This window comes from Mya arenaria, chromosome 14 (genome assembly GCF_026914265.1).
Source record: "Mya arenaria isolate MELC-2E11 chromosome 14, ASM2691426v1".
Lineage (NCBI taxonomy): Eukaryota > Metazoa > Mollusca > Bivalvia > Myida > Myidae > Mya > Mya arenaria.
The window spans coordinates 57,803,523-58,064,326 of record NC_069135.1 but is presented as its reverse complement, the minus strand read 5'-3'; the positions used below and the strand labels follow the sequence as shown (position 1 = coordinate 58,064,326).

Sequence of the window (260,804 nt, the reverse complement as noted above, 5' to 3'; positions counted from 1 at the left end):
TTGGCGCCTTTTCTAACTGTGGAATTTGTGGCTGCGTAGCTATGAATTCCAAAACCTCATTTAGTAAGGCTGCACCAAAAATCATATGCGATTTTTTGTGTTTATCATTTAATTCAAATGAGTTTAACATGAAAATGCTTCAAAACTATTTTTTAAAAATACGTCAGCCTTTATTGTGCGCCTTAAATGTGAATAAAAATAATTAATAATAAATCGGTTATTATAACACAATAAAAGATGTTTAGCATTTACAGTTTTCACATAGAACTTTGCGTACATGCTACTGATGACAAAAACAAAACAACGCAATTGTAGAAGGCTTAAGTAGTTTGGTTATCATAGTTATCGAGTTTTGCCTCTTGAAAATATGAAAAAGTCATGCAAAGAATTGAAATTAGCTGTAGGTTAATAACCATTCAAGATTTTAACATGATTCTTAGTATACAAATTACCAGTGAGAATGTGCAAATGTGAAACAAGGCCCTTAACTCTTGCTTTAATAAGTGCCGATTCTTTTTATATTTTTGTCCGAATCATGTGAATTCATCCGCCTAGTCGCGTAAAGTCAATTTAAAAAACAAACATTAGGTGCAAACATTGAGAGTAGGTCGGTAAACCGAAAACAAATACTTTTTTGATGCCTTTGAAAATTATAAACTTATTTATAACATGGAATCAAATTCATTAGTTAAATTTATGTCATTTAAATGTTTTGTCGAGATGCATGAGTTTATTTAACAAGACATTTTGTATTTTAGATTGATAAAATATCTCAACCAACGGGCAGAAAACAAGGACAGATGGGTCGGTGCACTTGTGCAAACGAAACTTCCGGGTGATAAACTTCACATCATTTTGTACATAACGAATTGCTCTATTGGCAAGATAGTATTAAAGTTTAAAGAAAGAGTGAATAATTTTACAATTAAAAGCATGAAAACTATAGACTAAAAGAAATATATGAAAATCGAGGACCAGGCAGTATGCGATTTGGCGGTTCTTCATGAAGATGGCCGACATTCGGCAAAATTGACCAAAAACCAATGATTCTATTTGTAATACTCAGCAAACTATTTAAATTATTTAATGATATATATTCTTATTTCTGTTCACATGATATATGGGCCATCTGATTCAGTAAACCATGGATACGCATTCGTTGATCATTACAAGTAAAAAAACATTTTCACACATATATTATTGTGTTATACAACTGATTAAATGTATGATTTAGCTTATTTTATTCACATAAAACAAGAGCAAACAATAGAAAAAGAAAGTTCAACACCATGCAGAGTGTTACTGCGATATTCTTTTTCTTCCATAGAAAAGAAGTTCAATCCCAAAGTGTTACTGCGATATTCTTTTTCTTCCATAGAAAAGAAGTTCAATCCAAGAGTGTTACTGCGATTTTCTTTTTATTTCCACAGAAAAGAAGTTCAATCCAAGAGTGTTACCGCGATTTTCTTTTTATTTTCACAGAAAAGTAGTTCAATCCAAGAGTGTAACAGCGATTTTCTTTTTATTTCCACAGAAAAGTAGTTCAATCCCGGAGTGTTACTGCGATTTTCTTTTTATTTCCACAGAAAAGAAGTTCAATCATAGAGTGTTACTGCGATTTTCTTTTGATTTCCAAAGGAAAGAAATTAAATCCCAGAGTGTTACTGTTTTTTTCACAGGAAAGTAGTGACATCCGCGAGTATAACTGTCATCTCTTTTATATTCACAGGAAAGTAGTACCATCCCCAAGTATGACTGTACTAGACGCGGCGATAGGACACTATCTCCATTGGGATGATCCCAATGGCGTCTTCGAATCCTACAAGTTCTTCTTGCAGTCCATCAAAAAGCCTTAAATTATCACCTCAGGATCATTAAAAACCTTGAAATCATTCCACCAGTGCATAAAAAATAATTAATTCCACCAGTCCATAAAAAAGCCTTGAACTCTCTAATATATTTATCTTAAAGCCTTGAACTATTTCCCCAGGTAATTGAAATGATCTTGAACGTTCTTCTCCAGTCCATCGAAAAGTCCTTTAATTTTTCATCATATATTCAATCGATCAATCATAATGTCCATGGCCTTGGAATACTCGAAATATTTGAACGACGTGAATACATTTTAAATTTTCATAAAATTGTTAAACAATCAACTATTTAATGAAAGGTTTTGATATATTTTAAAACTTAAAAATTTGAGAAAAAAGCCGCCTTCGTATTATCAATATTTCCAATCTCCTTTGAAACAGATTACTTTACCCATTTCTATTAAATTCTTGCATAAATGCGTGAAATGTCCTAAAGTAAAAAAGCCAATAAAGGTCTTGAACAATTTTTGCCTTTATTTTGGGGAGTTTTTTTCTCATATAAAGAAATAAAAGTTTAATGAAGTTGACTGCTTGATAATTTGTATGTGAGAGTTAATGTTGGTTATGATTTCCTTAACAATAACCTATATTATTTTTTTGTTTAACGGTGTCTTTTAATTTTAAATGAGTATGCTTGTATATCCGTGTGTTTGATAGGGTGAACATCTTCACATTTGTTAGATGTTATTTGATTTGTGATATTCTTGCACTGAATACCGTTGTGTTAATCTTGTATGTGCACTTGTTTTTGTTGAACAAACAGCTTATTTACCATAACAGATAAATACATACATGGCCATCATGTGCTTAAATATTGATGAGTATTTATCCTTTACACTTTTGTTTGACCATGATTCATAATAACCTTAAAGGGACTAGACACCAGATGGTCCAAAAATCGTCAAATACAGTATTTCCTCAAGACTAGCCTAAAATGTCGATACGAGCTGGTATGAGGCCTATAATTCATTATTTTACAGTACTAAAAATATTTATCGCTGTCTCAGCTACGTTTACCCGGTTGGAAATAGAGCATTCTGATTTCCCAGTATATAGTGTATACATTTAGCATGTGAATTTCCCGTGATTAGTACAGGTACATAAACCGACGCGATTTTTGGACTAGGGCACTTGTGGCCTAGTTTATAGCCATACACGCGCTATCTGCATTCTCAAGCCGCATCTGGGGGTTCACTGACGTAATGTATTCATACGCTGTATTTTGATTGGATTGCCGTTAGCGAATTTGAATAATCAAAGTAGTACCAGAACTGATTACAATGAAAACATCCAATAAAAATAGTTCTCATAACAATTCAAGATAACTGTATGTTCTTTTAATGAAGCACAAGAAATTCATACGTAGCGAGTGGGTTAATCGGGTTAACTACATGAATATTCTTGCATACGGTCAGATTATATGCAATAAGAATAAGAACATATTGGAAAAGTATGCATCGATAGTTTTCCGTTCAATGCTCTGTATTGATAGACTGGTACCCTCTTTCTCTTTTATCCAAAAAGAAACCAGTATCAGCTAACCGCGGTGCCCGTCGCTCATTCGAAATGTCTTGTGAATTCATTCGTAAAGCGAATAAAGCGTGCGGTCTAAGTAGAAAACAACCAGGAAAATTGGTTTAAAAAATATTGTTATCCTTCGCATACAATGTTGGTATTCCGAAGTCGGTCCCTGTTCTTTTTTCGACATAATTTGCATGTTTCCGTGATATTTTGTTTTCGATACAAAGTTTTTTTAACTAATCATCGCATGGCACTTAGCACATTTTTAAATACAACATGATTTTTGGTATTTATTGTTCAAATACTATTAATTTTAACTAAAAACCATATGCCGCGTACCTGTATAACTTTATATTTTTGAGGAAAAAGTAAATCAGGGTACCAGTCTACTTATTGACCTCAAAATTTACTCTGATCGGAGCGGCCGAATGATTCAGACATACATGTATGTTATCACTACTTCCAGATGCTGATGATGTGAATTTCATAGTGTTTTATTGGGAAATTTATCAATAAAGCCGCTATTGAATAATTACCACCATCAAACGGATTTATTTTCACCTTACCGTGGGTAGCATTTTTAATTTGACACGTAAATTTTCAAGCAATACCAATTCGTTTGAAAAAATCATGTTATTTCAATTTTGCAAAATGGAGATAAAAAATATCAAATATGCGCATACTTATTTATGAAGTTTCATTCTAAATGAAGCCAAATGTATGAATATGTGCACAGCATCTGTGAATAAGATGATTGTTTACCTATGTGCATAGAAAAGTCTTGGAGCCACTCTCAGTGTAAGTACATGACATTGTGATAAACCATCGCCATTGATAAAACAATCTTGCATGCTCAATTTTGATTTCCTCTCTTACCACAGGGGAAGGTTGCGTTGTTTTGACACAAAAGTTTTGATAAAGTTATGGCCTCTTAAACAGGGTCATGTCGGCAAATATATATGGAAATTCAGGGTCAAGTCGTCCCCCTTTACAAAGATAATAACATAAATAAAAAAAAAATGCCAATTATCACAAGTTACAGTTACCACATCATATTCTTACTAAAAATTGATAAAAACAACAACAAAACGGACAGGGGCGTGGTGTGTCAAAACAACACAACCTACCCCTGTGAAATGTCAAAAATAAATATCAACATTAAAGTTATGGAAGCCAGAACTAGTGTCCCCGGGTGATTGCGGTGGTTTTGTCTTCCCTCAAAATATATCAGGGAATTGCTCTTACCTTAGATCCCCAGGGTGCGGGGGGGGGGGGTATTCACAGGATTTTACCACCAGTTCGTTCTCACAGGGCAGGGTTTTACAGGGGATTGACTGGACCGAAAATCAAAGTACCTGCTATTCCCTAGGGGGGCGTAATTACAAGTGACTGGTGCATAGTTTACAAGTTCTTTTTCTGAAGACGCTTTGTGCTCACTTTTTGTTTTCTAGCCAAGAAAGAAAATCAAAAATCAGTGAGAGATACTGTATGGTGATGCATTGTTGTTGATAGATCAATATAAATTTGTGAAATATTTGAGGGAAAGGTATTTGGTTAAATAACTTACAAGTGTAACTTTTGAGTTTTATTTAACAATGCAGTGCCGAATATTGTGGAGATAGAATTGAATTTGTCATGATTAATTAATCAGTTGACTTGTGGCGTTTAGGGAACAATATTAAAATCAAAATATTCAATAAAGTTCCCTTATCAGGCAATGTCCGGGACCGGGGGGGGGGCATGGTTACAATTGACTGATGCATTAGCTTGTGTATTCAGATAAAGTTAAGAATATATATTTATTTATATAAGTTATACTTTGCAATCTAAATCAAAGATTTGAAAAAGGTATCCTTTATCAATAAATGCAAGTATACATAAATGACTGTGCAAATCTTTATGTATCATCCAAATATGAGTACCTTGCAGGGTGAATGTTATTTGTAAAAAAATATACTAAGTGAGCTTTCAAGATTACCTTTCCAATCGCATACACAATGCAGTTTGAAACCTGGATAATTAAAACAAATCTTGGTTGTAGACCATTACTATTAAATATTTGATAAGTAACAGACATTATAAGGTACAGTTTAAAGGGGCTGTACTCAGTTAATCTTCTCTGAAACTGCAAATAACAGACATTTGATATAAAAGGATTTGATCAAATTAAAGAAGTATGTGTGCCCCCCCCCACCCCCCTTACTCTACACATACTTAACTAGATTTTTCAAATTACCTTTGCAGCTTGCAAGCAGTTTTAGTCTAAAGTTTAAGCTAGCCCATTAAACAGTGACCCCATGTGATGTGAGCCGATTTTTTCAATGCTTAGAATATGGTTGTCAACATTCCCCTGAATGAAGCCCTAGTCCATCAGTGCTTTCAGCACTTTGATTCAATTCACTGGGATTTACGTGATAGACAAACCAAGTGAATTTGGCATTGGAAAATATGCAATCAATGCGAAGGACATCAATGCGTTATCGGTTTTATGTAATTTTTTGACAATTTTCTTTTTTTCATACAATGGTTTTATCTGGTGTCTTGTCCCTTTAATCTACCTGTATATGCATTTAATTTATGTCCCCCCTTTAACATTTGTCTGACGCATTTGTAATAAACAATAAACTGTATGTACAGAATGTATTGCTCACACTAAATGTGTGCAAACTTGTTGAGTTTATTTTAAAATTTAACTTCTGAACTAAACGTGTACGGACCCCATTCACGAATACGTATACGGAACGCCACCTGTATGGACTTTTGTACACTGTACCCGTACCCATTAATATATATGGAGTTTTCAATATCTATGATAAAAAAATCCTTTTATTAATGTATTTTTTAACAAGAGAACATATTTCATCCGTAGCATTTTTGGACAAAAATACGTATGTATGTACGGAACCCGTACATACGCATGTCCGGGATGAAAGTACAGACCCCGTACACTCGCATGTTCGGGATGAAAGTACAGACCCCGTACACTCGCATGTTCTGGATGAAAGTAAGGACCCCGAAAAGTGACGTCATCAACGTCTGAAGTAAGAACGTAGTCACCATGCCAGCCGCCGTCTAAGAACCAAGTACTATACACCGATCTTGGGGAGGGGTCACATGAATCCCGGTATATCCCAGTTATTGATATAAATAATGTGTATTGGCTGCCATAAGCGTGTAAAAAAAAAGACAAAATATAAGCTTTTATGAATGTTTATTTGTCACCTAACACCTTATTTATGACATCCTTAAATAATAAATGTTTATTTGTCACCTAACACCTTATTTATGATATCCCTATCATAAATTATGTGTGATTTATAATAAACAAACGGAAGCTTTTCACCTGTCTTTATAATATTTTATTAGCATAAAGATTTCAATCTGTAAGATATGCACAAGTAAAAAAGTTACTACATGTACATAATCAATATATACCTACCCCTTTTACTTCTTTTTCATTAACAGTGTGTCAAGATTTTCATTTCAAAAGTAATATTTCATACATTTGGAATTGTGTGTACTCATTAATTTATTGAAGATTAAAAAACAAACGTTTTCGTTTGTCTTGAAAAAGTAGACAATGTATGTAATGAAAGTTAATTTATATTATCAAATTTAACATCTGAGAGTTATCCATTTACCAAAAATCACTTATCTATATGACTCATTTTGCAAAGTTCATATTAATTAAAATATCTTTAAATTAGGTATATTTCTCAGTAAGCAAGGTGTGAGAAAAATTACAAAAACGATTTTTCCCTAAAAAAACAAAAGACATTTTATCCAATCAATTATATCATAAACGTGTTCTTTTTTTATATAGGTCATAAAATAGTAAACTTAAAACTTAACTTTATTTTAATACACTTAAACTTTAAATTCAATAGTTTGCTCTTATTCTATATTGTATGCGTTTCTTAACACGTTCTTTGTGTATGTTGTATGCAAAGTTGAAAACCCTTCTTTGCATTTGTAGTATGCGTTACTATATAAATATGTATGTATGTTGTCTGCGTTTGAGTCTGTACCCCAAAATCAGTCACATGACCTATTACGTATGTGAGAGATAAGTCGTCATAGTTAAAATCTATACGAACGATACTCAAAACTCACATACATACACAAGTATCGTAAAGTGGACCGTTTGCCGCAAAGTGTTATTACTTTCGTTTCAGGCATAGAAAATGAAAGTGTAAATATCAAAGAGAAAACTTTGATTGATTTAATCAATAATATAAGAAACAAAAAGTTTACCACAGTGCTATCATTACCAAAATTAATGTGTACATAAATATGACATAAAAGACTCGCTAGAAACTGCCCTAGAGGTCATGAACTAAATTCAACATTAAAATATGTCTCTTGGACAACATGTAAAGGTTTTGGCCGTTCTTCGACTAAATGCCTTTTGAGAACTGTTTAAATACAAACGTAAATAACATTCTGAGGACATGTATTGCAGTCTAAGGGAACGTAAATACCATCGATATGAACATCATCCCAGTCTATCCAAACGTGAATTCAATTTAACAGAAAACTAACGTTTGTATGGAATTTGTTTCATTAAAGATTGACGCAAACAAGCACGCTGACATTCTATTTCTAGTCAAATGTAAAGATATAAAGAGTCATTAAAAGGTTGATTTCTCTCATTAAATATGTTCAATTTCTTCATATATTCTGATTTTATACAAAAAATATTATTTAAAGGATACAATTTGTGAAGAAAATGATGTCGAAATTGTTTACGACCGAAATTTCACGGTGCGGGGTGATACAGGATTCCAGTGGATTTCACGTGGAATCCACTCAAAACGTGAAATCCACTCAGAACTCATTTATTTTAATTAATAATAATTTTATTATTGTAAACATATTGGAAAGTGCCTCATGAAGGGTTTATATTTCAAATTTTATTGAAATTGGTCAAAAAATGAAGAAATAAGAGCAATTTTTCGATTTTTTTCGAAAATAGATCGTCGGAAATCGAGGTGAAATCCAGTTTTCGACAAGTGAAATCCACTCATAACTCATTAATTTTATTACATAATTTTGCGTTTTTGTATACTTATTAGAAAGCGCCTCATAAAGGGTTAATATTTCAAATTGTATTGAAATTTGTCAAAAAATGAAGAAGAAAGAGCAATTTTTCGAAAATAGATCGAAAATCGAGGTGAAGTCCAGATTTCGAGAAGTGAAATCCACTCATAACACATTTATTTGAATATGTTTTTTTTCTTTTTTGTATACATATTAAAAAGTGCCTCATAATTGGTTTATTTTTTGAAATTTTATTTTTCGAAATTAGATCGGAAATCGAGGTGAAGTCCAGTTTTCGAGATGTAAAATCCACTCATAACACATTTATTTTAATTATTTTTTTTTCTTTTTTGTATACATATTAAAAAGTGCCTCATAAGGGGTTTATATTTCAAATATTATCGAAATTGGTATAAAAATGAAGAAGTAAGAGCAATTTTTCAAAAATAGATCGGAAATCGAGGTGAAATCCAAAATTTTGACAAGTGAGATCCACTTAAATTTTTGAGACGTGAAATCCACTCATAACTCATTTAATTTTTACAAATATTTTTTTTTAAACATATAATTGAAAAGGTTTATAATTGATTTATGTTTCAAATTTTATCACAACACATTTATTTTGAAATCCACTCATAACACATTCATTTGGAACCAACATTTTTTTAATTGAACATATAAATGCAAAAGGCCTCATAATAGGTTAATATTTCAAATTTTATTGAAATTGGTCAAAAAATAAGAAAGTTGAAAAAATAGTTTGAAACACTATCGGAAGTCGAAGTGAAATCTACTTTTTGAGAAGTGAAATCAAATTTTGGAGAAGGAAATCTTCTTAGCATAAGGAAATAAATACAATCAAGTATGTATTGGATATTAATCAAGTAGAATCGCTCCTACGTTAACGTTATCAGCTATGACTATCGCGGGTTATTATTAGTCAGAACCTTGTAGACATGCATATCGAGTGACAATGTTTGTTTAGTTAAAGAACAATTTATTGGGGTTGTGAAATGCATTTAAAATATTGACAAATTAATAGTTATGGCATTTTCTATAAACATTAAATGACATAAATCAATCTTGTGTAATCCGTTAAATTGAAAATATGAATTTATTCAACTTCTGCTGATTTTTATATATAATAAGAATTAAGGATTTACATGTTTTAGTTCTAATTTGTTAAAATTATATTTACAGCCTAATAGACGCCCAAGAATAAAAAGGTTTAGATCTATTTTCTTATTTTTTTATCAATTTCAATAAAATTTGAAATATAAACCGATAATAATGCATAATTATTCAATTAAATGTTTAATTAAAAAATATTTGTTACAAAATAAATGATTTATGCGTGGAATTCACTTCTCAAAAAGTTGATTTCACTCTGATTTCCGATCAATTTTCAAAATATTTCTGTATTGAACTTTCTTATTTTTTGATCAATTTGAATAAAATTTCAAATATAATCCGATTATGAAGCCTATTTCATTATATATTCAAAAAATATTTATTTGTTCAAAATAAATGAGTTATGAGAGGATTTTACTTCTTAAAAAGTGGAGTTCACTTCCAATATCCGATCTCTTTTTAAAAATATTCTACAACTTTCTTATTTTTGACCAATTTTCTTTTTAAAAATATTCTACAACTTTCTTATTTTTGACCAATTTTAATAAAATTCAAAATATTAAACGATTATCAAGCCTTTTCAAATATTTATTCAACAAAAAGAAATATTTGTTAAAAATAAATGAGTTATAAGTGGATTTCACGTCTCAAAAAGTGGATTTCACTTCTCGAAAACTGGATTTCACTTCGATTTACGATCTAATTACAAAATATGTCTACAACTTTCTTATTTTTGGATCAATTCGAATAAAATCTGAAATAAATCTATAATGAAGATTTTGAGTTATTTGATCAACAAAAATAAATGAGTTATTAGTGGATTTCACGTCTCAAATAGTGGATTTCACTTCTCAAAATGTGGATTTCACTTCGATTTACGATCTTTTTACAAAATATGTCAGCAACTTTCTTATTTTTTTATCAATTTAAATAAAATTTTAAAAATAAACCTATTATGAAGCCTTTTCGGTTATTTGATCAACAAAAATAAATATTTCTTAAAAATGAATGAGTTATGAGTGGATTTCACGTCTCAAAAAGTGGATTTCACTTCTCGAAAACTGGATTTCACTTCGATTTCCGATCTTATTACAAAATATGTCAGCAACTTTCTTATTTTTGGATCAATTCGAATAAAATTTGAAATATAAACCAATTATGAAGCCGTGTCAATTATTTGTTCCACAAAAAGAAATATTTGTTAAATTTAAATGAGTTATGAGTAGATTTCATGTCTCAAAAAGTGGATGTCACTTCGAATTCCGATCATTTTTCGAAAAATTGCTCTAACTTCTTTTTTTGGACAAATTTCAATAAAATTTGAAATATAAACCCTTCATGGGGTTCTAATAAGTATACAAAAAAGAAAAAGAAATATCTATAAAAATAAAAGAGTTATGAGTGGATTTCACTTGTCGAAAACTGGATTTCACCTTGATTTCCGATCTATTTTCGAAAAAAATCGAAATATTGCTCTTACTTCTGCATATTTTGACCAATTTCTAGAAAATTTGAAATATAAACCCTTCATGAGGCACTTTCCAATATGTATACAATAAAAAATAATTATTATTTAAAATAAATGAGTTCTGAGTGGATATCACGTTTTGAGTGGATTTCACTTGAAATCCACTGGATTCCTGTATCAGCCTGTACCCGAAATTTCACGTTTGTATAGAATTGAGATGTCAATGCTTTTGATTGTATAGATTTGAGACGATAAGGTGTTTATTTAACTTCCTGGTTGGAAGAGAAGGCCAGGGAGAGGACATTTATAAGTTAAACCCTAAATGTGACAGGACTATGGCATCAAATTTTGAATCCTCCATTCAGAGGGGCTGTGATTTCATCCACGATTTCGTCTGTTCCCCATGCGAAGAAGATGACTTGAACACGGAAGCTCAATATTTCTGTAATCAGTGTACGAAATATTACTGCGTAAACTGTGTCCCAGTTCACAACAAGCTATTCAAGAGACACTCGGTGCTCGACCGGACGGACATGACGAAATGGGCAGCAGCACCAGGGATGGTGGACGTCCTCGAGAGATGCGAGAGGCACCCCGGGGAGGCTCTCAAGCTGGTCTGTGGTGACCATGACCAGCTGTGTTGTCCCGTGTGCGTTGCCATGGATCATAGGTATATTTCAAAGACAACCATTAATTATTGTATTTGACATAAATGTGTACTTTAAAACTATGCTCTAATCTTATTGGTCATTATTGTCAACTAAGACTTGCTTTATAGCACACTTCTTGAACTCGTTGAATAAACTGTCTGTGTGTCTGTCCGTCTCTCTGTCTGTTTGTCTGTCCGTCTGTCGGTCCGTCTGTCCGTCTGTCGGTCCGTCCGTCCGTCGTCCGTCTGTCTGAGCGTTTGTCTGAGTGTATGTCGGAATATACATGTAGCTCATTGAGCTAATATTTCTTGTTACACATACCCAACTTTAAATAAAGATTATAGTTTCTTTTATGTCTGACTGTGTGTCCATCTGTTTGTCTGTGTGTATGCAGAATATTACAGTTTTTATCTGTTTGTGTGTGTATCTGTCTTTCAATTGTGCCATTACATTAAGTTGTTCGATACCAACACTCACGGACATATAAACCATACATCCTTGGTTAAATGATATGAAATGTATGAGATAAATACACTGAAAAAGAAAGTCTAACCTAATATCGATCTAGGTAAAGTCAGATTCAGACTTATTGTTATTAAAAAAATTAAATAGAATATTTGTTTTCTTAATTTTTGCCACTGATCACTGGAGCTTCAAAATTGTTATTTACTATATTAGAATCTGTCAAATGAAAGAAGACTTTACCCCACCCAGTAAGAATTAATGACATTTCCAATTAGTTTCTCATTAGGGCTCTTTAAAAACTATTTTTATATTTTATTAAAATACAATAAGTATAAAAATAACACTTACACACAAATAAGTGGTAAAAGTTCGCTCCTCATCCTGTCTTTGGTCTAACATATCTCTTGGTTGTTTGAACATTTTCTTGGTCGGCCATGATGGGACTATTTTCTTACGACCCGTATTATATCCGAGGCCATATCTTGATACTAGCCGAGGAGTTCCGATTGCCAAACAAACAGACGGATTGCGGGAGGTTGCCTCCCTTGAAGATTTAGTGTTGCTAAAACCCCATACCCGGTACCACTTTACGATACCGAATTATGTTGATACCGGGCTAGGAGATACCGAATTATCATCAGATGAAAATCCTGGTATCACAAGGCCCGGTGTGTATTGCCTTTTGAAGGTATGGTTCATAAACATATAATGAAAACAATATTACCATGTTATCGACAGAATGTTACTTTTTTTGTGATGATAGCATAAATAAAAGTGTAGTTATATTTAAACTTGAAAAATGTACTATACAGGTATATTTGTCCATCTAGTCAGTATTAAATACTTGTACATTTAATAAGTGATTTATGTACGAAGGGATAGGTAGATACTTCAAGTAGAAGAATCTCAATGCATTTGCGAAAAAAACTGGCTTCCTTCCACTTTCATTGTTTGTGTATTTTCAGGCGACATGTTGCCACTTCCATCCCATTTTTTTGACGGGTTGAATCCAAACACATTTGTTATGACATTACTTTTAACACCGTTTATATTTACAACTGACCGTATTGTCAATATGTTCTGGCCTGTGGCATAAACACCATATGTCTTAATTTTCAAAGATGTTGATACTCCCGGAAAAGATATGTCGCTCTTGATTTGATATTATTTTTTTTAGAATAGGCACACACTGTTCCAAACAGTACACTTAATGCTCTCACATTTCTAACACATCGTCAGTTGTTTTAAAATTAAACGTGTATGTGTAAAACATAATCGACTGCATTTATAATTGTAAAAAAGACCGCAGTCATGTCTGTTCGATTTTGAATTGTAAAGTAATAATGCTCTTATTAATTAAATTGATTAGAAATACAGTAATGGTCGTAGCCACTGTCAAACTATCTCATTTGACGAGGGTGAAGTTCACGTTGTAGTTTAATCACGAAATTCACAAAAAAGAACACATGCCCAGACCAAAGCTATTTGGTAAATGCTCGCCTTTTAATAACTCAGACGCCATATATAGTTTACCGTCGGGTGGATTCATTTCATCGGTATCTTTGTAAAATCTAGGTAAACAGTTATGCCTTCTTTTATTAATATTTATCTGCACACCACTTACAATAAAATATAATTTTTATAGTAAGTATATTAACCTTTATTCAAGGTATTTTGATCTCATTAATGCTATATGAACATTGTTGTCACTTAAGAGAACACTTATCACCGAATTGACCTCCCCTCCCCCCCAGAGAACATGATGTCAGCCATACTACCTTTTTAAAACGCAATGATTTTCAGCTTATTCTAATTTAATAGTAACTACTGTTTACTAAATGGGAAATCGTCACCTAAAACTTATATATCATGACCTGAATAACTTCTTGAAATGTTTCTTTCTGCTTGTCAAACATTTCATCTTACCGATTTTACAGGGACATGAAGTAATCGGTTATACAAAAGGGAATGCGCGAAGTGGTCCACTATGTTATAGCATTAGGGCATAAACAAGGGCAAAACTACCAGACATTAAAACAGTAGCATGATCAATTTTATTGTAAGTATCATTGTGTCGTTCTACAATCATTAAGTGTTTTCGGGCTTTTTTGTTCAACAAATACAATGTTTCGATAATGTATTTGATATCGTTGGATGGCACTTTGTCGATTATATATTACACATAACATTACTCTTAATTACATTCTAAAACATTAATATTACTTGAAAAGGTGAACAAAATAAAACTATATAGTATGATCAAACTTTTTGTTCATTTCCCTTAATACCCCCCCCCCCCACCACTGCAGAGATGGAAATTATAGAAGATGGCGATACAGTTTAAGATCAATACAAAGACCTGTGGTCTATCTGGGATAAAAAACAATCCCATTCCCAGGAACAGTACACGGATTGTACCTTGTATCATATTACTAAAGCCATCATTTATTTTATAAATGTTTATTACTTACACAAAGTAGTCCAATTCATAAGCACAGGTAATCTAATTCACAATCACAATTAATACTATACACAAACACAATTAATACTATACCAAACACAATTATACTATACACAAACACAATTAATCATATACACGAACACAATTTCTATATCAATGCAAATAATTATATTCTATCTAGAATATAATAATATGAAATAAAGAAAGAACACACACACCAAGATACATGTAAATCAATTTATAAACGTTTTTTATGTGTTTTAAAGATAAAAAAATATATTCCATTTATGTGAAAAAACATGAAGTGTAATTAAAATGAATTAAATCTATCAACTCTATGGCTTTAATTATTATCTCATTTTAAGTAATTATCCTAAAATTAAATCTACGTACTGTACTCAAGACTTCTGATTCAAACTCACTAGTCTGTTGTTGTTTTTTAAACATAATTAGAGTTATAGTAGATAATTGTGAACATTGATTCCGGGCCTATCGGTACCAGGATTTATTTTGAGATTATTAAATAACCTGGTACATCTGTGAGGAAAAACCCGGTTTCAACATAATCCGTGTCATAAACTGCGTAACCGACTTTTCCAACTATCGATTACTGGGTACCGGGTTTTATCACAACACTCAAAATTTTAGTCAAAACGGTAGTAGATGCTTATCGTGAAACAGGCAGTTAATTCTGTTACAATTCGCCAACTTTTTGAAAGATCACCATTTTAAAAATATTTTTTGTTGTGATGGCGGCCATTTTTTTTATATTTATATTTACGAAGTTAGTAAGCCACCTTATATTTATATATTAATCAACTAATCCGGTCATATGACCTATTACGAAGGCGAGAGAAAAGTTGTGTATTTAACTTCCTGGTAGAAGTGAAGGCAAGGGATAGGACATTTATAAGTTTTAACCCTATATGTGGCAGGACTATGGCATCAATTTTGAATCCTCCATTCAGAGGGCTGTGATTTCATCCATGATTTCGCCTGTTCGGCTTGTGAAGAAGATGGACTGAACACGGAAGCTCAACATTTCTGTAATCAGTGCACGAAATATTACTGCGATAATTGTGTTACAAAACATTATGGCTTATACAAGAGACACACGGTACTCGACCGGAAGGACGTGAAGAAATGGGCAGCAGCACCAGGACGGTGGACGTCCTTGAGAGATGCGAGAGGCACCCCGGGGAGGCGCTCAAGCTGATCTGTGGTGACCATGACCAGCTGTGTTGCCATGTTGTGCGTTGCCGTGGATCATAGTATGTTTCAAAGACGATTTAAGTTAAAATAAAACAATCACAGTATTTATACTGATCAAACAATAGTTTAAGCATGCTTAAAATTTTCTCCGGTTTATACAATCATAACAAAATTGTATTTTACATATGTGTATTATTAGACTATGCTATATTTTTTATTCGTCAACACTGTCAACAAAGCCTTGCTTACTAACACATTTTTGAACTCGTTGATTAAATATCACATGCGGATCGGGGAGGGGGGGGCAAACCCACCCCCTCTGAAATCGTCCAAGATTTTTTCTTTACATTTCAATATAGTTGAAATAATAAAACACCCCCAAAGTGCACAATTTGAACTAAAATTATTTTTTCTTTTATTATTATTTTTTCTTCTTTTTTTTGGTGGGGGATACCCCAAACTCCCTTCCCCCTGCCAGGACTTCCAACAAAATAGATTTCGGTTCTGATGAGATGAGCAATAAAATAGTTACGCCCTAAGTAGCGCCCCCTCTAACGTCGAATCCAGGTCCGCCCCTGTATACCATGATATAAAGACTCGTTATTCGTGTCAGATCCTATATTATTAGACCTTTATTCGAATGGAGAAATATTGAGAAACCTTAAGTACTCCCTATTAATTCACGATGATTTGGGCAAAATTTCTAGCTGTGCAGTTTGACTAGATGAATATGTCGTGCACGTACATAAAAATGACGCTGTAAATCACATAATAATGCGTAATAATTATTTTCCAACGCATTCGGAACTCCTCGGCCATTTTCCATCAAAAACAATCTCGGATGTATATGGATGGTTTACATGACAGAATCTTTACATTTAAGTAATTTGCAAGTAGATAGTGTAGTATTTTAAATTCAGAAGTTACACTTAATGACTTTTCTGTTTTGGAATCTAATTGCCTTTGCAATAATACGTTTCACTGACAATCAATTCAAAACAAACTTAGTGATTCAAAATACACGCTAAACACAACGATTCATTTTACTATTATTTATTTTTTACGATCTACTTCTACTGCTGTACCGACATACATCCGAGGTTGTTTTCGATGGATAATGGCCGAGGAGTTCCGAATGGTTCTAATGCTCTTCATTATTTCTCAGATAGTCAAGGGACATAACTCGACACATTCTAAGAGTTATGAGCTTTACTACAAATACTGCCAATGTTGTTCGGCGACTTATGGTACAATGAATTTAAACTCTATGCGACTTATGGTATACTGAATTTAAACTCTATGCGACTTATGGTAATATACAGAATTTGAACTGTATGCGACTTATGGTATACTGAATATAAACTCTCTGCGACTTATAGAATACTGAATACAAACTGTATGTCGTTAAATGAATGAATTCGCAAAACATCGTCATAGCAAGAAATCTAAGTTATTTTTAAACCAAGCCTTTCTCTATGAAATGTTATTATAAATACCAAGACTTACTATACAGTAATTTATGCTATTAGCCTCCCAACATTCCTATACATGTACCATTTACCTTTCAATTTAGATATTAATCATCTGGTATTTTTTAAACATATGCTATGCTTTTATTTGTCTTTACTTGTCTTATTGTTTTTTACTTTTAATAGCCATATTTCATTGTGTCCGTCTGTCTGTCTGTATTGCTGTCTGTATGGCATTCTATATGGCTGTCTGTATGGCCGTCTGTCCGTCTGTCTTTCTGTCTGTCTCTTTGCCGTGTGATTGTCTGTGTGTTTGTCTGTGTGTCTCTCTGTCTGTGTCTCGGTCTGTCTGTTTGTCTGTCTGTGTATTTGTTTGTGTGTTTGTCTGTGTGTCTCTCCGGTCTGTCTTTCTGTCTGTTGTGTGTCTTTATGAATATATGTCTGTATGTATGTCTGTCTGTCTGTGTGTATGTCTGACTGTGGTGCCCTTCTGTTTGTCTGTGTGTGTATGTGTGTGTATCGCACGTGCGTACGTGCGTGTGTGTGTTTTCTGTGTGTTTAGTGTGTGAGTGGGTGCGTGCGTGTCTGGGTGTGTCTGTCTGTGTGTGTTTGACTATGTGTGTGTCTGTTTGTGTGTCTTTCATGTGTGTGTGCGTTTGTGTCTGCGTGCGTGCGTGCGTGTGTGCGTGCGTGCGTGCGTGTCTGTATGTGTGTCTGTCTGTCAGTGAGCGTGTCTGTCAGTGCGTTGTCTGTCTGTGTATATTTGTGTGTGTGTATGTGTGCGTGTGTGTGTGTGTGCGTGTGTGCGTGTGTGTGCGTGCGTGCGTGCGTGCGTGCGTGCGTGCGTGCGTGTCCTGTCTGTCTGTCTGGGTTTGTCTGTGTGTATACAGAATATTCCAGTCAGTGGTTTTGCGATTCTCCAGTCAAATTTTATTAGTAAATTGCAAACAACAGCTAAATCATTGAAATTTAATGGCCATTATGTCCAGCATTAATTGCATGGGAGTTCTTATTTTGGTCAGTTTTTTGTAAAAGTCTATGTTTCTTAGGTTTTAACGCTTCATCTCAATTTGTATATTTTGATACTTTTCAAAACTAACAAATAGTTCAACAGTAGTTTTTTACTGAATATAGACATGATTTTCTGAACTATAACTAAGCTAAGAATTAAATCTTTGATAGTGTTAATAACTCCCTGGGCAAAAGTATTTAACTCTCTAAACCACACCCTTGAGTTATGTTTAAAGATTGAAAACATCAAGTACAAGTGTAACTAATTAATGATTATATTTCTTGAACTCGCACATCTAAATGTATTAATACTAGTAGAGCCTTAAGCTTTGATTGTGTCGATTAATTTAACAACTTGATTACAGTATTGTTGTTTAAGGGGCTATTAGATTTGGCCTTCGTAAGGATATATTTTAACCCAAATCACGACCCAGTAATAATTCTTTACGAGCCAAATGAACCAGTCAATTGTAACCACGCGACCCCCCCCCCACCGCCCGGTCCGGCCGGACCGGGGATAGCCTTACCTAGAGTCCCTGGGGTCGAGGGCATTTGTCGGGGATTTTTACCAGCAGTATATCCCCTCAGGGCGGGGATTTTACCCGTAGTTGCTGGACAAAGTCCCCCTATTCGCCGGACCTGGGGGGGGGGGGGGGGCGTGGTTACAATTGACTGGTGCAAAACTTTATCGACTACCGGGTTAGTTGTCCGGTTAGCGCAGTGGTTAGCGCACTCGCTTCTCACATAGGCGACCCGGGCTTGATTCCCGGCTTGGTCGCATGTGAATTTGGTTTGTGGTCACGAAACCGGACATGTGGGTTTTCTCCGGGTTCTCCGGTTCCCACCACAACACAAGACCCCACTCTCGCGTGAAATCGTGTCAACGAGAGTAAATAATAAAATGTTGAAATAACATTTTTTTTTTACACAATCGTTGTATATGAATAAATAATATATATATAAAATAAATATGTTTAAACTTATTTTTGACTCCTGTACACGAAGAAAAATGATTCGGGGAGTCGTTTTTCTTTGAATGTAAAATCTGCGGAAATAATTTTTTTTTCTTCGAACCTTCATTATTATAAATACATAAATGAAGGGTCTTGCATTGAGACAAAACGTAGTCCCTTCTTCCACAACTGCATATAGTTAATTATCGCGAGATTAGCATCAGTAGTATTAGGTATTGGATAGTTTGTAGTTGTAGAAGTAGCTGGTGCTGTTGAAGGGGCAACAACAACAACAACAACAGTATCAGCAGCAGCGACAGTTGTTTCAGGGGATGCAACATCATTTTATCGGTGGTTGGTACTGGTTGTGGTGGTGGTGGAGAGGTATTGTGGTGCTGGCGGTGACAGTGGCAGTAGCAGTAGCAGTAGTGGAAGTATTAACAGCAAAAGCCGCAGCATTACCAGCATTATTACTAAGATATGAGAGCACAGTTTAAATGACCAAACATGTTGACCTTATATATTTATTTAAACTTCAATAGAACATAGTCGGTTCTGTTCGGGGTTGTATACATTTTTACAGACAAGATCGTGGGGAATCATTTTTATTTGTTTGGGGGAGGTGTAGGGGAGGATGGGGGGAGTAAGTTTTTACATTGATCACGGTATGAAGACATGCAAGATGCCACAAAACAAAGCAATTTTCTTGATTGAATCATTTGCAAAACAAATCTTTTTTTAAGAAAAAATTTGCAATGCCCCAGAATGTATTCATAATGATGTAAACATAATTCAAGTAAATGTTACATTCGGAGGTTCAGTTTCACATATGATGTATTTTCAACAAGTTTCGATTGAATTTTCCATTGTGTTTACGTATACAGTCGAACCCGTTGACTCGAATTCGTTTGGGTCGAATTTTCTTGGTCGGCCATGATGGACTATTTTCTACGACCCGTATTATATCCGAGGCCATATCTTGATACTAGCCGAGGAGTTCCGATTGCCAAAACAAACAGACGGATTGCGGGAGGTTGCCTCCCTTGAAGATTTAGTGTTGCTAAAACCCATACCCGGTACCACTTTACGATACCGAATTATGTTGATACCGGGCTAGGAGATACCGAATTATCATCAGATGAAAAATCCTGGTATCACAAGGCCCGGTGTTATTGCCTTTTGAAGGTATGGTTCATAAACATATAATGAAAACAATATTACCATGTTTATCGACAGAATGTTACTTTTTTATGTTGTGATAGCATAAATAAAAGTGTAGTTATATTTAAACTTGAAAAATGTACTATACAGGTATATTTGTCCATCTAGTCAGTATTAAATACTTGTACATTTAATAAGTGATTTATGTACGAAGGGATAGGTAGATACTTCAAGTAGAAGAATCTCAATGCATTTGCGAAAAAAACTGGCTTCCACTTTCATTGTTTGTGTATTTTCAGGCGACATGTTGCCACTTCCATCCCATTTTTTGACGGGTTGAATCCAAACACATTTGTTATGACATTACTTTTAACACCGTTTATATTTACAACTGACCGTATTGTCAATATGTTCTGGCCTGTGGCATAAACACCATATGTCTTAATTTTCAAAGATGTTGATACTCCCGGGAAAAGATATGTCGCTCTTGATTTGATATTATTTTTTTTAGAATAGGCACACACTGTTCCAAACAGTACACTTAATGCTCTCACATTTCTAACACATCGTCAGTTGTTTTAAAATTAAACGTGTATGTGTAAAACATAATTCGACTGCATTTATAATTGTAAAAAAGACCGCAGTCATGTCTGTTCGATTTTGAATTGTAAAGTAATAATGCTCTTATTAATTAAATTGATTAGAAATACAGTAATGGTCGTAGCCACTGTCAAACTATCTCATTTGACGAGGGTGAAGTTCACGTTGTAGTTTAATCACGAATTCACAAAAAAGAACACATGCCCAGACCAAAGCTATTTGGTAAATGCTCGCCTTTTAATAACTCAGACGCCATATATAGTTTACCGTCGGGTGGATTCATTTCATCGGTATCTTTGTAAAATCTAGGTAAACAGTTATGCCTTCTTTTTATTAATATTATCTGCACACCACTTACAATAAAATATAATTTTATAGTAAGTATATTAACCTTTATTCAAGGTATTTTGATCTCATTAATGCTATATGAACATTGTTGTCACTTAAGAGAACACTTATCACCGAATTGACCTCCCCCTCCCCCAGAGAACATGATTCAGCCATACTACCTTTTTAAAACGCAATGATTTTCAGCTTATTCTAATTTAATAGTAACTACTGTTTACTAAATGGGAAATCGTCACCTAAAACTTATATATCATGACCTGAATACTTCTTGAAATGTTTCTTTCTGCTTGTCAAACATTTCATTCTTACCGATTTTACAGGGACATGAAGTAATCGGTTATACAAAAGGGAATGCGCGAAGTGGTCCACTATGTTATAGCATTAGGGCCATAAACAAGGGCAACATACCAGACATTAAAACAGTAGCATGATCAATTTTATTGAATAAGTATCATTGTGTCGTTCTACAATCATTAAGTGTTTCGGGCTTTTTTTCAACAAATACAATGTTTCGATAATGTATTTGATATCGTTGGATGGCACTTTGTCGATTATATATTACACATAACATTACTCTTAATTACATTCTAAAACATTAATATTACTTGAAAAGGTGAACAAAATAAAACTATATAGTATGATCAAACTTTTTGTTCATTTCCTTAATACCCCCCCCCCCCCCCCACCACTGCAGAGATGGAAATTATAGAAGATGGCGATACAGTTTAAGATCAATACAAAGACGCTGTGGTCTATCTGGGATAAAAAACAATCCCATTCCCAGGAACAGTACACGGATTGTACCTTGTATCATATTACTAAAGCCATCAGTTTATTTTATAAATGTTTATTACTTACACAAAGTAGTCCAATTCATAAGCACAGGTAATCTAATTCACAATCACAATTAATACTATACACAAACACAATTAATACTATACACAAACACAATTAATACTATACACAAACACAATTAATCATATACACGAACACAATTTCTATATCAATGCAAATAATTATATTCTATCTAGAAATATAATAATATGAAATAAAGAAAGAACACACACACCAAGATACATGTAAATCAATTTATAAACGTTTTTTATTGTGTTTTAAAGATAAAAAATATATTCCATTTATGTGAAAAACATGAAGTGTAATTAAAATGAATTAAATCTATCAACTCTATGGCTTTAATTATTATCTCATTTTAAGGTAATTATCCTAAAATTAAAATCTACGTACTGTACTCAAGACTTCTGATTCAAACTCACTAGTCTGTTGTTGTTTTTTAAACATAATTAGAGTTATAGTAATATTGTGAACATTGATTCCGGGCCTATCGGTACCAGGATTTATTTTGAGATTATTAAATACCTGGTACATCTGTGAGGAAAAACCCGGTTTCAACATAATCCGGTGTCATAAACTGCGTAACCGACTTTTCCAACTATCGATACTGGGTACCGGGTTTTATCACAACACTCAAAATTTTAGTCAAAACGGTAGTAGATGCTTATCGTGAAACAGGCAGTTAATTCTGTTACAATTCGCCAACTTTTAATGAAAGATCACCATTTTAAAATATTTTTGTTGTGATGGCGGCCATTTATTTATATTTACGAAGTTAGTAAGCCACCTTATATTTATATATTAATCAACTAAATCCGGTCATATGACCTATTACGAAGGCGAGAGAAAAGTTGTGTATTTAACTTCCTGGTAGGAAGTGAAGGCAAGGGATAGGACATTTATAAGTTTTAACCCTATATGTGGCAGGACTATGGCATCAAATTTTGAATCCTCCATTCAGAGGGGCTGTGATTTCATCCATGATTTCGCCTGTTCGGCTTGTGAAGAAGATGGACTGAACACGGAAGCTCAACATTTCTGTAATCAGTGCACGAAATATTACTGCGATAATTGTGTTACAAAACATTATGGCTTATACAAGAGACACACGGTACTCGACCGGAAGGACGTGAAGAAATGGGCAGCAGCACCAGGGACGGTGGACGTCCTTGAGAGATGCGAGAGGCACCCCGGGGAGGCGCTCAAGCTGATCTGTGGTGACCATGACCAGCTGTGTTGCCATGTGTGCGTTGCCGTGGATCATAGGTATGTTTCAAAGACGATTTAAGTTAAAATAAAACAATCACAGTATTTATACTGATCAAACAATAGTTTAAGCATGCTTAAAATTTTCTCCGGTTTATACAATCATAACAAAATTGTATTTTACATATGTGTATTATTAGACTATGCTATATTTTTTATTCGTCAACACTGTCAACAAAGCCTTGCTTACTAACACATTTTTTGAACTCGTTGATTAAATATCACTTGCGGATCGGGGGGGGGGGCAAACCCACCCCCTCTGAAATCGTCCAAGATTTTTTTCTTTACATTTCAATATAGTTGAAATAATAAAACACCCCCAAAGTGCACAATTTGAACTAAAATTATTTTTCTTTTATTATTATTTTTTCTTCTTTTTTTGGTGGGGGATACCCCAAACTCCCTTCCCCCTGCCAGGACTTCCAACAAAATAGATTTCGGTTCTGATGGAGATGAGCAACTAAAATAGTTACGCCCCTAAGTAGCGCCCCCTCTAACGTCGAATCCAGGTCCGCCCCTGTATACCATGATATAAAGACTCGTTATTCGTGTCAGATCCTATATTATTAGACCTTTATTCGAATGGAGAAATATTGAGAAACACTTAAGTACTCCCTATTAATTCACGATGATTTGGGCAAAATTTCTAGCTGTGCGTTTGACTAGATGAATATGTCGTGCACGTACATAAAATGACGCTGTAAATCACATAATAATGCGTAATAATTATTTCCAACGCATTCGGAACTCCTCGGCCATTTTCCATCAAAAACAATCTCGGATGTATATGGATGGTTTACAATGACAGAATTCTTTACATTTAAGTAATTTGCAAGTAGATAGTGTAGTATTTTAAATTCAGAAGTTACACTTAATGACTTTTCTGTTTGGAATCTTAATTGCCTTTGCAATAATACGTTTCACTGACAATCAATTCAAAACAAAACTTAGTGATTCAAAATACACGCTAAACACAACGATTCATTTTTACTATTATTTTTTTTACGATCTACTTCTACTGCTGTACCGACATACATCCGAGGTTGTTTTCGATGGATAATGGCCGAGGAGTTCCGAATGGTTCTAATGCTCTTCATTATTTCTCAGATAGTCAAGGGACATAACTCGACACATTCTAAGAGTTATGAGCTTTACTACAAATACTGCCAATGTTGTTCGGCGACTTATGGTACAATGAATTTAAACTCTATGCGACTTATGGTATACTGAATTTAAACTCTATGCGACTTATGGTAATATACAGAATTTGAACTGTATGCGACTTATGGTATACTGAATATAAACTCTCTGCGACTTATAGAATACTGAATACAAACTGTATGTCGTTAAATGAATGAATTCGCAAAACATCGTCATAGCAAGAAATCTAAGTTATTTTTAAACCAAGCCTTTCTTCTATGAAATGTTATTATAAATACCAAGACTTAGACTATACAGTAATTTATGCTATTAGCCTCCCAACATTCCTATACATGTACCATTTACCTTTCAATTTAGATATTAATCATCTGGTATTTTTTAAACATATGCTATGCTTTTATTTGTCTTTACTTGTCTTTATTGTTTTTTACTTTTAATATGCCATATTTCATTGTGTCCGTCTGTCTGTCTGTATTGCTGTCTGTATGGCATTCTATATGGCTGTCTGTATGGCCGTCTGTCCGTCTGTCTTTCTGTCTGTCTCTTTGCCGGTGTGATTGTCTGTGTGTTTGTCTGTGTGTCTCTCTGTCTGTGTCTCGGTCTGTCTGTTTGTCTGTCTGTGTATTTGTCTGTGTGTTTGTCTGTGTGTCTCTCGGTCTGTCTTTCTGTCTGTTTGTGTGTCTTTATGAATATATGTCTGTATGTATGTCTGTCTGTCTGTGTGTATGTCTGACTGTGTGTCCTTCTGTCTGTGTGTGTCTGTGTGTGTATCGCACGTGCGTACGTGCGTGTGTGTGTTTTCTGTGTGTGTTAGTGTGTGAGTGGGTGCGTGCGTGTCTGGGTGTGTCTGTCTGTGTGTGTTTGACTATGTGTGTGTCTGTTTGTGTGTCTGTCTGTGTGTGTGTGCGTTTGTGTCTGCGTGCGTGCGTGCGTGTGTGCGTGCGTGCGTGCGTGTCTGTCTGTGTGTCTGTCTGTCAGTGAGCGTGTCTGTCAGTGCGTGTGTCTGTCTGTGTATATTTGTGTGTGTGTATGTGTGCGTGTGTGTGTGTGTGTGTGTGCGTGCGTGCGTGCGTGCGTGCGTGCGTGCGTGCGTGCGTGCGTGTCTGTCTGTCTGTCTGGGTTTGTCTGTGTGTATACAGAATATTCCAGTCAGTGGTTTTGCGATTCTCCAGTCAAATTTTATTAGTAAATTGCAAACAACAGCTAAATCATTGAAATTTAATGGCCATTATGTCCAGCATTAATTGCATGGGAGTTCTTATTTTGGTCAGTTTTTGTAAAAGTCTATGTTTCTTAGGTTTAACGCTTCATCTCAATTTGTATATTTTGATACTTTTCAAAACTAACAAATAGTTCAACAGTAGTTTTTTACTGAATATAGACATGATTTTCTGAACTATAACTAAGCTAAGAATTAAATCTTTGATAGTGTTAATAATCTCCTGGGCAAAAGTATTTAACTCTCTAAACCACACCCTTGAGTTATGTTTAAAGATTGAAAACATCAAGTACAAGTGTAACTAATTAATGATTATATTTCTTGAACTCGCAACATCTAAATGTATTAATACTAGTAGCGCCTTAAGCTTTGATTGTGTCGATTAATTTAACAACTTGATTACAGTATTGTTGTTTAAGGGGCTATTAGGATTTGGCCTTCGTAAGGATATATTTTAACCCAAATCACGACCCAGTAATAATTCTTTACGAGCCAAATGAACCAGTCAATTGTAACCACGCGACCCCCCCCCCCCGGGTCCGGGCCGGACCGGGGATAGCCCTTACCTAGAGTCCCTGGGGTCGAGGGCATTTGTCGGGGATTTTACCAGCAGTATATCCCCTCAGGGCGGGGATTTTACCCGTAGTTGGCTGGACCGAAAGTCCCCGCTATTCGCCGGACCTGGGGGGGGGCGTGGTTACAATTGACTGGTGCAAAACTTTATCGACTACCGGGTTAGTTGTCCGGTTAGCGCAGTGGTTAGCGCACTCGCTTCTCACCTAGGCGACCCGGGCTTGATTCCCGGCTTGGTCGCATGTGAATTTGGTTTGTGGTCACGAAACCGGACATGTGGGTTTTCTCCGGGTTCTCCGGTTCCCACCACAACACAAGACCCCACTCTCGCGTGAAATCGTGTCAACGAGAGTAAATAATAAAATGTTGAAATAACATTTTTTTTTACACAATCGTTGTATATGAATAAATAATATATATATAAAATAAATATGTTTAAACTTATATTTTGACTCCTGTACACGAAGAAAAATGATTCGGGGAGTCGTTTTTCTTTGAATGTAAAATCTGCGGAAATAATGTTTTTTTTCTTCGAACCTTCATTATTATAAATACATAAATGAAGGGTCTTGCATTGAGACAAAAACGTAGTCCCTTCTTCCACAACTGCATATAGTTAATTATCGCGAGATTAGCATCAGTAGTATTAGGTATTGGATAGTTTGTAGTTGTAGAAGTAGCTGGTGCTGTTGAAGGGGCAACAACAACAACAACAACAGTATCAGCAGCAGCGACAGTTGTTTCAGGGGATGCAACATCACTTTATCGGTGGTGGTACTGGTTGTGGTGGTGGTGGAGGAGGTATTGTGGTGCTGGCGGTGACAGTGGCAGTAGCAGTAGCAGTAGTGGAAGTATTAACAGCAAAAGCCGCAGCATTACCAGCATTATTACTAAGATATGAGAGCACAGTTTTAAATGACCAAACATGTTGACCTTATATATTTATTTAAACTTCAATAGAACATAGTCGGTTCTGTTCGGGGTTGTATACATTTTTACAGACAAGATCGTGGGGAATCATTTTATTATTTGTTTGGGGGAGGTGTAGGGGAGGATGGGGGGAGTAAGTTTTTACATTGATCACGGTATGAAGACAATGCAAGATGCACACAAAACAAAGCAATTTTCTTGATTGAATCATTTGCAAAACAAATCTTTTTTTAAGAAAATGAATTTGCAATGCCCCAGAATGTATTCATAATGATGTAAACATAATTCAAGTAAATGTTACATTCGGAGGTTCAGTTTCACATATGATGTATTTTCAACAAGTTTCGATTGAATTTTCCATTGTGTTTACGTATACAGTCGAACCCGTTGACTCGAATTCGTTTGGGTCGAATTCCTCCTTGGCCCGAACTGGATGTTATGGGCTTGTTTCATTATACTGGAGATAAACACTACCGCTTGGTTCGAATTTCCTGAGACTCGAGGTATTTTCGCCGGTCCCTAGGAGTTCGAGCCAACGGGGTTCGACTGAACTGAAAAACAAAGCTTTTAAAATGAATAAATAAAAGAGTATTTGTTTTTTCATAAAATGCGAAATCAATAAATCTGCCATTGTAAAATCAACATCTATACGCTTAGTAAAGCATTCCCCTTAATACAATTCGACCTATGAAACAACAAGATTCATATATAATTAAGAAATATTACACTCCACTGAGGGTCATATGACATTATAAGGCCCGGCCAGTCAGCCCCAGAAGGTGTTTATGGACCGAGGCGGTGTGTTTTATTTCTTATATTAAACCGAACACTTTTTTACCACTTAAAATTTTTAAAGTACCTTTAATGTGTTTTATTGAACAAATCTAATAATGTTTACTTGCGAAAAAATGCCCTTGAGAAAATTACAAGCAGCACTCACCAGTTTTATGACGTCAGCGGTCCATATTGTATGACGTCAGCGGTCCATATTATTTTTTTGGCGAGGTCCGGATCGGCCAAAAACATGATATGGACCGCTGACGTCATAAAAACTAGTTTTTTTTATTAAAATACATTGTTATAAGGACCGATCAACTTTATATACACAAAGAAGAGACACATTTATGTAAGGTATAATATTGCAATATAGGTAACATTTACATTCCAAATAAAACGGTTGTTAGCAGTTCATGTTACTCATTATAAAACAACAAATTATATATATATATAAGTTTGTAATAAGTTTAACTTGTCAATAATTATGTAAAACACCGAATACTTCTTCATGTTTTTATTGCCAAATTTAATACATTCTACCAAATCTGACCCAAACAACAGCAATTCCCAAAACATGATATCATGAGAATTTGACCTAAGATTCTCGGTCAATTAGGGGTTAATGTGTAGCTGAAGTTAACTCTTGTTTAGAAATGAAAAGTGGTATTTCTTGGCATGTGTGACTTTCTTTTTGTGTGCTTGTCTGTCTGAAAGTATGTCTGCCTGCCACCCTGCCTGAGTTAATGTTTGTCTGTGTTTCTTTGTGTGTGTGTGTGTGTGTGTGTGTGTGTGCGTGCGTGCGTGCGTGCGTGCGTGTGCGTGACTGTCTGCCTGCCTGCATGCCTGTGTGTATGTCTGTCTGTGTGTCCGTCTGTCTGTGTGTCTGTCTGTCTATGTGTCTGTCTGTCTGTGTGTATGCCTGTGTTTGTCTGTGTGTCTTTATATATGTGTATCTGTGTGTCTGTCTGCCTGCCTGCCTAACTGTGTGTATGTCTGTCTGTGCGTGAGTGGGTGAGTGTCTGTCTGTGTGTCTTTCTGTATGTGTGTTTGTCTGTTTTGTTTGTCTGTCAGTATGTCTGTCTGTCTGCCTGGCTGCCTGTGTTTATGTCTATCTGTGTGTCCGTCTGTCTTTGTGTCGGTCTGTCTGTGTGTATGTTTGTCTGTGTTTGTGTGTTTGTCTTTCTTTCTGTATATCACGGTGTCTGTTTTTATTTCAATCTCTCTTCCTTCCTGCCTGTCTGCCTGCCTGTGTTTATGTCTATCTGTTTGTACGTTTTACTGTGATTCTGTCTGTCCGTGTATCTGTGATTGTCTGTTTCTTTCTATGTGTATGTGAGTATTTGTGTGTGCGCGGTGCCTGCCTGCCTGCCTGCCTGTCTGTGCGTCCGTCTGTCTGTGTGTCTGTCTGTCTATGTGTCTGTCTGTCTGTGTGCCTGTCTGTGTGTATTTCTATATGTGTATCTTATCTTTGTGTCTGCTCTCTTACCTGCCTAAATGTGTGTCTCTCTGCCTGTCTGTGTGTATGGCTGTCTGTTAGTGTGTGTCTTTCTGTGTGTCTATCTGTCTGTATGTCTGTCAGTATTTCTGTCTGTCTGCCTGCCTGCCTGTGTTTATGTCTCTCTGTATGCCCGTCTATCTTTGCGTCGGTCTGCCTCTGTGTCTTTCTTTCTGTATTTCAGTGTGTCTGTTTGTATGTCCGTCTGTCTGTTTGCCTACCTAACTGTGTGTATGTCTGTCTGTGTGTCCGTCTGTTTTTGTGTATGTTTCTGTCTGACTATGTGTTTGTGTTTGTCTGAGTTTGTTTCTGTCTGTGTGTCTGTTCGTCTGTCTGCCTGACTGCTTGCCTGTGCGTATGTCTGTATATGTGTCCGTCTCTGTCTTTCTGTCTGTCTATCTGTCTGTCTGTGTTTGTGTATTTTTTTTTTTTTTTTGTGTGTGTGTGTGTGTGTGTGTGTGTGTCCCTCTGTCTGTCTGCCTGAGTGTGTGTGTGTGTTTGTGTGTGCGAGCACGTTTGCGTGTTAATGCGCGTGCGTGTGTGTGTCTGTGTGTGTGTGTTTGCGTGTGTGTGAGGTTGTGTGTGTGTGAGTGTGTTTGTTTGTGTCTTTGCCTGTGTCTGTCTGTTTGTCTGTAGGTGTGTCTGCCTGTCTGTATGTGTTTGTCTGTGTGTATTTCTATATATGTGTATCTTTTATCTTTGTGTCTGCTCGCTTACCTGCCTAACTGTGTGTCTGTCTGCCTGCCTGCCTAACTGTGTGTATGACTGTCTGTGAGTGAGTGTCCTTCTGTGTTTCTATCTGTCTGTATGTCTGTATGTCTGTTTGTCTGTCAGTATTTCTTACTGTCTACCTGACTGCCTGCCTGTGTTTATGTCTATTTGTGTGTCCACCTGTTTTTGTGTCGGTCTGTCTTTGTGTCGGTCTGTTTGTCTGTGTGTGTCTTTATTTCTGTATATCAGTGTGTCTGTTTGTATGTCTGCCTGTCTGTCTGCCGAACTATGTGTATGTCTGTGTGCGTGTCTGTCTGTTTCTGTGTGTGTATGTTTGTCCGTCTGTCTGTATTTTGTCTGCCCGTGTGTCTGTGTTTGCCTGTGGTTTTTACTGTCTGTGTGTCTGTCCGTCTGCCTGCCTGTGCGTATGTCTGTATATGTGTCCGTTTGTCTGTGTTTCTGTCTGTCTATGTGATTGCGTGTCTGTCTGTATGTCTATTTTGCTGTGTTTATATATGTGTTTATGTAGGTCTGCCTGTTTGTCTGTCTGTGTTTGTGCCTGTCTGTCTGTCTTTCTGTCTGTCTGTTTGCAAGACGACGAAAACGACGACGAAATATAAGTATTTAAATTAAAGTGATTTTAGAAAAATGTTATAAACAAGCGTCTTCATGAAAAACAAGTTTTCCTTCTTTCATTGCAGACTATGTTCATCAATACAGCACATTCCAGACGTTGCAAGGGACATCCGCAAAGATCCCGGGTTTCGCCAACTACCTCAACAGGTTGCTGTTCTTAGGAAGCAGATAGAAGATATGAAAAACGACCGAAAGAAAAATAGTTCCTCATTGAGGAAGACTCGAACAGCCATTGTTGATGAAATCAAAGCAATTCGTAAAATGATCAACGGCATTCTTGACAAGATGGAGAAAACAACCGTTCAAGAATTAGACCGTCTGGTAGCTGATCAGGAAATGTCCATTAAGAAAGATATGGAATCCTGCACACAGATGCACGATGAATTAAAGAACATCATAGATGACATACAAAGCAAAGACTCATCAGGCGAACCACCCCTATATATTGGTTTCAAAAAATGTGAAGAAAAAATCAAACAAGCAAAAGAAATTCTGCAAAACATGTCAAGTGTTGTCAAATACGATTTAACTTTTCGTAAACATAATGGAATAGAAGATAACTTGTCTTCGATGAAGACATTTGGCGAGTTAAATGAATCGAATGTTCTTTGTAAACAACCATGTACATCGCTATTCCCGCGAGATCATGTATTCGCTACAGAAGGTTACAAGGAGTACAACGTGAAGATTAGTTCATACACAGATATATGTTTTATTCAAGGGATGTGTGAGCTGCCTGGTGGAGAGATTGTTATTACAGACTCAACAACTGACAGTGAAACTCCTGGACCAGGAGTACAGGGTTGTCGACCACTGTGATGTTCCCGAGTATCCATTTGACGTGTGCCACATTGGCGGAAATGAGGTTGCCGTTTGTGTTAACAACAACAATGATGATAGAGGTGAACTTCATTTCATTAACAGTACAAAAGGGAAACTTGTGACTACGAGAAAGTTAAGTTTCACCCATAGATGTTACAGCGCAGCTCATCACGGGAACAACCTTTACATTTCATCACGCACCGCGCTGTACGTCTATACGATGACGGGGAAGCTTGTTAAGAAGCTGTACGAGGACAAGTCTGGTGGTGACACGGTGAGAAATTGCCATCAGTAACGACGGGAAGACTATCTACATCACACACTTCTCAAACAATCAACTTATCACCCTGGACAATCTCGGGAACAAGCTGGCCACATTCACTGATCCTGACTTGTTGACACCTCACGGAGTACACGCGACAACTGCTGGACACGTGTTCGTCTCCTGCTTTCACTCCGACACAGTGCTGCAGGTTGACAAGGACGGGAAGACGAAGTTGGCCACACTGGCAAGGAAACAAGACGGAGTGTACGCACCTACCGCTTTGTTGTTCAGCAGCCGCTCTTCCTCTCTGGTTGTCGGCGGAGAGAAAACACGCTCCTCGTCATCAATGTACAATAAATAATAGATCCAATTACAAGTGGCAAAAAATACAATTATTATAACTGATTGATTTTTACTTTAACCTTTCTCGTAAATATAAGTACGGATGGAAAATGTACATGTATATAATACAAGAATCATATTTGCTTAAACGTACATATACCTTTATATTTGACGTATTTTATTTGCTTTTAGCTACATAGTTATAATGTTTATCGTGCACATGTTATTCAACTTAATGACTTTTTATTGTATAATGTTATTCCCTTATATTCAATATGTTGTTAGTGTGTATGTATACTCGTATATATATATATATATATATTTAGATTTATTCTTTATTTAATGTTAAAATAAAATATATTATACGGCCCGTTTTGCCATGTGCCTTTAAAAAGCTTCAATACTTTTACTACAACTACAAGAGAGCCAGTTATATGTTAACTATTTTCACTGGAAACCTAGATGAACGTAGGTGCATTAATTATGCAGAGTTTCTTTAAAGTAAAAACAATAACAACATATACCATGATTATAGTTGGTTTTGTTTTCAATTAAAGGCACACAATAAAGATTGATTCAAAAAACATTTTGTTTTTATATTAAATGCAGAATTATGTTGAACTCATTAGACAGTATGATCAAAACATTAACAAACATAACGCGATACGTTTTAAATAAAAAATACCTTTAATAAAATATTTTTAATTAATAGCTACGTGGCCATTAAAACGTGCAAAAACGTCTTTACACAAATTATGTTTATTGTTTGTTTTAGTAATTATTATCAAATGAATTAAACATAATACTGCATTTATAAAATAATAATATTGCACCAACGTGTTCGGAGTCTGTTTTATATCCGTATATCCTCCCCGTACACGTTACAGGGTCCGTATTTCCATAGCTTTCACGTTGCATGCACGGGGTCCGTATTTCCAAAGCTTACACGTTGCATGCACGGGGTCCGTATTTCCATAGCTTACACGTTGCATGCACGGGGTCCGTATTTCCATAGCTTACACGTTGCATGCACGGGGTCTGTATTTCCATAGCTTACACGTTGCATGCACGGGGTCCGTCTTTCCATAGCTTACACGTTGCATGCACGGGGTCCGTATTTCCATAGCTTACACGTTGCATGCACGGGGTCCGTCTTTCCATAGCTTACACGTAGCATGCACGGGGTCCGTCTTTCCATAGCTTACACATTGCATGCACGGGGTCCGTCTTTCCATAGCTTACACGTTGCATGCACGGGGTCCGTATTTCCATAGCTTACACGGAGCATGCACGGGGTCCGTCTTTTCATTGCTTACACGTTGCATGCACAGGGTCCGTCTATCCGTAGCTTACACGTTGCGTGCATGGGGTCCGTCTTTCAATAGCTAAAACGTTGCATGCAAGGGGTCCGTCTTTCCTTAGCTTACACGTTGCATGCACGGGGTCCGTATTTCCATAGCTTACACGTTGCATGCACTGGGTCCGTATTTCCATAGCTTACACGTTGCATGCACGGGGTCCGTATTTCCATAGCTTACACGTTGCATGCACGGGGTCCGTATTTCCATAGCTTACACGTTGCATGCACGGGGTCCGTATTTCCCTAGCTTACAAGTTGCATGCATGGGGTCCGTTTCCATAGCTTACACGTTGCATCCACGGGGTCCGTATTTCCATAGTTTACACGTTGCATGCACGGGGCCCGTCTTTCCTTAGCGTACACGTTGCATGCACGGGGTCCGTATTTCCATAGCTTACACGTTGCATGCACGGGGTCCGTATTCCCATAGCTTACACGTTGCATACACGGGGTCCCTTTATCCCTTCCGTACATGCTACGTGTATGGGGTCCGTATATCCATCGTGTGCACGTTGTATGTATGGAGTCCGTTCTTTTGTCCCGAGCATGCCAGGATACGGCTTCCATACATCCATATGTATATTTATATATTATTTTTTTGGCCAAAAATTAACGGTTAAAAGTGCACCATGAGCTTTCGGTCTTGTGACGTAACAAGATTGACGTCACACGCAAGGTAGTGTTGATCAGGCTCATCCGTACCGGAACCAGTTTGTGAGTTCACGAACGAGCGAATCGTTCACGTGCACGGGTTGTCTGCTGAAGTAAAAATGCATCATGTATCGGTGCTTCGGCATCGCACATGCGCGGTCTGAAAAAATAGAAATAAAATATAATAAATAAGCAAAGATGGCATGAAGCACTCGTTCACCTATAATAGGCGTACCTGAAACCAGGCGCGAAGCTGCCTTATACGCGAGTATGGGGCTAAATCCACATGATTCTGACAAAAATCAGCCAAAGTTGCAGTATGCGTACTTGACTCCATAATCCTGTCCATTATTAACTGTCCATTTTCCAGTGCTAAATAAAGCACCTCAGAACGCCAAAAATGCACCAGATTGGACCATTTTTTCCCCTTTTTTCGAGGGGTCATGCCCCCGGAATCCCATAGCATAATTATGAATCCACATTAATAGAGGGCTAGCTACGCCCCTGGAAGCATGTTTAATTGTATGCCCCTATAACTTGAGAGACACATTAAAGTGCGAACATTTTTCATTAGTTCTAAAGAATAAAAAGACCCTGAATGTCATTTAACCATTCAATGGACTACTTAAAGGATACTTCGTTAATAAAAATTGCAACTGTGGCGGATCCGTGGTCTACTGTAACACACTTGACTGTCAATCCATGGGTCGCAGGTTCGTATCCCCGCCGCGCCACTAAAAATAAAATACTAATCGTCTCCCGGGACGGACGTAAAATGAGTGTCCTGTGTGACAGTGCTATTACTGCAGTTTAACAATGTCAGAAAATCTCGAAATGCCTTAATAGGATTTCGAGATTTTCTAACATTGTTAAACTGCAGTAATTCATAGTTATTTTATGCTTGATAGTTGGTAGGAGCGACCCCTTTGATAAATATGAAGAAAAAAAAATATTTTAGGTTAAATGCCATTTAATTGTGTACAGGTCAAATGACACCAAAGCAGGAGTTAATTCCCATCAAATCACTGTGTAATAATAGCAGCAAAAATAACAAAAGCAATCTTAGTGTTTGGCGCGGATGTGCATACCAGGTAAGTCGTTTACATTTGTATGTAATACGTAAATAGTTTAATTCAAGTCAACACTAGTGTAAAAGGCATTTAATCACGCTCGACATATGGTTTAACATATTTTATTACTGAAAGAAACATACAAAGTATGCAAGGTCGTATATACAATATCTAAATATAGGAATTAAATTGCTCGACATGTTGTTTGTAAAATGAAAGTATAAAATATAACAATTATACAGTGTCAATGCGGTCTCCACTAACCTCTGAATCGCAGGTACAAAAATGTCAAACCTTGTCATTATTTCCATTTTTTGGTGTTATAAAACTCATTAGAGCCTGCGGATATTTTTGAGTTATTAGAAGCGTCAGAAATTTGTCGAAGTAAAATGCAGGAGCGCGTACAAGTGTCGTAACTTAGGGGGCGTAACCGTTTGAATTGTGCCCCTCCCTCAGAACCAAATGAATTTGGTTTAAAGTGTTGAAAGGGGGGGGGGGCGACAATCCCCCAAGAAACTTTTTACAATTTTTATTTTTCTCATACATTTAAATAAAAAGTAAACTTTTGCGATTTAATTTGGGGGGGGGGGTCTTCCGGGGGCGCCGCCCTTGGATTCACCAGTGAAACGTGTCCTGTAATCTACATTATGTTTAAAGGGCCAAACTCGCTCTTCTTGGTATATATATTTTATAAATCATCCAGTCGAAACCCATTGGCTCGATATCGCTTGGCTCGATTTCCTCGCTGGCTGGAACTGAACGTTGTGAACCGCTTATCTTTTACTAAAAATATGTAAGGATACACACTTGGCTCGATATTTGCGAGACTCGAATTATTTCGTCCGGTCCCTGGGCTATCGAGCCTACGGGTTTATAAGACAACCTTAATAAGGTATTCGACCCAAGCAGATGTGAACTACAGTTGCCTGGTGACTTCATATTATATTGATATCACTTGAAAGGGTTTTGTGTCCAGAATTATTTTTTACCAAAAATAACTTAAAATGTTTTTTATTAGGCCCTTCAAAGATTGCAAAATATGGCGTTAACATCCATTAAAATTGAAACAAAATAGCAAATATACAAACTGTACATAACTTAATGTATGATATGTTGTTGATTGTTACTTTTTTTGAACGAATTAGAAATCAGCCAGCACATACTTAAAGTACACCGTATTGTGTATGGTTACCAACAGACAACTTCAGGTACCAATAAATACTTTTCCTATATATTATACATGTATAGTCAATTGAGCAATTTGCATGTAAGATAAGACTGGTTTCAAGTACTTCAGGTATATTTCTGTCAGCTTTATTAACGCTCTAGCTAGGACATTCTGTTTTACTGAGTGCCACTTTAAAGTGACTCGCTCATGTCTTTTTACCAAAAATTACTTTTATTGTTAATGCATCAGGAACACTTATTTTATCATTATTTGACTCTATGATATCGAAATTGCAGAAAATATACAATTATAGCATTAAAAAGTATTTTGGCTTTAGTGGGGTTCGAACCCACGCCGGTAAAGTCAAGAAAAAAGTAGAGTACATCCGTTTAGTCCTAACGGCCACCGGGACGTTAAAAGTGATGAGGATATGTTAACATCTTAAGGATACTTTGATGACATCACGAGATAATGTCAATCAACTAACACCACAGCCGTAATTAATTTTCAATCGCCATTGGCTGAAGGGTTCGAGCTTTTGGTATTTTTGTTTTAACACTTCTTACGATTTGCTACATTTTATTTCGTAATTAAAAAAGTGCATTTTACAGTCCATGAGTGAGTCCCTTTAAAACAAGGGTTGGGCCTTTAAGTCTTATTATCTTATATTCATACTGAATTGCGATCTGTCTGTATGACAGATATTGAAAAACATCTTTGCTTTAAATGATTTCAATTTAATGACTTCTAGACATATCGATTCTAATAAGCCTGTCATCTTCAAAGACGTGACTCAAACACAAATATGTTGTTTCTTCCAAACAATGTGTTAAAACTAAAAATGCCTTGAGAAATTAAGCGTCAAATTCTATTCAGGGTTGTCAATGCATTTATTTTTGAGAAAGGATGTATAGATATGTTTTGAATATATAATGATATTGAAATGATATCGGAAAGATGTGGCTTGTTGATTTGAGTTACGTGTATTGATTTGTTTCATATACAACGATTCAATACTTTGTACAAGAGAAATGGTAAAAATAACAAACAGTAAATGATGATGATGATGATGATGATGATGATGATGATGATGATGATGATGATGATGGTCATGATCATGATGATGATAATCATCACGACGACGACGACGACGACTGACGTTGATGATGGTGACGATATCGATGATGATGTTGCTGCTGCTGCTGATGATGATGATGCTGCTGCTGCTGCTGATGATGATGATGAGAACTGAGAGGTATTGCATTTTGAAAACTGTTCGGAGATACTGTTTTGACTGGTTTGTTATATTGAACAAAAATTGTTAAAGACAATTCATAATTCAATCTTTATTGTTTAAATCGTTGTTAAATCTTTTAAATAAACAGTATTTCAGATCAATGTCAAATACGTGATAAAATCCTCAGTTGAAGACATAATGCAAGGACTCCTGAAACCGACATTTTGTCACATGGAGGGCAAATTATTCTATGCGCATGTGTACCGGAAGGCTAGTACGATGATGGATCACAACAAAACGATGATGAAACGCGACGGAACGATGTAGACAACACGACAGTACGATGATGAAAACACAACATATGATTATGAAAACACGATAGTACGATGATGAAAACGAGACGGTACGATGATGAATGCGCGATAGTACGATGATGAAACCGCGATATCACGATGATGAAAACGCGACAGTTCGATGATGAAAACGCGACAGTACGGCGTTGAAAACGCGACAATACGATACTACGATTATGTAAGCGCTGGTGAAATGCGACAATACGATGGTGAAAAACGATAGTCGCATTATCACCATCGAACTGCCGTAGTATCGCTGTCGTACTATCGCGTTTTCATCATTGTATTGTCGCGTTTTCATTATCGTAGTTTCGTGATTTCTCGTTTACATCATCATACTATCAAGTATCGTGTTTCAGATTAACCCATTCATAGGCGATGGCCATAACAGCATTCCGTATAATTTTATATTGCTTCCCAGCTGGTAGATTAGTGCAAGGGAAAATCGGAAACCAGGATCTCGCGAGATGCGAGGTGAAACTTCAGGCAAGGCACATACTTGCTTTAGTTTGAAGGTGTAAGGCTATTCCACTAGACTTCTCTCATTTTAGAGGAACTATTTGACGTCACTAGTGATTTAAAATTACTGCGTTTTACAACGTCAGTAAACAACGTCGCACGCCCTTTTTGGTGAACTGTACAAAAGTGCGTTTTCTACGTCAACTTTTCCACAAGCTTATAATTTTAGATATGCAAGAAAAAATATCAACCATGTTTTTCAGGTCCGGGTCGAAAAATTCGACCCTCGGGCAAGTGTGTGTACCGGAAACACATGATAGGTACTTAAAATATCATTTTGATTAGGACCTGTTTCTCCTTAATTATTCATTCGAAATGGTCTTGAAATACTGAGGTACATGTAAAATAGTTTGTTCATACACATCATAAACACCATACTTAAAAGTATACATATGTACCAACTGATAAATTCAACTTTTTTTCTCCAAGTTGTATTCAATAATTTATTAACTAAATTGTTCAACTATGAATACACGCATTTTTAAATTGAGAAATTGCAAGGCAATATGTTTTGTATGGAACAATGCATTCATGACCTGCGCAAACTGTTTAAAATATGAACAAATAAAATATTTCAAACATGTTATTTATGTATATTTTGTTTGATAAATAGTAAAAATAAACACATACAATTAGTCACACACATTATTGCAAGAGCACCTTATAAAATGTTTGAGTAGTTAAAGGCTTGTTCACGTTTTAAGGCTTAAACATCACAGAAAAACATCCATTCAATTTTATATGTCCACAAAATGATGATAATATTCATATTGAAGCTGTTTTGTTAATATTTATTTAAATATGACAGAAAATACCCCCTGTGCCGACAAGCATTAAACATGGAATGACCTCAGGCTTGGATTTACAAAATTCTGCCAAAAGCTGCTTGGTGTTTGTTCTTTCAAGACAAGATATATAACTTAATTTAGACTAAGTTTTTAAAATTGTTTTGCACACTTGAAACAGTATAAGATATGATGTCATGTTGAAATTGTACATTTTTATGAGCTATTGAAAATGTAAAGGCTTAAACCTATCAAGAACAGATTCTCATTGAAAATTTGAGTGAAGTCAAGTTCAGAAAGCAGCTTAACCCATTGAAAATTTGAGTGAAGTCAAGTTCAGAAAGCAGCTTAACACATTGAAAATTTGAGTGAAGTCAAGTTCAGAAAACAACTTAACCCATTGAAAATTTGAGTGAAGTCAAGTTCAGAAAGCAGCTTAACCCATTGAAAATTTGAGTGAAGTCAAGTTCAGAAAGCAACTTAACACATTGAAAATTTGAGTGAAGTCAAGTTCAGAAAGCAGCTTAACACATTGAAAATTTGAGTGAAGTCAAGTTCAGAAAGCAACTTAACACATTGAAAATTTGAGTGAAGTCAAGTTCAGAAAGCAGCTTAACACATTGAAAATTTGAGTGAAGTCAAGTTCAGAAAGCAGCTTAACACATTGAAATTTTGAGTGAAGTCAAGTTCAGAAAGCAGCTTAACCCATTGAAAATTTGAGTGAAGTCAAGTTCAGAAAGCAACTTAACCCATTGAAAATTTGAGTGAAGTCAAGTTCAGAAAGCAGCTTAACACATTGAAAATTTGAGTGAAGTCAAGTTCAGAAAGCAGCTTAACACATTGAAAATTTGAGTGAAGTCAAGTTCAGAAAGCAGCTTAACACATTGAAAATTTGAGTGAAGTCAAGTTCAGAAAACAACTTAACCCATTGAAAATTTGAGTGAAGTCAAGTTCAGAAAGCAGCTTAACCCATTGAAAATTTGAGTGAAGTCAAGTTCAGAAAGCAACTTAACACATTGAAAATTTGAGTGAAGTCAAGTTCAGAAAGCAGCTTAACACATTGAAAATTTGAGTGAAGTCAAGTTCAGAAAGCAGCTTAACACATTGAAAATTTGAGTGAAGTCAAGTTCAGAAACAAGCCCAATACATGCATGTACTGTCAAATGCACCTAAAACATAAAAGTACTGTCAATCACAGCTTATCACAATATGTTACTAATAAAACCATCTTGTAATCATCACCATAAGTAATCTCTGATTTGCAGAACTCAAAACAAGTAAAAAAAATAAAAATCACATTATACGCGGCATTTGGCTTAGTTACGCTGATTTTCAAAATGTTAAATAATGAGCTACAAGAATCGAAGATCATACGAATGGAATTAAGTACATGTATATGGTTAAATGAGTTGAGAATGAGTTTGACTTCAGTATTTTCGTGATATTGGGGCCTGGTATCGTAGAAAAAATAAAAAAGCGAATTTCCTTTGCGAATCAAGCCGATTTTTTTACGTTCAGCGAAAGACAAATATGACGTCATGACAACGCTTAACTATCATTAACATAATTAAGTAAAAATATTCTTCAACCGTATACAGTCGAATCTTGTTGGCTCGATATCGCTTGGCTCGATTTTCTCGTTGGCACGAACTGGATGTTAAGAACCGCTTTTGTTTTACTATTTGCAATCATTCCCGCTTGGCTCGATATTCGCGAGGCTCGAAGTATTTTGGCCGGTCACTGGGATATTGAGCCAACGGATTTCTACAGTAGTAAGAAACAGTTTTAAAGGTGGAATTGTAACTTCAAGTATGTATACAAATAAGTTAATTGAAATAAAACAATGACTGGAGGATCATTACCGTAAAGTTTTCACAACATTGATGAAGAAGTTTAGGAGAAGATGTTTCTTTGAATTGTGAAGTTAGAGTCAATGATGTATTTATTTCATGATTCTGGTACACGCACACAACAAATTCATGCTCCAATACACATAACTGGAGTCAGGCGTGGATCAGCGCACGTTTTGCACGTGCTACTTATTCAACTATACTATGCAGTTTTTGATCACTCAAATGACACATGTATACCCGGTAAATGATTTTCAAAACGATTTTCTGACAAAAGTTGCGATTCCTTTATCAATTTACGATGCCTAGACTAAGTAGTGAAAATGTGCTAGGATTTTGACAATGCTATAGTGTTGACGTACACACAAATCCGTCGCTAGACATTTTACGTGTCTCGTTCGAAAAATTCACGCTTAGTACAGCGGGTAAATGAAACAGGGAGTGTATAAGACTGATTATGGTGTTTGTACATTTGATAATCATCGTAATAATAAGGATATTGTAAGAGGTAATAACTATGAGAAATCTCTCGTTAATTTGTGTTGCATCTTTGATATTAATTTTTTGAACGGTCGCTTTCCTGGTGATAAAGATTGCGATTGTACATATTTTTTCAAATGATGGTGCTAGGGTTGTTGATTATATGATCGCGTCTTCTTCGTTATTTCAGTATAACAAAGATTTTAAGGTCTTAGATAGAGATGGTTCAGACATTTTTCATGTGTTTTAGAGTTTCCAATTATTTAACATGATAATAAACAGAAAAATGATGTAAATTTGCAGGGCTCAATTAAGAAGTTCCGTTGGCGCAGTTCTGTAAAGGGTGATTTTTTATTGAAATTTAGAGACTTGTTAGAAAATCAGTATTAATTACTGATTGGATCCATAGGCACGAATGTAAACTCTGCTGTAGATTGTAATACTTCCTTATATCAGGAAGCGGGCAGCTGCATGTTGCAGAAGTTTCGATATGTTTCTTCTCAGCCCGCATGGTGGGACGATGAGAGTGACCGATTAAAATCAATAAAATATGCTGCTCTACGTATATTCAGAGTTACTAAATTAGCATCTGATCTCCGGTTTTATAAAGACAGGCGAAATGTTTTAAGAATTGTTGTGACAGAAAACTATACGAGTATCAACATTGGAATAGATTGGCGTTAGTAAATAGTAGTGATAATCCCAGTTCGTTTTGGAAAGTTCTAAAGAAGAGTAAACCCATTAAAGCTATTGACTCTAGTATTTCTAGTGAGGAATGATGTACATATTTCATCTAATGAATTGTATCAAGGAATGAGGATAATTATACTTTTTGAACATTTTTTCATCTCATGTGTAAATGTACTATGACACAACTTATTGTACTACGTATGATGTTTACTATTTTGAAATGCATTTTAGGCCAGAGCCTTTATTTACAAAATCAACTCTTGACTTGAATATTGACTTGACTTGACAGGCCAAGATCAGGTGCGCCACGCATGACGTCAGCACGTCAGAACAATATCATACGTACACGTCATCTCCGCGATCGTTTTGTTACAGCGCGTTCAACGCCAAACCTTATTGGAGGCTGTAGAGGAAGGGTTATCAACCACTATACAGCGAGAAATCGGCTTCTATAGAGGGGCATACGCTGAAGGAGAACTATCGTGACGTGATTCTCACATGGCGTCACCGTCAAGTTTGACGTCAGTGGGCGGTCGACAATCGTGCTTGTCGATGGGGTATCGTGATATTTATTGATGAATCACGATTCGATATCTCCAATGCAGACAAGAGACTACGTTTTATACAGGCGACTTATAAACGCAACGCATGTACATATATATATATGTAATTCTATAAACATCGTATTTAAAATATGGGCTTTCATATGAACCAAATACAAACACTGGTGTAAATTGAACAACAAGAATAAGGGTATACTCTATTTCAAAGTCCTGCGTACCCTAATGTTGTGCCTTTAAACATAGTTTTCGCCTTAAATGTTTAACTACTTGAGTTTTACTTTGAGTTGTCCTAGTAGTTTCCTCTTTTTATTGAACTATAGAAAGTAACTGCTAATCGATTTATTTTTCACTATTGTTGTTCAGCCTTAAAAAAAATAAACTCTTAGTTATATTTTGTCAAGCACAACGTTCAATAACAAGGGTTGTGGCCTAGTTTGTTGTGTTTTGTACAATGTTGTCAAGCATAACGTTCAATAACTTGCGTTTGTTCAAAGTTCTAAGCGTTGTAATGTATCTGCACGATAGTTGATGTTTAATCTTATTAACTTAAACAGACTGCATTTAATAGCTTTTGCCTTTTCATTTGAAAGTCAAAACAGCGCATATATCGTTAGGTAAATCATCTTAGAAAGGTTTACTTCAATAACAATGTTTTTAATGTTTTTCGTTGTTGTTCAAGTGTTAAGAGGATCTGTGGTTGCAGACCAAAACAAACCTCTCATATATTTACATCCTCTTTTTAATTACATGTACCAATCGTAGGAAGTTGTATTATTGCAGAAACGCATCAGACCGTTCATGCATTCAGGGTTTGATTTTATGATGTTGTACTACACATAAATGACTGTATGGTATATTAATCGATTTTACTTGATGGCGTTCGCTGAAATTTCTGACGATATCATGGCCAGCTCATTCTTGCAATTTATGTTTTTCTAATATATGTTTGCTTTATTGTTTCTAATATCGATCAAAAGCAATCAAAATATAATATTATATGAATTATAAAATAAACTCTTCTTATTTTTATTCCGAAAACTACATATAATAAAGCAAGAAATAATGCCGTGGTATTTTATGAACAATATAAACATTGGAATGCATACACCACTATGATAACTTTGTTAACAGAAGTTGTGGCAGAATTCAAAGTCGTGTTCTCACTAGTGGATACGCCCGCCTACCATGCCATATAGGTCACCAGTCTGGAAAATTTCATTTTATTATTCAAAGCAATCCAAAAGTAGCCCTGTATAATTGTAGGAAAATCCTACGACTGGTACGCACTCGTAAAGTAGGAGAAGCATCAACAAGTAGTGCTGAATATGACACGCCCACCTACCTCCCCATATAGGTTACTAGGGAAAATTGGTTTAAAGCATTCTCAAGAATGGGCCATAATTGGCTCAAAGTCGACAAAAAAAAGGTTTTCGTCTGGGTCTGGTACTCACCGTTTAAATACGATAGCTCATTACGAGGTTGGGTCTGGTACTTACCGTTTAATTACGGTAGCTCATTGCGAGGTTGGGTCTGGTACTTACCGTTTAAATACGGTAGCTCATTGCGAGGTTGGGTCTGGTACTCACCGTTTAAATACGGTGGCTCATTACGAGTTTGTTCTTTAAAAAATTGTTTTATTTTTGTGCTTCATTTGGTTAATGTTTTTTTTAAATATTTGATATGTTTTTATTAATTATGTCGCAATAATTTCAATATTTAGTGTTGTTATTACAAGACCATTACATTCAGTATAAATTATTTTTATTAATTATCTGTTTGGTTTTAGTGTGTTTTTGAAATATTCAAATGTAGTCAATGTTTCAATCACAGTTTAATAGTTTGATGTAATGCTGAAATATACCAATGACATATATTGATAGATGGCATGATTTTACAGTATTTAATATTCGATTCGGTACGGACAAGAATGAACTATGTAAAACATGCAACACTTTTCTTATAACAATGTCAGATTTTAGAAATAGACTCGGAGTATGCTGGATTTGATATTATTTTGCGTATGTATCTAGTACGTAAGTTGGTAAGTTGGTAGACAAATACAAAGAAAAAACTCTCAACCTTGGTACAAGTATCGTTTGCATCAATTATTTGTCGACAGTATACTCATGTTTTAAGTATGAAAACAATATCCTAACAAATCTCGTCAGACAAGCTTCAGTCTGTTTCCGGTGGAACTGTTGTCGCGGGCGCTACCCCGTAAGTCCCCGGAAGATCTCGTAAAGGCCGTCAAACCCTGGATCGATGAGAGGCGGACCGGTCGGCCGTCATGGTAGTCCTCCATATGGAGTCTGTGAAAGTATGTATAAGAGGATAATTAACCAGTCGACTAACATTTTGCTTGCCTTTAAAAACAATGCCTCGTTCTTGTTGGATTTGAATTCTTCCAAACCGTGAACAATTGCATTTACCTTTTTTGTACACCCCTTCTCACCATTACCGGGTTATTGTCATTAAAATTGCTATATAGATATTTTGTGTCGTTGCTGCTGTTGTTGGTGATGCTGCTCTGTTGATTGTATGATTTAATATTGTATATACCTTAGAATACCAAAGTCAGTGAATACGGTAGCATGATGTTGATAATGGTTCTTCACTTTTAGGTAAATATCCGTTTCGTAATAAATAAAATAATATTATTCAATGCTCAAGTTAACTTTACTATTAAATGGATACAGCGTACCCTGATCACCATAAGTTCAGCGCCATTTTGGTTCTAATTATTATTGCGCGTTTATTGCCATTTGATAAGAAATTGTAAAATAGATATTTTGAAAATTATTCTTTTTTTTCAATCTATTTTCAAACTATATGCTAACATGTTAATGATTGTTTATTTTATATGATTATGTATTAATCCATGGATTCCATCAATGACAGGAAATGTAAGCAATGCTAAAACGAATAAAAATTGTTTGCAGTTTTTACCCAATTTGACACCAGATCAGAGCGCTCCGAACAAAGTATATGTGTCCTTTATATTTCAAAATTCAGTTATTTATCAATGATCCCACTATTTCTATTAAAATTAGACATATACGTTATTGCAATAATTAATATTAAACATTGAGCACGCAAAATTCAAAATTCAAAATAGCCATAGTTAATTATGATCTTTGTACATGAGCATTCCAAACTACCCATACAATATATATACAATTATAATTGTCATTTGCCGACAATGCATTGGTACTGAAAGGAGGGGATTCGGAGAGAAGGGGAGAGGAGGGGAGAGGAGAGGAGATGTTAGGAGGGGAGGCGAGGAGAGGCAAGGAGACGGTAGGCGAGGAGAGGAAAGGAGAGGTGGGCAGAGGTGGGGAGATGTTCGGAGGGGAGGCGAGGAGACGGGAGGCGAGAAGAGGAGAGGAGAGGTGGGGAGATGAAGGGAGGGGAGGGCAGGAGAGGAGAGACAGGAGAGGAGAGGTGGGAAGAAGAGGGGAAGAGAAAAGGGGAGAGGAGGAGAGAGGTAGGGAGAGGAGATGAGAGGTGGGGAAGGGTAGGGAGAGGAGATGAGGAGCGGGGAAAGGAGGGAAGAGTAGAGGAGGGGAAGAGGTGGGGAGAGGAGTGGAGAGATAGGGAGAGGTGGAAAGAGGAGAAGAGAGCAGAGGAGGGGAGAGCAGAGGAGGGGAGGGGATGGGAGGAGAAAAAAGGAGGGGAGGGGAGGATAGGTGGGTAGAGGAGCGAGGGGAGGGGAGGAGAAGAGAGGAGGAGGGGACAGGGGAAGGGAGCGGAGAAGAGGAAGGGAGAGGAGAGGAGGGATGGGAGTAGAGATGGGGACTGGAGGGGAGGAGGGGAGAGGAGGAAAAAGGGGAGGAGGGGAGTGGAGGGGAGGAGAGGAGGGGAGGAGAGGAGGTGAGGGGAGGGAAGGGGAGAGGGTGAGGTGAGGAGAGGAGAGGGGAGGGGAGGGGAGGGGAGGGGAGGAGAGGAGAGGAGAGGAGAGGAGAGGAGAGGAGAGGAGAGGAGAGGAGAGGAGAGGAGAGGAGAGGAGAGGAGAGGAGAGGAGAGGAGAGGAGAGGAGAGGAGAGGAGGAGAAGAGAAGAGAAGAGGAGGGGAGGGGAGGAGGAGGAGAGAGAGGAGGGGAGGAGAGGAAGTGAGAGGAGAGGAGTGAGGGGAGGAGAGGAGGTGACTGGAAGGGAGAGGAAGGGACAGGGTAGGAGGGTGGGGGAGCGGAGTGGAGGGGAGGATAGGAGGGGAGAGGAGATGAATCGAGGGGAGAGGGTGGGGGTAGGGGAGGAGACTAGAGGGGGGAGGCGAGAGGAGGAAGTGAGAGGAGGGAGGGGAGGGGAGGAGAAGAGGGGAGAGGGGGAGAGGAGGAAACAGGGTAGGTGGGTAGGGGAGTGGAGGAGAAGAGTGGAGGGGAGGGGAGGAGAGGAAGTGAGAGGAGAGGAGTAAGGGGAGGAGAGGAGATTCAATTGTGCCATTACATTAAGTTGTTCGATACCAACACTCACGGACATATAAACCATACATCCTTGGTTAAATGATATGAAATGTATGAGATAAATACACTGAAAAAGAAAGTCTAACCTAATATCGATCTAGGTAAAGTCAGATTCAGACTTATTGTTATTAAAAAAATTAAATAGAATATTTGTTTTCTTAATTTTTGCCACTGATCACTGGAGCTTCAAAATTGTTATTTACTATATTAGAATCTGTCAAATGAAAGAAGACTTTACCCCACCCAGTAAGAATTAATGACATTTCCAATTAGTTTCTCATTAGGGCTCTTTAAAAACTATTTTTATATTTTATTAAAATACAATAAGTATAAAAATAACACTTACACACAAATAAGTGGTAAAAGTTCGCTCCTCATCCTGTCTTTGGTCTAACATATCTCTTGGTTGTTTGAACATTTTCTTGGTCGGCCATGATGGGACTATTTTCTTACGACCCGTATTATATCCGAGGCCATATCTTGATACTAGCCGAGGAGTTCCGATTGCCAAAACAAACAGACGGATTGCGGGAGGTTGCCTCCCTTGAAGATTTAGTGTTGCTAAAACCCCATACCCGGTACCACTTTACGATACCGAATTATGTTGATACCGGGCTAGGAGATACCGAATTATCATCAGATGAAAAATCCTGGTATCACAAGGCCCGGTGTGTATTGCCTTTTGAAGGTATGGTTCATAAACATATAATGAAAACAATATTACCATGTTATCGACAGAATGTTACTTTTTTATGTTGATGATAGCATAAATAAAAGTGTAGTTATATTTAAACTTGAAAAATGTACTATACAGGTATATTTGTCCATCTAGTCAGTATTAAATACTTGTACATTTAATAAGTGATTTATGTACGAAGGGATAGGTAGATACTTCAAGTAGAAGAATCTCAATGCATTTGCGAAAAAAACTGGCTTCCACTTTCATTGTTTGTGTATTTTCAGGCGACATGTTGCCACTTCCATCCCATTTTTTGACGGGTTGAATCCAAACACATTTGTTATGACATTACTTTTAACACCGTTTATATTTACAACTGACCGTATTGTCAATATGTTCTGGCCTGTGGCATAAACACCATATGTCTTAATTTTCAAAGATGTTGATACTCCCGGGAAAAGATATGTCGCTCTTGATTTGATATTATTTTTTTTAGAATAGGCACACACTGTTCCAAACAGTACACTTAATGCTCTCACATTTCTAACACATCGTCAGTTGTTTTAAAATTAAACGTGTATGTGTAAAACATAATTCGACTGCATTTATAATTGTAAAAAAGACCGCAGTCATGTCTGTTCGATTTTGAATTGTAAAGTAATAATGCTCTTATTAATTAAATTGATTAGAAATACAGTAATGGTCGTAGCCACTGTCAAACTATCTCATTTGACGAGGGTGAAGTTCACGTTGTAGTTTAATCACGAAATTCACAAAAAAGAACACATGCCCAGACCAAAGCTATTTGGTAAATGCTCGCCTTTTAATAACTCAGACGCCATATATAGTTTACCGTCGGGTGGATTCATTTCATCGGTATCTTTGTAAAATCTAGGTAAACAGTTATGCCTTCTTTTTATTAATATTTATCTGCACACCACTTACAATAAAATATAATTTTATAGTAAGTATATTAACCTTTATTCAAGGTATTTTGATCTCATTAATGCTATATGAACATTGTTGTCACTTAAGAGAACACTTATCACCGAATTGACCTCCCCCTCCCCCCAGAGAACATGATGTCAGCCATACTACCTTTTTAAAACGCAATGATTTTCAGCTTATTCTAATTTAATAGTAACTACTGTTTACTAAATGGGAAATCGTCACCTAAAACTTATATATCATGACCTGAATAACTTCTTGAAATGTTTCTTTCTGCTTGTCAAACATTTCATTCTTACCGATTTTACAGGGACATGAAGTAATCGGTTATACAAAAGGGAATGCGCGAAGTGGTCCACTATGTTATAGCATTAGGGCCATAAACAAGGGCAACATACCAGACATTAAAACAGTAGCATGATCAATTTTATTGAATAAGTATCATTGTGTCGTTCTACAATCATTAAGTGTTTCGGGCTTTTTTTCAACAAATACAATGTTTCGATAATGTATTTGATATCGTTGGATGGCACTTTGTCGATTATATATTACACATAACATTACTCTTAATTACATTCTAAAACATTAATATTACTTGAAAAGGTGAACAAAATAAAACTATATAGTATGATCAAACTTTTTGTTCATTTCCTTAATACCCCCCCCCCCCCCACCACTGCAGAGATGGAAATTATAGAAGATGGCGATACAGTTTAAGATCAATACAAAGACGCTGTGGTCTATCTGGGATAAAAAACAATCCCATTCCCAGGAACAGTACACGGATTGTACCTTGTATCATATTACTAAAGCCATCAGTTTATTTTATAAATGTTTATTACTTACACAAAGTAGTCCAATTCATAAGCACAGGTAATCTAATTCACAATCACAATTAATACTATACACAAACACAATTAATACTATACACAAACACAATTAATACTATACACAAACACAATTAATCATATACACGAACACAATTTCTATATCAATGCAAATAATTATATTCTATCTAGAAATATAATAATATGAAATAAAGAAAGAACACACACACCAAGATACATGTAAATCAATTTATAAACGTTTTTTATTGTGTTTTAAAGATAAAAAATATATTCCATTTATGTGAAAAAACATGAAGTGTAATTAAAATGAATTAAATCTATCAACTCTATGGCTTTAATTATTATCTCATTTTAAGGTAATTATCCTAAAATTAAAATCTACGTACTGTACTCAAGACTTCTGATTCAAACTCACTAGTCTGTTGTTGTTTTTTAAACATAATTAGAGTTATAGTAGATAATTGTGAACATTGATTCCGGGCCTATCGGTACCAGGATTTATTTTGAGATTATTAAATAACCTGGTACATCTGTGAGGAAAAACCCGGTTTCAACATAATCCGGTGTCATAAACTGCGTAACCGACTTTTCCAACTATCGATACTGGGTACCGGGTTTTATCACAACACTCAAAATTTTAGTCAAAACGGTAGTAGATGCTTATCGTGAAACAGGCAGTTAATTCTGTTACAATTCGCCAACTTTTAATGAAAGATCACCATTTTAAAATATTTTTGTTGTGATGGCGGCCATTTATTTATATTTACGAAGTTAGTAAGCCACCTTATATTTATATATTAATCAACTAAATCCGGTCATATGACCTATTACGAAGGCGAGAGAAAAGTTGTGTATTTAACTTCCTGGTAGGAAGTGAAGGCAAGGGATAGGACATTTATAAGTTTTAACCCTATATGTGGCAGGACTATGGCATCAAATTTTGAATCCTCCATTCAGAGGGGCTGTGATTTCATCCATGATTTCGCCTGTTCGGCTTGTGAAGAAGATGGACTGAACACGGAAGCTCAACATTTCTGTAATCAGTGCACGAAATATTACTGCGACATTTGTGTTACAAAACATTATGGCTTATACAAGAGACACACGGTACTCGACCGGAAGGACGTGAAGAAATGGGCAGCAGCACCAGGGACGGTGGACGTCCTTGAGAGATGCGAGAGGCACCCCGGGGAGGCGCTCAAGCTGATCTGTGGTGACCATGACCAGCTGTGTTGCCATGTGTGCGTTGCCGTGGATCATAGGTATGTTTCAAAGACGATTTAAGTTAAAATAAAACAATCACAGTATTTATACTGATCAAACAATAGTTTAAGCATGCTTAAAATTTTCTCCGGTTTATACAATCATAACAAAATTGTATTTTACATATGTGTATTATTAGACTATGCTATATTTTTTATTCGTCAACACTGTCAACAAAGCCTTGCTTACTAACACATTTTTTGAACTCGTTGATTAAATATCACATGCGGATCGGGGAGGGGGGGGCAAACCCACCCCCTCTGAAATCGTCCAAGATTTTTTTTCTTTACATTTCAATATAGTTGAAATAATAAAACACCCCCAAAGTGCACAATTTGAACTAAAATTATTTTTTCTTTTATTATTATTTTTTCTTCTTTTTTTTGGTGGGGGATACCCCAAACTCCCTTCCCCCTGCCAGGACTTCCAACAAAATAGATTTCGGTTCTGATGGAGATGAGCAACTAAAATAGTTACGCCCCTAAGTAGCGCCCCCTCTAACGTCGAATCCAGGTCCGCCCCTGTATACCATGATATAAAGACTCGTTATTCGTGTCAGATCCTATATTATTAGACCTTTATTCGAATGGAGAAATATTGAGAAACACTTAAGTACTCCCTATTAATTCACGATGATTTGGGCAAAATTTCTAGCTGTGCAGTTTGACTAGATGAATATGTCGTGCACGTACATAAAATGACGCTGTAAATCACATAATAATGCGTAATAATTATTTTCCAACGCATTCGGAACTCCTCGGCCATTTTCCATCAAAAACAATCTCGGATGTATATGGATGGTTTACAATGACAGAATTCTTTACATTTAAGTAATTTGCAAGTAGATAGTGTAGTATTTTAAATTCAGAAGTTACACTTAATGACTTTTCTGTTTGGAATCTTAATTGCCTTTGCAATAATACGTTTCACTGACAATCAATTCAAAACAAAACTTAGTGATTCAAAATACACGCTAAACACAACGATTCATTTTTACTATTATTTATTTTTTACGATCTACTTCTACTGCTGTACCGACATACATCCGAGGTTGTTTTCGATGGATAATGGCCGAGGAGTTCCGAATGGTTCTAATGCTCTTCATTATTTCTCAGATAGTCAAGGGACATAACTCGACACATTCTAAGAGTTATGAGCTTTACTACAAATACTGCCAATGTTGTTCGGCGACTTATGGTACAATGAATTTAAACTCTATGCGACTTATGGTATACTGAATTTAAACTCTATGCGACTTATGGTAATATACAGAATTTGAACTGTATGCGACTTATGGTATACTGAATATAAACTCTCTGCGACTTATAGAATACTGAATACAAACTGTATGTCGTTAAATGAATGAATTCGCAAAACATCGTCATAGCAAGAAATCTAAGTTATTTTTAAACCAAGCCTTTCTTCTATGAAATGTTATTATAAATACCAAGACTTAGACTATACAGTAATTTATGCTATTAGCCTCCCAACATTCCTATACATGTACCATTTACCTTTCAATTTAGATATTAATCATCTGGTATTTTTTAAACATATGCTATGCTTTTATTTGTCTTTACTTGTCTTTATTGTTTTTTACTTTTAATATGCCATATTTCATTGTGTCCGTCTGTCTGTCTGTATTGCTGTCTGTATGGCATTCTATATGGCTGTCTGTATGGCCGTCTGTCCGTCTGTCTTTCTGTCTGTCTCTTTGCCGGTGTGATTGTCTGTGTGTTTGTCTGTGTGTCTCTCTGTCTGTGTCTCGGTCTGTCTGTTTGTCTGTCTGTGTATTTGTTTGTGTGTTTGTCTGTGTGTCTCTCGGTCTGTCTTTCTGTCTGTTTGTGTGTCTTTATGAATATATGTCTGTATGTATGTCTGTCTGTCTGTGTGTATGTCTGACTGTGTGCCCTTCTGTTTGTCTGTGTGTGTATGTGTGTGTATCGCACGTGCGTACGTGCGTGTGTGTGTTTTCTGTGTGTGTTAGTGTGTGAGTGGGTGCGTGCGTGTCTGGGTGTGTCTGTCTGTGTGTGTTTGACTATGTGTGTGTCTGTTTGTGTGTCTGTCTATGTGTGTGTGCGTTTGTGTCTGCGTGCGTGCGTGCGTGTCTGTATGTGTGTCTGTCTGTCAGTGAGCGTGTCTGTCAGTGCGTGTGTCTGTCTGTGTATATTTGTGTGTGTGTATGTGTGCGTGTGTGTGTGTGTGCGTGTGTGCGTGTGTGTGCGTGCGTGCGTGCGTGCGTGCGTGCGTGCGTGCGTGTCTGTCTGTCTGTCTGGGTTTGTCTGTGTGTATACAGAATATTCCAGTCAGTGGTTTTGCGATTCTCCAGTCAAATTTTATTAGTAAATTGCAAACAACAGCTAAATCATTGAAATTTAATGGCCATTATGTCCAGCATTAATTGCATGGGAGTTCTTATTTTGGTCAGTTTTTGTAAAAGTCTATGTTTCTTAGGTTTAACGCTTCATCTCAATTTGTATATTTTGATACTTTTCAAAACTAACAAATAGTTCAACAGTAGTTTTTTACTGAATATAGACATGATTTTCTGAACTATAACTAAGCTAAGAATTAAATCTTTGATAGTGTTAATAATCTCCTGGGCAAAAGTATTTAACTCTCTAAACCACACCCTTGAGTTATGTTTAAAGATTGAAAACATCAAGTACAAGTGTAACTAATTAATGATTATATTTCTTGAACTCGCAACATCTAAATGTATTAATACTAGTAGCGCCTTAAGCTTTGATTGTGTCGATTAATTTAACAACTTGATTACAGTATTGTTGTTTAAGGGGCTATTAGGATTTGGCCTTCGTAAGGATATATTTTAACCCAAATCACGACCCAGTAATAATTCTTTACGAGCCAAATGAACCAGTCAATTGTAACCACGCGACCCCCCCCCCCCGCCCCGGTCCGGGCCGGACCGGGGATAGCCCTTACCTAGAGTCCCTGGGGTCGAGGGCATTTGTCGGGGATTTTACCAGCAGTATATCCCCTCAGGGCGGGGATTTTACCCGTAGTTGGCTGGACCAAAAGTCCCCGCTATTCGCCGGACCTGGGGGGGGGGGGGGGCGTGGTTACAATTGACTGGTGCAAAACTTTATCGACTACCGGGTTAGTTGTCCGGTTAGCGCAGTGGTTAGCGCACTCGCTTCTCACATAGGCGACCCGGGCTTGATTCCCGGCTTGGTCGCATGTGAATTTGGTTTGTGGTCACGAAACCGGACATGTGGGTTTTCTCCGGGTTCTCCGGTTCCCACCACAACACAAGACCCCACTCTCGCGTGAAATCGTGTCAACGAGAGTAAATAATAAAATGTTGAAATAACATTTTTTTTTACACAATCGTTGTATATGAATAAATAATATATATATAAAATAAATATGTTTAAACTTATATTTTGACTCCTGTACACGAAGAAAAATGATTCGGGGAGTCGTTTTTCTTTGAATGTAAAATCTGCGGAAATAATTTTTTTTTTCTTCGAACCTTCATTATTATAAATACATAAATGAAGGGTCTTGCATTGAGACAAAAACGTAGTCCCTTCTTCCACAACTGCATATAGTTAATTATCGCGAGATTAGCATCAGTAGTATTAGGTATTGGATAGTTTGTAGTTGTAGAAGTAGCTGGTGCTGTTGAAGGGGCAACAACAACAACAACAACAGTATCAGCAGCAGCGACAGTTGTTTCAGGGGATGCAACATCATTTTATCGGTGGTGGTACTGGTTGTGGTGGTGGTGGAGGAGGTATTGTGGTGCTGGCGGTGACAGTGGCAGTAGCAGTAGCAGTAGTGGAAGTATTAACAGCAAAAGCCGCAGCATTACCAGCATTATTACTAAGATATGAGAGCACAGTTTTAAATGACCAAACATGTTGACCTTATATATTTATTTAAACTTCAATAGAACATAGTCGGTTCTGTTCGGGGTTGTATACATTTTTACAGACAAGATCGTGGGGAATCATTTTATTATTTGTTTGGGGGAGGTGTAGGGGAGGATGGGGGGAGTAAGTTTTTACATTGATCACGGTATGAAGACAATGCAAGATGCACACAAAACAAAGCAATTTTCTTGATTGAATCATTTGCAAAACAAATCTTTTTTTAAGAAAATGAATTTGCAATGCCCCAGAATGTATTCATAATGATGTAAACATAATTCAAGTAAATGTTACATTCGGAGGTTCAGTTTCACATATGATGTATTTTCAACAAGTTTCGATTGAATTTTCCATTGTGTTTACGTATACAGTCGAACCCGTTGACTCGAATTCGTTTGGGTCGAATTTTCTTGGTCGGCCATGATGGACTATTTTCTTACGACCCGTATTATATCCGAGGCCATATCTTGATACTAGCCGAGGAGTTCCGATTGCCAAAACAAACAGACGGATTGCGGGAGGTTGCCTCCCTTGAAGATTTAGTGTTGCTAAAACCCCATACCCGGTACCACTTTACGATACCGAATTATGTTGATACCGGGCTAGGAGATACCGAATTATCATCAGATGAAAAATCCTGGTATCACAAGGCCCGGTGTGTATTGCCTTTTGAAGGTATGGTTCATAAACATATAATGAAAACAATATTACCATGTTATCGACAGAATGTTACTTTTTTATGTTGATGATAGCATAAATAAAAGTGTAGTTATATTTAAACTTGAAAAATGTACTATACAGGTATATTTGTCCATCTAGTCAGTATTAAATACTTGTACATTTAATAAGTGATTTATGTACGAAGGGATAGGTAGATACTTCAAGTAGAAGAATCTCAATGCATTTGCGAAAAAAACTGGCTTCCACTTTCATTGTTTGTGTATTTTCAGGCGACATGTTGCCACTTCCATCCCATTTTTTGACGGGTTGAATCCAAACACATTTGTTATGACATTACTTTTAACACCGTTTATATTTACAACTGACCGTATTGTCAATATGTTCTGGCCTGTGGCATAAACACCATATGTCTTAATTTTCAAAGATGTTGATACTCCCGGGAAAAGATATGTCGCTCTTGATTTGATATTATTTTTTTTAGAATAGGCACACACTGTTCCAAACAGTACACTTAATGCTCTCACATTTCTAACACATCGTCAGTTGTTTTAAAATTAAACGTGTATGTGTAAAACATAATTCGACTGCATTTATAATTGTAAAAAAGACCGCAGTCATGTCTGTTCGATTTTGAATTGTAAAGTAATAATGCTCTTATTAATTAAATTGATTAGAAATACAGTAATGGTCGTAGCCACTGTCAAACTATCTCATTTGACGAGGGTGAAGTTCACGTTGTAGTTTAATCACGAAATTCACAAAAAAGAACACATGCCCAGACCAAAGCTATTTGGTAAATGCTCGCCTTTTAATAACTCAGACGCCATATATAGTTTACCGTCGGGTGGATTCATTTCATCGGTATCTTTGTAAAATCTAGGTAAACAGTTATGCCTTCTTTTTATTAATATTTATCTGCACACCACTTACAATAAAATATAATTTTATAGTAAGTATATTAACCTTTATTCAAGGTATTTTGATCTCATTAATGCTATATGAACATTGTTGTCACTTAAGAGAACACTTATCACCGAATTGACCTCCCCCTCCCCCCAGAGAACATGATGTCAGCCATACTACCTTTTTAAAACGCAATGATTTTCAGCTTATTCTAATTTAATAGTAACTACTGTTTACTAAATGGGAAATCGTCACCTAAAACTTATATATCATGACCTGAATAACTTCTTGAAATGTTTCTTTCTGCTTGTCAAACATTTCATTCTTACCGATTTTACAGGGACATGAAGTAATCGGTTATACAAAAGGGAATGCGCGAAGTGGTCCACTATGTTATAGCATTAGGGCCATAAACAAGGGCAACATACCAGACATTAAAACAGTAGCATGATCAATTTTATTGAATAAGTATCATTGTGTCGTTCTACAATCATTAAGTGTTTCGGGCTTTTTTTCAACAAATACAATGTTTCGATAATGTATTTGATATCGTTGGATGGCACTTTGTCGATTATATATTACACATAACATTACTCTTAATTACATTCTAAAACATTAATATTACTTGAAAAGGTGAACAAAATAAAACTATATAGTATGATCAAACTTTTTGTTCATTTCCTTAATACCCCCCCCCCCCCCCCACCACTGCAGAGATGGAAATTATAGAAGATGGCGATACAGTTTAAGATCAATACAAAGACGCTGTGGTCTATCTGGGATAAAAAACAATCCCATTCCCAGGAACAGTACACGGATTGTACCTTGTATCATATTACTAAAGCCATCAGTTTATTTTATAAATGTTTATTACTTACACAAAGTAGTCCAATTCATAAGCACAGGTAATCTAATTCACAATCACAATTAATACTATACACAAACACAATTAATACTATACACAAACACAATTAATACTATACACAAACACAATTAATCATATACACGAACACAATTTCTATATCAATGCAAATAATTATATTCTATCTAGAAATATAATAATATGAAATAAAGAAAGAACACACACACCAAGATACATGTAAATCAATTTATAAACGTTTTTTATTGTGTTTTAAAGATAAAAAATATATTCCATTTATGTGAAAAAACATGAAGTGTAATTAAAATGAATTAAATCTATCAACTCTATGGCTTTAATTATTATCTCATTTTAAGGTAATTATCCTAAAATTAAAATCTACGTACTGTACTCAAGACTTCTGATTCAAACTCACTAGTCTGTTGTTGTTTTTTAAACATAATTAGAGTTATAGTAGATAATTGTGAACATTGATTCCGGGCCTATCGGTACCAGGATTTATTTTGAGATTATTATATTACCTGGTACATCTGTGAGGAAAAACCCGGTTTCAACATAATCCGGTGTCATAAACTGCGTAACCGACTTTTCCAACTATCGATACTGGGTACCGGGTTTTATCACAACACTCAAAATTTTAGTCAAAACGGTAGTAGATGCTTATCGTGAAACAGGCAGTTAATTCTGTTACAATTCGCCAACTTTTAATGAAAGATCACCATTTTAAAATATTTTTGTTGTGATGGCGGCCATTTATTTATATTTACGAAGTTAGTAAGCCACCTTATATTTATATATTAATCAACTAAATCCGGTCATATGACCTATTACGAAGGCGAGAGAAAAGTTGTGTATTTAACTTCCTGGTAGGAAGTGAAGGCAAGGGATAGGACATTTATAAGTTTTAACCCTATATGTGGCAGGACTATGGCATCAAATTTTGAATCCTCCATTCAGAGGGGCTGTGATTTCATCCATGATTTCGCCTGTTCGGCTTGTGAAGAAGATGGACTGAACACGGAAGCTCAACATTTCTGTAATCAGTGCACGAAATATTACTGCGATAATTGTGTTACAAAACATTATGGCTTATACAAGAGACACACGGTACTCGACCGGAAGGACGTGAAGAAATGGGCAGCAGCACCAGGGACGGTGGACGTCCTTGAGAGATGCGAGAGGCACCCCGGGGAGGCGCTCAAGCTGATCTGTGGTGACCATGACCAGCTGTGTTGCCATGTGTGCGTTGCCGTGGATCATAGGTATGTTTCAAAGACGATTTAAGTTAAAATAAAACAATCACAGTATTTATACTGATCAAACAATAGTTTAAGCATGCTTAAAATTTTCTCCGGTTTATACAATCATAACAAAATTGTATTTTACATATGTGTATTATTAGACTATGCTATATTTTTTATTCGTCAACACTGTCAACAAAGCCTTGCTTACTAACACATTTTTTGAACTCGTTGATTAAATATCACATGCGGATCGGGGAGGGGGGGGGCAAACCCACCCCCTCTGAAATCGTCCAAGATTTTTTTCTTTACATTTCAATATAGTTGAAATAATAAAACACCCCCAAAGTGCACAATTTGAACTAAAATTATTTTTTCTTTTATTATTATTTTTTCTTCTTTTTTTTGGTGGGGGATACCCCAAACTCCCTTCCCCCTGCCAGGACTTCCAACAAAATAGATTTCGGTTCTGATGGAGATGAGCAACTAAAATAGTTACGCCCCTAAGTAGCGCCCCCTCTAACGTCGAATCCAGGTCCGCCCCTGTATACCATGATATAAAGACTCGTTATTCGTGTCAGATCCTATATTATTAGACCTTTATTCGAATGGAGAAATATTGAGAAACACTTAAGTACTCCCTATTAATTCACGATGATTTGGGCAAAATTTCTAGCTGTGCAGTTTGACTAGATGAATATGTCGTGCACGTACATAAAATGACGCTGTAAATCACATAATAATGCGTAATAATTATTTTCCAACGCATTCGGAACTCCTCGGCCATTTTCCATCAAAAACAATCTCGGATGTATATGGATGGTTTACAATGACAGAATTCTTTACATTTAAGTAATTTGCAAGTAGATAGTGTAGTATTTTAAATTCAGAAGTTACACTTAATGACTTTTCTGTTTGGAATCTTAATTGCCTTTGCAATAATACGTTTCACTGACAATCAATTCAAAACAAAACTTAGTGATTCAAAATACACGCTAAACACAACGATTCATTTTTACTATTATTTATTTTTTACGATCTACTTCTACTGCTGTACCGACATACATCCGAGGTTGTTTTCGATGGATAATGGCCGAGGAGTTCCGAATGGTTCTAATGCTCTTCATTATTTCTCAGATAGTCAAGGGACATAACTCGACACATTCTAAGAGTTATGAGCTTTACTACAAATACTGCCAATGTTGTTCGGCGACTTATGGTACAATGAATTTAAACTCTATGCGACTTATGGTATACTGAATTTAAACTCTATGCGACTTATGGTAATATACAGAATTTGAACTGTATGCGACTTATGGTATACTGAATATAAACTCTCTGCGACTTATAGAATACTGAATACAAACTGTATGTCGTTAAATGAATGAATTCGCAAAACATCGTCATAGCAAGAAATCTAAGTTATTTTTAAACCAAGCCTTTCTTCTATGAAATGTTATTATAAATACCAAGACTTAGACTATACAGTAATTTATGCTATTAGCCTCCCAACATTCCTATACATGTACCATTTACCTTTCAATTTAGATATTAATCATCTGGTATTTTTTAAACATATGCTATGCTTTTATTTGTCTTTACTTGTCTTTATTGTTTTTTACTTTTAATATGCCATATTTCATTGTGTCCGTCTGTCTGTCTGTATTGCTGTCTGTATGGCATTCTATATGGCTGTCTGTATGGCCGTCTGTCCGTCTGTCTTTCTGTCTGTCTCTTTGCCGGTGTGATTGTCTGTGTGTTTGTCTGTGTGTCTCTCTGTCTGTGTCTCGGTCTGTCTGTTTGTCTGTCTGTGTATTTGTTTGTGTGTTTGTCTGTGTGTCTCTCGGTCTGTCTTTCTGTCTGTTTGTGTGTCTTTATGAATATATGTCTGTATGTGTGTCTGTCTATGTGTGTGTGTATGTCTGACTGTGTGCCCTTCTGTTTGTCTGTGTGTGTATGTGTGTGTATCGCACGTGCGTGCGTGCGTGTGTGTGTTTTCTGTGTGTGTTAGTGTGTGAGTGGGTGCGTGCGTGTCTGGGTGTGTCTGTCTGTGTGTGTTTGACTATGTGTGTGTCTGTTTGTGTGTCTGTCTATGTGTGTGTGCGTTTGTGTCTGCGTGCGTGCGTGCGTGTGTGCGTGCGTGCGTGCGTGTCTGTATGTGTGTCTGTCTGTCAGTGAGCGTGTCTGTCAGTGCGTGTGTCTGTCTGTGTATATTTGTGTGTGTGTATGTGTGCGTGTGTGTGTGTGTGTGTGTGTGCGTGTGTGTGCGTGCGTGCGTGCGTGCGTGCGTGCGTGCGTGCGTGTCTGTCTGTCTGTCTGGGTTTGTCTGTGTGTATACAGAATATTCCAGTCAGTGGTTTTGCGATTCTCCAGTCAAATTTTATTAGTAAATTGCAAACAACAGCTAAATCATTGAAATTTAATGGCCATTATGTCCAGCATTAATTGCATGGGAGTTCTTATTTTGGTCAGTTTTTGTAAAAGTCTATGTTTCTTAGGTTTAACGCTTCATCTCAATTTGTATATTTTGATACTTTTCAAAACTAACAAATAGTTCAACAGTAGTTTTTTACTGAATATAGACATGATTTTCTGAACTATAACTAAGCTAAGAATTAAATCTTTGATAGTGTTAATAATCTCCTGGGCAAAAGTATTTAACTCTCTAAACCACACCCTTGAGTTATGTTTAAAGATTGAAAACATCAAGTACAAGTGTAACTAATTAATGATTATATTTCTTGAACTCGCAACATCTAAATGTATTAATACTAGTAGCGCCTTAAGCTTTGATTGTGTCGATTAATTTAACAACTTGATTACAGTATTGTTGTTTAAGGGGCTATTAGGATTTGGCCTTCGTAAGGATATATTTTAACCCAAATCACGACCCAGTAATAATTCTTTACGAGCCAAATGAACCAGTCAATTGTAACCACGCGACCCCCCCCCCCCGCCCCGGTCCGGGCCGGACCGGGGATAGCCCTTACCTAGAGTCCCTGGGGTCGAGGGCATTTGTCGGGGATTTTACCAGCAGTATATCCCCTCAGGGCGGGGATTTTACCCGTAGTTGGCTGGACCAAAAGTCCCCGCTATTCGCCGGACCTGGGGGGGGGGGCGTGGTTACAATTGACTGGTGCAAAACTTTATCGACTACCGGGTTAGTTGTCCGGTTAGCGCAGTGGTTAGCGCACTCGCTTCTCACATAGGCGACCCGGGCTTGATTCCCGGCTTGGTCGCATGTGAATTTGGTTTGTGGTCACGAAACCGGACATGTGGGTTTTCTCCGGGTTCTCCGGTTCCCACCACAACACAAGACCCCACTCTCGCGTGAAATCGTGTCAACGAGAGTAAATAATAAAATGTTGAAATAACATTTTTTTTTACACAATCGTTGTATATGAATAAATAATATATATATAAAATAAATATGTTTAAACTTATATTTTGACTCCTGTACACGAAGAAAAATGATTCGGGGAGTCGTTTTTCTTTGAATGTAAAATCTGCGGAAATAATTTTTTTTTTCTTCGAACCTTCATTATTATAAATACATAAATGAAGGGTCTTGCATTGAGACAAAAACGTAGTCCCTTCTTCCACAACTGCATATAGTTAATTATCGCGAGATTAGCATCAGTAGTATTAGGTATTGGATAGTTTGTAGTTGTAGAAGTAGCTGGTGCTGTTGAAGGGGCAACAACAACAACAACAACAGTATCAGCAGCAGCGACAGTTGTTTCAGGGGATGCAACATCATTTTATCGGTGGTGGTACTGGTTGTGGTGGTGGTGGAGGAGGTATTGTGGTGCTGGCGGTGACAGTGGCAGTAGCAGTAGCAGTAGTGGAAGTATTAACAGCAAAAGCCGCAGCATTACCAGCATTATTACTAAGATATGAGAGCACAGTTTTAAATGACCAAACATGTTGACCTTATATATTTATTTAAACTTCAATAGAACATAGTCGGTTCTGTTCGGGGTTGTATACATTTTTACAGACAAGATCGTGGGGAATCATTTTATTATTTGTTTGGGGGAGGTGTAGGGGAGGATGGGGGGAGTAAGTTTTTACATTGATCACGGTATGAAGACAATGCAAGATGCACACAAAACAAAGCAATTTTCTTGATTGAATCATTTGCAAAACAAATCTTTTTTTAAGAAAATGAATTTGCAATGCCCCAGAATGTATTCATAATGATGTAAACATAATTCAAGTAAATGTTACATTCGGAGGTTCAGTTTCACATATGATGTATTTTCAACAAGTTTCGATTGAATTTTCCATTGTGTTTACGTATACAGTCGAACCCGTTGACTCGAATTCGTTTGGGTCGAATTCCTCCTTGGCCCGAACTGGATGTTATGGGCTTGTTTCATTATACTGGAGATAAACACTACCGCTTGGTTCGAATTTCCTGAGACTCGAGGTATTTTCGCCGGTCCATAGGAGTTCGAGCCAACGGGGTTCGACTGAACTGAAAAACAAAGCTTTTAAAATGAATAAATAAAAGAGCATTTGTTTTTTCATAAAATGCGAAATCAATAAATCTGCCATTGTAAAATCAACATCTATACGCTTAGTAAAGCATTCCCCTTAATACAATTCGACCTATGAAACAACAAGATTCATATATAATTAAGAAATATTACACTCCACTGAGGGTCATATGACATTATAAGGCCCGGCCAGTCAGCCCCAGAAGGTGTTTATGGACCGAGGCGGTGTGTTTTATTTCTTATATCAAACCGAACACTTTTTTACCACTTAAAATTTTTAAAGTACCTTTAATGTGTTTTATTGAACAAATCTAATAATGTTTACTTGCGAAAAAATGCCCTTGAGAAAATTACAAGCAGCACTCACCAGTTTTATGACGTCAGCGGTCCATATTGTATGACGTCAGCGGTCCATATTATTTTTTTGGCGAGGTCCGGATCGGCCAAAAACATGATATGGACCGCTGACGTCATAAAAACTAGTTTTTTTTATTAAAATACATTGTTATAAGGACCGATCAACTTTATATACACAAAGAAGAGACACATTTATGTAAGGTATAATATTGCAATATAGGTAACATTTACATTCCAAATAAAACGGTTGTTAGCAGTTCATGTTACTCATTATAAAACAACAAATTATATATATATATATAAGTTTGTAATAAGTTTAACTTGTCAATAATTATGTAAAACACCGAATACTTCTTCATGTTTTTATTGCCAAATTTAATACATTCTACCAAATCTGACCCAAACAACAGCAATTCCCAAAACATGATATCATGAGAATTTGACCTAAGATTCTCGGTCAATTAGGGGTTAATGTGTAGCTGAAGTTAACTCTTGTTTAGAAATGAAAAGTGGTATTTCTTGGCATGTGTGACTTTCTTTTTGTGTGCTTGTCTGTCTGAAAGTATGTCTGCCTGCCACCCTGCCTGAGTTAATGTTTGTCTGTGTTTCTTTGTGTGTGTGTGTGTGTGTGTGTGTGTGTGCGTGCGTGCGTGCGTGCGTGAGTGTGCGTGACTGTCTGCCTGCCTGCATGCCTGTGTGTATGTCTGTCTGTGTGTCCGTCTGTCTGTGTGTCTGTCTGTCTATGTGTCTGTCTGTCTGTGTGTATGCCTGTGTTTGTCTGTGTGTCTTTATATATGTGTATCTGTGTGTCTGTCTGCCTGCCTGCCTAACTGTGTGTATGTCTGTCTGTGCGTGAGTGGGTGAGTGTCTGTCTGTGTGTCTTTCTGTATGTGTGTTTGTCTGTTTTGTTTGTCTGTCAGTATGTCTGTCTGTCTGCCTGGCTGCCTGTGTTTATGTCTATCTGTGTGTCCGTCTGTCTTTGTGTCGGTCTGTCTGTGTGTATGTTTGTCTGTGTTTGTGTGTTTGTCTTTCTTTCTGTATATCACGGTGTCTGTTTTTATTTCAATCTCTCTTCCTTCCTGCCTGTCTGCCTGCCTGTGTTTATGTCTATCTGTTTGTACGTTTTACTGTGATTCTGTCTGTCCGTGTATCTGTGATTGTCTGTTTCTTTCTATGTGTATGTGAGTATTTGTGTGTGCGCGGTGCCTGCCTGCCTGCCTGCCTGCTTTACTGCCTGTGTGTCTGTCTGTCTGTGTGTCCGTCTGTCTGTGTGTCTGTCTATATATGTGTCGGTCTGTCTGTGTGCCTGTCTGTGTGTATTTCTATATGTGTATCTTATATCTTTGTGTCTGCTCTCTTACCTGCCTAAATGTGTGTCTCTCTGCCTGTCTGTGTGTATGGCTGTCTGTTAGTGTGTGTCTTTCTGTGTGTCTATCTGTCTGTATGTCTGTCAGTATTTCTGTCTGTCTGCCTGCCTGCCTGTGTTTATGTCTCTCTGTATGCCCGTCTATCTTTGCGTTGGTCTGCCTCTGTGTCTTTCTTTCTGTATTTCAGTGTGTCTGTTTGTATGTCCGTCTGTCTGTTTGCCTACCTAACTGTGTATATGCGTGTCCGTCTGTTTCTGTGTATGTTTCTGTCTGACTATGTGTTTGTGTTTGTCTGAGTTTGTTTCTGTCTGTGTGTCTGTTCGTCTGTCTGCCTGACTGCTTGCCTGTGCGTATGTCTGTATATGTGTCCGTCTGTCTTTCTGTCTGTCTATCTGTCTGTCTGTGTTTGTGTATTTTTTTTTTTGTGTGTGTGTGTGTGTGTGTGTGTGTGTGTGTCCCTCTGTCTGTCTGCCTGAGTGTGTGTGTGTGTTTGTGTGTGCGAGCACGTTTGCGTGTTAATGCGCGTGCGTGTGTGTGTCTGTGTGTGTGTGTTTGCGTGTGTGTGAGGTTGTGTGTGTGTGAGTGTGTTTGTTTGTGTCTTTGCCTGTGTCTGTCTGTTTGTCTGTAGGTGTGTCTGCCTGTCTGTATGTGTTTGTCTGTGTGTATTTCTATATATGTGTATCTTTTATCTTTGTGTCTGCTCGCTTACCTGCCTAACTGTGTGTCTGTCTGCCTGCCTGCCTAACTGTGTGTATGACTGTCTGTGAGTGAGTGTCCTTCTGTGTTTCTATCTGTCTGTATGTCTGTATGTCTGTTTGTCTGTCAGTATTTCTTACTGTCTACCTGACTGCCTGCCTGTGTTTATGTCTATTTGTGTGTCCACCTGTTTTTGTGTCGGTCTGTCTTTGTGTCGGTCTGTTTGTCTGTGTGTGTCTTTATTTCTGTATATCAGTGTGTCTGTTTGTATGTCTGCCTGTCTGTCTGCCGAACTATGTGTATGTCTGTGTGCGTGTCTGTCTGTTTCTGTGTGTGTATGTTTGTCCGTCTGTCTGTATTTTGTCTGCCCGTGTGTCTGTGTTTGCCTGTGGTTTTTACTGTCTGTGTGTCTGTCCGTCTGCCTGCCTGTGCGTATGTCTGTATATGTGTCCGTTTGTCTGTGTTTCTGTCTGTCTATGTGATTGCGTGTCTGTCTGTATGTCTATTTTGCTGTGTTTATATATGTGTTTATGTAGGTCTGCCTGTTTGTCTGTCTGTGTTTGTGCCTGTCTGTCTGTCTTTCTGTCTGTCTGTTTGCAAGACGACGAAAACGACGACGAAATATAAGTATTTAAATTAAAGTGATTTTAGAAAAATGTTATAAACAAGCGTCTTCATGAAAAACAAGTTTTCCTTCTTTCATTGCAGACTATGTTCATCAATACAGCACATTCCAGACGTTGCAAGGGACATCCGCAAAGATCCCGGGTTTCGCCAACTACCTCAACAGGTTGCTGTTCTTAGGAAGCAGATAGAAGATATGAAAAACGACCGAAAGAAAAATAGTTCCTCATTGAGGAAGACTCGAACAGCCATTGTTGATGAAATCAAAGCAATTCGTAAAATGATCAACGGCATTCTTGACAAGATGGAGAAAACAACCGTTCAAGAATTAGACCGTCTGGTAGCTGATCAGGAAATGTCCATTAAGAAAGATATGGAATCCTGCACACAGATGCACGATGAATTAAAGAACATCATAGATGACATACAAAGCAAAGACTCATCAGGCGAACCACCCCTATATATTGGTTTCAAAAAATGTGAAGAAAAAATCAAACAAGCAAAAGAAATTCTGCAAAACATGTCAAGTGTTGTCAAATACGATTTAACTTTTCGTAAACATAATGGAATAGAAGATAACTTGTCTTCGATGAAGACATTTGGCGAGTTAAATGAATCGAATGTTCTTTGTAAACAACCATGTACATCGCTATTCCCGCGAGATCATGTATTCGCTACAGAAGGTTACAAGGAGTACAACGTGAAGATTAGTTCATACACAGATATATGTTTTATTCAAGGGATGTGTGAGCTGCCTGGTGGAGAGATTGTTATTACAGACTCCAACAACTTGACAGTGAAACTCCTGGACCAGGAGTACAGGGTTGTCGACCACTGTGATGTTCCCGAGTATCCATTTGACGTGTGCCACATTGGCGGAAATGAGGTTGCCGTTTGTGTTAACAACAACAATGATGATAGAGGTGAACTTCATTTCATTAACAGTACAAAAGGGAAACTTGTGACTACGAGAAAGTTAAGTTTCACCCATAGATGTTACAGCGCAGCTCATCACGGGAACAACCTTTACATTTCATCACGCACCGCGCTGTACGTCTATACGATGACGGGGAAGCTTGTTAAGAAGCTGTACGAGGACAAGTCTGGTGGTGACACGGTGATGAGAATTGCCATCAGTAACGACGGGAAGACTATCTACATCACACACTTCTCAAACAATCAACTTATCACCCTGGACAATCTCGGGAACAAGCTGGCCACATTCACTGATCCTGACTTGTTGAGACCTCACGGAGTACACGCGACAACTGCTGGACACGTGTTCGTCTGCTGCCATGAGTCCGACACAGTGCTGCAGGTTGACAAGGACGGGAAGACGAAGTTGGCCACACTGGCAAGGAAACAAGACGGAGTGTACGCACCTACCGCTTTGTTGTTCAGCAGCCGCTCTTCCTCTCTGGTTGTCGGCGGAGAGAAAAACACGCTCCTCGTCATCAATGTACAATAAATAATAGATCCAATTACAAGTGGCAAAAAATACAATTATTATAACTGATTGATTTTTACTTTAACCTTTCTCGTAAATATAAGTACGGATGGAAAATGTACATGTATATAATACAAGAATCATATTTGCTTAAACGTACATATACCTTTATATTTGACGTATTTTATTTGCTTTTAGCTACATAGTTATAATGTTTATCGTGCACATGTTATTCAACTTAATGACTTTTTATTGTATAATGTTATTCCCTTATATTCAATATGTTGTTAGTGTGTATGTATACTCGTATATATATATATATATATATTTAGATTTATTCTTTATTTAATGTTAAAATAAAATATATTATACGGCCCGTTTTGCCATGTGCCTTTAAAAAGCTTCAATACTTTTACTACAACTACAAGAGAGCCAGTTATATGTTAACTATTTTCACTGGAAACCTAGATGAACGTAGGTGCATTAATTATGCAGAGTTTCTTTAAAGTAAAAACAATAACAACATATACCATGATTATAGTTGGTTTTGTTTTCAATTAAAGGCACACAATAAAGATTGATTCAAAAAACATTTTGTTTTTATATTAAATGCAGAATTATGTTGAACTCATTAGACAGTATGATCAAAACATTAACAAACATAACGCGATACGTTTTAAATAAAAAATACCTTTAATAAAATATTTTTAATTAATAGCTACGTGGCCATTAAAACGTGCAAAAACGTCTTTACACAAATTATGTTTATTGTTTGTTTTAGTAATTATTATCAAATGAATTAAACATAATACTGCATTTATAAAATAATAATATTGCACCAACGTGTTCGGAGTCTGTTTTATATCCGTATATCCTCCCCGTACACGTTACAGGGTCCGTATTTCCATAGCTTTCACGTTGCATGCACGGGGTCCGTATTTCCAAAGCTTACACGTTGCATGCACGGGGTCCGTATTTCCATAGCTTACACGTTGCATGCACGGGGTCCGTATTTCCATAGCTTACACGTTGCATGCACGGGGTCTGTATTTCCATAGCTTACACGTTGCATGCACGGGGTCCGTCTTTCCATAGCTTACACGTTGCATGCACGGGGTCCGTATTTCCATAGCTTACACGTTGCATGCACGGGGTCCGTCTTTCCATAGCTTACACGTTGCATGCACGGGGTCCGTCTTTCCATAGCTTACACGTTGCATGCACGGGGTCCGTCTTTCCATAGCTTACACGTTGCATGCACGGGGTCCGTATTTCCATAGCTTACACGGAGCATGCACGGGGTCCGTCTTTCCATTGCTTACACGTTGCATGCACAGGGTCCGTCTATCCGTAGCTTACACGTTGCGTGCATGGGGTCCGTCTTTCAATAGCTAAAACGTTGCATGCAAGGGGTCCGTCTTTCCTTAGCTTACACGTTGCATGCACGGGGTCCGTATTTCCATAGCTTACACGTTGCATGCACTGGGTCCGTATTTCCATAGCTTACACGTTGCATGCACGGGGTCCGTATTTCCATAGCTTACACGTTGCATGCACGGGGTCCGTATTTCCATAGCTTACACGTTGCATGCACGGGGTCCGTATTTCCCTAGCTTACAAGTTGCATGCATGGGGTCCGTTTCCATAGCTTACACGTTGCATCCACGGGGTCCGTATTTCCATAGTTTACACGTTGCATGCACGGGGCCCGTCTTTCCTTAGCGTACACGTTGCATGCACGGGGTCCGTATTTCCATAGCTTACACGTTGCATGCACGGGGTCCGTATTCCCATAGCTTACACGTTGCATACACGGGGTCCCTTTATCCCTTCCGTACATGCTACGTGTATGGGGTCCGTATATCCATCGTGTGCACGTTGTATGTATGGAGTCCGTTCTTTTGTCCCGAGCATGCCAGGATACGGCTTCCATACATCCATATGTATATTTATATATTATTTTTTTGGCCAAAAATTAACGGTTAAAAGTGCACCATGAGCTTTCGGTCTTGTGACGTAACAAGATTGACGTCACACGCAAGGTAGTGTTGATCAGGCTCATCCGTACCGGAACCAGTTTGTGAGTTCACGAACGAGCGAATCGTTCACGTGCACGGGTTGTCTGCTGAAGTAAAAATGCATCATGTATCGGTGCTTCGGCATCGCACATGCGCGGTCTGAAAAAATAGAAATAAAATATAATAAATAAGCAAAGATGGCATGAAGCACTCGTTCACCTATAATAGGCGTACCTGAAACCAGGCGCGAAGCTGCCTTATACGCGAGTATGGGGCTAAATCCACATGATTCTGACAAAAATCAGCCAAAGTTGCAGTATGCGTACTTGACTCCATAATCCTGTCCATTATTAACTGTCCATTTTCCAGTGCTAAATAAAGCACCTCAGAACGCCAAAAATGCACCAGATTGGACCATTTTTTCCCCTTTTTTCGAGGGGTCATGCCCCCGGAATCCCATAGCATAATTATGAATCCACATTAATAGAGGGCTAGCTACGCCCCTGGAAGCATGTTTAATTGTATGCCCCTATAACTTGAGAGACACATTAAAGTGCGAACATTTTTCATTAGTTCTAAAGAATAAAAAGACCCTGAATGTCATTTAACCATTCAATGGACTACTTAAAGGATACTTCGTTAATAAAAATTGCAACTGTGGCGGATCCGTGGTCTACTGTAACACACTTGACTGTCAATCCATGGGTCGCAGGTTCGTATCCCCGCCGCGCCACTAAAAATAAAATACTAATCGTCTCCCGGGACGGACGTAAAATGAGTGTCCTGTGTGACAGTGCTATTACTGCAGTTTAACAATGTCAGAAAATCTCGAAATGCCTTAATAGGATTTCGAGATTTTCTAACATTGTTAAACTGCAGTAATTCATAGTTATTTTATGCTTGATAGTTGGTAGGAGCGACCCCTTTGATAAATATGAAGAAAAAAAAATATTTTAGGTTAAATGCCATTTAATTGTGTACAGGTCAAATGACACCAAAGCAGGAGTTAATTCCCATCAAATCACTGTGTAATAATAGCAGCAAAAATAACAAAAGCAATCTTAGTGTTTGGCGCGGATGTGCATACCAGGTAAGTCGTTTACATTTGTATGTAATACGTAAATAGTTTAATTCAAGTCAACACTAGTGTAAAAGGCATTTAATCACGCTCGACATATGGTTTAACATATTTTATTACTGAAAGAAACATACAAAGTATGCAAGGTCGTATATACAATATCTAAATATAGGAATTAAATTGCTCGACATGTTGTTTGTAAAATGAAAGTATAAAATATAACAATTATACAGTGTCAATGCGGTCTCCACTAACCTCTGAATCGCAGGTACAAAAATGTCAAACCTTGTCATTATTTCCATTTTTTGGTGTTATAAAACTCATTAGAGCCTGCGGATATTTTTGAGTTATTAGAAGCGTCAGAAATTTGTCGAAGTAAAATGCAGGAGCGCGTACAAGTGTCGTAACTTAGGGGGCGTAACCGTTTGAATTGTGCCCCTCCCTCAGAACCAAATGAATTTGGTTTAAAGTGTTGAAAGGGGGGGGGGGGCGACAATCCCCCAAGAAACTTTTTACAATTTTTATTTTTCTCATACATTTAAATAAAAAGTAAACTTTTGCGATTTAATTTGGGGGGGGGGTGGTCTTCCGGGGGCGCCGCCCTTGGATTCACCAGTGAAACGTGTCCTGTAATCTACATTATGTTTAAAGGGCCAAACTCGCTCTTCTTGGTATATATATTTTATAAATCATCCAGTCGAAACCCATTGGCTCGATATCGCTTGGCTCGATTTCCTCGCTGGCTGGAACTGAACGTTGTGAACCGCTTATCTTTTACTAAAAATATGTAAGGATACACACTTGGCTCGATATTTGCGAGACTCGAATTATTTCGTCCGGTCCCTGGGCTATCGAGCCTACGGGTTTATAAGACAACCTTAATAAGGTATTCGACCCAAGCAGATGTGAACTACAGTTGCCTGGTGACTTCATATTATATTGATATCACTTGAAAGGGTTTTGTGTCCAGAATTATTTTTTACCAAAAATAACTTAAAATGTTTTTTATTAGGCCCTTCAAAGATTGCAAAATATGGCGTTAACATCCATTAAAATTGAAACAAAATAGCAAATATACAAACTGTACATAACTTAATGTATGATATGTTGTTGATTGTTACTTTTTTTGAACGAATTAGAAATCAGCCAGCACATACTTAAAGTACACCGTATTGTGTATGGTTACCAACAGACAACTTCAGGTACCAATAAATACTTTTCCTATATATTATACATGTATAGTCAATTGAGCAATTTGCATGTAAGATAAGACTGGTTTCAAGTACTTCAGGTATATTTCTGTCAGCTTTATTAACGCTCTAGCTAGGACATTCTGTTTTACTGAGTGCCACTTTAAAGTGACTCGCTCATGTCTTTTTACCAAAAATTACTTTTATTGTTAATGCATCAGGAAACACTTATTTTATCATTATTTGACTCTATGATATCGAAATTGCAGAAAATATACAATTATAGCATTAAAAAGTATTTTGGCTTTAGTGGGGTTCGAACCCACGCCGGTAAAGTCAAGAAAAAAGTAGAGTACATCCGTTTAGTCCTAACGGCCACCGGGACGTTAAAAAGTGATGAGGATATGTTAACATCTTAAGGATACATTGATGACATCACGAGATAATGTCAATCAACTAACACCACAGCCGTAATTAATTTTCAATCGCCATTGGCTGAAGGGTTCGAGCTTTTGGTATTTTTGTTTTAACACTTCTTACGATTTGCTACATTTTATTTCGTAATTAAAAAGTGCATTTTACAGTCCATGAGTGAGTCCCTTTAAAACAAGGGTTGGGCCTTTAAGTCTTATTATCTTATATTCATACTGAATTGCGATCTGTCTGTATGACAGATATTGAAAAACATCTTTGCTTTAAATGATTTCAATTTAATGACTTCTAGACATATCGATTCTAATAAGCCTGTCATCTTCAAAGACGTGACTCAAACACAAATATGTTGTTTCTTCCAAACAATGTGTTAAAACTAAAAATGCCTTGAGAAATTAAGCGTCAAATTCTATTCAGGGTTGTCAATGCATTTATTTTTGAGAAAGGATGTATAGATATGTTTTGAATATATAATGATATTGAAATGATATCGGAAAGATGTGGCTTGTTGATTTGAGTTACGTGTATTGATTTGTTTCATATACAACGATTCAATACTTTGTACAAGAGAAATGGTAAAAATAACAAACAGTAAATGATGATGATGATGATGATGATGATGATGATGATGATGATGATGATGATGATGATGATGATGGTCATGATCATGATGATGATAATCATCACGACGACGACGACGACGACTGACGTTGATGATGGTGACGATATCGATGATGATGTTGCTGCTGCTGCTGCTGATGATGATGATGATGCTGCTGCTGCTGATGATGATGATGATGAGAACTGAGAGGTATCGCATTTTGAAAACTGTTCGGAGATACTGTTTTGACTGGTTTGTTATATTGAACAAAAATTGTTAAAGACAATTCATAATTCAATCTTTATTGTTTAAATCGTTGTTAAATCTTTTAAATAAACAGTATTTCAGATCAATGTCAAATACGTGATAAAATCCTCAGTTGAAGACATAATGCAAGGACTCCTGAAACCGACATTTTGTCACATGGAGGGCAAATTATTCTATGCGCATGTGTACCGGAAGGCTAGTACGATGATGGATCACAACAAAACGATGATGAAACGCGACGGAACGATGTAGACAACACGACAGTACGATGATGAAAACACAACATATGATTATGAAAACACGATAGTACGATGATGAAAACGAGACGGTACGATGATGAATGCGCGATAGTACGATGATGAAACCGCGATATCACGATGATGAAAACGCGACAGTTCGATGATGAAAACGCGACAGTACGGCGTTGAAAACGCGACAATACGATACTACGATTATGTAAGCGCTGGTGAAATGCGACAATACGATGGTGAAAAACGATAGTCGCATTATCACCATCGAACTGCCGTAGTATCGCTGTCGTACTATCGCGTTTTCATCATTGTATTGTCGCGTTTTCATTATCGTAGTTTCGTGATTTCTCGTTTACATCATCATACTATCAAGTATCGTGTTTCAGATTAACACATTCATAGGCGATGGCCATAACAGCATTCCGTATAATTTTATATTGCTTCCCAGCTGGTAGATTAGTGCAAGGGAAAATCGGAAACCAGGATCTCGCGAGATGCGAGGTGAAACTTCAGGCAAGGCACATACTTGCTTTAGTTTGAAGGTGTAAGGCTATTCCACTAGACTTCTCTCATTTTAGAGGAACTATTTGACGTCACTAGTGATTTAAAATTACTGCGTTTTACAACGTCAGTAAACAACGTCGCACGCCCTTTTTGGTGAACTGTACAAAAGTGCGTTTTCTACGTCAACTTTTCCACAAGCTTATAATTTTAGATATGCAAGAAAAAATATCAACCATGTTTTTCAGGTCCGGGTCGAAAAATTCGACCCTCGGGCAAGTGTGTGTACCGGAAACACATGATAGGTACTTAAAATATCATTTTGATTAGGACCTGTTTCTCCTTAATTATTCATTCGAAATGGTCTTGAAATACTGAGGTACATGTAAAATAGTTTGTTCATACACATCATAAACACCATACTTAAAAGTATACATATGTACCAACTGATAAATTCAACTTTTTTTCTCCAAGTTGTATTCAATAATTTATTAACTAAATTGTTCAACTATGAATACACGCATTTTTAAATTGAGAAATTGCAAGGCAATATGTTTTGTATGGAACAATGCATTCATGACCTGCGCAAACTGTTTAAAATATGAACAAATAAAATATTTCAAACATGTTATTTATGTATATTTTGTTTGATAAATAGTAAAAATAAACACATACAATTAGTCACACACATTATTGCAAGAGCACCTTATAAAATGTTTGAGTAGTTAAAGGCTTGTTCACGTTTTAAGGCTTAAACATCACAGAAAAACATCCATTCAATTTTATATGTCCACAAAATGATGATAATATTCATATTGAAGCTGTTTTGTTAATATTTATTTAAATATGACAGAAAATACCCCCTGTGCCGACAAGCATTAAACATGGAATGACCTCAGGCTTGGATTTACAAAATTCTGCCAAAAGCTGCTTGGTGTTTGTTCTTTCAAGACAAGATATATAACTTAATTTAGACTAAGTTTTTAAAATTGTTTTGCACACTTGAAACAGTATAAGATATGATGTCATGTTGAAATTGTACATTTTTATGAGCTATTGAAAATGTAAAGGCTTAAACCTATCAAGAACAGATTCTCATTGAAAATTTGAGTGAAGTCAAGTTCAGAAAGCAGCTTAACCCATTGAAAATTTGAGTGAAGTCAAGTTCAGAAAGCAGCTTAACACATTGAAAATTTGAGTGAAGTCAAGTTCAGAAAACAACTTAACCCATTGAAAATTTGAGTGAAGTCAAGTTCAGAAAGCAGCTTAACCCATTGAAAATTTGAGTGAAGTCAAGTTCAGAAAGCAACTTAACACATTGAAAATTTGAGTGAAGTCAAGTTCAGAAAGCAGCTTAACACATTGAAAATTTGAGTGAAGTCAAGTTCAGAAAGCAACTTAACACATTGAAAATTTGAGTGAAGTCAAGTTCAGAAAGCAGCTTAACACATTGAAAATTTGAGTGAAGTCAAGTTCAGAAAGCAGCTTAACACATTGAAATTTTGAGTGAAGTCAAGTTCAGAAAGCAGCTTAACCCATTGAAAATTTGAGTGAAGTCAAGTTCAGAAAGCAACTTAACCCATTGAAAATTTGAGTGAAGTCAAGTTCAGAAAGCAGCTTAACACATTGAAAATTTGAGTGAAGTCAAGTTCAGAAAGCAGCTTAACACATTGAAAATTTGAGTGAAGTCAAGTTCAGAAAGCAGCTTAACACATTGAAAATTTGAGTGAAGTCAAGTTCAGAAAACAACTTAACCCATTGAAAATTTGAGTGAAGTCAAGTTCAGAAAGCAGCTTAACCCATTGAAAATTTGAGTGAAGTCAAGTTCAGAAAGCAACTTAACACATTGAAAATTTGAGTGAAGTCAAGTTCAGAAAGCAGCTTAACACATTGAAAATTTGAGTGAAGTCAAGTTCAGAAAGCAGCTTAACACATTGAAAATTTGAGTGAAGTCAAGTTCAGAAACAAGCCCAATACATGCATGTACTGTCAAATGCACCTAAAACATAAAAGTACTGTCAATCACAGCTTATCACAATATGTTACTAATAAAACCATCTTGTAATCATCACCATAAGTAATCTCTGATTTGCAGAACTCAAAACAAGTAAAAAAAATAAAAATCACATTATACGCGGCATTTGGCTTAGTTACGCTGATTTTCAAAATGTTAAATAATGAGCTACAAGAATCGAAGATCATACGAATGGAATTAAGTACATGTATATGGTTAAATGAGTTGAGAATGAGTTTGACTTCAGTATTTTCGTGATATTGGGGCCTGGTATCGTAGAAAAAATAAAAAAGCGAATTTCCTTTGCGAATCAAGCCGATTTTTTTACGTTCAGCGAAAGACAAATATGACGTCATGACAACGCTTAACTATCATTAACATAATTAAGTAAAAATATTCTTCAACCGTATACAGTCGAATCTTGTTGGCTCGATATCGCTTGGCTCGATTTTCTCGTTGGCACGAACTGGATGTTAAGAACCGCTTTTGTTTTACTATTTGCAATCATTCCCGCTTGGCTCGATATTCGCGAGGCTCGAAGTATTTTGGCCGGTCACTGGGATATTGAGCCAACGGATTTCTACAGTAGTAAGAAACAGTTTTAAGGTGGAATTGTAACTTCAAGTATGTATACAAATAAGTTAATTGAAATAAAACAATGACTGGAGGATCATTACCGTAAAGTTTTCACAACATTGATGAAGAAGTTTAGGAGAAGATGTTTCTTTGAATTGTGAAGTTAGAGTCAATGATGTATTTATTTCATGATTCTGGTACACGCACACAACAAATTCATGCTCCAATACACATAACTGGAGTCAGGCGTGGATCAGCGCACGTTTTGCACGTGCTACTTATTCAACTATACTATGCAGTTTTTGATCACTCAAATGACACATGTATACCCGGTAAATGATTTTCAAAACGATTTTCTGACAAAAGTTGCGATTCCTTTATCAATTTACGATGCCTAGACTAAGTAGTGAAAATGTGCTAGGATTTTGACAATGCTATAGTGTTGACGTACACACAAATCCGTCGCTAGACATTTTACGTGTCTCGTTCGAAAAATTCACGCTTAGTACAGCGGGTAAATGAAACAGGGAGTGTATAAGACTGATTATGGTGTTTGTACATTTGATAATCATCGTAATAATAAGGATATTGTAAGAGGTAATAACTATGAGAAATCTCTCGTTAATTTGTGTTGCATCTTTGATATTAATTTTTTGAACGGTCGCTTTCCTGGTGATAAAGATTGCGATTGTACATATTTTTTCAAATGATGGTGCTAGGGTTGTTGATTATATGATCGCGTCTTCTTCGTTATTTCAGTATAACAAAGATTTTAAGGTCTTAGATAGAGATGGTTCAGACATTTTTCATGTGTTTTAGAGTTTCCAATTATTTAACATGATAATAAACAGAAAAATGATGTAAATTTGCAGGGCTCAATTAAGAAGTTCCGTTGGCGCAGTTCTGTAAAGGGTGATTTTTTATTGAAATTTAGAGACTTGTTAGAAAATCAGTATTAATTACTGATTGGATCCATAGGCACGAATGTAAACTCTGCTGTAGATTGTAATACTTCCTTATATCAGGAAGCGGGCAGCTGCATGTTGCAGAAGTTTCGATATGTTTCTTCTCAGCCCGCATGGTGGGACGATGAGAGTGACCGATTAAAATCAATAAAATATGCTGCTCTACGTATATTCAGAGTTACTAAATTAGCATCTGATCTCCGGTTTTATAAAGACAGGCGAAATGTTTTAAGAATTGTTGTGACAGAAAACTATACGAGTATCAACATTGGAATAGATTGGCGTTAGTAAATAGTAGTGATAATCCCAGTTCGTTTTGGAAAGTTCTAAAGAAGAGTAAACCCATTAAAGCTATTGACTCTAGTATTTCTAGTGAGGAATGATGTACATATTTCATCTAATGAATTGTATCAAGGAATGAGGATAATTATACTTTTTGAACATTTTTTCATCTCATGTGTAAATGTACTATGACACAACTTATTGTACTACGTATGATGTTTAACTATTTTGAAATGCATTTTAGGCCAGAGCCTTTATTTACAAAATCAACTCTTGACTTGAATATTGACTTGACTTGACAGGCCAAGATCAGGTGCGCCACGCATGACGTCAGCACGTCAGAACAATATCATACGTACACGTCATCTCCGCGATCGTTTTGTTACAGCGCGTTCAACGCCAAACCTTATTGGAGGCTGTAGAGGAAGGGTTATCAACCACTATACAGCGAGAAATCGGCTTCTATAGAGGGGCATACGCTGAAGGAGAACTATCGTGACGTGATTCTCACATGGCGTCACCGTCAAGTTTGACGTCAGTGGGCGGTCGACAATCGTGCTTTTCGATGGGGTATCGTGATATTTATTGATGAATCACGATTCGATATCTCCAATGCAGACAAGAGACTACGTTTTATACAGGCGACTTATAAACGCAACGCATGTACATATATATATATGTAATTCTATAAACATCGTATTTAAAATATGGGCTTTCATATGAACCAAATACAAACACTGGTGTAAATTGAACAACAAGAATAAGGGTATACTCTATTTCAAAGTCCTGCGTACCCTAATGTTGTGCCTTTAAACATAGTTTTCGCTATAAATGTTTAACTACTTGAGTTTTACTTTGAGTTGTCCTAGTAGTTTCCTCTTTTTATTGAACTATAGAAAGTAACTGCTAATCGATTTATTTTTCACTATTGTTGTTCAGCCTTAAAAAAAATAAACTCTTAGTTATATTTTGTCAAGCACAACGTTCAATAACAAGGGTTGTGGCCTAGTTTGTTGTGTTTTGTACAATGTTGTCAAGCATAACGTTCAATAACTTGCGTTTGTTCAAAGTTCTAAGCGTTGTAATGTATCTGCACGATAGTTGATGTTTAATCTTATTAACTTAAACAGACTGCATTTAATAGCTTTTGCCTTTTCATTTGAAAGTCAAAACAGCGCATATATCGTTAGGTAAATCATCTTAGAAAGGTTTACTTCAATAACAATGTTTTTAATGTTTTTCGTTGTTGTTCAAGTGTTAAGAGGATCTGTGGTTGCAGACCAAAACAAACCTCTCATATATTTACATCCTCTTTTTAATTACATGTACCAATCGTAGGAAGTTGTATTATTGCAGAAACGCATCAGACCGTTCATGCATTCAGGGTTTGATTTTATGATGTTGTACTACACATAAATGACTGTATGGTATATTAATCGATTTTACTTGATGGCGTTCGCTGAAATTTCTGACGATATCATGGCCAGCTCATTCTTGCAATTTATGTTTTTCTAATATATGTTTGCTTTATTGTTTCTAATATCGATCAAAAGCAATCAAAATATAATATTATATGAATTATAAAATAAACTCTTCTTATTTTTATTCCGAAAACTACATATAATAAAGCAAAAAATAATGCCGTGGTATTTTATGAACAATATAAACATTGGAATGCATACACCACTATGATAACTTTGTTAACAGAAGTTGTGGCAGAATTCAAAGTCGTGTTCTCACTAGTGGATACGCCCGCCTACCATGCCATATAGGTCACCAGTCTGGAAAATTTCATTTTATTATTCAAAGCAATCCAAAAGTAGCCCTGTATAATTGTAGGAAAATCCTACGACTGGTACGCACTCGTAAAGTAGGAGAAGCATCAACAAGTAGTGCTGAATATGACACGCCCACCTACCTCCCCATATAGGTTACTAGGGAAAATTGGTTTAAAGCATTCTCAAGAATGGGCCATAATTGGCTCAAAGTCGACAAAAAAAAAGGTTTTCGTCTGGGTCTGGTACTCACCGTTTAAATACGATAGCTCATTACGAGGTTGGGTCTGGTACTTACCGTTTAATTACGGTAGCTCATTGCGAGGTTGGGTCTGGTACTTACCGTTTAAATACGGTAGCTCATTGCGAGGTTGGGTCTGGTACTCACCGTTTAAATACGGTGGCTCATTACGAGTTTGTTCTTTAAAAAATTGTTTTATTTTTGTGCTTCATTTGGTTAATGTTTTTTTTAAATATTTGATATGTTTTTATTAATTAATGTCGCAATAATTTCAATATTTAGTGTTGTTATTACAAGACCATTACATTCAGTATAAATTATTTTTATTAATTATCTGTTTGGTTTTAGTGTGTTTTTGAAATATTCAAATGTTGTCTTTCATTCGCAGTTTAATAGTTTGATGTAATGCTGAAATATACCAATGACATATATTGATAGATGGCATGATTTTACAGTATTTAATATTCGATTCGGTATGGACAAGAATGAACGATGTAAAACATGCAACACTTTTATTATAACAATATCAGATTTTAGAAATAGACTCGGAGTATGCTGGATTTGATATTATTTTGCGTATGTATCTAGTACGTAAGTTGGTAAGTTGGTAGACAAATACAAAGAAAAAACTCTCAACCTTGGTACAAGTATCGTTTGCATCAATTATTTGTCGACAGTATACTCCTGTTTTAAGTATGAAAACAATATCCTAACAAATCTCGTCAGACAAGCTTCAGTCTGTTTCCGGTGGAACTGTTGTCGCGGGCGCTACCCCGTAAGTCCCCGGAAGATGTCGTAAAGGCCGTACAAACCCTGGACCGATGAGAGGCGGACCGGTCGGCCGTCATGGTAGTCCTCCATATGGAGTCTGTGAAAGTATGTATAAGAGGATAATTAACCAGTCGACTAACATTTTGCTTGCCTTTAAAAAACAATGCCTCGTTCTTGTTGGATCTGAATTCTTCCAAACCGTGAACAATTGCATTTACCTTTTTTATACAGCCCTTCTCACCATTACCGGGTTATTGTCATTAAAATTGCTATATAGATATTTTGTGTCGTTGCTGCTGTTGCTGGTGATGCTGCTCTGTTGATTGTATGATTTAATATTGTATATACCTTAGAATACCAAAGTCAGTGAATACGGTAGCATGATGTTGATAATGGTTCTTCACTTTTAGGTAAATATCCGTTTCGTAATAAATAAAATAATATTATTCAATGCACAAGTTAACTTTACTATTAAATGGATACAGCGTACCCTGATCACCATAAGTTCAGCGCCATTTTGGTTCTAATTATTATTGCGCGTTTATTGCCATTTGATAAGAAATTGTAAAATAGATATTTTGATTTTTTTTTTTCAATTTATTTTCAAACTATATGCTAACATGTTAATGATTGTTTATTTTATATGATTATGTATTAATCCATGGATTCCATCAATGACAGGAAATGTAAGCAATGCTAAAACGAATAAAAATTGTTTTGCAGTTTTTACCCAATTTGACACCAGATCAGAGCGCCCCGAACAAAGTATATGTGTCCTTTATATTTCAAAATTCAGTTATTTATCAATGATCCCACTATTTCTATTAAAATTAGACATATAAGTTATTGCAATAATTAATATTAAACATTGAGCACGCAAAATTCAAAATTCAAAATAGCCATAGTTAATTATGATCTTTGTACATGAGCATTCCAAACTACCCATACAATATATATACAATTATAATTGTCATTTGCCGACAATGCATTGGTACTGAAAGGAGGGGATTCGGAGAGAAGGGGAGAGGAGGGGAGAGGAGAGGAGATGTTAGGAGGGGAGGCGAGGAGAGGCAAGGAGACGGTAGGCGAGGAGAGGAAAGGAGAGGTGGGCAGAGGTGGGGAGATGTTAGGAGGGGAGGCGAGGAGACGGGAGGCGAGAAGAGGAGAGGAGAGGTGGGGAGATGAAGGGAGGGGAGGGCAGGAGAGGAGAGACAGGAGAGGAGAGGTGGGAAGAAGAGGGGAAGAGAAAAGGGGAGAGGAGGAGAGAGGTAGGGAGAGGAGATGAGAGGTGGGGAAGGGTAGGGAGAGGAGATGAGGAGTGGGGAAAGGAGGGAAGAGTAGAGGAGGGGAAGAGAGGAGGGAAGAGGTGGGGAGAGGAGTGGAGAGATAGGGAGAGGTGGAAAGAGGAGAAGAGAGCAGAGGAGGGGAGAGCAGAGGAGGGGAGGGGATGGGAGGAGAAAAAAGGAGGGGAGGGGAGGATAGGTGGGTAGAGGAGCGAGGGGAGGGGAGGGGAGGAGAAGAGAGGAGGAGGGGACAGGGGAAGGGAGCGGAGAAGAGGAAGGGAGAGGAGAGGAGGGATGGGAGTAGAGAAGGGGACTGGAGGGGAGGAGGGGAGAGGAGGAAAAAGGGGAGGAGGGGAGTGGAGGGGAGGAGAGGAGGTGAGGGGAGGGAAGGGGAGAGGGTGAGGTGAGGAGAGGAGAGGAGAGGGGAGGGGAGGGGAGGAGAGGAGAGGAGAGGAGAGGAGAGGAGGGGAGTGGAGGGGAGGAGAGGAGGTGAGGGGAGGGAAGGGGAGAGGGTGAGGTGAGGAGAGGAGAGGGGAGGGGAGGGGAGGAGAGGAGAGGAGAGGAGAGGAGAGGAGAGGAGAGGAGAGGAGAGGAGAGGAGAGGAGAGGAGAGGAGAGGAGAGGAGAGGAGAGGAAAGGAGAGGAGAGGAGAGGAGAGGAGAGGAGAGGTGGAGAAGAGAAGAGGAGGGAGAGGAGGGGAGGGGAGGGGAGGAGGAGAGAGAGAGAGGAGGGGAGGAGAGGAGTGAGGGGAGGAGAGGAGGTGACTGGAAGGGAGAGGAAGGGACCGGGTAGGAGGGTGGGGGAGCGGAGTGGAGGGGAGGATAGGAGGGGAGAGGAGATGAATCGAGGGGAGAGGGTGGGGGTAGGGGAGGAGACTAGAGGGGGGAGGCGAGAGGAGGAAGTGAGAGGAGTGAGGGGAGGGGAGGAGAAGAGGGGAGAGGGGGAGAGGAGGAAACAGGGTAGGTGGGTAGGGGAGTGGAGGAGAAGAGTGGAGGGGAGGGGAGGAGAGGAAGTGAGAGGAGAGGAGTAAGGGGAGGAGAGGAGAGGACGGGACTGGAGGGGACTGGAGGGGAGAGGAGGGGACCGGTTCGGAGGGTGGGGGAGAGGAGTGGAGGCGAGGATAGGAGTGAAGAGGAGATGAGTGGAGGGAAGAGGGTAGGGGTAGGGGAGGAGACTAGAGGAGGGGAGAGGAAATTACAGTTCCATTTATCATTTTGGCTCAGATTTAGTAGAAAATGAGATAAAAGTTCGGGAAAACCGCATAAAACATTTAAGTTTTGTTTAAATATAACAGGTACGGGTATTTGTGAACAAATATATTATTGATTTTAAAAGATATGAGAACAAAAAGAAAATGATAGGTTGCAGCTCCGATTTTTAGAAAGATAGGTTGCAGTTGCATATACTGGGCAGTTGCCTAATTCCGAATCAATTTTGAAGTTTTCTTTAAATACTGTCGGAATTACTGAAGTATAGGCTTCCGTCTTGACTGCGAATTCTTTGACTTTTTTTAGTGTCCAAACCAAAAGTATAACCTTTAACTTTTTTACTTACGTTTGAACAAGATCAACGAATTACACTCGACTGGTTTTTAATGTCAACATGCCATAATCTCATTTTCCGCTAACTCTATGCCAAAATAATAAATGGCACTGTAACCTACCAGTCGGATTGTGTATTGAGCCGTGGGTTCAGTGAAAGTGCGCCGTTACAATGGGTTATCACACTTTTATGATTGCCAATTAAAGGTTGTCAGTATAATGTTTGTTTCTTTTGTAATATACCGCCGATAATTACGGGTACAATTATAACTAATAAACACTAATTAAGGCAACAGAAATTGCCAGTTTTAAACATCAGTTTGCAAGAATTGCAACAAACACACATCGTTTATTTAATATATGATCGATTTATTTTGGTAAATAAACTGTTTTGGAAAATATTTTTGCTCGATTTATTTTGGGAAATAAACTGTTTTGGAAAATATTTCTTCTGTTGCTTTTAACTGATTTAACTGCCGATTTTTCAAATTTCGTTCATTATTGTTCACATAATTGTTATAAATGCATAGGTCTTTAACACTTTTTGGAATTTCACAAGATTTTATATTGAACCATTGATCTATTCGAACTTCACGGGATTTTTCACAGTTTTATGGAAGATATAACGTCATACTGAGCACTCATATTCAAGTAATTATTAACAAATTAAAAACTAATAAGTGATTAATTAAAAAAAAAAAAGTTTAAATCATGGTCCGTAAGATTCCGAAGATGGTCCGTAATGTCCCTAAATCTGGTCCGTAGTGTCCCTAAATCTGGTCCGTAATGTCCATGGTCCGTAGTGCCCGTAATTCATCTAGACGCTTGTATCTGGGTTAAGATCGTTCTTAGACTTTAATTAGAGCGGCTGCATGATTGAGCCGGTGCATTGATAATTGTTACGACCAAAAAACGCGGTGATCATTCGGAGCTCCTCGGTAAAATGGCCGAGGAGTTCCGAATGCGCGGTGATAATAGACTGGTACCCTACGTTACTTTTTGATAAAAATCTAGAAAAGATTTGTAGAAAAGAGAATGAGGGTACCAGTCTAGGTGATAAGGGAAGAGCATTCGGAACTCCTCGGCCATTTTATCGAAAACAATTTGAAAAAAATGGCCGAGGAGTTCCGAATGAAGGGAAGAGGCTACATTCTACTAAATAAATTAGCGCTCGTAAAAAAAATAATTTTTTTTTTTTTTGCTTTTCTGAAGAAATAGGTGCGGTAAATCCGATGAACAAGTTATTAATTTGGTGTGGCCTTATCTTGTCCGTTATTATGCAAGAACTGAGTTTTGCATAGTATACCCCAGAATGCAACATTTTAGACACGATAATTAATCAATTAGTTGTTCCATTGTGACTGAGCTTGCTCTCATGTTGTGTACATCTTTAAGACAGACAGACAGACATAAACATAAACATATACATATTGCATGAAATATACAAATAACATTCAATATGTATGATGATATGTATATATAAATAAATATAGTAAACATTCACGTGTCAGGTAAATACAAAAAACAAGACAGAACACCAAACTTACACCAGACAGACAAACAAATAAAGGAAAAGAAATACAACATCATAGAGCAATACTTGTTTGTGAGTTAAATGAAAACGAGGATGTAGCATTCTTAAAACAACTATATAATGCTACCTTTATAGACAAACTGTACAACGCTAATAGTATATAGTAGCACATTATATATCCTGGAGTATATTTTAAAAAAAAGTATTATTGATGTATCAAGCTTTTCAAATTTAACTATAGTCATTCGCGGAAACCGGTAACCGGACTGTAGTTATATACGATCACGTGACTTAATATAGGTATCATTCCGGACATTTAATAAATCGGATAACACGTGATGTTATGATCTTGAAAAACATGAAGTACGATTGTTTATAAGAAGTAATATATGATATGTGTCGTTTAACTATAAATCTGTATGTGTTCCGAGGATGTCTATGTGTAAACTAAGTCATGACACTTAGCATAGGATTAACATTTCTAACTAACTTGGAGACAGCAGATGCCAACTTGCACGTCAGATAAGTAAACATTGTTGAAATATGCAGTAATTATATAATTTAAATACATACAATAAAGACAAAGATCACGGTCAATCTACCTGCTAAACTTAATCAACAGAGCTTAAATGTAGACAACACAGAAATATACAGGGATACATTTATAACAACTTATATGTACGGTACTGTAGTCTGTATTGACTTTAAATTGGCGGCTTAAATTGGCAAGGATTCTTTGTGTAATATTTTATATTTCAGTGCCAGTGGCTGATTCTACTATCCTGTAAATACTCCATATAAACAGATCCTGTGTTTTGTACAAATTCTGTGGTAGGATTAATTATTTATATTTCAGGGCTATATTCAACATCATCTAACTCAACATTGTAGGTGTCATTTAAAATACAATCAGGCTTGTTTCCCACTCTACTATTCCAATCTCCAGCAATATATACAGCACCTAAATCCGTAAAGTCATTTATATCAATTTGTATAACATCAAATAAGTCAACATTTACAACATTATATACAGGCGAATCTTCACACCAAATGTATACACCACATATGAAAATATCTGATTCTGTATGGAAAATATTCTTGTCTAACTTTAACCATATTACAGTATCGTGTTGGTTACGGACTACCTCTATTCCTGGTTTTAAATGCTCTTTAAAATATAAAACGGTGCCACCACTATTTCTACGTGCTCGTCTGTTTTGAAATTTTCTGTAGAAATTATAGCTACAATAACCCGAAAGTTCTATATCAGTATCTTTTGACAACCAAGTTTCAAACAGAAATATAATATCATTAGCAGTAATAATATCTGTACTGGTTGAGAAGCAGTTTCCGACAGTTTTTATACGTTTTTATTGAATTATTTATAAGTGTTTAAATACCTACTAAAATTGTTCACATTTTAGATAACTACAGGTCAAGCTGCTATTGTCGATATATTTTTCACACGTGTGACGTCACACATAGTGTATCTAATAGGGGCGCAAAGAGGGTACTTACACTGTTCTGATTAGCTGGTAATGAGAAGCAGTTTCCGACAAATCGAATGCGGGGCGGATTTATGTGCCTATTGTGTGTTTTTATTATCCGTTTATTTGATATACTAAATATAAGACTTTAATAAGAGAAATATTATTTAATTTTTTAGGATTTACGAAAAATTTAAACCTTAAAATATATGACAGTCAATTCATACTCGAAATCAGGCAGACACTGAATATCAATGATATTTTGATTCATTTCTGATATAAACTTTTGTTTGTATACATTTAAGTGAATGTAGGTGTGAAACAAGCATGACACCAGTGTTCACAAATATGTACACAATGATCATCGTTTGTGTAAGTCAATTAAGGAAAACCTTGTAGCTATTCATAGATATGCAAATTAGGTTCACACGCATGCGCATTACGCGGCGCGTGCCGATCCCCCACGTGCAAGTTTGTGTACAAAATGATAAACATTAAACATTAAATAATAATAAAAGTTACTTACGTGTCTCGGTAAGAATTTCAACTTTTGATTACCTAGTTACCACATTGTTTAATTACAGTACCTTCTTTATGAAGATCTAAAGAAAGTACGCGAAAAAGCGATTTGTCGGAAACTGCTTGCCGTCAGAAACTGCTTCTCAACCAGTAAACTCCTCAGATTGTCTTTTATCATGTAAAAGTCCATTTACATTCCAGGAACAGACCTTTAGCCCACCCTCATCAAATCCCTATCTCTTCATCGCAATTCCCTCACTCACAGGGTGCCCGTTCACGTACAGAGTGTCATAAGACAGCCAGGCACGGTTACCCTTCCGCTGTTCTTCCTTTATACGTGGCACCATTCGTCTACGTTTCTCGCTAACCTCCCGTGGGAATTGCTTGAAAACATAGTTGCCAGTCCCCTTTAACGCACTTGACTGCCTCCTTACCAGCTTCCTCTCCTTAAATAGTGTAAATTTGGCCACAATATTTCTACTGGACCCCTGCCTTCTCTGACCCATCCTGTGTACTCTGTCAAACTTAAAGCTGTCCACAAGTTCCTGTGCCAGTTTTATCTTCTCCATCATAAAGTCCCTGATCACGCTCTCGCAGTCCTCTGGGCTAGCATTAGCTCCCTAGGCCTCCGGTATGTTGCTGAAAACCAGGTTATTGCGCATGGATTGCGCCTGAAGGTACACAAGCTCTGCCCTCATTTCTTCCTCCCTGGTTTCCAATCCCAACACCTGTTCCGATATGTTAGTTAAGTTGAAGTCCGCTGATTCGACCCGGTCCTCCACCCTGTTTATTCGCTCACTAGTCTTCTTCTCATTGTCATGTATATATGTCCAAAGTTTTTTCAAATCATTTTCAAAACTCCCCACCTTCGTTTGTAAAGTTTCCAAAGTTTGGGTCTGACTTTCCATTCTCCCATCTAGTTGTGTCAATTTAGAATTTATGCCACTTAAACATTGCATGATGTCTGCGTTGGTGGGTTCTTTGTTAACATCCGCCATGTTTGAAGATTCAAAATTCGTCACGGTATTCGATGACTCCTCATCACTCTCCAAGAAAAGATTCGTCAAAAATCCACTGTTCTCCAGATAATCTCTGTCACTAGCATATATATAAAAGAATTTGTTTGACTTAGAACTTTACTTAAACATGTATTTATCCCCTCCGGTGTTTTACTCCATGTTTCCCACTTTTCCTCAGGTTCATTGTTTACACTATCGTCGCTTGCTTTTCTACGTTTATTTCCACGTCTTCCCATGAATTAACACTATTTTTCGGAAAAGAGCGTCACTAATACTATAATTATGCCCCCCTTCGAAGAAGAGGGGTATATTGCTTTGCACAGGTATGTCGGTATGTCGGTCGGTCGGTCGGTCCGTCGGTCCGTTGGTAGACCAAAGCTTGTCCGAGTGATAACTCAACAATTCCTGGACGTATGGTCATCAAACTTTACATGAAGGTTGGGCCTGACCAGTAGATGACCCCTATTGATTTTGGGGGTCATCGGGTCAAAGGTCAAGGTCACAGTGACCTTTAATGGTAAAATAATTTTAAAGCTTGTCCGAGTGATAACTCAACAATGCCTGCACCCATGGCCCTCAAACTAGACATGGAGGTTGGGCCTGTCCAGTAGATGACCCCTATTGTTTTTGGGGGTCATCAGGCCAAAGGTCAAGGTCACAGTGACCTTGAATGGTAAAAGGTTGTCCGAGTGATAACGTGACAATGCCTGCACCCATGGCCCTCAAACTTGACTTGGAGGTTGGGCCTGACCAGTAGCTGACCCCTATTTTTTGGGGGGGCTCAATGGGTCAAAGGTCACAGTGACCTTGAATGGTAAAAAGTTGTTCGAGTGATTACTCAACAATGCCTGCACCCATGGCCCTCAAACTTGACTTGGAGGTTGAGCTTGACCAGTAGATGACCCCTATTGTTTTTGGGGGTCATTGGGCCAAAGGTCAAGGTCACAGTGACCTTGAATGGTAAAAGGTTGTCCGATTGATAACTCAACAATGCCTGCACCCATGGCCCTCAAACTTGACTTGGAGAATTGGCCTGACCAGGAGATGACCCCTATGGTTTTTGGGGGTCATCTAGCCAAAGGTCAAGGTCACAGTGACCTGGAATGGTAAAAGGTTGTCCGAGTGATAACTCGACAATGCCTGCACCCATGGCCCTCAAACTTGGCATGGAGGTTGGGCCTGACCAGTAGATGACCCCTATTGATTTTTGGGGTCAAAGGTCAAGGTCACAGTGACCTTGAAAGCAAACTCGACAATTCTTGGACCAAACTTGACATGAAGGTTGGGCCTGCCCAGTAGATGACCCCTATTGACTTTGGGGGTCATCAGGCCAAGGTCAATGTCACAGTAACCTTTAACGAAATTTTTTTAACAAATCTTCCCCCACTGATATTTCAACAATGCCTGAACCTATGATCAATAAACTTGACATGGATGTTAAGCCTGACAAGTATATCACCCTTATTGATTTTAGGATTCATAGAGCCAAAGGTCAAGGTCACAGTGATCTTGAATGGTAAAAGGTTGTCCGAGTGATAACTCAACAATGCCTGAACCCATGGCCTTCAAACTTGACTTGGAGTTGCATCTGACTTGTAGATGACCCCTTATGATTTAAGGGGTCATCGGGTCAAAGGTCAAGGTCACAGTGACCTTGAACGAAAAGAACTTGTCTTGTGATAACTTGACAATGCCTGCACCCATGGCCCTCAAACTTGACATTTCGGTTTCTGGTAACCAGCTGATGACTCTGGATTTTGAGTTCATAGAGTCAAAGGTCATGACGGTCATAACACACTTTATCCTCACACTTTAATGGTCATAATCTTAAAACAGCAACAAATCAGCTGTCATTTCGGTCCATGCATATTTCATTCAATTGTCCATATAATCCTGACAACATGGCGCTCAGGGGGGCATAATGTTTGACAAACATCTCTTGTTAGCATATCTGTTACAAATTTATTTAAGTTTAGTCCAGTTTTCCAAAGAAAAAACACAAAATCTAGCCGAGCTCGAATTTTTGACTTCTTCACCTGATCACGTGACATTCAGAATCCACATCGTCCCATTAACCTTATTTAAATTATTTTTTTCAATTTCAACACCAGGACTGCCATCTCCAAATGAGGATCCAGGTTAATCTCATTTGAAAAAAAAGTATATTTTTGCGCTGTTTTGAGACATTTTTTTTTCAAAATTAATAAATGTAAATAAATCTCATGGAATGAATGTTTTTGCTGATGTTTTAATTGTGTTTGTTTCATATTGTTTGAATCATTTACGCGTAAAAAAATTCTGAAAATAAAAGCCTTTTTTTAAAACACGTTTTCGAATTTTCGCTGAATAAAATCCCTGCCATTGCTATATTATAACCAAGTTCAATAACCAGAGGTTGATTACTAAATGCTGATATTCCAAGTACACGCTATTGATGCCTCAGCTGTCCGCATAGAATAAAACCAAACAAGATTAATACTGTTGGGTCTGTTCATGGTACCTGCTTTTACTTGCCCAATTCCGACCAGAGTCTGATCTGTGTCTGCTTAAGTCACACAATGGCAAATGGTGTCCATTTTAAAATGTCGACAGCAGCCAATGGATGCAGACAGTAGACATGGAAAGTGTGCCCATGGAATATCGGCCTAAACTAGTATACACTTAACAATGCACTTCACAACCTTGGTAATAGGTTAACTTTGTTGTACAATCTTTACATTATTACAACATCAATATGGGAATGGAAAAACTAAGGCGGAGCTAAAGCATTCAGTAACTAGCATGCAGAGGCGGAGCTAAAGCATTCAGTAACTAGCATGCAGAGGTGGAGCTAAAGCATTCAGTAACTAGCATGCAGAGGTGGAGCTAAAGCATTCAGTAACTAGCATGCAGATAAATTACAGTGCTATCAACAAAAATATACTGCACGGTTGTGGTTGGAGCAACTTAAAATTACAAGTTAGTTACAGAAGTTGCTGACTAAACCTGAGGCCCCAGGCAATTTCTCGAAACTTCTTATTTCAATTAGCCGAAATACATACTGAAATTGAATTTTGATAAATGAAAAATGGTGTATGTAATTATCATGAAGATAATTTCTATCTAAAGTATAAAAACTCTTAAAGAAGTTAATATTATTCAATTTATTGAAAACCTAAAATAATGAGATTAGCTCAAACTTTTTGGTAATAGATTTGTAAAAGCAACAGCCTTATTGTACATCAATGTTCTCACATGCCAACACCTTCAGCTATAAGTATTATAATCAGGCCTCCAAAAAACCAACAATTTGCTGTCTGGACCGGTTTTGACCATGCCGGACCAATTTCAGTAACAGAAAATGTTTAAAAAATCAGTCAGAAATTTGTCCAAAACTGCTAAGTTAGGGAAAGTTGTACGATATTGGGTAATCGGTTAAAGAAGTACATATATAACAGATTAATTGATGCACAAAATCCCTAAAATTTCCTTAAAAGTGAATCGATATGTAAACAACATTTAAAAGAAAAACGTATATACTAATCAAACTCATGCTGAAAATGTTCATTGAAAATATAAATGAAATCGTTACATCTTTGTTTTTTCCAGGTACGTTGACCCGATGCCTTGAAAGCCTCGAAAGAGTCGAGCAGGAACACCCGGATAGCAACTCCACCACAGAGGCACTCAAACAGGTATGTTATCGCATCCGACGTATTTTACTTGTAATAGTTGAGGCACCCACAGCCTGCGATAATAAGACTATTCACAAGCACTTTAGTGCAAGTGTATTATTTCTTTCACATGGTCTGTGGATGATTTAACTGTTTTATGGTGTGTTGTCAATGACAATGTTCAATAAAAATTGTGGGTTAAATTTAATAGCATTGTAACTTATTGGCACAGTAGTTATTGAATGGTTGATCGGCCCATTCTAATATTGTTATCACTCTGATATGGAAAGTTAATGTGTTGACCAAATCAAAGAGACCCCGCTCAAACGATTAGTGCAACTAAAGTTTATGTAATTTGTTTTAACATTCTTAGCTTGTTGGTATTCCGAAGAAAACAGTCGAGTTTTTGGTGATAGCCATCAAGGTGTCACCGTAATGGCTTGTAAATACATAAACCTTCACCTTCGAAATAACACAAAGAATTGTGAAGCCATTTAAGTTATTCACATGAAACTTAGACCGTACGTTGCAAGAAACAATATGCACATGGGTAGCAAGGGCTTAACTCTGGAATAAGTAATGTTTGAATTATTTCCCTTTATTGACTGAAAAAACAACACCAGAAGAGCAGGAGACCATTCTAACCACAATTATGCACGTTTAGGGAACTTCACAATTCACATGAATTATTATTTTTTGTTGTCGTTTTTCTGACTGTGATTTAGTCCCTTTAAGCCACTATTTTCTTTGTCCATCAGTATTGACCATGGTTGTGTATAACCCAGCATTTGGACAAGGTCTGATCACCAGGTGTGATGACCACAGTAACAAATTAACCCAGCATTTGGACAAGTTGTGTGCATTGCTTGTTATCATTTAAATCAAAGAGTTGTATATTATTGATATGATGCATATAGTCTTAATTCATATGAATGACAAAGGTGATTAGCCATATATCTAAAATTGCCTTGGAGGTTTTATTATAATTTTACCTGACCTGTCTATGTAATATAGGTTACGGGGTTAGTAGGAGACCCGATATGGGATTTACAGGGCAAAGGAAACCATATTGGATGAGAGCAAAGCTTGAACCCGAATATGGTTTCCTGTGCCCAGAATATCCCATATCGGGTCACCTACTTAATAAGCCCCATAACATATATATCACACTGACAACCTGTAAACATGTTTTAATGTTTCATTAATATTCATCAAAATATTCATCGGAATCGGAAAATAGACACCATTTTGGTACGATATAAATTTGGTGACCCAATATGGAAAAATCTGTTAACATGTGAAATGTTTCATTCATTCATTGGAATCGGAAAATCAATGATGCCATTTTGGTAAGATATGAATTTGGTGACCCAATATATGGAATCATATGGGGTCACCATGTGACCAGTCCTGGACCAATGGCGTTGCGTCATTTATGTTGGAGGCGTTATATATTTAAATCTATGCCCCATTTTTTATGATTATTAAATTTCATACAACAATATCATTATGGCATTTATTTCTTCCATACTGTTTTTTCTGTAATCAATTCAATTCTATTCAATGTACATACATTTCAAAATCTGTTTTTCTTTTCAAAAATCATGTTTGGTTTCTTTTAAAGCTGCACTCTCACAGATTTACCATTTTGACAACCTTTTTATTTTTTGGCGTGGAATGAGTCAATTTCCACGTAAAAATCTGTAAACCAGTGATATAAGACTGCTGACAAAATATCAGATGGCAGATTTACAGATTTACGTCCGAAAATTATTATTATATGGCTAAAAGTGTAACTAATGGTTTAAGAAAAATGCATAAAACATCATTTTTTGAACCTTATATGAGAATCTGCAATCTGATGTTTTGTCAGCAGTCTTATACCACTGGTTTTCCTGCACTTTCGCATAAATTGGCTGGTTTGAAGACAAAAAATAAAACAGTTGTCAAAATGTTTAATCTGTGAGAGTGCAGCTTTAACAAATAATAGAAAATATATATTCTTGTTTTCTTTTCTTAATATAATTTAAGCCCCTGTTGATATGAGCTGAAAAAAAGAATGAAATTTAAATGGTAAAGAGAAAATAACTTAAAGCTGCACTCTCACAGATATACAATTTTACATCTTTTTTTGTCTTGGAAAGAGCAAATTTTTGCGTAAATATCTGCAAACCAATGATATAAGATTGCTGACAAAAAGTCAGATTGTAGATTTTCATATTTCCGTTTGAAATTTAAAGTAAAAATGCATAAAACATCAATTTTTGAACTAAAATATAAAAACCTGTGATCTTTTTTTGCAGCAGTCTTATATAACTAGTTTCCATTAATTTTCGCTAAAATTTGCTTGTTCCAAGACAAAAAATAAAAAAAAAGTTGTCAAAACGTTCATTCTGTAAGAGTGCAGCTTTAATATGTCATAGTTTTGTTATTTTGTGAAATATTTATAAGTACTAAACTTAAGCTAGTAATTAAGTTAAAACCATGATTAAGGAAACAAAACAATATGACCTTGTTGTTAAATGGGGTTTTCCATTCATTATTCCACCACTTGAAAAAGTGCAAAATATTACCCTGCGCCCACTTCCCCCCCCCCCATTTTTTTTCTTTTTTTATGTTGATATTTGAGAATAAAAGTAATAAAATACCGTCAAAATGCACCATTTGGATTGTTAAACATTTCTATGGGGAGTAATTACCCCCCACCCCCCTTGAAACATTTTAAGCCATATAAATTATGGTAATAGGGTTAAAATGGGTGTCAAAAGTTTGCACCCCTATTAGTTATGTCCCCTTTAACGCTGATTCCTGAACCCGCCCCTGGACATTAAGATTATAATCTCAACTTACAACTAGAACCTTATATCTAAAACACTGTCTTGGCCGTAGATGCTATTTAAAGCTGCACAGCTCTCTCAGATTGATCGTTTTGACAAAACGGTCGATCTGTGAGAGTGCAGCTTTAAAAGAAGGACTTTCATTGTTTATGATTGTCTTTTTTAAATATTCTTCTTTGGCTAAAGTTCAAGTACTTTCACATTTGTATCATCATTACCACTGTTCATGTCTTGAGAACTACTGGATTTTTTTTTTATTCAGGCCAAAAAAAATAAAATGTTTGTTTCTGATTTTAATATTAAGGCATTTTTTTTAAAATTGGGTTTCCTGATGTATTTTTTAAAAACCCTAATTGCAGTAAACTTGTGAAACGGCTCCCTGTTCTTTTAACGAATGTCTTTAAAGTGACTCGCTCATGGTTTGTAAAATGCATTTTTTACAAAATACAATGTGGCAAATCACAAAGAGATCTAAAAAAAAAAAAACAAGTAAGCTCAGGAACCTTTCAGCAAATGTTGATATTTGCTCAAATATCGTCTTTGAAGACCATAATTTTCATTAGCGTATATAACACCATTGAACATTAATTACGGCTGTGGTGTTGAGTGATTGGTTGATTAACATTATCACATGATGTTATCAATGTATTCTTAACAGTTTAACATAACCACCACTTTTGTAAAATTCTGGTGGCTGTGTGGACTAGCAGGCTGTTCTCTAATTATTTCTTGACTTTACTGGCGTTGGTTCGAACCCCACTAAAACCAAAATATTTTTCTGCAATTTCAATACCGTAGAGTAAGATAATGATTAAATATGTGTTTTCAGATGCATTACCGGAAAAACTAATTATTGGTCCAAAAACATGAGCGAGTCACTTGAATATGATTCTCCAACATTGTAAATATCATTTGTATTTTTACATAACCTTCTTTGCATGGAGCATGAATGTAATCAATTTCAGATACTCAATGCTTCGTACCAAGTTGAGATAACAGTCCGATCAAGTTCTACTTTCATCCATTTACTCCTCCAAAGAATGAAGCAGGTAATACCATGTGACCTGGTCATGTGATCAAGTCATGTGACTGGGCAGCCTGGTGATGTTGTTTTGCAGTCAGGGAATGCCTGTTGTGCTTTAACTTATCAATAAGCATGTGCAATAATGAACGCACAATAATAAAAGTTTTATAGAAATAATGTATTTTCATTTAATCAAGAATCATATATGACATTAGCTGTAGACTAACACTGAATGCATAAAATTCTGTATTTTTCTACATAGACGTACATTCCCTAATAGATGTTCAGGGGGACTGTTTTTTGGTATTATCACACAACATAATAAGAAAAGTTTTCATGATTAAAAACCTTGTTTTAGCTCATTTGGCTGTTAGATGATATATCAGTCGGTCATTTTGTTGACATTTAATTTATACGCTTGTGTACAACTCTTAGGTTAAATAACACCAATTTTAAGTTACACAACACCAATTTTGGAGAATATTTTTTAATCACGTTCATAAAAATGACATTGCAGGGTACGTTTATTTTGAAAAATATGGTATATGTATTAGATATCTGAGATTCATAAGAAAAAAATCATGTAGGTCTGCTAGATTTGAGCATATTCAAATATATATAATTATGAGCTTTGGTATTTGATATTAATTGAGCTAAAATGTACGTCACTTTGAAATGGAAATAATATGATTGAAACTGTATCAATGGTAAATGTGCAGGCTACTCGATATGGATGGATATATAAGGTGATTGAATGTGCATCGAATGATCAAAGCTTTGGACAATCTTGGCTATGTACAGCTTATATAAAGCCTGCTTAAAACAGCCAAAAACGACCTCAAACTTAATGAGACAAAATCGTTATTCTTTTTTGTACAGGCATGCATCCCAACTTTTAACAGTCTTTAAACTATCTGCAATCGACTTCCACTTTCTACTTAGTTCCAAGTGAGGGCATGGAGGGGTAAAAAATTACCTGGATATGGGCTATTAATTATATACATACATTCAGCAGAATAATCATGTCATATAACAAAAACCATGTTGTCTGAAACAAAAATGGTTCGGATGTCTTTTTATCTTGTGTCATTTCTGTTCATATGAGCTCTGTCTTTGTGACAGAGTGGTGGTGGTTATGTCATCTATGAAAAAGTACATGGATTAAAGAAATAGCTTTATAATTTCAACAAGCAGCAGGTGAAATAGCTAACGTTACAGACCCAAAATCACAAATCATTTAGATGGTATTGCTGTATTTGTTGGGTTCCGGGTACTCATATTATTCCCAGGTGACCCCTCAAAAATGTACCCAGCTGGCGGGTTTACCTACCAAAATATACCCCTGCCGGCAGGTTCCCACCAAAATGTACCCTAGCCAGCGGGTTCCCATCAAAACGTACCCCTGCCTGTGGGTACAGGTAACCCATCCATGCCTTATAACTTGGACAATCATTCTTTCACAAAACATTCATTTCATTTTATGTAAGTCATCATTAACCCAGAAAGGTTCTTATTAAGTACACTAATTTCAACAGTACCGAGAAGTTGAGTTGGTGTATTTTGAAAGAAACAAACTTGTATCAACCTTTATGTTTAAATTGTGTCTATACATTTGTTTTGTATATTTAACAATTTTGTTCATTATTAAAGAAAAATGAAATTCCCAAATTGAGTCAAAAATTGATTCCCAATCAGAAAGTGAGACCCAAAATGGTGGAAAAAGTACTAGGCGTAAAACAGGCAATCATGGCGCTTTAAATCTTGCCAGGATTAAGACCTTCTTCTTCTTGTCTTGATTTAGAGTATTGAGACTCTTAATTGCAAATTTTAATGAATTATAAAATTGTTACTTGAAGGGCAATAATTGTAAAAATTGCTGCATATTTTTAAAATAACATTTTGTTAATATAATAATACACCCTTTTTGTTAAGAACTATTATATAAAAGATACAGTTAACATTTTGAAATTTACTTTCCTGAGTCTCATCCTCAAACTGAGACTTAAAACATTTATGAACTGAAACTCAAAATGTTAATGAACTGAGACTCAAAATGTGAAAGAACTGAGACTCAAAATGATCATAAACTGAGACTTAAAACATTTATGAACTGAGACTCAAAATGTTAATGAACTGAGACTCAAAATATGAAAGAACTGAGACTCAAAATGTAAATGAACTGAGACCTATTACCTATGTGAATGAACTGAGACTCAAAATATGAATGAACTGAGACTCAAACTGTGTATGAACTGAGACTCAAAATTATTGAACAGAGACTCAAAATGTTATTGAACAGAGACTTAAAATGATATTGAACAGATACTCAAAATGTGAATGAATATGGGCTCAGTGTATACCTACTATGATTCATGAACAAACAGCTTCCACAGTTATTATATACTGTGTATGATGTTTGTATGCTTTGCTTGGGATTACAACTTCGGAAAACAATTGTTACTCATCATTTATTTTTCAAAGCTTCAAGTAAATGTGGAAGAATATTTCTAAATTAACCTGCATTCGGAACACCTCGGCCATTTTCTATCCAAAACAAGCTTATTTTTAAAAAAATGCAGGTACATCAGTAGAAGAAGTTTATAAAATTTTAAATAATAGTATTCATTCTGTGTATAGTGTATTTTGTATGACTCAGTTTGAATCAATCGCAAGCCATTATTGTATTATTGTATAAATAAGGAAGAGTCTCAAGAGTAAAGTCATTATGTTTAACTTCTAAATTGAAATTTCTATGTGGTTTGACTTGGAGCGTATGCTGTTTTACTTGGAGCGTAGTAAAATGTAAAGAAGTCAAAATACTTCTGAGGTTGTTGTTCATAGAAAATGGCCGAGGTAATCCAAATATATTAACCTGCTTTGCTCCATCAGATGATAATCACAGCCTATAGGCTTGAATTAGAAATGGAAAACACTTGCAGACAGTCAATACGACGTAAAATGAGGAAGGTAATCAGTTTGAAAGATATGGTGTACTCTTTGGGACAAGTCTTTTAACAGTGAGTTTAGCGAGGTCTAAGCGTTTCCTCCCAATACTCCACAACGCAGTCTGTGTATACCAGGTGATACATTTCGTCATAAATGTTTTCTTCCAAGGCAATATTTTGCTTTAAATAAAGATAACTTCACCATTTTAAATCATACACTGCACAGTCTACGCCACTCACAGAGCACTGACTTTGGTCCTTTACCAAAGTTTGATTGAGCGTTAAGTTTTTCCTAAACGAACCTTTGCACAAAACCACTGCCTGATGGATCACTGTCAAAACATTAATCTGGAAACAGGTTTGTCGAAGTGTTTGAGGAAACTAATCACCTCATCAAACTCTGGTAATAAGCCAATGGCGGGGCTCTTTAAGTGGCATTGTCTGCCCTTCATTTAATATTAAATGATAAAGATAAAGGGAAGCTTATTTTGTCTTTATATGCACCAGTCAATTTTAACCCCCCCCCCCCAGGTCCGGGGAATAGCGGGGACTTAGTCTTCCGGGCAAGCCAAGCCTGTGTAAACAGGGGACGAACTGCTGGTAAAATCCCTGCCTAATGCCCCGTACCCCAGGGACTCTAGGTAAGGACCATTCCCTGCTATTTTTGGCGCAAAGACAAAACCACCACATTCACCCGACACTGCAGGACCACCTGAAAGGTAAAAACACAGCCCATTTCCCCCGCTATCCACGGTGTACCCCCGGACCTGGGGGGGGGGGGCATGGTGACAATTGACTGGTGCATTATTCAAACCAAAGTATTGCCTTGCGACGTTTATGATGTAATTTATCACGTGGTATACACACACTGGCAACACAATACCTCACTAATGTGAGAGATTAATAATTGTATTAATTTTTTAGCACTATTTATATCAATGTACATTATAAACTTTGCGGAGACTAAAATACAAGTCCTAATGGTACACCATAAATATTGAAGCCGATGGGCATGTTTAAAAATACTGCGCTGTGCATTTGCTGCGGCGCCTTCTTGGAACGTTTACAAATATTTACAGAGCCTTGCGTTTTCTTAGAAGAAAATAATATAATCTGGTTATATGTATGCACTTGATGCATTTTTTCTGCTTAAAGGGGCACATAATAGGGTGTTCAAAAAATCAAACAAACTTTGAAATAAATGCATTATCATGTTGAACTCATTGGTCTTACATAAAAGATCAAATTAAAAAAAAAACGCATATCATTTAGGTACATATAAAAAAATATGAACCATTTTTTATTTTTGTTTATATTTATTCAGCTATGTGGCCACAAATTCCACAGTTGAAAAAAACACCAAAATTTATTACTATTATTTTTTATCTGTAACTAATAAATCATATGCATGTTTTTGATGTCAGATCATTAAAGTCAGTGAATGAGTTAAACATGATAATTCATTAATTTAAAAATATCAAAAAGATTTTTTGGGGCATCAACCTTTAATTTGTGCACCTTTCAAAATAAATTACTATATGGTAATTAAATTTACAATGTACAGAGAGTGCATAAACTTATAAATCATCTTTTAAATGTTATGGAAATATATGCATGACTTTCTGTGTACCAATTCATAGTAAATAATAATTGTTTATAAAAACAAACCCTTAAGCATTACATTTTCTTGAAAAAAACAACAACATAGGCCCAATAATTTATTGCTCAGAAATTTGTTAAAGTTAACAATGGTTAACAATGTGATAAACGACATAGTCCTTATTTTTTTAATGTGAAATATTTTATGATGTGTTCATATATATATAATTAAAACAAATACGGTTTAACAATTGTCTCAAATCTTGTTAATCTTCCTGCGGATCATAAATGTATCTGTGAATTTTCCAGATTTATACAGATTTGAAAGTTAACAAGGATGACATTAAAGCGGCAAGACACCAGATTGTCCGAAAATCGGCAAATGCCGTATTTCCTCAAATCAAGCCTAGAATTGTCAATGCCAGCTAGAAGGGGTCAATGAAATGTCACTTTTTAAATTACATGGTTAAAATAAAAAAAAGCAAAAATCTTATGTTAAAAATTGCTGTCTCATCTGTGTTTTCCCATTTAAAAAAGCGTATACTGGTTTTCAAGTTTAATTTATATCTGTTTATGAGTACAGATAAATATACTGATGCTATTTTTAAACTTACTGGGATTTACATGGTAGACAACCATAGTAAATTTCGAATTGAATTTTGTTTATGCTCAAAAACTGCGAAAGATCCATGAATGTTTGTGTTTTAAGTGATGTGATACATCAGAAAGTAAGATTCAATGCGTTGTACACAACGATGTCAATTTTTAAGTTTTTGACAATTTGTCTTTTTTATCTTGCAATAAATTTATTGTATCATCTGGTGTCTTTTAATTAATAGCACCTTTAACATAATTGTTAACTTTGACAAAGTTCTGAACAATAAATGGGTCCATCGTTTGTTTCCCCGAGATTAAAACATAAGCTTCTTGTTTTGGAGATTATTTATTTATATATAAGAATTACTACTGTAACTAAATATATATCTCTTATATCTTAATATGAGGTTCTATGTTTTCAATTGATATTATACGTGTACTTTCAAAACTTGCTTAACAATTGTCTATTGCATAATCATTTCTTCACTCAGGTTCATAATAATAAAAAAATATTCATTTTAAGGTTAATGTTCATATAACAGCATCCGGATTAAGTTTGCAAATCCGGAATTTTTGCAAAACTTATTTTTATTTATTTTTCACCCAATGTTTTTTATTTTTGTATTTTTAAAATGTGTTAGGTAATACTAATAAGAGATATTTTTTGTTTCCTGAAATTTAATTTAGAAATATGTTTTTTTGGCATTTAAAGTCAACTTTTCCAATGGGAGTCCCATTGGAAAATGGCCTTCCCATTGGAAAATGGCTTTTTCAAGCTTTTCCAATTGGAAAACTGGCTCTATTAAAATTGTGGGAGAATTTGGAACATAATTTTTAAAATTGAAATTGACTGTTTAATTAAGAATATTTTACACTCACTACATGAAAAATAATATATTCATTAAAAATGAAGAACCGATAGATTCATTTAAGGCATTTGTTTGCGAATCCTTCCCATGAGTGAATCTTTCCAATTGGAGGATTCCCACATTCAAAGTGGGAAAGTATGAACATTGGAAAATTCCAATTGGAATATTTGGTTAATGGGAACATTCCAATTGGAGAATAAAGTTCAGTTTTAAAATGGGAAATTTCCAATTGGAAGGACAGGTAAGATTTTGTAATGGGAACATGTAGGAAATGGGAATAAAGAAAAATATTGCCATATTTAAAGCAAAAATTAGCAAAATGACACTTCTTACAATGTCCTTACCTGTCAACTGTCGACTTATCCATATTCCTCATCGCTGCTAAACTATACAATGGTTAGCATGACGTCTAACCATCGTATTGCTTCATTAACCCTGTATAAGATACTAGTACAATTTTTTATCCGATTGAAAAAAAAGACAAACAAAAAAATCCATCTTTCATCAATGTCACAAAAACGCTGTCGTTAAGCTTGATTACAAACATCTTGCCATTTAACCGATTATTTTCAAGGTTAAAGGCAACTAAAATTTGGTCAAGAATTAGCATTAATGAAGTTCTTTGAAGTCGAAGATATAAACTTTTTTACACTTCTATCTTTGTAGACCACATGATTATGTTCATATATTTACACAAATTATAAAGGAGTCGGAGAGGTGATGGAGATCTATTGTATGAAAAGGCTTAATTTATGGTATTTATGGGTAAAAATAGTGAAGGAACGACTCGCCATACTGTCATTATTTCATGTACATTGTGCTATATGAAATTATTCTCGTTCACCAGAGTGATGGTGCCATGCGTTATACATTTGATTTATCACTATCAAACCTCTTGTAAATGAGAATGTGTGAATATGGTGTTGATAAATCAATGAATGGTTTAAAAAATAAACATTTTGAATTTTAAAAAAAAGAAGCCTGAACTTGAAGAATACTGCCATGACTAATGAGATGCAATATGCCAGGCCGCAAAAGTTTTATCAGTGAACATATTAACAGACAATTAAGATATTACATTCAAACAGGGAAAAAGTAATATGAAAACCTATCGCTGTCGCTAAAGTAATGCACCAGTCAATGGTAAGCATCCCCCCCACCCCAGGTCCGGGGGGACAGTCGGTGGTTTTGTGTTCGCGCCAAAATAGCGGGGAATTGGCCTTGGACCGACTGTGTAGCTCAGGGAATTTGGTCGAAGCGCTAGCGGTTTAAGCGCCCGGCGTGCGCCACCTCTAAAATAATCGAAGTTTACTGTTTTCATCAATATCGGAGAAACAAAGGTAATAAAATAAGCTCATAATGCACCATTTCCGACTACATACATGAGGGAGTAACCCCAAATTCCCGTAAAACAGTTTATGCCATATACTTTCGGTTCTGAGGGAGGAGCACATGTCAAAAGTTGCGCCCCTAAGTTACTACCCCTCTAACATCAATTCCTGGATCCGCACCTGCGATGTGCCATGTTTCCGCAACCTGGGAGATTTAATAAAAACGCTTCTGTTTCTGGGGCTGTGATTACGAAGTTCGTAATCACTGGTTCTGCTGTAATAAACCAAGATGATACTTGACTTCTACTACTACAAGTTACCTAGATTCACGTGCATTATTTAGCACGTTATTGCTATGTGTTTCACAAGATTTATACCCTGTGTACTGCTAATATTTAGCATTCTAAAACATTTATTGTTGAATAAGATTTTAGCTGATAGCTATTTTCTATTTGTCTGAAGATGATGAAAAACATAATCTTATATATTCAACCTCAAGTCAGTTTCCTAGTCTGAATTTTGAGAGGATACAAAAAGTATTCCTGGTGGGTACAACCTTTAAGGTAAAAGACAGACACAAATACATGCATGCCATACTTTTGAGAGGCTTTGCAGTGGATTTTAGTCTGAATTCCAGGGAATATTGGTCTAAAGTCCAGCGGATTTTGGTCTTAACAATATCAACATTTATTATTTAAGACTAAATACAGAAATTTGAATGCATATTTACTTATATTTATTTAATGATCTAGAATACATACAATAAAAGAATAAATAATATATTATGAAATTATAATCAATTGTCAATGCATATGATAAATAAATAATACATAAAACAAGAGGGCCATGATGGCCTTGAGTAAAAGAGTTTAACCTTTGTTATTAATATAGCTTGTTTCTCAAAGAATATTGAACAAGAGCTGTCAAAGTATGTGACAAATGCCCCCCAATGTGACATTGATCTATGAACAAGTACATAACAAGAGCACCGCGAAACGGAGCATTATACGCCCGAAGAAGATTCGGCTTGAGGTCCTTTTAATGTAGTGATGATTTGTATAAAGTTATTTGAAAATCGCTTTATTAGTTACCAAGTTATGGCCTGTACACGGAATTGCTAACGGACGAGTAACAAAGATGTGGCCCGGACACAGAATTGCTTATGCCCCCCATGGTGATTCTAGTCTTTGAGGTATGGACCTGGAAATTGCGCGCGACACATCCTTTTAATGTAGTGATGATTTGTATAAAGCTATTTGAAAATCGCTTTATTAGTTACCAAGTTATGGCCTGGACACGGAATTGCTAACGGACGAGTAACAAAGATGTGGCCCGGAAACAGAATTGCTAACGCCCCCCCATGGTGATTCTAGTCTTTGAGGTATGGACCTGGTAATTGCGCGTGACACATCCTTTTGGACACGGAATTGCTAACAGACGAGTAACAAAGATGTGGCCAGGACACAGAATTGCTAACGCCCCCCATTGGTGATTCTAGTCTTTGATTTATGGCCTGGACATGGAATTGCTAAAGTCCCCCCCATTGCTAACGGACGAGTAACAAAGATGTGGCCAGGACACAGAATTGCTAACGCCCCCCATTGGTGATTCTAGTCTTTGAGTTATGGCTTGGACATGGAATTGCTAACGTCCCCCCCATGGTGATTCTAGACTTTGAGGTATGGACCTGGAAATTGCATGTGACACATCCTTTTAATGTAGTGATGATTTGTATAAAGTTATTTGAAAATCACTTTATTAGTAACAAAGATGTGGCCGGACACAGAATTGCTAACGCCCCCCCCCCCATGGTGATTCTAGTGTTTGAGGTATGGACCTGGAAATTGCGCGCGACACATCCTTTTAATGTAATGATGCTTTGTATAAAGTTATTTGAAAATGACTTTATTAGTGACAAAGTTGTGGCCCGACACATAATTGCTAACGCACCCCCATGGTGATTCTAGTCTTTAAGGTATGGACCTGGAAATTGCGCGCGACACATCCTTTTAATGTAGTGATGATTTGTATAAAGTTATTTGAAAATCGCTTTATTAGTTACCAAGTTACGGCCCGGACACGGAATTGCTAACGGACGGACAGATGGACAGACAGACGGACAGACGATGGAGGCCATAACATAATACGACCCTTCGGGCGTATAAAAAGTTTATCTTGCCTGTATGTGTCAAATACATATTGCAAGTTATATTAAATTGCCTCTGAGCAAAAAAAAAACAATCATACTAAATGACAGCCAACACTCTTTATGTCCTCATATTCAGCATTCCATTGTGAATAAACACTTAGTGTATCTTTCACCTTAGAGGTAGGGACATGGGTCTTGCACACGACACATTGTCTTGGTATGTTGAAAACATATGGCATTTTCATTTTAAAATCTGTCCATATAAGAGAAAGTCACAGCGCGGACACGACAGCCTATAATTTCCTTCAGGTTGCCATGGCAACCAGAGTTCTGCAAGGAATTAATTTTTTTTAACAATTTTGAAAAAGCACCAACCAAGGATCATTCCTATGAAGTTTCATCAAAATTGTCCAAGCGGTTTAGGAGAAGATGATTGTAACCAATTGTTGACACTTTTCCTTTAGGTTGCCATGTCAACCAGAGTTCTAAATGGAATTAATTTCTTTGAACAATTTTGAAAAAGCACCAACCAAGGATCATTCCTATGAAGTTTCATCAAAATTGTCAAAGCGGTTTAGGAGAAGAAGATGATTATAACCAATTGTTGACATTTTCCTTTAGGTTGCCATGGCAACCGGGCCAAACAAAATTATGTGAACAAATTTAAGAGAGGTCCATGCAAGGACACTTCAAACCAAATTTGCTGAAGATCTATCAAGGGGTTCATGCGAAGAAAATGTTAAGTTTTTTTACTAATTTTAGCTCTGGTGGCCCTTAAAAGGGGCCAAACAAAATTATTTGAAAAGACCTGACAGAAGCCCATGCTAGGATGCTTCAGACTTGAAGATCCATCAAGCAGTTAATAAGATAAAGTTGTTTAAAGGTTTTTCTATTTTTTGCTCTGGTGACCCCTAAAAGGGGCCAAACAAAACCATTTGAACAAAGTTGAGAAAGGACCATGTAAGGATGCTACATATCAAGTATGGAGTCATTCTGAACTTTACTTTCAGAGGAAAAGATGTTCAGTGACAAGACAATGTAAAAACAAATGACCCCTGAGCAAGGCCAATTTGACCCCGGGACAATAATTTGAATACCTTTGGTGTAGGTCCACTAGGTAACACTATATACCAAATATGAAAGCTCTAGGTCTTATATTTTGGAGAAGAGGATTTTTAAAGTTTTATTATATAAGACTATATAAAAACAAATAACTTTCAGGGCGGGGCCAATTTTGACCCTGTGGCAATAATTTGAACAACTTTGATAGAGGTCCACAAGATGATGTTGTATACCAAATATCTAATCTCCTGGCCTTACGGTTCTGGAGAAGAATATTTTTAAAGATTTACTATATAACACTACGTAAAAACAAGGACCCCCTAGGCGGGGTCAATTTTGACCCTGTGGCAATAATTTGAACAAATCTGGTAGAGGTCCACTAGATGATGCTGTATACCAAATATCTAGGCCCTGGGCCTTACAGTTTCGGAGAAGTTTTTTAAAGATTTACTATATAACACTATGTAATGAAACTAGTGACCCCTAGGGCGGGGCCATTTTTGACCCCAGGAGAATAATATGAACAAATTTTGTAGAGGACCACTACATGATGACACATACCAATTTTCAAGGTTCTAGGCCTTGTGGTTTTTGAGAAGAAGATTTTCCCTATATAAGTCTATGTAAAACAAGTGACCCCCGGGGCAGGGCCATTTTTGACCCCAGGGGGATAGTTTTAACAATTTTGGTAGAGGACCACTAGATGATGCTATATACCAAATATTAAGGCTCTAGGCCTTGTGGTTTTGAAAAATAAGATTTTAAAAAGTTTTTCCTTTCCGTTGCCATGGCAACCAGAGTTCTGCATGTAATTCAATTCTTTGAACAATTTTCAAAGGGGACCACCCAAGGAACATTCCTGTAAAGTTTGGAAGAAATTGGCTAAGCGGTTTATGAGGAGATGTCGTTTAAAGTAAAAGTTTACGGACGGACGGACGACAGACGGACGCCGGACAAATTGTGATCACAAAAGCTCACCTTGTCATTAATTATTATAGCACTGCGCATAGTAATATACTTTTCATTTTTTCATTCCCCCCCCTCCCCCCCCCCCCCCCCGGGAATATATGGCATACACAAACCAAACTTATACTCTCAATTGTTTCAAATGAACATTATTATTTATTAACTAATTTGATTCAATTAGCATTCACATTTAGTCAAGTCACCATGATTTGCATTTGAATTTTTGCTATTTGTAACATTAGACATACCTTATATACTTCATTTGTACCAAAATTAAACAAATAACGATCTGTATTTTAAGATAGCATAATTTGAAAAAAAGAAAAAAAAAAACTTTTATTACTTAATTAATTGCTTAAACAATAAACATACATTTTTCCATCCTTTTTTATGAAATTCAAAAGCCATTGCATTACTCTTCATATTGACAAACAAGAAATAAAAATAGTTCATGTATGTAATCATCTATTTTATTTAATTTAAACAATCATTTGATATCATTATAATTTAGTTCTTACAAATCATGTAAGTAATTTCACTTTCAATAAATTGAGAGTTAATAAACAGTCACATGACAAATTCCTTTTATTGGATCTTCAATGTCAGATGGAAAGCTATTATTAAGGACCCAAGTGATGTTTGTTCCTGCATCTGAACTGCCTAAATGCAGCCAATTAGAAATTTTGCATTGAATGTTACATATTTGGGTTAATTAAGGGCTATAATCCCTGTCCCGACAATTTTGAAGATAGAACTTAAGAGAAGTTATTGACTGGCTAAAAGAAAAATATAAATTGAGGAATATAGGCAATGTAATCTTTACAGATATACAAAAATGATTCGCAGATACATATTTAGACTTATCGACATTTTACTTAATATCAGGTTCTTACAAATTATTTATAATATTATTCTTCATATACATACACATTATTTAGTAAACAGTACTGTTTCAACAATTCAAACAAATACATAGTTACAAATCAAATGTTGCTGTATTATGGCAAACACTTGGTGTTCTATCAGTACTTTAACTGAACTGGAACCTCAGATCAACCCATAAAGAAATGGAGTCTAGTAACTTCCCACTCGCCTGCCTCTTGGAACAACTGGGCCATGATTTTACCAGTTACCAGTAAGTGTTCTTTTAGACCATCATGTTGATCAAAAATGTAATCAGACAAATCAAGACTGTCCGTAACTGGAAATTGGACCTGTTTCAATACATAGGCCACACTTTTTTTATCCAACTCCTTCCAAATGATGGGTAGTGACATGGACATTCCTCAATCTAACTTCTGCAGTGACTTCATTCATTCCTTTAGTCAAATACGGACAGTGTGAGCTGTTGAGATAGACAGCTCCTGTGACATCACATTTTATTGTGAAGAATGTCCAGCATAGATGGCTTGTCATCTAATGTAGCTAATATGTCCGCCCGGTCAGCTCAATCGGTAGAGCGTTGGACTCTGAATTGGACATCCCGGGTTCGATTCCCGGGCGGACCAGGTCACCTCTGTTGTGATTGGTTATGAAATCCTTTCTACGACCATTCGCACTGTACCACTGCACCTGGCATGTACAGAAGCTGTCAGTTCCTTGCAGAGGTGAAGGCACCTAGTACTGGTTCTGCCCAGGATAGGTGTGCGGTGGTTGAACTGTCACTCTGGGACCCTTCAATGTGCTCACGCCGGGACCCGGAGTATAAACTACTAACACCACCACCTGGCAGCCTGCTCTGAAGCTTGTCCATAGCCCCATATGTGTGGCCAGTCATCCATTATCCCCATTTTAATGATAATCTGAAAATAATCCCAAGCACATTTATATGCATATTTATTATATCATATCCACTTCTATACACTTATCTTCTCTAGGATGTTCAAACAGGCTTGATGTGACAATACAAAATGTGAAGACAAATAAACAGTGAGATACAACAAGTATATTGAATTTTCTGTCTGATTTAAAATGATTTGTAATATAAACAGGACAGGTGAAACTTCCTATTCGACAAATACCTTTTTTTTTATTGTCATTTCCAAGCATTTTTTATGATTAGATTATTTAATATTTCACAACTTAAATACTATCAGGAAGTCATAAGATTAACCATCTATATATATATAATAAATCATATATATATATTTAATATATAAAAACAAGTCATTATACAAATGATATACACAAATTAAAAAGGTATTTATACTTCTGAAACACTGTTGCACAAGCCACTGGGCACAAAGAGGTTGATGAAGGTTTTCCTGATGCCCTTTGAGGTTTCCCCACAATAATGAGAAAGATGACCTCTGAGAGAGATGGTGGTTATTTCCTGAAACATTAAATTTATACATGTTGTATATAATTTAAAAACTAGAAATGTGTCCATAGGACACGGATGCCCCCACTTCGATTTTTTGTCACAGAAAATAAGCCATAATGATTATTCAGGATAATCTGCACATATAGGATAAGTTGAGTTGAGTTGGGTTTTACGGCATCGCAAGACTGTATAGGTTATATGGCGCCATTCAGGCAGGAAAAAACTTGTTGGATCCACATTGGACACATACTTTTCAAGAATTAGATTGGAAACATATATCTTTGAAGTATTTTTGGCAAAAAAGGGCCGTAACTCCTAAATGACTAAAGCGATTTCCATGACTATCGAACTTGATCAAGATATTATGGTCACAAACATGTGTTTAAAGTTTGGTGAGGATTGGACAAACAGTTTTCAAGAATTAGATTGGAACATATATTTTTGAAGTATTTTTGGCAAAAAAGGGCCGTAACTCCTAAATGACTAAAGCGATTTCCATGACTATCGAACTTGATCAAGATATTATGGTCACAAACATGTGTTTAAAGTTTGGTGAGGATTGGACAAACGGTTTTCAAGAATTAGATCGGAAACAATCTTCGGGACGTACGTACGTACAGACAGACAGACGTACGTACGGACAAGGGCAACCCTATATGCCGCCACTTTGTGGGGGCATAAAAAGGACACTTGACAATATACAGAATGCTGTACATAAAATTCATAAGTCCTATAAATAAATGCTTTTGAAAAATTCCAGAACATATAAACAGCAAAACCCAAAACCTCTTGATTTTGTTCTCAATTGGCCAACAGAAAGTATTTTTTTTTCAAGAATCCATGAAAACCAGTGATATAAAACTGCTGACAAAAAATTAGATCATGCATTTTTCTTTAACTGTTAGTAATAGTTTAACCCACAAAACATTGGCTTTCAAACGAAAATATGCAAATCTGCGATATGATCTATGTCAGCAGTTTTATATCACTGGTTTGCAGATACTATTAAACCCAAAAATTTGCTCTTTCCAAGACAAAAAAAATAAAAAAGTTGTAAAAACGGTAAATTTGTGAGAGTGCATGCAGCTTTAATAATAATTAATATATTCTTGTAATGAAGCTGTTATGTGCTAAAAATAGAACCCAATGAAAAATAAGCATATCCTAATAAGCCTAGCTTTAATATTATGAAGTATTTACTGAATCAAATAGACATATATAGGCAAATGACTGAAAAGCTACCATAATTAAAGCTGCACTATCACAGATTAAACATTTCGACAACTTTTTAATTTTTGTCTTGGAACAAGCCAATTTTTGCTACAATCCATGGAAACCAGTTAATAAGACTGCTGACAAAACATTAGATCGCGGATTTTTATATTTAAGTTCATAAATTGATGTTTTATGCATTTTTCTTAAACCGTTAGTAAGGTTTTAAGCTCTAACATTTTCGAAAATATGAAAATCTAAGATCTGTTTTTTTATCAACAATCTTACATCAATGGGTTGCAGATATTTACGCAAAAATTTGCTCTTTCCAAGACAAAAAAGTTGTAAAAATGGTAAATCTGTGAGAATGCAGCGTTAAGAGTATTTTTTAAACTTATAATGAAAGTCATTTGCATTTATTTTACATAAGCACGAAAACTAATGTGTTATTTATTCTCCTTTATAAAAATGTAGGACAAAACATCCCATGTCATTTTTGACTAAGGGGACAAAACACATCCAACCCATTTAGACAGGGTTGACAAAACAACCCAGATCATTTTGACATGGTGGACAAAATAACCAGGAAAATATTGGCAGTTCAAAAAGTTAAGTCCCCCCTCCCATCCTACCAACACTTGAAAGATTAAAACTAATTGGCCATTATCAAGATGTGTTTTATTACCCCCAATAAACACCCTTTTTCACTTAATTTATTAGGTTTAGAAATGTTACTATGGAGATCTTTATCACAGCATAAGGAAGACACAGTGACTTTAATCATAAGGATTTGCTACAAAGCTACAGTACAATATTAAGTTCAGCATTATGATAATCCTTACTTCAAAACACTCTTCTTAAAAAGGTGTTCAAGGCCAAAATCTAATATTCATATTCATTACAGGCTGCTTTGCATGACAATTATTAATTTCAGATATTTGCTTTAAGCAATTTATTTTTAATTATAAAAACACTTTCTCATAGTTTTCATCTTCTTTTTGATATTGACATGTTAATATTAAAGGGGCCTCATTTGTTTTTAATATTTACGTTAGTCTTATATTAAAGCTGCAACCTCACAGATTGAACGTTTTGACAACTTTTTTTAAAAATTTTGTCTTCGAACAAGCGAATTTTTGCGTAAATATCTGCAAACCAGCGATAAAAGACTGCTGACAAAATATCAGATTGCAGCTTTTCATACTTCCATCCAAAATTGATGTTTTATGCATTTTTCTTAAACTGTTAGTAGTAGTTTAAGCTGTAAAACATTAAATTTGGAATGGAAATATCAAAATCTGAAATCTAATCTTTAGTCAGCAGTCTTTTATCACATAAGCAGGTATTTACACAAAGAAATTCTAATACATAAAGTTTAAACAAAAAATAAAAAAGTTGGAAATCAATACATACACAAGTTGACTAACATATATTTTGAATAATAGATCTTAAATTACTTTCCAAAAAATGCATTTAAGGAAAAGTTACTTACTGAAAACAAGACTGTAACAATGCATGTATTTTAAAGTGAAAACGCATATATATTATGTATTTTAAAAATGTAATCCTTTATACTTTTTACTCTTTCTGTTTTTAAAAAGGATGTAACCCTAACCAAATCATTTTATTTTTGGCCCTACTATAACACAATCAAGAATTTAGCCCCACATTCCAGAATGCAGGGCTTAAATTGTGTTATCATTTTGATCACTGACATGACATCATTGACAAAATAAGGATTCAAAAATCTTTGTTTCCGCCCAACTGACCCTATTTTTATCCTTCTGATCCTTTTTTGTTTTTGGTGTTTTGATCAATATGTGCTTTTTTAGTAAAGACCTTAATAATTCCCTGATATAGGTCAGTTTGCCAAAGAAACATGGTCCTAAAAAAAACAACAGTTACCGTATGCCTACCTTTTTTGATATTTAACTGGAAACTATGAATACTTTTTTTTGGCCTAAGCAACAATTTTTGTTTGAAGCCAGTGTGCATGTGCATACTGTGTATTTTTTTTACTTAATTACATTGTATTGTCTGCGAATTACCAATATCAAATCCATTGTCCTATTTAACAGGATAATGGTTTTGATATTGGTCCCATGTATTATCATTATAAAAAGTGTAGGAATTTTATTCAAGACCATTTGCAAGATGTGTCATGTTTGGTGTCAATATTATGCTTGAATGATCATATTTTATATTTGTCATTGTTAGATATTTAATTTGTATAAAAAAATGAGCAATAATAAAACCTCTAAAGTTTTTTCCTCAGTTGGTAAGAATTACACCTGTTGTTGTTGTTGGGTTAATAAAAGTCTGCTTGCCTATGGCTCCATTATGGCTTGACCCTGTCACACCCCCTAGTGTGACTGAAACATATTTGTGAGGCCAAAGGGGGATCTATCTTCATTGAATGTCAGTATTTATTTTAGCTCCTACCCTTTTACTTGACCTGGCATCGCCCCTTTCACTGAACCTGACATCTGATTGGCTGAATGAATATGCCTTTTAAAGGTTTCCTTATGACTGACAGCCCCCACCCCCCACAGAGAAAGACTGGTCATTTGAGACAATCACTATCATATTTTGAAAAGGCGGCTATATGCATGACTATGAATTGGCTTGTAATTGATTTAAGATAATGATCATTATCTGCAGTTATGCACTTAAATTCATAAAAAATTCATGTTCCTTATACTATGAAAATTTTGGAAGAAATACATGACTGTCAATTTAGAATTGAACTTAATTTCCATGTAAATATCCTTAAATTGTATAACATGTCGAAGGCAAAATGTAGATTTTCACAGATTGATACAATTGCTAAAAGGCATGTTCATTTTTTCAAGATAATGACATTAATAGAAGGTTTCTACTTTGTGTAAGGTTTTCTGAATTTAAACATTTTTTTTTTGTCTTCAAGTCTCTTAACATTACCAAATAAAAAGAACTGTCCTCCAGTTTGTATTATGTAGAATAAGATGTAATTTGGAAGTAACTGTAATTTGTTACAAAGATGGTTTAACCAAAACTTAATGAAAATCCCACATTGATTTCGTGCATTTATATATATATATTAATACATATAGCCCGGAATAGTTGTAGCCCGGAATTATAGCTATTCTAGTTTTTCCGACCTAATCCTCCGGTACAAACAAAATTAAACCGTTGTAATATACACACATTACTTCGGAAACAATAGAGTCATTGGACTGTTACATGAATTTCAATAGCTCGAAATTCACCTTTTATTTGTTACTTCCGGGCTATATGTATTAACATAACAGGGTTTTCCCATGCTGGTACAAATAAAAGGTGAATTTCGAGCTATTGAAATTCATGTAACAGTCCAATGACTCTATTGTTTCCTACGTATAATTCCGGGCTACAACTATTAAGAGCATATACTATCACACTCATCTGATATATTAGGGATTAAATTTATGTACCAGTACATTATCTTACAGAATGATAGTGATAGTCATTATCAAATTATTATCCTGATTAATAAGTAAGTTGTTGAGTGAAAACTATTTTTAAATTGAGACAATAAGGTGGATGACATGTTAAGTTATTGAAAGCTTTGAAGATTTTATACAAAAGTTATAAGTTGTCTCAATTTATGATTTCGAAAACCATTAAATTGGCAGGCCTAAGCATCATGAGCCACTCACAGACTTTGATGGAATTGGTAAAAGACAAAAAATAAATATTTACTTTCTTAGTGTTGCAATGCAAAAGATACTGGGCCTACTTTCTATCGAGTAAAACATTCTTAATATATATATATATATATATTTAGCTTTTTTCCATTTGCCAAATAATGGAAAATTATTTGAACTTGATTTTGTAAAATAATTATTTTTTATCCTGACTATATAATTATTTAGTCTTTAAAACAGACTCTCTTCCTTTTAAACTCTAAAATATCTTTAAAAATAAAATATAATACATTTAAACCCATTAAGATTTAATTAATTATTTAAACAGGCCAGTCTGCACTGCCTTTTCAGTAAGGATTTTAGTCAAAATCATATCTTCGTAAGAACAAGACAGTACACCATAGGTAATTATGACCCCCCCCCCCCATAATTATGCATATTATGCATATTTGTATACATGTATTAGCTAGACAATATACAACGATAAGTGTATTGTATATATTAGTGAGAAAATAAATGCATTAATAAATAAATAAATACAGATTTATACTGGTAAATAGATTTATAAATATAAATATTTTAGGAAAGATAAACATTAGATAAAAAATATTATCAAAGCCTTTTTAGCCATATTGTATTGGCTGGTGGGGTTACTCAAAATTACCGTGCATGGTCCGCTTACAACCAATTAAATATTTTCAATAGCTCTGAGAATGATTCATACAATCTTTGATATGATGTCAGATTTTTTTACATGGCATGGCTTGACTTGATCAATATAAATTTTATATTATATGACTTGCACAATTCACATGACTTTTCATATATATCCTTTAAGTTTTGTGTGATAATAGATCTTTGATCTAAATTTGTGATTCAAAACTTAAAGATACATATATGTATATATATATATTTACTGCTTCGGAATCACACTTTACACACAAGACATGTTAAAATAGATTATTGTACTCACTGTTTTTTAATTTAAGTTTATTCATCAAACTCTGTCACTCTAGCTGTCTCTGTATTATCAGCATCACACATCAACTAAAACAAAAAATAATAAGAATTATAACAAGAAAGGTTCAAGTAGTTAGAAAATATATGGGCTGTCATTGGACATATAATATAACAATTTACCATGATTCCATGAAATATTTTTACAAACTAGCAAACCTGAACTCCTTTGTATTTTTTTACATCTTTGTGAGATTTTGCATAAAGCATCTATCTAATTCTTTGTTAATTTACCACATTAAAATTTATTGATTAACTGTACTTTTATTTATTTTATAAATATCTTATATGTTGTGCACCAGTCAATTGTAACCCTGGCGCCCCCAGGTCCAGGGAATAGCGGGGACTTTGACTTTCGGTCCAGCCAACCCTGGGTCTAATCCCCTCCCCTGCGGGAACGAACTGATGGTAAAACCCCGGCCAAATGCCCTTGCACACCAGAGACTCTATATAAGGCCCAATCTCAGCTAAATTTGGCTCAAAGACAAAACCACTGCGGTCACCCGGCCCTGTGTGGCCACATAGAAAGTAAAAACACGGCCCATTTCCCGACTATTCCCAGTATACCCCCAGACCGGGGGGTGTGCGTGGTTAGTAACCGTTACAATTGACTGGTGCATTGGTTATAATAACTGAGAGGCCTCAAAGATGCTCACATGACTGTGACCTTTTTGACCTTTTAGCAGATTAGAACAAAGAAAGGATTTTTAAGAAATATACTCAATGAAACAGAGTGAAACTTTATTCAGGGGCTATACACCGTATGATGAAATAGCGAAAGAAGAGAAAATTGTCGAAAACTGACATGAATTTGGTATCAATGTGTACAATGCATTGAAACTAACTAACTGAAGTACCACATAGTTTACAATTAATTGATTTTTCACATTTTTTTTCCATTGAAAAAGATTACTAGGTGGGTATACCTAGTATAATTAATTTTTATGTGTGATTGGCTAGTCGATGTTATCACTTAATGTTACCAAGCTAGGTATATATTAAATCAAATAAACAAATGTAAACTTTCATAGCAGTGGATACAACACTGGACTGCAATTTTGGCGACCACAGTTTGAACCCGGTCTCTGTTATTTTTTCTTTACATTTTGATATTTTTTTACCAATTATGATATCAAAAGGATAAACATTTTATTGAATAATTGTCCTGTATACTGGGACTGACCCTACTGTTTGTATAGTCCATTGGTTAAAGAAAATAGATTAAAAAAGAGAAAAAAATAATTGTAAAGTGTTTGTTTAAGGTAGCACTACCCTAATGAAAACCTCCACTTGAAATGCTTCATTTTAATGTTTTATCCTTTATTGTTAAGCACAAACCTACACATCTTTTGTGGGTTCATGTGAGCAGTTCAACTTCAAAGCAACCCAGAAGCTGACATACATGCCATATCCCCCGGAGGGGGAAAAATCCCCTGGAATTTCGACCCATCCCCCGGTCTCCCGGAGGGGGATGAAAATCCCCCGAAATTAAAAAAAGTGTGTGTAAAATTACGCAAAATTATCACAGGGTTTAATTATACATGCCTGTTTGCAGTTATAATGCCCTTCTTGTCTTAATTGGATTATCAACTGATGGTGTGTTTTAACAACACCAATTGGGTGACACTTAATAAGTCAGCAGGGCACATTTCATGCATTGTTTTGATTGAAACTGTTAGAATTTGCATAAGAAATGTCAATTAGACTGGTCAGATAAAAGGACGATTTTCATTGGTTAAAACTATAGGTTTTATCCAATCAGAGAGGATGTAACAAATTAAAGTGTTTAAACATGTGTCATTGTCATCAAAATGATTTATGATTTAAAGGTGACAGTACATTATTTGGTAAAGAAAAGGATTAAAATTAAAAAATTAGGATTAAACTAATAGACAATGCTGTTCTTTGTTATGACCCACTAATATGTTTACATACATGACATGACCTTCATCTCAAATATCGGAGAATAACAGAACTTCCAGAAGAGAAACTGAAAGTAGACAATTCGGATGAAATGACTTTTATTTATTTTAATATTATGGTGGTGATGTTTTTTATTTTTTGATGAATGCCAAAAGATGATATGTTTATGAACTTAAACAATAAATTATGCATTTGCTTTTTATCAGAAGCAAACAAATCTGACTATTTGGGAATTGAAATGAAAAATATTGATAAATCATTCCATTCTCTCTATTAGTCTGAAAGTCATCATTTATGATCATAATGAGCAGATTTTGTATCCAATTTTAGAGGAAGGTAAGCCCATTAAATTGTCTCTGAAACATATTTTTCTGTGAAGTATTCTATTTTGCAAGTGAGTGCTTTTATTATGCAATATGGCTGTGTCTCATTAAAATATAGATGAAGTGCTGGAAAAAGGGGTAGACAAGGTAAATTGGCAAGTGTGTCATGCCCGTAATGCTACATGGCGATGATGAAAATTCTCTGGTATGTGACCCAAATCCCCTTAAATTCTGGACATAATCCCCTCGGGAGTCTTTCAAAATTATGGCAATTTGTTTTTTTGTACTTGCGTCTTAAAATACTCTGAAATTTTGTCAAATTAGACCTGCTAAAAAAACCCCCTGAATACTACCAAAATCCCCCTGAATTTTCAGACTTTTGAACATTAATCCCCCTGAATGGTCTCAAGAAAATATGGCATGTTTGGAAGCATCTTTTTATTTTCCATTACATTAGCTTACATTTTTCAACAGTAGTTTTATTAGAAAATAGTTATTTTCTTATACCGAAGGTAAAACATACTGTTGTTTTTTTTTTGCATAATGTTCCTAAAAGTTTAAAGATATTTCATATTGATAAGGAACAGGTCATGAGTATTTTTTTAACTTGTTGATTTCGCTGTAAAATGACATTCACAAGCTAAATCTTAGTAGACCAAAGAATTGTACGTTTACGGATTTTTGTATCTGTTTTGATATGGCAAATCCTTCACATACAAATTGTTTAGTATCAAAAGTGGGTAGTTATTCCGATCGGGATTCCGGGTTAAAGCATTTAACATCTCAAAAATATCATAAAACAAGAAATATTACCAGATTATGTAATTTTATATCAGTTCCATACATAAAAATGTCATATCCTATGAATAATTATGAGTTTGACGTTTATTTTTCATTTCTTGCTGTCAAAACATAGCGATATATACATGAAGGGCACCTGCAAGGCTTCAGGGCACAATTTTTAAACAATTGGAACATTTCGGCCATGGCTGAGTTGTTACGATTGTATTTACGAGGTCTATCTAGAAGCTTGTCAGTGGTGGCCGAGTTATTACGATTGGGTCGAGTTGTTCCGCTTGGCATAATTGTTGTCTGTGTCAGTCAACTTTTGTTTTATTGGAAAGGTAAATAATGTGTTTTAATGCAAAATAACTTTTCACTTACATGGTAAAGTATGAATATAAACCTTTATGATCAATTTAAACCATAAAATACTTCACTTAATACAATTTCAATATTTTTCAAAACACCCCCGGTTTTTGCACAAGCCCGTTTAGACGTTACTGGCTAAGGTCACAAATCCGAACACTTTCTGATGTTTTTTACAATTATCTTGGAGAGTTTATGTTGTAGTAAGTTAAACTTTCGTATGAAACATCTTTGGTTCATGTGAAAACAGCTGTCAAAGTACAGATTCACGATCTCGTCAATATTATGTCGAAAATCGTTCAATTTTATGGATAGTAAATCACCCTTCAAAATACGCTATGGAGGGCACAAATACCGAACACTTGAAAAGCGAAAATACATGGTCATACAATTATAATTAAAAAGTATGCTATAATAAATAAATGGCATTTTTTAGAAAAATGCTTAACAAAACAAGATGAAACTTCGCAAGTGTGACCAAGGCAAGCCTCTGTATTGATCTAGATCATCGAATAATTGATCACGGTAAACAAACGCGTGTTTTAGCCGGTGTTCAGGATTTGTGCCCTGTTAGGAAATGTACCGTCAACCAGTAAGGATTGGAAGAATGTATTTCACGTCTATAATTTTAGACTGGGGGGCGGGGGGGGGGGGGCTACAATAATAAGCGATTAGGGATACTTTTTTTATTATTTTGACATTTCATGTGTATCCCTGTAACTGCCATAGTCTTAAAATCGTCAAAAGACCCATTGACGGTCATTTAGGTGGACTATGGGGGGGGGGCATGGTTACAATTGACTGGTGGGGGCTTATAATCGCTTATTATTGTAGCCCCCCCACTGGGACACCATTTTTTATTATTTTGATATTTCTTAAAATACTCGTTGACGGCTATTTAGGCAGAGTAGCCCCACTCCCTGTCGAAGTGTGGATAAGAAGAGGACTGTTTCAAGTGAACGTTCTTTACGAGATGTCCTACTTATTGACTGTAAAGTAAACCTGGGAGGAAAAGTGCGCCGGGTGTGGGGCTCGAACCCACAACCGCCGGAACACTAGCACGGCGCTCTAACCAACTGAGCTAACCGGGCGGCTGGTTCTTACCCACACACACTACACTCCTCCCCCCATTAACCTTTTAGGCCGACGGAGGCACTACTGCCGTTTACCGCTGCCACCAGTAAAGTAAACCTAGGAGGAAAAGTGCGCCCGGTGAGGGGCTCGAACCCACGACCGCCGGAACACTAGCACGGCGCTCTAACCAACTGAGCTAACTGGGCGGCTGGTTCTTACCCACACACACTACAACTGTTTATATATTCAAAAATCAAGACAAAAAATTAAATGGAAAAAAATAAATGACTTACCAATGGGTGTTTGAGATATCCATTTGGCACCACTTTAGTGCCATTCATCGCTCTTCAAAGCTCCATAAAACAAAATCATTCGTCTAACACATTCCCGACATCTTAACACAGATGGTATTGATTACTGTGACATGTTGGTGTTAAACCGGTTTGAAGGTGCATTCACTCGAGTAATAAAGTCAAAGATGCACTCTTAAGTACTGCCAGATAAGGTTTACCACAATAATGTTGTTTCAATATTCCTAAAAGAATGAATAAATGTCGAAAACAATGGTTCTTATGAAGGATATCGAGTTAAATTTGAAAGAAATGAGCATTACACACGGTATTTCTACCTTATGAGACTATAGTAGACCACAATAAATCTTTTAGCATTTACCAATCATTTAATATTTTTTGCGCTTTCTGCTATTAAAAACACGGTTACAATCTTGTTATCAGTAATAAATATTTTCAATAAATGCATTATTTAGTATGTAGTTAAAGGTTTATCAGTCACAATTGATGTTTGTTATATATGTGTATGTATTGATTTTGAATAACAGTGTCACTAAACAAAAAATAAACAAATTTACGCAATTTCACAACCTTTTTTCCAGTTCTTCTGGATTACCCTGTATCCCCTGCCTCGAAACGAAAAGTTAACTTGGACGACATCGGTACGTTGTGGTTGGGGGGGGGGGTGGGGTCACCCCCCCCCCCCTCCTTCTGGCCACTAGTGCAATTGCAAAATTAATTTTGATGCGTGAGGGATATACTTAAGCGACGATGTTAACCATTGCTTCAATATTTATGCATGCATATATGTACTTGTTGGCATTTTGGGTGCCTCATTTCTACATCAAAAATGCTCAACCAGGTATGAGTTTATTGTATAAGTTATAGCTCGTAGTTTGTAAAATGTGGTTCTTTAGCAAATTTGTTTTAAATACGAAATAAAAGGTGTTGCTTCCAAGGTATGCATGATCAAAATATCCATAAATTATGTATGAGTCCCTTTTGCTGAGTAGTTATGCTATTTATTTGCCCATGACGTAAAAAGCGTAGGTTCACCCCTGATTAAAACAAGACTTTATTTTCATACTTTCATTGTATTTTGTTCTGCAATTTCAGTATCAAAGAGTTAACTAATTATTTCAGACACATTACCTGGAAAATGATTATTTGGTGCCAATGAGGTACGAGTCCCTTTAAGAATGACAAAGTGTTTTTACAATCAGCTAGATAACAAGTTCATTTTTTCCACATATACAAGATGATTTACAAGTAATCATCATATGTGTATTTTTGCTTCACTGCTATCTTGTAGGATGACTGGCTTATATACTACTACCGGGTATGTAGTAAAGTGAAAACATGGCATTAATTACCAATAGCGTTTATTTTGTAATGCAAAATTCACCAGCCTTACATGTTTGTACAGTTCGATATTTTTTTCTAAAACATATACTAGTATTACTGTTTGAGGAAGGCATTGGCACATGATGCATGTTAACATTCTAAAATGCCTTGCAGCATTTTTAATGGTGTTTAGCTTGGACCAGCTCAAAACCAAATAATAGGGGTTGGAAAGTCTTTGGTTTAGGAGTTAAAAAGTCTTTAATATGGTTATTAAAATAATTCAACTAGGGGTTGAAAAGTCTTTGTTATAGGAGTTAAAAAGTCCAAACAGGTAGGGGTTGAAAAGTCTAAGGGTTGAAAACTGAAAAATGTTCTTTTTTAGAAGGGTTAAAAAGCCTCTTGGGGTTGAAAGGTCCTGCTCCCCTGCAGAACAGTGTGTATGAAATAAACTATTATCTTAGGTAAGACATTTCATATGGATTTCCATCAATTAATTACATCTTCATTAAAAATCAAGAAAATGGTACATTTTCTGTGTAAAGGTACTGACAACCGAAATAACATTTTCAAGCGTAAAAGTGAGTATAGCTTTGAAAAATGAATAAGTTCTTAGTCGTTTGTAACCACAACTTAATCGATTAAAAATGGCGTCTGAGGAGATGAAACTAGTGTAAAGATATTTAAAAAATGGAATTTGTGTCACTGGTTGAGTAAGAATACTTCAGGTAATTTTTGATATGATTTATTGCATTCAAATTCATTAAAAGATGCTTAAATCTTATCGCTAAGATATCAGCACAGAAGTATTAGCTTGGAATTGGATGGATACAATGTCAGGACACAGGTAAACAATAAAACAAAACTTCAAATATATTCCTAAATAAATAAATAGGTGTTCTTTTAAGAGATTTAGGAAAGTTGAAATATTTTCCCATTAAATTTATTGCCAGAACCTCCAATTGGATTAAGCCCATTGCCAATGTTACCAATTGGAAGATTCCAATGGGACAATGTTCCAATTGGAGTTTTCCAATTTCCTGACTTTTCCCATATTGAATTGTGGGAAATATCCAATTGGAAAAAATGGTCGACGGGATTTTTTTTTACAAAAAATGATAAAAAGTACTATAAACGCACTTTTCCTAGATAACATTATAACCATTAATGATAATGATTGTTATTAATCACTAATTCCTTTTTTGAAAATGTGGGAGAATTTTCCAACAAAAAATGTTGGGCTGATTTTCCAATTGGAAAAACCATTTTTCCAATGGGAAGGCCATTTTCCAATGGGACTCCCATTGGAAAAGTTGACTTTAAATGCCAAAAAAACATATTTCTAAATTTAATTTCAGGAAACAAAAAATATCTCTTATTAGTATTACCTAACACATTTTAAAATACAAGAATAAAAAAACATTGGGTGAAAAATAAAAAAAATAAGTTTGCAAAAATTCCGGATTTGCAAACTTAATCCGGATGCTGTTATATTTTAAATAAATTGATATATATTTATTATGAACATATTGGCTACTGAGCTTGTTTCTGTATTTTTTTTATATAAATATATAAAAATGAAAAACATGATTGTCAGGAATAGAAATTTGATATGGAAAAAAATATTTGAATATTGGCTAAACTTTATAGAGAACACAATGATAAAATTATTTTCTTCATCATAGATTTTAATTGTTGCGAGATGTTGTTAACTGATTGTTAGTATAATTAATGTGTTTGAGGTATAAAAGAAACAAAAAGATTTCCATGTTAACAGTTGATTAGTCTAATTCATGTGTTTCAGGAATGATAAAAACTAAAAAATTTCCATGAGAACAGTTTGTTAGTATAATCTAGTGTTTTGAAGCACACTAAAAATGCAAAGATTCCCATATGATTGTTTGTAAAAGTTGTGTGTTTCAGATATAATTAAAACTAAACGATTTTCATGTTAACAGTTTATAAATATAATTCATGTGTTTGAAGTATAATAAGAAAAAAACAACATGTTAGCTGAGTGTGTTAGTATAATTCATGTGTTTGATGTATGAACACTAAACTATTTTTACTATCCATCAGATTGTCCAGGGTATGCCGTGGAGCCAGAGTCCCCGTATTGATGATGATTGGAAGAAAAAAGTTGCTGCCGAAATGTTGGCCAGTCTAAGTGCTACCAGGTATGTCTATGAGGCTATGGTTATAATAAATAGTATGCCCCCCCCCCCCCTTCGAAGAAGAGGGGGTTTATTGCTTTGCACATGTCGGTCAGTCAGACGGTCCGTCGGTAGACCAAGACTTGTCCGAGTGATAACTCGATAATTCCTGGACGTATGGTCATCAAACTTGACATGAAGGTTGGGCCTGACCAGTAGGCGACCCTTTTTTATTTTAGGGTTCATCGGTTGAAAGGTCACCTTTGAAAGTAAAAGGTTGTCAAAGCTTGTCCAAGTAATAACTCAACAATGCCTAGACCTATGGTCATCTAACTTGACATGAAGACTGAACCTGACCAGGAAATGACCTCTATTTATTTTAGGGATCATAAAGTCAAAGGTCAAGGTCAAGGTGACCTTGAATGCTAAAAGGTTGTCCGATTGATAACTTGACAATGCCTGCACCCATGGCCCTCAAACTTGACTTGGAGGTTGGGCCCGACCAGTAGATAACTCCTATTGATTTTAGGGGTCATCTGGTCAAAAATTACAGTGACCTTGGATGCAAACTCTACAATTCCTGGAACTATGGTCATCAATCTTGACATGAACGTTGGGCCTGACTAGTAGATGACCGCTATTGATTTGAGGGGTCTTCCGGCCAAAGGTCAAGGTCATAGAGACCTTTAATGGTAAAAGGATTTTAAAGCTTGCCCAAGTGATAACTCAACAATGCCTAGACCATACAACACAAACACAAACACAAAAAAAAAACTAACCCTACATAAACAAAAACAAAAACTACAAACAAACCCCCTTATCAAAACTGCTTTACCGTTAAATGAAGACATGGAGACATGATAATAATTATAATATAATGATACTGTGGAGCTAGAGTCAGTGGATTGACAATGACCGGAAGAAAAAGATTGCCAACGAGGGGTTGGCCTGGGTCTTGGCTCAACCAGGTTAAAAGCCACAGACCTTTTATAATAAAGTTGATAACAATTATTTTAAAAGTTTTATTATAATTATGCTTTCCAGTGATTTTTAGATATTTATCAGTGAAATAAAATTGATATTTCATTGTTTCAAACATTGAAAATATCAATTTGATATTTTTCACTATTTTGAAATTTTAGCCCATGACTCAATTTACAAAGTGACTTTACTTGCACATACAAATAGGCGGGTTTTTCTAAAAAGTGTTATTAAATTCAAAGATCGCTAGCCTAGAAAAAAGCATGGGTTCTGAAAATGTAGGAGTACATGAAAATTAAGAAGTTTAATATTTCTGCTAAGTAGCCTTTTAACCTGAACCTTGTGTCTGAGAGGCCTACAGACAGAGAGACAGACAGATAGGCGCGTTTCTGTCCAAGCATTTTACAGTCTGAGGATTGAATGGGAAAATCTTTTCTTTTGTATTGAAAAAGGAAATAAATAGTAAGTAGGCAAGTATTACATTGTAAGAGATGATGATGTCATTCCTAAGGCATACCAAAATGAAATTATTTTTTCTGTTTTCCTGACCTATTCTAAATTTTTATGTCCAACTATAACATTTTTAAAAAAAAATTCTCCTGAAATCTTTTGGTAGATTCTTGATTTGGAAAGATGTTTTAGGTAGATTCTTCCTTCAAATTTTACGTAAATGTATTTAAAGCTGCACTCTCACAGATTGAACATAATTTGACAACTTTTTTTTTTGTCTTTTAATAAGCCAATTTTTGCGTAAATCCATGGAAACCAGTTATATAACACTGCTGATAAAAAATTAGATCGCAGATTTAATATTTAAGTTAAAAAATGGATGTTTTATGCATTTTTCTTAAACCGTTAAAAATTACATTTTCAGATTAGCAAAGAGCATATCATCTCAGATCAAAGATCGTCTTAACAAATCCCACGATGCCTTTCTGACAGCACTCAAGCAACTGGAAATGAAGCACTCGGGGCGACTTACTAAGATCGAAGAGGAGCGGTTGAAACTACGGAAAGTGCATGCACCGAGAGTTGCCAAGGTTGCGCTGGAAAGCACCTCACTAAAAGATGTCATACTTTATGGTAAGGCTACGATCGATTATAAGCGTATTTGGTGTTTTTCTGCCAACTCACTAAAATACCCACTTAAAATCGTTTATTAGGCCTCATTTTTATTTATTTATTTATTTTTTATTATTATGAGTTTATTCTTAACAATTTATTTATTAAAATTAATGTGGTCGCAGAGTTATTATTTTAAGTCCATTTATTTCACAGGCCTTGATTTCTCGAAAGTTCTTAAGTTTTAGAGACATAAGTAGCTTTATATGTCGATTAGCAAAATTCGTACTTACACCTGATTTTGATAAATAAAAATTTAAAACTTACTTTTTCATGAAAATCAGACAGATACCTTCAATATACACTCAAAACACTTCTAAAAAAAGGAAATATTTCACAAATTATTGAAGAACAAAAAGAGTGAGCTAAGATTAATCAAGATAATACAGACTTAAGAAGTTTCAAGAAATCAGATGCAGTTTCTTAAAACTTCATTGTCCTTTTAAGCTACCAGAAACTTAACAAGTTTTAACATTCACAGAGCTGTAAAGAATGAATAATAATTTAAAAATGTTCAGTCTTCCAAGAAAATTAGTCCTGCCTTTTTGTACTTTGTTTTGTTTTATCAAAAATTAACAAATCTATATCGTCATTGTTTCTGTCACAATTTCCTTCAGGTATGCCACAGATGGGACGTGAAATCGGCCGTGGTCAATATGGAGTTGTCTACTCTTGTGACTCATGGGCAAGTTACACCCCCTGTGCCATAAAGTCGGTTGTTCCCCCTGATGAAAAACACTGGAATGATCTTGCTCTCGAGTTCTTCTACACAAAGTAAGAAAGTTCTCTTTATTCATTATTAGCTCGTCCGCTCATTGGCCCATCTGTTCATAGACTCGTCCGTTTTTGTAGAATAATTTAGTTATTCCCCTATTAAGAAAAAACAACATTGGTATTCCATTCATTTGTTTGTGAAATAAGTAACCTTTCCCTTTCTTTCAAATAAACTATTAATATTCGTGAGGCATTAATTTTCGTGGATTTCGTGGGTTGGCTTATCCACGAATTTAAGACCCCAACGAAAATTTTACCTTTATTCTGAAATTGGTGAATTTACAGAAAATTCAGGATTCCAGTTTAGATTATTTTTTTTCAAAAAATGAAAATCCACGAAATTAAGTACCCACAAAATTGTCCTTTTTTCGAAAAACTACGAAATTTCATGCCCGTCAATATAAATGATTTCACAGTATGCCTTTTACATGGAAATAAAAATAGACAAAATAATTTTAAATCCCTAAAAATGTGAGAGTGCATGGTATACTCATCATGAACAAATGAAAAACAGACCTTACTGTCAGTGACATCTATAAAGTAGGGATCGTACCAATTTGTTTAAGGAATAATCCTGACCATGGCAGAGGTGTACACTGTTATGTGGCTCTCTTCTCAAGTCAAACAGCTACGGAAGAAGTACTCGAGCTGTATATGAGGCATCCTAGCCGATTACCATTCAATGAAAATTATGCTGATAATTGTTTTCAGACATAGATTTAGGAACATCCCTAATCATACATAAGTTGTAACGCGGTGTGACACAATGATTTACAGAGCTTGACGAAGTTCCCAAGAGGTAAAGAGGCGTCCTAGCTCACTCATATTCTTTGAGATGAAAGTTGACAGTTAATTTATTGGTTTGAAATATTTTCAGGAATATCCCCGACCATGACAGAGTTGTTATGTTACGTGGCTCTGTGATCGACTACAGCTACGGAAGTGGTACTCCCGCTGTATTGCTCATCATGGATCGACTACAGAGAGATCTGTACTCGGCAATCAAACAAAATCTGGACTGGGTCTCAAGGTAAGCCTGGATAGACTGACTGGATTTCAAGGTTTGCTGAGTAGACTGGTTTATTTAATTATTCCTAAAGAAGCGGTATCCCAGCGGTTTTACCTTTCACGGATCTACTACAGAAAGATCTATACTTGGCAATCAAAACAACTCTGGACTGGGTCTCATGGGAAGGCTGGATAGACTGGTTTATTCAATTATTCCTAGGAAAGCAGTATCCCGGCATTATTTCTCATCATCTTTTGTCTACAGAAGAGAGATCTGTTCTCGGATTGTGCTTCAAAGACTGAATAGACTGGTTTGTTCTTCTTGATTAAAATAGCTTGAGTGAGAAGAAATATATTAATAATTAAATATCTTTAAAATGGGACTAGAAATGTGATGCAAGTCATTTGTTGGTCCTTGAAAAATAATATGTTTTATCTGAATAGCGTACAGTTATTGTAAACAATGGTGATGTTTTTAAATGTGATGATTCAGCCAAAATGAGTTCAGTGGAGGTAATGATCATCAACAATTTTCCATATTTCAGATTACAGGTTTCTATCGATGTGGTCGAGGGGATACGGTTTCTTCATGGTCAGGGCCTTGTTCACAGAGATATTAAACTGAAAAATGTCCTAGTAAGTCAACCTTATGTTGTTAACCAATTATGCAGCAAACACTAGATAAATTATTCACAGTGGGTCAATTGTGTAAAACCAGGATAAGTTATCCACAGTAGGTCAATTGTGTAAAACCTGGATAAGTTATTCACAGGGCGAATTGTATAAAACCTGGATAAATTATCCACAGGGGGGCCAAATGTATAAAACCTGGATAAGTTATCCATATGGAGCAAATTTCATAAAAACCTTGATAATTTATCCACAGGGGGTCGATTGTATAAAACCTTGATATGTTATCCACAGGGCCCAATTGTGTAAAACCTCGATAAGTTATCCACAGGGGGCCAATTGTGTAAAACCTGCATAAGTTAACTACAAAAGGCCAATGGTATCAAACCTGGATAAGTTAGCCACATGGGGCCAATGGTATAAAACCTGGATTAGTTATCCTCAGGGGGCCAATTGTATAAAACCTGGATATGTTATCCTCAGGGGGCCAATGGTATAAAACCTGGATTAGTTATCCTCAGGGGGCCAATGGTATAAAACCTGGATAAGTTATCCTCAGGGGGCCAATTGTATAAAACCGGGATAAGTTATCCTCAGGGGGCCAATTGTATAAAAACTGGATAAGTAAACTACAAAAGGCCAATGGTATAACACCTGGATATGTTATCCACAGGGGGACAATTGTATAAAACCTGGATAAGTTATCCATAGGGGGCCAATTGTACAAAAACCTGGATAAGTTATCCACAGGGGGCCAATTGTATAAAACCTGGAAAAGTTATCCATAGGGAGCCAATTGTACCAAAACCTGGATAATTATCCACAGGGGGTCATTGGTATATAACCTGGATAAATTAGCAACAGGGGAGCCAATTGTACAAACACCTGGATAACTTATCCACAGGGGGTCAATGGTATAAAAGCTGGATTATTTAGCAATAGGGGAGCCACTTGTACAAAAACCTGGGTAATTTATCCACCGGGCCTCAATTGTATAAAACCTGGTTAAGTTAGCCACATAGTTGAAAATTGTACAAAAACCTTTGTTAAGTTATCCACAGGTGGCAAATTGTACAAAAACATGGATACCTTATCTGCAGGAAATTGTATAAAAACCTGGATAAATTATTCACAGGGGGCCAATTGTATGTAATGTGGATAGGTTTGCCACAGAGGGCCTATTGATTAAAACCTCTGTAACTTATCCACAGGGGGCAACTGTATAAAACTGGATAACTTATCCACAGATAATCTTTTGGTAAGTTTGCACATTTAAGCAATTTAATTGGTCAACAGTCATTATTGGATAAATATTGACCAATCTATAACCATTTTAACTTAATTTAACCAAACCAAAAAATGAACTGTTTTCATACAATTGGCTGGGTTATCTTCTACCCAGTTTGCACATTTAAATGATATCAATAATTTTGTTAATTGTAATTATTAGATAATATTTTGCCAACCTATAAACATTTTGGACAACTTTACCCGTACCAAAGAATTTAACCAGTTTCATTCAATTGGCTGATGATAGATTAATCTGGTCTTAAGTAGAATTCAAACCAGTACCTATTTAAGATTAGGCAAAAATATTTCTTCAACTATATGGTTTTAGTTACCGTGGTATACGCCTAATTATATGACAAAGTTTTTCTGAATTCATAAACATCAATGGCATGTCTATAATGTTTAAGGTTATTGAAAATGCGTTAAAAAAAACTGTGTTAGACGTTTAACGTTTGATTGTTTAGAAATTAAGCATGGAATAATTATATTTCTTTACAGTTGGATAAGGACAATCGTGGGAAAATCACAGATCTTGGTTTCTGTAAGCCAGAGGCAATGATGAGCGGGAGTATTGTGGGTGAGTATGTCTGCTATCTAGTTCTTTGTTAATAAAGTAATGGTATGTTTCACCTACTTTTGACTTTAGACAACTGGGGAGACAAGCGGATCTTGGTTTAAGCTAGGCAGGAGTATTTTAGTGGGAGTGGGAGTATCACTCAGTGGGAGTATTTAAGTGGGAGTATCAGTCAGTGGGAGTATTTAAGTGGGAGTATCAGTCAGTGGGAGTATTTAAGTGGGAGTATCAGTCAGTGGGAGTATTTAAGTGGGAGTGGAAGTATTCATATTCATCAATGGGAGTATTTTAGTGGGAGTGAGAGTATTACTCAGTGGGAGTATTTTAATGAGAGTATCAGTCAGTGGGAATATTTAAGTGGGAGTGGGAGTTTTACTCAGTGGGAGTATTTTAGTGGGAGTATCACTCTAGTGGGAGAATTTTAGTGGGAGTATTACTCAGTGGGAGTATCACTCAGTGGGAGTATTTTAGTGGGAGTATCACTCAGTGGGAGTATTTTAGTGGGAGTATCACTCAGTGGGAGTATCACTCAGTGGGAGTATTTTAGTAAGTGGGAGTATCAGTCAGTAGGAGTGTTTTAGTGGGAGCAATATGTTATCAGTTAAGGTTAAGGCAGGGGTTTAGAATATTTATCTAACTAGCAGTCTTTCAATATTTGAGATATATATAATTGATATAATGCTTTTCATGATGTAATCTATTTAAATGAAATACATTCTTTCCTAAAACTACAAAAATGCAGTTCTGTAAAAAAGATTCTTTTTTAGGTACTCCAATCCATATGGCACCCGAGCTGTTTTCGGGACGATATGACAGCAGTGTGGATGTTTATGCATTTGGAATTCTGTTTTGGTACATCTGCGCCGGTAGCGTCCGACTGCCACAGAATTTTGAACAGTGTGCCAACAAGGAGCAGCTTTGGAATTACGTAAAAAATGGTACATATGTGTGTGAATTATGTAAAGCTTTGAAATGTTATCATTAAAAACTATTTAGCTCTAACGAGTCTCCGGGAACACCCCCAAATATCAGTTCCATGTTCGTAAAAACCCTTAGATATTTAACAACCTTTCATCATTTTTGAGTTGCCTTTAGGCAAACTCTCTGGAGTCATGTTTGATACCATATTTCAGAGTTACACTATTTTTCGCGGACCCCTTGATTCAGGTAGAATGCCGCGCTGAAAGAAGTTCCATATCTATCATGTTTTCCACATGCATAGTTCAATTATTATGTGTGATGTGTCTTAATAAATCATTTATTGTGCGAGTCTGAAACTCGATTATTTGCATTTTGGTCAAATGAAGGTATTAAAAATGATTTATCCTGTCTCGTAGTAATTTATGCTTTTACATATTGTCAGAGGGGTGAGCGCAAGACTGTGTTAAGTGTAAAGCAATAAAGAATGCACTTAGCACAGTCTTGCGCTCACCCCTCTGTCAAATTGTGCAGTACCGGGTAATAAAAGTAGTCCATTGAATTTCCCGCCAGCTTGTCAAAACCCGCCCAATTCTGTGGTACTTCGGCTAAAAGTAGTCCATGAATGTGAAGTGTCGGGCGTGCTATTTTGTTATTTCATTAAAATAAACGTATGGAAATTAAAAACAATTAACGTCGAGAAACGTTTGTTATCATAAGTGATTTATATACAATTCATTTTGAATGTTCGACTAAAATATCGCGGAGGAATCGTCGCCAGCTTCAATCCGGGCTAACTCTTCTACAAACCACAAACTATATCTGGTAAGTAGCCAACTATAACAAATTGTTTTTCCTTCAATTTCTTATTGTTTGTGTTGAGTATTTTACAATCATAGCAGTGCATTGTTATTTTTGTCTTGTGACATATCTGCACAATTTACAAAGCGTCCGAAGTCAGTCATTTTTCAAAAACTCTGGGCATCGTTCAACAACACCGGAGCCTGCCATTTGTAAAATCTCGGCCCTCGTTCAACAACAACTAATCGACAATCAGCAGTTCCGTTTGCATGCACTTGAATATATTGTCATTCACTTGAGTTTTCTTTTTATCGTAGGTTATTTATGTTTGATGTTCTCTGTGCATTTTTAAACAAACCATTTTTGCACAAATTACGTGAATTCGACTTCGGAAAAACGATCCGTCTTCGTTCATTTTAGCATGCATGGAATAATTTCGTAACCAAGCCTTATGTTTATCTCGGGTTATATATGTATGTTGTATTCCGTGCATTTCTACTTAACGTTACTCGAGTGCGCATGCTAAATTTAGGTTATCAATGATAATATCATTTTACTGCGCTATTCGCCCCCACCACCATTATCAAACACGTACATTTGGGATTTTTTTATTGATGTTCACACTCACAGACACATGTATTGAATTGACATATTAAAGACTGGTTAAAAATCAATTAACATTTTGTTTACATCAAGAGTTTGATAATCAATAGTTTGAGGTGTTTGGAATATTGGATACATTGTTAAAATATTGTAAAGCAAGTATTTGAGAAGCACTTGTGACTTTTTTCATCAAGTGTTTACATCACACGTGTTTGAATATTGGAAACGAGATTTTAATTGTTAAGTGTGTGTTTGATCAATAGTTTGATTTTAACTTTTTCATTTTTATTGGTCGAGCTTCTTTGATTCTAAGTCCTTTGGACTGTATTGAGCACAAAGTGTATTCTAAGTGTTTTCTCAAAGTGTATATATATATAAAAGTGAACACTTATAAATTGATTGCGTAATTGTTATACAAAGTATACCATCACCCATACATAGAGCTTATTGGATAGAGTGAAACAGGATTCGCCCTATGTGTCTGTCTAGCCGTACACATGTTCGTGTCTGATCCATATCTCCCGTCATGAATAAATGATTTTTTAAATTTTACAGAAATGTTAACCACATCCAAGATTATGTGTTGCAGGTCAAAGTTCAATGTCACAAAGCTTAATTGTCATATATTCTACTAATACAGCTAGTGACTTCATATTTGGCATGTAGGTGTACCTGATGGAGCCACCAATTTTCAGTGGTAACATTTGAAGGTCAAGGTCATCCTTCAATGTCAAAGGTCAACTTTTGAACTATTGCAGATACAGAATTGATACTTGACATGCATGTGTATCTCATTAAGTTGCAGATATTCATTTGTAACATAACACAGTCAAGGTCATCCTTCAAGGTCAAATGTCAAATTTATTTGTGACAAGACCCTTTGGGCGCATTGGTGTTTCAACTACACACTTTTATTTACCATCGCAAGGGTTACAATTTGACAGGGTAATAACTAACGTTTTTTTTGTGTGCAAATTTAATGCCCCTTTACAGGCAGACAAATGTTGGCATACATAAAAGATGATGATTGCAAATAAGCAATCAAAAACTTCTTTATGCCACATCAAAGATGTCGATGTTATTTCTCCTTGCAGGACAGCGTTGCCACTACAGTAATGGTGAATGACAAAGAGGTGAATGTGCGGACCATTACGGTGGAGGACCGTACTGGGAAGGTGAAAGTCAGCCTGTGGCGCAACATTGCAGCAGAGCCTGTGGTGTTGGGGGATGTTGTTGCCATCACCAATATTGTTGTCAACAGCAAGAGATATAACAATGAGGAATCCCTGTCGTCAACACAATTTACAAAGATAGAGGTAAATGCTATATCTTGGAACATACAAACATACATGTACTCGAGCAAAAGTTCCTTTCCAAATCCTCTGATCTACCTAAACTATTTGCAATGCACAGACTTGAATTTTAGCATGAAGGTGCATCTCAATGACCCACACATTTTGAGGGTCCACTTGTCAAGGTCACATTCAAGATGTAAAATTGCCATTAACTTTTCATCCATTTGACAAACTTCATATTTAACATGATATTGCATCTCGGGAAGCCGCTCATTTTTTTAGCGGCCATGTTAAGGTAAAGATGTCCCATCAACATCAAGCGTTTCATTTATGAAATGTTTATACTACCCCTGGCAATTACGCATGCAAACTATTTCGATAGTGTATTTGTCCCATACTCTAACTTAAAAACTACTTGAAAGAATTAAAGGAATTGAAGGAATTTGATTGAAACTTGCAACTTAGATAGATAGCAATGTGAAGTTGTGCACTTTGCAAGGGTTATAACGCTTGGTCAATTTGTTGCAGAGTTATCTCCCCTTGTTCCATAGTTTAATAGTGTAAACTTTGTCCAGAGCATACTATGACAACTACTAGATTATATTTGATAAAGTTTTAAACAATGGTAGAGCTCAATTAGAGGAAGTACAGTTTACAAATACCATAACCCATGTTTGCTTAATGACAGAGTTATTTCCCTTTGTTACTTTTTCTTGTCCAGTGCATAACTTGAAAACTACCGGATGGAATTTCATATACTGCATACAATGGTAGAGCTCAATGAAAGGAAGTGCAGTGTACAAGAACCATAACCCCTTTATGCTTAATAACGGAGTTATTCCCTACTTTATTTATATAGGTTACTGACATGCCAAACACCGAGATGACGGCCACCATTCTAGGACTTGACCTGGGTGATGTGGAATCCCAGTTACTCACAGAACAGGATGGAATCTTCAATGTATCAAACGAAGTGCTAGTTGCAGCCTTTCAGTGTCAGTTGGAAGACATTACAGCCAAACTACCAAAAACACTGAATTTCATAGCCAAAGGACAGTCTGTGGTCACCTTTAATGAGTGAAAAATCATGTTCAAAGTTTATAGTTTAGAGATGTTTACTTTTCATACACTGGAGCATGACAGTCTGTGGTCACCTTTAATGAGTGAAAAATCATGTTCATAGTTTATAGTTTAGAGATGTTTACTTTTCATACACTGGAGCATTCATAGTGTTGCCTGTTATATCATTCCATCACCAAGAATTACCAAACTTGCTAGCTCTTGACCTGGGTGGTGTGGAATCAAGCTTAGTCACAGAACAGGATGGAATCTTCACTAAATCGAACGAGGATCTAGTTATCACCTAGGATTACTAAACTTAGTGTGAGGATGCATATATTGAATGCAGCGTTCCACTTTCATCAGTTTCATGTCCTTCTGACGTTGACCTTTACATTTGATCTTCATTATTTAGAGTAATATTCTTGATGAAAATTCACTTTAAAACACACAAAAATCTATCTTTGTCTGTTAGAGGACATTACCTATCTGTCATTGATGTGACAGATTGATGCATTATTTGATGTGAAAGTGGCGTATTTTACCTATTATAAAAGTCATTTGAATTCAATTTGAGAATTTTATTTCTCATAGTTCCTGCCCACAACTGTCAATCATTATGTGAACCACCAGCCGCGTTTCACAATTTTACTTTAAAGGTACCAGTATGAAACAAGAGCAGCAATGTGCCAATCAACCTCTTGTGTACTTTTTAATTGGCCAATTGTAAAGCACGCAATGGTTCGTAAACTAATTTACAATCTGGGGTGGGAATCATGAGGCATTAAAATCCTCACACTTTATTCATTTTGGTGTAATCACACTTTATTCATTTTGGTGTAATTAGGGACCCCCACACATCAATGTGGGAGCCCTATAGTAATCACCTTGTTTGTCTGTCCGTCCATTCGTTTTTTGTTTTTCTTCCATAACTTCAGTATTTCTTAACACATTATCCCCTATGCTATATTTAGATTCCGACGTCATTTTTATATTTTTAGCTAACCAAAAATAATCTTGAAGGCTTGAAGTATCGGTTTATCTCAATGGTTTTAAAGGCATTATGGGATATAGAGCATTTGCTCCTAAGGAGCAAATGCTCTATTTCTCACAATTTCTTCAAACATCAGCCACAATAATTGTGCAATAATGTGTCTCTAGGAGATAATGAGTTAATGGAATTTGATAAAACTTCATACAATAGTAAAGCTCAATGGGAAGAAATGCAGTGTACAAGAACCATAGCTCTAATTTACCTAATTATGGAGTTATTGACCTTTGTTACTTTGTCTTGTCCGGAACATAACTTGAAAACTACTGTATGGAATTTCATAAAACATCATACAATGGTAAAGTTCAATGATAGGAAGTGCAGTAATTTGCTTAATTACAGAGTTATTGCCCTTTGTTACTTTTTCTTGTCCAGAGCAAAACTTGGAAACTACTGGATGGAATTTCATAATACTTCATACAATGTTAAAACTCAATGAGATGAAGTGCAGTGTACAAGAACCACAACTCTTAATTTGCTAATTATGGAGCTATTGTCCTTTGGTACTTTTACTTGTCTGGAGCATAACTTGAAAACTACTGGATGGAATTTCATATTTGCTTCATACAATGGTAGAGCTCACTTGGTCAGAGTTCTAGTTCAATTACATATTGTAGGAAAAAATCTACCTCTTTTACTAAAAATGATTTCATCTATAACGTTTTTGGTCATTACTTTTACCAGACGATATAGGTTTTTTTTCGTGTTTGAAAGATTGAATATTCATCAGCAGAATTACTTTTAAATCTTTGTCAGTGCATATCTCCTATACTATATGGCCTACGATCACCAAACTTGGCTTGTGGTTGCATTTTTGGATTGTGAAGTGTCATGTATCACTATCATTCTGACCTTGACCTTCACATTCTACCTTGATTTTCACACACCAATTGAGTGGAGGCGTCCATGTACCATATATGCATGTCTACTAGTAGTTAAGTTTTAAATATACTTTAGTTAAATACAAGGAGTACAGGAATACTCGCATTTTATTATACCAGGCTTTAAAAATTGAATTTGCTTTTGCCAAATTCCAGCTACAGCTGTCTGCATTCTTTTTACATGCTCTTGGTGACACCTTCCCTAATTGACCACTACCTATCTAAGACAGGTAGTTGTATTAAAGAGTTGTTTTGCTGAATACACTCAACAAAACTCCTAATCGGTCACCTAGGTAATCTTCTAATATTCCCTTCCCTGTACAATAAGCTTAATTACAAATTAGATTTATGAAAAGACCATTATCTCGTACACATGCTGTGAAAACTTGGTTCACGTACTACGCTTCATCAAAAAGATACAGTGTCTCAAATGACAACACTATCAATAATAAAAGTCACAAAATCTAACATAGCGTATAAAGGAAGAAAAATAAAAATACCACCCTTTGTCACTTTAAAATGATATTACATGACATGTGAGACTGATACACAGTCACCAATGGCTTAATAAGTTAAAAAAAAATGTTCAACTTTAACATTACCTTCTATGTGAAACAGAGACTGTGTCAAAAGATTTTAAAAATACAAAGTCAATGAAAAATGTGATTCCCTATGGAATTTGCATTGTAATTTCTTTTCCTTGTGACTTTTGGATTAGGAGTAATCACATATGAACTGTGTTTTCTCTGCCGTTTAAGTTTCGATTTAGCTGAAATTTTCTAAGAATATTGCCACGAGATGGGGAAAATAGAATACTGAACTGTATATTGTTGACACTTTATGCATTTTTCAGGAAAGTTACTTTACTAAGTGACCGATTAGGAGTTTTGCCAAGTTTACATCAGCTGAGACAATTACTAATTTTTCAGACAGGACAGAAATATAGTTTTAAAAAAAATCCAGTTTAAGAAGTGATCGGTTAGAACTTTGACTGAGTGTATGTCATTTCACATATCTTACAAACTATTGATATGTCATTTGCTTATTATGTTGCCTATGATTTCTTTCTATGTTATGACTAAACTTTTACTATACTGTACATATCGTTGTCTGTTTATCTTTGTTTCATTCAACTTAGATATTTTTTCAAGCCAATTTTTTTTTTGCTAACCTTAAATTAATATAACAGGAATACAACTGCTTTCATAGTACATCATTTACCCATTACCTGATATGCTATATTTGGATGATGACATTATTTTCTACACTTGGTTATAAATTTTTGAAATGTTTTGCAAAAGAAAAATTGAATTTCTAACAGTTTTGAAAACCTTTTTAAAAAAGTGAGCATTTGCTCCTTAAGAAGAACATGCTCCATTTTTAACATTTCTCGGATGCATCAAAATGTGTCTTATCAGATAATGGGTTAATAGTGTCGCGGGTTAGTGTTCGTACACATAATTAATGGCAACATATCAAAGCCAAGATCATCCTTCAAAGTCAAAGGTCAAATTTAAGGTTAATCAAGATGTTAATAGGCCATATTGCATACAGGCAGCAAATTGTTTTACAAACAGTGTTTTATGTGAAACACGAGACATACTATTTTACAAAACTGATAATGTACAACATAAACCTTGTACTTGTATTACTTTTACACCATCTTGTATGTACAATCTCATTCTAACCAGTATTTCAAGCAGATTCTATGCCAATCTAGTCATTGTTTTTTTAGCTCCACTGGCCGAAGGCCATGGAGCTTATGTCGTCACAGATTGTCCGTCGTGAGTGCGTGCGTGCGTGCGTAAACTTTTACTTTAAACGACATCTCCTCTGAAACTGATAAGCGGATTTTGACAAAACTTCACAGGAATGTTCCTTTGGTGGTCCTTTACCAAAATTGCTCAAATGGTTCCGGTCCATTGCACAATATGGCCGCCAGAGCTAAAAATAGCAAAATCTTTAAACGACATCTCCTCTGAAACGGTTAGGCAGATTTTGATGAAACTTGACAGTAATGTTCCTTGGGTGGTCCTTTATTAAAATTGCTCAAATGGTTCTGGTCCATTGCACAATATGGCCGCCACAGCTAAAAATAGCAAAATCTTTAAACGACATCTCCTCTGAAACGGATAGACAGATTTTGATGAAACTTGACAGAATTGTTCCTTGGGTGGTCCTTAACCAAAATTGCTCAAATGGTTCCGGTCCGCTGCACAACATGGCTGCCAGGGAAAAAAAATTAGAAAAACCTTTAAAGAACATCTTCTCAGAAACCGATGATCAGATTTTGATGAAACTTAACAGAAATGTTCCTTGGATGGGCCTTTATCAAATTTGCTTCAATGGTTTCGGTCCACTGCACAAGATGGCCCCCAGAGGTAAAAATAGAAAAACCTTTAAACGACTTCTCCTCAGAAACCGATGATCGTATTGCAATGAAACTTGACAGAAATGTTACTTGGGTAGTCCTTAACCAAAATAGCCCAAATAGTTCTGGTCTGCTGCACAACATGGGCACCAGAGCTAAGAATAGAAAAAAAAACGTTAAACTACATCTTCTCAGAAACCGATTATCAGATTTTGATAAAACTTTACATAAATGTTCATCGGGATGCCCTTTAACCAAAATTGCCCAAATGGTTCCGGTCCGCTGCACAACATGGCTGCGAGAGTTAAAAATAGAAAAACCTTTAAGGACTTCTCGTCCGCAGTCTTCACGAAAAACATTTTAACCTACTAGCCAGTTGGACTAGCATAATGGCATATTTTACTAGTCCGAATGACAATCTAGTAGTCCGACTATTTTGCCACATTATAAAACTGTATGCTTGAGGTAAATACCTATTTCAATTGAGCAGCTTGCAGTTTGAGTAAACATTTCTTTATTATGATGCTCATGCAGTGATAGGGAGTGACATCCTTCTGTTGGGAATAGTGCTCCTTGTTTTTCAGAACCTATGGGTACTATGTAAAAACAAAAGGCATCTTGCTTGAATAGACTGTAATAATATCAACATGGTTAGAAAAGAAATGCCATGCTTTAATAGCTTTGATTACATTTTACTCCTGAATAACCTCCCTTTAATAGAAAAAAAAATAATGTCTTAATTTTTCACGTATAGCATCTTTAAATAATTTTTAAACAATAATAATTTATGAGTAAACATATAAGCATAAAGTTCTCACAAAAAGATCAATTAAAAAACCTTACATTTATACATAGGAAAGTATATATATTGACTGAACATTAATTTTCGTTTAAGTGACATTCTGAAAGTTTATGAAACAGCTATTTTTAGTAACTTAAATGGCCGAAAAGTGTAAGTGAAACACCAAGTCGATTCTATCTCGTCAGTTCTTGTTCAGGTTAGATATTTGCTTCATAATCTATTCAGATTAAATGTTAACCGATGATCAGATTTTGATGAAACTTGACAGAAATGTTCCTTGGGTGGTCATTAACCAAAATTTGTTAAATGGTTCCAGTCCACTGCACACCATGGCTGCCAGAGCTAAAAAATAAAAAAAACTTTATACGACTTGTCGTCGAAACCGATGACCTTTTTTCGATAAAACTTGACAGAAATGTTTGTTTGGTGCTCCTTTACTCAAATTGCCCAAATCATTTCGGTCCACTGCACAACATGGCAGCCAGAGCTATTAAAGTAAAAAAAAAAAATTCAAATAACTTCTCCTCAAAAATTGATGATTGTATTTCTATGAAACTTGACGAAAATGTTCGTTAGGTGGTCTTTGCTTGAACCTTTTGGCCAGTGGAGCACAGGCACTGATGTGCCTCTTGTTTCTTCATCTCATATCTTCAAAGGCTTAGAAAAAATAACCCCTTCACTCCCAGGCCAAGTGTGCACATGAAAACTATTATATTTACTTCCAACTTAAAACACTTCCCCAACCTTTGGTAATAAAATCTATGGATTGAATTTCAAACAGTTTGGATCTAGATGAAACTTTAGTTACTAAGTGTCTTGTACAGGCTCAAGCCATATTCATAAAGCTCCTAAGGAAAATCTTAAACTTAAGTGAACATTTCCATTGCAGATTTCTCACTTTTTTACCCATAATACTTCAATGAAACTTTGCATTCATATGCAAAACTATGTTTTTCATAAGCATGAAAAGTTTCTTTGACGTTTGCTTAAAAATAAATTGGAAATCCGTATCTGAAATGTTCACTTAAGTTTAAGATTTTCCTTAGGAGCTTTATGAATACGGCCCCTGAGCTACTGTGTGCCATTTAGGCCAGTAAACAGGTTAAATATTCACTATTTTGTTACCTCTGATTTTTTACCAAATCATACTTAATGTGCAATGTATCTATTTTCTTGATAAAAATAAAAGAAAAGTCCACAATTTTTTTTTTTTGTCTCTATAACCACTTCATCAACGTCAAGGTCACACTGATTTCAACTGTTTTATGCAAGACTTGTACCTGCAAGTGATTTTACATCCGACAATTGTATACAGCTGTTTGTCTCCCTCCAAGTGTGATCTTGACCTTATAGGTAGGGACCTGGATCTTGTATATGTCACATCATCTTCATGTGCTGAACAACTGTGTATAGTTCTTTCAAACCATGACAATATTACATGTCTCATGTCTGCTAAAAATCTAGAACCTTTCGTCAAATATTTACAAAACTTTTGTTTACTCATATAAGCTTCATTTAGCAATGCATCTGCAAGAAACTTCTCTTGGCAACTCTCAGGACCTTCAGTCCTTTGATTTTACATTGTTGCCGCTTCATTGACAAACCCCAAGCATATAAATAGCGATACACTTGCCGATCTGTATGCCGCTCCATCACTCCTTTTCATCGCATAGCGCCATATCTAGAATATTTATATGTTAAAAACAAGTCTTGAAGGACCAAAAGTTCATGTACTTGGATTATATTATTAAGAGTGAAGCAGTCAATTGCTGTTGATTAATATTTGCACAGTTTACTCCAGGGTGACAAGTAATTTTGCCGTGGAAATAAGTTTTTCATTGAGAAAATTGCATGTTTCCTTAAAATTTGGGATGTTTGTGTATTAGTTTGCAAAAAATACTTTCTTTAAGACACAATTCAACCAAAGAAGAGGAAATCCAATTCTGCTACAAAGTTCTAGGCCAGCAATGTTTTTTAGGTTAGCCGTAACTTGATTGATTTCTTCTCCAGGTTTAAGGCCAGAGCACTTGCCCGTGTTTGATGACGAATGTTGGGACCTGATGTCGAATTCTTGGGAGTGTGAACCAGCCAAACGCCCGCTGCTCGGGGAAGTGCATGCAACACTCCAGGTTACACAATACCATTTTAATTTCCTTTGATTATAAACCAGGTTGTCTGAAAACTTTGGTTATACGGTTGTGGTATGACCTTGGGTGGACAGATTTATGATCTGGCAGACAATTGGGATGACTTCTCATTTTCTGGGCAGTAACTTGGTCATGCATAAGGGGATTTTAAAATAACTTTGCACTAATGTTCACTATGACAAGATTATGTGTTGCTGAAAGACCAGCCTCTGTAGGTCAAGGTCACATTTAAGGGTCATTGGTTTAAGTTCTTTGTAATTTGACTTAGAGGCTGTAACATAACCATGTATCATATAGTGAACCATATAGTATATAGGTTGAATGTCATGGCCACACTTAAGGATCATTGATCAAAGTTCTTCGTAATTTGGCCAATGGGCTGTAACTGAACTATGCATAAGTTGATTTTAAAATAATTCTGCACCAAATGTTCACCATAACAAGACAGCATGTCCAGTGAACCATGTAGTATATGGGTTAAAGGTCATGGCCACACTTAATGATGTTTGGTCAAAATTCCATAATTTAGGGGTTGCCAGGGGGTTTCATGGCAATGCATTTGGGGACTAAGAAAACCCATGTACTTTGCTTAAGGGAGCTGTGGCTTGGTCATTTTTTGGCTGATTTTAAAATTGTTGGTACGTATGTTAACCATGAGAAGTCAGTGTGTCATGTGCAAGATCCTTGTCAGTAGGTCAAAGGTGAAGGTCTCAAGGGTCATTCATCAAAATTCATTGTATTTTAACCTTTCCTGGCTTGAACTTAGAATCCACTCTGTGTGCTTTTGTATATGGCATGTCATTTGTTTTTTTCAGGGCATCTACGACAGATATCGAAACAAACCAGGCGGACCAACGAAAACAGCGAAAGAATCCCCACCGAAACCGTTGACCCAAAAGAATGTTAAATATAAATTGAAGGACAAGAAGTGACTATCTAACAGTAACAAGGCAGATGGGAAAACCAAGTGCCTTTATGGAACCATTTTTGTCCATGATCATTGACTTTGCGACAGACTTGTCTCATAATTTAAGGGTTTCATGTTCAAAGCAGGGTAAAGGGCTTAGGGTTCTTCCATTTAAACATTTAGGCACTTTTGAATTATATAACCACCCTTTTGGGGTCCAAATTAGTGAAAAAAGATACCCACCCCTATACTAAGAAAAAAATTGCCTTCACCCTGTGGGGGTATATGAAATTGTTGCCAATGTAATTGATACTAATTTGTAGGATTTCTTTTCTGATTTTGATGCAAGTGTCCAAGCAAATATCAGCTGTAAAAAAGTCACTAGCTCCCGATTTCAGTGCTCATCTTGGGCCCGTATTCACAAATGCCCAGGGACCATGATTACAAACAGTCTCAAGTCGAAGTCTACACTAAGACTAGGAAAAGCATTATTACGAAGGAACAAAAAATCAGATTTATTACATTTCTTTTACAAAAAATAAGTAAATAATTGTAAAACATTCAAAACGTTATATATTTCAGCAAAATTCACCATCAATGTATAGATACAAGGAAAATCACAATGAAATGATGTTTTGCCATAAGGAGTCTCGAGTCTTAAGTCTGACATGAGACTGTTCATAATCACTGCCCCTTCCCATGGCCCCCAGGTAATTTTGGCTTCAATAACGATTGAGTTTTGAATGAGTATAAACAAGAAACGAGCATAAGCAACCATTTACATTGCTCCTGTTTTCATTTTTAGTTCTCCATAACCTCATAATTTTAAATACACGTGACAATTTTGTTAATTGGGTTATGTTTTAAAGGAAGGTATTATTGCAATATAGACAATGTATAACATAATGTATAATGAGATTCAATATTTTATTAAATAATATGCACTGAATTTAACATTAATGCGCTTTTCTTCATTTCATTCATGTTTAGAGCTTTGGGCCGATTGTTCAGAACTTTGATAAAGTTAACAACAAGAATTGCCACATTGTTTTAAATTTTAAACTTTTTCTATACGATGAATTGCTCACAAATTAAAATATGAACAAGTACAGCTGAAACAGTTGTCTCAAATCTTGTTAGAAATACAGCAGATCACAAGTCTAGAATACGATTTGAAAGTTCACAACGAGAACATTAACAACATTGTTAAAAGCTTTTCAGTAGTAGCTGTGAAAATCTTAAATCTGTTGGATCATCACAGATGGCATTGACTTATCAGCATTTGTTTCTTTCTGCTATGTTTTCATCTTTAATACAGAATACAATTCATTTCATACAAAAATGTTGCAGAATAATAAAAATATGACATTAAACGGATTCGATTTTACGCCTAAAATCTTTATTAAACCAGACTCCAGATATGTTATCAAACTTGGCACACATGGTACCAAAGCATTCGAAACTCCTCAGCTATTTTCCATCAAAAACAACCCCGGATGAATGCCGGTTCGTCAGTAGAAGTAGTTTGTAACATTTTGACGATGAAAACATTGACAACATTGTTAACTTTAACAAAGTTCGAAACAATTTACCCAGTATTGGTTTGTTCTAATATGCTTGTAGTTCATCAGTATTGCACATTTCAAAAATGGCATGAACAATGACTTTGAAACACATATACATGTATGCACCAACTGTTCTAAATAATTATTATCCCATTATTAACCATTCATGTAATTGAGCTGTAATAAAGGGAAATGTATGTTCTTGAGTGGTAATAATTGTTCTTGGTTGGTTACAAATCAATGATCTTGATGATGTGGGTTGGAAGGTTCTTTTTTCAGTGGTCATTAATGTTCTTGTTCTTGAGTGAAGATTGTTCTTGGGTGATAATGTAGGTTCTTATTTTTCAGTGGTGATTTATGTTCTTGTTCTTGAGTAAAGATTGTTCTTGGGTGATAATGTAGGTTCTTATTTTTCAGTGGTGATTAATGTTCTTGTTCTTGAGTGAAGATTGTTCTTGGGTGATAATGTAGGTTCTAATTTCTCTGTGGTGATTAATGTTCTTGTTATTGAGTGAAGATTGTTCTTGGGTGAGAATGAAGGTTCTTATTTTTCAGTGGTGATTAATGTTCTGGTTCTTGAGTGAAGATTGTTATTGGGTGATAATGTAGGTTCTTGTTTTAGAGTATTGATGTTTGTTCTTCTTGGATCAAGATTTGTGTTCTTGAGTTTAAATAAAGTTCTTGAGTGGCACTGATCTCGAGTGATTATATATATATATATGTTTTTAATGGTAATTATTGTTATCGAATGTAGGTTCTTGTTTTAAAGTAATGAGGTATTTTTCTTGATTGAACTTCATGTTCTAGATTGAAGCTGTTTGATCTAGAATGGAAGTGAAGTCTTTAAGAGGTTCTGTAGAATATTGTCATATGTATGTTCTTCACTTGAGGAGTAAATATGTGTGTTCTAGAGTGAGAATGAAAGTCTGAGTGGTAGTATATGTTCTTGAGTGGTAATTGTGTGTTCTTATTAATAAAATGATGTTCTTGAGTTCATATGTATGTTCTTGGGTAGTAATGTATGTTCTTGAGTGGCAATGTACGTTTTTGAGTGGTAATGTATGTTCTTGAGTGTCAATGTATGTTTTTGAGTGGTAATGTATGTTCTTGAGTAGCAAGGTATGTCCTTGAGTGGCAATGTATGTTTTGAGTGGTAATGTATGTTCTTGAATGGTAATGTTTGTTCTTGAGTGATAATGTATGTTCTTGAAAGGTACTGTTGTTTGTTCTTGAGTGGTAATTTATGTTCTTGAATGGTAATATATGTTCTTGAGTGGCAATGCATGTTTTTGAATAGAAATGTATGTTCTTGAGTGCCATTGTATGTGCTGGAATGCAGTAATGTTTGTACTATACATGTGACAATGCAAGATAATGATTTTGTGCAATACTCTATTTGCTTACCAGCAGGCTTTTTAGTTTTATAGGATCTACCATTTTACCACTATGTTTGCAAGCCTGCATGTTAAACTTGTGTTGGATAATATTTTCTAGCACACCGGATAGGCATTTCCGGTGAATTCAGCCGTGCTGGAAAACTCCATCTGGCATCCCCCCATGCCAGATGAGTCACGCGCTGTGACGTAATACTTTCAATTTCTTTTATTAAACACTAAATGTCACCATAGTTATGAGATTTCAATTGATGAGTTCCATTAACATTAACTTTACAAAAATATTCCTTAAAACAAAACAAAATAACCCTTAAAAGACGTGATATCGAAGGAACATATTGACGTATGCAGGTAATACAAATTACTGCGCGTCATGATGTCAGTAAACATCATCGCACGCGCTTTTTGGTGAAATGTACAAAAACGCGCTTTCTTATGTATTTTCTTCACAAAACATGTAATTAAAGGTATGCTAGAAAAAATATCTATCATGTGTGCCCGTTCCGGATAGAAAAATCCGACACTCGGGCACGCTGCGTAGCCGGTAACTCGGTAAGCCTCGTTACCTGGTAACGCAGGTGCCCTCGGGTCGGAATTTTCTATCCGGAACGGGAACACATGACATATATTATTAATGTTATTTGATGATGTGTTATTTGATGATGTCTCAGAAATGTTATAATAATATTTAGTGAAGATATGCATAAAATATTTTCATGTCTAATCTTTGTTATGTTATGTACAAATCATTGTTAACCATTCCCAATGAAATATAACTCTTTGTTTCTTCAAAAAGAAATCAGGGTATTGCCACAATAAACCTGGTTCCATCTTCACTAACATCGTAAGTATGAATTTGAGACTCGGGCTCAGATAACTGAAATCTTAATTATTTCCAAATATCTATTATATAACATTGTTTATAAAAAAGATGTCTGTTTGAATGTTGTACATTTTTGTTTGTAAAAGGTACAACCACTTTTATCATCTTTGCACCTATGAAAGCATGTTTACAACAAAATTAAGATTTTGCTTTTTTGAGCCTGTCTAAGGTCTCAAAATCAGACTCAAATGTTAGTAAATATGGCGGGCCCTGCCCTGTATGTAGGTGTGTGATTTTGGCAGGTGATATGGGGAAGAAAAACACTTGTATTGTTGTATGCATATCATAATCAGGTAGTTACAGATATGGATTAATCTTTTAAGGCCACTTATTTCTGTCATTGGGCCATTTGTTCAGAAATTTGTTGAAGTTAAAAGCATGATGAATGACCTTCACAGATTGAACATACTTATTTATTTCTTGTCTTGGAAAGAGCCAATTTTTGCGAGATTCCATGGAAACCAGTTATATAAGATTGCTGACAAAAAATAGATTGCAGATTTTTATATGTAAGTTCAAAAATTGATGTTTTATGCATATTTCTTAAGCCGTTAGTAACGGTTTAAGCCATAAAACATTAATTTTTGAACAGAAATAGGAAAATCTGCGATTTGATCTTTTGTCAGCAATGTTTTATCATTGGTTTGCAGATATTTACGCAAAAATATGCTCTTTCCAAGACAAAAAATAAAAAAGTTGTAAAAATGGTATATCTGTGAGAGTGCAGCTTTAAAAGTGAAAAATAATATGTTGGGCTCCTAATTTTATAAAAGGCAAGTTCATTTAAAACAATTGTCTCAAATCTTGTTATATAAGGAATACTAGGGAACATAAGCAGGCCTTCCAGCGTTCCTACTTTTTCCTACTTTTCCTACTTTTTCCTACTTTTTTAACAGCTTCAAACTTTTTCCTACTTTTTTCTACAAAACTCCTACTAGTTCTACTCTTTTGAAAATAAAGTCCGCAAAAATATTAAAGTTTGTTCTTTGAGCTAGTTTTATTTGCAGAAAATGAACAAAAGATGTCAAACTGGCTGGTTTCTGTTGTTGAAAGGTGTGGCAACATGTTCCACTTTGACGTGCATCCTCTTTTCACACACACACAGTTCAGCAACAGAAACCGACCAAGCATCATTCACTAAAATATTCAATGTGGCATATAGAATGGTATGATTTTGCATTAAAAACATCTCCTCTAGGTAAGTTTATAGCTATTAATAATTACATATTTAACCAAAAATATTCCTACTTTTCCTACTTTTTTTGTAAAAAATATTCCTACTTTTTCCTTCTTTTCTGTCAGAAAATCTCCTACTTTTTTCCTACTTTTTTGTTAGTGGCTGCTGGAAGGCCTGCATAAGCCTACAGTGAGACCTCCAGAGGAATTCCGATTTGAAAGTTAACAACGATGATGTTAACAATGTTGTTAACTTAAACCAAGTTCTGAACAATTGACTCAATGTCACTGAAACGTTGCATCCAACTTGCTTTAGTGTATTTATAGACCAAATCTCACAAGAAAGTATGATATTTTTATATGAATATATAGGTCGGATTTAGTCAATACCATTGCTAACACAGTCCACATGCTGATAAATATTTTCTTTTCTTCATAAGGCCACACCAAATGATTTGTTGAATGGTTTTACCAACCCTGTTTTTTTAGAAAATAAAATTAAGTGTTTATAAACATTTTTAAAGGACTGCTCCTGTTTTTTCAGAAAAAAAAATCGAGAAAAAAATGTCCGTTGAAACAATAGTTCTATATTAAAAAAAATAAATAACAAACTTAAATGCCATAAGAATTTTGTCACATCAAATCAGGCAAAATGTAGGTCTCTGGCCTTTCAGAAAGGCTGAAACAGTTTTTAATTTTTAATATCTTAAAAGTGATAATTGTATTATATATTAAATTATCATAAATAATTGTATAGAAAAAACAAGTGTGCTTTTGCCCACTTCTGTTTTTAATTGTATTTAAATGTATTTTCATTTCACCCACTTGATTCCATTGTTTTTCGCCAGAGTTTATCGAACAAGACATTTGTTGAATGTTTTTATATTCTTTGTGTATACAGGATGATTTATACTCTCTTGATTATGTAATTATAAGCTGAATATCCAATATTCTCCCTCTATTTATTTGTTTTATGTATCAAATTGTTACAGATGTGTGATTTTCTACAATAAAGAACACTCACTAAAATAATGGGCGTTGTTCAAATCCAAGATCAATATTTTTTCATAATCCAAGGTCAATATTCTTTCATAATACAAGGTCAATTTTTTCATATTCAAGGTCAATATTCTTTCATATTCTAAGGTCAATATTCTTTCATATTCCAAGGTCAATATACTTTCATAATACAAGATCAATTTTTTTTCATATTCCAAGGTCAATATTATTTCATAATACAAGGTCAACATTCTTTTATAATACAAGGTCAGTTTTTTCATATTCCAAGGTCAATATTCTTTCATATTCCAAGATCAATATTCTTTCTTTTTCCAAGGTCAATATTATTTCATATTCCAAGGTCAATATTCTTTGAGCAAACTAGAGCTATCACAGAAAGTGATTAATGATTTTAAAATCTGATGTATGACAAAGATACGGTAGGGACACAAACTATTATCAGTAAGGCTTATATTGCAAAACATACTCAGTTCAGAAGGTTGCTGTGACCTTGACCTTAAATTAGAGAATCCTGTCTTAAACCCATCTTCATCCTATTGTAGTCACTACTGCCAAATAATTTTAAAATCTGACCATGAATGAGAAAGATATATATGGACCGGACACTATTTTTTTATCAGTTAGGCTTATAGAGCGAGACATACTAAGTTCAGAAGCTTGCTGAGACCTTGACCTTGAAAGTACGGAAACAAGTCTTGTGCATGATTTGTCCTTATGTTTCTGCAGTACTGTTACTTCTGCAACATATTTTGAAATCCAACCATGACTAAGAAAGATATATAGTAGATGAAAACAGAACAGACCGACGGACACATACTAAGTTCAGAACATTGCTGTGACCTTGACCTTGAAGAAGGGAAAATCTAGTGAGTGACACATCTTCATGCTTTGGTGGTAACTTCTGCCAAATAATTTAAAACCCTGACCTTGGAAGCCTAGAAAGATATGGAGTGGGTGAAAACCGGACGGACCATAATACACACTAAGTTCAGAACATTGCTGTGACCTTGACCTTGAAGAAGGAACACCGGTCTTGTGCACAACACATCCTCATGCTACGGTGATCACCATGCCAAATTAATTGAAAATCTGACCTTGAATGAGAAAGATATGGAACGGACAAAAAGAAACAGATGGACGGACGAACGAACATGATCATCACATAATTCCTATGTAGTCCCTACATCACTTTATGAAGCTGGGATTTAATGTCATAACAGGTAGTTTATGTCATAACAAGAAATCTATACGTTCCAGCACTGTTTGTCTGTTTATTATAAACAGCATATCTATATTCAAGACAATGCAATGTACAATCCAGTCAATTGTTTTGTTTTTTAAATTGTTCAATAGGTATAATAACACAAAAGTATTTCTGCAACCAAATAATCGGCTCATGTGTTTTGCAATTGTCACACATGCTTTATTGTAAATATTTGTTCCTTAACATTTCTTTTTCTTCGCCTTCAATAATGTATCCATCACCAAATCATGAATCGGTAAATAATAATCGGCATGTCGATTCTTGCGAATGGCTTGGTACGCTTTTGAAGTTCTAACAAGTCTTTGTGAAGGGTACAGTAGGTTGTTGAAAATAGCCGTTTCCCAGTCAATACCAGCTTCGACATCCCGTAGAATCTCCAACTGTTGAACTGGTGTTACGACTATTTCATCTCTGTTAGGATTATTTGTCAACCTGAAAATGCATAAACACATATACAATTACATGTGTATAGAGCAAAAAGTTTTCTACGTGGTTGACTGGTTAGCGTAGTGGTTTACGCACTCTCTTCTCACCAAGGCGACCTGTGTTCAAATCCCAGCCTGGGCACATGTGAGTTTGGTTAGTGGTCACCAAGCCGGACAATTGGTTTTCTCTGGGCACTCCAATTTTCCGTACAACACAAGACCAAACTCTCGCGCAACATTGTGCCAACGAGAGTGACTTTGTTTAAATTATCATAACTTATCATAACTTTCTACACAATCGTTGTAAAATACATAATGTTAAAACTAAAAAGTATTGTTCAATATTTATAGCACTTCACACAGTTCATGAGGTATTTAGAGTCTTGCACACATTATAGTAACAGTAAAAGCTGCACTCTCACAGATCGACCGATTTGACTTTTGTATTTTTTGTGTCAGAATCAGCTCAATTTGACATCTATGCCTTCAATTCAATCATATACATGTATTAAGATAACTCACAATATAACTCATTTTTTTCTAATTTTTACGAGAACGATTTTTAGACCAAACTATGAAAATAGATATATTTGTAACTATGAAATGAATCTGGTCTATTTTGGCGCTACTTTCAGTAAAGAAAAACAAACATGTTTATCAAATCAAATGAAAGAGGTGACTTACATTACAAACTTTGATATCAGCAATGTGGCATGCCTAATGTTATTTCTCATGGCGTATTCTAACACAAGATCTTGCCGAATTTCTAAACCGAAGTTGAATATCACAGGAATATCGTCCGTGTTATTTTCATACACATTGGGTGAAGAGTTCGAAATGAAGACCAACTTTTCCCGTGGAAAAATTTCTCTTTCCTGATGTACATGATGAAAATTTGATGAAGGAAAGTCCTTTTCCGATTGTCCAATGTTAATATTTTTCTAACATACAAAGTGCAAATTCAAAGGACATTTATGACTTCTGTTCATATCAGTATAAATGTTTGTTGAGTAGTTGTTAAAAGCATTTCGGCAAATGCTATTAACTGATATATGTTCACGAAATGAGTTAATCCCTTGACAATTCACTACGACATTTTTTCCAAAACAATTCGCTAATCTGTCATTCCAAACATTCGCTGACAGTTGACGTGAAGTGTTATACTCAAAATCCAGATAAAATGGATTTTGTAATGAAGTCTCACTCTCGATAGCTTTTACAAACTCTTCGTCATTTTGGATGTGTCCGAGTTTAATTCTTTCAAGAATCTCTTCCTCTTGTTTGATCGACTTGTAAAGCAAGCTGCTGGCATTTGGATCCAGGTTTCTCAGCGCATACCAATCTTCTGGTCTCATAGATTTGGGCATCTAAAAATATATAATGAAATTCATAACTAAAATGTTGGATTGTAAAAGTGCTTGCCTCCCCCATTGTGTGGTCGTAGCTGAAAAATAATCGTTGATGGACATGAAATTGGTAATTTTGAACTTGGGACAAACCTATAGTGACCTTGTTTGACCTATTCACCCCTATTCAATAGTGAATATCTACTGCATGAGATCAATGATCCTATAAATATTAACAAGAGTTGTCACAGAGACAGCGCGCTCGACTATTCTGCCGCTTTTTGGTGTATGGATTGAAAAGTTTTGGCGAAACATGCAAGGATCACTGTTAAATTAGATTTCAATCTAATGTGCTGAGAAATTTACATAAATTTAATTTGAAAATATTTGTGGTTAGCAAACTTTAATGTAAATTCTAAGTCGTAAAAGGGGCTTAATTTTGTCAAAATGCATAATAGAGTTACCTCCTCCTGTGTACAGATTAGGGGCATAATGGTGAACAAACGTGCGAAGTTTCAAAGCCAGATGTCAATGGACTTGGAAAATATTTGAGGTGGTACGCAAACTTTAACATAAATTCTAAGTCGAAAAAGGGTATAATTTTGTTAAAATGCATGATAAAGTTACCTCCTCCTGTGTACAGGTTGGGAGGCATGATGGTGAACAAGTGTGCTAAGTTTCAAAGCCAGATGTCAATGGACTTTGAAAATATTTGAGGTGGTTCGCAAACTTAAGCGTAAATCCTAAGTAGAAAAAAGGGCATAATTTTGTTAAAATGCTTGATAAAGTTACCTCCTCCTGTGTACAGGTTGGGGGCATGATGGTGAACAAGTGTGCAAAGTTTCAAAGCCAGATGTCAATGGACTTTGAAAATATTTGAGGTGGTACGCAAACATTAACGTAAGTTCTAAGTCGAAAAAGGGGCATACTTTTGTTAAAATGCTTGATAAAGTTACCTCCTCCTTGTACAGGTTGGGGGGATGATGGTTAACAAGCGTGCTAAGTTTCAAAGCCAGATGTCAATGGACTTTGAAAATATTTTAGGTGGTACGCAAACTTTAACATAAATTCTAAGTCGAAAAAGGGTATAATTTTGTTAAAATGCATGATAAAGTTACCTCCTCCTGTGTACAGGTTGGGAGGCATGATGGTGAACAAGTGTGCTAAGTTTCAAAGCCAGATGTCAATGGACTATGAAAATATTTGAGGTTGTACTAAAACTTTAACATAAATTCTAAGTAGAAAAAGGGGCATAATTATGTCAAAATGCTTGATAAAGTTACCTCCTCCTGTGTACAGGTTGGGGGGATGGTGGTTAACAAGCGTGCTAAGTTTCAAAGCCAGATGTCAATGGACTTTGAAAATATTTGAGGTGGTACGCAAACTTTAACGTAAATTCTAAGTAGAAAAAGGGGCATTATTTTGTTAAAATGCTTGATAAAGTTACCTCCTCCTGTGTACAGGTTGGGGGCATGATGGTGAACAAGTGTACAAAGTTTCAAAGCCATATTTCAATGGACTTTGAAAATATTTGAGGTGGTACGCAAACTTTAACATAAATTCTAAGTAGAAAAAGGGGCATAATCATGTCAAAATGCTTGATAGAGTTACCTCCTCCTGTGTACAGGTTGGGGGGATGATGGTTAACAAGCGTGCTAAGTTTCAAAGCCAGATGTCAATGGACTTTGAAAATATTTGAGGTGGTACGCAAACTTTAACGTAAATTTTTAGTAGAAAAAGGGGCATTATTTTGTTAAAATGCTTGATAAAGTTACCTCCTCCTGTGTACAGGTTGGGGGCATGATGGTGAACAAGTGTACAAAGTTTCAAAGCCATATTTCAATGGACTTTGAAAATATTTGAGGTGGTACGCAAACTTTAACATAAATTCTAAGTAGAAAAAGGGGCATAATCATGTCAAAATGCTTGATAGAGTTACCTCCTCCTGTGTACAGGTTGGGGGCATGATGGTAAACAAGTGTGCAAAGTTTCAAAGCCAGATGTCAATGGACTTTGAAAATATTTGAGGTTGTACGCAAACTTTTACATAAATTCTAAGTAGAAAAAGGGGCATAATCATGTCAAAATGCTTGATAGAGTTATGTCCTCCTGTGTACAGGTTGGGGCATGATGGTGAACAAGCGTGCTAAGTTTCAAAGCCAGATATCAATGGACTTTGAAAACATTTGAGGTGGTACGCAAACATTAAAGTAAGTTCTAAGTAGAAAAAGGGGCATAATTTTGTTAAAATGCATGAAAAAGTTACCTCCTCCTGTGTACAAGTTGGGGGCATGATGGTGAACAAGTGTGCAAAGTTTCAAAGCCATATTTCAATGGACTTTGAAAATATTTGAGGTGGTACAAAAACTCTTACAAAAACTTTAACATAAGTGGTTACGCCGATGTCGACCCCGACGCTCGGGTGACTAGGATAGCTCTCCTTTCTTATTCTTCGAATAGTCGAGCTTAAAATTAATGGATGTAAGAAGTACCATCTTGTTTAACTGATCTCAAAATCAATAAGAGTCATCTACAAGTCATGACCAACTGGCATACCAAGTATGAAGTTCCTTGGCGCAAGTATTCTTCAGGATATAATAAAGCGGAAACCTGATTATTCAGCTTATGATCAACGCCTAAAAATCATATTTTACCTGAAGGTAACAGCAACCTTGACCATCAACCTACTGATCTGATAACCAATAGGGGTCATCTACTGGTCATGACCAACTGGCATACCAAGTATGAAGTTCCTTGGTACAAGCATTCTTTAGAGTGAGCTGAAAACATTTTTCAGCTTATGTCATCACAACCTTGGACGTTGACCTACTGATCGCATAATCAATAAGGGTCATCTACTAGTCATGAACAGCTGGCATACCAAGTATGAAGTTCCTGGTAGCAAGCATTCTTTAGCTTATAAAAGAAGGAAAACCATCTTCCAGCTTATGGTCCCCACCAAAAAAATATTTTTTTAACCTGTTGGTAACGGCAACCATTGACCTACTGATCTCATAACCAATAGGGGTTATCTACTGGTCATGACCAACCTCCATAACAAGTTTGAAGCTCCTGGGTCAAAGCATTCTACTACGTTATAGAGGGGAAACAAAGTGTGACATACGGACTGATGGAATGAAGAACAGGACCAAAACGATATGTCTCCCCATGAATGGGGGAGAAGTAATATCAGTCTTAATATAAGTCTTTATGACATTGCAGGCCTTGAGGTCATGCAACACAATTTGCATTGCAGGACCGTGTTGGTATTTAAAGGACCAATTAAAATTTTAGTCCTGCTTTTATTAAAGATTCAAATAAATCTTAGTATATACAGATACTGTCATTTACAAACATATTCAGTCTACAGATTGGATGCCAAATTTGGAACTTTAATCAGTACTGTTTGTGTTTTATTTTTCATAGAAAAAAAATCAGTATTTCTTTAAACATGCCTTTTTAGAAGAATAAAAAACAAATCCTTCAACCTAAATCTTTTTGGGCATGTGACCAGAAACAAACCTATTTCTTATTTGGCTCTAAGTTTTATTTTAAGTGAATGTTCAAAGAAGCTGGCGCATGGGTAGAATAGAGGCATTCGATAGGGAATTCATGATGAACACTAAGAAAAGAGGCAATTCTTTCTGGTCTTCTAAAAGATAAGCCAGCCCCAGGCTGTGTTTGGCCTGCCAATTGCAACCTAATCATTTAGAAGATAAAAATAATAGCATATTATACTGTGTAAAGAACAAAAATGGTGTCTGCTTATTTGGACATTTTTCAATGAGTTCTACCTATGGTATTAATGTTTTTTTACCCAATTGTTCAGGTATTTTAATTTTGCCCCCGTCCTATTTATGCTGCGTCCTATACATAGTATAATATGGTTGCTAACTATTATCTATGGAGTTACCTATGGAGCCATTATATATGAAATCATTCTAGTCAAAATAAAATAGATGTGAACATGTATACATGTACCTGTATATTTCCCGTAGCCTTCATAACCTCGTACTGAATTTTCAGGACTTCAAGAGGGTCTCTCTGTCCTGGACTATTATCATGTCTGTATACTTTAGGATCTGCGCTGCTCTTTTTGAACTTCTAAAATAATATATATGTAAAAAATAATATACCGGTATAAAAAACACACACACATTGTTTTTTAGAACATTCATAATATTATCTAAACCCTTCTGCATTACGTCATAAGTTGACAAAAATATACATGTTTACAAGTGACAGGATAAAAAACAATCAGAGAAAGGAAGCAACATCAACAGTATGATGAGTTTAGTGAGAGCATGCTGTTTTATTAAAAAAAAAAGTATTTGCTAGATTTTCATCCATTTTTTTTTTAAATGGGGGATGGGGGTGACATTTTTTCTTTCTTTTTTGATGACAGTTTCACCTTTGAATATATGTTCATGTTCTTGCTTATTGCATACAAGACTTTATAGACGAGCCACAAACAAAATAGTAACATTTCTCCTTTTTCAAATGTGAATGTTTAAATACAATATTTACACCTCAACTTCCATTCCTTAAATGAACTGCCTTCGATGAACGCAACATCTTCGGATATGTTCGGATCGTAATATATTGCATAACAATATGCATGAAAGCTATTGATCTTGTTATTAGTTGTATTGTGTCAGCAGGTCCCGTAAAATATAGATCAACATTTTAGAAAGTGTTAGTTTATTATATTTTAAATATATTGGTGCCAGAAGTGTTTCAATTTTTACGTTTTAAAGTGATTTCAAGTGGTTGATCTTTGTGACGTCATTTGAAAAAAATGTTTCCGGTTATAGTCGGGTCGTTCTATTTACAGAATGGGTAAGAACGGATTACTGAAATAATTTCTTAAATAAAATGAAGTAGTTTTTTAACAATTCTTGAATGAAATAATGAACTATTGGTGTAAATATAAGGAATGAATTGCGGGGTTGATGTCATGATCGGGGATATGAACGCAATTGGGTTGGTCAAAGTACGCGTGGAGTCCTTCGGACTACACACACATTGACCAACCCAATTGCGTTCATACCCCGATAATGACATCAACCCCGCAATTCATTCCTTAATTGAACCGTAGGTACGAATAAACACCACTTCCAGACAGTACCAGACAGGTATGCAAAAAAGACTGAGTTCAACATATTTTATTTGAGTCAATAAAACTAAAAAGCGGCGAATAAAAAGAGCAGGGGGCGGGGATGAAAATCTAGAAATTAATTTATAGTCGCCTTCAAAATATTTTTGGATATGAGGCAATTCGGTACACCATATAATAGTAAAATAGATTTTTTATTTGACAATGGATTTTTTTTAAAGATTATATAGTTAGTGGGCAGTAATTAAAAATTGCTTGTTACTTTCATTAATTGTCTATGGAGTAGAAATAATGGTAGAATATTGTCTCAGATTCAAATATTCTGAACAAAAGTCATGAAGATAGGATTAAAATGTTGAAATTAAAGAAAGAAAAAATGAAAACTTGCATCAATTGGGATTTATGTTTATAGAAAAACAAACTTTTGCATTTAAATGTTGACAAGTTTTATGAAAAATTGATTTAAATGTTAAATTTATGACAGAGGGGGATAGTCATCAAACTGCTTAACTTCAAAAGATAGGATGTCCATGCTTGTCTGTTTTTATCAGTAGATCAAGGTGCAGAACTCTGCAAATATCTCAGAGGGATGGAACTTGCTTATAAATATTGGGAAAAAGTTTCAAGGGGAGCTGAAAAAATGTAAGCCCTATATATTTCTATATAAGTAGATCCAAATGTTTTTGCTGGATATCCTTACCTTGCCCAAGGGCAAAGATAAAAAATATCCACATGGAACAACCTTTTCTTCACTTGTAACACAAAAAAGAGTTCCAGCATAAAATACATTTTTGCTAAACGGTATTTAGTTTAACTGAGATGGGAATAAAAACATCTACCATGGCCGCTTGTGTAAAATAGTTCATACCAACTCTTTCAAAAGGGTGTTCTCGGAAAATCAGTAAACATCTTTTTTGTAAAAAAAACCTATGCTCGGGTTGGGATGAACCTATCTTACACTCTCGACCACTGAAGATACTTATTATCTAACATAATATTTCACACACCCTCTAGTGAACATATACCTGGGATGTTCTTCTTCTGGGTCGCAATTTCTGCAGCATGTAGCTGAAATGTCTGTCCTTTGAAGTTTGGAACTGTTCGTGAAACAACAGGGGGTATCGATCATACGCCTCATTGTGACAGCTTCTAACAAACTGAAGAAACACGAAAAGAAATATGAAGTCAAACAAGCGTTTTATCTATGTTAGATATTTGTATTGCCCAGCTGAATAAATTACGTATTAAAAGACCAATCATGTAAATTTGAAATTAGGGAAACAAAGGATCGGGGTATACCACGGATAAAGGGGGAAATGGGCCATGTTGTTATCTTCCAGGTGGCCCTGCATTGCCAAGTAAATGTGGTGGGGGGGGGGTCGCGCCAAAAATAGCAAGGAATGGGCCTTAGCTAGGATGTCCCTGGGGTGCAGGGGCATTTGGCGGAGATTTGACCAGCAGTTTGTCCACGCTGGGCGAGGTTTACCTGGGATTGGCTGGACCAAAAGTCCCCACTATTCCCAGGACCTGGGGGAGGGGGGTGGGGGTCCTATAGGTATATAAATACAAGGTTAAAAGTTTAAAACAATGTGATATTAGCGGTCATACATTGAGAAATTAGCAATTATATAGTTATGCATTTATATATATCTCAATTAATTGAAAATAACAAGTAAAATACCTTCACTAATGTTTTATACACTTGAAAACTCGGTCCAGATCTTGGTCCAGACAGTAGTGACATATTGGACTCAAGTCTGAAAAAAATCAGAATATCCTGTCAGCGTTGCTTACTTTCTCTTGGGTAGTGATAAGTATACCTCATTACACAGAAATGGTGAATGATAACAAATTAAGAGTTACCACAAGTTAAATAAAAAGTTATGTGCAATCTCAATGTACATCCATGTATATATTTATATCTAATGTCAAAATATAAAAAAGTATCCCTGAAGGCTCATTATTGTAGCTATAACCACATAACAGGCATACGTTGACAAGCATCAGTCCTTTTTTACCTTGTCAACAGTCCTTTTTTACGTCATGACTGATATAAGTATTGATTTTTTGATATTTTGGGAAGAAACATCGATCAAAAGGGTTAATAGAGTGACTGATATCCAACTTTTAACTCTTTTAACTTTTAAAGGCTTATGAATATCGATAAAAACTGGAGTGAATGACAAAGGCGATGAATGCAACAAGTCTGCCAGTACCAAAACTGGAAGAAGCATGAGTAGAGTGGCATGACTGTAGCCTAGTCCACCTAAATGGCCATCAACGAGTCTTTTGACAATTTTATCACTATGGCAGACTTGAGACGTTACAGAGCAACAAAAGAAATGTCAAAGTAATAAAAATGTATCCCTGTTCTCTCATTAGTGTAGCTAGGCAGCAACCTGCCCTGTGAGTTTCTCCCAAAAGTACTATTCCATTTAAAAAAAGCCAGTACTTCAGAGTATTTTTGGTTTTGGCAACTCTTCGTTAAGGGAACATAATGAATGTCCAAATATTAAAAAAGTTCCCTTACATGGTATCGTCAATAACACGATTTTTGTGGTTACCACACTACAGGAAGATGGTTATTTTTTTAGTGGTCAAAACCGAATCGAGCATACGACCCCTGGGTTGAGAGTCAATTTTCATACCACCAGACCACGGACTCGCAATGGATTATACTTACTGCTTAAAAAGCATCAGTCTGACAGATGATGAAAATAGATAGTCGCGAAATTGAATGATATTGAGGGGTGGTGCTAAAAGCCGAGACCCGGTATCGATATTGAGAAAAGTCGGTATGACTGTTTATGATATCTACCAGATTATGTTGATACCGGGTTTTTCGTCACAAACGGTACCGGGTAATATAATATTCCCTTAAGAAATCCCGGTATCGATAGGCCCGGTATCAATGTCCCCAACAATCAACCATGGCCTTTGATATTGTTATTTATGCATTCATATGTTGATAAATTTTCTCTTTCACTTAAATATGCTTAATTAATATGCAATTAATCATGATTAGAAATAATTATTACTATGACACATGATATATAATCTAAATTTAACTTATCATGTAAAAAGAAACATTATGTTTACGTTTCTTAATAAATGTGTTTGAATCTTTCAAGAATCGTTGACTATGTTTCACAAATACAACAGAATAGTTAGTTTGATTGAACGAAGAATAGTATGATTAACCTGTATTAATATGTTGACAGTCCCCTTAATATTCACAATTTTAACAAATTGTACATCTTGAATACAATACATTATAATTTGATAATAATTGACTTTTGGTTTTTATTGTGATATTTGAATAGAAATAATTCATTTGAATTAACATCCAGTGTTGATCTTCAAAACGCCGACGTGCTTATTCGTTTTTTCTCGGTTAGTTTAAGTCTTATATGTATGTAAAATCGTAAAAAAGAAAATTCCAATTTTGTTGTCTGTCAAGCCTTTAAAACATATTTTTCATTATACATTTCTTATAATATGTTAACTTCAAGCATGAGCGGCAAGATATATCCCCTTGTTTATTGCACTTGTCTCACGGCATGGGGTCAATTTCCTGTGTATCTGTTTATTGGTCCAGTGCCTTTTAAAGTTGACACTCTCAGATGTGACAATATCATTGTCTGACTAATACATATCCAATTCTTGTATAAACATTATACATACGGGATTTACATCACAATCGGTAACGGATAATAAAATACTATCTTCAGAAATCCCGGTATCGATAGGCCCGTTATCCAATGTCCACCGATGGTCTCGTGATGCATGTTTAAATTATAACATTGATTGAAAATGCGTTTGGCACATAATGGTTTGTGCAATTACCTATGTTTTTTTGTGTTTGTTGATATTTTCATTATATGCTTACGAACTTATATCAATCATGCGTGTTTAAATTATAACAATAATTAAACATGCGTTGTGCACATCTTTTTCCGTGCAATTACCTATGCATTTTGTGTGAGAGTTCGCTATTATTTGTTATTGTCGCTAGTTTGCCTATCTTGCAATTCAAAAATATGACAGTAAACGATTTTAAATGGTTGTTTATAACTCAAAAAAATACAATCAAGATACAATAGATCAATCAAGCATACCGCCAACATCAAAGATCATTATCCGATAATAATACCTTCAGAAGGCAATACAAAAGCGGGTCATGTCATAATGAGATTAGTCATCTGATAACATTGCGGTAGCACTCAATCCGGTATCGACAAGTGGTACCGGACACCGGGCGATACCGGATACCGGGTAACAGCTTTTAGCACCACCCGATATTGAGTGGTCGTGCAAAAGTGCTGACCTATTAGCTGACGATATAGAAAAAGAGGAGATTTGCTGACCAATTGCTGACCATATAGACAAAGAAGGAAAAAAATATTATTGAAATTATAAGTTTTTTTTGGGGTGGGTGGGTAGGTGCGTGCGTGCGTGCGTGCGTTTGGGTGCGTGGGTGGGTGGTTGGGTTGGTGAGTGAGTGAGTGAGTGAGTGAGTGAGTGAGTGAGTGAGCGAGCGAGTGAGTGAGTGAGTGAGTGAGTGAGTGAGTGAGTGAGTGAGTGAGTGAGTGAGTGAGTGAGTGAGTGAGCGAGCGAGTGAGCGAGCGAGTGAGCGAGCGAGTGAAAGAGTGAGTGAGTGAGTGAGTGAGTGAGTGAGTGAGTGAGTGAGTGAGTGAGTGAGTGAGTGAGTGAGTGAGTGAGTGAGTGAGTGAGCGAGCGAGTGAGTGTAATATAGAACAGTTTGGATATAATGAATTCAACGTCTACATGTGATATATCCACTGGTGCTTTTACACAATGATTATGATACCATTGGGAACACTTCTTACACTGTATTTGATCACCTTTATTTATAGAAATTTAACCTAAAAAAACAAAAGTAATTGGAAACTCAAGTAATAATGTTAAGATGTTTTAATGATTCCTGTCGTTATTATATTTTTAGAATAAGGTAAGTATTAGAAGGCTTACAAATGAGCATGCCAAAATGTTTCAAGACATTTTGATGGAGTGGGGGGATAGTAAATGCTTCTTAATGGACTGGTTGGTTGTTGCAATGCGTTTTCTTGGACAATGATTCTTAAAATGACACTCTCATTTAAAATCAATACATACACATGTATAAAAAAACATAAATTCTGAGTAATAAACCTTCAACTTATTACTAGATGATGCATACATGAAAATATTAATTACTGGTAACAAGTTTATAACCGTGTATTCAAAAGCTGAAAACGCAAAAATATTAAATGATTGGTGAATGCTAAAAGATTTACTGCGATCTAGCATTGTTTCATAAGGTAGAAATACCGTGTTTTCTGCACCGTTCTTTCAAATTAAACAAAGTATCCTTCATATGAACCATTCTTTTGACATTAATTAATCCTTTTTGGTAAATTAAAACAATTGTATTAAACGTGGTAAAACTTAGTTGGGTGTAAAAGTGCATCTTTAATGAACTAGTGGATTGATTTTAACGTGTCTAAATGGACTGGTTAGGTGATTTCAATGCGTATGATGGACTGGAGGGAATGATTCAATGCTTTTTGATAGACTGATTGATTTATTAAATTTTATTTCAATGCGTTTTGATGGACTGATATAATGATTTCAATTATCCTAAATGGCCTGGTTGATTAATTTCAAGGCGTTTTATGCACTGGTGGAATGATTTCAAGGTTTATGATGGACCTAAAGTGAGAATTTAAGTCTTTTTGATGGACTGTAAGAAGGACTTGTATGATTCGAAGACGGCATTCGGATCCTCCCACTGCGGGTAGTGTCCTATCGCTGCGTCTAGTACAGTAATACTCGGGGATGGCACTACTTTCCTGCAAATGAAAGCGTAGATTACAGTTATACCCGCGGATGGCACTACTTTCCTGCGAATTGAAAGCGTAGATCACAGTTATACCCGCGGATGGCACTATTTTCCTGTGGAAATAAAAAGTAGATCTCAGTAATAATCCAGGATGGCAATACTTTCAAGTTAAAATAAGAAGTAGACCCTAGTTATTATCGGGAATGGCACTACTTTCCTGTTAAAAATAAAAAAGTAGACCACAGTAATACTCTGATATGTCACTACTTTCCTGCAAAATGAAAGCGTAGATCACAGTTATATGATTCATATACAGATAAAAATATATTAGCGATTTTTTGGCGCCTTTTCTAACTGTGGAATTTGTGGCTGCGTAGCTATGAATTCCAAAACCTCATTTAGTAAGGCTAATATTTTGTTATCTGCACCAAAAATCATATGCGATTTTTTGTGTTTATCATTTAATTCAAATGAGTTTAACATGAAAATGCTTCAAAACTATTTTTTAAAAATACGTCAGCCTTTATTGTGCGCCTTAAATGTGAATAAAAATAATTAATAATAAATCGGTTATTATAACACAATAAAAGATGTTTAGCATTTACAGTTTTCACATAGAACTTTGCGTACATGCTACTAATGACAAAAACAAAACAACGCAATTGTAGAAGGCTTAAGTAGTTTGGTTATCATAGTTATCGAGTTTTGCCTCTTGAAAATATGAAAAAGTCATGCAAAGAATTGAAATTAGCTGTAGGTTAATAACCATTCAAGATTTTAACATGATGCTTAGTATACAAATTACCAGTGAGAACGTGCATATGTGAAACAAGGCCATTAACTCTTGCTTTAATAAGTGCCGATTCTTTTTATATTTTTGTCCGAATCATGTGAATTCATCCGCCTAGTCGCGTAAAGTCAATTTAAAAAACAAACATTAGGTGCAAACATTGAGAGTAGGTCGGTAAACCGAAAACAAATACTTTTTTGATGCCTTTGAAAATTATGACTTATTTATAACATGGAATCAAATTCATTAGTTAAATTTATATCACTTAAATGTTTTGTCGAGATGCATGAGTTTATTTAACAAGACATTTTGTATTTTAGATTGATAACATATCTCAACCAACGGGAAGAAAACAAGGACAGATGGGTCGGTGCACTTTTGGAAACGAAACTTCCAGGTGATAAACTTCACATCATTTTGTACATAATGAATGACTCTATTGGCAAGATATTATTAAACTTTAAAGAAAGAGTGAATAAGTTACAATTAAAAGCATGAAAACTATAGACTAAAAGAAATATATGAAAATCGAGGACCAGGCAGTATGCGATTTGGCGGCCATTTTTCAAGATGGCCGACATTCGGCAAAAATGACTAAAAACAATGATTTTATTTTGTATACTCAGCAAACTATTTTAATTATTTAATGATATATATTCTTATTTCAGTTCACATGATTAATGGGCCATCTGATCCAGTTAACAGTGGATACGCCTTCGTTGATCATTACAAGTAAAACACCATTTCATACATATTTTATTGTGTTATAAAACTGATTTAATGTATGATTTAGCTTAATTTATTCCCATAAAAACAAGAGCAAAAAATCGAAAAAGAAAATAAGTTCAACACCAGAGTGTTACTGCGATATTCTTTTTCTTCCACAGAAAAGTAGTTCAATCCAAGAGTGTTACTGCGATTTTCTTTTTATTTCCACAGAAATGAAGCTAAATCCAAGAGTGTTACTGCGATTTTCTTTTTATTTCCACAGGAATGAAGTTCAATCCCAGACTGTTTCTGCGATTTTCTTTTTATTTCTACAGAAAAGTAGTTCAATCCAATATTTTCACAGAAAAGTACCGGTAGTTCAATCCAAGAGTGTTACTGCGGTATTCTTTTTTTATTTCCACAGAAAATAAGTTCAATTCCAGAGTGTTACTGCGATTTTCTTTTTATTTCCACAGGACATAAAATAAATCCCTGAGTGTGACTGTTTTTTCACAGGAAAGTAGTGACATCCGCGAGTATAACTGTCATCTCCTTTTTATATTCACAGGAAAGTAGTGTCATCCGCTAGTATTCCTGTCTTCTTTTTTATTTCTTCAGGAACGTAGTTCCATCCGCGTGTATTACTGTCATCGCCTTTTTATATTCACAGGAAAGTATAAGTACCATCCGCGAGTATAACTGTCATCTGCTTTTTATATATACAGGAAAGTAGTGCCATCCGCGATAATTCCTGTCTTCTTTTTTATTTATTCAGGAAAGTAGTGTCATCCGCGAGTATAACTGTCATCTCCTTTTTATATCCACAGGAAAGTAGTACCATCCCCAAGTATAACTGTACTAGACGCGGCGATAGGACACTATCCCCAGTGGGAGGATCCCAATGGCGTCTTCGAATCCTACAAGTTCTTCTTGCAGTCCATCAAAAATCCTTAAATTATCACCCCAGGGTTATCAAAAACCTTTAATCATTCCACCAGTGCATAAAATAAAATTCTTTCCACCAGTCCATAAAAAGCCTTGAACTCTCTCCCCAGGTAATAAAAATGATCTTGAACTTTCTTCTCCAGTCCATTGAAAAGTCTTTTAATATTCCTCATATATTCAATCGATCAATCATAATGTCCATGGCCTTGGAATACTCGAAATATTTGAACGACGTGAATACATTTTAAATTTTCATAAAAATGAAAAACAATCAACTATTTAAAAAAAGGCTTTGAAATATTTTAAAACTTAAAAATTCGAGCAAAAGAAAGCCACCTTCGTATTATCAATATTTCCAATCTCCTTTGAAACATATCACTTTACCCATATCTATTAAATTCTTGCATAAATTCATGAAAAGTCCTTAAAGGACAAAAGCCAGTAAAGGTCTTGAACTATTTTTGCCTTTATTCTGGTGATTTTTTTTCCCATAAAAAGAAAAGAAAGTTTAATAAAGTTTACTGCTTAATAATTTGTATGTGAGAGTTAATGTTTGTTATGATTTCCTTAACAATAACCTATATTATTTTGTTGTTTAACTGTGTCTTTTAATTTTAAATGAGTATGCTTGTATGCCATGTGATTGATAGTGTTAACAATTTTACTTCTGTTTGTTATATGTTGTTTAATTTGTGGTATTCTAGCGCTGAATACCGTTGTGTAAATCTTGTATGCGCATTTGTTTTGTTGAACAAATAGCTTGTTTACCATGACAGATAAATACATGCATGACCATCATATGCTTAAATATTGACGAGTATTTAGCCTTTACACTTTTGTTTGACCATGATTCATAATAACCTTAAAGGGACTTGACACTAGTCATTCTAAAATGCCGTCCAGGCTTTTTTTATGATGGTTAGCCTGGACGTCATTCATAACAAAATTCAAAAACATGTAAAAACTGTCTTTGAAATGAAATGTTCTTCATTTGTATTCTGTGGCTTAAGACTGCCAATAAATACCTTAATTCTTATCAATAAACATATCCATTTTGCAAATTCACAAGCTATTTCTTCAAAAAAGTAATTTAAATACCGGATTTCAGATTTCAGTTGACAGGAGCTTTCAGGAATGACGTCACCATAACGTTATATGTACTTCCGTACTTGTGTGGAAAATTCTCAATAAAAAAAAGTTCTTATGATTGATAGACATGTTTTCACCTGCTCAATTCACTGTAAATCAAAACTATCATTATTCCTGAAACTTTTATACCTTAAGTATCTATTTTTGCTTGATTTATCATTTAGAGTAGAGATTAAAGCATAAACCGTTGCCCTATAGTTGAAAGGTCATTTTTGAAGAACTGTCATGGCGGACGGTGCAATTTTCAGAGTTTGTTTTTCAAGTGGAGTAATTTTTCTTAGGAATAACTTGAGCCCCCTTTTTTATTGGCTTAAAAGCTAATTAAAAGCTTTTTCTTTAAGAATATATCTGGTTATCATAGCCTGCATTCGCTCGAAATGCCTTTAAATGTTGTCTAAAAATTATAATTTTACATTGAATTATATAGGGAATAACACTGGTGGTGTGTAACCTTCATACTGTCAAAAGAAAAAAGGTTACACACAACTATACTTTGGGATTTTAATCTGAAGTAGTATTTTTAGTCTGGATTACCTTCCCCTAACACTATCATTATCAGTTACCACACTTTTGTATTTAATGAATTTGAAAAACATTTATCGTCACATACAGGATTCAAGATTTATTTACAAACTATTCTAAGGGCAATGTGGACAATGCATACTATTATACATATGTATAGAAAATAAGACTAAATATTAAAAAAAACCCATATCAACAGCATTGTTACACTAAGTGAATCAAAATGTTTTATTGTGTAACCTATTTATCACAATTTGACTTCAACACGACAATACAAGTTTACAATAATCAGAGATATTAAGTTTTTGCTGACTTGTCAATTTATTATGTATATATATATATATATATATATATATATATATATATATATATATATATATATATATATATATATATATATATATATATATATATATATATATATATTTATTTATATATATATATCGTTTCGCTAGAACAGATGTTTCATGATGATATTTATATTAACAAATACCTTATTCCTCACATCAGAAAACCTATACCAAACTCAACTAAAGGGAATCTTCAGGAAATTACTATTTTTTAAAAAAAAATGATAGAAAAACGTATTTACAGAACATTGTTTTTTGTTTTCTTCCGACTAGAGTGCGTTTTATTGTCAAGCTTACAGCTTATAAAAAAACAACTAGAGTAAGAATTGTTGTGTTTTTTAAAAGAACTATATTGGTAAACAGAAGAAACACTTATGTGTTTAAGGGGTTAAAACATGACAAAGCCGGGCCTCTGCGTGAGAATTGGCCTTCAAGCTCTTATAGAATATGCCTCGGGTTGTTATGAGACACTTGTGCAATCGTCGCCGACTTTACATTTAAAATGTCATCTTACAGAAGGTCAGATGCCCAGTTTGTGACGTGAACGCGCCAGCGGTCCAAAGAGACGCTATAAAATTTAACAAAGCTTATAAATGCAAACCGGTAATTTTCCCCAGTATTCTCATTTCTGTCATACAAAGTAAAAGCACACATATAGTATTTATAACGTATGGTCGTTTTTAGACGGGAGGCTAGGTGCGTGTGGGGAAGGGGAAAGAAATGTAGAAATGCTTTTTTTATGTCAATAGATGTCAATTAAAAACCTCCAAATAATTGCAGAATTTCAAACCGTCATGGCAGGTTTTTGTCAACATACATACAAATGGTCGTTCACTGGGGCACACCAGAAAACTAACTCGCCTACTGGTAGGAAGAAGGTAGGGAGGAGAGAGCTCGTACAGTCACCAGTTGGTGTCTGAGGTTGCTCTTACCACAAGTTTGTGACAAGTAGTACTTGAAAAAGGTTTTTTTGTTGTGTGTCAGAATCTGGATGTTTAAAGACACCAAACAAAGGATATGAAGCATACAAAAGCCCAAAGACATCCAAGTGAGCGCAAATGAGGGGTAAATTACAAGAATAGAAAATAATGAAAACAAATTGAAAAAAAAATGCCATGCATGCAAATGAAAATTCTTCCCATACTTTGCATGATAACATTCCACAAACTGAACGATATTGCTATTTGATTCATTTTGCAAAAACTAAATGTCTTTATTTTAATATACTAACAAAAGTACAGTAAAACTGCGACCGCTCGAGGACGTCGGGGACCGAGTCAGATCCTCGAGGGAACCGATGTTTCGAACGACCCGAGTTTAAATTTTCCAGTCTGTTATGAAATATCTTGTATCAGCGTATTTTAAGTATGAAGTCGTCAAACCGACTGTTTACTAAGACACCGATTATGTGTTGCTTGAGGAAATCGCTCATATGTTCAAAGGTTGTCGTATTCTCAAAGTAAAATGTAAAAAAAATAACAAAAATGAATAAATAGAAATGTTTATTTTTACAAAAAGCTTCATAATTATCTCCTCAAATGCCCTTATCAACTTCTATCGGTCGTGCATAAACAGTGATAAACGGTTTTTCACACCTTACCTTTCAACTGGCATTGCAATTTTTACAACTTGCAAACAATTTTACACCTAGCAATTGTTTGTTAATTTTGGAACACGCGTTCGGGAAAAAGGGTGAAAATATGACCTCGAGGGAGCCATAAGGTTTTGTGCACGATTTATGTACTTGGGACCGAGGATATTGCTCGACTGCTCGACTTATTTAGGTTTCGATGCAGCGTAGGTATATTTTATATGAAAATAGAAAGAAAAATGTTCGGGACCAAACTCCGACCTCGAGGGACCGCCGGTTCTCGAACGACCGCTTGTTCGAACGACCGCAGTTTTACTGTAATTAATGTTTGGAAACACTTCATTCTTATTTTATTTTGAATAATTTACAGGTTAACAATACAGCATTTAAGTTGCATTAACAAAACTACTGCCAATGACACTACAGCTTGTACTAAAGTAACTAATAGTCATGTGTAGCCTTAAGCAGAGAAAAGAAAATGCATTTGGATATTCTCGGCTACATTCGTGAACAAAAACAATGGTGTTTGGTGAATTTTGATGGTGTTTGAAAATGCATGTTGTTTTAACAATTCGGAACATGATTATTTTATAATATATAGTGCAATTAATGTAAAAAGGATTACATTTAACAGGTACAGTCGTCTTTTTTTTGTTTTATTAGACTAAATTGGAAAATTCTTAATAAATGTGCAACCAAATTCTGATCGGCATTTTGAACATGTTTACGAATTTTGTTATGAATGACGTCCAGGCTAACCATCAAAAAAAAGCCTGGACGGCATTTTAGAATGACTAGACTAGACACCAGATGGTCCAAAAATCGTCAAATACAGTATTTCCTCAAAACAAACCTAAAATGTCTGGCAGATATAGATTTTGCCAGACGGATTTATATCTTAAGCATCCAAAACGAGGCTAATTAATGACAGAGGTTATGTTGCACTAAATAATGTGCGGTTACACTATACTTATTTATGTTGCGATATCTCCAACCTCCAAGGCCAACATACAATGAAGAAAATGATAATAATATTCTGTCTCGCAAATACAAACCACTTTATAAATGGCTTATAAAGTATGATTTTAAATTTGCACAGCCAAGTTTCCGCAGTTCATTTGTGGCAAAAGGGAAAAGGAAGAGTAACTCCGAAATGGTTGAAAATGTCTGGCAGATATAGATTTTGCCAGAAGGATTTATTTCTTAAGTTTTAAATTAGGAAAAAAGTTTAAAAAGCGATCACAAAGTTGGACGGCAATCGCCCACAAACACGTCCAACCATTATTTTTAGGGCTGTAAACAAATATTCGAATATTCGATTAAACGTTTGGTATTCGAATGTCAAAATCGGAATTCGAATTGTCGATTTTGTTTTTGTTTTTGAATAAACAAAATAATGAACCCTTTTGCCTACAACTCTGTGTTGTGTATAAAGTTCGTTTGTCTTGTTATTACAACGATTGACCCGTAATGCCAGACGTGTATATCACACTGCTGACAATACACTAAACACGCGTCATAATCATTTAGGGACATATCTTCGGGAACTGGAAAAATCCCCGTGATATGACAATAACTGGCTTTTAGACAAGTGACATCAGCAATTTCAATTAGTTTCGGTAAACTGTATAGTATAGCATTTTAGGATATATTTTCTCTATTGTTGCACACAAGAAGAGTCAAAATCCGCATATATTTTCGTTTTATTGTTTGACTTTTTCCGAAGTTGGTTTGGTTTTTCAATAGCTATATTTAGTAGAGGTCTATCCCAGAACTAGGCTTTCGCCCTACCGAAAGACCCTCCATTTCTGTATCTGTTCAAATACGTAGAAGGGCCACTTCTGGCTTATCTGTACGGCTATTTGACCAGGGATCCATCTAATTTCATTTGTTTTCAAATATGAAAGCAGTGGACTGAGGCCTATAATTCATTATTTTTCATTACTAAAAATAATTATCGCTGTCTCAGCTGCGTTTACCCGGTTAAAAAAATAGCGCATTCAGATTTCCCAGTTTATAGTGTATACATTTAGCACGTGAAATTCCCGTGATTAGAATAGGTGCATAAACAGACTCGATTTTTATATTCACTGGGACAAACCCAGTGAATTTCGCATTGGAAAAAAATGCAAACACTGCGAAAGACACAAACAAAATTGTGTCGTTAGCGATGTGATACATCAGTAAGAAAGATGCAATGCGTTGTACACATCGATATCGATTTTATGTAATCTTTTGACAATTTTCTTTTTTCATACAATGGTTTTATCTGGTGTCTTGTCCCTTTAATCTACCTGTATAAGTATTTCATTTATGTCCCCCCTTTAACATTTGTCTGATGCATTTGTAATAAACAATAAACTGTATGTACAGAATGTATTGCTCACACTAAATGTGTGCAAACTAGTTGAGTTTACTTTAAAATTGAACTTCTGAACTAAACGCGTACGGACCCCATTCACGAATACGTATACGGAACGCCACCTGTATGGACTTTTGTACACTGAACCCGCACCCGTTAATATATATGGAGTTTTCAATATCTATGATAAAAATCCTTTTTTTTAACGTATTTGTTAACAAGAGAACATATTTCATCCGTAGCATTTGTTGACAAAATAAGTATGGATGTACGGAACCCGTACATACGCATGTTTGGGATGAAAGTTCATATCCCGTACACTAGCATGTTTGAGATGAAAGTACGGACCCCGTACACTAGCATGTTTGGGATGAAAGTACGGACCCCATACACTAGCATGTTTGGGATGGACGTCCGGATCCCGTACACCCAGGCTAATGTTCGGAATTAAAGTACCCTGTATAAACAACGTCATGATAAGGGATAAAAGTACGGACCCCGTACATTCACCGTATTAGGGATACAACAACGAACCCCGTACATGCAACGTGTAAGGGATGAAAGTAAGACTCCGTGAATGCAACTTTGAAGTGATAAAAGTACGGACCCCGAACATGCAACGTGTAAGGGGTGAAAGTATTTTCCCTAAGACAATAACAAAAGACATCATCCCCAATCAATTACATCATAAACGTGTTCTTTTTAATATAAGTCATACAATAATAAACTTAAAACTTAACTTTATTTTAATACACTTAAACTTTAAATTCAATATTTTGCTCTGATTCTATATTGCATGCGTTTCGTAACACCTTCTTAGTGTATATTGTATGCAAAGTTGAAACCCTTCTTTGCATTTGTTGTATGCGTTACTATATAAATATTTATCCATGTTGTCTGCGTTTTAGTCTGTACACAAAAATCAGTCACATGACCTATTACGTAGGCTAGAGATAAGTCGCCATAGTTAAACTCTATACAAACGATACTCTTCGATTACATGCAAACACAATTATCGTAAAGTGGACCGTTTGCCGCAAAGTATTATTACTTTCGTTTAAGGCATAGAAAATGAAAGTGTATTTATTAAAGCGAACACTTTTGATTGATTTAATCAATATTATAAGACACAAAAACTTTACAACAGTGCCATCCTTACCAAAATTAATGTATACATTAGTATGACATACTCTCTAGAAACTGCTTTAGAGTGATAAGAGGTCATGATCTGAATTAAACATTAAACTATGTATCTTGGACAATCTATAAAGGTTTTGGCCGTTCCTCTCGACTAAATGCCTTTTGAGAACTGTTTACACAAACGTAAATAACATTCTGAGGACATGTATTGCAGAAACGTGAATACCATCGCTATGAAAATCATCTCAGTCCATCCAACGTGAATTCAATTTAACAGAAAATTAACGTTTGTATAGAATTTACATGTAAGAGTGTTTTATAAAAGATTGACGTCTCAGATCTATGCAAACAAAAAACACGCTGACATTCAACTTCTATTCAAACGTAAAGTTATAAACAATCATTGTAAGGTTGATTTCTCTCATGAAATATTTTCAATTACTTCCTATACTCTTGTTTTTATATCAAAAATATTATTTAAAGGATACAATTAGTGAAGAAAATAGTGTCGAAATTGTTTACGACAGAAGTTTTACGTTCGTATAGAATTGAGATATCAATGTTTTTGTTTGTATAGATTTGAGACGATAAGTTGTTTATTAAAATAAACTTCCTGGTTGGTAGTGAAGGCCAGGGAAAGGACATTTATAAATGAAACCCTATATGTTACAGGACTATGGCATCGAAGTTTGAATCCTCCATTCAGAGGGGCTGTGATTTCATCCATGATTTCGTCTGTTCCCCATGCGAAGAAGATAGATTGAACACGGAAGCTCAATATTTCTGTAATCAGTGCACGAAATATTACTGCGTAAACTGTGTCCCAGTTCACAACAAGCTATTCAAGAGACACTCGGTACTCGACCGGAAGGACGTGAAGAAATGGGCAGCAGCACCAGGGACGGTGGACGTCCTTGAGAGATGCGAGAGGCACCCCGGGGAGGCGCTCAAGCTGATCTGTGGTGACCATGACCAGCTGTGTTGCCATGTGTGCGTTGCCGTGGATCATAGGTATGTTTCAAAGACGATTTAAGTTAAAATAAAACAATCACAGTATTTATACTGATCAAACAATAGTTTAAGCATGCTTAAAATTTTCTCCGGTTTATACAATCATAACAAAATTGTATTTTACATATGTGTATTATTAGACTATGCTATATTTTTTATTCGTCAACACTGTCAACAAAGCCTTGCTTACTAACACATTTTTTGAACTCGTTGATTAAATATCACTTGCGGATCGGGGAGGGGGGGGGGCAAACCCACCCCCTCTGAAATCGTCCAAGATTTTTTTCTTTACATTTCAATATAGTTGAAATAATAAAACACCCCCAAAGTGCACAATTTGAACTAAAATTATTTTTTCTTTTATTATTATTTTTTCTTCTTTTTTTTTGGTGGGGGGATACCCCAAACTCCCTTCCCCCTGCCAGGACTTCCAACAAAATAGATTTCGGTTCTGAGGGAGATGAGCAACTAAAATAGTTACGCCCCTAAGTAGCGCCCCATCTAACGTCGAATCCAGGTCCGCCCCTGTATACCATGATATAAAGACTCGTTATTCGTGTCAGATCCTATATTATTAGACCTTTATTCGAATGGAGAAATATTGAGAAATACTTAAGTACTCCCTATTAATTCACGATGATTTGGGCAAAATTTCTAGCTGTGCGGTTTGACTAGATGAATATGTCGTGCACGTACATAAAATGACGCTGTAAATCACATAATAATGCGTAATAATTATGTTCCAACGCATTCGGAACTCCTCGGCCATTTTCCATCAAAAACAATCTCGGATGTATATGGATGGTTTACAATGACAGAATTCTTTACATTTAAGTAATTTGCAAGTAGATAGTGTAGTATTTTAAATTCAGAAGTTACACTTAATGACTTTTCTGTTTGGAATCTTAATTGCCTTTGCAATAATACGTTTCACTGACAATCAATTCAAAACAAAACTTAGTGATTCAAAATACACGCTAAACACAACGATTCATTTTTACTATTATTTATTTTTTACGATCTACTTCTACTGCTGTACCGACATACATCCGAGGTTGTTTTCGATGGATAATGGCCGAGGAGTTCCGAATGGTTCTAATGCTCTTCATTATTTCTCAGATAGTCAAGGGACATAACTCGACACATTCTAAGAGTTATGAGCTTTACTACAAATACTGCCAATGTTGTTCGGCGACTTATGGTACAATGAATTTAAACTCTATGCGACTTATGGTATACTGAATTTAAACTCTATGCGACTTATGGTAATATACAGAATTTGAACTGTATGCGACTTATGGTATACTGAATATAAACTCTCTGCGACTTATAGAATACTGAATACAAACTGTATGTCGTTAAATGAATGAATTCGCAAAACATCGTCATAGCAAGAAATCTAAGTTATTTTTAAACCAAGCCTTTCTTCTATGAAATGTTATTATAAATACCAAGACTTAGACTATACAGTAATTTATGCTATTAGCCTCCCAACATTCCTATACATGTACCATTTACCTTTCAATTTAGATATTAATCATCTGGTATTTTTTAAACATATGCTATGCTTTTATTTGTCTTTACTTGTCTTTATTGTTTTTTACTTTTAATATGCCATATTTCATTGTGTCCGTCTGTCTGTCTGTATTGCTGTCTGTATGGCATTCTATATGGCTGTCTGTATGGCCGTCTGTCCGTCTGTCTTTCTGTCTGTCTCTTTGCCGGTGTGATTGTCTGTGTGTTTGTCTGTGTGTCTCTCTGTCTGTGTCTCGGTCTGTCTGTTTGTCTGTCTGTGTATTTGTCTGTGTGTTTGTCTGTGTGTCTCTCGGTCTGTCTTTCTGTCTGTTTGTGTGTCTTTATGAATATATGTCTGTATGTATGTCTGTCTGTCTGTGTGTATGTCTGACTGTGTGTCCTTCTGTCTGTGTGTGTCTGTGTGTGTATCGCACGTGCGTGCGTGCGTGTGTGTGTTTTCTGTGTGTGTTAGTGTGTGAGTGGGTGCGTGCGTGTCTGGGTGTGTCTGTCTGTGTGTGTTTGACTATGTGTGTGTCTGTTTGTGTGTCTGTCTGTGTGTGTGTGTGCGTTTGTGTCTGCGTGCGTGTGTGCGTGCGTGCGTGCGTGTCTGTCTGTGTGTCTGTCTGTCAGTGAGCGTGTCTGTCAGTGCGTGTGTCTGTCTGTGTATATTTGTGTGTGTGTATGTGTTTCGTGTGTGTGTGTGTGTGTGTGCGTGCGTGCGTGCGTGCGTGCGTGCGTGCGTGCGTGCGTGTCTGTCTGTCTGTCTGGGTTTGTCTGTGTGTATACAGAATATTCCAGTCAGTGGTTTTGCGATTCTCCAGTCAAATTTTATTAGTAAATTGCAAACAACAGCTAAATCATTGAAATTTAATGGCCATTATGTCCAGCATTAATTGCATGGGAGTTCTTATTTTGGTCAGTTTTTGTAAAAGTCTATGTTTCTTAGGTTTAACGCTTCATCTCAATTTGTATATTTTGATACTTTTCAAAACTAACAAATAGTTCAACAGTAGTTTTTTACTGAATATAGACATGATTTTCTGAACTATAACTAAGCTAAGAATTAAATCTTTGATAGTGTTAATAATCTCCTGGGCAAAAGTATTTAACTCTCTAAACCACACCCTTGAGTTATGTTTAAAGATTGAAAACATCAAGTACAAGTGTAACTAATTAATGATTATATTTCTTGAACTCGCAACATCTAAATGTATTAATACTAGTAGCGCCTTAAGCTTTGATTGTGTCGATTAATTTAACAACTTGATTACAGTATTGTTGTTTAAGGGGCTATTAGGATTTGGCCTTCGTAAGGATATATTTTAACCCAAATCACGACCCAGTAATAATTCTTTACGAGCCAAATGAACCAGTCAATTGTAACCACGCGACCCCCCCCCCCGGTCCGGGCCGGACCGGGGATAGCCCTTACCTAGAGTCCCTGGGGTCGAGGGCATTTGTCGGGGATTTTACCAGCAGTATATCCCCTCAGGGCGGGGATTTTACCCGTAGTTGGCTGGACCGAAAGTCCCCGCTATTCGCCGGACCTTGGGGGGGGGGGGGGGGGCGTGGTTACAATTGACTGGTGCAAAACTTTATCGACTACCGGGTTAGTTGTCCGGTTAGCGCAGTGGTTAGCGCACTCGCTTCTCACCTAGGCGACCCGGGCTTGATTCCCGGCTTGGTCGCATGTGAATTTGGTTTGTGGTCACGAAACCGGACATGTGGGTTTTCTCGGGTTCTCCGGTTCCCACCACAACACAAGACCCCACTCTCGCGTGAAATCGTGTCAACGAGAGTAAATAATAAAATGTTGAAATAACATTTTTTTTTACACAATCGTTGTATATGAATAAATAATATATATAAAAATAAATATGTTTAAACTTATATTTTGACTCCTGTACACGAAGAAAAATGATTCGGGGAGTCGTTTTTCTTTGAATGTAAAAATCTGCGGAAATAATGTTTTTTTTCTTCGAACCTTCATTATTATAAATACATAAATGAAGGGTCTTGCATTGAGACAAAAACGTAGTCCCTTCTTCCACAACTGCATATAGTTAATTATCGCGAGATTAGCATCAGTAGTATTAGGTATTGGATAGTTTGTAGTTGTAGAAGTAGCTGGTGCTGTTGAAGGGGCAACAACAACAACAACAACAGTATCAGCAGCAGCGACAGTTGTTTCAGGGGATGCAACATCACTTTATCGGTGGTGGTACTGGTTGTGGTGGTGGTGGAGAGGTATTGTGGTGCTGGCGGTGACAGTGGCAGTAGCAGTAGCAGTAGTGGAAGTATTAACAGCAAAAGCCGCAGCATTACCAGCATTATTACTAAGATATGAGAGCACAGTTTTAAATGACCAAACATGTTGACCTTATATTTTATTTAAACTTCAATAGAACATAGTCGGTTCTGTTCGGGGTTGTATACATTTTTACAGACAAGATCGTGGGGAATCATTTTATTATTTGTTTGGGGGAGGTGTAGGGGAGGATGGGGGGAGTAAGTTTTTACATTGATCACGGTATGAAGACAATGCAAGATTCACACAAAACAAAGCAATTTTCTTGATTGAATCATTCGCAAAACAAATCTTTTTTTAAGAAAATGAATTTGCAATGCCCCAGAATGTATTCATAATGATGTAAACATAATTCAAGTAAATGTTACATTCGGAGGTTCAGTTTCACATATGATGTATTTTCAACAAGTTTCGATTGAATTTTCCATTGTGTTTACGTATACAGTCGAACCCGTTGACTCGAATTCGTTTGGCTCGAATTCCTCCTTGGCCCGAACTGGATGTTATGGGCTTGTTTCATTATACTGGAGATAAACACTACCGCTTGGTTCGAATTTCCTGAGACTCGAGGTATTTTCGCCGGTCCATAGGAGTTCGAGCCAACGGGGTTCGACTGAACTGAAAAACAAAGCTTTTAAAATGAATAAATAAAAGAGTATTTGTTTTTTCATAAAATGCGAAATCAATAAATCTGCCATTGTAAAATCAACATCTATACGCTTAGTAAAGCATTCCCCTTAATACAATTCGACCTATGAAACAACAAGATTCATATATAATTAAGAAATATTACACTCCACTGAGGGTCATATGACATTATAAGGACCGGCCAGTCAGCCCCAGAAGGTGTTTATGGACCGAGGCGGTGTGTTTTATTTCTTATATTAAACCGAACACTTTTTTACCACTTAAAATTTTTAAAGTACCTTTAATGTGTTTTATTGAACAAATCTAATAATGTTTACTTGCGAAAAAATGCCCTTGAGAAAATTACAAGCAGCACTCACCAGTTTTATGACGTCAGCGGTCCATATTGTATGACGTCAGCGGTCCATATTATTTTTTTGGCGAGGTCCGGATCGGCCAAAAACATGATATGGACCGCTGACGTCATAAAAACTAGTTTTTTTATTAAAATACATTGTTATAAGGACCGATCAACTTTATATACACAAAGAAGAGACACATTTATGTAAGGTATAATATTGCAATATAGGTAACATTTACATTCCAAATAAAACGGTTGTTAGCAGTTCATGTTACTCATTATAAAACAACAAATTATATATATATATAAGTTTGTAATAAGTTTAACTTGTCAATAATTATGTAAAACACTGAATACTTCTTCATGTTTTTATTGCCAAATTTAATACATTCTACCAAATCTGACCCAAACAACAGCAATTCCCAAAACATGATATCATGAGAATTTGACCTAAGATTCTCGGTCAATTAGGGTTAATGTGTAGCTGAAGTTAACTCTTGTTTAGAAATGAAAAGTGGTATTTCTTGGCATGTGTGACTTTCTTTTTGTGTGCTTGTCTGTCTGAAAGTATGTCTGCCTGCCACCCTGCCTGAGTTAATGTTTGTCTGTGTTTTTTTGTGTGTGTGTGTGTGTGTGTGTGCGTGCGTGCGTGCGTGCGTGCGTGTGCGTGACTGTCTGCCTGCCTGCATGCCTGTGTGTATGTCTGTCTGTGTGTCCGTCTGTCTGTGTGTCTGTCTGTCTATGTGTCTGTCTGTCTGTGTGTATGCCTGTGTTTGTCTGTGTGTCTTTATATATGTGTATCTGTGTGTATGTCTTCCATGCCTGCCTAACTGTGTGTATGTCTGTCTGTGCGTGAGTGGGTGAGTGTCTGTCTGTGTGTCTTTCTGTATGTGTGTTTGTCTGTTTTGTTTGTCTGTCAGTATGTCTGTCTGTCTGCCTGGCTGCCTGTGTTTATGTCTATCTGTGTGTCCGTCTGTCTTTGTGTCGGTCTGTCTGTGTGTATGTTTGTCTGTGTTTGTGTGTTTGTCTTTCTTTCTGTATATCACGGTGTCTGTTTTTATTTCAATCTCTCTTCCTTCCTGCCTGTCTGCCTGCCTGTGTTTATGTCTATCTGTGTGTCCGTCTGTCTTTGTGTCGGTCTGTCTGTGTGTATGTTTGTCTGTGTTTGTGTGTTTGTCTTTCTTTCTGTATATCACGGTGTCTGTTTTTTTTCAATCTCTCTTCCTTCCTGCCTGGCTGCCTGTGTTTATGTCTATCTGTGTGTCCGTCTGTCTTTGTGTCGGTCTGTCTGTGTGTATGGTTGTCTGTGTTTGTGTGTTTGTCTTTCTTTCTGTATATCACGGTGTCTGTTTTTATTTCAATCTCTCTTCCTTCCTGCCTGGCTGCCTGTGTTTATGTCTATCTGTGTGTCCGTCTGTCTTTGTGTCGGTCTGTCTGTGTGTATGTTTGTCTGTGTTTGTGTGTTTGTCTTTCTTTCTGTATATCACGGTGTCTGTTTTTATTTCAATCTCTCTTCCTTCCTGCCTGTCTGCCTGCCTGTGTTTATGTCTATCTGTTTGTACGTTTTACTGTGATTCTGTCTGTCCGTGTATCTGTGATTGTCTGTTTCTTTCTATGTGTATGTGAGTATTTGTGTGTGCGCGGTGCCTGCCTGCCTGCCTGCCTGCCTGCTTTACTGCCTGTGTGTATGTCTGTCTGTGCGTCCGTCTGTCTGTGTGTCTGTCTATATATGTGTCGGTCTGTCTGTGTGCCTGTCTGTGTGTATTTCTATATGTGTATCTTATATCTTTGTGTCTGCTCTCTTACCTGCCTAAATGTGTGTCTCTCTGCCTGTCTGTGTGTATGGCTGTCTGTTAGTGAGTGTCTTTCTGTGTGTCTATCTGTCTGTATGTCTGTCAGTATTTCTGTCTGTCTGCCTGCCTGCCTGTGTTTATGTCTCTCTGTATGCCTGTCTATCTTTGCGTCGGTCTGCCTCTGTGTCTTTCTTTCTGTATTTCAGTGTGTCTGTTTGTATGTCCGTCTGTCTGTTTGCCTGCCTAACTGTGTATATGTCTGTGTGCGTGTCCGTCTGTTTCTGTGTATGTTTCTGTCTGACTATGTGTTTGTGTTTGTCTGAGTTTGTTTCTGTCTGTGTGTCTGTTCGTCTGTCTGCCTGACTGCCTGCCTGTGCGTATGTCTGTATATGTGTCCGTCTGTCTTTCTGTCTGTCTATCTGTCTGTCTGTGTTTGTGTATGTTTTTGTGTCTGTGTGTGTGTATGTGTGTCTCCCTCTTTCTGTCTGCCTGAGTGTGTGTGTGTGTTTGTGTGTGCGTGCACGTTTGCGTGTTAATGCGCGTGCGTGTGTGTGTCTGTGTGTGTGTGTGTGTTTGCGTGTGTGTGAGGTTGTGTGTGTGTGAGTGTGTTTGTTTGTGTCTTTGCCTGTGTCTGTCTGTTTGTCTGTAGGTGTGTCTGCCTGTCTGTATGTGTTTGTCTGTGTGTATTTCTATATATGTGTATCTTTTATCTTTGTGTCTGCTCGCTTACCTGCCTAACTGTGTGTATGGCTGTGTGTGAGTGAGTGTCCTTCTGTGTTTCTATCTGTCTGTATGTCTGTATATCTGTTTGTCTGTCAGTATTTCTAACTGTCTACCTGACTGCCTGCCTGTGTTTATGTCTATTTGTGTGTCCACCTGTTTTTGTGTCGGTCTGTCTTTGTGTCGGTCTGTTTGTCTGTGTGTGTCTTTATTTCTGTATATCAGTGTGTCTGTTTGTATGTCTGCCTGTCTGTCTGCCGAACTATGTGTATGTCTGTGTGCGTGTCCGTCTGTTTCTGTGTGTGTATGTTTGTCCGTCTGTCTGTATTTTGTCTGCCCGTGTGTCTGTGTTTGCCTGTGGTTTTTACTGTCTGTGTGTCTGTCCGTCTGCCTGCCTGTGCGTATGTCTGTATATGTGTCCGTTTGTCTGTGTTTCTGTCTGTCTATGTGATTGCGTGTCTGTCTGTTTGTCTATTTTTCTGTATTTATATATGTGTTTATGTAGGTCTGCCTGTTTGTCTGTCTGTGTTTGTGCCTGTCTGTCTGTCTGTCTGTCTTTCTGTCTGCCTGTTTGCAAGACGACGAAAACGACGACGAAATATAAGTATTTAAATTGAAGTGATTTTAGAAAAATGTTATAAACAAGCGTCTTCATGAAAAACAAGTTTTCCTTCTTTCATTGCAGACTATGTTCATCAATACAGCACATTCCAGACGTTGCAAGGGACATCCGCAAAGATCCCGGGTTTCGCCAACTACCTCAACAGGTTGCTGTTCTTAGGAAGCAGATAGAAGATATGAAAAACGACCGAAAGAAAAATAGTTCCTTATTGAGGAAGACTCGAACAGCCATTGTTGATGAAATCAAAGCAATTCGTAAAATGATCAACGGCATTCTTGACAAGATGGAGAAAACAACCGTTCAAGAATTAGACCGTCTGGTAACTGATCAGGAAATGTCCATTAAGAAAGATATGGAATCCTGCACACAGATGCACGATGAATTAAAGAACATCATAGATGACATACAAAGCAAAGACTCATCAGGCGAACCACCCCTATATATTGGTTTCAAAAAATGTGAAGAAAAAATCAAACAAGGAAAAGAAATTCTGCAAAACATGTCAAGTGTTGTCAAATACGATTTAACTTTTCGTAAACATAATGGAATAGAAGATAACTTGTCTTCGATGAAGACATTTGGAGTGTTAAATGAATCGAATGTTTATTGTAAACAACCACTGATATCACTATTCCCCCGAGATCATGTATTCGCTACCAAAGATTACAAGGAGTACAACGTGAAGATGAGTTCAGACAAAGATACATGTGATATTGAAGGGATGTGTGAGCTGCCTGGTGGAGAGATTGTTATTACAGACTCCAACAACATGACAGTGAAACTCCTGGACCAGGAGTACAGGGTTGTCGACCACTGTGATGTTCCCAGGTGTCCACTTGACGTGTGCCATATAGGCGGAAATGAGGTTGCCGTTTGTGTTAACAACGACTATAATGATACACATGAACTTCATTTCATTAACATTATAAAAGGGAAACTTGTGACTACGAGAAAGTTAAGTTTCTCCCATAAATGTTACGGCGCGACTCATCACGGGAACAACCTTTACATTTCATCAGACACCGCGCTGTACGTCTATACGATGACGGGGAAGCTGGTGAAGACGCTGAACGTCTTTACGATGACGGGGTGGCGTATTAAGAAGAGGTACAAGGACAAGTCTGGTGGTGACACGGTGGCGAGAATTGCCATCAGTAACGACGGGAAAACTATCTACATCACAAACTACTCATACAATGAACTTATCACCCTGGACAACCTCGGCAACAAGCTGGCCACATTCACTGATCCTGACTTGGGAAGACCTACCGGAGTACACGTGACAACTGCTGGACACGTGTTCGTCTGCTGCTATGATTCCGACACAGTGCTGCAGGTTGACAAGGACGGGAAGACGAAGTTGGCCACACTGGCAAGGAAACAAGACGGAGTGTACAAACCTAGAGCTTTGTTCTTCAGCAGTCGTTCTTCCTCTCTGATTGTCGGCGGACTGAAAGACACGCTCCTCGTCCTTAATGTACGATAAATAATAGATCCAATTACAAGTGACAAAAAATACAATTATTATAACTGATTGATTTTTACTTTAACCTTTCTCGTAAATATAAGTACGGATGGAAAATGTACATGTATATAATACAAGAATCATTTTTGCTTAAACGTACATATACCTTTATATTTGACGTATTTTATTTGCTTTTAGCTACATAGTAATTCTGTTTATCGTACACATGTTATTCAACTAAATGACTGTTTATTGTATAATGTTATTCCCGTATATTCAATATGTTGTTAGTGTGTATGTATACTCGTATATATATATATTTAGATTTATTCTTTATTTAATGTTAAAATAAAATATATTATACGGCCCGTTTTGCCATGTGCCTTTAAAAAGCTTCAATACTTTTACTACAACTACAAGAGAGCCAGTTATATGTTAACTATTTTCACTGGAAACCTAGATGAACATAGGTGCATTAATTATGCAGAGTTTCTTTAAAGTAAAAACAATAACAACATATACCATGATTATAGTTGGTTTTGTTTTCAATTAAAGGCACACAATAAAGATTGATTCAAAAAACATTTTGTTTTTATATCAAATGCAGAATTATGTTGAACTCATTAGACAGTGTGATCAAAACATTAACAAACATAACGCGATACGTTTTAAGTAAAAAATACCTTTAATAAAATATTTTTAATTAATAGCTACGTGGCCATTAAAACGAGCAAAAACGACTTTCCACAAATTATGTTTATTGTTTGTTTTAGTAATTATTATCAAATGAATCAAACATAATACTGCATTTATAAAATAATAATATTGCACCAACGTGTTCGGAGTCTGTTTTATATCAGTATATCCTCCCCGTACACGTTACAAGGTCCGTATTTCCATAGCGTTCACGTTGCATGCACGGGGTCCGTATTTCCAAAGCTTACACGTTGCATGCACGGGGTCCGTATTTCCATAGCTTACACGTTGCATGCACGGGGTCCGTATTTCCATAGCTTACACGTTGCATGCACGGGGTCTGTATTTCCATAGCTTACACGTTGCATGCACGGGGTCCGTCTTTCCATAGCTTACACGTTGCATGCACGGGGTCCGTATTTCCATAGCTTACACGTTGCATGCACGGGGTCCGTCTTTCCATAGCTTACACGTTGCATGCACGGGGTCCGTCTTTCCATAGCTTACACGTTGCATGCACGGGGTCCGTCTTTCCATAGCTTACACGTTGCATCCACGGGGTCCGTATTTCCATAGCTTACACGGAGCATGCACGGGGTCCGTCTTTCCATTGCTTACACGTTGCATGCACGGGGTCCGTCTATCCGTAGCTTACACGTTGCGTGCATGGGGTCCGTCTTTCCATAGCTAACACGTTGCATGTAAGGGGTCCGTCTTTCCTTAGCTTACACGTTGCATGCACGGGGTCCGTATTTCCATAGCTTACTTGCATGCACTGGGTCCGTATTTCCATAGCTTACACGTTGCATGCACGGGGTCCGTATTTCCATAGCTTACACGTTGCATGCACGGGGTCCGTATTTCCATAGCTTACACGTTGCATGCACGGGGTCCGTATTTCCATAGCTTACACGTTGCATGCATGGGGTCCGTTTCCATAGCTTACACGTTGCATCCACGGGGTCCGTATTTCCATAGTTTACACGTTGCATGCACGGGGTCCGTCATTCCTTAGCGTACACGTTGCATGCACGGGGTCCGTATTTCCATAGCTTACACGTTGCATGCACGGGGTCCGTATTCCCATAGCTTACACGTTGCATGCACGGGGTCCCTTTATCCATCCCGTACATGCTACGTGTATGGGGTCCGTATATCCATCGTGTGCACGTTGTATGTATGGAGTCCGTTCTTTTGTCCCGAGCATGCCAGGATACGGCTTCCATACATCCATATGTATATTTATATATTATTTTTTTGGCCAAAAAATTAACGGTTAAAATATGTTTTTCTGCATAAGTGTTAAATTATTTAAGAAATTAATAACTCCATATATTTAAGTTTATTTAAGTTCGGGGTGTGGATGTACAGAAGTCCGTACACGTGGTGCTCCGTATACGTATTCGTGTACGGGGTCCGTACACGTTTAGTGCACGGGTCCAGCCACGCCCGTATATTCAAAATACGCCAATGTGTATGCTCACGTAACGTCATTTCGGAAATGGCGTCGTTGCCCTAGCCCTGTGCGCGCTGACGTTTGATTTTGAACTGACAGCGGGCAAAAATTTCAAAACAGTGAAAAATATCCATTTACGACTGTTTCAATCAGTGAATTATACATTTTTATTTCACTGATTAATCTCTTAAAACCACCGTAAAGCATACAATAAATACATATACAGTTAGCTTTAGGATATTATGGACCATGGTCAAACAAAAGTGCAAAGGATAAATAATCATCATTTTCTGAAAGTGCACCATGAGCTTTCGGTCTTGTGACGTCACAAGATTGACGTCACACGCAAGGTAGTGTTGATCAGGCTCATCCGTACTGGAACCGGTTTGTGAGTTCACGAACGAGCGAATCGTTCACGTGCACGGGTTGTCTGCTGAAGTAAAAATGCATCATGTATCGGTGCTTCGGCATCGCACATGCGCGGTCTGAAAAAATAGAAATAAAATATAATAAATAAGCAAAGATGGCATGAAGCACTCGTTCACCTATAATAGGCGTACCTGAAACCAGGCGCGAAGCTGCCTTATACGCGAGTATGGGGCTAAATCCACATGATTCTGACAAAAATCAGCCAAAGTTGCAGTATGCGTACTTGACTCCATAATCCTGTCCATTATTAACTGTCCATTTTCCAGTGCTAAATAAAGCACCTCAGAACGCCAAAAATGCACCAGATTGGACCATTTTTTCCCTTTTTTCGAGGGGTCATGCCCCCGGAATCCCATAGCATAATTATGAATCCACATTAATAGAGGGCTAGCTACGCCCCTGGAAGCATGTTTAATTGTATGCCCCTATAACTTGAGAGACACATTAAAGTGCGAACATTTTTCATTAGTTCTAAAGAATACAGTTATCAAAAAATCATTTTCAAGCATTCTGGTCGCCATCAATCAGCTAAATTAACATAAACTTTAACCAGTTAAGGCGACTATAAATGAATTGCTAGGTATTCGTCCTCACCAGTTTCCTCTTTTTCCGTCGCCCCTTAAATTGTACTGACTCAAATAAAAATGTTGAATTAGGGCCTGTTTTTGCGTATCGATTCGTCCCGTATGCAATAAGAAAGCGCATGAATATACTCAACGGTGAAACAGTCATCGAAGAAAATAAAATGTCAACCCCTACTCCCCCGCCCTCCTTAATTTAAAATTAAAAGTTGGATGAAAATCTAACAGCTAATTTATATATACTCACGTTATCATGAGTAAAACAATTATTCGCTAATCAAAATTGTTCCAGACACCAAATCAAAACAACAAGACAAAACTAGGAATAAGGTTTGTAATTGGTAGCAAATTTCACATTGTAAGATCAATAGATTGAGTCTGGCTCGTTCGTTCGTCTTTGCCATATAGGTAGTATCTGTAACGTATAGGCACGTCAGAACGGAATGATATGCGAACGTCTACTGTATGACGCTGGATCGCCGCACTGACCTCGCTATGTACCTAGTCCTCTCGCTGGAGGGCCGGTGGGAATATACACCTGTTGAGTGCTACCAATAAATCTCGAGTGACGAATATGCCCCGCACAAGCCTTATATACTGAACCTAAATCTCGTGCACGGAAAATCGTGCACGAGAATAATATTCCCGCTAACAAGAACCGGTTTCTAGCGAAAACAACTATTTTAAGAAACAATTAGAACCGCGAATAATTTCATTTGGATTTCGCGGACACTTTTTGAGTTTCATTCAAGATGTCTTCCTACAATATATCAGATATACAGATATCCGTTAGTCTTCGATATTTGTTTTTGATGTCGGGATTTAAGCACTTGCCATTTCGGGTTAACGTAGATTGTGTTGTACGTTCGGACGTATCGGAGTATGCGGCGCCACTGCCTATATACAGCCAGTTAACACGACCCTGAATGTCATTTAACCATTCAATGGACTACTTAAAGGATACTTCGTTAATAAAAATTGCAACTGTGGCGGATCCGTGGTCTATTGTAACACACTTGACTGTCAATCCAGGGTCGCAGGTTCGTATCCCCGCCGCGCCACTAAAAATAAAATACTAATCGTCTCCCGGGACGGATGTAAAATGAGTGTCCTGTGTGGCAGTGCTATTACTGCAGTTTAACAATGTCAGAAAATCTCCAAATGCCTAAATAGGATTTCAAGATTTTCTAACATTGTTAAACTGCAGTAATTCATAGTTATTTTATGCTTGATAGTTGGTAGGAGCGACCCCTTTGATAAATATGAAGAAAAAATTTTTAGGTTAAATGTCATTTAATTGTGTACAGGTCAAATGACACCAAATCACTGTGTAATAATAGCAGCAAAAATAACAAAAGCAATCTTAGTGTTTGGCGCGGATGTGCATACCAGGTAAGTCGTTTACATTTGTATGTAATACGTAAATAGTTTAATTCAAGTCAACACTAGTGTAAAAGGCATTTAATCACGCTCGACATATGGTTTAACATATTTTTTACTGAAAGAAACATACAAAGTATGCAAGGTCGTATATACAATATCTAAATATAGGAATTAAATTGCTCGACATGTTGTTTGTAAAATGAAAGTATAAAATATAACAATTATACAGTGTCAATGCGGTCTCCACTAACCTCTGAATCGCAGGTACAAAAATGTCAAACCTTGTCATTATTTCCATTTTTTGGTGTTATAAAACTCATTAGAGCCTGCGGATATTTTTGAGTTATTAGAAGCGTCAGAAATTGTTGAAGTAAAATGCAGGAGCGCGTACAAGTGTCGTAACTTAGGGGGCGTAACCGTTTGAATTGTGCCCCTCCCTCAGAACCAAATGAATTTGGTTTAAAGTGTTGAAAGGGGGGGGGGCGACAATCCCCCAAGAAACTTTTTACAATTTTTATTTTTCATACATTTAAATAAAAAAGTAAACTTTTGCGATTTAATTGGGGGGCGGTGGTCTTCCGGGGCGCCGCCCTTGGATTCACCAGTGAAACGTGTCCTGTAACTACATTATGTTTAAAGGGCCAAACTCGCTCTTCTTGGTATATATATTTTATAAATCATCCAGTCGAAACCCATTGGCTCGATATCGCTTGGCTCGATTTCCTCGCTGGCTGGAACTGAACGTTGTGAACCGCTTATCTTTTACTAAAAATATGTAAGGATACACACTTGGCTCGATATTTGCGAGACTCGAATTATTTCGTCCGGTCCCTGGGCTATCGAGCCAACGGGTTTATAAGACAACCTTAATAAGGTATTCGACCCAAGCAGATGTGAACTACAGTTGCCTGGTGACGTCATATTATATTGATATCACTTGAAAGGGTTTTGTGTCCAGAATTATTTTTTACCAAAAATAACTTAAAATGTTTTTTATTAGGCCCTTCAAAGATTGCAAAATATGGCGTTAACATCCATTTAAATTGAAACAAAATAGCAAATATACAAACTGTACATAACTTAATGTATGATATGTTGTTGATTGTTATTTTTTTTAACGAATTAGAAATCAGCCAGCACATACTTAAAGTACACCGTATTGTGTATGGTTACCAACAGACAACTTCAGGTACCAATAAATACTTTTCCTATATATTATACATGTATAGTCAATTGAGCAATTTGCATGTAAGATAAGACTGGTTTCAAGTACTTCAGGTATATTTCTGTTAGCTTTATTAACGCTCTAGCTAGGACATTCTGTTTTACTGAGTGCCACTTTAAAGTGACTCGCTCATGTCTTTTTACCAAAAATTACTTTTATTGTTAATGCATCAGGAAACACTTATTTTATCATTATTTGACTCTATGATATCGAAATTGCAGAAAAATACAATTATAGCATTAAAAAGTATTTTGGCTTTAGTGGGGTTCGAACCCACGCCGGTAAAGTCAAGAAAAAAGTAGAGTACATCCGTTTAGTCCTAACGGCCACCGGGACGTTAAAAAGTGATGAGGATATGTTAACATCTTAAGGATACATTGATGACATCACGAGATAATGTCAATCAACTAACACCACAGCCGTAATTAATTTTCAATCGCCATTTGCTGAAGGGTTCGAGCTTTTGGTATTTTTGTTTTAACACTTCTTACGATTTGCTACATTTTATTTCGTAATTAAAAAGTGCATTTTACAGTCCATGAGTGAGTCCCTTTAAAACAAGGGTTGGGCCTTTAAGTCTTATTATCTTATATTCATACTGAATTGCGATCTGTCTGTATGACAGATATTGAAAAACATCTTTGCTTTAAATGATTTCAATTTAATGACTTCTAGACATATCGATTCTAATAAGCCTGTCATCTTCAAAGACGTGACTCAAACACAAATATGTTGTTTCTTCCAAACAATGTGTTAAAACTAAAAATGCCTTGAGAAATTAAGCGTCAAATTCTATTCAGGGTTGTCAATGCATTTATTTTTGAGAAAAGATGTATATATATATATATATATATGTTTTGAATATATAATGATATTGAAATGATATCGGAAAGATGTGGCTTGTTGATTTGAGTTACGTGTATTGATTTGTTTCATAAACAACGATTCAATACTTTGTACAAGAGAAATGGTAAAAATAATAAAAAGTAAATGATGATGATGATGATGATGATGATGATGATGATGGTCATGATCATGATGATGATAATCATCACGACGACGACGACGACGACTGACGTTGATGATGGTGACGATATCGATGATGATGTTGCTGCTGCTGCTGCTGCTGCTGATGATGATGATGATGATGAGACCTGAGAGGTATTGCATTTTGAAAACTGTTCGGAGATATTGTTTTGACTGGTTTGTTATATTGAACAAAAATTGTTAAAGACAATTCATAATTCAATCTTTATTGTTTAAATCGTTGTTAAATCTTTTAAATAAACAGTATTTCAGATCAATGTCAAATACGTGATAAAATCCTCAGTTGAAGACATAATGCAAGGACTCCTGAAACCGACATTTTGTCACATGGAGGGCAAATTATTCTATGCGCATGTGTACCGGAAGGCTAGTACGATGATGGATCACAACAAAACGATGATGAAACGCGACGGAACGATGTAGAGAACACGACAGTACGATGATGAAAACACAACATACGATTATGAAAACACGATAGTACGATGATGAAAACGAGACGGTACGATGATGAATGCGCGATAGTACGATGATGAAACCGCGATATCACGATGATGAAAACGCGACAGTTCGATGATGAAAACGCGACAGAAGGCGTTGAAAACGCGACAATACGATACTACGATTATGTAAGCGCTGGTGAAATGCGACAATACGATGGTGAAAAACGATAGTCGCATTATCACCATCGAACTGCCGTAGTATCGCTGTCGTACTATCGCGTTTTCATCATTGTATTGTCGCGTTTTCATTATCGTAGTTTCGTGATTTCTCGTTTACATCATCATACTATCAAGTATCGTGTTTCAGATTAACACATTCATAGGCGATGGCCATAACAGCATTCCGTATAATTTTATATTGCTTCCCAGCTGGTAGATTAGTGCAAGGGAAAATCGGAAACCAGGATCTCGCGAGATGCGAGGTGAAACTTCAGGCAAGGCACATACTTGCTTTAGTTTGAAGGTGTAAGGCTATTCCACTAGACTTCTCTTATTTTAGAGGAACTATTTGACGTCACTAGTCATTTAAAATTACTGCGTTTTACAACGTCAGTAAACAACGTCGCACGCCCTTTTTGGTGAACTGTACAACAGTGCGTTTTCTACGTCAACTTTTCCACAAGCTTATAATTTTAGATATGCAAGAAAAAAATATCAACCATGTTTTTCAGGTCCGGGTCGAAAAATCCGACCCTCGGGCAAGTGTGTGTACCGGAAACACATGATAGATACTTAAAACATCAATTTGATTAGGACCTGTTTCTCCTTAATTATTCATTCGAAATGGTCTTGAAATACTGAGGTACATGTAAAATAGTTTGTTCATACACATCATAAAACACCATACTTAAAAGTATACATATGTACCAACTGATAAATTCAACTTTTTTTCTCCAAGTTGTATTCAATAATTTATTAACTAAATTGTTCAACCATGAATACACGCATTTTAAAATTGAGAAATTGCAAGGCAATATGTTTTGTATGGAACAATGCATTCATGACCTGCGCAAACTGTTTAAAATATGAACAAATAAAATATTTCAAACATGTTATTTATGTATATTTTGTTTGATTTATAGTAAAAATAAACACATACAATTAGTCAAACACATTATTGCAAGAACATCTTATAAAATGTTAGAGTAGTTAAAGGCTTGTTCACGTTTTAAGGCTTAAACATCACAGAAAAAACATCCATTTATTTTTATATGTCCACAAAATGATGATAATATTCATGTTGAAGCTGTATTGTCAATATTTATTTAAATATGACAGAAAATACCCCCTGTGCCGACAAGCATTAAACATGGAATGACCTCAGGCTTGGATTTACAAAATTCTGCCAATAGCTGCTTGGTGTATGTTCTTTCAAGACAAGATATATAACTTGATTTAAACTAAGTTTTTAAAATTGTTTTACACACGTGAAACAGTATAAGATATGATGTCACGTTGAAATTGTACATTTTTATGAGCTATTAAAAATGTATAGGCTAAAACCTATCAAGAGCGATTCTTATTGAAAATTTGAGTGAAGTCAAGTTCAGAAAGCAGCTTAACACATTGAAAATTTGAGTGAAGTCAAGTTCAGGAAGCAGCTTAACACATTGAAAATTTGAGTGAAGTCAAGTTCAGAAAGCAGCTTAACACATTGAAAATTTGAGTGAAGTCAAGTTCAGAAAGCAGCTTAACCCATTGAAAATTTGCCCAACACATGCATGTACTGTCAATCGCAACTAAAACATAAAAGTACTGTCAGTCGCAGCCTATCACAATATGTTACTTAAACAAGTCAAAACAAGTAAAAAATATAAAAATCACATTATACGCGGCATTTGGCTTAGTCTCGCTGATTTTCAAAATGTTAAATAATGAGCTACAAGAATCAAAGATCATACGAATGGAATTAAGTACATGTATATAGTAAAATGAATTGAGAATGAGTTTGAGATTTGACTTCAGTATTTTCGTGATATTGGGGCCTGGTATCGTAGAAAAAAAAAGCGAATTTCCTTTGCGAATCAAGCCGATTTTTTTACGTTCAGCGAAAGACAAATATGACGTCATGACACCGTTTATTATCATTAACATAATTAAGTAGAAATATTCTACGACAGTATACAGTCGAAACCTGTTAGATCGATATATCTTGGCTCGATTTTCTAGTTGGCACGAACTGGATGTTAAGAACCGCTTTTGTTTTACTCTTTGCAAGCATTCCCGCTTGGCTCGATATTCGCGAGGCTCGAAGTACTTTGGCCGGTCCCTGGGATATCAAGCCAACGGGTTTCTACTGTAGTAAGAAACTGTTTAATGCAGTATTGTAACTGCAAGAATGGTTACAAATTAGGTAAATGAAAATAAAACAATGACTAGAGGATCATTACCGTAGAGTTTTCACAAAATTGATGAAGAAGATAAGGAGAAGATGTTACATTGAATTGTGAAGTTAGAGTCAATGAGGTATTTTTTATTGTCTGGTTCTCACCGTTTAAATATGGTAGCTCATTACGAGTTTGAGTCTGGTACGCACCGTTTCAATACTGTAGCTCATTACGAGGTTGAGTCTGGTACACACCGTTTAAATATGGTAGCTCATTGCGAGGTTGAGTCTGGTACTCACCGTTTAAATATGGTAGCTCATTACGAGTTTGAGTCTGGTACGCACCGTTGAAATACGGTAGCTCATTACGAGGTTGAGTCTGGTACACACCGTTTAAATATGGTAGCTCATTACGAGGTTGAGTCTTGTACTTGCCGTTTAAATACTGTAGCTCATTGCAAGTTTGGGTCTGGTTTTCACCGTTTAAATACGGTAGCTCATTACGAAGTTGAGTCTGGTACTCACCGTTTAGATACTGTAGCTCATTACGAGGTTGAGTCTGGTACTCACCGTTTAAATACGGTAGCTCATTACGAGGTTGAGTCTGGTAAATACGATAGCTCATTACGAGGTTGAGTCTGGTACACACCGTTTAAATACGGTAGCTCATTACGAGGTTGAGTCTGGTACTCATCGTTTAAATACGGTAGCTCATTGCGTGGTTGGCTCTGGTACTCACCGTTTAAATACGATGGTTCATTGCGAGGTTGAGTCTGGTACTCACCGTTTATATACGGTAGCTCATTACGTGGTTGAGTCTGGTACTTACCGTTTAAATACGGTACTCATTACGAGGTTGAGTCTGGTACTCACCGTTTAAATACGGTAGCTCATTACGAGGTTGAGTCTGGTACTCACCGTTTAAATACGATAGCTCATTACGAGGTTGAGTCTGGTAAATACGGTAGCTCATTACGAGGTTGAGTCTGGTACTCATCGTTTAAATACGGTAGCTCATTGCGTGGTTGGTTCTGGTACTCACCGTTTAAATACGATGGTTCATTGCGAGGTTGAGTCTGGTACTCACTGTTTATATACGGTAGCTCATTACGAGGTTGAGTCTGGTATTCACCGTTTAAATACGGTACTCATTACGAGGTTGAGTCTGGTAAATACGGTAGCTCATTACGAGGTTGAGTCTGGTACACACCGTTTAAATACGATAGATCATTGCGAGGTTGAGTCTGGTAATCACCGTTTAAATACGATAGATCATTGCGAGGTTGGGTCTGGTAATCACCGTTTAAATACGATAGATCATTGCGAGGTTGAGTCTGGTAATCACCGTTTAAATACGATAGATCATTGCGAGGTTGAGTCTGGTAATCACCGTTTAAATACGATAGATCATTGCGAGGTTGGGTCTGGTACTCAACGTTTAAACACGATAGCTCATTACGAGGTTGCGTCTGGTACTCACCGTTTAAATACGGTAGCTCATTGCGAGGTTGAGTCTGGTACTCACCGTTTTAAGACGATAGTTCATTACGTGGTTGGGTCTGGTACTCTCCGTTTAAATACGATGGCTTATTACGAGTTTGTTCTTTAAAAAAATGTTTTATTTTGTGCTTCATTTGGTTAGTGTTTTTTGTTAAATATTTGATATGTTTTTATTAATTATGTCGCAATAATTTCAATATTTAGTGTTGTTATTACAAGACCATTACATTCAGTATAAATTATTTTTATTAATTATCTGTTTGGTTTTAGTGTGTTTTTGAAATATTCAAATGTAGTCAATGTTTCAATCACAGTTTAATAGTTTGATGTAATGCTGAAATATACCAATGACATATATTGATAGATGGCATGATTTTACAGTATTTAATATTCGATTCGGTACGGACAAGAATGAACTATGTAAAACATGCAACACTTTTCTTATAACAATGTCAGATTTTAGAAATAGACTCGGAGTATGCTGGATTTGATATTATTTTGCGTATGTATCTAGTACGTAAGTTGGTAAGTTGGTAGACAAATACAAAGAAAAAACTCTCAACCTTGGTACAAGTATCGTTTGCATCAATTATTTGTCGACAGTATACTCCTGTTTTAAGTATGAAAACAATATCCTAACAAATCTCGTCAGACAAGCTTCAGTCTGTTTCCGGTGGAACTGTTGTCGCGGGCGCTACCCCGTAAGTCCCCGGAAGATGTCGTAAAGGCCGTACAAACCCTGGACCGATGAGAGGCGGACCGGTCGGCCGTCATGGTAGTCCTCCATATGGAGTCTGTGAAAGTATGTATAAGAGGATAATTAACCAGTCGACTAACATTTTGCTTGCCTTTAAAAACAATGCCTCGTTCTTGTTGGATCTGAATTCTTCCAAACCGTGAACAATTGCATTTACCTTTTTTGTACAGCCCTTCTCACCATTACCGGGTTATTGTCATTAAAATTGCTATATAGATATTTTGTGTCGTTGCTGCTGTTGCTGGTGATGCTGCTCTGTTGATTGTATGATTTAATATTGTATATACCTTAGAATACCAAAGTCAGTGAATACGGTAGCATGATGTTGATAATGGTTCTTCACTTTTAGGTAAATATCCGTTTCGTAATAAATAAAATAATATTATTCAATGCACAAGTTAACTTTACTATTAAATGGATACAGCGTACCCTGATCACCATAAGTTCAGCGCCATTTTGGTTCTAATTATTATTGCGCGTTTATTGCCATTTGATAAGAAATTGTAAAATAGATATTTTGAATTTATTTTTTTTTTCAATCTATTTTCAAACTATATGCTAACATGTTAATGATTGTTTATTTTATATGGTTATGTATTAATCCATGGATTCCATCAATGACAGGAAATGTAAGCAATGCTAAAACGAATAAAAATTGTTTGCAGTTTTTACCCAATTTGACACCAGATCAAAGCGCTCCGAACATAGTATTATGCGTCCTTTATATTTCAAAATTCAGTTATTTATCAATGATCCCACTATTTCTATTAAAATTAGACATATAAGTTATTGCAATAATTAATATTAAACATTGAGCACGCAAAATTCAAAATTCAAATTAGCCATAGTTAATTATGATCTTTGTACATGAGCATTCCAAACTACCCATACAATATATATACAATTATAATTGTCATTTGCCGACAATGCATTGGTTCTGAAAGGAGGGGATTCGGAGAGAAGGGGAGAGGAGGGGAGAGGAGAGGAGATGTTAGGAGGGGAGGCGAGGAGAGGCAAGGAGACGGTAGGCGAGGAGAGGAAAGGAGAGGTGGGCAGAGGTGGGGAGATGTTAGGAGGGGAGGCGAGGAGACGGGAGGCGAGAAGAGGAGAGGAGAGGTGGGGAGATGAAGGGAGGGGAGGGCAGGAGATGAGAGACAGGAGAGGAGAGGTGGGGAGAAGAGGGGAAGAAAAAAGGGGAGAGGAGGGGAGAGGTAGGGAGAGGAGATGAGAGGTGGGGAAGGGTAGGGAGAGGAGATGAGGAGTGGGGAAAGGAGGGAAGAGTAGAGGAGGGGAAGAGAGGAGGGAAGAGGTGGGGAGAGGAGTGGAGAGATAGGGAGAGGTGAAAAGAGGAGAAGAGAGCAGAGGAGGGGAGAGCAGAGGAGGGGAGGGGATGGGAGGAGAAAAAAGGAGGGGAGGGGAGGATAGGTGGGTAGAGGAGCGAGGGGAGGGGAGGGGAGAAGAAGAGAGGAGGAGGGGACAGGGGAAGGGAGCGGAGAAGAGGAAGGGAGAGGAGAGGAGGGATGGGAGGAGAGAAGGGGACTGGAGGGGAGGAGGGGAGAGGAGGAAAAAGGGGAGGAGGGGAGTGGAGGGGAGGAGAGGAGGTGAGGGGAGGGAAGGGGAGAGGGTGAGGTGAGGAGAGGGGAGGGGAGGAGAAGAGAAGAGGAGGGAGAGGAGGAGAGGGAGGGGAGGAGGAGAAGAGAGAGGAGGGGGAGAGGAAGTGAGAGGAGAGGAGTGAGGGGAGGAGAGGAGGTGACTGGAAGGGAGAGGAAGGGATCGGGTAGGAGGGTGGGGGAGGGGAGTGGAGGGGAGGATAGGAGGGGAGAGGAGATGAATCGAGGGGAGAGGGTGGGGGTAGGGGAGGAGACTAGAGGGGGAGGCGAGAGGAGGAAGTGAGAGGAGGGAGGGGAGGGGAGGGGAGAGAAGGGGAGAGGGGGAGGAGGAAACAGGGTAGGTGGGTAGGGGAGTGGAGGAGAAGAGTGGAGGGGAGGGGAGGAGAGGAAGTGAGAGGAGAGGAGTAAGGGGAGGAGAGGAGAGGACGGGACTGGAGGGGAGAGGAGGGGACCGGTTCGGAGGGTGGGGGAGAGGAGTGGAGGCGAGGATAGGAGTGAAGAGGAGATGAGTGGAGGGAAGAGGGTAGGGGTAGGGGAGGAGACTAGAGGGGGAGGCGAGAAGAGGAAGTGAGGGGTAGGAGGGGAGGGGAGGGAGGGGAGGAGCGGAGGGGAGAGGTTGAGTCTGGTACTCACCGTTTAAATACGGTAGCTCATTACGAGGTTGAGTCTGGTAAATACGATAGCTCATTACGAGGTTGAGTCTGGTACACACCGTTTAAATACGGTAGCTCATTACGAGGTTGAGTCTGGTACTCATCGTTTAAATACGGTAGCTCATTGCGTGGTTGGCTCTGGTACTCACCGTTTAAATACGATGGTTCATTGCAAGGTTGAGTCTGGTACTCACCGTTTATATACGGTAGCTCATTACGTGGTTGAGTCTGGTACTTACCGTTTAAATACGGTACTCATTACGAGGTTGAGTCTGGTACTCACCGTTTAAATACGGTAGCTCATTACGAGGTTGAGTCTGGTACTCACCGTTTAAATACGGTAGCTCATTACGAGGTTGAGTCTGGTAAATACGGTAGCTCATTACGAGGTTGAGTCTGGTACTCATCGTTTAAATACGGTAGCTCATTGCGTGGTTGGTTCTGGTACTCACCGTTTAAATACGATGGTTCGTTGCGAGGTTGAGTCTGGTACTCACTGTTTATATACGGTAGCTCATTACGAGGTTGAGTCTGGTATTCACCGTTTAAATACGGTACTCATTACGAGGTTGAGTCTGGTAAATACGGTAGCTCATTACGAGGTTGAGTCTGGTACACACCGTTTAAATACGATAGATCATTGCGAGGTTGAGTCTGGTAATCACCGTTTAAATACGATAGATCATTGCGAGGTTGGGTCTGGTAATCACCGTTTAAATACGATAGATCATTGCGAGGTTGAGTCTGGTAATCACCGTTTAAATACGATAGATCATTGCGAGGTTGAGTCTGGTAATCACCGTTTAAATACGATAGATCATTGCGAGGTTGGGTCTGGTACTCAACGTTTTAAACACGATAGCTCATTACGAGGTTGCGTCTGGTACGCACCGTTTAAATACGGTAGCTCATTGCGAGGTTGAGTCTGGTACTCACCGTTTTAAGACGATAGTTCATTACGTGGTTGGGTCTGGTACTCTCCGTTTAAATACGATGACTTATTACGAGTTTGTTCTTTAAAAAATGTTTTATTTTGTGCTTCATTTGGTTAGTGTTTTTTGTTAAATATTTGATATGTTTTTATTAATTATGTCGCAATAATTTCAATATTTAGTGTTGTTATTACAAGACCATTACATTCAGTATAAATTATTTTTATTAATTATCTGTTTGGTTTTAGTGTGTTTTTGAAATATTCAAATGTAGTCAATGTTTCAATCACAGTTTAATAGTTTGATGTAATGCTGAAATATACCAATGACATATATTGATAGATGGCATGATTTTACAGTATTTAATATTCGATTCGGTACGGACAAGAATGAACTATGTAAAACATGCAACACTTTTCTTATAACAATGTCAGATTTTAGAAATAGACTCGGAGTATGCTGGATTTGATATTATTTTGCGTATGTATCTAGTACGTAAGTTGGTAAGTTGGTAGACAAATACAAAGAAAAAACTCTCAACCTTGGTACAAGTATCGTTTGCATCAATTATTTGTCGACAGTATACTCCTGTTTTAAGTATGAAAACAATATCCTAACAAATCTCGTCAGACAAGCTTCAGTCTGTTTCCGGTGGAACTGTTGTCGCGGGCGCTACCCCGTAAGTCCCCGGAAGATGTCGTAAAGGCCGTACAAACCCTGGACCGATGAGAGGCGGACCGGTCGGCCGTCATGGTAGTCCTCCAGATGGAGTCTGTGAAAGTATGTATAAGAGGATAATTAACCAGTCGACTAACATTTTGCTTGCCTTTAAAAACAATGCCTCGTTCTTGTTGGATCTGAATTCTTCCAAACCGTGAACAATTGCATTTACCTTTTTTGTACAGCCCTTCTCACCATTACCGGGTTATTGTCATTAAAATTGCTATATAGATATTTTGTGTCGTTGCTGCTGTTGCTGGTGATGCTGCTCTGTTGATTGTATGATTTAATATTGTATATACCTTAGAATACCAAAGTCAGTGAATACGGTAGCATGATGTTGATAATGGTTCTTCACTTTTAGGTAAATATCCGTTTCGTAATAAATAAAATAATATTATTCAATGCACAAGTTAACTTTACTATTTTGGTTCTAATTATTATTGCGCGTTTATTGCCATTTGATAAGAAATTGTAAAATAGATATTTTGAATTTTTTTTTTTTTTTTTCAATCTATTTTCAAACTATATGCTAACATGTTAATGATTGTTTATTTTATATGATTATGTATTAATCCATGGATTCCATCAATGACAGGAAATGTAAGCAATGCTAAAACGAATAAAAATTGTTTGCAGTTTTTACCCAATTTGACACCAGATCAAAGCGCTCCGAACATAGTATTATGCGTCCTTTATATTTCAAAATTCAGTTATTTATCAATGATCCCACTATTTCTATTAAAATTAGACATATAAGTTATTGCAATAATTAATATTAAACATTGAGCACGCAAAATTCAAAATTCAAAATAGCCATAGTTAATTATGATCTTTGTACATGAGCATTCCAAACTACCCATACAATATATATACAATTATAATTGTCATTTGCCGACAATGCATTGGTTCTGAAAGGAGGGGATTCGGAGAGAAGGGGAGAGGAGGGGAGAGGAGAGGAGATGTTAGGAGGGGAGGCGAGGAGAGGCAAGGAGACGGTAGGCGAGGAGAGGAAAGGAGAGGTGGGCAGAGGTGGGGAGATGTTAGGAGGGGAGGCGAGGAGACGGGAGGCGAGAAGAGGAGAGGAGAGGTGGGGAGATGAAGGGAGGGGAGGGCAGGAGATGAGAGACAGGAGAGGAGAGGTGGGGAGAAGAGGGGAAGAAAAAAGGGGAGAGGAGGGGAGAGGTAGGGAGAGGAGATGAGAGGTGGGGAAGGGTAGGGAGAGGAGATGAGGAGTGGGGAAAGGAGGGAAGAGTAGAGGAGGGGAAGAGAGGAGGGAAGAGGTGGGGAGAGGAGTGGAGAGATAGGGAGAGGTGAAAAGAGGAGAAGAGAGCAGAGGAGGGGAGAGCAGAGGAGGGGAGGGGATGGGAGGAGAAAAAAGGAGGGGAGGGGAGGATAGGTGGGTAGAGGAGCGAGGGGAGGGGAGGGGAGAAGAAGAGAGGAGGAGGGGACAGGGGAAGGGAGCGGAGAAGAGGAAGGGAGAGGAGAGGAGGGATGGGAGGAGAGAAGGGGACTGGAGGGGAGGAGGGGAGAGGAGGAAAAAAGGGGAGGAGGGGAGTGGAGGGGAGGAGAGGAGGTGAGGGGAGGGAAGGGGAGAGGGTGAGGTGAGGAGAGGGGAGGGGAGGAGAGGAGAGGAGAGGAGAGGAGAGGAGAGGAGAGGAGAGGAGAGGAGAGGAGAGGAGAGGAGAGGAGAGGAGAGGAGAGGAGAGGAGAGGAGAGGAGAGGAGAGGAGGAGAAGAGAAGAGGAGGGAGAGGAGGGGAGGGGAGGGGAGGAGGAGAAGAGAGAGGAGGGGAGGAGAGGAAGTGAGAGGAGAGGAGTGAGGGGAGGAGAGGAGGTGACTGGAAGGGAGAGGAAGGGACCGGGTAGGAGGGTGGGGGAGGGGAGTGGAGGGGAGGATAGGAGGGGAGAGGAGATGAATCGAGGGGAGAGGGTGGGGGTAGGGGAGGAGACTAGAGGGGGAGGCGAGAGGAGGAAGTGAGAGGAGGGAGGGGAGGGGAGGGGAGGAGAAGAGGGGAGAGGGGGAGAGGAGGAAACAGGGTAGGTGGGTAGGGGAGTGGAGGAGAAGAGTGGAGGGGAGGGGAGGAGAGGAAGTGAGAGGAGAGGAGTAAGGGGAGGAGAGGAGAGGACGGGACTGGAGGGGAGAAGAGGTGACCGGTTCGGAGGGTGGGGGAGAGGAGTGGAGGCGAGGATAGGAGTGAAGAGGAGATGAGTGGAGGGAAGAGGGTAGGGGTAGGGGAGGAGACTAGAGGGGGAGGCGAGAAGAGGAAGTGAGGGGTAGGAGGGGAGGGGAGGGAGGGGAGGAGCGGAGGGGAGAGGAGATTACAGTTCCATTTATCATTTTGGCTCAGATTTAGTAGAAAATGAGATAAAAGTTCGGGAAAACCGCATAAAACAGTTAAGTTTTGTTTAAATATAACAGGTACGGGTATTTGTGAACAAATATATTAATGATTTTAAAAGATATGAGAACGAAAAGAAAATGATAGGTTGAAGCTCCGATTTTTACAAAGATAGGTTGCAGTTGCATATACTGGGCAGTTGCCTAATTCCGGATCAGTTTTGAAGTTTTCTTTAAATACTGTCGGAATTACTGAAGTATAGGCTTCCGTCTTGACTGCGAATTCTTTGACTTTTTTTAGTGTCCAAACCAAAAGTATAACCTTTAACTTTTTTACTTACGTTTGAACAAGATCAACGAATTACACTCGACTGGTTTTTAATGTCAACATGCCATAACCTCATTTTCCGCTAACTCTATGCCAAAATAATAAATGGCACTGTGACCTACCAGTCGGATTGTGTATTGAGCCGTGGGTTCAGTGAAAGTGCGCCGTTACAATGGGTTATCACACTTTTATGATTGCCAATTAAAGGTTGTCAGTATAATGTTTGTTTCTTTTGTAATATACCGCCGATAAGTACGGGTACAATTATAACTAATAAACACTAATTAAGGCAACAGAAATTGCCAGTTTTAAACATCAGTTTGCAAGAATTGCAACAAACACACATCGTTTATTTAATATATGATCGATTTATTTTGGTAAATAAACTGTTTTGGAAAATATTTCTGCTCGATTTATTTTGGGAAATAAACTGTTTTGGAAAATATTTCTTCTGTTGCTTTTAACTGATTTAACTGCCGATTTTTCAAATTTCGTTCATTATTGTTCACATAATTGTTATAAATGCATAGGTCTTTAACACCTTTTGGAATTTCACAAGATTTTATATTGAACCATTGATCTATTCGAACTTCACGGGATTTTTCACAGTTTTATGGAAGATATAACGTCATACTGAGCACTCATATTCAAGTAATTATTAACAAATTAAAAACTAATAAGTGATTAATTAAAAAAAAATAAGTTTAAATCATGGTCCGTAAGATTCCGAAGATGGTCCGTAATGTCCCTAAATCTGGTCCGTAGTGTCCCTAAATCTGGTCCGTAATGTCCATGGTCCGTAGTGCCCGTAATTCATCTAGACGCTTGTATCTGGGTCTAGATCGTTCTTAGACTTTAATTAGAGCGGCTGCATGATTGAGCCGGTGCATTGATAATTGTTACGACCAAAAAACCATTCGGAGCTCCTCGGCCATTTTTTCAAAAACAACCTCGGATGTATGCCGGTACATCTGTTGAAGTAGTCCGTATTTTTTTTAATAAAAGCATTACTTAAATGTAGTGTTTAAGAGTTGTATTCATTGCTCTCAGTTTAAATTGATTGCAAACATAATTACGATTCCCAAGAGTTAAGTCATAAATTTTAACTATTAAATAAGATTACTACGCGATCTATTTGCAGCGGACTTAAACGTACCACTTTTTAAGTATGTAAACCGTCCATATACATCCGAGGTTGTTTTTGAAAAAATGGCCGAGGAGTTCCGAATGCCAAAAAACGCGGTGATCATTCGGAGCTCCTCGGTAAAATGGCCGAGGAGTTCCGAATGCGCGGTGATAATAGACTGGTACCCTTCGTTACTTTTTGATAAAATCTTTTTGTAGAAAAGAGAAAAAGGGTACCAGTCTACGGTGATAAGGGAAGAGCATTCGGAACTCCTCGGCCATTTTATCGAAAACAACCTCGGATGTATTTGGACGGTTTACGTACTCAAAAAGTGGTACGTTTAAGTCCGCTGCAAGTAGATCGCGTAGTAATTTTATTTAGCAGTTAAACTTTGTGACATTACTCTTGGGATTCTTAATTATGTTTGCAATAATACAATTTAATGGCAATCAAATTAAACTTAGATCAATAAATACAACTCTAAAACACTACATTGAATTAATGATATAATTCAAAATTTTACGAACTACTTCAACAGATGTACCTGCATACATCCGAGGTTGTTTTTGAAAAAAAATGGCCGAGGAGTTCCGAATGAAGGGAAGAGGCTACATTCTACTAAATAAATTAGCGCTCGTAAAAAAAAAAATATATATATTTTTTTGCTTTTCTGAAGAAATAGGTGCGGTAAATCCGATGAACAAGTTATTAATTTGGTGTGGCCTTATCTTGTCCGTTATTATGCAAGAACTGAGTTTTGCATAGTATACCCCAGAATGCAACATTTTAGACACGATAATTAATCAATTAGTTGTTCCATTGTGACTGAGCTTGCTCTCATGTTGTGTACATCTTTAAGACAGACAGACAGACATAAACATAAACATATACATATTTCATGAAATATACAAATAACATTCAATATGTATGACGATATGTATATATAAATAAATATAGTAAACATTCACGTGTCAGGTAAATACAAAAAAACAAGACAGAACACCGAACTTTCACCAGACAGACAAACAAATAAAGGAAAAGAAATACAACATCATAGAGCAATACTTGTTTGTGAGTTAAATGAAAACGAGGATGTAGCATTCTTAAAACAACTATATAATGCTACCTTTATAGACAAACTGTACAACGCTAATAGTATATCGTAGCACATTATATATCCTGGAGTATATTTAAAAAAAAGTATTATTGACGTATCAAGCTTTTCAAATTTAACTATAGTCATTCGCGGAAACCGGTAACCGGACTGTAGTTATATACGATCACGTGACTTAATATAGGTATCATTCCGGACATTTAATAAATCGGATAACACGTGATGTTATGATCTTGAAAAACATGAAGTACGATTGTTTATAAGAAGTAATATATGATATGTGTCGTTTAACTATAAATCTGTATGTGTTCCGAGGATGTCTATGTGTAAACTAAGTCATGACACTTAGCATAGGATTAACATTTCTAACTAACTTGGAGACAGCAGATGCCAACTTGCACGTCAGATAAGTAAACATTGTTGAAATATGCAGTAATTATATAATTTAAATACATACAATAAAGACATATTAAGATCACGGTCAATCTACCTGCTAAACTTAATCAACAGAGCTTAAATGTAGACAACACAGAAATATACAGGGATACATTTATAACAACTTATATGTACGGTACTGTAGTCTGTATTGACTTTAAATTGGCGGCTTAAATTGGCAAGGATTCTTTGTGTAATATTTTATATTTCAGTGCCAGTGGCTGATTCTACTATCCTGTAAATACTCCATATAAACAGATCCTGTGTTTTGTACAAATTCTGTGGTAGGATTAATTATTTATATTTCAGGGCTATATTCAACATCATCTAACTCAACATTGTAGGTGTCATTTAAAATACAATCAGGCTTGTTTCCCACTCTACTATTCCAATCTCCAGCAATATATACAGCACCTAAATCCGTAAAGTCATTTATATCAATTTGTATAACATCAAATAAGTCAACATTTACAACATTATATACAGGCGAATCTTCACACCAAATGTATACACCACATTAGTTCTGGCTTCCATAACTTTAATGTTGATATTTATTTTTTTGATGTTTACAACACATTAAAGTTATGGCGTAACCCCCATAGTAAAGTCAACCAGAATCAATTGAGTGTGATGATGCAATGCAGTCACATGACCATGATGACGTCGATGGATTCTATTTATAGCATCAGATTCACATTGTTCATTTAGTCGAATCCAATTGCAGTAAGGCTGAAAATACCTTTTGATAAGTAAAAACAATTTATTTATTCCAAATTTGTTATAAGTTATTTACTAATTATTCGAAATAGAAAAAATAACAGCAAAATAAACACTACATTTGTGAGGTCAAATGTAGGTCACATGGGTATTTTCTGAAAATCTTGGTGTCACGTGATTAAATTTGAACACAACTATGACCTAGATTTAAGGAATGCTTGTAATAGGATTTATTAAAATGCTAAATCAACTATCTTTAAAGCGTTTTTTGGTTTTGAAAATGTGTTTGTGAACTACATTTTACTTCATTTACCTGAGGATACAGTTATTTTGTCTGTACAATGCATACAAGTGAAATATCAGCGTGACATAAAAATGTCACGAATTCTGGTAGGGTTTGGATACGGCATTCTCTTCAGCGAACACGTCCAAAAAGGTAATATATAACGTGTTCGCTGAAGTTCTTTAGCTAACACCACATATGAAAATATCCGATTCTGTATGGAAAATATTCTTGTCTAACTTTAACCATATTACAGTATCGTGTTGGTTACGGACTACCTCTATTCCTGGTTTTAAATGCTGTTTAAAATATAAAACGGTGCCACCACTATTTCTACGTGCTCGTCTGTTTTGAAATTTTCTGTAGAAATTATAGCTACAATAACCGGAAAGTTCTATATCAGTATCTTTTGACAACCAAGTTTCAAACAGAAATATAATATCATTAGCAGTAATAATATCTGTACTGTAAACTCCTCAGATTGTCTTTTATCATGTGAAAGTCCATTTACATTCCAGGAACAGACCTCCCTCATCAAATCCCTATCTCTTCATCGCAATTCCCTCACTCACAGGGTGCCCGTTCACGTACAGAGTGTCATAAGACAGCCAGGTACGGTCACCCTTCCGCTGTTCTTCTTTTATACGTGGCACCATTCGTCTACGTTTCTCGCTAACCTCCCGTGGGAATTGCTCGAAAACATAGTTGCCAGTCCCCTTTAACGCACTTGACTGCCTCCTTACCAGCTCCCTCTCCTTAAATAGTGTAAATTTGGCAACAATATTTCTACTGGACCCCTGCCTTCTCTGACCCATCCTGTGTACTCTGTCAAACTTAAAGCTGTCCACAAGTTCCTGTGCCAGTTTCATCTTCTCCATCATAAAGATATGTTGCTGAAAACCAGGTAATTGCGCATGGATTGCGCCTGAAGGTACACAAGCTGTGCCCTCATTTCCAATCCCAACACCTGTTCCGACATCTTAGTTAAGTTGAAGTCCGCTGATTCGACCCGGTCCTCCACCCTGTTTATTCGCTCACTGGTCTTCTTCTCATTGTCGTGTATATATGTCCAAAGTTTTTTCAAATCATTTTCAAAACTCCCCACCTTCGTTTGTAAAGTTTCCAAAGTTTGGGTCTGACTTTCCATTCTCCCATCTAGTTGTGTCAATTTAGAATTTATGCCACTTAAACATTGCATGATGTCTGCGTTGGTGGGTTCTTTGTTTACATCCGCCATGTTTGAAGATTCAAAATTCGTCACGGTATTCGATGACTTCTCATCACTCTCCAAGAAAAGATTCGTCAAAAATCCACTGTTCTCCAGATAATCTCTGTCACTAGCATATATATAAAAGAATTTGTTTGACTTAGAACTTTACTTAAACATGTATTTATCCCCTCCGGTGTTTTACTCCATTTTTCCCACTTTTCCTCAGGTTCATTGTTTACACTATCGTCGCTTGCTTTTCTACGTTTATTTCCACGTCTTCCCATGAATTAACACTATTTTTCGGAAAAGAGCGTCACTAATACTATAATTAACATATCTGTTACAAATTTATTTAAGTTTAGTCCAGTTTTCCAAAGAAAAAACACAAAATCTAGCCGAGCTCGAATTTTTGACTTCTTCACCTGATCACATGACATTCAGAATCCACATCGTCCCATTAACCTTATTTAAATTATTTTTTTCAATTTCAACACCAGGACTGCCATCTCCAAATGAGGATCCAATGATTGGTAACTTGTTGCAGTTGCTGAAAAGCTTATGTTCAGTAACTGTTCAATTAATTTAGTTTATACTAATTTCTTTTATGGTCAATTTCGATGAAATTGTTTAGCTTATAGAATTACTCCACGGACCCTTTCCTTAGTTAAAACATACTATAATAGGTGTCCATTTTGAGAGGCCATAATTGAGAAGACTGGATCTCCTGGTGGGGATCAAACCAACAGACTCTTAGGTTTATGTTTAGATTTCAAATTGCATAAAGCCCTTTTTATTTTGCTTTAGTCTTTGCATACCATATTAAGTACTGGCACATAAAATTATTTTAAGATGTTGTGACAAAAAATGTTAAATAAGTGTGTATTAGGATATCAATATGAGACTTAGTACACATGTAGACAAATGACAATAAGATATCAATATGAAACTTGGTGCACATGTTGATGTTGACAATAAGATATCAATATGCAACTTGGTGCACATGTTGATGTTGACAATAAGATATCTGTATGAAACTTGGCGCACATGTTGAAAATGACAATAAGAAATCAATATGAAACTTGGTGCACATGTTGACAATGACAATAAGATATCTGTATGAAACTTGGCACACATGTTGAAAATGACAATAAGAAATCAATATGAAACTTGGCGCACATGTTGACAATGGCTATAAGATATCAATATGAAACTTGGTGCACATGTTGACAATGACAATAAGATATCTGTATGGAACTTGGCGCACATGTTGAAAATGACAATAAGAAATCAATATGAAACTTGGCGCACATGTTGACAATGGCAATAAGATATCAATATGGAACTTGGCGCACATGTTGACAATGACAATAAAATATCTGTATGAAACATGGCGCACATGTTGACAATGGCAATAAGATATCAATATGAAACTTGGCGCACATGTTGACAATGACAATAAGATATCAATATGAAACTTGGCGCACATGCTGACAAAGACAATAAGATATCAATATGAAACTTGGCGCACATGTTGACAATGACAATAAGATATCAATATACAACTTGGTGAACATATTGACATTGACAATAAGATATCAATATGAAACTTGGCGCACATGTTGACAATGACAATAAGATATCTGTATGAAACTTGGTGCACATGTTGACAATGACAATAAGATATCAATATGAAACTTGGTGCACATGTTGACAATGACAATAAGATATCTGTATGAAACTTGGTGCACATGTTGACAATGACAATAAGATATCAATATGAAACTTGGTGCGCATGTTGACAATGACAATAAGATATCAATATGAAATTTGGCGCACATGTTGACAATGACAATAAGATATATATATCAATATGAAATTTGGCGCACATGTTGACATTGACAATATAAGATATCAATATGGAACTTGGCGCACATGTTGACAATGACCATAAGATATCAATATGGAACTTGGCGCACATGTTGACAATGACAATAAGATATTAATATGAAACTTGGCGCACATGTTGACAATGACAATAAGATATCAATATGAAACTTGGCGCACATGTTGACAATGACAATAAGATATCAATATGAAACTTGGCGCACATGTTGACAATGACAATAAGATATCAATATGAAACTTGGCGCACATGCTGACAAAGACAATAAGATATCAATATGAAACTTGGCACACATGCTGACAATGACAATAAGATATCAATATGAAACTTGGTGCACATGTTGATAAATACAATAAGAAATGAACATGAACCATTGAAAAAATGTTGACCCAGTTCTAAATTTCACCTTTGTTAGCAGAGGCTAGAATTCAGGTTAATCTCATTTGAAAAAAAAGTATATTTTTGCGCTGTTTTGAGACATTTTTTTTTTCAAAATTAATAAATGTAAATAAATCTCATGGAATGAATGTTTTTGCTGATGTTTTAATTGTGTTTGTTTCATATTGTTTGAATCATTTACGCGTAAAAAAAATCTGAAAATAAAAGCCTTTTTTTAAAACACGTTTTCGAATTTTCGCTGAATGAAATCCCTGCCATTGCTATATTATAACCAAGTTCAATAACCAGAGGTTGATTCCTAATGCTGATATTCCAAGTACACGCTATTGATGCCTCAGCTGTCCGCATAGAATAAAACCAAACAAGATTAATACTGTTGGGTCTGTTCATTGTACCTGCTTTTACTTGCCCAATTTCGACCAGTGTCTGATCTGTGTCTGCTAAAATCACTCAGTGAAACGGCAAATGGTGTCCATTTATGAGACAGCAGCAAATGGATGCAAACAGTAGACATGGAAAGTGTGCCCATGGAATATCGGCCTAAACTAGTTTACTCTTTACATTATGCACCTCACAACCTTATTAATAGGTTAACACCAATATTATGGGAATGGAAACACATAGGTGGAGCTAAAGCATTCAGTAACTAGCATGCTAATAAATTACAGTGCTATCAACAAAAATATACTGCACGGTTGTGGTTGGAGCAACTTAAAATTACAAGTTAGTTACAGACGTTGCTGACTAAACCTGAGGCACCAGGCAATTTCTCGAAACTTCTTATTTCAATTAGCCGAAATACATACTGAAATTGAATTTTGATAAATGAAAAATGGTGTATGTAATTATCATAAAGATAATTTCTATCTAAAGTATAAAAACTCTTAAAGAAGTTAATATTATTCAATTTATTGAAAACCAAAAATAATGAGATTAGCTCAAACTATTTGATAATAGATTTGTAAGAGCAACAGCCTTATTGTACATCAATGTTCTCACATGCCAACACCTTCAGCTATAAGTATTATAACCTGGCCTCCAAAAAACCAACAATTTGCTGTCTTGACCGGTTTTGACCATGACGGACAAATTTAAGTAACAGAAAATGGTTAAAAATCGGTCAGAAATTTGTCCAAAACCCCTAAGTCAGGGAAAATTGTACAATATCGGGAAATTGGTTAAAGTAGCACATCTATAACAGATTAATTAGTGCACAAAAACCCTAAAATTTACTTAAAAGTGAATCAATATGTAAACAACATTTAAAAGAAAAAAAAATATACTAATCAAACGCATGCTGAAAGTGTTCATTGAAAATATAAATGAAATCGTAACATCTTTGTTTTTTCCAGGTACGTTGACCAGATGCCTTGAAAGCCTCGAAAGAGTCGAGCAGGAACACCCGGATAGCAACTACACCACAGAGGCACTCAAACAGGTATGTTATCGCATCCGACGTATTTTACTCGTAATAGTTGAGGCACCCAAAGCCTGCGATAATAAGACTATTCACAAGCACTTTAGTGCAAGTGTATTATTTCTTTCACGTGGTCTGTGAATGTCATGTAACTGTTTTATGCTGTGTTTTAAATGACGAAGTTCAATAAAAATTGTTGGTTAAATTTAATAGCATTGTAACATATTGGCACAGTAGTTATTGAATGGTTGATCGGCCCATTCTAATATTGCTATCACTCTGATATGGGAAGTTAATGTGTTAACCAAAAACAAAGAGACCCCTCTAAAACGATTAGTGCAACTAAAGTTTATGTAATTTGTTTAAACATTCTTAGCTTGTTGGTATTCCGAAGAAAACAGTCAAGTTTTTGGTGATAGCATTCAAGGTGTCATCGTAATGGCTTGCAAATACATAAACCTTCACCTTCGAAATAACACAAAGAATTGTGAAGCCATTTAAGTTATTCACATGAAACTTAGACCGTACATTGCAAGAAACAATATGCACATGGGTAGCAAGGGCTTAACTCTGGCTTAAGTAAAGTTTGAATTATTCCCCTTTATTGACTGAAAAAAAACCCACACAAGTAGAGCAGGAGATCATTCAAACCACAATTATGCCCTTTTAAGGAACTTCACAATTCACATGAATTATAATTTTTGTTGTGGTTTTTCTGACTGTGATTTAGTCCCTTTAAGCCACTATTTTCTTTGTCCATCAGCATTGACCATGGTTGTGTTGACCGCTGTATAACCCAGCATTTGGACAAGGTCTGATCACCAGGCGTGATGACCACAGTAACAAATTAACCCAATATTTGGACAAGTTTCGTGCATTGCTTGTTATCATTTTAATTAAAGAGTTGTATATTATTGATATGATGCATAAAGTCTTAATACATATGAATGACAGATGTGATTAGCCATATATCTAAAATTGCCTTGGAGGTTTTTATTATAATTTTACCTGACCTGTCTATGTAATATAGGTTACGGAGTTAGTAGGAGACCCAATATGGGATATACGGGGCAAAGGAAACCATATTGGGTGAGAGCAAAGCTTGAACCCGAATATGGTTTCCTGTGCCCAGAATATCCCATATCGGGTCACCTATTTAATAAGCCCCATAACATATATATCGCGTCGACAACCTGTTTACATGTTTGAATGTTTCATTAATATTCATAAAAATATTCATTGGAATCAGAAAGTAGACACCATTTTGGTACAATATAAATTTGGTGACCCAATATTGAAAAATCTGTTTACATGTGAAATGTTTCATTCATTCATTGGAATCGGAAAAATAATGACGCCATTTTGGTAAGATATGAATTTGGTGACCCAATATATGGAATCATATGGGGTCACCATGTGACCAGTCCTGGACCAATGGCGTTGCGTCATTTATGTTGGAGGCGTTATATATTTAAATCTATGCCCCATTTTTTATGATTATTAAATTTCATACAACAATATTATCATTATGGCATTTATTTCTTCCATACTGTTTTTTCTGTAATCAATTCAATTCTATTCAATGTACATACATTTCAAAATCTGTTCTTCTTTTCAAAAATCATGTTTGGTTTCTTTTAAAGCTGCACTCTCACAGATTTACCATTTTGACAACCTTTTTTATTTTTTGGCGTGGAATGAGTCCATTTCCACGTAAATATCTGTAAACCAGTGATATAAGACTGCTGACAAAATATCAGATGGCAGATTTACATATTTACGTCCGAAAATTATTATTTTATGGCTAAAAGTGTAATTATTGGTTTAAGAAAAATGCATAAAACATCATTTTTTGAACATTATATGAGAATCTGCAATCTGATGTTTTGTCAGCAGTCTTATACCACTGGTTTTCCTGCACTTTCGCATAAATTGGCTGGTTTGAAGACAAAAAATAAAACAGTTGTCAAAACGTTTAATCTGTGAGAGTGCAGCTTTAACAAATAATAGAAAATATATATTCTTGTTTTCTTTACTTAATATAATTTAAGCCCCTGTTGATTTGAGCTGAAAAAAAGAATGAAATTTAAATGGTAAAGAGAAATTAACTTAAAGCTGCACTCTCACAGATATACCATTTTACATCTTTTTTTGTCTTGGAAAGAGCAAATTTTTGCATAAATATCTGCAAACCAATGATATAAGATTGCTGACAAAAATTCAAATTGTAGATTTTCATATTTCCGTTCGAAAATTAAAGTAAAAATGCACAAAACATCAATTTTTGAACTAAAATATAAAAATCTGTGATCTACTTTTTTCAGCAGTCTTATATAACTAGTTTCCATTAATTTTCGCTACAATTTGCTTGCTCCTAGACAAAAAATAAAAAAAAGTTGTCAAAACGTTCATTCTGTAAGAGTGCAGCTTGAATATGTCATAGTTTTGTTATTTGTGAAATATTTATAAGTAGTACACTTCAGCTAGTAATTAATTAGTTAAAACCATGATTAAGGAAACAAAACAATATGACCTTGTTGTTAAATGGGGTTTTCCATTCATTATACCACCACTTGAAAAAGTGCAAAATATTACCCTGCGCCCACTTCCCCCCCCCCCCCCCCATTTTTTTTTTTATGTTGATATTTGAGAATAAAAAGTAATAAAATACCGTCAAAATGCACCATTTGGATTGTTCAACATTTCTATGGGGAGTAATTACCCCCCCCCCCACCCTCCTTGAAACATTTTAAGCCATATAAATTATGGTGAATAGGGTTAAAATGGGTGTCAAAAGTTTGCACCCCTATTAGTTATGTCCCCTTTAACGCTGATTCCTGAACCCGCCCCTGGACATTAAGATTATAATCTCAACTTACAACCAGAACCTTACAACTAGAACACTGTTTTGGCCGTAGATGCTATTTAAAGCTGCACAGCTCTCTCAGATTGATCGTTTTGACAAAACAGTCAATCTGTGAGAGTGCAGCTTTAAAAGAAGGACTTTCATTGTTTATGATTGTCTTTTCTAAATATTCTTCTTTGGTTAAAGTTCAAGTACTTTCACATTTGTATCATTACCACTGTTCATGTCTTGAGAACTACTGGATTTTTTTTATTCAGGCCCAAAAAAATAAATTGTTTGTTTCTGATTTTAATATTAAGGCACTTTTCTGTAAGATTGTGTTTCCTGATGTATCTTTTAAAAATTGCAGTAAACTTGTGAAACGGCTCCCTGTTCTTTTAATGTCTTTAATGTGACTCGCTCATGGTTTTTAAAATGTTCTTTCTTTTTACAAAATAAAGTGTGGCAAATCACAAAGAGTGTTAAAACAAAAATACCAAAATATTGAACCTTTCAGCAAATGTTGATATTTTCTCGTATATCGTCTTTGAATACCATAATTTTCATTAGCGTATATAACGCCATTGAAATTTAATTACGGCTGTGGTGTTGAGTGATTGGCTTGATTGACATTATCACGTGATGTTATCAATGTATTCTTAACAGTTTTACATATCCACCACTTTTGTAAAATTCTGGTGGCTGTGTGGACTAAGCAGGCTGTTTTCTAATTATTTCTTGACTTTACTGGCGTTGGTTCGAAACCCCACTAAAACCAAAATATTTTTTCTGCAATTTCAATACCGTAGAGTAAGATAATGATTAAATATGTGTTTTCAGATGCATTACCGGAAAAACTAATTATTGGTCCAAAAACATGAGCGAGTCACTTGAATATGATTATCCAACATTGTAAATATCATTTGTATTTTTACATAACCTTCTTTGCATGGAACATGAATGTAATCAATTTCAGATACTCAATGCTGCGTACCAAGTTGAGATAACAGTCCGATCAAGTTCTACTTTCATCCATTTACTCCTCCAAAGAATGAAGCAGGTAATACCATGTGACCTGGTCATGTGATCAAGTCATGTGACTGGGCAGCCTGGTGATGTTGTTTTGCAGTCAGGGAATGCCTGTTGTGCTTTAACTTATCAATAAGCATGTGCAATAATGAACGTACAATAATAAAAGTTTTATAGAAATAATGTATTTTCATTTAATCAAGAATCATATATGACATTAGCTGTAGACTAACACTGAATGCATAAAATTCTGTATTTTTCTACATAGACGTACATTCCCTAATAGATGTTCAGGGGGACTGTTTTTTGGTATTATCACACAACATAATAAGAAAAGTTTTCATGATTAAAAACCTTGTTTTAGCTCATTTGGCTGTTAGATGATATATCAGTCGGTCATTTTGTTGACATTTAATTTATACGCTTGTGTACAACTCTTAGGTTAAATAACACCAATTTTAAGTTACACAACACCAATTTTGGAGAATTTTTTTTAATCACGTTCATAAAAATGACATTGCAGGGTGCATTTATTTTGAAAAATATGGTATATGTATTAGATATCTGAGATTCATAAGAAAAAAATCATGTAGGTCTGCTAGATTTGAGCATATTCAAATATATATAATTATGAGCTTTGGTATTTGATATTAATTGAGCTAAAATGTACTTCACTTTGAAATGGAAATAATATGATTGAAACTGTATCAATGGTAAATGTGCAGGCTACTCGATATGGATGGATATATAAGGTGATTGAATGTGCATCGAATGATCAAAGCTTTGGACAATCTTGGCTATGTACAGCTTATATAAAGCCTGCTTAAAACAGCCAAAAACGACCTCAAACTTAATGAGACAAAATCGTTATTCTTTTCTGTCCAGGCATGCATTCCAACTTTTAACAGTCTTTAAACTATCTGCAATCGACTTCCACTTTCTACTTAGTTCCAAGTGAGGGCATGGAGGGGTAAAAAATTTGGTACCGGGTCCCTGATCATCAACTGCCCATGGTTACCTGGATATGGGTTATTAATTATATACATACATTCAGCAGAATAATCATGTCATATAACAAAAACCATGTTGTCTGAAACAAAAATGGTTCGGATGTCTTTTTATCTTGTGTCATTTCTGTTCATATGAGCTCTGTCTTTGTGACAGAGTGGTGGTGGTTATGTCATCTATGAAAAAGTACATGGATTAAAGAAATAGCTTTATAATTTCAACAAGCAGCAGGTGAAATAGCTAACGTTACAGACCCAAAATCACAAATCATTTAGATGGTATTGCTGTATTTGTTGGGTTCCGGGTACTCATATTATTCCCAGGTGACCCCTCAAAAATGTACCCAGCTGGCGGGTTTACCTACCAAAATATACCCCTGCCGGCAGGTTCCCACCAAAATGTACCCTAGCCAGCGGGTTCCCATCAAAACGTACCCCTGCCTGTGGGTACAGGTAACCCATCCATGCCTTACAACTTGGACAATCATTCTTTCACAAAACATTCATTTCATTTTATGTAAGTCATCATTAACCCAGAAAGGTTCTTATTAAGTACACTAATTTCAACAGTACCGAGAAGTTGAGTTGGTGTATTTTGAAAGAAACAAACTTGTATCAACCTTTATGTTTAAATTGTGTCTATATATTTGTTTTGTATATTTAACAATTTTGTTCATTATTAAAGAAAAATGAAATTCCCAAATTGAGTCAAAAATTGATTCCCAATCAGAAAGTGAGACCCAAAATGGTGGAAAAAGTACTAGGCGTAAAACAGGCAATCATGGCGCTTTAAATCTTGCCAGGATTAAGACCTTCTTCTTCTTGTCTTGATTTAGAGTATTGAGACTCTTAATTGCAAATTTTAATGAATTATAAAATTGTTACTTGAAGGGCAATAATTGTAAAAATTGCTGCATATTTTTAAAATAACATTTTGTTAATATAATAATACACCCTTTTTGTTAAGAACTATTATATATAAGATACAGTTAACATTTTGAAATTTACTTTCCTGAGTCTCATCCTCAAACTGAGACTTAAAACATTTATGAACTGAGACTCAAAATGTTAATGAACTGAGACTCAAAATGTGAAAGAACTGAGACTCAAAATGATCATAAACTGAGACTTAAAACATTTATGAACTGAGACTCAAAATGTTAATGAACTGAGACTCAAAATATGAAAGAACTGAGACTCAAAATGTAAATGAACTGAGACCTATTACCTATGTGAATGAACTGAGACTCAAAATATGAATGAACTGAGACTCAAACTGTGTATGAACTGAGACTCAAAATTATTGAACAGAGACTCAAAATGTTATTGAACAGAGACTTAAAATGATATTGAACAGAGACTCAAAATGTGAATGAATATGGGCTCAGTGTATACCTACTATGATTCATGAACAAACAGCTTCCACAGTTATTATATACTGTGTATGATGTTTGTATGCTTTGCTTGGGATTACAACTTCGGAACACAGTTGTTACTCATCATTTATTTTTCAAAGCTTCAAGTAAATGTGGAAGAATATTTCTAAATTAACCTGCATTCGGAACACCTCGGCCATTTTCTATCCAAAACAAGCTTATTATTAAAAAAAATGCAGGTACATCAGTAGAAGAAGTTTATAAAATTTTAAATAATAGTATTCATTCTGTGTATAGTGTATTTTGTATGACTCAGTTTGAATCAATCGCAAGCTATTATTGTATTATTGTATAAATAAGGAAGAGTCTCAAGAGTAAAGTCATTATGTTTAACTTCTAAATTGAAATTTCTATGTGGTTTGACTTGGAGCGTATGCTGTTTTACTTGGAGCGTAGTAAAATGTAAAGAAGTCAAAATACTTCTGAGGTTGTTGTTCATAGAAAATGGCCAGAGGTAATCCAAATATATTAACCTGCTTTGCTCCATCAGATGATAATCACAGCCTATAGGCTTGAATTAGAAATGGAAAACACTTGCAGACAGTCAATACGACGTAAAATGAGGAAGGTAATCAGTTTGAAAGATATGGTGTACTCTTTGGGACAAGTCTTTTAACAGTGAGTTTAGCGAGGTCTAAGCGTTTCCTCCCAATACTCCACAACGCAGTCTGTGTATACCAGGTGATACATTTCGTCATAAATGTTTTCTTCCAAGGCAATATTTTGCTTTAAATAAAGATAACTTCACCATTTTAAATCATACAATCCACAGTCTACGCCACTCACAGAGCACTGCCTTTGGTCCTTTACCAAAGTTTGATTGAGCGTTAAGTTTTTCCTAAACGAACCTTTTCACAAAACCACTGCCTGATGGATCACTGTCAAAACAATAACCTGGAAACAGGTTTGTCGAAGTGTTTGAGGAAACTAATCACCTCATCAAACTCTGGTAATAAGCCAATGGCGGGGCTCTTTAAGTGGCATTGTCTGCCCTTCGTTTCATATCAAATGATGAAGATAAAGGGAAGCTTATTTTGTCTTTATATGCACCAGTCAATTTTAACCCCCCCCCCCCTCAGGTCCGGGGAATAGCGGGGACTTAGTCTTCCGGGCAAGCCAAGCCTGTGTAAACAGGGGACGAACTGCTGGTAAAATCCCTGCCTAATGCCCCGTACCCCAGGGACTCTAGGTAAGGACCATTCCCTGCTATTTTTGGCGCAAAGACAAAACCACCACATTCACCCGACACTGCAGGACCACCTGAAAGGTAAAAACACAGCCCATTTCCCCCGCTATCCACGGTATACCCCCGGACCTTGGGCATGGTGACAATTGACTGGTGCATTATTCAAACCAAAGTATTACCTTGCGACGTTTATGACGTAATTTATCACGTGGTATACACACACTGACAACACAATACCTCACTAATGTGAGAGATTAATAATTGTATTAATTTTTTAGCACTATTTATATCAATGTACATTATAAACTTTGCGGAGACTAAAATACAAGTCCTAATGGTACACCATAAATATTGAAGCCGATGGGCATGTTTAAAAATACTGCGCTGTGCATTTGCTGCGGCGCCTTCTTGGAACGTTTACAAATATTTACAGAGCCTTGCATTTTCTTAGAAGAAAATAATATAATCTGGTTATATGTATGCACTTGATGCATTTTTTCTGCTTAAAGGGGCACATAATAGGGTGTTTAAAAAAAAAAAAAAACTTTAAAATAAATGCATTATCATGTTGAATTCATTGGTCTTACATAAAAGATCAAATTAAAAAAAAAAACGAATATCATTTAGGTACATATAAAAAAATATGAACCATTTTTTATTTTTGTTTATATTTATTCAGCTATGTGGCCACAAATTCCACAGTTGAAAAAAACACCAAAATATATTACTATTATTTTTTATCTGTAACTAATAAATCATATGCATGTTTTTGATGTCAGATCATTAAAGTCAATGAGTTAAACATGATAATGCATTAATTTAAAAATTAAAAAAAAATTTTTGGGGCATCAACCTTTAATTTGTGCACCTTTAAAAATAAATTACTATATGGTAATTAAATTTACAATGTACAGAGAGTGCATACACTTATAAATCATCTTTTAAATGTTATGGAAATATATGCCTGACTTTCTGTGTACCAATTCATAGTAAATAATAATTGTTTATAAAAACAAACCCTTAAGCATTACATTTTCTTGAAAAAAACAATAACATAGGCCCAATAATTTATTGTTCAGAAATTTGTTAAAGTTAACAATGGTTAACAATGTGATAAACGACATAGTCCTTATTTTTTTAATGTGAAATATTTTATGATGTGTTCATATATATATAATTAAAACAAATACGGTTTAACAATTGTCTCAAATCTTGTTAATCTTCCTGCGGATCATAAACGTATCTGTGAATTTTCCAGATTTATACAGATTTGAAAGTTAACAAGGATGACATTAAAGCGGCTAGACACCAGATTGTCCGAAAATCGGCAAATGCCGTATTTCCTCAAATCAAGCCTAGAATTGTCAATGCCAGCTAGAAGGGGTCAATGAAATGTCACTTTTTAAATTACATGGTTAAAATAAAAAAAAGCAAAAATCTTATGTTAAAAATTGCTGTCTCATCTGTGTTTTCCCATTTAAAAAAGCGTATACTGGTTTTCAAGTTTAATTTATATCTGTTTATGAGTACAGATAAATATACTGATGCTATTTTTAAACTTACTGGGATTTACATGGTAGACAACCATAGTAAATTTCGAATTGAATTTTGTTTATGCTCAAAAACTGCGAAAGATCCATGAATGTTTGTGTTTTAAGTGATGTGATACATCAGAAAGTGAGATTCAATGCGTTGTACACAACGATGTCAATTTTTAAGTTTTTGACAATTTTTCTTTTTTATCTTGCAATAAATTTATTGTATCATCTGGTGTATTTTAATTAATAGCCCCTTTAACATAATTGTTAACTTTGACAAAGTTCTGAACAATAAATGGGTCCATCGTTTGTTTCCCCGAGATTAAAACATAAGCTTCTTGTTTTGGAGATTATTTATTTATATATAAGAATTACTACTGTAACTAAATATATATCTCTTGTTTCTTATATATCATATGAGGTTCTATGTTTTCAATTGATATTATACGTGTACTTTCAAAACTTGCTTAACAATTGTCTATTACATAATCATTTCTTCACTCGAGGTTCATATAAAAAATATTCATTTTAAGGTTAATTTTAAATAAATTGATACATATTTATTATGAACATATTGGCTACTGAGTTTGTTTCTTTAGTTTTTCATATTAATATGAGAAGCATGATTGTAAGGAATAGAAATTTGATATGGAATTATTTTTTTTTGAATCATGGCTAAACTTATAATATAGAGAACACAGTGATAAAATTATATTTTACATCATAGATTTTAATTGTTGCGAGATGTTGTTAACTGATTGTTAGTATAATTAATGTGTTTGAGGTATAAAAGAAACAAAATGATTTCCATGTTAACAGTTGATTAGTCTAATTCATGTGTTTCAGGAATGATAAAAACTAAAAAAATTCCATGAGAACAGTTTGTTAGTATAATCTAGTGTTTTGAAGCACACTAAAAATGCAAAGATTCCCATATGATTGTTTGTAAAAGTTGTGTGTTTCAGATATAATTAAAACTAAACGATTTTCATGTTAACAGTTTATAAATATAATTCATGTGTTTGAAGTATAATAAGAAAAAAACAACATGTTAGCTGAGTGTGTTAGTATAATTCATGTGTTTGATGTATGAACACTAAACTATTTTCACTTTCCATCAGATTGTCCAGGGTATGCCGTGGAGCCAGAGTCCCCGTATTGATGATGATTGGAAGAAAAAAGTTGCTGCCGAGATGTTGGCCAGTCTAAGTGCTACCAGGTATGTCTATGAGGCTATGGTTATAATAAATATTATGCCCCCCCCCCCCCCTTCGAAGAAGAGGGGGTTTATTGCTTTGCACATGTCGGTCAGTCAGACAGGTCCGTCGGTAGACCAAGGCTTGTCCGAGTGATAACTCGATAATTCCTGGACGTATGGTCATCAAACTTGACATGAAGGTTGGGCCTGACCAGTAGGCGACCCTTTTTATTTTAGGGTTCATCGGTTGAAAGGTCACCTTTGAAAGTAAAAGGTTGTCAAAGCTTGTCCAAGTAATAACTCAACAATGCCTAGACCATGGTCATCTAACTTGACATGAAGACTGAACCTGACCAGGAAATGACCTCTATTTATTTTAGGGATCATAAAGTCAAAGGTCAAGGTCAAGGTGACCTTGAATGCTAAAAGGTTGTCCGATTGATAACTTGACAATGCCTGCACCCATGGCCCTCAAACTTGACTTGGAGGTTGGGCCCGACCAGTAGATAACTCCTATTGATTTTAGGGGTCATCTGGTCAAAGGTTACAGTGACCTTGGATGCAAACTCTACAATTCCTGGAACTATGGTCATCAATCTTGACATGAACGTTGGGCCTGACTAGTAGATGACCGCTATTGATTTGAGGGGTCTTCCGGCCAAAGGTCAAGGTCATAGAGACCTTTAATGGTAAAAGGATTTTAAAGCTTGCCCAAGTGATAACTCAACAATGCCTAGACCATACAACACAAACACAAACACCAAAAAAAACTAACCCTACATAAACAAAAACAAAAACTACAAACAAACCCCCTTATCAATACTGCTTTAACCGTTAAATGAAGACATGGAGACATGATAATAATTATAATATAATGATACTGTGGAGCTAGAGTCAGTGGATTGACAATGACCGGAAGAAAAAGATTGCCAACGAGGGGTTGGCCTGGGTCTTGGCTCAACCAGGTTAAAAGCCACAGACCTTTTATAATAAAGTTGATAACAATTATTATAAAAGTTTTATTATAATTATGCTTTCCAGTGATTTTTAGATATTTATCAGTGAAATAAAATTGATATTTCATTGTTTCAAACATTGAAAATATCAATTTGATATTTTTCACTATTTTGAAATTTTAGCCCATGACTCAATTTACAAAGTGACTTTACTTGCACATACAAATAGGCGGGTTTTTCTAAAAAGTGTTATTAAATTCAAAGATCGCTAGCCTATTTCCCCATGAAATATTCTGTAAAAGCAGAAAAAAGCATGGGTTCTGAAAATGTAGGAAGTACATGAAAATTAAGAAGTTTAATATTTCTGCTAAGTAGCCTTTTAACCTGAACCTTGTGTCTGAGAGGCCTACAGACAGAGAGACAGACAGATAGGCGCGTTTCTGTCCAAGCATTTTACAGTCTGAGGATTGAATGGGAAAATCTTTTCTTTTGTATTGAAAAAGGAAATAAATAGTAAGTAGGCAAGTATTACATTGTAAGAGATGATGATGTCATTCCTAAGGCATAGCCAAAATGAAATTATTTTTTCTGTTTTCCTGACCTATTCTAAGTTTTTATGTCCAACTATAACATTTTAAAAAAAAAATTCTCCTGAAATCTTTTGGTAGATTCTTGATTTGGAAAGATGTTTTAGGTAGATTCTTCCTTCAAATTTTACGTAAATGTATTTAAAGCTGCACTCTCACAGATTGAACATAATTTGACAACTTTTTTTTTGTCTTTTAATAAGCCAATTTTTGCGTAAATCCATGGAAACCAGTTATATAACACTGCTGATAAAAAATTAGATCGCAGATTTAATATTTAAGTTAAAAAATGGATGTTTTATGCATTTTTCTTAAACCGTTAAAAATTACATTTTCAGATTAGCAAAGAGCATATCATCTCAGATCAAAGATCGTCTTAACAAATCCCACGATGCCTTTCTGACAGCACTCAAGCAACTGGAAATGAAGCACTCGGGACGACTTACTAAGATCGAAGAGGAGCGGTTGAAACTACGGAAAGTGCATGCACCGAGAGTTGCCAAGGTTGCGCTTGAAAGCACCTCGCTAAAAGATGTCATACTTTATGGTAAGGCTACGATCGATTATTAGCGTGTTTGGTGTTTTCCTGCCAACTCATTAAGTACCCACTTAAAATCGTTTATTAGGCCTCATTTTTATTAATTTTTATTTTTTTTTTCATTATGAAATCAAGGAGTTTGTTCTTAACAATCTATTTATTAAAATTAATGTGGTCGCAGAGTTATTATTTTAAGTCCATTTATTTCACAGGCCCTGATTTTTCGAAAGTTCTTAAATTTTACAGACATAAGTAGCTTTATAATATTATGTTGATTAGCAAATTTTGTACTTCTGATTTTGATAAATAAAACTTTAAAACTTACTTTTTTGTGATAATCAGAAAGATCTCTTCAATATACAGTCAAAATACCCTTACAGAGGCAAACATTTCACAAAATTTAGAAGAACAAAAATGGTGAGCTACGATTAGACAACTTGAAACAATTTGAAGTAGTTTCGAGAAATCGGCCCCAGTTGCTTTAAGTTCAGTGTCCTTTTTAGCTTCCAGAAACTTTAACTTCACTAATTCTTGACATACACAGAGTAGTAAAGAATGAATATTAAATTCAAAATGATTAGTCTTCCAAGAAAATTAGTACTGCCTTTTTGTACTTTGTTTTGTTATAAATTGTATAGTTTTTAGCTGACCTTGAGCACTTCATGCGATCGCCCTGTATCCGTCGTCCGTCATCGTCGTCCGTCAACAAATTGACTGTTAACACTCTAGAGGTCACAATTTGGGCACAATCTAAATGAAACTTGATCAGAATGTTACCCTCAATAAAATCTTGGACGAGTTCGATATTGGGTCATCTGGGGTTAAAAACAAAGTCACTAGGTCAAATTAAAGGAAATGCTTGTTAGCACTTTAGAGGTCACATTTATGACTGCATGTTTATGAAACTTAGTCAGAATGTTTATATTGATTAGCTCTAGGCCAAGTTCGAATCTGGGTCATGTGCGGTCAAAAACTAGGTCACCAGGCCAAATAATAGGAAAAGCATGTTAACACAGAGGCCACATTTATGACTATATGTTCATGGAACTTGATCAGAATGTTATTCTTGATGATCTTTATTGGAACAGGTGAGCCATACATGGCCTTCAGGGCCCTCTTGTTCATCAAAATTTACGAATCTATAACTTTGTCATTGTTCCTGTCATGATTCTTTTCAGGTATGCCGCAGATGGGGCGAGAAATCGGCCGTGGTCAATACGGAGTTGTCTACTCTTGTGACTCATGGGCAAGTTACACCCCCTGTGCCATAAAGTCGGTTGTTCCCCCGGACGAGAAACACTGGAATGATCTTGCTCTTGAGTTCTTCTACACAAAGTAAGAAGTTTCTCTTTATTCATTATTAGCTCGACCGCTCATTGGCCCATCCGTTCATAGACTCGTCCGTTTTTGTAGAATAATTTAGTTATACCCCTTTTAAGAAAAACAACATTGGTATTCCAATCATTTGTTTGTGAAATAAGTAACCTTTCCCTTTCTTTCAAATAAACTATTAATATACGTGAGGCATTAATTTTCGTGGATTTCGTGGGTTGGCTTATCCACGAATTTAAGATCCCAACGAAAATTTGACCTTTATTCTGAAATTGGTGAATTTACAGAAGATTCAGGATTCCAGTTTATATTTTATTTTTTTCAAAAAATGAAAATCCACGAAATTAAGTGCCCACGAAATTGTCCTTTTTTGAAAAACCATGAAATTTCATGCCCGTCAATATAAATGATTTCACAGTATGCCTTTTACATGGAAATAAAAATAGACAAAATAATTTTAAATCCCTAAAAGTGTGAAAGTGCATGGTATACTCATCATGAACAAATGAAAAACAGACCTTACTGTCAGTGACATATATAAAGTAGAGATCGTACCAATTTGTTTAAGGAATAATCCTGACCATGACAGAGGTGTAAATTGTTATGTGGCTCTCTTCTCAACTCAAACAGCTACGGAAGAAGTACTCGAGCTGTATATGAGGCATCCTAGCTGATTTACATTCAATGAAAATTATGCTGATAATAATTATTATTGTTTTCAGACATAGATTCAGGAACATCCCTAATCATACATAAGTTGTAACGCGGTGTGACTCAATGATTTACAGAGCTTGACGAAGTTCCCAAGAGGTAAAGAGGCGTCCTAGCTCACTCATATTCTTTGAGATGAAAGTTGACAGTTAATTTATTGGTTTGAAATATTTTCAGGAATATCCCCGACCATGACAGAGTTGTTATGTTACGTGGCTCTGTGATCGACTACAGCTACGGAAGTGGTACTCCCGCTGTATTGCTCATCATGGATCGACTACAGAGAGATCTGTACTCGGCAATCAAACAAAATCTGGACTGGGTCTCAAGGTAAGCCTGGATAGACTGGTTTATTTAATTATTTCTACTAAAGTGGTACCCAAGCATTTTTGCCTATCATGGATCTACTAGAGAAAGATCTGTACTCGGTAATCAAACAAAATCTGGACTGGGTCTCAAGGTAAGCCTGGATAGACTGGTTTACTTAATTATTCCTAGTAAAGCAGTATCGAAGCAGTATTTGTCATCATGGATTGTTTACAGAGGGATCTGTACTCGGCTATCAAACAAAATCTTGACTAGGTCTCAATGTAAGACTGGATAGACTGGTTTACTTAATTATTCCTAGGAAAGCAGTATCGAAGCAGTTTTTCTCATCATGGATTGTTTACAGAGGGATCTGTACTTGGCAATCAACCAAATTCTGGACTAGGTCTCAATGTAAGACTGGATAGACTGGTTTATCTCATTATTCTTCAGAAAGTGGTATCCTAGCATTATTTACTCATTATGGATTGTCTACAGAGAACTGTATGCATATAATTTTTTTGCAAAATATAAAATCTTGACAGAGTTTCAAGGTAAAGCTGAATAGACTGGTTTATTTCATTATTCCTAAGAAAGCGGTATCTGTGCGATGTCAGAGATTAACTACAACTGGAGATTATGAACTCTGCAATCAACAGGATCCAGACTGTGCTTCAAAGTTAGACTGAATAGACTGGTTTGTTCTTCTTGATTAAAATAGCTTGAGTGAGAAGAAATTTAATGATAATTGAGTATCTTTGAAATGGGATTAGAAATATGATACCAGTCATTATTTGGTCCTCAAAAAATAATATGTTTTACGGAATAGCGTACAGTTATTGTAAACAATGGTGATGTTTTCAAATGTGATGATGTCAGCGAAAATGAGTTCTGTGGAGGTAATGATCATCAACAATTTTCCATATTTCAGATTACAGGTTTCTATCGATGTGGTCGAGGGGATACGGTTTCTTCATGGTCAGGGCCTTGTTCACAGAGATATTAAACTGAAAAATGTCCTAGTAAGTCAACCTTATATTGTTAACCAATTATGCAGCCAATTGTATAAAACCTGGATAAGTTATCCACAGGGGGACAATTGTACAAAAACCAGGATAAGTTATCCACAGAGGGCCAATGGTATAAAACCTGGATAAGTTAGCCATAGGAAGCCAATTGTATAAAAGTGGGATAAGTTAACCCCTGTTAATCAATTGTGTAAAACCTGGATAAGTTGGCCACAGGGGGTCAATTGTGTAAAACATGGATAAGTTGGCCTTAGGCGGGCCAATGGTATAAAACATGGATAAGTTGACCTGAGGCGGGCCAATGGTATAAAACATGGATAAGTTGACCTGAGGCGGGCCAATGGTATAAAACATGGATAAGTTGACCTGAGGCGGGCCAATGGTATAAAACATGGATAAGAGGACCTGAGGCGGGCCAATGGTTTAAAACATGGATAAGTTGACCTGAGGCGGGCCAATGGTATAAAACATGGATAAGTTGGCCTTAGGTGGGCCAATGGTATAAAACATGGATAAGTTGACCTGAGGCGGGCCAATGGTATAAAACATGGATAAGTTGGCCACAGGTGGGCCAATTGTATAGAACCGTTATCCCCTATTAACCAATTGTGTTAAACCAGGATAAGTAAACCACAGGTGGGGAATTGTATAACACCTGGATAAGTTATCCACAGAGGACTGATGGTATAACACCTGGATAAGTTATCTACAGGGGGTCAATTGTATAAAACCTGGATAAGTTATCTACAGGGAGTCAATTGTAAAAAAACCTGGATAAATTATCCACAGGGGGCCATTGGTATATAACCTGGATAAATTAGCAACAGGGGAGCCAATTGTACAAAAACCTGGATAACTTATCCACAGGGGGTCAATGGTATAAAAGCTGGATTAATTAGCAACAGGGAAGCCACTTGTACAAAAACCTGGATAACTTATCCACCGGGCCTCAATTGTATAAAACCTGGTTAAGTTAGCCACAGGGGGCAAATTGTACAAAAACATGGATACCTTATCCACAGGAAATTGTAAAAAACCTGGATAAATTATTCACAGGGTCCAATTGTATGTTATGGTAAAGCTGAATAGACTGGTTTATTTCATTATTCCTAAGAAAGCGGAATCTGTGCGATGTCAGAGATTAACTACAACTGGAGATTATGAACTCTGCAATCAACAGATCCAGACTGTGCTTCAAAGTTAGACTGAATAGACTGGTTTGTTCTTCTTGATTAAAATAGCTTGAGTGAGAAGAAATTTAATGATAATTGAGTATCTTTGAAATGGGATTAGAAATATGATACCAGTCATTATTTGGTCCTCAAAAAATAATATGTTTTACGGAATAGCGTACAGTTATTGTAAACAATGGTGATGTAATTATTCACAGGGGGCCAATTGTATGTAATGTGGATAGGTTTGCCACAGAGGGCCTATTGATTAAAACCTCTGTAACCTATCACAGAGGGCAACTGTATAAAACCTGATAACTTATCCAAAGTTAATCTTTTGGTAAGTTTGCACATCCAAGCAATTTAATTGGTCAAAAGTCATTATTGGATAAATATTGATCAATCTATAACCATTTGAACTAAATTTAACCAAACCAAAAAATGAACTGTTTTCATACAATTGGCTGGGTTATCTTTAACCCAATTTGCACATTTAAATTATATCAATAATTTTGTTAATTGTAATTATTGGATAACATTTTGCCAACCAATAAACATTTTGGACAACTTTAAATGTACCAAAGAATTTAACCAGTTTCATTCAATTGGCTGATGATGGATTAATCTGGTCTTAAGTAGAATTCAAACCAGTACCTATTTTATATTAGGCAAAAATATTTCTTTAACTTTATGGTTTTAGTTACCGTGATATACACCGTATTATATGACAAAGTTTTTCTGAATTCATAAACATCAATGGCATGTGTATAATGTTTAAGGTTATTGAAAATGTGTTAACATTGAGTCCATTGGTTTTGAGTTTTAAGAATAAAAAACTGTGTTAGACATTTAACGTTTGATTGTTTAGAAATTAAGCATGGAATAATTATAATTCTTTACAGTTGGATAAGGACAATCGTGGGAAAATCACAGATCTTGGTTTCTGTAAGCCAGAGGCAATGATGAGTGGGAGTATTGTGGGTGAGTATGTCTGCTATCTAGTTCTTTGTTAATAAAGTAATGGTATGTATCACCTACTTTTGACTTTATACAACTGGGGAGACAAGCGGATCTTGGTTTCAGCTAGGCAGGAGTATTTTAGTGGGAGTGGGAGTATCACTCAGTGGGAGTATTTAAGTGGGAGTATCAGTCAGTGGGAGTATTTTAGTGGGAGAGGAAGTATTCATCAATGGGAGTATTTTAGTGGGAGTATCAGTCAGTGGGAGTATTTAAGTGGGAGTGGAAGTATTCATCAATGGGAGTATTTTAGTGGGAGTGGGAGTATTACTCAGTGCGAGTATATTAATGAGAGTATCAGTCAGTGGGAGTATTTAAGTGGGAGTGGGAGTTTTACTCAGTGGGAGTATTTTAGTGGGAGTATCACTCAGTGGGAGAATTTTAGTGGGAGTATTACTCAGTGGGAGTATCACTCAGTGGGAGTATTTTAGTGGGAGTATCACTCAGTGGGAGTATTTTAGTGGGAGTATCACTCAGTGGGAGTATTTTAGTGAGTGGGAGTATCAGTCAGTAGGAGTATTTTAGTGGGAGCAATATACACAGTTAATGTTTAAGCAGGGGTTTAGAATATTTATCTAACTAGCAGTCTTTCAATATTTGAGATATATATAATTGATATAATGCTTTCCATGATGAAATCTATTTAAATGAAATACATTCTTTCCTAAAACTACAAAAATGCAGTTCTGTAAAAAAGATTCTTTATTTAGGTACTCCAATCCATATGGCACCCGAGCTGTTTTCGGGAAGATATGACAGCAGTGTGGATGTTTATGCATTTGGAATTCTGTTTTGGTACATCTGCGCGGGAAGCGTCCGTCTGCCACAGAATTTCGAACAGTGCGCCAACAAGGAACAGCTTTGGAATTACGTAAAAAATGGTACATATGTGTGTGAATTATGTAAAGCTTTGAAAGATTATCATTAAAAACTATTTAGCTCTAACGAGTCTCCGGGAACACCCCCAAATATCAGTTCCATGTTCGTAAAAACCCTTAGATATTTGACAACCTTTCATCATTTTTTTACATTGTTGCCGCTTCATTGTCAAATAGCGATACCCTTGCCGATCTGTATGCATATCCATCACTCCTTTTCATCGCATAGCGCCATATCTAGAATATGTTAAAAACAAGTCTTGAAGGACCAAAAGTTCATGTACTTGGATTATATTATTAAGAGTGTGACAGTCAATTGCTGTTGATTAATATTTGCACAGTTTTCTCCAGGGTAACCAGTAATCTTGCCGTGGAAATAAGTATGTCATTGAGAAAATTGCATGTTTCATTAAAAATTGGGATGTTTGTGTATTAGTTTGAAAAAAATACTTTCTTTAAGACACCATTCAACCATAGAAGAGGAAATCCAATTCTACTACAAAGTTCTATGGCCAGCAAATTTTTTTTTAAGGTTGGCCGTAACTTGATTGATTTCTTCTCCAGGTTTAAGGCCAGAGCACTTGCCCGTGTTCGACGATGAATGTTGGGACCTGATGTCGAATTCTTGGGAGTGTGAACCAGCCAAACGCCCACTGCTCGGGGAAGTGCATGCTACACTCCAGGTTACACAATACCATTTTAATTTCTTTTGATTATAAACCAGGTTGTCTGAAAACTTTGGTTATACGGTTGTGGTATGTCCTTGGGCGGACAGAATTATGATCTGGCAGACAATTGGGATGACTTCAACTATTCGTTTTCTGGGCAGTAACTTGGTCATGCATAAGGGGATTTTAAAATAACTTGACACTAATGTTCACTATGACAAGATTATGTGTTGCTGCAAGACCAGCTTCTGTAGGTCAAAGTTCAAGGCCACATTTAAGGGTCATTGGTTAAAGTTATATGTAATTTGACTTAGAGACTTTAACATAACCATGTTTAAGTTGATTTTGAAATAACTTGCGACTATGTTTTACTATGACAAGACTGCATGTCCAGTGAACCATATAGTATATAAGTTGAAGGTCATGGCCACACTTAAGGGTCATTGGTCAAAGTTCTTCGTAATTTGGCCTATGGGCTGTAACTGAACTAAGCATAAGTTGATTTTAAAATAATTCTGCACCAAATATTCACCATAACAAGACAGCATGTCCAGTGAACCATGTAGTATATGGGTTGAAGGTCATGGCCACACTTAATGATGATTGGTCAAAATTCCATAATTTGGGGGTTGTCAGGGGGTTTCATGGGGACTTTATAATATCTTGGTACAAAAATGTTTTTCATAAGAACACCCATGTACTTTGCTTTATGGAGCTGTGGCTTGGTCATTTTCTGGCTGATTTTAAAATTGTTGGCACGTATGTTCACCATAAGAAGTCAGTGTGTCATGTGCAAGATCCATGTCAGTAGGTTAAAGGTCAAGGTCTCAAGGGTCATTCATCAAAATTCATTGTATTTTAACCTTTCCTGGCTTGAACTTTGAATCCGCTCTGTGTGCTTTTGTATATGGCATGTCATTTTTTTTCAGGGCATCTACGACAGATATCGAAACAAACCAGGCGGACCAACGAAAACAGCGAAAGAATCCCCACCGAAACCGTTGACCCAAAAGAATGTTAAATATAAATTGAAGGACAAGAAGTGACTATCTAACAGTAACAAGGCAGATGGGAAAACCAAGTGCCTTTATGGAACCATTTTTGTCCATGATCAATGACTTTGTGACAGACTTGTCTCATAATTTAAGGGTTTCATGTTCAAAGCAGGGTAAAGGGCTTAGGGTTCTTCCATTTAAACATTTAGGCACTTTTGAATTATATAACCACCCTTTTGGGGTCCAAATTAGTGAAAAAAGATACCCACCCCTATACTAAGAAAAAAATTGCCTTCACCCTGTGGGGGTATATGAAATTGTAGCCGATGCAATTGATACTAATTTGTAGGTTTTTTTTTCTAATTTTGATGCAAGTGTGCAAGCAAATATCAGCTGTAAAAAAGTCATTAGCTCTCGATTTCAGGGCTCATCTTGGGCCCGTATTCACAAATGCCCAGGGACCATGATTACAAACAGTCTCAAGTCAAAGTCTAGACTAAAAAAGCGTTATTATGAAGGAACAAAAAATCATATTTATTACATTTCTTTTACAAAAAATAAGTAAATAATTGTAAAACATTCAAAAAGTTATATATTTCAGCAAAATTCACCATCAATGTGTTGATACTAGGAAAATCACAATGAAATGATGTTCTGCCATAAGGAGTCTTGAGTCTTAAATCTGACATGAGACTGTTCATAATCACTGCCCCTTCCCATGGCCCCAGGTAATTTTGGCTTCAATAACGATTGAGTTTTGAATGAGTATAAACAAGAAACGAGCATAAGCAACCATTTACAGTGCTCCTGTTTTCATTTTTAGTTCTCCATAACCTCATAATTTTAAATACACGTGACAATTTTGTTAATTGGGTTATGTTTTAAAGGAAGGTATTATTGCAATATAGACAATGTATAACATAATGTATAATGAGATTCAATATTTTATTAAATAATATGCACTGAATTTAACATTAATGTGCTTTTCTTCATTTCATTCATGTTTAGAGCTTTGGGCCGATTGTTCAGAACTTCGATAAAGTTAACAACAAGAATTGCCACATTGTTTTAACTTTTAAACTTTTACAATATGATGAATTGCTCACAAATTAAAATATGAACAAGTACAGCTGAAACAGTTGTCTCAAATCTTGTTAGAAATACAGCAGATCACAAGTCTAGTAAACGATTTGAAAGTTCACAACGAGAACATTAACAACATTGTTAAATGCTTTTTAGTAGTAGCTGTGAAAATCTTAAATCTGTTGTATCATCACAGATGGTATTGACTTATTAGCATTTGTTTCTTTCTGCTATGTTTTCATCTTTAATACAGAATACAATTCATTTCATACAAAAATGTTGCAGAATAATAAAAATATGACATTAAGCGGATTTTACGCCTAAAATCTTTCTTAAACCAGACTCCAGATATGTTATCAAACTTGGCACACATGGTACCAAAGCATTCGAAACTCCTCAGCTATTTTCCATCAAAAACAACCCCGGATGAATGCCAGTTCATCAGTAGAAGTAGTTTGTAACATTTTGACGATGAAAACATTGACAACATTGTTAACTTTAACAAAGTTCGAAACAATTTACCCAGTGTTGGTTTGTTCTAATATGCTTGTAGTTCATCAGTATTGCACATTTCAAAAATGGCATGAACAATGACTTTGAAAAACATATACATGTATGCACCAACTGTTCTAAATAATTATTATCCCATTATTAACCATTCATGTAATTGAGCTGTAATAAAGGGAAAAGTATGTTCTTGAGTGGTAATAATTGTTCTTGGGTGGTTACAAATCAATGATCTTGATGATGTGGGTTGGAAGGTTCTTTTTTCAGTGGTCATTAATGTTCTTGTTCTTGAGTGAAGATTGTTCTTGGGTGATAATGTAGGTTCTTATTTTTCAGTGGTGATTAATGTTCTTGTTCTTGAGTAAAGATTGTTCTTGGGTGATAATGTAGGTTCTTATTTTTCAGTGGTGATTAATGTTCTTGTTCTTGAGTGAAGATTGTTCTTGGGTGATAATGTAGGTTCTAATTTCTCTGTGGTGATTAATGTTCTTGTTATTGAGTGAAGATTGTTCTTGGGTGAGAATGAAGGTTCTTATTTTTCAATGGTGATTAATGTTCTGGTTCTTGAGTGAAGATTGTTATTGGGTGATAATGTAGGTTCTTGTTTTAGAGTATTTATGTTTGTTCATCTTGGATCAAGATTTGTGTTCTTGAGTTTAAATAAAGTTCTTGAGTGGCACTGATCTCGAGTGATTATATATATATATATGTTTTTAATGGTAATTATTGTTATCGAATGTAGGTTCTTGTTTTAAAGTAATGAGGTATTTTTCTTGATTGAACTTCATGTTCTAGATTGAAGCTGTTTGATCTAGAATGGAAGTGAAGTTTTTAAGAGGTACTGTAGAATATTGTCATATGTATGTTCTTCACTTGAGGAGTAAATATGTGTGTTCTAGAGTGAGAATGAAAGTCTGAGTGGTAGTATATGTTCTTGAGTGGTAATTGTGTGTTCTTATTAATAAAATGATGTTCTTGAGTTCATATGTATGTTCTTGGGTAGTAATGAATGTTCTTGAGTGGCAATGTACGTTTTTGAGTGGTAATGTAAGTTCTTGAGTGTCAATGTATGTTTTTGAGTGGTAATGTATGTTCTTGAGTAGCAAGGTATGTCCTTGAGTGGCAATGTATGTTTTGAGTGGTAATGTATGTTCTTGAATGGTAATGTTTGTTCTTGAGTGATAATGTATGTTCTTGAAAGGTACTGTTTGTTCTTGAGTGGTAATTTATGTTCTTGAATGGTAATATATGTTCTTGAGTGGCAATGCATGTTTTTGAATAGAAATGTATGTTCTTGAGTGCCATTGTATGTGCTGGAATGCAGTAATGTTTGTACTATACATGTGACAATGCAAGATAATGATTTTGTGCAATACTCTATTTGCTTACCAGCAGGCTTTTTAGTTTTATAGGATCTACCATTTTACCACTATGTTTGCAAGCCTGCATGTTAAACTTGTGTTGGATAATATTTTCTAGCACACCGGATAGGCATTTCCGGTGAATTCAGCCGTGCTGGAAAACTCCATCTGGCATCCCCCCATGCCAGATGAGTCACGCGCTGTGACGTAATACTTTCAATTTCTTTTATTAAACACTAAATGTCACCATAGTTATGAGATTTCAATTGATGAGTTCCATTAACATTAACTTAACAAAAATATTCCTTAAAACAAAACAAAATAACCCTTAAAAGACGTGATATCGAAGGAACATATTGACGTATGCAGGTAATACAAATTACTGCGCGTCATGATGTCATTAAACATCATCGCACGCACTTTTTGGTGATATGTACAAAAACGCGCTTTCTTATGTATTTTCTTCACAAAAAATGTAATTAAAGGTATGCTAGAAAAAAATATCTATCATGTGTGTCCGTTCCGGATAGAAAAATCCGACACTCGGGCACGCTGCGTAGCCGGTAACTCGGCAAGCCTCGTTACCTGGCAACGCAGGTGCCCTCGGGTCGGAATTTTCTATCCGGAACGGGAACACATGACATATATTATTAATGTTATTTGATGATGTGTTATTTGATGATGTCACAGACGTTTTCTCATCAGAAATGTTATAATAATATTTAGTGAAGATATGCATAAAATATTTTCATGTCTAATCTTTGTTATGTACAAATCATTGTTAACCATTCCCAATGAAATATAACTCTTTGTTTCTTCAAAAAGAAATCAGGGTATTGCCACAATAAACCTGGTTCCATCTTCACTAACATCGTAAGTCTGAATTTGAGACTCGGGCTCAGATAACTGAAATCTTAATTATTTCCAAATATCTATTATATAACATTGTTTATAAAAAAGATGTCTGTTTGAATGTTGTACATTTTTGTTTGTAAAAGGTACAACCACTTTTATCATCTTTGCACCTATGAAAGCATGTTTACAACAAAATAAAGATTTTGCTTTTTTGAGCCTGTCTAAGGTCTCAAAATCAGACTCAAATGTTAGTAAATATGGCGGGCCCTGCCCTGTATGTAGGTGTGTGATTTTGGCAGGTGATATGGGGAAGAAAAACACTTGTATTGTTGTATGCATATCATAATCAGGTAGTTACAGATATGGATTAATCTTTTAAGGCCACTTATTTCTGTCATTGGGCCATTTGTTCAGAAATTTGTTGAAGTTAAAAGCATGATGAATGACCTTCACAGATTGAACATTTTGACAACTTATTTATTTCTTGTCTTGGAAAGAGCCAATTTTTGCGAGATTCCATGGAAACCAGTTATATAAGATTGCTGACAAAAAAAAGATTGCAGATTTTTATATGTAAGTTCAAAAATTGATGTTTTATGCATATTTCTTAAGCCGTTAGTAACGGTTTAAGCCATAAAACATTAATTTTTGAACAGAAATAGGAAAATCTGCGATTTGATCTTTTGTCAGCAATGTTTTATCATTGGTTTGCAGATATTTACGCAAAAATATGCTCTTTCCAAGACAAAAAATAAAAAAGTTGTAAAAATGGTATATCTGTGAGAGTGCAGCTTTAAAAGTGAAAAATAATATGTTGGGCTCCTAATTTTATAAAAGGCAAGTTCATTTAAAACAATTGTCTCAAATCTTGTTATATAAGGAATACTAGGGAACATAAGCAGGCCTTCCAGCGTTCCTACTTTTTCCTACTTTTCCTACTTTTTCCTACTTTTTAACAGCTTCAAACTTTTTCCTACTTTTTTCTAAAAAACTCCTACTATTCCTACTCTTTTGAAAATAAAGTCCGCAAAAATATTAAAGTTTGTTCTTTGAGCTAGTTTTATTTGCAGAAAATGAATAAAAGATGTCAAACTGGCTGGTTTCTGTTGTTGAAAGGTGTGGCAACATGTTACACTTTGACGTGCATCCTCTTTTCACACACACACAGTTCAGCAACAGAAACCGACCAAGCATCATTCACTAAAATATTCAATGTGGCATATAGAATGGTATGATTTTGCATTAAAAACATCTCCTCTAGGTAAGTTTATAGCTATTAATAATTACATATTTAACCAAAAATATTCCTACTTTTCCTACTTTTTTTGTAAAAAATATTCCTACTTTTTCCTTCTTTTCTGTCAGAAAATCTCCTACTTTTTTCCTACTTTTTTGTTAGTGGCTGCTGGAAGGCCTGCATAAGCCTACAGTGAGACCTCCAGAGGAATTCCGATTTGAAAGTTAACAACGATGATGTTAACAATGTTGTTAACTTAAACCAAGTTCTGAACAATTGACTCAATGTCACTGAAAGGTTGCATCCAACTTGCTTTAGTGTATTTATAGACCAAATCTCACAAGAAAGTATGATATTTTTATATGAATATATAGGTCGGATTTAGTCAATACCATTGCTAACACAGTCCACATGCTGATAAATATTTTCTTTTCTTCATAAGGCCACACCAAATGATTTGTTGAATGGTTTTACCATCCCTGTTTTTTTAGAAAATAAAATTAAGTGTTTATAAACATTTTTAAAGGACTGCTCCTGTTTTTTTCAGAAGAAAAAATCGAGAAAAAATGTCCGTTGAAACAATAGTTCTATATTTAAAAAAAATAAATAACAAACTTAAATGCCATAAGAATTTTGTCGCATCAAATCAGGCAAAATGTAGGTCTCTGGCCTTTCAGAAAGGCTGAAACAGTTTTTAATTTTTAATATCTTAAAAGTGATAATTGTATTATATATTAAATTATTATAAATAATTGTATAGAAAAAACAAGTGTGCTTTTGCCCACTTCTGTTTTTAATTGTATTTAAATGCATTTTCATTTCACCCACTTGATTCCATTGTTTTTCGCCAGAGTATATCGAACAAGACATTTGTTGAATGTTTTTATATTCTTTGTGTATACAGGATGATTTATAAATACTCTCTTGATTATGTAATTATAAGCTGAATATCCAATATTCTCCCTCTATTTATTTGTTTTACGTATCAAATTGTTACAGATGTGTGATTTTCTACAATAAAGAACACTCACTAAAATAATGGGCGTTGTTCAAATCCAAGATCAATATTCTTTCATAATCCAAGATAAATATTCTTTCATAATCCAAGATAAATATTCTTTCATAATCCAAGGTCATTATTCTTTCATAATACAAGATCATTTTTTTTCATATTCCAAGGTCAATATTCTTTCATATTCTAAGGTCAATATTCTTTCATATTCCTAGGTCAATATTATTTCATATTCTAAGGTCAATATTATTTCATATTCTAAGGTCAATATTATTTCATATTCCTAGGACAATATTATTTCATATTCCTAGGTCAATATTATTTCATAATACAAGGTCAACATGCTTTAATAATTCAACGTCAATATTCTTTCATAATCCAAGGTCAATATTCTTTCATAATCCAAGGTCAATATTCTTTTTATAATACAAGGTCAATATTCTTTCATAATCCAAGGTCAATATTCTTTCATAATCCAAGGTCAATATTCTTTCATAATACAAGGTCAATATTCTTTCATAATCCAAGGTCAATATTCCTTTATAATCCAAGTTCAATATTCTTTCATATTCCAAGATCAATATTCTTTCATATTCCAAGGTCAATATTCTTTCATATTCCAAGGTCAATATTCTTTGAGCAAACTAGAGCTATCACAGAATGTGATTAATGATTTTAAAATATGATGTATGACAAAGATATGGTAGGGACACAAACTATTATCAGTAAGGCTTATATAGCAAAACATACTCAGTTCAGAAGGTTGCTGTGACCTTGACCTTAAATTAGGAAATCCTGTCTTCAACCCATCCTCATCCTATTGTAGTCACTACTGCCAAATTATTTTAAAATCTGACCATGAATGAGAAAGATATATATGGACAGGACACTATTTTTTATCAGTTAGGCTTATAGAGCGAGACATACTAAGTTCAGAAGCTTGCTGAGACCTTGACCTTGAAAGTACGGAAACAAGTCTTGTGCATGATTCGTCCTCGTGTTTCTGCCGTACTGTTACTTCTGCAACATATTTTGAAATCCAACCATGACTAAGAAAGATATGGAGTGGATGAAAACAGGACAGACCGACGGACACACTAAGTTCAGAACATTGCTGTGACCTTGACCTTGAAGAAGGGAAAATCAAGTGAGCGACACATCTTCATGCTATGGTGGTAACTTCTGCCAAATCATTTAAAACTCTGACCTTGGAAGCCTAGAAAGATATGGAGTGGATGAAAACTGGACGGACCGTAATACACACTAAGTTCAGAACATTGCTGTGACCTTGACCTTAAAGAAGGAACACCGGTCTTGTGCACAACACATCCTATTGCTACGGTGATCACCATGCCAAATTAATTGAAAATCTGACCTTGAGTGAGAAAGATATGGAACGGACAAAAAGAAACAGATGGACGGACGAACGAACATGATCATGCACACAATTCCTATGTAGTCCCTACATCACTTTATGAAGCTGGGATTTAATGTCATAACAGGTAGTTTATGTCATAACAAGAAGTTTATACGTTCCAACACTGTTTGTCTGTTTATTATAAACAGCATATCTATATTCAAGACAATGCAATGTACAATCCAGTCAATTGTTTTGTTTTTTAAATTGTTCTATAGGTATAATAACACACAAGTATTTCTGCAACCAAATAATCGGCTCATGTGTTTTGCAATTGCCACACATGCTTTATTGTAAATATTTGTTCCTTAACATTTCTTTTTCTTCGCCTTCAATAAAGTATCCATCACCAAATCATGAATCGGTAAATAATAATCGGCATGTCGATTCTTGCGAATGGCTTGGTACGCTTTTGAAGTTCTAACAAGTCTTTGTGAAGGGTACAGTAGGTTGTTGAAAATAGCCGTTTCCCAGTCAATACCAGCTTCGACGTCCCGTAGAATCTCCAACTGTTGAACTGGTGTTACGACTATCTCATCTCTGTTAGGATTATTTGTCAACCTGAAAATGCATAAGCACATATACAATTACATGTGTATAAAGCAAAAAGTTTTCTACGTGGTTGACTGGTTAGCGTAGTGGTTTACGCACTCTCTTCTCACCAAGGCGACCTGTGTTCAAATCCCAGCCTGGGCACATGTGAGTTTGGTTAGTGGTCACCAAGCCGGACAATTGGTTTTCTCTGGTCACTCCAATTTTCCGTACAACACAAGACCAAACTCTCGCGCAACATTGTGCCAACGAGAGTGACTTTGTTTAAATTATCATAACTTATCATAACTTTCTACACAATCGTTGTAAAATATATAATGTTAAAACTAAAAAGTATTGTTCAATATTTATAGCACTTCACACAGTTCATGAGGTATTTAGAGTCTTGCACACATTATAGTAACAGTAAAAGCTGCACTCTCACAGATCGACCGATTTGACTTTTGTATTTTTTGTCTCAGAATCAGCTAAATTTGACATCTATGCCTTCAATTCAATCATATACATGTATTAAGATAACTCACAATAGAACAGATCTGTTGGAAAATGCCAAAAAAATATTTTTTCTTAAAGCGCTAGTCACGCTTTTAGCCATTAATCACCAATTTTCAAACGATTTTTAACTTGTGATCTGATATTTTCTCAGCAAAATTGTTTCTATATTTCACTGAATGTGATTGATACCCCCAATTGCCGCCCTGATAGGAAACCGCATGGAAAAATTTAGAAATGCCACCTAAAATGTCAATGCTGTGGAGGGGTATTTTTTTATTTTTTTATTTTTTTTATTTTTAAACCTTCCTCTTTAAATAAAGATATTTTTATATTCTGCAATAACAAGCGTACATGGCAATATATTTACGTATTAAGTTTTTCAGTTATGCAAAAGGGACATTTTTTGATTTCAGGATGGGGGTCATTTTTTTCTAATTTTTACGATAACGATTTTTAGACCAAACTATGAAAATAGATATATTTGTAACTATGAAATGAATCTGGTCTATTTTGGCGCTACTTTCAGTAAAGAAAAACAAACATGTTTATCAAATCAAATGAAAGAGGTGACTTACATTACAAACTTTGATATCGGCAATGTGGCATGCCTAATGTTATTTCTCATGGCGTATTCTAACACAAGATCTTGCCGAATTTCTAAACCGAAGTTGAATATCACAGGAATATCGTCCGTGTTATTTTCATACACATTGGGTGAAGAGTTCGAAATGAAGACCAACTTTTCCCGTGGAAAAATTTCTCTTTCCTGATGTACATGATGAAAATTTGATGAAGGAAAGTCCTTTTCCGATTGTCCAATGTTAATATTTTTCTGACATACAAAGTGCAAATTCAAAGGACATTTATGACTTCTGTTCATATCAGTATAAATGTTTGTTGAATAGTTGTTAAAAGCATTTCGGCAAATGCTATTAACTGATATATGTTCACGAAATGAGTTAATCCCTTGACAATTCACTACGACATTTTTTCCAAAACAATTCGCTAATCTGTCATTCCAAACATTCGCTGACAGTTGACGTGAAGTGTTATCCTCAAAATCCAGATAAAATGGATTTTGTAATGAAGTCTCACTCTCGGTAGCTTTTACAAACTCTTCGTCATTTTGGATGTGTCCGAGTTTAATTCTTTCAAGAATCTCTTCCTCTTGTTTGATCGACTTGTAAAGCAAGCTGCTGGCATTTAAATCCAGGTTTCTCAGCGCATACCAATCTTCTGGTCTCATAGATTTGGGCATCTAAAAATATATAATGAAATTCATAACTAAAATGTTGGATTGTAAAAGTGCTTGCCTCCCCCATTGTGTGGTCGTAGCTGAAAAATAATCGTTGATGGACATGAAATTGGTAATTTTGAACTTGGGACAAACCTATAGTGACCTTGTTTGACCTATTCACCCCTATTCAATAGTGAATATCTACTGCATGAGATCAATGATCCTATAAATATTAACAAGAGCTGTCACAGAGACAGCGCGCTCGACTATTCTGCCGCTTTTTGGTGTATGGATTGAAAAGTTTTGGCGAAACATGCAAGGATCACTGTTAAATTAGATTTCAATCTAATGTGCTGAGAAATTTACATAAATTTAATTTGAAAATATTTGTGGTAAGCAAACTTTAATGTAAATTCTAAGTCGTAAAAGGGGCTTGATGTCAGATCAAGATGGTCAGATGTCAATGGACTTTGAAAATATTTGAGGTGGTACGCAAACATTAACGTAAGTTCTAAGTCGAAAAAGGGGCATACTTTTGTTAAAATGCTTGATAAAGTTACCTCCTCCTGTGTACAGGTTGGGGGGATGATGGTTAACAAGCGTGCTAAGTTTCAAAGCCAGATGTCAATGGACTTTGAAAATATTTTAGGTGGTACGCAAACTTTAACATAAATTCTAAGTCGAAAAAGGGTATAATTTTGTTAAAATGCATGATAAAGTTACCTCCTCCTGTGTACAGGTTGGGGGGATGATGGTGAACAAGTGTGCTAAGTTTCAAAGCCAGATGTCAATGGACTTTGAAAATATTTGAGGTTGTACTAAAACTTTAACATAAATTCTAAGTAGAAAAAGGGGCATAATTATGTCAAAATGCTTGATAAAGTTACCTCCTCCTGTGTACAGGTTGGGGGGATGATGGTTAACAAGCGTGCTAAGTTTCAAAGCCAGATGTCAATGGACTTTGAAAATATTTGAGGTGGTACGCAAACTTTAACGTAAATTCTAAGTAGAAAAAGGGGCATTATTTTGTTAAAATGCTTGATAAAGTTACCTCCTCCTGTGTACAGGTTGGGGGCATGATGGTGAACAAGTGTACAAAGTTTCAAAGCCATATTTCAATGGACTTTGAAAATATTTGAGGTGGTACGCAAACTTTAACATAAATCCTAAGTCGAAAAAGGGGCATAATTTTGTTAAAATACTTGATAAAGTTACCTCCTCCTGTGTACAGGTTGGGGGCATGATGGTAAACAAGTGTGCAAAGTTTCAAAGCCAGATGTCAATGGACTTTGAAAATATTTGAGGTTGTACGCAAACTTTTACATAAATTCTAAGTAGAAAAAGGGGCATAATCATGTCAAAATGCTTGATAGAGTTATGTCCTCCTGTGTACAGGTTGGGGGCATGATGGTGAACAAGTGTGCTAAGTTTCAAAGCCATATTTCAATGGACTTTGAAAATATTTGAGGTGGTACAAAAACTCTTACAAAAACTTTAACATAAGTAGTTACGCCGACGCTCGGGTGACTAGGATAGCTCTCCTTTCTTATTCTTCGAATAGTCGAGCTTAAAATTAATGGATGTAAGAAGTACCATCTTGTTTAACTGATCTCAAAATCAATAAGAGTCATCTACAAGTCATGACCAACTGGCATACCAAGTATGAAGTTGCTTGGTGCAAGTATTCTTCAGGATATAATAAAGCGGAAACCTGATTATTCAGCTTATGATCAACGCCTAAAAATCATATTTTACCTGAAGGTAACAGCAACCTTGACCATCAACCTACTGATCTGATAACCAATAGGGGTCATCTACTGGTCATGACCAACTGGCATACCAAGTATGAAGTTCCTTGGTACAAGCATTCTTTAGAGTGAGCTGAAAACATTTTTCAGCTTATGTCATCACAACCTTGGACGTTGACCTACTGATCGCATAATCAATAAGGGTCATCTACTAGTCATGAACAGCTGGCATACCAAGTATGAAGTTCCTGGTAGCAAGCATTCTTTAGCTTATAAAAGAAGGAAAACCATCTTCCAGCTTATGGTCCCCACCAAAAAAAATATTTTTTTAACCTGTTGGTAACGGCAACCATTGACCTACTGATCTCATAACCAATAGGGGTTATCTACTGGTCATGACCAACCTCCATAACAAGTTTGAAGCTCCTGGGTCAAAGCATTCTACTACGTTATAGAGGGGAAACAAAGTGTGACATACGGACTGATGGAATGAAGAACAGGACCAAAACGATATGTCTCCCCATGAATGGGGGAGAAGTAATATCAGTCTTAATATAAGTCTTTATGACATTGCAGGCCTTGAGGTCATGCAACACAATTTGCATTGCAGGACCGTGTTGGTATTTAAAGGACCAATTAAAATTTTAGTCCTGCTTTTATTAAAGATTCAAATAAATCTTAGTATATACAGATACTGTCATTTACAAACATATTCAGTCTACAGATTGGATGCCAAATTTGGAACTTTAATCAGTACTGTTTGTGTTTTATTTTTCATAGAAAAAAAATCAGTATTTCTTTAAACATGCCTTTTTAGAAGAATAAAAAACAAATCCTTCAACCTAAATCTTTTTGGGCATGTGACCAGAAACAAACCTATTTTTTATTTGGCTCTAAGTTTTATTTTAAGTGAATGTTCAAAGAAGCTGGCGCATGGGTAGAATAGAGGCATTCGATAGGGAATTCATGATGAACACTAAGAAAAGAGGCAATTCTTTCTGGTCTTCTAAAAGATAAGCCAGCCCCAGGCTGTGTTTGGCCTGCCAATTGCAACCTAATCATTTAGAAGATAAATATAATAGCATATTATACTGTGTAAAGAACAAAAATGGTGTCTGCTTATTTGGACATTTTTCAATGAGTTCTACCTATGGTATTAATGTTTTTTTACCCAATTGTTCAGGTATTTTAATTTTGCCCCGTCCTATTTATGCTGCGTCCTATACATAGTATAATGTGGTTGCTAACTATTACCTATGGAGTTACCTATGGAGCCATTATTTATGAAATCATTCTAGTCAAAATAAAATAGATGTGAACATGTATACATGTACCTGTATATTTCCCGTAGCCTTCATAACCTCGTACTGAATTTTCAGGACTTCAAGAGGGTCTCTCTGTCCTGGACTATTATCATGTCTGTATACTTTAGGATCTGCGCTGCTCTTTTTGAACTTCTAAGATAATATATATGTAAAAAATAATATACCGGTATAAAAAACACACACACATTGTTTTTTAGAACATTCATAATATTATCTAAACCCTTCTGCATTACGTCATAAGTTGACAAAAATATACATGTTTACAAGTGACAGGATAAATAACAATCAGAGAAAGGAAGCAACATCAACAGTATGAAGAGTTTAGTGAGAGCATGCTGTTTTATTTAAAAAAAAAATATTTGCTAGATTTTCATCCATTTTTTTTTAAATGGGGGATGGGGGTGACATTTTTTCTTTCTTTTTGATGACAGTTTCACCTTTGAATATATGTTCATGTTCTTGCTTATTGCATACAAGACTTTATAGACGAGCCACAAACAAAATAGTAACATTTCTCCTTTTTCAAATGTGAATGTTCAAATACAATATTTACACCTCAACTTCCATTCCTTAAATGAACTGCCTTCGATGAACGCAACATCTTCGGATATGTTCGGATCGTAATATATTGCATAACAATATGCATGAAAGCTATTGATCTTATTATTAGTTGTATTGTGTCAGCAGGTCCCGTAAAATATAGATCAACATTTTAGAAAGTGTTAGTTTATTATATTTTAAATATATTGGTGCCAGAAGTGTTTCAATTTTTAAGTTTTAAAGTGATTTCAAGTGGTTGATCTTTGTGACGTCATTTGAAAAAAATGTTTCCGGTTATAGTCGGGTCGTTCTATTTACAGAATGGGTAAGAACGGATTACTGAAATAATTTCTTAAATAAAATGAAGTAGTTTTTTAACAATTCTTGAATGAAATAATGAACTATTGGTGTAAATATAAGGAATGAATTGCGGGGTTTATGTCATGATCGGGGATATGAACGCAATTGGGTCGGACTACACACACATTGACCAACCCAATTGCGTTCATACCCCGATAATGACATCAACCCCGCAATTCATTCCTTAATTGAACCGTAGGTACGAATAAACACCACTTCCAGACAGTACCAGACAGGTATGCAAAAAAGACTGAGTTCAACATCTTTTATTTGAGTCAATAAAACTAAAAAGCGGCGAATAAAAAGAGCAGGGGGCGGGGATGAAAATCTAGAAATTAATTTATAGTCGCCTTCAAAATATTTTTGGATATGAGGCAATTCGGTACACCATATAATAGTAAAATAGATTTTTTATTTGACAATGGATTTTTTTTAAAGATTATATAGTTAGTGGGCAGTTATTAAAAATTGCTTGTTACTTTCATTAATTGTCTATGGAGTAGAAATAATGGTAGAATATTGTCTCAGATTCAAATATTCTGAACAAAAGTCATGAAGATAGGATTAAAATGTTGAAATTAAAGAAAGAAAAAATGAAAACTTGCATCAATTGGGATTTATGTTTATAGAAAAACAAACTTTTGCATTTAAATGTTGACAAGTTTTATGAAAAATTGATTTAAATGTTAAATTTATGACAGAGGGGGATAGTCATCAAACTGCTTAACTTCAAAAGATAGGATGTCCATGCTTGTCTGTTTTTATCAGTAGATCAAGGTACAGAACTCTGCAAATATCTCAGAGGGATGGAACTTGCTTATAAATATTGGGAAAAAAGTTTCAAGGGGAGCTGAAAAAATGTAAGCCCTATATATTTCTATATAAGTAGATCCAAATGTTTTTGCTGGATATCCTTACCTTGCCCAAGGGCAAAGATAAAAAATATCCACATGGAACAACCTTTTCTTCACTTGTAACACAAAAAAGAGTTCCAGCATAAAAATACATTTTTGCTAAACGGTATTTAGTTTAACTGAGATGGGAATAAAAACATCTACCATGGCCGCTTGTGTAAAATAGTTCATACCAACTCTTTCAAAATGGTGTTCTCAGAAAATCAGTAAACATCTTTTTTGTAAAAAAAACCTATGCTCGGGTTGGGATGAACCTATCTTACACTCTCGACCACTGAAGATACTTATTATCTAACATAATATTTCACACACCCTCTAGTGAACATATACCTGGGATGTTCTTCTTCTGGGTCGCAATTTCTGCAGCATGTAGCTGAAATGTCTGTCCTTTGAAGTTTGGAACTGTTCGTAAAACAACAGTGGGTATCGATCATACGCTTCATTTCGACAGCTTCTAACAAACTGGAGAAACATGAAAAGAAATATAAAGTCAAACAAGCGTTTTATCAATGTTATATAGTTGTATTGCCCAGCTGAATTAATTACGTATTAAAAGACCACTCATGTAAATTTGAAATTAGGGAAACAAAGAAGTTATTTGTTTCCACTCATGCACCAGTCAATAGCAACCATGCCCCCCCCCCCCCCCAGGATCGGGGTATACCACGGATAAAGGGGGAAATGGGCCATGTTATTATCTTCCAGGTGGCACTGCATTGCCAAGTGAATGTGATGGGGGGGGGGGGTGCGCAAAAAATAGCAAGGAATGGGCCTTAGCTAGGATGTCCCTGGAGTGCAGGGGCATTTGGCGGAGATTTGACCAGCAGTTTGTCCACGCAGGGCGAGGTTTACCTGGGATTGGCTGGACCAAAAGTCCCCACTATTCCCAGGACCAAAAGGAGGGGGGTGGGGGTGGGGGTCCGATTGGTATATAAATACAAGATTAAAAGATTAAAACAATGTGATATTAGTTGTCATACATTGAGAAATTAGCAATTATATAGTTATGCATTTATATATATATCTCAATTAATTGAAAATAACAAGTGAAATACCTTCACTAATGTTTTATACACTTGAAAACTCGGTCCAGATTTTGCTCCAGACAGTAGTGACATATTGGACTCAAGTCTGAAAAATATCAGAAAATCCTGTCAGCGTTGCTTACTTTCCCTTGGGTAGTGATAAGTATACCTTATTACACAGAAATGGTGAATGATAACAAATTAAGAGTTACCACAAATTAAATAAAAAGTTATGTGCAACCTCAATGTACATACATGTATATATTTATATCAAAATAAAAAAAGTATCCCTGAAGGCACATTATTGTAGCTATAACCACATAACAGGCATATGTTGACAAGCATCAGTCCTTTTTTTACATGACTGAAATAAGTATTGATTTTTTGAGAAGATCAGTAGAGTGACTGATATCCAACTTTTAACTCTTTTAACTTTGAAAGGCTTAAGAATATTGATAAAACTGGATTGAATGACAAAGGCGATGAATGCAACAAGTCTGCCAATACCAACACTGGAAGAAGCATGGCTAGAGTAGAGTGGCATGACTGTAGCCTCATCCACCTAAATGGCTATCAACAAGTCTTTTGACAATTTTATCACTATGGCAGACTTGAGACGTTACAGAGCAACAAAAGAAATGTCAAACTCAAAGTAATAAAAATGTATCCCTGTTCTCTCATTAGTGTAGCTAGGCAGCAACCTGCCCTGTGAGTTTCTCCCATAAGTACTATTCCATTTAAAAAAGCCAGTACTTCAGAGTATTTTTGGTTTTGGCAACTCTATGTTAAGGGAACATAATGAATGTTCAAATAATAAAAAAGTTCCCTTACATGGTATCGTCAATAACACGATTTTTGTGGTTACCACACTACAGGCAGATGGTTATTTTTTACCTGGGTTGAGAGTCAATTTTCATACCACCAGACCACGGACCCGCAGTGGATTATACTTATTGCTAAGCATCCTGACAGATGATGAAAATAAATAGTCGCGAAATTGAATGATATTGAGGGTGGTGCTAAAAACCGAGACCCGGTGTCGATATTGAGAAAAGCCGGTATGACTGTTTATGATATCTACCATATTATGTTGATACCGGGTTTTTCGTCACAAACGGTACCGGGTAATATAATAATCCCTTAAGAAATTCCGGTATCGATAGGCCCGGTATCAATGTCCCCAACAATCAACCATGGCCTTTAAAATTGTTATTTATGCATGCATGTTTTTTTTTTCTTTCACTTAAATATGCTTAATTAATATGCAATTAATCATGATTAGAAATAATTATTACTATGTCACATGATATATAATCTAAATTTAACTTATCATGTAAAAAGAAAAAAATATGTTTACGTTTCTTAATAAATATGTTTGAATCTTGAATCGTTGATTATGTTACACAAATACAACATAATAGTTAGTTTGATGAACGAAGAATAGTATGATTAACCTGTATTAATATGTTGACAGTCCCCTTAATATTCACAATTTTAACAAGTTGTAAATCTTGAATATAATACATTATAATTTGATAATAAATGACTTTTGGTTTTTATTGTGATATTTGAATAGAAATAATTCATTTGAATTAACATCCAGTGTTGATCTTCAAAACGCCGACGTGCTTATTCGTTTTTTCTCGGTAGGTTTAAATCTTATATGTATGAAAAATCGTAAAAAAGAAAATTCCAATTTTGTTGTCTGTCAAGCCTTTAAAACATGTTTTTTTTTAGTATACATTTCTTATAATATGTTAACTTCAAGCATGAGCAGCAAGATATTTCCCCTTGTTTATTGCACTTGTCTCACGGCATGGGGTCAATTTCCTGTGTATCTGTTTATTGGTCCAGTGCCTTTTAAAGTTGACACTTTCAGATGTGACAATATCATTGTCTGACTAATACATATACAATTCTTGTATAAACATTATACATACGGGATTTACATCACAATCGGTAACGGATAATAAAATACTATCTTCAGAAATCCCGGTATCGATAGGATCGTTATCCAATGTCCACCGATGGTCTCGTGATGCATGTTTAAATTATAACATTGATTGAAAATGCGTTTGGCACATAATGGTTTGTGCAATTACCTATGTTTTTTTGTGTTTGTTGATATTTTCATTATATGCTTACGAACTTATATCAATCATGCGTGTTTAAATTATAACAATAATTAAACATGCGTTGTGCACATCTTTTTCCGTGCAATTACCTATGCATTTTGTGTGAGAGTTCGCTATTATTTGTTATTGTCGCTAGTTTGCCTATCTTGCAATTCAAAAATATGACAGTAAACGATTTTAAATGGTTGTTTATAACTCAAAAAATACAATCAAGATACAATAGAACAATCAAGCATACCGCCAACATCAAAGATCATTATCCGATAATGATACCTTCAGAAGGCAATACAAAAGCGGGTCATGTCATAATGAGATTAGTCATCTGATAACATTGCGGTAGCACTCAATCCGGTATCGACAAGTGGTACCGGACACCGGGCGATACCGGGTAACAGCTTTTAGCACCACCCGATATTGAGTGGTCGTGCAAAAGTGCTGACCTATTAGCTGACGATATAGAAAAAGAAGAGATTTGCTGACCAATTGCTGACCATATAGACAAAGAAGGAAAAAATATTATTGAAATTATAAGGTTTTTTTGGGTGGGTGGGTAGGTGCGTGCGTGCGTGCGTGCGTTTGGGTGCGTGGGTGGGTGGTTGGGTTGGTGAGTGAGTGAGTGAGTGAGTGAGTGAGTGAGTGAGTGAGTGAGTGAGTGAGTGAGTGAGTGAGTGAGTGAGTGAGTGAGTGAGTGAGTGAGTGAGTGAGTGAGTGAGTGAGTGAGTGAGTGTAATATAGAACAGTTTGGATATAATGAATTCAACGTCTACATGTGATATATCCACTGGTGCTTTTACACAATGATTATGATACCATTGGGAACACTTCTTACACTGTATTTGATCACCTTTATTTATAGAAATTTAACCTAAAAAAACAAAAGTAATTGGAAACTCAAGTAATAATGTTAAGATGTTTTAATGATTCCTGTCGTTATTATATTTTTAGAATAAGGTAAGTATTAGAAGGCTTACAAATGAGCATGCCAAAATGTTTCAAGACATTTTGATGGAGTGGGGGGATAGTAAATGCTTCTTAATGGACTGGTTGGTTGTTGCAATGCGTTTTCTTGGACAATGATTCTTAAAATGACACTCTCATTTAAAATCAATACATACACATGTATAAAAAAACATAAATTCTGAGTAATAAACCTTCAACTTATTACTAGATGATGCATACATGAAAATATTAATTACTGGTAACAAGTTTATAACCGTGTATTCAAAAGCTGAAAACGCAAAAATATTAAATGATTGGTGAATGCTAAAAGATTTACTGCGATCTAGCATTGTTTCATAAGGTAGAAATACCGTGTTTTCTGCACAGTTCTTTCAAATTAAACAAAGTATCCTTCATATGAACCATTCTTTTGACATTAATTAATCCTTTTTGGTAAATTAAAACAATTGTATTAAACGTGGTAAAACTTAGTTGGGTGTAAAAGTGCATCTTTAATGAACTAGTGGATTGATTTTAACGTGTCTAAATGGACTGGTTAGGTGATTTCAATGCGTATGATGGACTGGAGGGAATGATTCAATGCTTTTTGATGGACTGATTGATTTATTAAATTTTATTTCAATGCGTTTTGATGGACTGATATAATGATTTCAATTATCCTAAAGGCCTGGTTGATTAATTTCAAGGCGTTTTATGCACTGGTGGAATGATTTCAAGGTTTATGATGGACCTGAAGTGAGAATTTAAGTCTTTTTGATGGACTGTAAGAAGGACTTGTATGATTCGAAGACGGCATTCGGATCCTCCCACTGCGGGTAGTGTCCTATCGCTGCGTCTAGTACAGTAATACTCGGGGATGGCACTACTTTCCTGCAAATGAAAGCGTAGATTACAGTTATACCCGCGGATGGCACTACTTTCCTGCGAATTGAAAGCGTAGATCACAGTTATACCCGCGGATGGCACTATTTTCCTGTGGAAATAAAAAGTAGATCTCAGTAATAATCCGGGATGGCAATACTTTCAAGTTAAAATAAGAAGTAGACCCTAGTTATTATCGGGAATGGCACTACTTTCCTGTTAAAAATAAAAAAAGTAGACCACAGTAATACTCTGATATGTCACTACTTTCCTGCAAAATGAAAGCGTAGATCACAGTTATATGATTCATATACAGATAAAAAGATATTAGCGATTTTTTGGCGCCTTTTCTAACTGTGGAATTTGTGGCTGCGTAGCTATGAATTCCAAAACCTCATTTAGTAAGGCTAATATTTTGTTATCTGCACCAAAAATCATATGCGATTTTTTGTGTTTATCATTTAATTCAAATGAGTTTAACATGAAAATGCTTCAAAACTATTTTTTAAAAATACGTCAGCCTTTATTGTGCGCCTTAAATGTGAATAAAAATAATTAATAATAAATCGGTTATTATAACACAATAAAAGATGTTTAGCATTTACAGTTTTCACATAGAACTTTGCGTACATGCTACTAATGACAAAAACAAAACAACGCAATTGTAGAAGGCTTAAGTAGTTTGGTTATCATAGTTATCGAGTTTTGCCTCTTGAAAATATGAAAAAGTCATGCAAAGAATTGAAATTAGCTGTAGGTTAATAACCATTCAAGATTTTAACATGATGCTTAGTATACAAATTACCAGTGAGAACGTGCATATGTGAAACAAGGCCATTAACTCTTGCTTTAATAAGTGCCGATTCTTTTTATATTTTTGTCCGAATCATGTGAATTCATCCGCCTAGTCGCGTAAAGTCAATTTAAAAAACAAACATTAGGTGCAAACATTGAGAGTAGGTCGGTAAACCGAAAACAAATACTTTTTTGATGCCTTTGAAAATTATGACTTATTTATAACATGGAATCAAATTCATTAGTTAAATTTATATCAGTTAAATGTTTTGTCGAGATGCATGAGTTTATTTAACAAGACATTTTGTATTTTAGATTGATAACATATCTCAACCAACGGGAAGAAAACAAGGACAGATGGGTCGGTGCACTTTTGGAAACGAAACTTCCAGGTGATAAACTTCACATCATTTTGTACATAATGAATGACTCTATTGGCAAGATATTATTAAACTTTAAAGAAAGAGTGAATAAGTTACAATTAAAAGCATGAAAACTATAGACTAAAAGAAATATATGAAAATCGAGGACCAGGCAGTATGCGATTTGGCGGCCATTTTTCAAGATGGCCGACATTCGGCAAAAATGACTAAAAACAATGATTCTATTTTGTATACTCAGCAAACTATTTTAATTATTTAATGATATATATTCTTATTTCAGTTCACATGATTTATGGGCCATCTGATCCAGTTAACAGTGGATACGCCTTCGTTGATCATTACAAGTAAAACACCATTTCATACATATTTTATTGTGTTATAAAACTGATTTAATGTATGATTTAGCTTAATTTATTCACATAAAAACAAGAGCAAAAAATCGAAAAAGAAAATAAGTTCAACACCAGAGTGTTACTGCGATTTTCTTTTTCTTCCACAGAAAAGTAGTTCAATCCAAGAGTGTTACTGCGATTTTCTTTTTATTTCTACAGAAAAGTAGTTCAATCCAAGAGTGTTACTGCGATTTTCTTTTTATTTCCACAGGAATGAAGTTCAATCCCAGACTGTTTCTGCGATTTTCTTTTTATTTCTACAGAAAAGTAGTTCAATCCAATATTTTCACAGAAAAGTACCGGTAGTTCAATCCAAGAGTGTTACTGCGGTCTTCTTTTTTTATTTCCACAGAAAATAAGTTCAATTCCAGAGTGTTACTGCGATTTTCTTTTTATTTCCACAGGACATAAAATAAATCCCTGAGTGTGACTGTTTTTTCACAGGAAAGTAGTGACATCCGCGAGTATAACTGTCATCTCCTTTTTATATTCACAGGAAAGTAGTGTCATCCGCTAGTATTCCTGTCTTCTTTTTTATTTCTTCAGGAACGTAGTTCCATCCGCGTGTATTACTGTCATCGCCTTTTTATATTCACAGGAAAGTATAAGTACCATCCGCGAGTATAACTGTCATCTGCTTTTTATATATACAGGAAAGTAGTGCCATCCGCGATAATTCCTGTCTTCTTTTTTATTTATTCAGGAAAGTAGTGTCATCCGCGAGTATAACTGTCATCTCCTTTTTATATCCACAGGAAAGTAGTACCATCCCCAAGTATAACTGTACTAGACGCGGCGATAGGACACTATCCCCAGTGGGAGGATCCCAATGGCGTCTTCGAATCCTACAAGTTCTTCTTGCAGTCCATCAAAAATCCTTAAATTATCACCCCAGGGTTATCAAAAACCTTTAATCATTCCACCAGTGCATAAAATAAAATTATTTCCACCAGTCCATAAAAAGCCTTGAACTCTTTCCCCAGGTAATAAAAATGATCTTGAACTTTCTTCTCCAGTCCATTGAAAAGTCTTTTAATATTCCTCATATATTCAATCGATCAATCATAATGTCCATGGCCTTGGAATACTCGAAATATTTGAACGACGTGAATACATTTTAAATTTTCATAAAAATGAAAAACAATCAACTATTTAAAAAAAGGCTTTGAAATATTTTAAAACTTAATAATTCGAGCAAAAGAAAGCCACCTTCGTATTATCAATATTTCCAATCTCCTTTGAAACATATTACTTTACCCATATCTATTAAATTCTTGCATAAATTCATGAAAAGTCCTTAAAGGACAAAAGCCAGTAAAGGTTTTGAACTACTTTTGCCTTTATTCTGGTGATTTTTTTTCCCATAAAAAGAAATGAAAGTTTTATAAAGTTTACTGCTTAATAATTTGTATGTGAGAGTTAATGTCTGTTATGATTTCCTTAACAATAACCTATATTGTTTTGTTGTTTAACGGTGTCTTTTAATTTTAAATGAGTATGCTTGTATGCCGTGTGATTGATAGTGTTTACAATATCACTTCTGTTTGTTAGATGTTGTTTAATTTGTGGTATTCTAGCGCTGAATACCGTTGTGTAAATCTTGTATGCGCATTTGTTTTTTTGAACAAATAGCCTGTTTACCATGACAGATAAATACATGCATGACCATTATGTGCTTAAATATCGACGAGTATTTAGCCTTTACACTTTTGTTTGACCATGATTCATCGTAACCTTAAAGGGACTTGACACCAGATGGTCCAAAATTCGTCAAATACAGTATTTCCTCAAGACAAGCCTAAAGTTGTTAATACGAGCTGGTATGAGGCCTATAATTCATTATGTTTAGGGCTGCAAACAAATATTTAAATATTCGAATATTCGATTAAACGTTTGGTATTCGAATGTCAAAATAGGAATTCGAAAATGTCGATTTGTTTTTGTTTTTGAATAAACAGAATAATGAACCCTTTTGCCTACAACTCTGTGTTGTGTATAAAGTGCGTTTTTCTTGTTATTACAACGATTGACCCGTAATGACAGACGTGTATATCACACTACTGACAATACACTCAACACGCGTCATAATCATTTAGGGACATATCTTCAGGAACTAGAAAAAGTCTCCGTGATATGACAATAATATAACTGGCTTTTAGACAAGTGACATCAGCAATTTCAATTTGTTTCGGTAAACTGTATAGTATAGCGTTTTATGATTTTCTCTATTGATGCACACTAGAAGAGTCAAAATCCGGATATATTTTCTTTTTATTTTTGACCTTTTTCCGAAGTTGGTTTGGTTTTTCCATAGCTATATTCAGTAGAGGTCTATCCAAGAACTAGGCTTTCGTCCTACCAAAAGACCCCCCATTAGCGCATAACGCCATTTCTGTATCTGTTCAAATACGTAGAAGGGCCACTTCTGGCATATCTGTACGGCTATTTGACCAGGGATCCATCTAATTTCATTTGTTTTCAAATATAAAGGCAGTGGAATGAGGCCTATAATTCATTATTTTTCATTACTAAAATAGCGCATTCAGATTTCCCAGTTCATAGTGTATACATTTAGCCCGTGAATTTCCCGTGATTATAATAGGTACATAAACCGACGGGATTTTTAAATTCACTGTGATTTATGTGGTAGACAAACCCAGTGAATTTCGCATTGGAAAAAAATGCAAACACTGCGAAAGACACGTTGGCATGTGTCGTTGGCGATGTGATACATCATTAAGAAAGATGCAATGCGTTGTACACAGCGATATCGGTTTTATGTAAGTTTTTGACAAATTTCTTTTTTTCATGCGATGGTATTATCTGGTGTCTAGTCCCTTTAGTCTACCTGTATATGTATTTCTTAATGTCCTACCTTAAACATTTGCCTGATGCATTTGTAATAAACTTTAAACTGTATATACAGAATGTATTGTTCACACTTAATGTCTGCAAACTTAAGTTCAAAATTTCCAATCTCCAGTTCGTATTTCACTGCGTCAAATGGTAGAATATACAAGAATGAACGGTCCTCGTACATCGTGAATATTCGTGCGTGCTCTAACCCCGTACACTAGCATGTTAGGGTTCAAAGTACGGACCCCGTACACTAGCCTGTTTGGGATGGAATTCCGGACCCCGTACACTAGCATGTTTGGGATGAAAGTACGGACCCCGTACACTAGCATGTTTGGGATGAAAGTACGGACCCCATACACTAGCATGTTTGGGATGAAAGTACGGACCCCGTACACTAGCATGTTTGGGATGAAAGTACGGACCCCGTACACTAGCATGTTTGGGATGAAAGTACGGACCCCGTACACTAGCATGTTTGGGATGAAAGTACGGACCCCGGTCACTAGCATGTTTGAGATAAAAGTATTGACCCCACACACTAGCATGTTTGGGATAAAAGTACAGACCCCGTACACTAGCATGTTTGGGATGGAAGTCCGGACCCCGTACACTAGCATGTTTGGGATGAAAGTACGGACCCCGTGCATTAGCATGTTTGGGATGAAAGTACGGACCCCGTACACTAGCATGTTTGGGATGAAAGACCGGACCCCGTACACTAGCATGTTTGGGATAAAAGTACAGACCCCGTACACTAGCATGTTTGGGATGAAAGTCCGGACCCCGTACACTAGCATGTTTGGGATGAAAGCATAGACCTCGTACACTAGCATGTTTGGGATGAACACTCTAATGTTCGGAATTAAAGTACATGCAACGTATAAGGGATCAAAGTACCGACCCCGTACATTCACCGTATGAGGGATAAAACAACGGACCCCGTAATTGCAACTTCAATGGGATAAAAGTACAGACCCCGTACACTAGCATGTTTGGGATGAAAGTCCGGATCCCGTACACTAGCATGTTTGGGATGAAAGCATAGACCTCGTACACTAGCATGTTTGGGATGAACACTCTAATGTTCGGAATTAAAGTACATGCAACGTATAAAGGATCAAAGTACCGACCCCGTACATTCACCGTATTAGGGATAAAACAACGGACCCCGTAAATGCAACTTCAATGGGATAAAAGTACGAACCCCGAACATGCATTGTGTAAGGGATAAAAGTACCGACCCCGTAAATGCAACTTCGAAGGGATAAAAGTACGGACCCCGAACATGCATTGTGTAAGGGATAAAAGTACCGACTCCGTAAATGCAACTTCGAAGGGATAAAAGTACGGACCCCGAACATGCAACGTGTAAGGGGTGAAAATATTTTCCCTAAGAAAATAACAAAAGACATCATACCCAATCAATTACATCATAAACGTGTTCTTTTTGATGTAAGTCATAAAATAATAAACTTAAAACTTAACTTTATTTTAAAACACTTAAACTTTAAATTCAATAGTTTGCTCGTATTCTTTATTGTATGCGTTTCTTAACACCTTCTTTGTGTATGTTGTATGCAAAGTTGAAAAACTTTCTTTGCATTTGTTGTATGCGTTACTATATATATATATATATATATATATATATATATATATATATCTACTACAGATATTAAGGTGACCATATATATATTAATCTAGGCATTATGGGGACCGCTGGATTAAGGCGACAAAAATTGGTCTCCTTAATATTTTCAGTCCAGATTTGATGTATCAAATGTCAATAAAAATGTCCATTGATAGTAAGTTGATAAGCTTGAATGTTTATTTACGAGATCATTTCATTGTTTTAAATCTTATTATCTTTTATTATCAAAAAAAAATATTCTTAAACTTTTGTGCGTGTATATTTGTGTATCCATAAAAATAGCTATTAAGGCGACCAGGGAAAAAATCATAATTTTGGTCAAAAATAGCTATATACTAAGCATTTTTTATTTGTTTTACTTTATTTAAAGCCTATTGTATATTATCCCGAAGTTTCATTCCATAAAAAACAGAAATAAGGAAATTCGATATTTCGTGTACCATCAGCATCCAAATTTTCAAGTATACAGAAATTTAACTTTCCGGAATATAACGGAAATTTTCGGGTATCTCCGTGGTACCATCTCCGTGCAATTATGCAGTATGGCGTTTATCTCTTACGGAAAGAGAATGGTAACTTGGCAAGTGTTTAAAATACATATTCAACGTTTTTTTTCGTTTATTTTTATGACTTTTGTACAGTAGTATAAATCGTCCACCCTTTGGATGAAAAGCAAATGATTTATCCGGATTTTGTTCATCCGAAACTAAATCACAAGTATCAACATCCGGTGTAATTTTTGCTTGTATTTTGGAGAAACTCGATTGATTTCTAGCAAACTTGGTTTACCACTACATCGTCGCTTATTATTATTCGGTATGTTCCAATCTAAAAAGGGATTTGCTCCCTTAACATCTAAGATTTTAATAAATAAAAATAATTGTGAAAAGAAAATTGATTAAAACATTTATTTGTTTGTTGCAGAAAATAAAGAACTAGAAACGGTTTTTTAGTGATCATTTTGAAGTGTTGTTTTATCTAAAGACTTCTATGATTGAATCAAATTAGAGCGGTGCTTTAATTAAACTATCAAACATACTAAACAAGCATTAAATTACGAGAGTTGTTTTATTTCAAGACTTGGAAAAAAGATGGTTATAAAAACGCAGAAATGTTTAATTATGCTTATCACTTTTGCAAGTGCTTTAATCATGTCTCAACCTCCGTCTAAACGTCGGAGAATTGAACTGTCCCTAGAGGACAAAAGCCTTTAAAGGTTAACTCAGTTAATATATTGAGTAAACTTACTCCGTACATCGAATCCCCACTAAACCGGAAATTTTGCCCAGTCCGGACCTTGTCCGGTTTAGTGAGTTTCCAATGTATTAATTTCCAATAACAAGATACAAAATTAAACATATGGGCACATTTTTAATACAATAAGCATATAAAAAGCGCATACTCTCATTCGGCAAACTTACTACATTTTACAATACTTCTATGCAATTTAAAAAAAATGAAATTCTAAAGTTATATGGTCTATATATTTAAAAAATATTGGCTTAAGGTCACAATTCCTCTTAATGGTAGAACATCTATGAATTAAAAAATTATTACATTTAATATTCAGCCTACTTAAAATATTTCCTTCGCAACATAAAAAATAGCTAGTGTGAATGTTTCTATTTGTCATAGTTTCAGAGTTTATTGGCAAATCGCACTACACTATTAGGAATAAAGAAGGAATACAACTACTAGATTTAACTTTGTTTATGTTGTTATTTTTATGTTTTATACTTACCGTAAACTTATTTTGTAAATTCAAATGGTATTAAACTAATTCCTCATAATTATAGGAGTCAACGGTTAAGATATGACCATTCGATTTCTTAACGGTTACGAATTGACTAACACAATGGTTACGAAATGACCAACAATGAGCGGTTACGAAATGACCATAATTCATTGGACAGGGCTTTTACCAGCTGTTTGTCTGTGCAGAGCAGGAATTTTACCTGGGATTGGCTGGACGGAAAGTCAAAGTCCCCGCTATTAGCAGGACCTTGGGGGCCCATGCTGCAATTGACTGTTGCATTATTTTTATTTGGATTTTTTCTTAACTTTACGACACGCCCCCCTACAGTATTTTATAGTCAAGTTTAGTAACATTTATTTACAGAAATTGGATAACTTAACAAGTAAAGTAAACTGTACTGAGCTTTTGAACAAACCTACATACTTATAAATCAAAATTGATATTTTAGGGTCTACACTGAATAAACCCAAAATGTTAGTTTTGATTTGCTAAATTCGAACAGTATTTAGTCTATCCACACAAAATTTACAGGATCATCAGATAACAAATTTTCTAAAAATTCTCTGTTTGCCAAATAGGGAAGACAGGTTAAAGTGGGGTTAAAAGGTTGCTATCTGTGACCAAAAAAATACTGTTCAAAATTGTGAGTATTCATTTATCTTTCATTCAGTAAAGAGCATGCAATGGCATAGTGGTTGGATTAGATAATCTGACAGCGGTGCTGGACGTCAGGAGTTCAAATATTGTTGTGAGTTCAATGTACCAAAAGAAAACCTTTGGAATACACAATTATCTATAAAAATGGCAGAGCAAATTGCCCATATTGTAGTAATGTCTTAGATTCAGCTTGGATAACTTGGACACAGTAAGCGGTTCACACCAAGGGAAATTCTCAGATTAAACAGCGCTTATGAACTTGAACATTACATTTTTCATTGAGACAAAGAAAAAACATTATTGCTGATCTTCTGAAAACAAATCTTGGATTTATACTAATCACCACCAAAAATTTAATTTTAATCACACAATGTAAACAACTGCGCCACAGATCTATCTTATCTGTATGTTTAGAGTTTTTAAAATTTAGCAGTTAAATATAGATTAGCATACTGGTAGGTCTGGTTGGTCTGTTGCTTTAGATGCTAAGTAAACATAATGTCAGTGATTTCATCACTATTTCTATTAAAATATCAGTTTTCTTCTTCAGAGCTTCTCACATTTGCACCATTTTTTACCATTTGAATCATAAAAAGATAACAAACAAACACGGATGGAACATTTGAAAATACAATTCAGTTGGTTTCTATTTTCATGCTCATTTTTGCTTAAAATTATTCTGCTTGAATGTGATTTATGTTGCTTAAATTTGAACCTTAACTCTTTGTGAATATTTAAGGAATGTAAGGGGTCAGATTTCAGATTGCTCATTATTTCTGGAACACTAAATACTTTATTTGATTGTGTACACTGCACTTTCTTGTTAAGCATTCATCCAAATCATTTGGGTAAATATTGGCAGAAAAACTGCTTTTAGATTTATACTGGTCATCAAAACCGGCACTGACAAAACATAAGATGTGTTTAATTAATGAGCGGGAAAGAGGTTTAAAGGTGTCCGCCCACAACGAAATGCTTGCGGGTCACAGTACCCCTTCAAGTAGTTCTTGAAAAAAAAATGATTCTCTCAGGTAGCGTTTGATTATGTGTACATTGTATCCTTGTATATATTCTCAAGTGTACACATGATTTATATAAGGTTTGTACAATTTTAGTTTTATTTAAATTTTAAAATTTTGACATTTTTTTTAAGATTTGCCTGCCCCTGTCTAAACACTTAAATTCTTGGTCTTTGGACTATTGTCTGCAACTTCAAAACACACTTTTTGGAACAGGACACATTTTTCTGATATTTTATCCAGTTTGACTGCAATATAAGTTGTATTTATCAATCAAGTAAAAAATGACATTTATTTTTCCATAATTACCTGGTAGTTATTTGTTAATTTGTTTTAATTCATGGATAGGTTTATTGCAAGTGTCATGGAAAGCTGGAACTTTTCAGTACACAACATGCAAACAGAGAATGAACTGTGTGTGCCGGCTTTGTGAACAAAAACGCAAGGCGGCTATGGTAAGTTGCGTCAAGATATATCCTTGGGACCCCCCCCCCCGGACACGCAATACAATTCGTGTTTCGCTGATCTGTTGGCTGGGATCAGATCATCCATTTGAGGATTTAGATATGTTACCCCAGCCAACAGGTTGCATGTTTAATTTAACTCAATACTAAGCTTTGTTTTAGTGCGAACATCAACATGTTTATCTAATTGCAGTTGCTGCTTGGGACATTAAAGTTAAGTCAGCAACCGTCTACCAGACTGCAAGATTCATCTCTTCCAAAGGATGTCGTACCTTTCCAGGTGGGTGTGCATTGATTGATTGATTGTGAGTTTGTGTAAATGAATAACTGTGAAACCATAACCAAATGTTGGGCTGTAAAGGTGTGTATGTGCATGCTTCACATATTCTCCATCCTTTTGGCATACTGGACCGTCATCAGACACTCTGCCATGAATGTTAGAGAGTTTAAAGCTATTTCTTATTTTCCTGTGTAACTATATTGATGTTAGATTAAATTTACACCGCCGTGTTCCTGAGTAACAATTTGAAATTGGGCCAAAATCATCAAGCTAGAGCTTTGCATAATCTTTTTCAAACTTCTGCGAGATTTCTGCCCTTGACAATATTTGCTCGCAGCCCCCCTTAAAGTTGCACTTCGTTCAGTATTTGAAAGCTTACGGATACACTTTTTTGTTAATTTGAGATCTTAATGTGGC

General features: G+C 36.0%; 9 protein-coding genes, 3 long non-coding RNA genes and 2 pseudogenes across 14 annotated transcripts in view; 10 read left to right on the top strand and 4 right to left on the bottom strand.

The window, feature by feature from the left end:
* The first annotated feature begins 22,820 nt into the window (after positions 1-22,820).
* Positions 22,821-32,996, top strand: LOC128218372 (uncharacterized; annotated as a pseudogene).
* Positions 32,997-46,533: 13,537 nt separating this feature from the next.
* Positions 46,534-46,830, top strand: LOC128216300 (uncharacterized). The gene has a single exon (XM_052922867.1). The coding sequence runs from the start codon at positions 46,534-46,536 to the stop codon at positions 46,828-46,830; it is 297 nt and encodes a 98-aa protein (XP_052778827.1).
* Positions 46,831-46,924: 94 nt separating this feature from the next.
* On the top strand, positions 46,925-47,546 carry LOC128216299 (cilia- and flagella-associated protein 251-like). The gene is made up of 2 exons (XM_052922866.1): positions 46,925-47,034; positions 47,168-47,546. Exons 1-2 carry the CDS (start codon positions 46,925-46,927, stop codon positions 47,544-47,546), a joined length of 489 nt encoding a protein of 162 aa, XP_052778826.1.
* Positions 47,547-49,912: 2,366 nt separating this feature from the next.
* Positions 49,913-58,168, top strand: LOC128216833 (tripartite motif-containing protein 66-like). The gene is made up of 2 exons (XM_052923517.1): positions 49,913-51,332; positions 57,154-58,168. Exons 1-2 carry the CDS (start codon positions 50,998-51,000, stop codon positions 57,164-57,166), a joined length of 348 nt encoding a protein of 115 aa, XP_052779477.1. The 5' UTR covers positions 49,913-50,997; the 3' UTR covers positions 57,167-58,168.
* A 94-nt stretch (positions 58,169-58,262) lies between these two features.
* LOC128216826 (uncharacterized) lies at positions 58,263-183,592 on the top strand. 3 transcript variants are annotated; one of them, XM_052923512.1, is made up of 4 exons: positions 58,263-58,955; positions 66,565-67,090; positions 67,133-67,163; positions 182,195-183,587. In XM_052923512.1, the coding sequence occupies exons 1-4, from the start codon at positions 58,621-58,623 to the stop codon at positions 183,016-183,018; spliced, it is 1,716 nt and encodes a 571-aa protein (XP_052779472.1). In that variant the 5' UTR covers positions 58,263-58,620; the 3' UTR covers positions 183,019-183,587. The 3 variants fall into 3 exon arrangements, with proteins under 3 accessions (XP_052779472.1, XP_052779471.1, XP_052779470.1); XM_052923511.1 differs by lacking the exon at positions 182,195-183,587 and having other exon boundaries at positions 58,297-58,955; positions 66,565-68,519; XM_052923510.1 differs by lacking the exons at positions 58,263-58,955; positions 66,565-67,090; positions 67,133-67,163 and adding an exon at positions 172,345-173,586 and having other exon boundaries at positions 181,596-183,592.
* Positions 91,388-143,461, top strand: LOC128216827 (dual serine/threonine and tyrosine protein kinase-like). The gene is made up of 11 exons (XM_052923513.1): positions 91,388-91,945; positions 95,727-95,810; positions 123,700-123,797; positions 125,629-125,837; positions 126,494-126,650; positions 127,528-127,680; positions 128,204-128,294; positions 130,077-130,155; positions 130,920-131,090; positions 141,944-142,062; positions 142,896-143,461. The coding sequence occupies exons 1-11, from the start codon at positions 91,802-91,804 to the stop codon at positions 143,010-143,012; spliced, it is 1,422 nt and encodes a 473-aa protein (XP_052779473.1). The 5' UTR covers positions 91,388-91,801; the 3' UTR covers positions 143,013-143,461.
* On the bottom strand, positions 108,526-120,406 carry LOC128216834 (uncharacterized). Its single transcript, XR_008258141.1, has 4 exons — positions 120,283-120,406; positions 115,477-115,550; positions 109,513-109,635; positions 108,526-109,105 (listed from the first exon to the last, which is right to left on the bottom strand). It is a non-coding gene; the product is annotated as an uncharacterized LOC128216834 (long non-coding RNA).
* On the top strand, positions 131,757-135,554 carry LOC128216832 (uncharacterized). The gene is made up of 3 exons (XM_052923516.1): positions 131,757-131,895; positions 133,569-133,790; positions 134,629-135,554. Exons 2-3 carry the CDS (start codon positions 133,590-133,592, stop codon positions 134,848-134,850), a joined length of 423 nt encoding a protein of 140 aa, XP_052779476.1. The 5' UTR covers positions 131,757-131,895; positions 133,569-133,589; the 3' UTR covers positions 134,851-135,554.
* Positions 148,671-159,914, bottom strand: LOC128216829 (uncharacterized; annotated as a pseudogene).
* An 11,242-nt stretch (positions 183,593-194,834) lies between the features above and the next one.
* LOC128216298 (uncharacterized) lies at positions 194,835-197,195 on the bottom strand. Its single transcript, XM_052922865.1, has 2 exons — positions 195,823-197,195; positions 194,835-194,934 (listed from the first exon to the last, which is right to left on the bottom strand). The coding sequence occupies exons 1-2, from the start codon at positions 197,193-197,195 to the stop codon at positions 194,835-194,837; spliced, it is 1,473 nt and encodes a 490-aa protein (XP_052778825.1).
* A 12,799-nt stretch (positions 197,196-209,994) lies between these two features.
* On the top strand, positions 209,995-236,573 carry LOC128216831 (dual serine/threonine and tyrosine protein kinase-like). Its single transcript, XM_052923515.1, has 12 exons — positions 209,995-210,104; positions 213,905-213,988; positions 214,683-214,709; positions 220,246-220,343; positions 222,204-222,412; positions 223,582-223,738; positions 224,624-224,776; positions 225,684-225,774; positions 227,855-227,933; positions 228,680-228,850; positions 229,412-229,530; positions 230,445-236,573. The coding sequence occupies exons 2-12, from the start codon at positions 213,980-213,982 to the stop codon at positions 230,559-230,561; spliced, it is 1,230 nt and encodes a 409-aa protein (XP_052779475.1). The 5' UTR covers positions 209,995-210,104; positions 213,905-213,979; the 3' UTR covers positions 230,562-236,573.
* Positions 236,574-237,010: 437 nt separating this feature from the next.
* Positions 237,011-247,195, bottom strand: LOC128216828 (uncharacterized). The gene is made up of 6 exons (XM_052923514.1): positions 247,073-247,195; positions 246,209-246,284; positions 245,484-245,615; positions 243,349-243,471; positions 239,605-240,287; positions 237,011-238,543 (listed from the first exon to the last, which is right to left on the bottom strand). Exons 1-6 carry the CDS (start codon positions 247,093-247,095, stop codon positions 238,291-238,293), a joined length of 1,290 nt encoding a protein of 429 aa, XP_052779474.1. The 5' UTR covers positions 247,096-247,195; the 3' UTR covers positions 237,011-238,290.
* A 4,042-nt stretch (positions 247,196-251,237) lies between these two features.
* On the top strand, positions 251,238-254,623 carry LOC128216837 (uncharacterized). Its single transcript, XR_008258144.1, has 3 exons — positions 251,238-251,321; positions 251,593-251,656; positions 252,460-254,623. It is a non-coding gene; the product is annotated as an uncharacterized LOC128216837 (long non-coding RNA).
* A 5,672-nt stretch (positions 254,624-260,295) lies between these two features.
* Positions 260,296-260,804, top strand: part of LOC128216836 (uncharacterized) — a 3,118-nt gene continuing 2,609 nt past the window's right edge. The window contains exon 1 of the long non-coding RNA XR_008258143.1: positions 260,296-260,387. This is a non-coding gene — a long non-coding RNA (uncharacterized LOC128216836). The remainder of the gene's footprint in view (positions 260,388-260,804) is intronic.

Coding starts and splice junctions, on each gene's coding strand:
- LOC128216300 (XM_052922867.1), top strand. CDS start 46,534: ATGAAGGGAGGGGAGGGCAGGAGAGGAGAGACAGGAGAGGAGAGGTGG.
- LOC128216299 (XM_052922866.1), top strand. CDS start 46,925: ATGGGGACTGGAGGGGAGGAGGGGAGAGGAGGAAAAAGGGGAGGAGGG. Junction 47,035..47,167: donor AGGGAAGGGGAGAGGGTGAG/GTGAGGAGAGGA, acceptor AGAGGAGAGGAG/AGGAGAGGAGAGGAGGAGAA.
- LOC128216833 (XM_052923517.1), top strand. CDS start 50,998: ATGGCATCAAATTTTGAATCCTCCATTCAGAGGGGCTGTGATTTCATC.
- LOC128216827 (XM_052923513.1), top strand. CDS start 91,802: ATGCTGAAAATGTTCATTGAAAATATAAATGAAATCGTTACATCTTTG. Junction 126,651..127,527: donor CTCGAGTTCTTCTACACAAA/GTAAGAAAGTTC, acceptor AAATATTTTCAG/GAATATCCCCGACCATGACA. Junction 128,295..130,076: donor TTAAACTGAAAAATGTCCTA/GTAAGTCAACCT, acceptor ATTTCTTTACAG/TTGGATAAGGACAATCGTGG.
- LOC128216832 (XM_052923516.1), top strand. CDS start 133,590: ATGGTGAATGACAAAGAGGTGAATGTGCGGACCATTACGGTGGAGGAC. Junction 133,791..134,628: donor CACAATTTACAAAGATAGAG/GTAAATGCTATA, acceptor TTATTTATATAG/GTTACTGACATGCCAAACAC.
- LOC128216826 (XM_052923510.1), top strand. CDS start 173,252: ATGGCATCGAAGTTTGAATCCTCCATTCAGAGGGGCTGTGATTTCATC. Junction 173,587..181,595: donor TGCGTTGCCGTGGATCATAG/GTATGTTTCAAA, acceptor CTTTCATTGCAG/ACTATGTTCATCAATACAGC.
- LOC128216298 (XM_052922865.1), bottom strand. CDS start 197,195: ATGAGCTATCGTATTTACCAGACTCAACCTCGTAATGAGCTACCGTAT. Junction 194,935..195,822: donor CCTTTCAGAACCAATGCATT/GTCGGCAAATGA, acceptor ATACTTTCACAG/ACTCCATATGGAGGACTACC.
- LOC128216831 (XM_052923515.1), top strand. Junction 224,777..225,683: donor AATCTGGACTGGGTCTCAAG/GTAAGCCTGGAT, acceptor TCCATATTTCAG/ATTACAGGTTTCTATCGATG. Junction 229,531..230,444: donor AAGTGCATGCTACACTCCAG/GTTACACAATAC, acceptor ATTTTTTTTCAG/GGCATCTACGACAGATATCG.
- LOC128216828 (XM_052923514.1), bottom strand. CDS start 247,095: ATGAAAATTGACTCTCAACCCAG. Junction 246,285..247,072: donor AAAATTGACTCTCAACCCAG/GTAAAAAATAAC, acceptor GATATTTTTCAG/ACTTGAGTCCAATATGTCAC. Junction 240,288..243,348: donor AGGCTACGGGAAATATACAG/GTACATGTATAC, acceptor ATATATTTTTAG/ATGCCCAAATCTATGAGACC.